Genomic DNA, 266,679 nt, shown 5'->3' with positions numbered 1-266,679 from the left:
ACTGTCTATTGTTATATTAATATTGGTGCATATTTCAATAAAATGATGATGATGATGTAATAATATTCTTTCTTTAGTGAATAACAGTTTGGAAAATATGCCTTTATTATATTTAACTACATTTTAATTCTAGTTTACTTGTTAGGCAAGCTGATTTTATTTACATTTTACACTAAACTTTCTGAATTTAATTGACAGAAATGGCTGTTTGCTTGAAATGATGGTTCCTCTGATTGAAAAAAAAATCACACTTTTAAACCAGTTATGTATTTAGCAAATACATAAATATTAAGAGGATGATAAATATCAAGGTATAAATTGTGTTGCTATATCACCCAGCCCTAGTAGTTCACCAGAAAAAGAAAAGTGTATGGTGGTTTGACTCAAAAGTTTCAATATGAATGAGTCAAAAAACCCTCAGCAGGCCTTGAGCAATATCTGTGTGTTTAATAATCTTTAATATCTTTTTAGGCTCTTTGTAAAGCTGTGGTCCCTGAGACATAAATCTGCCTGGATAAAGAAGGCAATTTTACTGAAACAACTGCTACGAGAGGCATCCACCATCAATCCTGATTTCAGGACTGACCGTCAAAACGTTAGAACATTACACACAACACATTTTTATAAATGTATTGTAGCACTTTTATACAAATTATACCAGTTTTATTATGTTTGTTCAGGATGCCCATGAGTTCTTGATTGGATGCTGCCTTTCAAAATTCACTGCCCTGAACACTTTAGGCCACGTGGCCTATTCATGCCCTGTTCAGGAGCACATGCAATTTGAGCTCACCTCGGCTATTAGATGTCAAAAGTAAGACACACACACACACACACACACACACATGTTGTGTTTCCATGTTTTATGGGGACTTTCCATAGACATAATGGTTTTTATACTGTACAAACTTTATATTCTATTCCCTAAACCTAACCCTACCCCTAAACCTAACCCTCACAGAAAACTTTCTGCATTTTTACATTTTCAAAAAACATAATTTAGTATGATTTATAAGCTGTTTTCATCATGGGGACCGACAAAATGTCCCCACAAGGTCAAAAATTTCGGGTTTTACTATCCTTATGGGGACATTTGGTCCCCACCAAGTGATAAATACACACTCGCACACACACACACACACACACACACACACACACACACATACATACATAAACAGTTAAGTTAAAATTTGTTAGGGCTATTAGGGCATGTGTAAAACTGTGTGTGTAGTTTTTCTAAGTAATTTCTTTTGTATAGTGCTTCTCACAATACACATTGTTTCAAAGCAGCTTTACATAATACCTTAATTTCTTAAATGTCTAAAGCCCGCTAGTGAACAGCCTTATAGAATATCATGTCTTAATGTCTTCAAGTCCATTTCAGCAAGTTTCTCTCTGTTTATTTACCAGCTGTAGTTACCAGGTGTGTATGGTGGAGACATACAATCACCTCACTCTTCAGATTGTTCCTGGAGGAACAGTCGCTGATGGACTCCAACTGTTTTTCAACGTCAGTATTTTCTAGTTCTTATCATCTTTTATACATATATATACACACACACACAGTCATTTGTAATGTCACATTACTCACTTATTTGCAAATACAGTATGGCTTATTTCAGCTGTGAAGAAATGCAATTGCAGTAAATTCTTAATGCAAGCTTCCTAAGTTGAAACATCCATGTGTGTTTCAGGAGGCAGAATTGGAAAGGAAGTGTGAGTGTGAATATGGGCTTGCCACAAGGAGGATGAAAATTCATACACCTCCCAGGTGCAATTCCCAATGCGTTTAAATTTTACAAGATTCAACATAGTTTCCCTTGACCAGTATTTCTACAAAAAGCACATCCCGAGCTTCCTGAAAATATAACTTTTGGGTTTTTTAATTAAATGTTTTTTTTTCTCTCATTACAAAAGACATTGTCAGGATTACAATTTGAGTGTAAAGTTGAAAAATGTATATGAATTTAAGAAATTCTTAGTATTTGTTATGTCCCCCTTATGCTTTAATAACAGCATGCACTTGAGCATGCAAAACGTTGTACAAACCATGTTGTCCTATCATGAATTAAGAATATTTCAGAGAGCATCTTGGAAGGAAGTCTGACTTTTTGTACAAAAAAGTAAACTTGGTCAATCTAGTCAATTTTGCTTGTTTCATTTGTGACCTAATAATAGTGCAAAATCCTAAAACTTTCTTTCCAGTTTTATATCAGACTTTGAATCCCAGATTTTAAGTGTGTACTCAAGACTTTTGAACAGCATTGTGTCAAGATATTTCAACAAAACTCTTTGTTCAAAAACTACAGGAAATGTCATCATCTTAACTCCTTGTCTTTTTGGTTGTTTTCCTTTTTCTTTTGGTTGCGTTTAGAGTGTTAATACTGAATTTGTGTCGATTCACTGACACCTTGGAGAAACGGCATGATCCAGTGATCATTCCTCCTCGACTGGAGCTCAGCAATGACCAATGGTGCGGTTGCATCTCAGCCAAATCAAATCTATACTAGGGATATTTCAAAACATGTCACTTGCTGTGCAGATTTTGTCCAAGCACACTTAAGACTTGTTTCTCTTTCTAATTTATCTTTGCTAAAATCATCTTGGTGATGTGATCTTCCAGGTGTGCTGCAGGCCCCAGTACAGAAACAGGCTCCTCACCAAAAGGATGCTTTGGCCAATTTTCTGAAGGTACAGAATTTTCACAGACAGCATGTATAAAACTCAACAGACAATCTTTAACTGAATTTTTACAGGAAAAGTGATTGCAGAAAAGTACATTTTATTAAAAAGAGAAGATAGTAAAGATGCTAGTAGACTGATGATGATTTGATTTCTCCAAATCCTTGGTTCTAATCCAGGGGAGAGCAGTGCACAGGAGACTAGGGCCAACTCTGATGATATGGTGAGAAACAGAGAGAGAAACAGAGAGGCAATGAGAGACAAATATAGCAATCAAAGCACAGAGTACATGGTTGTCACAGTTTAAAAGAGTGAGGGAAAAAGCATAGGAAAAATGGAAGAGTTAAATAAATGCCTGATGTTTCTAAACTGTATTTTCATGTGTGATAGAAGGCAGAAACTGCCAGCTACTCTCTGGTAGCGGTCCTAAATCATCTCGGCACCAGCTGGAAGAGTGGTATGTTTTCAGAGATCACAATTATCATTGACTTGATTATTTGAACATTTTGTAAATTTCCTATCCATGAATCTGTCAAAACTATTGTAAATCTTTTTTCAGAAAACATAAATATGGAACTCAAGCCTATGAATGACTAAAAGTGTAACATGTATTCATTGAGAATCCTTTTTTACTTACCTTATTGTGTTTTTCTCTCTTCAGGGCATTATGTTTCAGACGTCTGGAGCCTGAATGACTCAAGATGGCTGACGATCAGCGATTTACGTGTCAGAATTACAACACAAGATAGTGTTATAAAAGCTAGGCAGAATTCTGCCTATCTTCTTTTTTACAAGAGGATGTAAACCGTAATGCTCCCCTGAACCCAAGCATCCTCAGAATTATGCTTCCCTAGAAGATCCTCCAAAACATTTGCTGGATCTCTCTCTCTCTCTATCTATCTATCTCTATCTCTATCTCTATCTCTATCTCTATCTTATCTCTCTCTGAAAATATGCTGAGAAACAGAGAGACAGAGAGGCAATGAGATCTTTCTCTCTCTCTCTCTAAAGATATGCTGAGAAGCAGAGAGATAGACAGAGACAGAGTGGCAATGAGATCTCTCTCTCTCACTCTCTCTCTCTCTCTCTCTCTCTCTGAGAAGATATGCTGAGAAACAGAGAGAGAGAGACAGAGTGGCAATGAGATCTCTCTCTCTCTCTCTCTCTCTCTCTCTCTCTCTATGAAAATATGGTGAGAAACAGAGAGGCAATGAGATCTCTCTATTTCTCTCTCTCTCTCTCTCTCTCTCTCTCTCTCTCTCTCTCTCTCTCTCTCTCTCGCTTCTCTGCAATATGCTGCCACTTCTGTGAAGTCACTTTTGGAGAAGGTGGCTGAATCTGGCCCCTTAAATACTGAGGAGGTCACTACCATCATTGCTATCCCTCGTCCAGTGTCACCAGCTGCAAAGTTCAATGGCACAGCAGAGCGTTCAGGCTCTATCTCTCCTAGCCCGTGAGTTTTATGAGCATTATAATTTCCTAATATTGTAAAAGTCATGCATAGCCAAGGATGCATATAAATATGAACAACAAATTCGAATTTTAAACCTCTATTATGGCATTTAAAACGTTTCTGAACATTTGATCTGTTTCGTCTGAAAGAAAAAGTTATGTTTTAATAAACTGTAGTCATTAATATAGAGTCCTTCTGTTCATAATTTCTACTTGTTTTTTTTATATTTTTCAGCGTTATTAAAGGTTGAAGTCTACTTCTGAGAAAGTATCCAGCAGTGCTGTCCCCCAGTTCAATGACAAAGAGCTGCTGACCAGAGGGTACGAGAACATGACAAGTGCTAGAATTTTGGCACAGACATTTAGGGCTGCAACTACAATTATTTTGATAATAGATTAATCTAATTATTTTTAGAATGATTATTCGACTATTTAGAGATTGCAACAATTAATAATTTGCGCTGTATTAAACGTGATGATGTGCAGTATATATGAAATGTGTTTAATTGAGAGTTTGTATTGCAGATTGCCTATCCTGGGTCAGACCTGTTACGTGAACGCTGTCATGCAGTGTCTGTTCACACTAGAGCAGTTCTGCCAGCAGCTGTCAGATGATTTAAATGGTGGCCACACATCAGCAGCATCCATCAGGTAATGAGAGATAATGTGTTTCCTTGTACGTGTGAATAGTTCATAGTGCTGGACGATATATATTGAATGTAAAAAATATATTTTGCTGGTGATATAAAATTAAGCAACATTGTGAATATTGCTATGATGTTCATGTCTTTTTACTTGGACATGATGTTTCCCAAAGACTGTGTTATTAGACTAGTTTCATAATGTGTTAGAGTTGGTAAATGATTAATTTCTGTGAATCAGTTCAAACTGTTCTTTTGAATGAAAATATTCATAACTCTGATTCATTGATTCATCATATGTCAACACTTTTAAATGTTTTTGGACATCTCTTTAAACTCTCTAAGTGATTCATTTGTGGATCAGTTCAAACTGTCTGTTCCAGTGAATTGACTCTTTACTCTGATTCAATTATTTGTTTGTGTTATAATCACTCAAAGATTTTGCAGTTTACATACATGATTCAATTTAAAAATATATGTATATATTTAGGTCAATATTGTGGCAAATCAAGTTCTCGATGTGGAAAGGAGGAAGCGGGGACTGGGTGAACAATCCATGTCAAACAATTAATAAAACACTTTTAAGTGTTTAACAAAACAGAAACACACTGCTTTTCAGCCAGCTATGTATAAACATAAAGAAACACACAGAAACAGGCTTCGTGCATCTCTCTCTCTATCTCGAACCCCCCTGCTCTCCACAATATTTTTCTGTATAACTGTCTATATTGGTGTTTATTTAGATGAAGTTGTGATGATTAAATATTCTTCCTTATGCTAGTTTAGAGAATAACAGTGTTAAAACAGGTCTAGATTTTTATCTAGATGTTTACTGAAGTTTAATTTCTAGTCAAGTTGATTTTATTTACTTTTTACACTAAACATTCTGAATTAGTTATACAAAATATAAAAAAACTCTGCAAATGCAGGTTCTCATCTAGGGCACCATCACGATTATTAATGGCTACTTTGAAATGTCATCTCAGCTGTTAAACCAAAAAATAACTGGAAACTGCTGTGCGCACAAATGAGTAAAGACCTAAATGAGAGTTTCATGGCAACCCTTCCTTGACGACTGGTCATTATGTTATCTTTAGTCTGTTTTTCTTCAATCAGCTTTAATTTCATTGCAATGTACTTTATCTTCCATTACTCACAGGCATATGGCATTGTTTGGAAGGCTGTGGACAGAAAGACAGGAGAGACACTCACTGTGATGAAAATATTTGATGCCCTCATGAAACCAACTGATGCTCAGGTTAGAGAAAAATAACATAGATTGGTGAAGACCTGACTGATATGGCAGCAGAATTTATTATAATATTCTACACTATACCATTAGGTATGGTGTTTAAAGACCTCATGAAATAAAATCTTAGCTACATTGATGTAACACTAACTGGTAACTGGTATATATATACAGTATATTAAATCGATTAGGGCGAATCTACAGTATAAGACTTCATTTTTATTATTAATAATTATTTTGTCATCATTCACACACCTTTATTTCGATCCAAACCATTAAAACTATCTTCCATGTTTGGAATACATTTTTCTATTTATGTAAAAAGTTGAATCTATCTAACATCTAATTTGGACGCCATGGAATTATTAACTGTGAAAGTTGTAGTTTAAGATTTCTAAACGTGTTTATTCTATTAGTTTTTCATAACAAATTCTGTTTATTCTTTAGAAATTTGATCTACATTATCCTAAACACAGTAATGTGGAGACATCCATTGTCTGACCTGTGCTTACGGCCTTATTATTACAAGTGCCACTGTTAAAAAAAATGGAAGAACAATGGTAAACTTTTCTTGGTAAACTTTTATAAGTATAATTTAGAATACTAAAAGGGGTTCAAATCTGGACTTCCATGGACAAATGGACAAATTATTGTCAAAGTTTTCCTTCTGTTCTAACTGGCCATGTTTGCCTTAGGATTAGAGCAGCGATATGTAAAGAAAACATTTTAAATGCACCTTTACAGTATAACAGTAGGATAAAACGGTTATAATGTTCAACTTCAAATTCAAACTAACCATTCTTTTCCTCTCATACACAGATCTACATGCAGTAATAAAGAAAGGAAACCTTTTGAAAGACATTCATAAGCATTATATAATGTACCAGCTTCTTAAAGCGACAAAATACCTTCATTCAGGCAATGTCATACATCGAGACCAAAAGGTATGCCATTGTACAAACCCTAAACACTGTAACTTTTTGCTTTCAAAATCAGTGAAGAGACCTGTGCTGGTTTAATTATTTATGTCTTTGTATCTATTATAGCCATCCAACATGCTACTACACTCACAAAGCTGTGCAACTTTGACTTGGCAAGATCCCTCTACCAGATCCAAGAGGATGCTGCGAACCCCGCCATGATAGAGTATGTTGCAACTCAATGGTACAGAGCCCCTGAAATTCTCCTGGGATCCAATAGGTACTTGGCCCAAAATATCTATATTTGAAAGGACATAAAAGTCAAACATCATTACATTTAGTTTGCTTCTGTTTGTCACTGATCAGGTACACTAAAGGTGTTGACATGTGGATCATTGAGATTCCCTGGAACCTCAACCATTAATCAAATTGAGAAAATCTTGAGAGTCATTCCACATCCTTCTACAGAGGGTAAGTTTGTATCTCACCCAAGGCTTGCTTCTTCAGACTACAACAAAAGAGACACCTAAAGACAAAAATCTTTACTCTACTAGTAACACACTTAGGAACTTTGTATTGCGGCAATTCTCATGTCTCCTTTGAATGAATCGCTTGTGTTGTAGCATTCATCATTTGAAAGTTATTTTGAATAAAAGCATCCGCTAAATGATTATGCACTCACTGAGCACTTTATTGCAAACACTATGTTCTACACTAAGGTTCGACGTGTTGTGCATCCTGAGATGCTATTCTGCTACAATTGTACAGAGTGGTTATCGGATTTACCGTTGCTTTTCTGGCAGCTCGAACCAGTCTGGCCATTCTCTGTTGACCTCTCTCATCAACAAGGCATTTCTGTCAGCAGAACTGCCGCTCACTGGACGTTTTTTGTTTTTGGCACCATTCTGCGCAACCTTTAGAGACTTTTGTGCGTGAAAATCCCAGGAAATCAGCAGTTACAGAAATACTCGAACCAGCCCGTCTGGCACAATTTTTTTCCCATTCAGATTGTTGATGTGAACATTAACTGAAACTCCTGACCCATACCTGCATGGTTTTAAGCATTGCAATGCTGCCACATAATTGGCTGATTATATAATAGTTTATTAGATAATAAACAGGTTCCTAATAAAATGCTCAGTGAGTGTATGTAAATACAGTAATATACAGTTAATTCAGACCTAGTCAATTTAATTTCATCTTAAATGTATTTTTTGTAGATGTGTTAGCCATCAGATCAGAATATGGGGCTTTGGTGATTCAGAGAATGCTGCTCAGGTATGTGATATTTTCTTTATTTTTAACAAAACTTGGTTCACCCTATGCATGGTTGTTAAACTGATCTTGAATTTAGACTCAGATGTGGATGTTTGATGTTTATGTGTGTTCAGACCACAGCTGCCATTAGATGAAATTCTGCCGCCATCAGTGCCACCTGATGCCCTTGATTTAGTGCAGCGTCTGCTGGTATTTAATCCAGACAAGAGACTCAATGCAAAGGAAGCTCTGCAGCAAAGGAAGCTCTGCATTATGTGTCAAAGTGAGTTGAAGTTCATCTTTATTGTCTTAATTCATATTTAAACTAAGTCAAAATGAAATCAAAATGAACCCTGTTTCTTAATACATGTTCCTGGTTGTATTATGCATGATTCATCAATATACGTTATTTCAGTGAGAATTTTGTTTTTGTTTGTAATCTTTCATCAAAATGTAGCTAACTTGCTCCACCTCTGAAACGATATGTAATATGTCATGTGATATGCAATAAAGGTTATGGGAACAATATGAAGTAATGATAGATTTGATAAAGAAGTGTTGCCATTGGGATGTTGAGATGTTAGTGGGGTTTCAGAAGGGGAGCATTCCTCCATTACTGACCACAGACTTGCATTTAGTCTACATCAATTCCAGTATGAAACCTCCCTATGTTATACAATCAATTTGTGGTGGATAAAAACAAATCCCACCCTACATTTTTTTTTCTTGTTGAATATTATGTTTCACTTGGACAGACATTGCATTACGGAAGTAAAATTGCTTGTGAATGCCCTTTAATGTTAAGTACATTAACATATGACCCTTGAGTATTAATTATAAAACTCTTTGGGTCATATGATAATGTAAACATTATGATGAACTGAATGAATTAATGAATAGAAGAATGAATAGTAAAGAAGTGAAAATATCCATCCTCTTTCCCCGTTTCATATAAGATTTCACAATCCAGCCCGAGAACAGAGTCTGAACTATAAATGCCATTCTACCAGTGGACGATGACATCCAACTCTCTGTTACTCAGTACAAAAACTATCTCTATTAGGTAAGTGGATATTTTTCACTCATTACGCAATTTTCACAGATTTATTTTCACGTTTGTCCACAGAGCAGTCAAAATGTGTACACAGTCAAGTGATTTCAAAAATGCTGTGTCATAGTGAAAGATTTCCTTCATGAAAGTCATGGCTTTGTTATGTAGCTTTTTTGTCACATCGACTAAACACTCAACACTTTACTCAACCTTATGTGCAGTAACAACATAGCAAAAAATCTTTATATTCTTCATCTTTCCAATGTCAAAAGATGACCCTGGAGAAAAGGGCCAGTCGACAAATGCAAAAACAGCCTTACTTCAGAAGTTAATGGGGACAAAAACAATGAAACTGGTGCTTTTCAAGAGGAAAGCCAGCATGGAATGGAAGGAGATCATGAGAGGAAATCTCCCAAAGACAAGAAGGGCCATAATGGAACTGCACCAGTTATTGCAAAATCTCTACATAGGTGTGAGGACACCAGCCCAGCAGTGAGCCCCAGTGCGGTCTAAACCTCTTTTAACCCCATCACACACATGCCAAGTGAGTTCTGTTTAATGGCTGAACAATCACACTGCTTCACCAATTTTATAAACACTAACACTTAATGGAGTATTCCGGGTTCAATCATTTAGAACTTAAAGGTGCTGTAAGCTATTTTTTTTAAACTCTATTACCATAGAAAATAATTTCGATTTAAATAAGTAAATAAATGAATAAACAAAAATCGTTGTTACAGTAAGGCCAGGCAATAAACTCCACCTACAGGAATGACATCAGTAACAGATAACCAGTGTTGAGTGTAATGCAATTAAACTCTAATAAAAAATTTATGTAAATCATTACATTTTAAATTCTTGTAATCAGATTACAGTTACTGATTTTCAATAAATGTAATTACTTTTAAGTACATTATAGGGTTATGCTTATTTATCATATATTATTTATGTAGAATACATGAATTATGGCCCCATGAGTCATTGTAAAGAATTTGTTGAGTGGAAAAGTTTTTAATAAGTAAATTAAAAGTAAAGTAATTAATAAAGTGTTTACTATTCAATGAAGTAATTAGTAAAGTAATCTGATTATAATTTTAGAGGGAAAAATAAGAAATTTGTAGTGGATTACTATTTTTAAATAACTTTCCCAAAACTCTGTGTAATTACAATTTCAATCACCTAGAAAATAATTTCCACTGCTAAAAGGATGATATGGACAATTTTACAGCTCAAATTATAAACTAAGTTTTAACAGCTAGATTTAACAAAAATACCAGCTTCACATTTCTGTCTTTAAAGATCTGGCCCCCGTAGAGTTATTGTGTAAGTGCATTACTGTAAACTTTACTGTATTTTTTGTTTTAAAATATTTACATATTTTCTGTGGTAATTAACAATATGCCACAAATGCTGTCAATTGAGCTGAACCCAGAAAGTTTCTGTAATGTAGTACAGCTCAATATTTTTGGTCATTGAATGTTTTGGTTTCAATGTTTATGATAACTTATTTTATGAATGTCCAATATGTAATACATTCTATAATATCAATGATCTATTTATTTTCTAGATGGTTTTGGTAGTATTTACCTACAGATGGTGCTAATGGCTTTGTGGTACGTCCTAAATTCTCTCCCTACATTCATTTTAGATCTGGATTATACTTTAATGTGTATTTAAAGATGTTTTAAAAGGTATTATGTGCAAATATTTTTGTTATAAATCCCTATGAATTTACTTATAACACATTTATTTATATTCCAGTCACTGAGTATTGTTGTTTGCTGGCTCCACATTCCAGGCATTTGAATGCAATTGAATGTGGTGTTTTTTTGTTTCCATCAGTGTGTAGACCAGCGGGGTCCTTCTACCCCTGTGACACACACATGCTCTTTTCCTGTCATGCTAACACAGCCCCAAATTAATCCCCTGCTTTGCAAAGATTAACACACTGTTTCCCCTGGCTATGTGTAACCTCTGTTGCCTGGTGAGTGGGCCATCTGACAGTCTTTACAATTTTTACACTTAATGGTGATTTGTTTCAGGTTGAATACTAATGCTTCTTTTGTTGTGCAATCAGTGTTTAAAAAATCAGAGCAATCTTTTTACCACAAATGTTTCTAGTTTGCATAAAACCCATGTGACTCACTTTTGTTGACCGTGACCTGGGAGCAATTCATCCTGCCAATACAATACACAACCCATGTTATAAGAGAAAGCAGTGCCACATATAATGATACATTTGATACATCAGGAGGTCTTACAGCCATGTTACTTTGTTCCTTGTTTTTATGCTGTGTCTAAATGGTCTTATTTAAATATTTTTTCTTGAAAAGGCCACTTTGCCTACTTAGTAGCTATGTCTTCAAAATAGTTTTTCTGTTTAATGATGTCTTGTTTTCTGATTGTACAGAACCAGCGGACTAATTTGCAGTCATGTGATGCCAAGCCTCGGTTTAGCAAACAGGTGTTCCAGAGTACTTCAAATGTTTCTGAAGCTGGAGATTCTCGCGCCAAGCTATGCAGTTATTATCAGGCATACGGGACTATCAGCAAGACCGGACTGGACATTCTTTTAGAAATTGTCACCAGTTTTAAAATACGTGTTGTTTTGGAACCTCCCAGATCATTGAACAAATTTCACACTACAGATTAACTACACAATCATCACATGCTGTGAAGGTTATTACCATTGTGGAAATCTCAGATTAGTGCTGCCAATGGCATGTTTCTGATCAGTTTATATTCAGGTGTCAGTGTGTTTTTGTTTGATTGTTTTTGGCTGATGTGTTTTGCAATTTGTTCAAAACAAACTTTAAACTTGTGTTCAGAAAAATGATCTATACAAATTCATGTGCAACTGTGCATGTTCTTGGCATTAAAGGAATATTCTGGATTTAATTCTAGTTAAGGTCAATTGACAGCATTTGTGGCATAATGTTGATAACCACAAAAAATTATTACTATTCTTTTTTTTATTTACTTTTTTTAATTATAATTATTGACTCCCTTCAAAAAATTAAATGAGCATGACAGAAAATATAGAATCAAATCATATAAAATTAAACCCTACCCTCAGAACACAGAAAAAGAGGAAGGAGTCTAAATTATTCTTGTGGTAATCAATATTATGTCAGTTGAGCTTAACTAGTACTGAACCCAGAATATTCCTTAAAGAAACATTATAGTCAAAGCAGATATTTCTTAGAATGTAAAGGGCTTGATCAAAAAGCACTGAAAACATGTGATGAAAAAAAAAATAGATTTAAAAATTCTGGCAAATGTTATGTTTAAAATGATGTGATTATGTGTAATACCTCTTGTTCTTGTGGCATTGAATAAAAAAAGAAAAAGAAAGAATGCAGAGTGCTTGAAGTTATTTAAAAATATTTCAAACTAAATAATTTTTCAAACATAATTTTGTGTATATTGTTTTAACTGATACCATTGTAAACATTAAATGTGCGCACCTTTCTGTACACCACTGTTTATTGTTTAGTTTAGATAAATTTAGTTATGTAAAGCATTGAATAACCACTTCACACAAATGTCTCATATATTGATGATGACACTGAGAACCTGGAGACAAAGTACAGTGGTTTGCACATTTTCTATAATATTATAACACTAAAATGGCTATAATCCATCCATACACATATTTTTACAACATTCTAGCTACTGCGAAATGGTACAATCTGCTTTTGCTTCTCATCTTTACATATATTTGTTTTCGTATCACGTGACTTCTGAAAATCGTCATAAGCGGTGGGCGGGGCTTAGACATCCAAAGCAGACAGACAAGTATACTCGCAACTAGCGGGACCGCAACCGTCGTCAACACAAGCCATCAAACACGGACTTTTCCTTCGCTAGTGTTTAAAACACAAACGTTGTATTTTGCTGTGCGCCGTGTAACCTGAGGGGTAAGTCAATCTAATTGTCTGTCAGTGCGCTGCATTGGTTAATTTAAAAGCAAATTTAATAATGCAGGTGGATGAACATGGCGCTCTTGTTGTTCGGTGCGCCATATCAATAAGCTTTATGTTTTGTCGCGTCGCGAGTATGCATTTCAAGCAAGCTATGTAATCGCACATATCTCCTGACATTTCAGGTTTTGCCTTTTAATCTATTACGTTTGACATTAGACATGTTAAAACAAACGTGATGGAGTCACATCATGTTAACGACATACGCAGCGGGCCGCACCGTTATATCAGCAACAGATTAATTTACATGTTATGTTTGGGTAGTCTCCTAGTTATGTTTTAATTTAACAAATGGATTGATTCTTTATATTATCATTATTCGATTTTTGGCTTGATGACCTGAAGTTAAAGACATTAATTTGTTTCTGAACAGAAGACATTTTGTTTACATAATGGCTCACGTGTATTGTTTCTTTGGTCATGTTTAACGCATGTGTTGCAATTGATAATATTTATCAATAATTCTTATCCAGATCTACACCGCTCTAATTGTAGTCGTACAATGTGGATAGAGTTGTCAGGACAGACTGCTGAATAGCAGATCACACATGCATTTGTGTCATGGGTTGTTATTTCAAGCATGTAAGAACTGGTGCAGCAGGTATTGTTAGGCAGATAAAATAAAAAAGAAAGAAACTGAATTACATGTGGCAAATATGTTCTGTAATGCTTTGGTAACTTCTATGCTTTGATAACTACTGTCCCAAACGCAGCGTGACGTTGCGTTTTGTTGACATTTCCACGTGTCGTCATGTGCTTTGGCGCTTTTATGCTGGAGATTTATAAATAGGATATATTGGAAGTCCAATGAGCTTTATAGGGAATCATTGTATGATTGATTATAATAAATATAAATATACACAGAAAAGGCAGAGCTACTTTTTTTATTATTATTATTTTCTTTAAATAAATTCCTATTAAAAAAGTATGCATTATGGCAGAAAATGTATGTTCCAGTTCACACTAGCCTATTTGCCAAGTCACCTCCTAATCCCAATTGCTGGACAACATTCAGGCCTACTCATCATCCCTTTCTACCCATCTCAGCAAATTGTACAGCTCCATACTCCCGTCCTTTTCCCAAGCCTTGCTTAAACCATGATTATTTGTTTTCTGGCATTTATACATTGGGCATTGTTTACCCAAGTACACCGTTTTTTAATTAGGGTCTACAAATCTTATAAAAATACAGTTTTTCATACAATGGGTGTTTGTAATATGTCCTCCTGTAGCACAGGCTTTTACACAGATCACACATTTGTTGTCTTGTGCATGAGTTGGTGGCCAGATCTCATGAGAATTTGTCACAATAATATGGCGAATTAATTTGTATGAAATCACGAGTTATACACCCACCAATGAGAGACGCTTCCCTCGTGTCCTTGTAGTTCTCGATGTGGCTTTTGTTCCATGTGAATCCAAAACTGTGTTTTGGTAACTTTAACTGCTAACCCAAACCCCATCCCTAAACATAACCATAAAGTGTTACACCTTACCCTACCCAGAGCATAAACATGTCCATGATATTAATGTTAATAGGCTTGATGTGTAATAAAGAAGAAAGCAACACTTCTGGGTTCCAAACACCTGTTTGTGAAGCGTATTCTGATTGGTTGATGTACAAGTCGTACGTTTTTGTATGAATTAAGATGTACTAATAAAGCACAGCAATGCTTGCCCACTTTTTATCTTCTGGTTTCCAGAAGTATTTTTCCATTTATTTTTTTCCATGGACTTTTCATAAAATACTCCATAAAACAGTTGTTAGCCATGAACCAAACCAATCAGCTCTGAGGTGAATAACAACATCAGAAACTTTGTTATGAGGCAAAAAATAATGTGAAAATTGGATAAAAAGACAAAAGTACAAGTCTTTTGTATATACTTTCTTTTAAGAGGGCACTGACTACAAACCCATGAAGCATTGCAAAGTGATGTCATTGAATAAAAAATTATGGGACTTTATGAAACTATTGATTTTAGGTTGTTGATTATAAACATATAAACAATATATTTTACGTTAATTGCAAAATATTCTGATATGTACAAATATATAAGTAGTTTAAAGGTGAAGAGAGACCGACTTGATTACGCCATCTAGAGTTGGATTTGGCAGCTGCTCCGAGGCATGTTTTTGTGGGCTTGGTTGATTGCAGTTTTCTGAATGAAGAGTTCTCTGCTGGACCATGGGTAATGTAGTTGTTTACTATGAATTCTGTTACCAAACACGACTTTTAAACAATTAAGTTGAAATAACACAGACAGATGATTTTATGGAAGCATATACCATCGATGAGAACCTCGGAGCTCAAGGTAGGTCTGTCTTGAAAGGTTTACAAGTTATCGTTTAAAGTCAATGGAAACATTGAATGGGATTTTTACTTCCAGAAATGTACTTCCAGACTGTTGGTTCATTACCATATAGTACTGTGATTAATTCTTATGACACTATGTATTTCATTCAGTTGATGGACAATTTCAAATGTCCAGCCTGCAGTCCTCAAGCAAATCTGATTTTGCTTGCATCCTGTTTTGTTGGCCATTATATGCTCATGCATGCATGCCAGCACATTGTTGACCCTGTAGCCCATGCAAAGAGAGTAAATTATTCTGTTTTCTTTTAGACTCTTTAAGTATTATAAATGCTACTGCTACAAAGTGCATGAAAACAATGTTTACCTCGAAAGTTATTCTTTTCTTTTTATCTACCCTTTTTACTTAAAGAAATATTCAGTGTTCAAGGTAAGCACAATCGACAGCATTTGTTTCATAATGATGGTACCACAAAAATAATTTCAACTTGTCCCTCTATTATTTTTTAAAAAAGAAAAATCGAAGTTACAGGGAGGCACTTACAATGGAAGAGAATGGGGCAAATTTTTGTAGGGTTTAAAGGCAGAAATGTGACAACATTTAAACTGTCTGCCTAATATTGTGTAGGTCCCCCACATGCCGCCAAAACAGCGTCAACCCGCATCTCAGAATAGCATTCTGAGATGCTAATCTTCTCACTACAATTGTACAGAGCGGTTATCTGAGTTACCGAAGACTTTGTCAGGTCAAATCAGTCTGGCCATTCTCTGTTGACCTCTCTCATCAACAAGGCATTGCTGCTGCTCAACTGGATGTTTTTTGTCTTTTTGCACCATTCTGAGTAAATTCTAGAGACTGCTGTTTGTGAAAATCCCAGGAGATCAGCAGTTACAGAAATACTCAAACCAGCCCATCTGGCACCAACAATCATCCATGCGATTATCTAATCTACCAATCTGTGGCAGCAGCACAGTGCATAAAATCATGCCGATACAGGAGATTCAGTTGATGTTCACATCAACCATCAGAATGGAGAAATCAACATATTGCCACAACCGGAAATCAGAAATGAACAATGCCACAAATGCTGTCGATTGAGCTTAACTTGTATTTATTCCGGACTGTACCTTTATGAGGATAAGCACATTTCTCCACAATGGAACAATGTTATGAGGTTTAAATAATTGATTCTCTTCAATTGAATGGAAATACAATGCTCATGTGGAGATTAGTATTTGAAGATGGAATCGGTTTCTTCCATGAACATTTGGAAAATGCTTTTGAGAATTATAAGGTGATCTCTAAAAAAAAAAATCTGCCATGTGGCGAATTTGATATGGGTTCACAGATTACAGAATGGCTGATAGATCAATGGAAATAATTATTAGATTAGATTAGATTAGAATGACTCTCATACTTGACAATGAGAGAGACACATGTGCTGTGGAACTTTCTGAGGGCTTAAGAGAAATCAGAAATTCTTATTGAAATTGACCAGTTTCAGCTGGGACCAATTTATACTTGATCTAATGTTCAGGCACATTTTATTTGAAAATCATGGAATATATTTCGAGCCACATATTTTTAGAGATATTTACCACAATGACGGCAATTTGACATCTGCAATGACTAGTTTCAGGGGCAATATTACAAAAACTTTTCAGTTAATAGCTGAGATCTTTATTGAAATAACTATGGTGACTAAACAGATGGGATAGGATTTTAGAGTTTGGATGTTTCTGTAATATGACCCCTGGTGCTCTTAAAACAAAACTTGGGCACCCCTTTGAAATAACAGTCAGAAGCAATAACATTAGAATGCAGTGGAATAAACAAGAACTATGTTTGTGCTATTTCTTTCCCTTTTTTGGTGTCCGTATGTTCACCTCCTATCTCTCTTTCTCTCTCTCACTTTTTTTTTGGTGCCATTTAGAATTGAATTATATATGCCTTTAATATGTAAAATTTCAGTGCAATTGCTGAATTTTAATTGAACTTGAAATTAAATAGCTAATAGGATGCAGAATTGTATTAAAAATATCTGTAAGGTAGTAGGATTAAAGTGGAATGAAATTCAAATAAATTTAAAGTAATTGCTGTAGTTTAGGTTTTAATAAACTGAATTTTAGTATAAGTTGCCCAAAATCATCTTGACAAGTTATGGGGTATTTCCAGAAATGCCTGCACCTATATGAATTTGTCTTTAATTTCTATACAGTATATATTTAATTTATTCTAAATTAACTTGCATTTTATGGATAATGTTGTAAGATGCACTAAATTACTGTCTTCAAAATTGGGCCAAATAACATGAAGCTGATTTCAAATGTGGAAACTTTTAACATTAGGGAGAGTAAAGTTACATAAACATTAGCAGACAAGAAAGCAAACATGTTTTGATTAAATTGCTTTCCCTTAGAGTTGGTCCAGATAGGCTTATAGTTTTGTAACCATTCACTAATGCTCTGAGACACTTGCCTTGTGTAAATTGTGGGTGTTTATAGGCTCATTGAAGCAGTACTCCCTTCCCATAATTCCCCCTGTGAATCACATCAGCCGTAGCCAAGTAAAGTGTCTCTTGCTTTATCCACCGTCTCCTAAGAGGATTTCTGTCCTTGAGTATCCTGTCATAAACCAAACTATACTCGCCAGTTTGGACAGCAAGTGTTTCTATGAGCAAATCCTGTTTGCTATCTTACATTGAATTTTTCCTGTGACACAAAGTTGTATTACCACTATAAACCTAAACACTGGACACATTTTGACAATTCAGGAATAAAATAAAAGACCTACATACAATTATAATGAAATTACCTTTAGATACAATTATATTTGCATATGTGCATTTGTTATAGCTCTAGATCAATGCTTAGTTTTATTGTTGATGCTATATACAGTATTTGCAGGTTCTCTTCTGATTCTGAATGCTTGCATGTAGACATTTGAGATCCCAGTTACATTAATGATGACTTGGTTTGGTTTTAGCTTTTGTTTGTTATGCCTGACCCCTAAAAATTTAAGCTGTATAGCTCATACTAAGGTTTTATTAATGTCATTGGATGATTGTCTCTTTTTACTGCACATTCATGTGTGACTCAAGTTTACAGTCAGCTGACCAACATGATTGTCACAAGGTTTCTCATAGGCGGAAAATTCACCCTTAAATCAGTTGTTGAAATGCCTTGACTTTCTCAAAGCCTCATTCATTAACATGCAAAGCCTAAATGACCGGAGTATGTTTACTTTTTTATGTTTGGTTAAAGACTCTCAATAGCTAATCTAATGATTCATAGATTTAAATCTCAGCTTTGAGGTCATTTGATTCCTCCTCACTGAACAGTTAAACTTTGTTTTTCATTTCCAATAATTCCAATGTGATCTTATTAAAATTTGTATGTAAATGAACATTTGCTTCTATTTGCATATACACCGAAATGTGCAATATTGACATACTGACAGCATCTAAAATTTAATAATTTTATGTATTAACACCTTTAGAAATGTACAAAAGCTTACATATACTAATTTCATTCCATATTGAATTTGTGGAATTAATCAGTTAATTTGATCACATTTATAATCAATGAGATTAGTTAAATGTAATCAGATTTAGCCCATTTAATGAAGTTGATGCATTTACCTAGCCATAGGTTTCATTCTGTTCAGTGTGATTTCTGCTGCCCTTTTTGACTCATTACAAAATATAATTTTTATCAAGACTAAACTTACAATGTTAAAATGAATAGAAAGTCTGTAATGTTTAATCATTTAAGCGGCACTTTTTTTTTCATTTATTTTTATTTTGTTTGTCATGGGACACAAAATAAGTTTTCATAATATGCTGTAGCTTAAAAATAAATAAATTATACCATAAAACAAATCTATGTGAGGAATATACCCAAATTCAAGCTTTTTATTCAACTATCACCATATGCATCTGCCATAGTACCCATAACCACCAACTCACATACTGATGATTCAAAAAGCGTTAAGAGACAGGTTTTATATCAGTGGTGTCAAATGCACATAGGCTCTCAAGTGTCTTGTGACCGTTTGCGACTTGCCATATTAGCCAAGTATTTTTTTGAATGAGGTTTAACAGTGCCTTCACAGAGTGGATCAGGAGAAGATTTTCAGTGATTAGGCTAATAACTTAAGTTCCACTCTCTACCTCACACAAAGCTATTGTATGCTGTCAGGGAGCACATCGGATGCAGCACATAGTCCTTTGGACTACTTTGGTTCTCAATTTTGCCATTTTTCTGAATAAATTATTGTGATTAAGTTTATCTGCCGGTTACATTTTTAAATATGGTTAAGAAATTATTAGGTTTAGGGGTAGGGGTGAAATTAGAATATTGTAACAAAAAATGTCACTGTACAGTTATCTGCCTGTAATGTGTAGGGTTAGGAGATGTAAAATATCTATAAAAGAGTAAAAATGTTTAAATATATTTATGCAATATAAATATATAATAAATAATTTATACAAAAATATACAAAAATATTTTTTATTTTATATCATTTTGTGGATTCAAAAACTGTGTAGCTATAATGAATGTGTTTATAATGTACATTTCTAAAGCAGTTATTATGTACATATGGTTACATTTTAAATGCTTTTAAAACGTCCATATTGTACATTTCAGTGTCTATCAAAAATTACGTTTCAATGTTGCAAATAATAATGTACAAATAGCTAAGTATAATAATAATAATGAGATCAGGCTGCTAATTCATAAGTATGTCAACATTTGGGAAAATCCTCCTGCCATGCTAAAATAAAGTACTCTGGAATAAGGAGGACAATATTACATGTCTAAAAAAAAAAAAAAAAAAACAGCTTTAAAAACATAACTCATTCTGTCCTGCAAATCAGATGTGCTTTGATATAATAGCAACCAATAGCAGTACAGACCGTATCCACATGTTGTTCCCTTAATTGATTTTGGTTAATGTATCCAGAATGAGAGATAAACAGAATGGGTGACATTAATGGAATAGACAGAATCAAAGACATTACAAGGATATGAGATGGCCCACTCATATAAGAATGGGAGAAATTGTACTGCCTTAAAAAGCCATTAAAAAAGCAAATCATCTCTTTGATAAGAGGCATCAACACAATGGACCTGATTTACAGTAGCGCCATCTTTAATTTTTGAGGCATTGAGGCATAGACTTATGGTCTCTTCAATGGGTTGTGCTATTGTTTCTAGTGTTTTGGATCTTTCCACTGACGAAATATTGCAAAAAGAGTTTTTGATTGACAAAAATCTCCATAAAACAATTTGTGGAAAATAGGATGTGATCTTGGAGCTTTATATCGTGCATGTTTTATAAGACTATACGTTTATCCCTCACAGCCATGTTTTCATTCATGGCAAAAATCAAATTTGGTGCTACTGTGAATAAGGTCTTAAATATGGTGGCTGAATAGATTTCCTGTATGCATATTAGCTGGACCTGCCTGAAAAATATTTTTTTTAAAATTTGTGATTTGAGCTGAAGAAACATGTTTATGATACCATTATTGTCAGATTTTATTGCTGATTTGAAATATGCAATTTCAGTCCAATATTGAAAAACAGTTTCTGTCTTTTCTCATTCAAGTAGATAGGAACTGTACTTGTATGACTAAAAAATAGCTGGTGAAATAGTTGCGAAAATGGCTGAAGCTTTGACAAAATTAAGCACTAATAGATCTTAATTGAAGTTAGCTGATGTTTTCCCAAAAATATAATCACTCAATATAGTAAATAATAGTTTTGTGTTCAAAGATAGCATCCCAAATACAAAAATACATTTGTCAAAAATGAGGTGAAATTGCTTTAATCCTTGCTGCTCTGAAGGAGGACAGAGGAAAACAAGCTGTTGAATATAACCCGGTCATTACTGCTGGACAGACCGCTGAGCTGAGATCAGGTCACATGGGATTTGGCATCCAGAGTAAATGGGGACAGTGTTGCATAACTGCTGTTTATTCAGTGAAGAGAGTTTTCATAATGGCACCTTATTTGAAAATAGGGGCACATCAGAAATTGGTTTGAGTTCCAGGGCTGAGAATGTTACAAGTAAAATTGCTAACACTCTTCTACATTACATAGAAATCCTGAACCGTAATAATGAGTCACGCAAGTGAAATACAAGTGCACACACAAAGCGAGCCGCAGCGACAATGGCAAAAGCGGTAATGATTCTGAATGTGTCCGAAAAACCAGCAAGAGACTGTCTGAACATTTTGTTAAATAATAGAGAGAAATGCACATTAGGGTTTTGCCGACAGACAATGATCTCTGAGATCAACGATGGTCAGAGTGATCGCCAATAGCTGATGCCTTTGACGATGTCAAGATGATATTTGGCTCGTTTTCCCATGTATTAAATTATTATTATTGGGCTATTATTATTATAAAATTAATATTACAAATAATTTGCCCATAGACACACACAGATTTGCGCTTGAAGAAACACTTTATTATTATTATTAAGAACAGATGACAGAAAAGCGTATATGCGCATGTGGAGTTCCACGAGACTCGTGCAGTCTCGTGGAACTCACGCATGTAAAAGTTTCTCACTCTTTTTTTGTTTCTGTCTTCTGAATTTATTTTTATTTATAAATTTTTGTGCAAGAACAGTATCGTATATGAGTGCTGCATATGACCTCAGACATCTCAGATCAGGAGGTGCTTTGAGTTCAGTTTGCTTTATTTCCACAGTGCAGTTCATTGTGACCACAACTCTGCAGCCTATAGCCTACATCTTTAATTAAAACATAAAATAATACAAAAACACATTCACCTCAAATCATGACTTATATTTCAACGATTATTATTATCATTATAATTATTATTTTAACGTTTATAATTGTTTTTTGTCTTCATTTGTGTAAGTAATTTTCCGCCTGCATGTTAAGATGGATACTTGCCTGATGGTGAATGGAAAGGTATAAATATATATTATTCTTTTATCACTTAATTATTTTACTTTTTCGTTTTGTTTGGAGTGCAATTTGAATTTGATTTTAAGTTTTTCGTTTTTTAATGAATTAATTTAAATTGTCAAGAATAGCAAGAATATTCACGATCCCTCAGCCCAGGGGTTACTGATATAATTGGATATTGCGATATATATATATATATATATATATATATATATATATATATATATATATATCATTGTCTGTCGGCAAAACCCTAATATATATATACATACATGTATATAGTGAAGATGCCTTGACTTCGATACCAGTTCCTAAACAATACTTTTTTCGATACCAATTTTATGAAATCCATTTTAACAAGATTACAAACATTACCTCAAAAACATTTGGTTTTATTTTTTCAGTTTACTTTTTCAAAGACTCATTTCCTGAGCCTTCTGGTCTCCTCATGCCAGGGTCAGCAGGGGCAAAGGCTATAACATTAATGTGGAGAGGAAAAAAACAACAAGAAAGCTAAACTGTTAATTCAGCCAAACCTAAGGATAAGTATGGTTTAACAAGATAACTATTTTAATGTAAGTTAAACTTGATCAGTTACAGTCAACCTTAAAGCATTTTTAGCATCGATTTAGCTAGCTATCTATAGCCATACATCCAAACAATGTCTAACGTTACGTAGGTCCCAGTTTATAGGACTATATCACCGCTCACAGAAATGTTAATTTAACATGTACACAAGCATGTACCGCTACAAGTTAGCCGATTTAGTTTGTTTGCTAAACGTTAACCTTACCTGTCGGTGTCCCAGTCATAGCGCCGCTGCATTCATCAATAGTTTTGGAGGATGACTCGTGTGGTGGGCATGTTGAAGGAAGCTCTGTGGCAGGAGGATGCTGAGAGGATGGCTGCACCAGCTCGGTCTTCTTACAGTCGAAGACGGAGCAACTTTCTGCTCTTAAGTTTATTCCGTGCACTGAAGTGCTTCATCAGATTTGTCGTGTTGCCAGTCTTGGCAGCAATTATCTTGTCTCAAATTTTGCATCACGTGCTTTTGGCATCGAGCCTGGTGAAAAGTGGGACGGTACGCCCGCGTCTCTGGGTGTAACCGGTGTAAACTAGTGTTTTTCCTTGATGCCTAAACACAGCCAATCACCGGCACTTTTAGATTTGGGCACATCTAGCATACTACATGCTTATCACTTACGTTGACCAGATTAACCCCTTAGGTATCTAAATTTGGTACCGAACAACAATACATTTTTCAATACAAAGATTGTTTAGAGGCTATTCGGTCGGTGCCTAAAATGTATCGAACTCGATACCCAGCCCTAATCACAGCTGAGCTACTATCACCCTACTAAAAAATGCAGTTAAATTGGCATAGTTACTTTTAGTTATCCCCCATCACAGCTGAACATATTTGCTATACTTCTTACGTCTTTTTTATTATCTTAATATACATTTTAACTTTTCTGTTTTCTTGTCAATTTCAGGGAAAGAGACATGTCCCAGGACAAGCCAGTCTACCCTATGATGGGGGAGAACAACCCCCTTCACAACAGTGTCTATGGGCCACCCAAAACTGATGCGTTTGGGATGCCCCCACCTAACTACTCCCAGAACCCAGGGGCGCCTCCATATGCAGCGCCGGACTCCTACGGTCAGCCTGGTTATGGTCAGCCTGGTTATGGCCAGCCTGGTTATGGCCAACCTGCAGCACCAGGCTTCGGTCCTGGACCATACCCACAGATGCCATACCCACAGATGCCATACACACAGGGGCCATACCCCCAGGGCCCCTACCAGCAGGGCCCTGTCCAACCGGGCTTCGCTGTAGAACCAAATGGTAAGTACAGTAATGAAGCTTTATGAGATGTTATTGTTACTGAGAGTAGATCACAAGACTAAAAGGTAAAGTGGTTCTTTTTTATTATTATTATTTTTTTTAGAGCCATTTCATTCTTGCAGTTGAATGAAATGAAACTTGAAGCAATGTCATAAATTCTTAGGTATACGCATAAATTCTACATTTGGTTTGGTAGTTGAGTACGCTAATAGGTCATTCGTTTTTGAGTGTTTCTCCACATTATTCATTAGAAGGAATGCTTCCATCCAAGGGAGGACTCAATTTTCATTTTTGGATGTACTGTCCCTTTAGCGGGAATACATTGGAGTGCCGTAAGGGCTCTATAGTAGTTGTACAGTCCATTATATGTAACATTTTACCCATCATATAATAAATTTGTGACTATTTGTGTTCTTTGGCAGCTTCTATGGATAGCCCTGGATACCATGGTGGAGATGGCCCTCCCTCTTACTATGGCAATGATGAGTTTGCCAACTCTAACTGGGAAGATAAAAGTATCCGACAGGCCTTTATTAGAAAGGTAAGAGGGACAGGATCATTTTGAGCACTGATTTATTTTGATGGAAATTGTTTAGAAGAAAGAGTCTAGTAAAACATGAGAAATGAACAAGAATACAGAGTGTAGTGGTGCCTTTGATATCTTCATCTAATGTAAGTTTTGAATATTTTAAAGATATTTGTGGCCAAATATTCTATTCATTTTTGAAGGTCTATTCATTTGTTTAGATGAAACTGTATTTTATTTTTAATTCTAAAAATGACTTAATGCACCTTTAACAGATATTTATGTGGCTGTAACATACTGTATACAGTAAATAATACTAAAAACATTTTAGTGTAGCAGTGTAACACGGGTGCATAAGGCCTCTTCAAATATGTATATAAAGAAGTATGTGTAGCAGTATAGTGTGTTAATTAAAAAAAATTCTGTTTTCAGGTATTTTTGGTTCTGACTGTTCAGCTGACGGTCACCTTCTCTTTTGTTGCCATTTTCACCTTTGTGAGCGACGTCAAAGTGTTTGTACGGAGAAATCAGTGGACGTACTATGTGTCCTATGCGATCTTCTTTGTGGCTCTTATTGTTCTCAGCTGCTGTGGAGAGTTTCGCCGCAAGCACCCGTGGAATCTGGTGGCGCTGGTACAACCTACAATATTTATTGCAAAAAATATGCACAATAATTTGGAATGCCATTTTTAAACTATTTCAACTTCATAGATCAAAATGTAGCCAAGTGTTTTAGTATATAGTTGTTTGCATATAATGTAATGCTTATTGATTGACCCATCTCTTATTTTTCTCAGTCAATCCTGACCCTGAGTCTGTCCTACATGGTTGGCATGATTGCCAGCTTCTATGATACAGATGCGGTCATCATGGCAGTGGGCATCACTGCGGTCGTCTGCTTCACAGTTGTGCTCTTCTCACTGCAGGTTTGTTTGCTCACTACTTCTTCACTTGAAGCTGTTACTACCGAGCTTATAGCTCTTTAGAAATATTACTGTTGTTATATAGAAAATTCCTTTAATTATATTTCAGAGCTTTGGAAATGGGCAGGTGTGTTATTTATTGGTCTTTTGTGTGCAATTACCACCACTGATGGTTATTATTCTCTCCTCCTCCAAAAACAGAGTAAATATGACTTTACTTCCTGCCGGGTGTACTTTTTGTCTGTCTGATCGTCCTGCTCCTCGCCTCAATCCTTTGCATCTTCATTCGTAACAAAATTCTGCACATCGTCTACGCCTCGCTTGGGGCCCTGCTCTTCACCTGTGTAAGTAGTGGCTAACTGAACTCCTATATGGCCAAAAGTATGTCAACCCCCCTTCTAATTAACAGGATTGCCTGATTGGTCAGGCTACTGTTGATGTGTCAAGCTGTATGGGCCACTCCAACAAACAGGAATTTTTTGATAGCACCACAGTTTTACACTATATGTGAAAGTAACCTGCAAATGTATTTTCTCATGTTTTTGTTATGAGGTATATAAACTCAGCAAAAAAAGAAACGTCCTCACTTTCAACTGCTTTTATTTTCAGCAAACTTAACATGTGTAAATATTTGTATTAATATAAAAATATTCAACAACTAAGACATAATCTGAACAAGTTTCACATACATGTGACTAACAGAAATTGAATAATGTGTCCCTGAACAAAGGGGCGGGCAAATTTAAAAGTAACAGTCAGTATCTAGTGTGGCCACCAGCTGCATTAAGTACTGCAGTCCTTCTCCTCCTCATGGACTGCACCAGATTTGGCAGTTCTTGCTGTGAGATGTTACCCTACTCTTCCACTAAGGCACTTGCAAGTTACGGGACATTTCTTGGTGGAATGGCCCTAGCCCTCACCCTCCGATCCAAGATGGTCCAAGATGTGCCCAATGAGATTGAGATCCGGGCTCTTCACTGGCCATAGCAGAACACTCATGCACAGAACGAGCAGTATGGCTGGTGGCATTGTTAAGCTGGAGGGTCAGGAGGAGCCTGCAGGAAGGGTACCACATGAGGGAGGAGGATGTCTTCCCTGTAAGGCACAGCGTTGAGATTGCCTGCAATGACAACATGCTCAGTCCGATGATGCTGTAACAAACCGCCCAAGACCATGATGGACCCTCCACCTCCAAATCGATCCTGCTCCAGAGTATAGGCCTCGGTGTAACGCTCATTCTGTCGACGATAAATGTGAGTCCGACCATCACCCCTGGTGAGACAAAACTGCGACTCGTCAGTTAAGAGCACTTTTTGCCAGTCCTGTCTGGTCCAGCGAAGGTGGGTTTGTGCCCATATGCAACGCTGTTTCCGGTGATGTCTGGTAAGGACCTGCCTTACAACAGGCCTACAAGCCCTCCTGGTGTAACTCAGGCAGTTGTTGTTGCCATACTGTACCTGTCTAGCAGATGTGATATTCGGATGTACCGATTCTGTACAGTTGTTGTTACACATGGTCTGCCACTGCAAGGATGATCAGCTGTCCTTCCTGTCTCTCTGTAGCACTGTCTTAGGCATCTCACAGTACGAACATTGCAATTTATTGCCCTGGCCACATCTGCAGTCATCATGCCTCCATGCAGCATGCCTAAGGCACGTTCACGCAGATGAGTAGGGACCCTAGGCATGTTTCTTTTGGTGTTTTTCAGAGTCAGTAGAAAGGTCTCTTTAGTGTCCTAAGTTTTTATAACTGTGACCTTAATTGCCTACCGTCTGTAAGCTGTTAGTGCCTTAACGTTCATTGGTTCATTGAACAAGCATGGAAAACATTGTTTAAACACTTTACAATAAAGATCTGTAAAGTTATTTGGATTATTACAAAATTATCTTTATAATACAGTGTCCTGAAAAAGGGCCGTTTCTTTTTTTTGCTGAGTTTATATAGTGTTTTACCATCTGTCTTTCACAAACTAGGTCATCAAGCCTGTGTGTTTGAGTTTTTAATTTTCCAGTATGACAGACTATAAATAAGGCATAACAAGTCTTTTGGGGCAGTGAGGTCAGCTTGAAGGTTTGGTCCAATGTCAGCAATTGTTGGAACATCAGGTAATGAAAGCAAAATTCTTAGTGAAAGCCTTGGGGAAATTGTGATGTAATAGGGAAAGGATGTAAGTAGCACAGTTAGTAGGATACAAACCCAGCAAATTGATTTGGGCTTTATTTTGAGGTTGAAAGGATTTTTTACCATATGATAATGTATTTAAACTAGGTTTTTGCATTGTCTGAAGAAAATATGAGGTGTGTTTGCCCATGCAAAACTCGCCGCCACAATGCTAGAGTGGTTGTTTGGGCTTTGCTACCTGCTTGCTAAGGTATCCAGAGTGTTTAGTGTCTACTAAAGCAGTTGCTGGGGGGGTTCTAAGAGGTTATATGGTTGCGTACTGGTCCAAGAAAAAAGCATGATGATTTCTCTGAGATACAAAGGTAAAAAGAAACCGTAATATCAGATTCAACCCTCTGAATAAACAATTCCACTTGCCTTATTCCCCCAAAGCACAACATGATACTGAGTGCTTGTTTGTTCTTTTACAGTTCCTGGCTGTGGACACCCAGCTTCTACTGGGCAACAAGAAGTTGGCCATTAGCCCAGAGGAGTACGTTTTTGCAGCCCTCAACCTCTACACCGACATCATCAACATCTTCCTTTACATTCTGGCCATTGTGGGTCGCTCCAGGGATTAAGTGCACCCCCTCCCTGTGATCAGAGGGAAGTGCAGTCCACCTTTCTGCACAATGGTTTATCACCTCGCCTCTCATCACCTTCCTTGTGTTCTTTTGAGTCTTAAAGAGATAATCCCTAAAAAAATTAAAATTCTGTTATCACTTACTCAAACTCATCTCATCTCAAAACAGTGTGATTTTCTTTCTAAAGGACATGTTAGGCAGAATGTAAATGATGTCAGAATTTTCATTTTTGGGTGGACTAACCCTTTAATTTATTCCTTTCTACCATTTCTTATATTTAACATATGTAAACAGGCTGGTCAGAAAATAGGCTCTATGTCCTTTTTGTGGACAAAATCACAAAATCAATTGGCATGTTTTTAAAAGTTTATTTAACAATTCATATGACTGTAGTTTCCTAAAACGCACGTTTGCTTCCTGGTAAAAATGCTTCTGAGGTTCTGGACATGTATCATATTGTGCAAAATTATTCAACCTTAGCATCCAAACGGCATGGCAGAAATTTCCCCTGACCTCTCTGAGCCTTGCACGTGGCATAGTTATGTTCAAAGTGCATAAAGAAAAACATCAATGAGCAAAGCATCAAAATAGATTTACATTTCAGAGTGATGAACACTAATCAACATGAAGTTTCTCTGCATGGTAGTCTTAACACAGCAAAGAATGTCGGACAAGAACAGGTACTACTTCAAACATTTGCTTATACAGCTGTAAATAGTCAAATAAAGCTCATAGCCCTCCAGTTTTAGGCTTGAATGGCTGTTGAGCTCTCAAATATGTGTATTTTCTAATATACCTGCTTTGCAACTTAACATCACTAATATATACACTCCAAGATGAAAAATGGATGTCCAGTCAATTGTTATCTACAGTACAACACTGATAAAAAAAATAAAAATAAAGTCAAATAGCCTATTGATATAATACATTTTTTGAGGAAGGTGTGGTTGTGAGGTTGTCGACTATAAATTGTTCCAAAGGTCAGTATTTCAGGCTCCATCACTACATAAAATGACTCTGTTCTATCTTATAGCTCACTACTTGACACTGTTTTGTTTATTTGTTAAATAGATCACTTTGTTGTTGTGATTGTGGCTGTGTGAGGGAAAGATATTTTTCCTACATTTTAACTAATGTAAGTGGAATATTGGAATTTAGCACATTATCAATTTGGTAAACCATGCTTTTAAAATTAAAGCAAGTTGCATGTTACCTTGCAAAAACATTCAATGTGCTGGAAATAACAATATTTGACAATTCCTACAATTTATTTTTTTGTGGTTATTTATTATTTTTATTTATTAAACTGCAAGAAGAAGGTAGGCTGAGGCTGCTGGGTAATGATAAAGTAATGGTAACATAGTGAAGGAAATTAAAAAGTGGTGCATTCAAATCTTAAGGTTTATGGAATTATATAACAAACAAATTGTCTGTATACCTTAGTTGTATACTAAAGAATAGTCACTCCAGGTGCTTTCAGTAGAAAGGTTAGAATAAGAATGCAAAATTCCAATGTTATTATTTAACATATTTTTTCTTTTCATAAATTTCACTGAAATGTCATGTACCCAGCTGCAACATCCTGCATTGCTTGTGGAGCTTTTGCACACTGAACTTGCTGTGACAGATGGTTGAAGAAAATATTGTCTTGAATTACATAACCCTTTTCTGTTGTCTGAAATGTTTGTCTTTATAACTAACTTCAGCATAAGTAAAGCTTTGAGGTGTGTAGGGTGTGGTTGGGCTTTGTAGATCTGTTTGCAATGTACATTTGCATTAAACTGAAGTTGAATTATACTCCTCTACAGCCTGTTTGCTTTTCATTAAAATAATAAAATTAGAGGAAAATATGGTGTGAAATAGTCTTTTTTTTTTTTTTTCTTGAGTGACGAGTAATTTGTCAAGCAAATTGTACAGCATATATGAAATATTGACCATAATTATTACAGAATGTTTGAGAAAAGATTGTTTAAATCAGTTAAACTAAAAGTAAAAAAAAAAAAAGTCCCCAGCTTGTAGCCCCTATAACAACTGATATAAATATGGTTTACCTATAGATGCCCAATGATGTAAATAAAAGTTAGATTTTAATTGTTTTCTCAAAGAAATGGTGAATGTAATAATTATAAGTTGTTATTCAGTAATTGCTTATGTATTTTTAATCGCTTTCCACTCTTAATTAATCTACAAACACAGAAAAAAAACTAAAGTTTATTCTGTCAGTGTCTGCATATGGCGGTGCCATTTTGTGGTCCGTTCTGCATAACGAGGCGGCTCATTTTAGTATATACGTGTGTGTGTGTGTATATATATATATATATATACACACACAGTATCTCACAAAAGTGAGTACACCCCTCACATTGTTGTAAATATTTGATTATATCTTTTCATGTGATAGCACTGAAGAAATGACATTTTGCTACAATGTGGGCAGTGGTGGCTCAGCGGTTAAGGCTCTGGGTTACTGACCAGAAGGTCAGGGGTTGAAGCCCCAAAACCACCAAGACACCACTGTTGGGCCCTTGAACCTATCTGCTTCAGGGGCGCCGTATCATGGCTGACCCTGCACTCTGACCCCAGCTTAGATGGGATATGTGAAAAATAAATAAATTCACAATGTATATGCAGAAATTTATGTATAATGTGTGAAAATTGATCATTTTATTTATTAAAGTAGTGAGTGTACAGCTTGTATAGCAGTGTAAATTTGCTGTCCCCTCAAAATAACTCAACACACAGCCATTGATGTCTAAACCGCTGGCAACAAAAGTGAAAATGTCCAAATTGGGCCCAATTAGCCATTTTCCCTCCCCGGTGTCATGTGACTCGTTAGTGTTACAAGGTCTCAGGTGTGAATGGGGAGCAGGTGTGTTAAATTTGGTGTCATCTTTCTCACACTCCCTTATACTGGTCACTGGAAGTTCAACATGGCACCTCATGGCAAAGAACTCTCTTGGTCTGCATGGCTGTCATCCCAGAAGGGAGCCTCTTCTAAAGATGTACAAGAAAGCCTGCAAACAGTTTGCTGAAGACATGCAGACTAAGGACATGGATTACTGGAACCATGTCCTGTGGTCTGATAGACCTAGATGGTTCAGATGGTGTCAAGCGTGTGTGGCGGAAACCAGGTGAGGAGTACAAAGACGAGTGTGTCTTGCCTACAGTCAAGCATGGTGGTGGGAGTGTCATGGTCTGGGGCTGCATGAGTGCTGCCGGCACTGGGGAGCTACAGTTCATTGAGGGAACCATGAATGCCAACATGTACTGTGACATACTGAAGCAGGGCATGATCCCCCTCCCTTCGGAAACTGGGCCGCAGGGCAGTATTCCAGCATGATAACGACAACAAACACACCTCTCCAGATGTGTTCTGCCTTGCTAAAGAAGATGAGGGTGAAGGTGATGGATTGGCCAGCATGTCTCCAGACATAAAACATATTGAGCATCTGTGGGGCATCCTCAAATGGAAGGTGGAGGAGCACAAGGTCTCTAACATCCACCAGCTCTGTGATGTCGTCATGGAGGAGTGGAAGAGGACTCCAGTGGCAACCTCCATGCCAAAGAGGGTTAAAGCAGTGCTGGAAAATAATGGTGGACACACAAAATATTGACACGTTGGGCCCAATTTGGACATTTTCACTTAGGGTTGTACTCATTTTGTTGCCTGCGGTTTAGACATTAATGGCTGTGTGTTGAGTTATTTTGAGGGGACAGCAAATTTACACTGTTATACAAGCTGTACACTCACTACTTTACATTGTAGCAAAGTGTAATTTCTTCACTGTTGTCACATGAAAAGATATAATCAAATATTTAAAAAAAATTGAGGGGTGTACTCACTTTTGTGAGATACTGTGTATATATGTATACACCAAAGAAGTTCAGTGCACGTGCTCAGGGCATCAAGGGCATGTTGACCGATCTACCACCAGGCCAAAGAAAAAGTGAACCTGAATCCTCCAAGATCCCCACATGGTTAGCTGTCCCTCAACCATTCAAGACCCATTCCATTAGTCTGTCATTACACAAGAACCCCGCTTTGTGTATTATACCAGAGGATGTGCAGATGCTTTGGTGCCGTTTAGCTATGGTTTCTGGATGTAGAGTCATTCTGAGACATTGGAAGTCAGACACGCCTTCCTTGTATGATGAATAGATAGAACTCGTGTAGAATATTGCAAGTTATGAATGTGTGATATTCAGAGCTTGAAGACATCATGATCTGTATATGAAAGTGTGGAGTCCATTTTTCACCCTGACTGAGAATGTATAATAAAAAGAGAGATACTCCGTCAAATCTGACCTTAATCTTTGTGTTGTTCCCTAATATATTCTGTAATAGTATCATATTTTTTAAACTAAACTAATTACGGTAATGGGCAAAACTAAAACATGCCACTGTAAAACTTTTGTTGACTGATGATGTTCATGTTCAAAAAAGCTACATTTAAAATGTAAAAATAGGCAATGTAAACATTATACAAAAATACAGTTTAAGCAGGACATCAATGTGCATAAACCAGTTTCGGAAAAGCTCAAGGTCTTGAAAATATTTATAAAGCTAGAGCAATGAAGGAGAAAGCAACTAAAATCTTAGGTGGTCCTAAGCACCCCCTCTAGGAATAATTCCCTCTGGCAGAATGTATTTGATTCCAACATTCAAAACAAATAGAAAGAAGCAGCCTTTTATTCCAACAGTAATTTCACTACTATATAATGTAGGGTAGAATTTAACTAATGACAAATGCTTTATTTACTCTTTTTGACTGTGTAAATTCTTTATTAACCTATTCTATTTACTACTTGTCTTAAATGTACGCTGTGTTGTTGCATTGTTTGTCTAGTGCTGTACAAGTGTATTGTGAGTCGCAAAAGGGAACCAGATTTGATTCTATGCTATTCTAAGGAGGACTGGCAAAGATACATTTACATTTATGCATTTGGCAGACGCTTTTGTCCAAAGTGACTTACAGAGCCCTTATTAGAGGGACAATCCCCCCCGAGCAACCTGGAGTTAAGTGCCTTGCTCAAGGACACAATGGTGGTGGTTGTGGTGATCGAACCAGCGACCTTCTGAGTACCAGATTACCAGTTATGCGCTTTAGACCACTACACCACCACCACACCCTACCCTACTTGCCCACTCTAAATATCTATACCCCCCCCCCCCCACACACACACACACACGAGGGCCGATCAGAGGTAAACAATTACAGTAGAAAGGATTTATATGTTGATCTATTTCTCACCCAAAGCGATCATTTAGCTTTAGAAGACATTAATTTAACCACTGGAGTCCTATGAATTACTTTTACTATGCTTGTCTATGCTTTAAAGGGCTAATCACCATCCACTTGCATTGTATGAACCTACAGAGCTCAAATGCACTGTACTTCAAATCTTAGTTTGTGTTCTGCTGGAGAAAGAAAGTCATACACATCTGGGTTGGCATGAGGGTGAGTAAAATATAAGAGAGAGAATTACAAAAGTTTTTGTGAACTATCCCTTCAAGTCCTTTTTTACTATAAATCTCCACTTTTACTTTAACATTCTGAAAGTGGAGATTTATAGTATAAAATAATTTAAATATTGATCTGTTTCTCGCCCATAATGTTTGCGTCGCATCAGAAGACATATATTATACTACTGTCGTTGTATGGATTACTTTTATGCTGTTTTTTGGAGCGTGAAAGGTCTGGTCACCATTCACTTGCATTAAAATTATATTCTTCTAAAAATCTTTGCTTATGTTCTACAGAAGAAAGAATGTCATACACCTCTGTGATGGCATGAAAGAGAGTAAATGATGAGAGAATTAACATATAATGTACCACACTGTATTGACCTTATTCACAGTCGTGCCTAGAAGGGATCCCTCTTTCGTCAATCTCGCAAGATTCTTAAACAGAGTTAATTTGAAGTTGCACAGCAACGAGGGAGCGCTAGTAAAAGATTATTTTAAACTGTCGGTTTTGATGAATAGTAATTCTTGGTGACCAATTCAAGGTCTAAAATAAATATTTAACATAATACATTTGAAAACTCTATGTGTGCTTCTGTCAGTCATGAAATACTGTAAGTCAGTATAGAACTACATCAATCAGCACCAGTAGTAGAAGTCTGACTCGGTGGTGTAGCAGTAACAAATTTCCCCGTGTATATGAAGTCTAGGATTCTAAACTGCCCAGATGCCACTTTATATTTGAATAAACAAAGATTGCATCTGCACCCCAGTGGATGTATATCTTGAGTTGAGACACATTTGTTTGGATTTTCTTTGCGATTTGGCTGGAAAAAAGTACGAGCTGCAGAACTTGATTCCTCAAGTACATCACTGTGGCACATACAGTATATTGTTACCTTCTTAATACTGTATAATTAACGCTGAAGTTGTTTAAAATTAAAAGCAGTTCATGAGCATGCGGTTGTTATTTTGCTAGCCATCTTGAACTGATCTTGAACTTTATATGTCGTTCTTTTGATAAACATAGTTAACTGAAGTGCTTCTTCTGTTTGTGTAATGTTAAAGAGTGCTACAATAAACTCACATGGTCTGCCGAACTGACTCCCACTTCCTCCTTCCCCTCCCCTTCTTCCCATCCTCTTACAACTCCCTGTAAACAGGGAGTACCCACTCCCAAACCAGTTCCTCAGACTTGGAATTGGTCAGCCCATCAGTTCCATCTGTCCCTCTCTGCTCTTTCCCCCAGGTGGATGAATTTGCTGTGTGGGCATAAAGCCTGATCTGGTCTGTTGGAGCTGTGGGGAACCTGGGCATTTCCAGGACCGATGCTCTGTGATGGACGTGGGGGCATTGGTCCAGATCCCCAACATGCCGCAGGCAGCCCCTGAACGAACTGGAGCATGCTGGAGCATACCGGATACCTGTGAGCACTGTGGATTTAGGTTGTAATCAAACCTTCATTCACTAAAGCTTGGTTCAGTACTAGGCTTTGGAAACAAGCCAACAGGTGAAGGTAAGGTGTGTGCACAGGGATATTCACAATTACCCATTAGTGACGGTCATTATTCAATTTCAGGGACAAAAGCATAGTGTCAAGGCTGTGGTTTGTTCTCGCGTCTCCTATCCACTAATTTTGGTCACAAATTGGCCGGCATTTACTACTTTATTGAGGGAAATTTGTGTGGATGGGTCCTGTAACAAAGTGTCTCTGTGTGTGGTTTGTGATTCGCTGGCTGGAGAGATAGAGCCAGGGCCATCTGTGTCAGCTCCACGTCAGGATGACATGAGGGAGGGGAAATCCTCTTAGAGGATTCTCTGCAGGGGATTTTCCTCTGGAGTAGATACGAAACAAGACCCTTAGGCATGCCTCAGCCAGACATTACACTCACATATCTGTATTTTTTTAGTTATTAAGGATCAGTTGTATCAAGTAATGCATGACACTCAAACAAAGGAAGATACAACCCAATTCTTAATACCGTGGAGCTGTCGGGAAATGTTTTTCCTCATTATAATCTGATGGTGGGTCACTTAGGGCAGGAAAAGTCACTGAACTGTTTAATGGCCTGTTTCAATTGGCCGGACATTTGCGGTGATGTTCGCAGGTGGTGTGCGTCATGCCAAATATGTCACATGGTGAATCCACCGGCCACCCCAAGAGCACCATTGCACCCCATTCCCTTAATCGAGGTCCCCTTAAAACTTATTTGTATGGACCACATCTGGTCAACAGAGCGGATGGGTGTGGACATTGCTTTGAATTGGTTCTGGTGGACTACGCAATGCGATATCTGGAAGCAGTCCCTCTGTGCAACATTTCAGTGCAAAATGTTGCAGAGGCATTCTTCAGAATTATCTCCTGAATGAGGATTCTGAAAGAAATCCTCACTGATCAGGTCATGACATTTATGTCATGTACTGTACACTATGCAAACTGTATGAATTAATGTGGATTAAATCAATTTGGACTAGCGTTTACCACCCACAAACGGACAGCTTGGTCGAACGATTTAATCAGACCCTAAAGTATACGATTCATAAGTTCTTGCACAAAGACTCTCGAAATTGGGACAAGTGGCTCAAGCCCCTATTATTTGCAGTACGAGAGGTCCCACAAGCCTCCAAAGGATTCTCCCCATCTGAAATATTGTACGGGCATTGCTCGACATCCTATGAAAAAATTGGGAGGAGGGACCATCAAACAGCAAAAACGAAATTCAAAACGTTCTTGACCTGAGAGCAAAACGTCACACACTGGGACAATTAACACAGGAGAATTTGCTCCAGGCTCAAGAATGTCAAAGCTGGCTGTATAATAGGGATACTTGGCTACAGGAATTTGCACCAGGAGATAAAGTCCTTGTATTACTCCCCACATCGTGCTTTAAATTACTCGCCAAGGTGCAAGGACCCTTTAAGGTCACACAGCGAGTTGGGGAAATTGATTATGAGGTTAAACAAATGGATAGAGGTGGGGCATATCAGATTTACCACCTGTCTCCTAAAACCATGGAAAGGGGCGGTCCCCGTGACTTTGGCGATGGTGGTTCCTGAGAACCTCAGACTGGAGTTGAACTTAAAAGCCACTGATCGAATAACCCCGGTCACTTGCGGAGTCCACCTCTCACCATCACAAGTCACTGAGGCTGCCAGATTGCAAGGAGAATTCTTGGACATGTTCTCGCCTCTTCCCGTCATACAAATCTCATAGATCACTGTGAGGGTTTTCCACTGAGGAAGGGACGGAAACAGCAACAGGTTTCAGGTAAGGTTGCTTTTTAATTCTAAATCAATAGTTTATTCACAGATCCGAGCAGAGGGTGAAGGCCCGCCCCAGCAGGTAGTATCGGAGGGTGAGGACCGCCCACTTGATGGCCAGACACTCCTTCTCTACGGTGCTGTAATAAGTCTCCCTCAAGGAGAGCTTCCGGCTAATGTACAGCACCGGGCGCTCCTCTCCCTCCACCACCTGCGAGAGTACGGCCCCCAGCCCTCTGTCTGAAGCGTCCGTCTGCAAAACAAAAGGGAGAGAGAAGTCAGGTGCATGCAAAAGCGGCCCCCCACAAAGTGCAGCTTTAATCTGTGTAAACGCCTGTTGGCACTGCTCCGACCATTGGACCGGATCTGGAGCCCCCTTTTTAGTGAGGTCAGTCAGCGGGCTGGTGACATCCGAATAATTAGGCACAAATCTTCTGTAATAGCCAGCCAGCCCCAGGAACTGCCTCACCCCCTTTTTGGTCTTGGGTCTAAGGCAAGTCGCAACCGCCGCGGTCTTGTCAATTTGGGGACGCACCTGGCCATGACCCAAGTGGAACCCCAGATACCGTACCTCCACACGCCCAACCGCGCACTTTTTCGGGTTTGCCATGAGCCCCGCCCGCCGCAGCGACCTCAGGACGGCCCTCAGATGTTGCATGTGCCGCTGCCAATCATTGCTATAAATGATGATATCGTCTAGATAGGCAGCGGCGTAAGCAGTATGTGGTCTGAGGATCCTATCCATGAGACGCTGAAACGTGGCTGGTGTCCCGAACAAACCAAAAGGAAGCGTCACGAATTGGTGTAATCCGAACGGCTTGGTGAAGGCCGTTTTTTCACGGGATATTGGTGTCAAGGGGATCTGCCAATAACCCTTCGTTAGATCCAAGGTCGAATAAAACCGAGCAGTACCTAACTGATCGAGCAGTTCATCAACACGGGGCATTGGGTACGTGTCAAATTTAGACACCGCGTTGACTTTTCTATAATCCACACAGAAACGTACAGACCTGTCGCTCTTGGGAACAAGGCGACCGGGCTGGACCAATCGCTGTGGGATTCTTCTATTACTCCCATCTCAAGCATCGCGTCCAATTCTTCCCAAACTACTTTCTTTTTATGTTCGGGCAAGCGATAGGGGCGGCAACGTACCACCACGCCCGGCTCGGTCTCGATATGGTGATGTATGATGTTTGTGCGGCCCGGTAGAGGAGAAAACACATCTGCAAACTCCTTTTGTAGTTCGGAAACCTCTGCAAGTTGGCGCGGTGAGAGGTGGTCTCCACAAGGAACTGGGGTGTTAGGATTGCAGGCTTTGTTTACCTCCGGTCCGAGCTCCGCCCTCTCCGGAACTACCGTTGCCAACGTCACAGAGGCCGCCTCTTCTCTCCACAATTTCAGGAGGTTGAGGTGATATATTTGACGCGTGCCCCCTCTATCGGTACTTTTAACCTCATAATCGAGATCCCCTACTCGTCGTGTGACCTCAAAGGGTCCTTGCCACTTGGCGAGTAATTTCGAGCTCGATGTTGGGAGTAATACAAGCACCTTATCTCCTGGTGCAAATTCCCGTAGCTGAGCACCCCTGTCATACAGCCGGCGTTGGCGTTCTTGAGCCTGGAGCAAATTCTCCTGTGTTAATTTCCCCAGTGTGTGGAGCTTTGCTCGAAGATCAAGAACGTATTGAATTTCATTTTTACTATTAGAAGTTCCCTCCTCCCAAGCTTCTGGATGACGTCGAGGACCCCGCGTGGGCGTCGCCCGTACAGCAGCTCAGATGGGGAGAACCCCGTGGAGGCTTGCGGGACCTCTCGTACTGCGAATAACAGGGGATCCAGCCACTTATCCCAATTCCTAGCGTCTTCGTGTACGAATTTACGAATCATATTTTTGAGCGTCTTATTAAATCGTTCCACCAGTCCATCTGTCTGAGGATGCTACACGCTAGTGCGAATCGACTTAATGCCCAAGAGTTCGTAAAGTTCGCGAAGTGTTCATGACATAAAAGTAGTGCCTTGGTCGGTGAGGATTTCTTTCGGAACCCCCACCCGGGAGATTATCTTGAAGAGTGCCCCTGCAACACTACGTGCTGAAATGTTGCTCAAAGGCACTGCTTCCGGATATCACGTTGCGTAATCCACCAGGACTAACACAAAGTGATGTCCGCGTGCCGTCCGTTCTAATGGCCCGATGAGGTCCATTCCAATTCTTTCGAAGGGAACCTCGATCAATGGAAGGGGGCGCAAAGGCGCTTTTGGGGTGGCCGGTGGGTTTACGAGCTGACATTCGCGGCACGCCGCACACCACCTGCGGACGTCGCCGCCAATGCCCGGCCAATAGAAACAGGCTATTAGACGGAGAAGTGTCTTCCTTTCCCCTAGGTGACCGGCCATAGGATTATAGTGAGCCGCCTGGAAAACCATTTCCCGGCGGCTCCGTGGAATCAACAATTGTGTCACCTCCTCCTTTGTTTGAGCATCCTGCGTCACTCTGTACAACCGGTCTTTAATAAGCAAAAAATATGGATATGAAACGGCGACACCCGGCCGGAGTTGTTGACCATCGATTACTCTCACTTGTTCAAAAGCGTGCTTAAGGGTTTCATCCCATGACTGCTCCAAGGGGAAGTCCCCCTCCGGGAATTCCCTGAGAGGAATTTCATTCGGAGCAGCCGAGGACGGCCCCGGCTCCGCCTCCCCCGCCAAAGCATTGCACATCACACATTTCTTCACTTTCATGCAGGACCCATCCGCACAAACTCCCTCCAATACATTTCTAAAATTTGGCCAATCAGTACCCAAGATTAGCGGATGGGTGAGGCGGGAACTAACCGCTGCCTCCACACTATGTTTTTCTCCCCGGAATTTGATCGCCAAAGTCACCATGGGATACTTGTGAACATCCCCATGCACACACCTCACCCTCACCCGTTTAGCTGAGTCCAAAGCCCTGGGTTGAACCAAGCGTTGGTGGATGGTGGTCTGGTTACAGCCGGTATCCAACAATGCTTGGTATGTACCTCCCTGGATCCTTACCGGAATACGGTACGCTCCAGCCCGATCGGGGGCAGCCTGCGGGACATCGGAGACCCGCACCACCATCCCTACTTCCATCAGTCTTGTTGCCGGAAGTTGTTGTGCCGCGAGTTGTGCTTCCCCGGACAAGAGAGGGACTAGGCGGGCTGCCCACTGGTCGCGTGGCCAACCCCAAATTTCCGCCGTGCGCTCAAAGAGGTCCAGGAACGCCTCCAGATCATCTGCCGGCCCCATCTTCTGTAGCGTGGGTGGGGGCAGTGTGGCGCGGGTGTCCGGGGTCGCGGCTGCGGCTGGAGCGGCCTCCTGGCTGAGGAGGCTCCGGATTGCAAGCCGGTCCTCTGCTTGCGCCCGCATGATCTCAAAGAACCGACGATCCTGGTCCTGTCGGAGCTCAAGCAGAGATTGTTGGTGGCTCTGATGGCGCGTAGCGAGGGACTGGAGGACTTCCGCCAGCTGGGAGGACTCTATGGGGCGACTCTATTCCATAGCTTGGACAACTGTTCCTGAAAATTCCCAGGTTTCGGCACCACTGTGAGGGTTTTCCACTGAGGAAGGGACGGAAACAGCAACAGGTTTCAGGTAAGGTTGCTTTTTAATTCTAAATCAATAGTTTATTCACAGATTCAACACAGCAGCTTCTTGGCCTACGTGTCGGGCTCTCCCCTGGGCTCTGTTGCTGCTGCTTTTTATGCCGCTCTCCTCAAGCTACTGCAATTAGAGACAGGTGTTAGACATAATTTAGCTCAGGTGTGAGCGCCCTTACCGCTTTTCTCTCCCGGACGGGCGCTTGACCATGCCCCCGCTGCCACAATCACCATATCAAAATGACAGCAGGGGGTCATCCCTACCAATTACCCGGAAAAAATGTGGTTCAGGAAGAATTAAAGGCCATGCTAGATATGGGGGTAATAGAAGAATCCCACAGTGACTGGGCCAGCACGGTGGTGTTGGTTCCGAATAGTGATGGTTCGGTCCTGTTCTGTGTGGATTATAGAAGTCAATGCAGTGTCTAAATTTGATGCATACCCAGTGCCTCAGATTGATGAACTGCTCGATCGGTTAGATGTGGCTCGCTTTCATTCGACACTGCATTTTACAAAATGACATTGCGGGCCCTGGGTAGCTCAGCAAGTCAAGACGCTAACTACCACCACTGGAGTCATAAGTTCAAATCCAGGGTGTGCTGAGTGACTCCAGTCAGGTCTCCTAAACAACCAAATTTGCCCGGTTGCTAGGGAGGGTATAGTCACATGGTGTAACCGCCTCATGGTCACTATAATGTGGATCGCTCTCGGTGGGGTGCATGGTGAGTGGTGTGTGGATGCTGCAGAGAATAGCATGGAGCCTCCACACACGCTCTGTGGTCTCTGAGGTAACACGCTCAACAAGCCATGTGATAAGATGCATGGATTGACGGTCTCATATGCAGAGGCAACTGAGAATTGTCCTCCGCCACCTGGATTGAGGCAAGTCACTATGCCACCATGAGGACCTAGAGCGCATTGGGAATTGGGCATTCCAAATTGGGGAGACAAGGGGAGAAAATAAAAAAAACTAAAACAAAGGGATATTGGCAGATCCCTTTAACTCCCATGTCCCGTGAAAAGATGGCATTCTCCACACCATTCGGATTACACCAATTCATGATGCTCCCTTTCGGTTTGGACCAAATCCTCAGACCGCACACTGCATACACCACTGCCTATTTGGACGATATCTTTATTTACATTAATGATTGGCAGCGGCACCTGCAGCATCTGAGGGCTGTCCTGAGGTTGTTGAGTCGAACGGGACTCACGGCAAACCCAAAAAAGTGTGCATTTCTCCAGGGGGAAGTATGGTATCTGGACTTTCACTTGGGTCATGGGCAGGTGTTGCCCCAAATTGATAAAAACAAGACCTAAGACCAAAAGGAGGTGAGGGGCTGGATATTATCGTAGGTTTGTGCCTAATTATTAGATGGGTGAGTAAGAGACAGGCCAGATGGTACCCCGACCTGAGTCGGGCGATGGGTATATGTGGTGGTGGTGGCTTGGTCGAGCACTGGTTTGTGAATGGATAGCAAGTTCGGGAGATGGGAGTGTAAAGGATTTTCACCTGGAAGGATTTATTTCTAAGAGCTGTTTCCTATTGCAGTGAGAACACGAGAGACATTAGAGTGATCCAGATTCCAGAGGAAGAAATCCACATAGAGTGCCGAACCACGTGGAGAGCAGTTTGTGTATGGGAGCTTCACTGCCAGGCAGAAGAGCAGCAGTTTACCAGTTCGCTGAAAAGTGCTTCTTTTGAGTTTCTCCCATGACCAGGCCACTGATGCCTTTTGGCAAGAAGTTTAATGCTTTTGAGAACACTGCAGGATATATCATGAAGGTGGCACTCATGGTGATAAAAGTAGTATCATAAAGTAACACGACTTAAAAGGGACTCTTGAATTTGCTGCTCTTCTTTGACTAATGGACATGCACACAAGAACACAGAATGATTGAAAATCAGCTGCGTTAAGTCTACAATGACAGCAGTATAGGAACTTTGACTGTTCTATGTATTAGCGAATTCACCTTACTTAAATAACTACAAAGATTTACAGTTTTCTTGGAATTTGGAATGAGCCACAACCGCGTAAAAAGGTAGGACAGAATATATATAACCTTTATATGACTAAAAAATATTAATTAAATTATATTTATTAAAAAATATTGAATGGCAAAAACATAACTACAATCATAGCACAATGACATACTTTCATTATTTGGCTTCTTGAAATCCCAGGAAAGCATATTTGTTCCATTTCTGTGAGTGTGAGTGAGTGAGTGAGTGTGTGTGTGTGTGTGTGTGTGTGTGTGTGTGCGTGCGTGCGTGCGTGCGTGCGTGCGTGCGTGCGTGTGTGTGTTTGTCTGTTTATATGTGTGAATAAAAAAAGGGGTAAATGGTAAGGTTTTTGTAAACTATCTTTGCGTCTCTTAATTGTGTTGTTAAGGCAATGGTGTATTATGGTTAATGTTAATATATATATATATATATATATATATATATATATATATATATATATATATATATATATATATATATATATATATATATATATATATATATATACATTTGTGCAAGACATTTTATAAAAATATATTGTAATAATAATATTGGTCCTTTAAACTTTTATCAAAGTTGTGATGACCAAATAAAACATCTTTGTATAACAAAGAAAAACTCTGTGATAAAAATATACATACAAAGATATAAGAAATCCTTCAAGAACAAAGTTGTATATGTGCATACCCAGAAGAGATAGATTCATAAAGAGTCAATATCTGGAAACAACTTTTTTAAGTAGAGCTTAACAGGATAGAAAAGTTGAAATAATTTATACTTAACCTTATTTGTAATTAAGTATTTAGATGACGAAGACCACACTTTCTTCCACAGAATGTTGACAAAATGGCCATTCCAGTAGGACACAATATATGGGAGAGATCTCATTCTGAAATAATTGTCTAATTCTCCTGTTCCGACCAGAAGAGTTAGATAAGAAACAGATATTCCCAATCATATTATCAAAGGGATGAGCTACAGACAAAGGGATCTAGCTGAGTCATTAAGAAGTGTTATGGCTCCATATGGAATGGCATCCATTACAATAGCAAACTCTCGTGGATTGACAGGTATATTATACATGTTCAAAAACTCTGAATAAGAATACAAGTGACCATCAGCACTAATTAATTGAGAGACCAAATTAACATTATTATTGACCCAATCTGGGAAAAACAAAGACTTATTTTTATAAAGAATATCACAGTTATTCCAAATAAAGTAACGGTCAGGGCTAAAAGTATGTTTATAAATCAGGTGCCAGGCCAAAAACACTTGTTTATGAAAGATTGAGAGTTTAAGCGGCAATTTAGTGATGTTGTAGTTACACAACAATAAGAAAGGGAGACCTCCCACCTTAGAGAAAACAAGATTGGGCAGAATATTCCAAAAGGAGTCAGGGTTAGTTAAATAATGTTTTAACAAATTTACCTTGAAAGTATTATTTAAGGAAGCAAAATCTACCACACAAATCGACCACCACATTCATATTTATTTATAACCACAGATCTTTTGACATAGTGCCTCTTATACTTCCACAAAAAGCCAAATAGCATTCTGTCAATGTCTGCACATACAGATTTATCCATGTATAAAGAGAGAGCGGGGTAAGTCATTCTTGAGATACCTCAGCTTTAGCAAGGAGGGTTTGTTCTCTCAGAGATAAATCTCTCTGCAACCAAGAATTGAATTTGCTATAAGCTTTTTCAATAACTAGGTCAAAGTTCAATATGCATCTGACTTTATCTTCCTTACATAAGGATACACCTAGATAGGTCACCTGTGACTTAACTGGAATACCATAAAGAGAGAGAGGAGGACAGGTTTTAATAGCTAACAACTCACATTTATCAATATTTAGATTTAAGCTGGAAGCTTTAGAGAAAAATGTTATGTGCTCAATGACAATCGGAATCTGTGATTCATCTTTTAAAAACAGGGCTGGCTAATAAGGATACGTTTGTTGGCAATAGTATTACCCTGCAGACTACTACTCGAAAGAAAGGAGGAAAGAAGTTGTGCAGCCAAAAGAAATAAATAAGGGGATACAGGGCAACCCTGACAAACTCCTCTAGGACAATTGAAATCTTGGTGAGGTACCCGATTTAAGGTTGATGGAACAGTTGGCATTATTGTTCTTATAATTTTACACAATGGATCAACAAATCAAAGCTTTTTAAGAGATAGAAAAATAAACTCATGTTCGAGAGAATCAAAAGCTTTGTAGAAATCTACAAAAAGAATAAAACTGTTATCATCGACTAATTCGGTACAGTCTAATTAATCTAGAACAAGTTGATATTATTTGCTATATGTCTTTATGGCATAAATCCTGATTGAGTCTCATCAATAACAGAACTCAGGACACATTTAAGTCTTTTGGCCAAAGCCCAAGCTAATATTTTATAATCATTATTAAGAAGACAAATAGGCTGCCAATTATCTATCAAAGAAGAATCTTTTTTAGGTTTAGTTACTATAGTTAGTAGCCCTTGTGTAAAACTGGGAGGCAGAGATTCTAGTTGAATACTATCCAAATACATCTCTATCATGAACGGTGCCAATTCTCAAGCAAAGCTTTTGTAAATCTCAGCCATTATGCCATCCGTTCCAGGAGACTTGTTATTCTTAAGGCCTTCAGTTATTTCAGTTACCTCCAGGAACTGGATTTGGACAGGCTACTGAGGCAGCCTAATGTCACATTGTTGCTAGGATACTAGTAACTGATTATCGCCATCTGGTGTCCACTAAATGCGTCTGCTTCATTCATTCAACCGAACCACAATGGTCTAATAATCTAGAACAAAATCAAGGATTTTGGCGATATCCAAGTGTATATTTAATAACTAAAATACTATTTTCTCGATAGAAATGTAATTAGAAGTGGGAAAATTTTAATAAAAACATACATTTATACACAAATTATCCATCAACTGCCTCTTCAGCCACCATTTTTTTTTTTCAGCTCAACTGCCGTGGATTCGGAGCACAGAGTGATTGGATTTCATAGGCAGCGAAGGATACATCTACGCTGCCTTCAAAAATCGATCAGATGAAGGTATCTCAGTTAACAGGATGTGATGCAAACATTAGATTCTGTCATGCCTCGATCCCTTCCTACCTCCGTATACAGCCTCCAGAGGCAGCATTTCCTGGTTTCTCCCACTGAACACGTTTACATCAGGGAGTCAGGAATTATGGAGGACAAAACATGCAAAAATAATAAATAAATACATAAATAAATAAACGTAATAATAAGGAAATAAATAAAGGGATAAATGTCTTGAAAAACAAATATAATTCGTTTTTAATGAAACGTATTCCTGAATTTATTTTTGTATGAATTTTTTTCCTTTATTTATTATTTTCTCTTTTTATTTTTATTCTTTAAAACTTTTTTTTATTCTTTTATTTGTTTTTATTATTATTATTTATTTATGCATTCATTTATTTTTATAATTATTTATCCCCACATGGATTTATTTCTATATTTAAATATTGCCACATTTATTTATTTTTGTATTTATTCTTAAATTTCTGTCTCTTGTATGATAATTATGTGGGCGGGTCCTGCTTACCATTGGCTTATTGTAGATTGAAGCGTGTGCTCGATTACTCTTGACTTGTTTTGATGTGACGTTACATATTGTGTAAACTATAGCTATTTTTGGGGCTATAAACTTAAGAGCTTCAGTCAATCCAAGATTTATTGGTTATACTACAATCACAAAATAAATGGGGAGCTGTTTCTTCAATAAATCCACAAAATGAGCAAGTTTCATAAATGATATGATTTAACCTTATGCTTTTCTTTTTTTCTGTGTATATAACTTCATATTTTGATGTCCGCAATTCCATACTATTGATTTCTGTTGTTATGATACTTCATTGTAAAAGATACAACCATGCTTAATTTCCCTGATCGTTTATGTATGTATGTATGTATAAGTCCATAGTTGTAGTATTTCATCTTTACTGTTAATTGACATTAACCCCATTTCAAAATGCGGCAATTGCTGCTGTTTTGCACAATATCCATTTGCGCCACCTGGCGGTCATTTCGCGAATGACTTGAAATGCGACTGGTTTATTTTTTTCTGCGGCGATAATAGGCATTTTGGTTGACTACTGTAGGTGTTTGCCAATGACTGTCTTGAAAGGCATCCTCAAAACTGTAGTGAGCAGGAGTATAGGGACGGCAAAAGTAACCTATATTGCGATGGAATGCAATATAAACTATAAGAAGGGCCTTCTCTCCATTCAGCCTTTTGTCTGATAACCACCGTGACAACTTCAATGCGTGAACATGTTTACATTTAGGCTATTTCAATAGATTTTTTCAGTCAGTGAAGCCAAATAATTGGGTGACAAATAGCATGCATATAGACTATTAATTTTACAGGCTAACAAATACAGTGTTTGGAAAACTCTTAATTTGAAAAACAATGAATGCATATCCTGCCAATCAGGTTTAGCCCCACCCACAGGGGAAAATCGGAATATCAAGTCGTTTTTCTGATTTCCGTGCAAGAACGGGAAAACCAAAAATCAAGTCATAATTTAGGCTAGTTTTTTCGTTTTTCAAAAAAACCGAAAAAAACGAAAAAAGGAGTTGTTTTCTCGTTTTTTCGTTTTTATATAGGGCCTATGAAAGCAAAAACAAATGAACGAACGATACCCGGACCTTTCTTAAAACTCATGCCAATACTCTTATACCGCTTTTTCATCATTTAGTTAATCTGTGTATTAGGCAATCAGTATTTCCTGCCATGTGGAAAACAGCCCAGATCACCCCGATTTTTAAGTCTGATGATCCTACTAATGTCTCCAATTACCGCAATTGCAATTCTTCCAACTATTTCCAAGTTACTTGAAAAAACATTATAGCTAATCAATTAATTAATCACCTTGAATACAATAACCTGCTCAGTGATTGTCAGCATGGCTTTTGACCATTGCGGTCAACAATGTCGGCTTTGCTGCTTTTTACTGAGCAGATACGGGCGTCTTTATATAAGGGTCAGGTCACTGGAGTCATATACATAGATTTTCGAAAAGCTTTTGATACAGTTAATCATCAAATTTTGTTAAATAAACTTCGTTCTTTTCATTTGTCCTTCTCTGCAATAGATATGTTTGCATCATATTTAAGTGACAGATCTCAGACTGTGAAGATCGGCTCAGTAACATCACAGTCACTACTATGTTCCATGGAGTTCCACAGGGCAGGATTTTAGGTCCTTTACTTTTCATTATGTACATTAATGATCTTCATTATGTTTTTAATTTTTCTAGTACTCTGTTATATGCTGATGACACTGTTATTTTTCTGTCTGGCTCAAACATTGACACAATTAATTACAAACTTAACACAGATTTACAGCATTTGCATAACTGGCTGCAAGATAACCATTTAACACTTAATATTAAGAAAACAGAATGTATGTATTTTTATTCATCTAGGAGACAGCTTTCTATATCCAATCCCATCACCTTCTCTAATCAAAAACTTTTAATCGTATCCACATATCAGTATCTGGGAGTCTCTCTTGACTCACATCTCACTTATCGTTACCATGTCCAAATTGTAACCAGAAAGCTAAACCAAAAGTTATTTGTTTATAATAAAATTAGACCATATTTGCTGCTTTCTGTTTCTAAAACATATCTTCATGCTATCATTATGTCCACTTTGTCATATTGCTTACCTGTTTGGTCACTCACAACAAATGAGATCCTTGAACCTGTAGCAAGACTCTATAATAGAGCTTATAAGATCCACAACAGGCTTCCAGGCTGGACTCACCACTGTGTTGCACTATCTTTGTGTAATGCCTTGACATTTCAGAATTATAAAATAAGCCATGGGATAAACTTGTATTATCAAATCTTAAATGGACGCACTTCTGCAGCATTTACTGCGTTGGTTCCAAAACTCAGCTCAAGGCTCGAACGCACTACAAGATCTGTTTCAAATGGACTTCTGCCTATACCGGCTTTTAGGAACTGCTATGGACAGAGATCTTTTTTTCATGTGCTTACCAAAGCCTGGAATGAAACTCCACAGCACATCAGAACAATAACATCAATAAGACTATTTAAAATAACATTTGCTCGCCATTTAATGGATAGGTATATTTGTGACCACTGAGATGGCTTCATGGCTTCCCTCTGATGCTTTCTCTTGGTTTGTGTGTTTGTTACTGTTTTGTTTTTGAGTTCTTTGTGTATGAGGTATTTATGTTCTGCAGAACAGGAACCTGCTGAAAATCAGTTTTATACTGAGTCAGGCCCGATTTTCTTTAATCTTTTCCTGTTTAAATATATAAATAAAATAAAAAAATAAAAAAAATAAATACATGTATAAATAAATAAATATATATGGGAATATTTAAATATGGAAATAAATATATGTGGGAATAAATAAATATAACAAATAAATTAATACATAAATTAAAAAAAAACATGCAAAATAAATGAATAAATAATTAAAAGTTAAAAAGAATAAAAATAAAGTTAAAAATAAATATAGAAAATAATAAAGGAATAAAGTCATACAATAATAAATTCAGGAATACATTTAACTAAAAACTAAATATATTTGTTTTATCAAGACATTTATTCCTTTATTTTTTTTATTATTACATTTATTTATTTATTATTTATGCAGGTTTGGGCCTCCATAAGGAATTGGCTGGTTAGCAGGTCCCTGTTAGCACCTGTTGGTAGAAGCTGGATCTACATCACCCGATGTCAAAAAGCATGTTTCTCCATAGACAGCCATTCAAAAGTAGCCATATATTATGACTAAATATTTTTTCTCCCAAGAACCATTTCAATTTAAATTATTTCATTACAATATTGAACATCGTCATCTGGTGACGGATTGTTTTTAAATGGCTCTTTAAAGCGTGAAATTGATTATAGCTCCATGGTTTACATATGCGCCCTCTCGAGAACGTTAACGGGAGAATACTGCGAATTTGGTTGCTTAGAAGACCTGGCTGGAGTCACTCAGCACACCCTGAATTCAAACTTGTGACTCCAGGGGTGGTAGTCAGCATCAATACTCGCTGAGCTACCCAGGCTCACAATATCGCTGATATCGATACAAATACGATACCTCTATTAAATATTTATGATTTTTTTATTTTTATAAAATGAGTAACTTTATTATTTATTATGGATACTACAGTAATGCTGTAGTACAACCATGGTTTATTGTATTAAGACCATGGTTACTGCCAAGAAGTTGGTCGATCCTAATGTATCGATACTTATTTGTAAAAATATCGATCCTCACACAAAAATACAGATTCTAAAAAATGTTAAACTAGGGATGCTATTATTTGGTCACCATGAACATGAACAATAATCATAAACCTCAAAGTTAAATAAAAGGATTAGGCTGTATTAGTAAATACTTGTGCAGGATGGGAACTATTTCTTCTTCCACTCATCTTAACATGCATGTTGAAAGACACAAGGAGACAAGCGCTTGTTCCATCACAAGGCTTGTTCAAACAAGAGGGATCAATGCCTTGAAGAGGTAATGATAGAAAATCAGAGAAACAGCTTCTGGAGTAAATTCACACTAAAATGACATATCTAAAGGTGACATTTCTTATGAGTTTATGTGTAAGTGTTGTTAACTGAAGTAAAAAAATGTTTTTACTGAAACCAGTCAAAAGTTTTTGATGTAGTAGTAACCATGGTTAACTGTGTGGTATCTATGGTTTAACTAAATACCATGGTTAAATTAGTTACTGAAGTGAAAACGACTCGGTTACTAGCGTAACCTCGGTTCCCTGAGAGGAGGGAACGAGTATTGCGTAAGTAGCTTACGCTATGGGAAAACTCCGTTTCTCGAGAAATATTGACGTCTTTATGTAAAACGCATTGCAGCTGCACAGCAGACAGCGATGAGCGAGGCAGCTCGGTCATTGGCTGTGCCGCGGCAACTGCTCGAACCAATGACGGGGCGACTCTGAACGCGCGACCAATGGGCGCGCGCCTCGCGTTCGCGCGCTCAGAGCCCGCCGAAATTAGCATAGGCAGGCTATATAATGGGCACCCCGTCATGCGAGTTCCTTTAGATTCAATCGACTGAAGCGAACTGACAAAGCACGGCAGCTTACGCAATACTCGTTTCCTCCTCTCAGGGAACCGAGGTTACGCTAGTAACCGAGTCGGTCCCTATCGAGAGGTCTCTCCTATTGCGTAAGTAGCTTACGCTATGGGAACACCATGTAAAACGCCGTGCGTGCTGACTTCGCTCTATAAAACCAGAGGCAGGTGCCTGAGCTTTAAAGCAAAGTGATTATTCCCCGAGCCGGCCAACGGCGAGCTATATACTGGGATATTACAGAGCGTCCTTGCCCAAGGCGGGGCGCTCTTTGTACAAACACAAGCACACATCTTATGTACTGAGCTTTTTATGTACTGGTATGCATAATAAATCCTCTAAGTCGGTCAGAGACGGACCTTATAAGGGAGGAGGTGATGCCCAGCATAAACACACTCTATTCCATTCTATAGTCAGGCTGATAGAATGTTGGAATGCAATGAGGGGACCTGTAGGTTATAAAACCTGATAAATGTCGAAGGCGAGGCCCAGCCTGCCGCCGCACAAATATCTTCAATGGGTATCCCACTCGACCACGCCCACGAGGAGGCCATGCTCCTCATAGAGAGAGCTCTGATGCCTAAGGGGCATTGAAGGCCCTTGGCTTCATAAGCCAGCGCTATAGCATCCACTATCCAGCGCGATATTCTTTGCTTTGAGACAGCGAGACCCTTAGTTCGGCCGCCAAAGCATAAAAATAATTGTTCCGTCTGTCTGAACAGGGCAGAACGTTCCAAATATACTCTAAGCGCCCTGACCGGGCAGAGTAAATTTGCGTCGCCTTCGTCTGCTGGGGACGATAACGCTGCCAGAGATATCACCTGTGCTCTGAAGGGTGTAGAGAGCACTTTAGGAATATACCCGTGCTTTGGCCTAAGGACAACTCTGCAGTCGTTAGGTCCAAATTCCAGGCAAGCAGCGCTTGATGACAGCGCATGCAGGTCGCCCACTCTTTTAACTGAAGCGAGCGCCAGCAAGAGCGCGGTTTGAGCGAGAACGGGGCACCCTTGAGTGTGTCCAGGACCGTGGCCAGGTCCCAGATCGGCACCGAAGGTGGGCGAGGAGGGTTCATCCTCCTAGCGCCTCTTAGGAAACGAACGATCAGATCGTTTTTCCCTAATGAATGTCCTTTATCAGGATTGTGTGACGCCGCTATGGCAGCCACATAGACTTAGAGCGTGGAGGGTGTGCGGCCCGCCTCCAGCAGCTCCTGCAAAAAGGCGAGTACACTTGGTATCTCGCACGTTTTGGGGTTCAAACTCTTGGTATCACACCAGTCACTGAACACTTTCCACTTTCGTGCATACAAGCGCCTCGTAGAGGGCGCTCGCGCCTCAGTAATGGTTCTCAAAACTCCACTGGGGAGGTTCTCGGGAACCCGTTGACGGGCCATGCATGGAGGGCCCACAGATCGGGCCGGGGATGAAGAATCATCCCGCTGGCCTGTCCGAGGAGGTCTTGCCTCAGCGGAATCGGCCATGGGGCAGATTGCATCATCTGTATCAGTTCTGGAAACCACGTCTGGTTTTTCCAGAGTGGGGCTACCAGGAGCACTGCACATTTCACCTCCCTGATCCGACTGATGACCTGAGGTAGCATCGCGATCGGGGAAAAGCATACAAGGGGCTGCTCGGTTAAACTTGGGCGAAGCGTCCGTGCTTTTGAGAAGAAGAGAGGGCAGTGCTGCGTTTTCCTTGGAGGCGAAGAGGTCGACCTCTGCCTCGCCAAAGGTTTGCCATAACCACTGAACCGTCAGAAGGTGGAGAGACCATTCTCCTGGGAGAACCTTGTCTCTGGATAGCATGTCCGCTCCTTGGTTCAGGACACCTGGCACGTGCGCTGCCCTTAGCGAGCGCAGGTGGTGTTGTGACCATAGGATGAGCTCCCTGGCCATAGAGTGCAGGGAGCTCGACCTGAGTCCACCTTGGCGATTTATATACGAAACTACCGTCATGTTGTCCGTTCGGACCAGGACGTGTTCGTTTTTTAGGTACGGAAACAGGGCTCTGAGAGCCAAGGCGACCGCTTTCATTTCCAGACAGTTTATGTGTAGGCGCTTTTCCGGGTTTGACCAAAACCCGGAGACAGGCCTGCCCTCGTAAAGGGCCCCCCATCCTATTTTGGAGGCATCTGTCATGATCATTTTTCTCCGCGTACTCACGCCCAGACTCACGCCAGGGCGTCAGGGCTTTTATACAGCCGTGATTCGCTCTGATCAAAAAGTGGCCTGAGCGCCACGCATGAGTGGGGACACGGCTCTTGAGCCAGCGCTGGAGAGGACGCATGTGCAACAATCCTAGCTGAAGTACAGCTGATGCCGAGGCCATGAGACCGAGCATTCTTTGAAATCGTTTGACGGGGGCGTGCGCGCCCGTTCTGAACGATGTTGCAAGGCGTCGAATAGAGAGCGCACGCTGTCATCTGCACTGAGTTTAGCACTATTCCCAGAAAAGAGATATTCTGGCTGGGGGATAGCACGCTCTTTGCAAAATTGATTCTCAGACCCAGGCATTCTAGATGGCTGATAATCCAAGATCTGTGCGTCATTAACTGGTCCTCTGATTGTGCTATGATTAGCCAATCGTCGAGGTAATTCAGTATTCGCACTCCCCGCTGTCTCAGGGGGGAAAGTGCCGCGTCCATACATTTCATGAATGTACGGGGGGCCAATGATAGGCCGAATGGTAGTACTGTCCCTCGAAAGTGAATCTCAGAAAGGGCCTGTGATGAGGCGCTATCGGAATGTGAAAGTAAGCGTCTTTCAAATCCACTGATAGAAACCAATCCCCGGGGCGAACTTGCTGAAAAGCGGGGTGGTCTGCGAGCGAACTGAAGTGAGTATCCGTGTTTTATTATGTTCAAAACCCATTTCGGCATGTCGGGGATTTTTTCCCAGGCTTCTGCTCGCACAGATATGGGCTGAATGCTGGCTGGGGGCGTGTCGCAGTGACGTATGGGCCCCATTGGCAAGTCGCTTTGTGCTAACACAGAGTCTACGGCTCTCAGAGGCGCAGGTGCGCGCTGAGCAGCCGTATTGAGTGCCGAGTGCAGGGGTGCGTGTGAGAGTACAGGCACGTGCGCTATCTCCGAGATGCTCACAGCATGAGTCGGAGAGATGCTTGAAACTGTATGAACAGTGTTTTGGGGTGGGGGTGCATACATCATAATAGGCACGCGCGCCACATTCATAAAGCTTTCCGCATTTAGCGGGAGTTTCTTTGCTCGCAGCATTGCATCTGTGATGCTTAGCGCATGAAATAGAGCTGTTTGAAACTGTATGGGTAGCTGTGTGTAGGGGTGCGTGCAGTACAGCAGGCACGCGCGCTACACTTATAGTATTTCCGCTTTTACTGGGGAAGTGTTTATAACTGTGGGAACAGTGCTTGTGTGTAGTGGTGCATACATGACAATAGGCACACAATCTACATTTTTGGGACATCCAGCCTGAACTGGGGAGGTATTTGGCACTGTTTGGACAGTATTGATATGTGGGAATGCGACTTTAGTGTGGACATGTGAACCCTTAGTGACACAGGCAGAAAATGACTCTTTTGTGATTTCTGTGTGTCGCCGTAAAACGGCGTTTGATTGCAGGTGAGCGAGTTTTATGACTGGCCCATTGACTGCTGTATAGACATTTCCAGCCGCCTGTAAGGGGACTGGGTAATGTTTTAGATGTTTGAGAGAGAGCGGCCCGGCTTTTGCGAGACACGTACTCTCTCTTTTCTTCCTGTTGCTAGGAAGACTTACGAGGCTCCGTGTTCAGAGTGATTCTGGGCCGAGGACCTCGTTGCTCGTCGCGGCTTTCTTCGCCAGCGAACGCGAGCGGCGTCGAGCGTCCTTTTCAGGTCTGCTCTTCGGCTGGGAGGCGGGCGGCTCTGCCCTGGCTCGCTGCTGCTGCTGGGGCGGTTTCTGAGAGCGAGCTGGAGCGCTTGGGCAGGAAGTGATGCATAGCTTGCGAATCCTTCCGAGCCTCAGTGAAGCGCTCAGTGAATTCTCTCACCGCCGGTCCGAACAGGCCGCTTGGAGTGACAGGCGCGTCAAGAAATGGTGCCTTATCCGCGTCCTTCATCTCCGTTAGCGTTAGCCACAGATGGCGCTCAAGGACGGTCAAATTAGCCATGGCCCGGCCGACGGATTGGGCGGTGGCCTTTGTGGCTCGCAGGGCTACGTCCGTAGCGCTGCGCAGGTCCTTGAAAGCCTCGGGTTCAGGTCCAGACTCGTCCATGTTGCGGAGGAGTTTGGCCTGAAAAACTTGTAGGACCGCCATCGAATGCAGCGCTGACGCAGCTTGGCCGGCGGCGACGTATGCGCGACCGGCGAGAGCTGAGGTGGTTCTGCAGAGCTTCGAGGGGTGAGAAGCTCTGGCCTTCCATCCAGCGGTGGAGGGTGGGCATAGATGGTTGGCCACGGTCTCCTCGAGGGGCGGAGTTGCCTCGTAGCCTCTTTCTCTTGCGCCGTCCACTGAGGAGAGCGAGGAAGAAAAAGAAGGCTTTAGGCGAGCAGAGTGCGGGGCTTTCCACGACTTTGTGAGCTCGTCGTGGACCTCAGGGAAGAAAGGAGAGGGTCTCTGTCGGGGCCTGCCGGCGCCCTGCAGGAACCACTCGTCCAGCCGGCTGCGTGGCGGGTTCTTCCGGGAAGACCAGTCGAGCCCGAGGTCTTCCACGGCTTTTGACAGGATACTGGACGATTTCGAGTCCATGCTGGTGCCAGCGCTCGTGTCCGCTGATGTCGATGGCGCGGGGTCGAGCGAGCCCGGCCAGTCGTCGGATGCAGCGTCAAGAGAGAGGCTGTCATCCTTTCCATCGTCGTCCCGTGATGTGCCGAGCGAGACGAGACCCACCGCTTTGTTGGAGGGGTGCAGGTCCGCCTCGTGAAATGGACTGGCGGCGGGAGATTTCTGGTAGCGGTGATGCACGCGGGACTGGGCCGGCGTGGCGTCACCGAGTCGGCGTGCTCTGGCAGCCTCTGTGAGCGGCGCTTTTCTTGAGCGGCTCGAACGCAGGTGGCAGCACGGTGGAAGCCGGCTTGTTTGCGGTGAAAGCGGCAAAGCGAAGCGCCAGCTCGGCGAGGCCCAAGGAGTCGCGTTCGGGCATCCGCCCTGAATGAGTGCAGCTTCTGCGTGGTCCAGACCCAGGCAGCGAGTGCAGATGATGTGCCGATCTCCGTCGTGAAGAGGGCCTCTGCACGAGGCGCAGGCTGAAGGCATTTGAAACAACGCCTTGGAAAATTACTCTTTTACTTTTAAAAGTGTCGCGGGGCAGCGCTTGCAGTAAAGGATATGCGATCGCGCGCCGGATGGCGTAGCAGAAGGCTTCGGCGGCTGAAGGCGCCGGCGTCCTCTTAGCAGTCCCGCTGTAAGCTTGACAACGGCGCGAAAGACTCCAACAATCCGGAGGATCCAGCGAAGAGAAGGTCTTCGCTGAAGGAGATTAAATATAAAGGAACTTCGCATGACGGGTGCCCATTAAATAGCCTGCCTATGCTAATTTCGGCAGGCTCTGAGCGCTGAACGCAGGCAGCGTTCAGAGTCGCCCGTCATTGGTTCGAGCAGTTGCCGTGGCACAGCCAATGACCGAGCTGCCTCGCTCATCGCTGTCTGCTGTGCAGCTGCAATGCGTTTTACATAAAGACTTCAATATTTCTCGAGAAACGGAGTTTTCCCATAGCGTAAGCTACTTACGCAATAGGAGAGACCTCTCGATAGGGAACATGGCTATTTTGTTGTAAGGATAAACAAAACAGAAGTCTACCTGTAAAATTGTCTGTAAAAATCAGCCAGTATTTTCAAACCATTGAGATTCCCTACCTTTATTGGATAGTTTAGAAACGCCCATCCTGGTTTGGAAACGCCCACTGATTTGAAAACACCAATTACTGTTCCGCAGGGACCTATACTTGGTGCAAGTAGTCAGCTCACTATTATTTGTAACACAGCCTCTTGGTGTGTGTGCGTGGTGATACTGCGCATGCTCTGTGGTAAACTCAGGGAATGTGTGTAGCTAGTCTGAGCAGTTACAGCTTTAAAACAGCAACCTTCGGGTGCCTGGTGTGGGCAAGGAGCCTTTTTCTCCCCAAAATATTTATTTAGAATTTAAAATGTCCGTTTTCTCGGAGTCTGCTTTGGAGAAGAAATTATCAGAATTGAGTAACTCCCAGCAAAGCGTTCAGACTCTTTCACTGTGGCTCATTCACCACAGAAAACACTCCAAAACCATCGTCAAAGTCTGGTATAACGAGCTGAAAAAAGGTAAGGAGAGGTAGATTTTACTCCCAGACACCTAAATAGCTTTTAAACGCGTGTTCGTGTCATGCTTTGTAGTTTTAAAAATGATATGAAATTAAACAGCCAATGTAGCAAATAAGCTAATCATAGGGTGATCTCTTATAAGCTAACAGCTTGGCTCATCTGCAATATTTTTCGATTCCTTTGCATACTAAAGTCTACAGCTTAGCTTTACATTGTTACTGAGCCAAACCCACAATTCCTGACTTTTTCACGCAAATCTGCGTTAACCCAGTATGCATCAGAAATGAAATGGCTAAGAAACTCAACAACCGACATGTGTTTAGTCAGGACTGGACAGTTGTGGTCATACATTTTAAGTTTTACTACTGCAGATAAGGTTGTAGTAAGTACCAGAATAAATATTTTATTTGATACCTTCATTAGGGATGTTTTCTGTAGTTATTGATGCACCCACTGACCTGGCAGCCATTTTGAAGCATCCCCACAATTGGTTCCCTACTGCCTACAGTTTTTGGCAATTCTTTAGGTTTTAGAACACAGCATTTATTAATAGCAGGTTTTTATTGGTCAAGTGGAAGCTACTGGAAGAGTGGCAGTACACTGACTCTACCCAGATCCCTTCACTTTGCTGCATGTGGCCCAAATGTGGGCTGTTGAGATGGTTTAAAATCTGGCTGATCATCTTTTTGGAAAGAGCATGAGTTAGTGGAGGATACTGGTAGTGGATGCTCCACAGAAATTACTAACACCTTGTTTGGGCTGTATTTTATTTTCTGGATATTTTTTCCAAGGTAAAATTCCCACAGTCAGAAGTTATAGCTTAGTTTAGGAAGAGATAGACCCTAGGGATGGGTGGATCAAAACTATGTTTCGATACTGATGTGGTATCAAGAATATCGATCCTCCCATAAAATATTGATTCTGACGTGTTGTTTTTTTTTTTATCAAGTGATATTACTTAGATTACATGTATATTAATGAATATCATATTCTTTGAAGTGGAAAAAAATTATAATATGAGCGAATTGTTGCATGGCACCGGAACTACTTTTTCTTCTGCTCATCTTGATGCACCAGAAATGCTAAAATACGCTAGCAGTCAGACAGCGCTCACTAGGGATGGGCGATACCACTTATTTTCTTTTGGCACAGTGACTCAATCTGGGTGGCGGAGGACGAATCCCAGTTGCCTCCACTTCTGAGACCTTCAATCCACGCATCTTATCACTTGGCTTGTTGAGCGTATTACCCCGGAGATGTACTGCGTTTGGAGGCCCATGCTATTCTCTGCGGCATCCACGCACAACTCACCAAGCACCCCACGAGAGCAAGAACCACAAATTATAGTAACCACGAGGAGGTTACCCCATGTGACTCTACCCTCCCTAACAACCGGTTCAATTTGGTTGCTTAGGAGACCTGGCTGGAGTCACTCAGCATGCCCAGGATTCAAACTCATGACTCCAGGGGTGGTAGTCAGCGTCAATACTCGCTGAGCTACTCAGGCTCACAATATCGCAGATATTGATACCAATATGATACTTCTATTATATTTAATTTTTACAAATTGTTTGGATACAATTATTAACTTTTTTTATTATTACTTAAATTTTGTATATATTTATGGGCCTAAACAGAAAATTATTAGGCTGCTTTGTTTACCCTTTCAAAATTATTTAGTATAAGCCACATATAGAACCTCAAATTTAACCATAGATATTATTATATGGTTACTATTACTAAAATTAAGTTACCATATGAATACTACAGTAATGCTGTAGTACAACCATGGTTAATTGTATCAAAACCTTCATTACTGCCAAGAAGCAGAAAAAAAAAAACATGGTTACTGCAGTCATGGTTAATACAATATAATACTACAGTAAATCAATGGTAATTTTTATATAAGGGTATAATTTATTAATGAAGATTATAAATGTTTAAACAACTGACTGCATCTGGAGTTATTCAGAGAAATTAATGACAAACCTAGACGTGACGTATTATAATGGGGTTGGTTGACAATTTTTACAGGTTTATTTAAATTCAGAGTTGTTAAAACATTGATACTGATCTTTAATACGCGTAAATAAATTATGCCACTATAAAAAAGTGCCATGGATTTACTGTAGTAATATTGTATTAACCATGACTAGTAACCATGTAGTAAACATGTTTTTTTTCTTTTTGGTAGTAACCCAGGTTTTCATACAATTAACCATGGTTTTACTACAGCATTACTGTAGTATCCAGGAGAGGTTTAAATGTGGCTCATAATAAGTTTTAAAGGGTAAACAAAGCAGCCTAATAATTTTCTGTTTAGGCCCATAAATATATAAAAAATTTAAGTAATAATAAAGTTACTTATTTTATCCAAAATTAAATTTAATAGAGGTATTGATATCAGCAATATTGGCCTAAAAGTACTTTGGATCGGATTGAAAAGAAAATAAGTGGTATTGCCCATTTCTATTAGACCCCCTTTTGGATGGTAAGTTCTGAGTTATTTCCAAAGGTTGTACACCTCCTTTGCCTGGACAACCATACATATCTTTCGAGGTAGAATGACTACAGATTTTGTTTTACTGATTTACCAATTAAAAGCTCATTGTAATCACTGTGGTTTTATTTATTTTGTTAGATTTGTTTTCAGTTTCTGTTAAAAATTGCTATTTATTTTTGTTTCTTATCAGAAATTGCATAGGTACTAAGACGGACAACTAAAGGAACCAAACTAAAGGTTTGGCATTTATTTTACGAGACCATTTTTGAAATGCAGTTTCTGGTTGCAAGTGTAGCTAATCATAGGCGTGCACAGTTTTCTTTCCACTTTTATCTCATTCAAAGGCAAGATTAACATTTAGTTAGTCTAATCCTGCATAACCACCCTTTATGACACCATTATAATGATAATGCATAATGTATAGTTTTAAAAATTATATACTAATCTATGTTCTAGGATCAGCTCTGTTGTGTTCATCAGTAGGTGCAAACCTTTGAAATTGGTCAAACTTGCAGTCTTTAGGTCTCAGACTAGCTTTTTTCTCCAGAAAATTAGCTTAGTATACCCTAAGATTTGTGGTTTTGTTTTGCTTTGTCTCCCAGTGATGATTTAGCATCATATTCTCTATTGCTTCATTTTACTTCCATATATTCCAGTTGTTGCTGTTCTCCTTAACTTTCAGTCGTGACCTGCATTGGAATTGCGCTGGAATAGTGGGGGTTCCCTCTTACCTGAAACTCCAGAATTCCTGCAGTGTACTTGAGTGCATGTACATGGACGTTAGGGACAATAATCGATATTTTCAATTGCCGTGTATAAATGGGTGTACCCCTATGAGCAAAACAATATGACCACCTGCCTGATATACTGTTGGTCCTCTGCGTGCCTAAGACAGCACTGACCTGACGCGGCCTGGACTCTGCAGTACCACTGAAGGTGTCCTGTGGTATCTGGCACCAAGACATTAGCAGCAGATCCTTCCAAGTCCTGTACGTTGTGAGGTGGAGCTACTGTGGATCGGACTTGTTGGTCCAGCACATCCTACAGATGCACAATAATTTGTCCCTCCTTGCTGACTTTCGCAATGTGAAACCACATTCTCCTAATCCTTTAAGTGGGGGATATGTAAAAGTTTTCATGTAATATTCACCTTTTTTTTTTTTTTGCCACTGTGTGAATGGCTTGTAACGCAACTTAAATATTAAGCCCTATCAGGGCTTCCTAGATCGCATGAATATCAGTCTACAGGCAAAGGGAGCTGGTCGCTTTTGCCTGGAAAATCTAAAGGATTCCTCAAATTGATCTGGATAAAAATATGCCATTAAATCTAATAATGTAATTTAATTTGTTTGAGGGATGTTTCATGAAGCCATAATGTTCAGCTATTTAACAAAAATTGTTTGTGTCATATCTGTGATTTGTTTATTTGCTATGACATAAAAAAGCTGGGTGAACATCCTCTTAAGTGTGGTTATTCCATATTTTTTGCCAGGGGTTGTACATGACATTTCAGAATGCCTCTTTCTGCAAAAACCCTGGAATAAATGGTTTTCTTCAGTGCTTGTAAACGTGGTCCATGGTGCTACTCTATAAAGAGAGGACTGATGATCAGTGATTGCTAATTTGGGCTTTTCCTCATCCAATCAATACCATGTCTGTCACCTGGTCCTGGATCTTTTTTTTATTTGGCCTAGTCAACAGTTAGCACAACGATAAGAGTTTTAGATTACTGCTTGGAATAGCAGTGTTCAAATAAATTAATAGGATTCAGTGCCTTCGCCCAGTGACTTTTGGTTTTGTAGTTTAGGCTAGTTGCTCTCTAGGCTAATTGAATAAGATATCAGCTTCAGAATAACCCGACCAAGCGGAGAACACTGTAAGGCATATTTGATTGCTTATTTTGGTGCTGTGATTTAATTTCAATTGTTCTCATGATAACATTCTCTCCTTTTAAAGTGCTGAGCTGAAGTTATTATATGGTTATTAGCACACCTTTACAGTTAACAGGTTATGGTTTTGTGCCACTTACATGGCCTGTTGCACAGAAGGCTACTAAGCCTTGATGTTTGAATATTGTGCATTTGAGTACACAATAATATTTATAAGTAAATGGATAAAAGAGCTAACTTTAGACCCTCTATCTCTCCAGAGATCTAATTGTTTCTGTTGTGAAGGTGTGTTTCCATAACAGGTTTTTGTGTTCACACAATCAGTAACAAGCAAACAATGCGTCTGTCGCTCAAAACGTATACGCAGAGCCTAGACTGTCAGTTTTCACAGCCTAACATCAGGGTTTACAATGCTTATTACTTTTTGATGCCGTTTAGTTGCTTCAAAAGATTTGTTTCCTCATTGTCCAAAATTAATGTCTCAGTGAAGAAATATAGACAAATAATTTTATTGCAGAAGTTGAAAACAAATCTTGATTATGTTCAAGTGTTCGATGATGATAGATGCTTGTTGATTGGTTCACTTTTTTTTTTCTTTAAAAAACAAATATTTAAGAATTATTCCAGCCCAGACTTCCGATTATATCAAGACATGTTTTATTTTTTTCTCTCTCGGTTCAGCCCAGGTCTCTCGCAAGCTGACCTTCCTGTATCTTGCGAATGATGTCATACAGAACAGCAAGAGGAAAGGACCAGAGTTTACACATGACTTTGCCCCAGTCATTGTTGATGCTTTCAAGCATGTCTCCAGGTGAGTCAGACCAAAGTACATGCTATTTGCTCCCATTCAAAAATGGCCTGTTGCATTTTGTTCTTATTTAGCTTGTTTAACACATCGTATGATACATAGGGCCTCCTCCTTGCTGTGTAATAGTGAAATACTGTGGTTTTATTCCCCTCATAAACCTTCAATGGAATTTTAGTGAATTAAAGGGATAGTTCACTAAAAAATGAAAGTTCTGTCATGATTTACACGCTCTCGTGTCATTCCAAACCTGTATAACTTTCTTTATTCAGAATGACAGCCCCAGTCACCATTTATTTTCATTATTGGAAAGAAAAGATGTGTTGAAAGTGAATGAAGGTCTTGTTCCATGGAAGGAAAAAAAAAGTCTTGACGGGTTAGGAAAACTGAGGGTAAGTAAATGACGGAATACATATTTTTTTTTGGTGAACTATCTCTGTAATTACTTATTTTTTTGTTTTATTAGGCGAGTTAGATTTGGCCCAAAAACAATGTGCAACCATGTGGTGTTGTGATTCTTACTGTGGTAAAATAATATTTACCATGTTTCCATCTGTTCTTGTGCAGTGAAGGAGAGGATGGCTGTAAGGATCATTTAAGTAGAGTTCTGTCCATCTGGCAGGAAAGAGCTGTGTATGAGAATGATGTATTGATCAAACTCACTGAGGTCCTGCGTAAGTACACCGCCACAAGGTCATATTCTTTTTGTCACTGATGTAAAAGCTAAATCTTATCAAGGGCTATTAAAAATAGTACTTAGATTCCAGAACAATGACTGTATCCTGTGTAAACATTTATAAATACTTGCTGCTTTAGAAAGTCTGTTTCATGTAGAATATCTGCTCATGACCCACAGAGGTAGAAAAGAAGGCCAAGAAAAGACCATATGAAGAGATTAAGGTGAACAATGATGACTTTGCCTCCCAAAGCTCCCCTGGAGAGCCTCCACAGGTACTGAAAGTTCAGGCCTCTGTTTGAATGTCAATTGCCACTTTTCCTCCAGGGGTTACTGGAGGAACTGGGTTACTACCAAAAAGAAAAAAACATGTTTACTACATGGTTACTAGTCATGGTTAATACAATATTACTACAGTAAATCCAGTGCGAGACAGGGCTATCAACTGGTCAGCCAGAGCAAATAGCTTCGGACCTCGAGCTGATAAGTGATATCAAAATAGATCTGCATTCCAACCATCAGGCCAATAGCCCCACAGTGTTGCCCTAAAACTAGGGCTGGGCGATATGGCAAAAAAAAATAATTTAGAATTTTATCAAAGTTGGACTATTCACGTTTGGATTTTTAAATGTACTCCAACATGATTCAAATTGTATGTTATTTATTAGAATACAAGGCAACCTGGTTAGAGAAATCCAAGTTCTTTTCATTATAGGAAACAAAGGTGTGCAAGAGAAAAATGTACAAATGCACCACAGGGGGGATTTGTCAACAGAGTGTAAATGTAAAATAAATTCAAATCTAATAAACCCAGATGTTCAGAAATAATAGAATAAGAAAACTGCTAAATAATTCTTAGCCTGTGTAGGTTTTCATTTTATCTAAACTATCTAGAAATCAATATCCATAAATTATCAAGTTCATCTAGAAAGTACTCATTGTATATCAAACAATTTTTAAATTCATAAACCCTTGCCGATAGAGACGCACCCGCTAGTGGTCCACGCTGAGCAGTGCAGTAATATGAAATCATTTATCATTACAATTCAGCTAGCAAAGTTTTTGAAAATGGAAAATAATAGGACAAGCCCTATTAATTTTTTTTCTCTTCCTTATTCAGCCTTTGGTGGATTTACAACGTGTCTAACTATAGCGTTTGCAATATATTTTGCAGGTTTCAGAAATGAACACAGATTTACACTGCCCACAATTTCTTTTGTTTCTGAACCTGTACAGTTGTGCGCTGGATACACATCTTTGCAAGTTTGGCGACAATTTACTAAATCACATCTTTGTTAGGCAGACGCTGGGTCGATCTGACGTTGCACATTTTCATCAGCTCAAATATTCAAAAGAGCACTGATTTAGGGGGCCTGGGTAGCTCAGTGAGTAAAGATGCTGACTACCACCCCTGGAGTTCGCAAATTCGAATCCCAGGGCGTGCTGAGTGACTCCAGCCAGGTCTCCTAACCAAACAATTGGGCCGGTTGCTAGGGAGGGTAGTGTCACATGGGGTAACGTTTTCGTGGTAACTATAATGTGGTTAGCTCTCGGTGGCGCGTGGTGTTGAGCGTGGATGCCCCGGTGGATGTATGAAGCCTCCACACGCGCTATGTCTCTGCGGCCCAGAGAAAGCCCTGAGGAGGCACGTTGATGCCCAGGTGACAGTGGGAACGCAACTGGCCCTGACACGCATTAGTATGACCTCATTTGGCCCGTTAGTGGAAACACTGCTAATATGTATAAGCGCATCTTTAAGCCTGAAAGATACTTTAAACAAGTACGTGAATGCAGACGCAACTTGCTACGCAAGCTCCAATTTGTGCGTCGTTGCATTCTGTAATGTATCAGTTCCCAATTCATAAACCAACGCAAGTACTCGTTGCATTCTCAGTGTTGCCTTAAGTGGCCTTTATAGCGAGATTAGAGTGAGCTGTCCATTTCTACGGGGGAGTTTTCTCTTACAAGTCAACTACTCGAAAAGAATATTGCTGAGATAAAGTGAAATAGTCAATAGATGTATAGCAAATTACCAGAGGAGTAAGCTATCTAGTTTAATGGCACCAACTTTCGAAGGTAATTCTATCACCCCCTTGAGTACTGAGGTTTGTTATCATAATGATGTAATAAGTATGTTCAGCCAGACCGCGCTTCGGCAATGCAGTGGCCTAGCAATTGCATCTTTTTTCACTTACACGTGTAGAGTGTTTCAACCGTTATTCTTCCATGTCAATAATTGTTCTGTGTGTTTCAGACTGCAGAACTGATCAGAGCTCTGCAGGAGCTTGAGAACGCAGCCTCGAGTGATGCTGTTCTTCGTCAACGGATCTCTGCTCTACCCCCAGAAGTACAGGACACCTCTCTACTACATAAAGTTACAGGTGAGGCCATCATTAAAATAGTTGTGTTAACATACCTGATTAAACAATCGTGATTATGCCTTGCTTATAAGAGACTGCAGGTCAGCCTTTCACTGATGTTGATGGAATGATTTTCCAGTTTGATTCGTTATACCATCAAATTGCTTCTCCCGTGTTATGATTGTTCCATTTGTGTTTGTCAGATAAAGAGTCAGGGGAGCGTCTCTCTCGGCTGGTGGAAGAGGCCTGCATGCTTCTGGCTGACTATAGCGGACGGCTGGCGGCAGAGATCGATGACCGACGGCAGCTTACACGCACGCTTGCCATTTTTTTGCAGAGCCAGAAAGATGGACTGGCCCAGAACGAGCAGAAACTAGAAGTGGGTAAATTTACTAACTTCACATATTCTCTTTTGTTTTTGCACTATTATTCCTCTATAATCTCTACTTATCTAATCAGTTTCTCCTTCTCCACTTCAATTGTTTTTGGAACTATGTGCAGTCTAAACACTGATCATTTACAATTAGTTTCACCATTGTGCTATTGAATTGAAATTGCACCCTTGGTCAAATCAGCATGACATTCCTATATATTTGGGTTTGCTCTGGCCATAGAGGGCTGTGAAACTCCAAAGTCATTTAGTCCAAGCAAAGAATTTCAGACCTAAATGTCTATCTTTCAATCCCTGAGCATGAGAGAAGTACTGTGTAGGTAAGTATAAACCTTCTCGGACAAGTTTTATGCACATTAATGTGTAACTGCTTTATTGTCAAGCCTTTGCCAACAGGTACCGAGGTTCCTGTGTTCTACCTGATGTCATCTTTACCGATCAAATAAAAATAAAGACAATAATCTCTTGAGTGTGCAATGTGTTTTACTTGCTGGCTATTTGCATTCACAAATACATTCTATATTTATTTCAGTAGTTAAAGGGATAGTTCACCCAAAAATTCTCTCATCACTTACTCGCCCTCATGCCATCCCTGATGTGTATGACTTTCTTCTGCTGAACACAAACAAAGATTTTTAGAAGAATATCTCAGCTCTTTGTCCATACAATGCAAGTGAATGGTGATCAAGCCTTTTGAAGCACCAAAATGGAAATAAAGTCAGCAATAAATTAATCCATACGACTCCAGTGGTTTAATCTATGTTTTGAGAAGCGATCCAGTTGGTTTTGGGTGAGAACAGACCAAAATATAACAAATGTTTCACTGCACATCTTGCCATTGCAGTCTCTAGGCACAATCATGATTTCAATTTAGATTATACTTCCAAGTGCTTGATGCATAAGCAAAGTGCTAGATGGCACTGTAGGAAGTGTAATCGTGCTTGAATCGTGATTGCTAAGGAGACTGCTCTCAAGTTGTATAGAGAAAAGAACTTACATTTTGGTCTGTTCTCACCCAAAACCAACTGGATCACTTCAGAAGACATTAAATCAACCACTGGAATCTGATTGATTATGTTTGTGCTGACTTTATCAGATTTTTGGAGTTTGAAATTGCTGATCACATTCACTTCCATTGTATGGACCTACAGAGCTGAGATTGTCTTGAAAACATTTAAAACCACTTTTGATGGTGAGTAAAGTGATTTTTGGATGAAATATCCCTTTAAGCAAATTAAGAAACCAATTATTTGGTAATGCTTAACAAGGAAATATACATTCACTTTAGTAAGTAACAATGTAGTAACAAATCTAACAATAAACAATACCATGACAGAATTAGTTAATGTTGGTTAATGTAAATTCCGACATATACATTGTGATATTTAAAAGCTGTATGTTAACACTATTTAATACATCAAGAACTAACAATGAAAAATGACATGAAACAATATAATACACACTGTAAACAAACAGTCATCCATTGTTCGTTCATGTGTATTTACATGCAGTTGCACAAAACTGCTACGAAATATGTTCATGTGGTTAATATTACATTGTACTTGTGCATATACAAATGAATGCTGACACTGTAAAATAAAGTGACTAATGATGGGATCTAACATTATTGTAAAGTGTAACCAGTTATTCTATTGTACCATTGAAGTATATCAAGGACTAGAAGTGTGACAATAAACATCTTAAAATAGTTATTTTAAAAACCTACTTCATGCATTTTTACTAATATATTATTAGTTTTAATTTGAAACCCTTAAAGTTTAGCTGCAGACAATGGGTTATCCATTCAGTGATGCAACCTCTTATTGAAATGGCACATTTAAGTAATTGATGTCCCCATCATTTTACTCCCAAATGTTGACCTTACTTTGTTTCATGGGAAATATTGGTAGCTATATAGGAACTTTTCAGATTCATTATAAATAAAGATAAACCATGACAGACAAAATAGATTTACATTTATGCATTTGGCAGATGCTTTTATCCAAAGCAACTTACAGTGCACTCATTACAGGGACAATCCCCCCCAAAGCATCCTGGAGTTAAGTGCCTTGCTCAAGGGCCCAACAGTGGCATCTTGGTGGTGCTGGGGCTTGAACCCCTAACCTTCTGGTCAGTAACCCCAAGTCTCAACCACTAAGCCACCACTGCCCCATCTGATTTAGTTCTTAGTTATTGATTGTTTGAATTTAAGTTTTTCAATAGTCAGGAGTTTATCAGATGCATTATGCATTCCAGTGCTTTATTCATTACACTAATAAGTATTTAAAATATGTACAAAATAAATCAAGATCACATGTCCCAAATTAAGTTAAAAGTATCCCTATTTTTAGTTAATTTGCATTATGGAATAGTGGTTGTTTAACATTTGTCAAATGTTTTAGCTGATGCCAACTAAGCAGTAGGAAATTTAAAGGGTCACCAATGCTGGAATTCATCATGTTGTGTACACTGACTGTCTGTTGTGTGTTGGCACTTTAGTGCGTTGTCTGAGGTGTGTTTCACATGGCACATTCAGAGATGTACAGTATATAAATATAGCACTCAAAACTTACACATTTTTCTTTCTTACACCTGTATGAAAAAGATTGATTATGGAAAGGGTTAATGTGAGAACAGTCAAAATGCCTCCCAAACCTGTTATATGTGTAATGTATGTAATAACAGGCTTTTCACTTTTGAATCTTAGTTTACTTGATATAGTAAACTCCAGTCAGAGTTTGCTTTTCTTTTTGGCTCTTCTCATTAAAAAAAAAAAAATCTAACTTTCAAAGCAAAAAAATAAATAAAATAATAAGTTACACAAGAAACATTGTACTGCATCCCAAAACTTGGAAAATCGTACATTTTTATTTTGCTGATATACTTCTGGTAATATTTCCACATGCACAACCAGTAAGTTCTCAGACTCGTAACAGCATTGTGTGCATGTTTGTTTCAGGAATACAAGCATAAACTGGCACGTGTGTCCCTGGTACGGAAAGAGCTGCGGTCTCGTCTCAGCAGCCTCCCGGACCTCTCCAGGCTTCCGAGCGTCATGGGTGGTCATGTCCGCCTGCCCTCCTCTGGTGATCTTTACAGCCCCTCCGATTGAGTCGTTATCTCTCAGATCTTTCACCCAATCATCAAACCTCCTTGTCTCTACTGACTGTCCTCTCTTGCTTTACTTTCGAGTGTCCCATGATTTGGAATTTGACATCCTTTCTCCACTATACTATTAGTGGATTTGTCCAATATGCAGTCCATGGCTGCTTGTGTGTTTAAATGATCAGCGTCATCCTTGTGTTATTGTGTCCCTGTGGTGTTACAAAACAATTCTGACAAAACGAGTCCGTTTGTGGCAGCAATTTGACCTTTCTTTCTCAATTGTTTTGCTCTTGAAACGTACTTAAAATTATACAAGAATTAGTTTAAAATTTTTACACCTGCAGTTGTTTTATTCTAGTCTATCTTTACTCACAAATATAAGATACAGGCAGTTTGGTTAGATCTCTTTTTACCAGCTCAAACTCCTCTTCAACTGACCTCATATTACCTAAGATCCCCAAATTTGTGATGACATTAGTTTTGTATCTTTGCAGTGAATATTACTTTCAGTATCGTATAATCAGCTGCAGTATTTTAGTATGGCAATCATACCAAAAAGCCCCTTTTTTTCTGAACTGAAAGTTGTATAGCATTTGTTAGTGATGTAGCTAATAAATGTATTTAATCTTGAGTGCTTTGCAGTTAGCATTGGTACCTCAAAATATACATGTTATCTCTTTGGATGTATTTCATTGTAATTATGAGATCATAATATTTTCAACATTTGAAAAAATGAAAAAATGCCTGCAAGCCACGATTGATCTTAATTGATCAAACAAATAGATTGAACTGTCATCCTATCCCCCTTTTATCTGCAGACAGGTGCATTTGTTAAGATGATTCAATTGTTCCTCGTCCCTGTGGGTTTGTTTGGTTAAAGCAAGAGTGTTTGTGTGCATTTTACTGTATAATTGCTCCCTCATTGGTTAACTGTGACAGTAAAAATGGGACTTTCTCTGTGGGGTCTGAAGGAACATTGCCTGTGAATCCACAATGTTTAACTTATTGAATTGCCAGTGTACATTTTAACATCAGCCTTTGTAAATAGTGTGTTGTCTGAGCCAAATAAAGCTGAACGTAACAAATCAAAGCATATTCTTTCACTCGTAATAATTTTTTAAAGATTGTTATAAAAGTGAAAGGTATTGTGCAATGGGCTATTTTCTGGTCAGAAAGTGTATCAAGATTGAAAAAATAAATGGTTTTATTGACTATTGATGGAGTGACAATTTATATGAAAATAAATAATAATGGAAATTGTTTGGATTAAAATTAATTTTCTTATGAAATGGTGTTGAGGTAGCCTTTAACCCCACACCAGGGGTAAAAGGCCCACAGGGGGAATAGTGACATTGTGTAAATAAAGGGACAATTGTTTTAGGGCAACATTTTTATCTTAGGCACATACTTCTGAGACCGTAAGATGCTTTTTTTTATTTTTTTATAGTAACAAATTAAGAGAATACTACATACTATTTAGCTGAGACCGGCCACTGCTATTAAAATGAATAGGAGAATCGGAACAGTCAACGGGTGTAGAAAGGAAGTCCCGCCTTACACGTAAAATAACCAATCACCTTTTAGAAATAAATATCGCCTGTCAATCAACTTGAGAACGGGCATGCGCATTAGCTATACAAACCGGGAAAATTACGTTTTTTTTTTTTTTTGTTGGCTTAATTTATGATACCAGAGTTGTTGGATTTTTGGACAGTTATCATTATTTTTGTATAATAATTTTTGAATGACCAAAACTGAAAAACTTTTTTTCAGGGTTTCTCAGCAGCAACATTTTAAACATGGTCAGGCATAAATATTAGATTAAATTGCGTGCAATGTGTAAAGTTTGATTTTGAGGTAATGATCCTATGGATATTATTATTTTTTATATATATTTATTTTTATAGTGTATTGTGACAAACCGTGTTGTGGCAATTTTGGTTGCTGTTCAGTGTTTTGGTATAAAATCTAATCAAATGTGCCTTTAGCCCTGTTGTGTAGACTATAGGCTATTTGTATTTTACAGGTTTGAATACAAACTCTCCCTGGTTCTTTCAAATGTGTCCTAGTTTGTTGTGATTGTGCTGTTTTCTATAAGTGTCAAAGCATGATTAATTGAATCATTTGGAAAATACAACGCAATACGTGATTGTATTGTTTAAGAGCTTTACATCGAATCGGTTGTTTTGTTTAATGTTTTTTGAGCACATCAGTGTCGAGTTAATTAATTGCCGATACCTAAATGGGCCATTTTGAAGTGTTTCAGTCTTTGCGGTCTGTAGCTATATGGGTTTGCAAGCAGACTCGATATTTGCACACGGGGCGCAGTCACAAGACTTCAGATAAATCTTTTTTCTTTTTTTTTCACAGAGCACCAAAATTTAAGCCTATTATATATCCCATCTAAACAAGACATAATATAAACTGAGTATGTGATAACTGTCCTCTTTTGCTGCATATACGACAGTTGACTCTTACACAGTTTACAGTTCTTTTTGTCTTTTTTTTTTCATTTACCACAGCGCCAAAGAAATACATAAAGTAAATTAAATATATGCACACATCATAAATAGCCTACAGCATCACGCATTATTTTGCTCTGGCTCATTTTCTAGTATGTCCTCAGTTGAGGTGATTCAGAATGCAATTGTCGTGATCTTCCGTGATTTGAAGAATAAACACCTCTAGGCCTATATAGTTTCATCAGAAACGATTTGCGCACGGTTCACAGTCACAAGGCTTCAAATAACAGCGCTTTTGCACTGAGTCTCAAATATTCGCTCAGTACCTCATGGGGATGCTGCCAGCGCTGTGACTGGAGCTAATTTAACGCTCATTTAATTATTTGATTTTATTTAAATATATATTCTTAGTTTAGAAACGTTTTTTTTTACTTTTAAAAAGGAACTTTGGGAAATAGGTCATCTTCTCAGTAGTGAAGGTAAATTCAAATCATGGTCAAAAATGATCCGGAAAAAATTCATTTGGTCACGGACAGCGGAGCCAGAATGTACACCATCACATCGGAAAGGTGAGGGGACTATTTTCTTCTATCTTCTTATTAGCTATTCTTTTCTAAAGATTGATTTTTATTTAATTGAAGTTAGATTTTGAGTGTCGTTTAAACATAGCTGATTTCAGTGACAAAATCCCAAAGTTTCGTTTCCTTTTTTTTTTTTTCTTTTCTTTTTTCTCTCATTTCTTCTCATTAACTCAACAGTAAAAATTGGGTGTGTTACACAAGATTATTTCGCACTGGGCGCAAACTTTGCACAGAGCCCCAAATAAATTACAGCAGACCATCATGCAATTTGAGTGGGAGGAGAGTAGAGGAATAATTCTTTCAGCTGGGTTTTACTCAATGTACTGTACTGTAATGTATACTGACTCTACTCTCATTTGTTACTTTGAAGTATAGCCTAAAGCAATGAATGTGTAATGAATAAAGCACCTGAATGCATAATGATGCATCTGATAAAGAAATCGGACATTTTTTGGCAACCCTTTGTTTTGGCTATTTATAGCCTCTATAAAGCTGTTTATACCGTTTCACATTAATTGTTCAATATCTTTTAAAGGCCTTCTCTTAGCAAAAAACGCATCAAAACAAAACTAAGTACTTTTAGTGATTACCCACATAGCACACGTCCATCTCCAAGATGTTTTGTTTTTGATCTTTTCATCTCGAAAGCATCACAATCTACTTAACATCTGGTAAACATCTTAAAAACATCAGATTTACAACATCTCAAAGTCATCTGCTGGGTCTCTCCGCGGTAATGCGCTCAACAAGTCACGTGATAAAAAGCGCGGGTCAGATGCAGCTGAGATTCGTCCTCCGTCACCCGGATTGAGGCACTACACCACCACGAGGATTTAGAGCGCTTTCGGAACTGGGCATTCCAAATTGGGAAGAAAATGGGAGAAAAATAGAATATATATATTTGTCATATATATGACATATGCTGAATGTTTTATTGACATCCGAGACATAGCCTACTTATTGACATATACTCACTGAGCACTTTATCAGGAACACCTGACAGGCTGGTTTGAGTATTTCTGTAACTGCTGATCTGCTGGGAATGGTGCAAAAAAAAAAAATAATTAAAAAAAATCCAGTTCTGTGGACAGAAACAACTTGTTGATGAGAGAGGTCAACAGAGAATGGCCAGACTGTTTGGAGCTGACAGAAAGGCTACAGTAACTCACATAACCACTCTGTACAATTGTAGTGAGCAGAATAGAATCTCAGAATGCACAACATGTTGAACTTTGAGGCGGATGGGCTACAACAGACCACGTCAGGCATTTTATTAGGACTGTAGTGTTCCTAATAAAGAGCACAGTGAGTGTATGTCTTACACGTGTATATTGCAGAGGGAAAAACAACGTAAAAATTGTCTTTCTGATGTAAACACACATCAAATAGATGTCTGGGGATGTGCAATCAGGCTACTGTCAATCATTTGAGCATGAACTATGCATTGTAATCTCATATAGAATGCTTAAAGTGACCCACTGCAGGTCAACAAGAGCTTTGAGAAATCTTCAGGTGATTTCAATCTTTGTTTCCTTGTGTTAATGGCTGTATCTAACCCTCCCTGTTCTAGTTTGTCTTCAGGTGAGATGAAGGATGGTAAACATTGCCATGACAACAGCCATGCCCAGGAAGACAGAGAACATGAGAAAAAAATAGCCAAAAAACGCCTCTACATTGTTTCAGCAGTCTGTCTGGTCTTTATGGTGGGTGAGATCATAGGTATGTGCCCCTTACTGCTTATTTTCTTTTCCCGTCAATTGCAGTTCTAAGCAAGACAATAATCAAATCTGATTATGCAATAAAATAACATTTAATATGGAGTTAAAAATAGTGCAGTGATATATAAACATGTTTTATCATTCCAAACCAGTATAACTTTCTTCAAATTTTGAAGAATATACTGGCCGCTCTTTTCCAAGCAATTACAATGAATAGAGACTGGAGATTTCAAGTTCCAAAAAGGACACAAAACACCATAAAACTATCATGAAAGAGGTCCATAATGACTTCTGCACTATACACTGATGAGCCAAAATATTCTAACCACCTGCCTAATATGCTGTTGGTCCTCCACATGCCGCCAAAACAGCGCCATCTCTACAAGGCATGGACTCTACAAGACCTGTGAAGGAGTCCTCAAACGTTCCTCAAACCATTCCCGAACAATGTGTGCAGTGTGGCAGGGCGCATTATACTGCTGAAAGAGTCCACTACCTTAAGGGAATACCATTGCCATGAAGGGGTGTACCTGGTCTGCAACGATGTTTAGGTTGGTGGCATGTGTCAAATTGACATTCACATGAATGGACAGACCCAAGGTTTCCCAGAAGAACGTTGCTCAGAGCATCACACTCCCTCCTCCAGCTTGTCGTCTTTCCACAATGATACATTCCTCCTGTAACCATTGTTAAAATTTTCAGAGACTTGTGCCACAGTAGACCTTCTGACGGTTCGGACTAGACGGTACAACTTTTGTTGCCCTTGCACATTGATTAGCATTGGGTGCCCAACACCTTGTCATCAGTTTGTGGTGTGTCCCTCCTTAGATCACTGTTGGTAGGTACTCATCACTACTGACCGGGAGCACCCTGCAAGCCTTGCTGTTTCAGAGATGCTCTGACCCAGTTGTCTGGCCATAACAATTTGGCAAAGTCACTCAAGGCTTTACTCTTCATTTCTCCTGCATTCAACATGTTGAATATGAGAACTGATTTTTCACTTACCATCTAATCTACCCAGACCTTGACATGTGGCCATGTTAGGAGATAATCATCATTTTTCGCTTCACCTGTGAGTGGTCATAATGTTTTGCCTCATCTGAGTATTCCAGGTCTTCTGAAGCCATATGATAGCTTTGAGTGAGGAACAGATTGAAATATATGTCTATTACAATTATTTTTGAAGCATGAAAGCTTCAGTCCCTCTTTGTAATTGCATGGAAGAGAGCAACCAATGCATTCTTAAAGATTTCTCCTTTTGTGTTCCACCAAAGAAAGAAAGTCTGGCGGGTTTGGAACAACTTCATTTCAACAATTCATTTGAATGTTTATTCTAAAATGCATGGTGTTTTTTATTATTGAGACAAAGGACTGCCTGTGAATATGCACTGTTGTCTGATCAGGTGGTTATTTTGCTGGGAGTTTGGCAGTGATGACAGATGCCGCCCACCTGCTTGTGGACCTCACCAGCTTCATCATCAGTTTATGCTCGCTGTGGCTGTCATCCAGACCTGCCACACGTACTCTCAGTTATGGCTGGCATCGAGCAGGTAAATTATTTGAATTGTAGAATTGTACAGTAAATGATTGTCATATGCCCTACAACCTGAAGCAGATGTTTAGAGACAGATTCAAAGAGTCTTTAAGAAATAGTGCACCATCAAATTAGAAAGTCATTGAAATGTGCATACTGAGTAGTATGCCATTGCTGCATATGCAAATGAACTCTATTGGAAGTGCTTCTGTTTTTATGGTATAATTTCATCAGTAAACTGCTATATATTTTCAGAAATCCTTGGTGCACTTCTGTCTATCTTCACCATCTGGCTTGTTACTGGTGTGCTTGTGTATCTGGCAGTAGAAAGGCTCATTGATGACGACTTCACTATTGAGGGCACTGTCATGCTTATCACCTCTGGTTGTGCTGTTCTAGCCAACATTATGTAAGACAAAAAACCCATTCTGCAGTGTAGTACTGTTATGGAATGTATACACACACTATTAATGGGCCTAAACTTTTCATAACAGTACATAGCCAAACTTTTTAATTTTGGCATTAAGTCTATTCCTGTGCTTTCAAATGTAATGAGTACTGATTATGTTACAGTCAGTGATTTAACTATGTGTGGTCTAACTAACTGTAGGCTTTTACATTTGATCAAATTGTTGAAATTGAAGTTCTGTTTGTTTATCTCTGCATAGAATGGCCCTCACTCTACATCAATCAGGCCATGGGCATAGTCATGGTGGTCTGAGCTCCCACGGTCATAGTCATGACCACGAGAATGAAAAAGGCCACAGCCATGCTAACGCTAACCATCATGAAGTAGGTACTGGCAAAAGACAACAAGCTAATGCTAGCGTACGCGCAGCATTTGTCCATGTGATTGGAGACCTTCTACAGAGTGTCAGTGTGCTTGTCAGTGCCCTCATCATCTTTTTTAAGGTAAGAGGTGAGCGATTGGTAGCGGTTTACCATGACTTTTCTTTACATTAGCTTTATAATGCTAAATCAGCAACATTTAAACTTACAGGTGAAGTGCGTAATTTCTGTTCCACTATGTTGGCTGGTTGGGATGCTCAAACTGAGCAATGTTTTTATAGTGTCGCAAACCAGAGTGTTTACATTTTCAGGGGAATCAATCTATGTATGGCTTTCTTATAGTGACTCTGCACATTAAACTGGATAAGGAGAAAGTATTGTTATATTGAGAAAAAATAAAAATACACATTTCACCTTTAAAACAGACAGTTATATGGGCATATTGGTATTGTCTGAATGCATTTGTTTTAATACCTATACCAGATTTGATAATTATATATCCATTTTAATGGCATATTTCTAATGAACTAAATTATTTTCCCTTTACAGCCAGAATATAAAATTGCAGATCCCATCTGCACCTTCCTTTTTTCTCTGTTTGTCCTGGGCACCACGTTCACCATCTTGAGGGACATTCTTATAGTCTTAATGGAAGGTAAATTGTCTTGGAGTCATTGCTGTTTCATTGCCGGTTCAATGGCAAAACTATGAATTATAATTAATAGTTTACTTAATTTCAAGAAAGGAATATTCCGGGTTCAATACAAGTTAAGCTGAATAGACAGCATTTCTGGCATAATATTGATTACCACAAAATATAATTTAGATTTGTCTGTCCTTTTCTTTAAAAAAAAGCAATAATCAGGGTTACAGTGAGGCACTTACAATGGAAGTAAATTGGGCCAATTTCTGGAGGGTTTAAATGCAAAAAATGTGAAGCATATAATTTCATAAAAGCATTATAAAAATCGTCATTTTTACAGTTGTTTTAGGGTTTGTTGACATTAAACAAAGTGGTAAAATTGGCTATATCTTTACACAGAAAAGGTTAGTAAGTTATTTTATCACACTAAATTATGTCAACACATATTGTTTATGTCTTGTGGCTATACTTTTGAAACAGTGAGTATTTTACCGTTTATGGATTGGCCCCATTATTGTAAGTGCCCCACTGAAATCCAGATGTTTGCTTTTTTTAAAGAAAAGGAGGAACAAATAAAATACATTTTTGTGGTAATCAATATTGTCACAAATGCTGTTGATTGAGCTTAACTTGTATTAAACCCAACATTTTTCTTTAAAGCCAAGTCTCATCTTGCAGTATATGTATATACAGTACTGTATGTACAAGATACCAGTCAAACGATTGAACAGACTGATTCTTTATTATTCCCATTTTCCACATTGGAACAAATGGAAGTGTGGGAATTTAGTAGTATCACAAAATGTTAAATCACTGAAGTATGCACTATTTATATATCAAGCATTAATGCCTAAAGCATTAGATTAAAAACATTTTAAGATCATGTTTAAGATTATACATTTTCTGTCCAAACCTTTGACTAGCAGTATATATAAAAATATCTCTAAATAAACATTAGATATTTTAACAGCCACTGGGCATTTTGTAAAAGGGTATTCCATTTTTCATGTGCTCCTAATTATTTATTCTCATTTCAAATTCCTTGGAACATGAGCTGTTTTAATTAGTAGCTCCTAACCAAGTCTTTATTGTCCACAGGCACACCAGCTGGTGTGAACTATAATGAGGTGAGGGAGAGGCTGCTCAAAGTAAAGGGAGTAAAAGCTCTACACAACCTTCACATCTGGGCCCTGACTGTGAACCAGGCTGTTCTATCTGCTCATGTGGCTATAGGTGACGCTTTACCCTAAACTCTATACAGCCTCTTTATGGCATTTATTAGCATATAGCCTGAAGCAAAAATATATTTCTAAATTCAGCCCACGCATGAGTTTCTAACCATTTGCTAATTTATATCTTCTCAGATGACACTGTAGAGCCACAGGCGGTGTTAAGAGAAATCACCCAGGCCTGTTTCACAACCTACAGTTTCCATTCGGTAACCATTCAACTGGAACAACAGGCTGACCAGAGGCCTGATTGTAACCTTTGTCAAGACCCTTAAAAGCAAAACACCCAGAGACTTACTGCAGTCCAAATGGACAAAAGACCCATTAAAAAGATTGTTAAGAATCCTTGATGGAGGATTATTGTGGTGTTAAAGTTATATACACATATTGCACAGGTTTTATTTTGAAATGAACAGCCTTCTCAGTCTTGGACCTTTGACCCCTCGGTATCTGTATTCATCTGGGGGTTGGTGTGGGTCAGATAGAGTCACATGACAGTATTTTACTGAGGTTGTGGCAACAATATGTGCTAACTCTGACTGAAGATTAAGGATTTCTTTTCTGAACTATTTAGGGTCACTTTACATTTTTATTAGCATTGTAAATCACTAATCCTCATTCAGCTAAACATTTGTTGTGAATTGTTCTAGTAAGAAAAGATCGGAAAGTTAAAGGGATAGTTAACACACAAAATAATAATAATAATAAGAATAATGGTCTTATTTATTCACCCTCATACCATCCCAGATGTAAATGACTTTCTTCTGTTGAACACAAACAAATATTGTTAGAAGAATATCTCAGCTCTTTTTGTCCGTTCAATGCAAGTAAGTGGTGATCAGGCCTTTGAACCTACAAAAAGTCAGCATAAACAGCACATCAGATTCCAGTGGTTTAATTAATGTCTTCTAGAGCATTCCAGTTGGTTTTGGGTGAGAACAAACCAAAATATAACTCCTTTTTCACTGTACATCTTGCCATTCTCTAGGCACAATCATGATTTTAAGCTTGATTACACTTCCTAGTACTTGACGAATACGCAGAGCTTTAAAACCAACTGGATTGCTACAGAAGACATTAATTCAACCACTGGAGTTATGGATTACTTTTATGCTGACTTTATGTGCTTTTTGGAGCTTCAAATGCCTGATCACTATTCACTTGCATTGTATGGACCTACAGAGCAGAGATATTTTTCTAACAATTTTAATTTATGTTCAGCAGAAGAAAGTCATTCACATCTGGGATGGCATGAGGGTGAGTAAATGATAAAATAATATTCATTTTTGGGTGAACTATCCCTTTAAGTTGATATACTAGTTAATGTATCTCACTAAGCCAAAGGTAACAAGGTATTTTAGACAGATTTGGAATTGGTCTATACATGCAGTTTTTGTTGTTAAATATCTGTGTCATTTCTGACTCGCACGTTTATCTGATAAAGATAATGTAAAGTACTGTATTCTACCACTGATCATGCTCTCACTTTGTCCTCAAAGGGATAACTGTTGCCAGCAGCGCATATGTTAATCTTATTGCTGACCTTATTTGTTTGAAGGCGTCCTTCTTCTTTCTGTAACACTGAGATAACGTTGTGATCATCAGGTTTCTTTGATCAGCACAGGTACTGATCAGTAAAATAGTTTTGTTCAATTTCTTCACAGTTCTTCAAGTGCCACTGATATTAGAACTTCTTCATATCTCAAACTTTATGATATCCTCAAGCAAAGGCTATTGAATATTCCCTGAAGTGAATATTGAAATACATGCAAAACAGGGCCCCATTATGCTTCTATGTACTGGTTTGTTTGATTTTACCATTTACCAGTCTCTCCAAAAAGAAACAGGTGTCAAACTTTGTGTTTTTATCATCGCTCATAATTAAACTGGTAACTGAAGATTTACATGTCACATTTGTCTGTAGGAGGGCTTTTATATACTTCTCTGTTGATCTTTGATGTAGGTTATTACATGTTTATAAATCTTACAAACAAGTTACAATCTGTCTTATTCCTCAGTCCCAGGTATTTCTATCTATAATAGCCTAAACAAAGAAATAAATCATAAATATACATTTGAGCAATTTCTGTTTTCTTTCTTAACTCCCATGGATGTTTTTATTCAAAGGAAAGCCCATCAAATGGACAAACAGTTTAATTAGCATTATCGCTATTTCGCTCCCTATTGCTTTTTCCTTCATGTGAAATACTGTATCTTTTTGTGTACCCCGCTCCTCCAAGGTCTAATTATTTTATAGTCCACAGGATGAGGACATCAAATCAAGCAAAGCTAATAATCAAAATATACAGAGAAAATATCCCTTTGAAGTGGGAGTCCTTGTGTGGCTTTACAGACCTTGAATAAGAATAGTAAACAGTAGATTATTGTGTATAAGTGCATATTCTCCTCTGTTCTCTACTCAAAGGAACAACATCACTCAGGGTTATAATGAAAGACCTGACTGCATCTCTGACTCCAAATTACCTAAATTATGTTGAGGGTCATTTTCTTTTATTTTGGAAGGGAAATAAAGGATTATTGGGCTTAAATGTAAAGGTAGTCTAAGCAAGAGATCTGGTCTACAAAACCATAATTTAACCCCTTTTTCATTAAAATCAATGTCAATTTATCAAAGATAGTCTGAAGTTGGTGGTGGCGTAGTGGGCTAAGCACATACCTTGTAATCAGAAGGTTGCTGGTTCAAACCCCACAGCCACCACCATTGTGTCCTTGAGCAAGGCACTTAACTCCAGGTTGCTCAGGGGGGATTGTCCCTGTAATAAGTGCACTGTAAGTTGCTTTGGATAAAAGTGTCTGCCAAATGCATGAATGTAAATGATATATTTTCTTAGTTCTTGGTTAAAATCACACAAAATGATTCCATCTGAAAGTGTTTAATATCAGTTTAAATCATTATGCAACTTGTTCCTTTAAACTCTAGACTAATACTTGATGTAATTACACATATTCAACAGCATCTTCAGATATTTTTAGACCAAAGGAACAGTTAATTGACAGCAGACAAATTGAAGCCTTGCCATTAATCTTTGATGAAGGTTAAATCTGTGAATATAATGCAAAGTTAAATTAGTGCGATATTTAAGGTCAAAGTAAACAGCAAAATTTTACAGGATATTGCATTGTATTTCTTTCTAACATGAAGTGAGGACAGTTTATAGACACTTTAGCAGAGACGGAACACTGCTATTAAAATGAATGGGAGAAATTGGTACGCCCAACATATATAGCAAAGGAAGTCCCGCCTTACATGTAAAAGAGCCAATCACAGTTAAGATACAAATGGCTCTGAACCAACTCTAGGAAAAAAAACAAAAAAAAACAACAACTCTAGAACACGCATGCGCATTAGCTGATCCAGCTTGAAAATAGCTATTTTTTAACGTGACATGACTTAAAGAAGCACAAATTATGATACCATTGTTGTCTGATTTTACTGATTTTAAATATGTTCTTTGACCGTATTCTTGACCAACCGTTTTGGATATTGCGATCTTTACCCATTCAAGTAGATAGGAACTATACATTTTGGCCACTTGTTTACATATAAAATAGCTGCTCAGCCTGCCCGGGAGCGTTCCAATGATGGCCGCCGAGTGGAATGATTTGCCTTGAAAGAGACAGGTGTATTGAGATAGGTGTAGTGTGTAAAATAGAGTGTAAACACTAGATGGCGGGCTGCACCTACTATAAGTACTCGGATTCCCTCGAAATAATGAGGTTTTCCTAACAATATCTGCGATATTAGTAAGTAGGATGCTGTCAGTTAATTGAGTGTATGCAACTACTATTTACATCAACATATCTAAAATATAGAAATTAGAATAAGAAGATGAGCTTACTTTACATATGTTACGGTGGACGAGGACTGAACTCTCGCGATGACTGACTCAGACGAGATCACAGCACGGAAAAATGACGTCCTGTCAACAAAACTAACAAAGTGCAAAAGGTATTTATTTAACCGTCAATATATTGTCGCCGTTCAGACGAATGACATTTTTCAGTAATAACCCAACTTGTGTTTATTCCACATACGTGTAATGGCTTGTGTTTATGCAAGTGCGTTAGACATTAGGCAGCTAATTTGAAGCTAAATAACATGTATTTTTCCACTACGTTTATTATGGTGTGTTTTTCATTGCCTTTCTAGCATATTGTTTTGGATTATAGTTTGATTTGGATAATGGCAAAAGGTGTGATACGCGTTTGCTGGTGGACGTTCATTTAAAAACAATTTTTTTTGCTGCATATTATTTTTATTCTATTTGATTGTAAATTGTATATTATTATTTCCTTTATTTCTGCATACAAATAAAACAGTACAAAACAACGTACATGATGTAAGACTAAATATACAATGTATAATGGACATATAAAGTATCAAGGATATGGTAAAAAGGATAATGATAAATAATACAAATTAAGTTACACATAAAGGAAAAAAATATTACAAATAAAAAAATAAATAAAAGAGCAATAGTAAAATGTGATGGAAATATTTATCTCTCTCCCTTTCATTCTATGTCCCTTACATGAACATACTGTGAACAGGCATGCCCCAAAGTCCTACTGAGTAGCCATTCAGCCACCAGTGCCCACATACCGTTGTCCCCATGACAACCCCTCCTCTGGCCCCATTCCCTGGGCAACAGGCTCAGGCAGCACGGGATGTGAACACAGCCTCACTATGTCGAATTGGACAGGAGACTGTGCAGGACATCGTCTTACGAACCATGGAGATCTTGCAGCTGCTTAGAAACATGCAAGTATGTTCATACCATTAAATAAATTAATTCTGTATTTATCCATTGGCTTTGATCAACTCTCTTTCTCTCGGTCTTCTTTTTCAGCTGCCGAATGGAGTGACTTATCATCCTAATACTCATCAGGACCGTTTGGTTAAACTGCAAGAGCACTTGCGGACGCTCTCTGTACTTTTCCGCAAGCTCCGTCTTGTTTATGACAAATGCAATGAGAACTGTGCTGGTCTAGACCCCATACCACCTGAGGTGAGATTCCACATTCTCTCTACTCTCTCTCAACCACATTCTGGTCTTGGTTTCATGAGAAGGACTTGAGAATTAAAAGTAATAATGCATACTACTAACCCAGTTTAAAATGCATAGACAATTATAAGTTAGCCATTTAAAGGTTGGTTTAAAAAGTGAATACTGTGGTTCTGTGATGCTATCAAAACTTTGCTGTTTGTTTGGGCATCACAACTAGACCAACACACCAACATTTACTCAACCAATGGCATGAATTTTAGGCGGATCAGTTTTAATGATCTAATGATCATTTAATCATCTTGTTTTTTTATTTTTTTTATTAATTTTCTATTCTAAATATTTATATGTAAATATTTTTATGGAATTTTGTTTATATTTTGCTGTAAAATACAATATCAACAAAGATCCTGCATCACAAAAAAGTTAACCAATGCCTTTGTAAAACTACCATATTCACAGTCATATTTATCTACAATGGTTAATTTATTCTACATCCAAAATTGTCCAATAGTAGGGGGTGAGAAGAATTCATGCAACCTCAATATGGCAGCCCCCATGCGGGCACGACCTGCTCCATATTGAATAAAGCTACTTTTTCTAGGCCAATGATTTGCCTTGACTCTTTATTTCATGTATACACCGATTAACAACAATAATATTATTGTTAATATTAGGCAGGTGGTTTTAATGTTGTGTCTAATCGGTGAATGTAATGTATATTTCAAAAGTACTAATCATGTTGTCACTGAGGGATTGATAACTTTGAATTTGAGTAGTTATGAGTGGGTTTATTTGATCTTGTAATTCAGGGATTCTGTACATCCACAAAGTCCATTTGCTATTACCATTTAATTAGCTCACCTTGTGATATTATTATATAGCTGACTAGGCAGCATTTTTTAATGCATTTCAACTTGCACTGGAGGAAACATCCTTGAACCACATGTTTGTGTCTTATTTTGAAAGTGATGTAGTGATTCAGTCCAACTGAGATTCCCACTTACTCAATTTGGTCACTCTTAGAGCTTTCAGTTATGTCATGTCTGGATTTGTAAAGAATAAGCTCTTCAAGAACTCACATTTTTTTCAGATCTTCTGAAGTGCTGCTGTGCTAGCTATGTAGGGAAAATAGCCCAAAGAAACATCTGCAAAAATGTCACAAAAATGTCACTGTCACTTTATTGTGTAGTATTTCAGCACAAGACACTATGTCTTATTTACTAACCACCTGGAGTCCATTGGAGTCCAACTGGATGCTTTATGTTGTGGTTTAGTGCTGTGCCATGTGTAGTTAGTTCACCTAAAATGGAGAATTCTTTAACCATTTACCCTCATGCCTTCCCAGATGTGTATGACTTTCTCTCTTCTGCTGAACACAAATAAAGATTTTAGAAGACAATGCAAGTGAATGGTGGCGAGTAATTTGTAGGTCCAAAAAGCACATAAAGGCAGCATAAAAGTAATCCATATGACTCCAGTGATTAAATCCATCTCTTCAGAAGTGATCTTTAAGTCCACATTCTTCTTTTGTTTATGGCAGTTCACATTCGTCGCGTATATCGCCACCTGCTGGGCAGAGAGGAGAATTTACGGTTAAAAAAAAGGACTTCTGTTTCTCGTCCACACCTGTTATATGTCATAAGACATAAGAGTTAACCACTGGAGTTGTATTGATTACTTTTATGCTGCTTTAATATGCATTACATTTACATTTATGCATTTGGCAGACGCTTTTATCCAAAGCGACTTACAGTGCATTTATTACAGGGACAATCCCCCCGGAGCAACCTGGTGTTAAGTGCCTTGCTCAAGGACACAATGGTGGTGGCTGGGATCGAACCAGCGATCTTCTGATTACCAGTTTACCAGTTATGTGGTTTAGACCGCTACACCACCACCACTAATATGCTTTTTGAGCTTCAAAGTTCTCGCTACCATTCACTTGCATTGAATAAATCTACATAGGTGAGATATTCTTCTAAAAATCTTAGAAGAATTCAGCAGGAGAAAGAAAGTCATACACATATGGGATGGCATGAGGGTGAGTAAACAATGAGAGAATTTTTGGAGGAACTTTTGTACATTTATTATTTATTATCGCAGCAGTAGTTCTTAAAAAAATTATCAAATGATGGTGAAAAGTACAGTATTATAACGGTATAGTTGAACGCACTTGTTTTAAGGAGCCAGTTCATGTGCCAGGATCACAGTGGAGGAGTAATGTTATACACTCCCATTTAAGTATGCCATGCATATCGAAGTAGTTTGCTGCACCCTTCACAACCTAACAGTCAGAACCGACTCGCAAGAGGGGAAATTTAAATGTGCAAATTGCACTAAGCACAAATTTTTTGGCCGTGCTTATGCTGTTGCCTGATTTGCATAATTCCTTTATGCAGACAAACAAGTACGTGCAAATAAACTACACTATCAGCAGGCACAATTCATTGTTTGTGAATTCTCCCCTTAGAGTTTGATAACGTGCACAGTTGGTCTATTGAGTCATTGAAACCAATCATTTGTAGAAGCTATTTTCTTTTATTGAAAAAATAAAAATATGACAGATTAAAGTAATGAGATTTGTCATAACTTTAACTGGAGGGCATGAACAACAGCCTTGAGAGTATGAAATTCATGTTCTTCTTTCTAATTAGCAGAAAAGCACCTGTGCCCAGAGGATATTTATTTTGGCTCTGCCTCCCCTGTTTGGATTTCAGGTGCTCTTTTAGCTCCTGTAGCGCTTTCTCTCCAAACAGGAAGTGTGATAATGGAGTCAATGGCATTACCTCATCACCTCGCTAATTAGCTGCAGCGCTTGGTAATGAACAGCTGGCAAAGTCCCTCATGTCAGCATTTTCCAACCAAGGCAATCACCGGCTCCCAGCAGTGGAATTTCCTGCACAACGAAAAATACATTTACCACTTCACTTTTTCCGTCCACTACAGTCCCCTCAAAGTAATGAACCCGAGTGAGCCACTCTGAATCATTCTTTTCAGTCAGCTGGCAGACCACATCCATCTTTCAGTGTCCATGCTTTGAGTAATGTGTTGTTTGTGTTACATTAAACTAGCCGGCTCTTTCTTACTCCATTTGTTGCCAACAGGTGTGTACTTCCTTCGGCTCAAAGCTTGTATTGTATTCCTGTTGCCTTCTGGAGTTCATCCATCTGAGTGAAAAGTGAATTAAAGGAATAGTAATAGAATTCTGTCATTATTCACTCACCCTCATGTTGCTCCAATTCATATGACTTTCTTCTTCTATGGAACACAAGAGGCGTAGTATTGAATGATATTCTGAAAACTCTTTTTGGGACTATCATATTCAATAAAGGATCATAAAGATATCACAAAAGTGGTCCATAAAACGTGTGCGCTATATTCCAAGTCTTTTGAAGTCACATGATTGCATCTTTGTGAGAAACAGACCCCAAAAGTTGTTATTCATTGAAAATCTTGCCCTAGTTATCTATGATGTGTTCACTAGAAATGTAGTGATGTCTGATTCATGAACAAATAGCTCTTTTGATTGTAGTTATTTTAATTAGCTGATTTATTCAGTTCAAAATTAAAAATCAGGCTTATTCCATTTTCAAGCTCTCCTTGATCTGGTTGCAATGATTAACTGCTGGAAACTATTAACTTAAAAGGAAGCTTATCAGTGAATAATGACTTGACAGTCCTAGTCCTTATTCATACAGGGAAAAGAGTGGCTAGGATATTCTTCAAATTTCACCTTTGGTGTTCCACAGAAAAAAGAAAGTCATATGGGTTTGGTACGACACAAGAATGTGTAAATAATAACAGAATCTTCATTTTTGGGTGACTTGTTCCTTTAATTCAGTCTTACAGCTTTGGCTTATGTTTTTCCCTTTTTCTGCTGTGCCAGTCACTCGCCTGTGGTTTGCTGCATTCACTTCCTTGACAAACCTGCCAGGGGCTTTTCTGTTTCTCTCTCGCTCTATTCCTGCATATCATATGATCAGAATTTTCCTTTTTGCTTCCCTGTGGGGATGTGACAGCCTGAAGCCTTTAAGGTCTGTTCTTGAAACCGCAGACCCACAAAAAAAAAGTGATTATGCTGAATTCAGAATGTTTCACTGTTGCCTACTGAGATTATGCATCATTTTAAAGCCATTGATTGTTTCCTTTTGATTTCTATACATGTTTTCAATTTTCATGGAAAAATAACTCATGGAAAAAGAATTGAGAAAAGGCACGCTTAGATTTTTTAGAAGTATAAAATTGCATTGTTATTGACTTACCTGTCTTGTTATTGATTGTAATACATGCTGTCACTTAACTCATTTATAGTCAGTGACACAAATACCATTATATATTGATATAAAAGGTTTGCCAGTCGTTGAAGTAAATTGCTTACATAGAGTGCTTCTTAAGAAGGTAGTTTGAATGTTTTATCGCAGTACTTGGAAGTAATGATATTCAGTACAACAACATGATTGTGAGTGTAATATTGCTTTTATACAACAACTCAATAAACAAGAAGTATATTTTGAGTAACAAACAGTACGTTTCAGAAAAATATGGCCAGTTATTTTGTTTCTTTTATTGCTCCGCCAACGAAAATAGTTTCAAAATAATCAATTCTGGATCAATTTTTGTGTTTCCGAGCTACGTACAGACTGACAGTCTGCAAACATAGACAAGCGGAATGATACAAGCAGTGAAGCGTCCCAGTACTAGTTACAGTTTTACTAAATATCAGGGCTCCAATCAGCTTGTCTAATCAAATTTGAGGAACGGAACTAACTGTTATTTAATAATAGTTACATTTTAATAAAGGTGTTGTCTAAGGAGAGTATTAAAAATCAATTTTGAGGCCCATTAAAACAAAAATCATATAACGTAGAGTTGCTGTTTTCTCCTTCCAGTGCTGAAATGAGGGTGTCTGCAATACCTCTATGGACTGATTCCACATCCAGCAGGTGTCACTGTGATGTTAAAGCAAGGAGATCATCATCTGGTGCCAGCAGAGCCATGAGACTACTGTCTATTTGGCAAGGTCACAGAATGATGGAATCACACAAAAAGAATGAAACACTTCATTGATCTGAGATAGCCTCTGTGGGTAGAACTATTTAAACCATTGTCCTGCAGTAATTTGAGGGAAGCAAAGAGTCATACCAAAGGTGGATGAGATTCATTTGAAGGCAATTCTGGCAGTTTCATTTTACAGTGATACCTGTCAAAGGCTGTTGAGGGGCTCATGCAATTCTGTGAGGTTGAATGATTCAAACCACTTCATTTGCAAGCCAAAAGGGCAGTGCTTGCTATGTAATTTTTTAGGGAAAATAGAAAAAATTGCATTTTATTGGAGTCTTACAGTAATAGTTCACTCATGTTGTAAAAATTATGTCATCATTTACTCACCCTCATGTTGTTCCAAACCTGTATAAACACAAAAGGAGATCTTAGGCAGAATGTCAGCCCCAGTCACCATTCAATTTCATTGAATCCTTTTACCATACAATGAGAGTTAATGGTGACTGAGATCGTCATTTTGTATGACTTTTCATTTAGTGTTATATGGAAGAAAGGCATAGAGATTTGGAACAGCATGAGTGTGAGTGAATGACAGCATTTTCATGTTTGGATGAATTATCCCTTTAAACCTAAGATCTGTTTTTATTTTATTTTTATAAAGCTTCCTGAATTATGCTACATTCCATTACTGTGGATTCACCAGGTAGTTAAAACTGTACAATCTGATCTCTTAAGCTCTTTTGTAGTTTAGACAATTGCACAACGTGGCCACTGCAGCAAAAGTTTACACTAAATTATTTAAAAAAAAAACCTTTGCAGTTTTTTGTCCTTGATTACATGTATGATTATATTCAAGCTTTCAGATGTAACGTTGGATAATGGCACAGCTTAACCCTAGTTCAAGGTCCTCATCTTTTAAGCTGCCTAAAGAGATAACCCAGCTATCGGCATTAAGTTTCTGTGCACAAATACCACAGAATCCCTTTCGGTCATTTATAATCCAAAATATATTTGCAGGAAGACATTTGGTTGCTTGTGGCATGTAAATCATTAAATACATTTTATATCTGATGTGTGTAAACGTGTTATACTGATGGAGTTTTAAATGTGTATTATATAAATACAGCTGAACTCCATCAAAAATAAATAGAATAATTTCTAGAACCTTTGCAGCAATGACCTGTGAGTTGTGGTAGCAGTAATTTAACATCTGGGCATGTAATCTGAAGGTTGCCAGTTCAATCCCCCAGAGGGGAGTAATTCATAAGCTGGAGCATTAATGGGATCCCCTATCATCATCATTGTGTCACTTTACCCCAGGTTGTTCCAGAGGGACTGTCCCTTTATTAAATGGATTGAATGTCCCTTTGGATAAAAATGTGTCTGGTAAATGATGAACTTATACAGATTTCTTTCCCAAAAGAGAATTGCAGTTAAAAAGAGATGAGGTGTTTTCAGATGTTTTTTCAGGTAAAAGGTTTTCTGACAAGTCACTAGAGACACCAAATGGAATTGCAAAAATATTGACTGTTTTCAAGTACACTTCCACCTTCTGCTATTGGTTGGACAAGTAATTAGTTCCAACCCAAACTCATGCCATTGGTTGAGCCGATGTTGCTATTTCAGACTGGTCAAGATGCTCTAATGTATTCATACAGCACAGAGCCGTAGTGTTAAAACTTTTCAATGAAACCACGAATGGTTAACATGTAGTCTGTGTATATCAAATTGGGATAGGAGAAACCATCAAACCACATCAAAATTAATATTGAGTGCTTTCCTTTGTTTTTCTTTTTCAGCAACTTATCCCATATGTAGAGGATGACAGCTCTAAACTAGATGACCGTATGGCCAATCAAATGCGTGCAGCAAGCGAAGAGAGGAGAGAAGTACTGGAAATTAATAAGGTTAGAACAGAACAACTGAAAATGAAAAACATAAAATGGGCCATCGCACTGACAAGAAGGGATAATATTCAGAATCTGTGTTTACAGTGTTCTTTAATTGGGTTCTTTGGACATCATGAGATGTCACAGAACAGTAGCAAAATGTTTATCGTTTGTGTTTAATGTTTTTAATTAAAAACATTTATTAATATTACCATGAACTACATACAGTAGACCCAAAAAAATGCTAAATTATTATTTTAATAATAATGATCTTTGAAATGGTAAACATCAAGATGAATATCTGCAGGATTCACTCATATACAGGGTTGGGGAGTAACAGAATACATGTGACGGGAATACGTATTTAAGATACTAAATATAAGTAACTGTATTCCAAGACAGTTACAATTTAAATAATAGGTAATCAGAATACAGTTACATTGCATTTTATATTTAGTCGCTTCATTTATCCATATATATGATGCGATCCAAAGTGTATTTGAACAGCGGTGGAACACTTTCTTAAGATGTGTTACACTCATACGAGCAGATAAAGAAGTAAGTTTGAAGTAAGTTTGGAGCAGAAGAAACAGAAATAAGCCTTGTGTAAATTGTCAGCTTTACGCTAAGTTAAAATACTATTTCTAGCCATTTTACATGAACATGTTACCAGGTACAATTTGATTGATCTTGTTTTAGAAACAACACTGCATAAGATATTTAGGTTTTTCAGAAAATTTATTTTTAACATGTGTATTTTGTCTTACTGTACTGGCAGAGTTTTTGTAGTCAAAACAATTGATAAAATCTACCAGTGCTGAAGAAGTAATCCAAAGTATTTAGAATACGTTACTGACCTTGAGTAATCTAACAAAATATATTAGAAATTACATTTTACAGCAAGCATTCTGTAATCTGTAGTAGAATACATTTCAAAAGTAACCCTCCCAACCCTGCTCATATAATAAAGCCATGGTATTTGAAAACCGACCTAATGGCTCTCCAACCAAAGTCATCTTGGCTTGCTTGCAATTAAATGGTTGTAGTCTAATAGGTCGATATTCATTCTACTCTCCTCTTTGCCATTGAGTCAGCCTTATTAAAAACTGCTGCATGCTCATGAAAGGCAGTCGGCATGGAAATGCTACGATGACAAGGGCCCTGGAGCTTTTTGCTGGCCAAATAGCCAGCTGCAAATAACACGCTGGATGAGGAGAGGTTGTTAAGAGAATAAAGAATGTCAAACTCAGGGGAGGGTCCAGGTTGCATCAGTATGTGGAAAGCAGATGTGTTACAGCTCTCCAGCATCTGCCTGTGTGGCAGACGCAAGCTGTACTCAAAGCATAAGAGGAATGAGTATGGGCCTGGGTGTGGTAGATTGATGGCCTAATGGATGGATTGATGGAATGTTTATATGCATATGCACAGAATTGGAAAGTTATGGATCTATAGAGAGATGAGGTATGGAGAATGATAAATAGATGTGTGGATGAATGCAGATTGAGTGTTCGTCCGTTCAAGATCTGGAGAGAGAGATTTTTGGAAGGGATGGGTATGGATATGAATAGAAGGATTGTAGCGATGTCAGATTTGTAATCAAAACGTTCTTTTGGGTCAGATCTTTTCAATTAATTAGTTGATCTAGTTCAGGGGTATTTATTTATTTGCTTTTGTATTTTTATTACGTTTTCTTTTCAGTTATTATAGATTAGATTTTGTTTGAAGATATATATATATATATATATATATATATATATATATATATATATACACAGTATATATACATTCAATGTAGTTTTGTTTTTCAATAGTTTCCACTCCAGGATTGTTAGTTTTTGTTTAATTTTATTTAAATTTTTCAGTAAATTTAGTTTCATTTAACAGAGAACCTCTTTCAGACATGTCAGACTCTTAATGAGCTGAAAACCAAGGAGTGAGATGATACTAAGAGCATTCAGAGTGTACAAAGTATTTGACCGATGGGGTAAAAAAGTGAGTACATTTTATAGCGGAATAGCAAAAATGATAACACATCAAATGTACTGGAATTATTATGACTCAAAACTACTGTCATACTTTTATCAACACAGAAAAAAAGTTTATTTAATATATAGTATTTTATTAAAACATGCAAAACCTTTTTTTTCTGCCAAGAGATAGTAATTATGCAGAGAAACACTGAATGTAACACTAATCTAAATTTCCACGGGAGCAAAAAACTGAAGTGGAACACACGAGATAACACTTTTAGCACCTTAATTAATATACATTATAAAAAAAAAAAAAATGGAAATCATAGCAATATGTGCCTATATATGGCTTTGTTAGAACATGTTAGGGCATGCAATTTGCAATGCAGGGATGTCAGGGAATACATTTTTACATAACAACATAAGACATGTGACAAACTGTACTAAAGAACACGTTTATAGAAATGAATCAGATTTCCCATCAGTCATGGATGGATGAACAGACAGAAACAGCAGTTTGAGCGGATGGATGCATGCAGTGGTGAAAGTAATGAAGACATGGATGATTGAAAATTAGCACTCAGGTCAGTTTATTGTAACTTAATGGAGACTGGCTGTCTGACTCATCCCATTGTAAGCTAGGTTGCGCATTTTAATAGAGTCATGCCATTGTCCTCTTGATTGAATGCCATCGTTTCCAGTGCCGATGGTGCTCAGGCTTGATTTAGTGAATCCTTTATCACCGTTGGAGCTTCACAAGTTGGTGAAGTGTTGGAGAGATGTATGGCATAAGTATTGTAATGCCAGATGCTTTGCGGGATGTCCTGCCTCTGAATGATCACCCCACCCTCGTTATCTGTCGATTGGGGTAATTGCTGTTTGTCAGGGGCCCGGCTGAATAATGGCCCTGCAATCTACAACGCAAGAGATTGGACTTGATCACCGCCAATGCTCTATCTTCACACATCTTTTGTGTGTGTTCTGCAGTTTTATTGTCCATTTCATTAGCAGTGTAACAGAAGGTTTTGGCCTTGTTTTACCTTAGTTTTTTTCTAAAGACAAATTGTAAAGAGTAATTGAGTGCATATTTTTGTCTCGCAAAAATGAACCCTCTTAATTTCTTTGCAGTTTGGAGAGGAACAACAGTGCAAATTGTCTCGCAAAAGAAAAGCTGATAAAGGCCGCAGTCTTAAAAAACAAACAAACGCAGAGAGAATTATACATCATCTGACTCGAGAGAACAATTTACTGCATCTTATACCTCCCCTCTTCTTGACTCTCATACGACTCTCTATCCAATCTGGTGTGAGAATCCCCAGGGTCCCTCGGGGACCTACAGATGTGTGAGGCCATCCAGAGGTCCACTGGAATCGAGGCACTGGCATATCGTATGGGCAGGTGCTTTGATTGAATACTGCTCTAACTGTTAATAAATTCCTGTCACAGCCCATTTAGAAAGCCTTGGAGAGATGGCTGTTCTCATTTATTCTCTATGTTATTATTACTCTCCTCTTTTTGCCCCTCTAAGCTCTCTCTAGCTTACATTCTCTCTTGCTCACCCACCTCTTTAATGTTTTTTTATTTTTTAAATACCCTGTTAATTACCCCGTCTGTCCTCTTTATTCAAATACGAAAGTGAGAAATTTGAGAGGAGAATGTTTGTAATTTCAAATAGGCCTCTTAGAAGGCAGATACCGTGAGCATAATCAACAGCAGCAGAGACGACGGTGGTACGAGAGTTTGCCGTTATCTCCAGAGCAGGGTTGGGGCTGAGGGGCTGTGGTTGAGCTCTGCTCCGATAACCAAACACAGTGAAACCATGAGGCAGCTTCAGAGGAGACAGTCTTCTCCGCAAACGCAAACGCACACACACACACACACACACACACACACACACACACACACACACACACACAAGCATACACTGGCACAAACAGTCTGCTCACTGGAGGCACTCAATTCTCCACATGATTAGTCAGTTCAAATGTCATCCATTAGAACAGGTTTGCTGGCCAGAGGCATTTTAATTGGTTCATGCAGGGTCAGAGAGGAAGGCCCAGCATGCTCGAGGCATGGAAAAGGGACACAGTGAAAATAGAAAACGTTTTTGCAGCGGCTCATTGCTTTTCAGGTTGAGGAATTGCTGTTTGTTTTGCCTGTTATTACTTTGTACTTGTGAACGAATAATTAGATTTTTTTTTCTCGTGGTGTTTGTATTTATAATATAAACAAGACACCTGAACCATATATTTAATATGCTGAAAGTGTGCTTGACTAAATCTAAATGTACTGTATCTAAATATATAATTTGATCACAGGCCCCGATCCCGTGGGTGCTTGGGCGCTCGAGTAACCACGGGAATGGTCGAGCACCCTTTGAAAAACAAGAGATATTCCCCATTAATTTTCTCCATTGGCATTTAATAAAACATATTTAATATTTCTCAGCCTTGGGTCAAACCAGAAAGCTCTATTATTAATGAATTACATTAAAACATTTTATTTAATGCAAATCGTCTTTAAAAATCGATTGGTAATTGGGAACTTCTCTGATTGGTGGATCTCACTTAGGGATTGCAGTCCCGCCTGCAGATCTGGACCCAGAGGGATTTTACGAGACACAACTGCAGATAGAACTCTTTAATAATTAATTCATCAAGTGCACTGCCGCATGGAGAAAAACTTTGTAATTGATCAGGCTGATCATGCACAATCTTATATTCCTTTGTATTGATTAGTATAAAAATGTTTATAGTTCATGGGCATTTGTTGCATGTGTAGATGTGTTCGTGCACGCACCGTGCTTAGCCTTTTGTCAGGCACCCCATATTTTATCCCATACAGGATGCCTAATGTCCCATATTGAAGGCTTTGTGTCCTGCATTGAAGCAAAAATAGGGTCTGACAGTGAGACTATTGAAGAGGGCTCTCACCTTTATTGAAGTGCTCAAAATTCTCAAGAGTCCCATATTTCGCAGCCAGTGTGTTACCGAATCTTAGCGCTTTGGGTGAGTAAAGCCAATGTCTGTGTTAATTAAAATATGTTTTTACTGCTTTGACTGCCCTGAAACATAGTTGACATAATGGTTGTGTTCCATTTAGAAGTGATAATCCCTATGCCCCTCATAGACCCTCATAGGGGGTTGGTCGTTAGGGCACCTACGGGCAGAAACTGGTGCCTGTGCATTTGATCATTATTTTATGAATTTCGACTGCCATGAGCAATAGAAAATGTACACAAGTATCTCTTGTATAATTCAAATGGAATGAAATTCAGTTTACTGCCTGCTTTCCTCACATGGTAATAGTGCAATGTTATTTTACCACGTTTTGAGTTTTGTGAATGAAGCGCAATCTATAAAAACCTAATTTACATAGAAAGAAGGCGCGTTTGCACTAAAAAGAAGACTATGACTCAGCACTATGTCAGCACTTATTGCACCTGCTGAAACAAGATTGCGGGTGGTAAGTGATTAGAAATTTGCCATGTGCAAATGTGGTGCAACTTTTTAGTGAATTCGCCCCTCTTTGTGAATATGAACATGAATAGCCACTTTTCCACCATCGGCCCAGTACAAGCCAGGGCTTTCAACTGGTCTGGCGGGGACAATAGCCTCTTACCTCAAGCCTAAAATCGATCCGCATTCCCACCATCGGGCCATTAGCCCTTAAACCCGCCCTTAATACACCACCCTGTTACCCACTTCACACTAAGGTATCAGACTCTGGAGACATGGATTGGATGGATTTATACTGTACTCACAATTTTTTATTTAATTTGACCCAAACCTGTACTGTTTGTCTACTAACAAGTATTGACGATTCACCATTCTCCGTTGATCTGTTGAGGTAAGCTTGTAGTTTGATATGAAAAATTTGGAAATGAGTATCTTGATGCTGAAACCTCTGACACGACTAAAGAAACTCCTCAATCCACAGCTGGCCTTCTTTGGACCAATCATTATTGGCGGGCCAAAAGCGCTTGGCCGTTGACCCCAAGGAGGAACGGTGAAGTCCCGGAAGTGACAGTGGTAACACAACTGGCCCTGGCATGCACGATAGTGGAAACATGGCTAATGATATCTAAAATCATGTGAGTTGTTAAGGAAAGGTGTGCTATTATAAAAAAAGAAGATAAAATGTTTTAAAAAAATTCTATGGACTTCAATGAAGGAGGGACCAGAGTCATACAGTATATAGAGAACAAAATATCATAGAGACTTGGGGGTGGGCCCTTTTGGCTTAGTCCAGCAAGTAAGGACCTAGCAATATCCTAGAAATAACCCAGAACACCCTAACATTATGATGGTGAGTTTAACATGGGCAAGCATCACTCACATTTTCTTCAGAACATGTAAAAATGTAATGCTGAATGTTATAATCTATAATACACAGTCACAATCTGAATCTATAATACACAGTCACACAAATGCTCCCTTCATAAATCAGTTCTTTAATATGAACTGACACTGCTTCGATTCTTCTTGGATATGTTCTTTTCTTGGCTGGCTACGTCCGTGAGGGAATGTGATTCAGTTTCAAAACAAACCCTTTTTGTCTTCTCAGCCAAATCCAAAGTTCTCTCTTTCTCCCATAAGAGCAGAGGCTAACATTACATCTCTCTTAGTTTAGGCTTAAAATGGAATTACTGCTACACTATCCCTGAAAGATTTCTAGTGCTCATCTTTCCTTTATGCTGCCTGGGAAGCACTCATTGAAGCCAGATGCAGTAAGCCTCTGACAGTCTGAGAACAGATGAAAGAGCTGACTGTGAAAAGGATGCAGGGACATGCAGGATTGGGAATAACTAGATCCATTATCTAACGTAAACTTTCTTTTTTTACCATTGTTTTAAAGTCAACACTGAATAAAAATGATGTATGTTCTTAATGCACATTCTTGTGGTGCTGTTGGAGCACATAGTATAACTGTATTGCATTGCGTTGATCATACATAAATACTTTTGTATTCTGATGATGTTAAAAAGATAGGGTGTGTTCTATTTAAAGAAATAGTTAACCCAAAAATGAAAATTCTGTCTTTATTTACTCACCTACATTTTGTTCCACACCTGTATGATTTTCTTTCTTCCGTGAAACACAAATGGAGATGTTAAGCATTGAATATTGACTGTGGCTGTCAGCGCCTAACATTCTGCTAAACATCTATTTTTGTCTGAAATTCATTAAGGGCTTAATAACAAGAAAGTACTTCAGATGGCATTACCAAATGACATGCCATGGTTTCTCTAACACATTCCTTTGCATCCACTGTTCCCCAGGTGGGAACCATCTTTCCTTCATTTCACCGCCGCCTTCTCCTCTGTTACTCATTCCTCACCTTCATCCTTCACCTGTGATCTGTGGAGATCTCCTCCCTCCTTTGGCGTCTCGCTTTCATCACAGCAGGACGGGCTTTAGTTGCTCTCTGTTTCATTCCTGCATCAATCCTTCCACTCCCACTTCTCCCAGCTGCACATGGTGCACTGTTTAGCTCAAATTCGAAATGCCACTTTGAAGATCTGATGAACTTTTCAACCTAAACATTGTGTGTTTAATTGAGTTTAAGTTCTTGTTTATGAATTGCTCTGGTGGAACAAAAACTAATGAGATGTTTGAGAGAGGTAAGGAGATCATTTTCAAATCATTTGCAACTAGATTGGTTTATTAAATCATTGTTTATTTAAATCAGTAGACAACCTACGTACATATGACTGTGTTTATAGTTGCAGATGGAGTGGACAGGGAACGGTCATGGTTGGTTTATACAAGGACTGTAAACAAAGTAACAACAAACAGTATAATCAATACCGCAGGCTAACAGCAGTCCGGTGTTGAAAGATTGAAAAATGCTGGGGAGCAGAGCAGTGATCAATGGAAAGAAACACTCTTCAATACTTGAACATTTCACATGCAGACTAGAGTTTCATATTATTGTTGCTCATAATAAAAGGAATATTCCGGGTTCAATACAATTTAAGCTTAATCAATGGCATTTTGTTGATTACCACAAAAAAGAACTCGTCCCTCCATTTTCTTCAAAAATGGAGGTAAAAGAAAGTGAGGCACTTTCAATGGAAGTAAATTGGGCCAATTCTTTGTAGGGTTCAAAAGGCATAAATGTAAAGCCTTTAATTCTATAAAATCACTTACATTTATTCTTCTGTTAAAACTTGTGTATTATTTAAGTGTGACTGCTGTGTGCATTTTCCATTCCCCTTTTTGATTTGTAAGTAGTTGCCCCTAAGAAACATGCAAAATAAAAAATAATAGTTTTCCTGAAAATGTATGTGGTCAGATGATGTCAGATTTTTTTTTTCCCCAACACTAAGTTTCCATAGTGTGATTCCAGAAGTGTTGGTTATTTATGTTTTTGAGACATTACAGACACTATATCAGAAATGAGCAATAATGGCCAGCATTATCCAATAACTGCCAACCATGTTTAAATAAAATTATACATTGTATATTCTGAATCGAATTACTGATTACCATGTCACTGTCCCATGTCTGCCAAACATGATGAGTGGTTCAAACATCCTTTGCAGGCTAAAACTAAACTTATGACCAGATGCAAGTAGTGAATGCACTATGCATCCATTGATTCTCAATAAGATAATGCACAGTGAATTTACAGTTGGCTATTTTAAGGAAAATGAGCCAATAGTCCACGTATGTGATCATTGTTTTTAACAGCGTGCTGTTAAGGGATGAATCAATTAATCGGATTAAACTATAGAGTCTACTCTTTTAACTCAAACAGGTTTGAATGAAAAAACGTAATGAGGTTTCTTACCATTTGTAATTTTGTTACCGTTTCTCCCAAAGACAAACTCAGCTGCGATTGGCTCAACGTTGTTTTGTCACATGACTCGTGTGTTGAAAGTTGAACCCCTTAATGACAGCCTAGAGTCTTCTGAACCGAGATTAGTCTGTTTAAATGAAATAAAATTATGCATAGCCTGTAGCAAAGCCAAAATGTAATGTCCACGCATGTGGACGCAGGGTCTCAGGCGGTGGTTTTAGGGTTTACGTGTTACAGCATCATGGCACTGAAGTTGTACCATTGCATATAACTCAATCAAAATCAATTGTATTGTTTACATCTTGTGCCTATGAGTAATAGTGAGTATTTACCATTTACGGATTGGCCCCATTCACTTCCACTGAAAAGGAGGGACAAGTCAAAATAAATTTTTATGGTAATCAACATTATGCCACAAATTATGTCGATCAAGCTTAATTTGTAATGAACCCGGAATATGCCTTTATGGTAAGGGATTTGAACACATCCCTAATCTTAAATTAAAAATTTAGGGGCATAACTTAGCCCACACAGTTTGGGCTACAGGCATGAATGATACCTTAAATCATACCGCTTGCTGAGGAGAGGTGTGCTCTTAAATCTTCAAAAAAACAAATTTTCAGGAAAATTACCACTCGCATTTTTATCTGAAAATTTAAATATCTAGTTATATTTGTAGCTACTCTTTGGGCTATCTTACAAAGACTATTTTGCTCATATATGCCAAAATGTCAAAGGAATTTTGTTGATGGGCAGTTTTTCTAGATTTCTGTCACTCAACATCTACTGCATTCTTGCCTTCAGCAGTCCTCTCATGTAACACAAAGAGGGGCCATCTGGCCTCAGCTTTGATAAAAATAAACAGCTGATGAGGGTAGTTTAGTTTTTGGATGTTCAGCAGCGGCATTAATGCCAAAAGAACACAGTGTCTACACCATTTTCTCTATAAGATTGTCAACATGGGAGAGTCAGTGCCAATTCAAAGAGAAGACCTGTGCAGTTTACATTTATTATAGTCAACTCTTTTGTGACAGTTGCTGTGATCTCCCAGTTTTTTAGCATCTTGTGCCACTGGGCGATGTTTCTAAAAATAAGATAAAAAAAAAAAAATTAAAGTCACCTGCATTCTGTTTCATTCTGTTGCACTGTCTTGCTGTTTTTAAAAGCACACAATGCATCCTGTGTGAACGGCCTCTAAGAGTGTCTTCAAATAACCAGATCCCAGGACTCTGCCATGGTTGCATCAGAGTTGGTGTGATGTCACCTGGATTAGAATTAAGTGGTACATCTCTCCCCGCTCTTCAATCAGTGTAATCCCCTTGCTTCACTCCCAGACATTTACACTAGTAATTCCTGCTCAATCTGAGCAAGCAGAAATGCTGAAATGAGTCGAGAGAAACAAGGAGGATTAGCCAAGCAAAATATAAGGTTAAACAGTGTTTATAATGTTTTGTTCTGCAGATATTTTTACATTTTTAGCTTCTAGTTATTCTACCAAAATATGTTTCTTGAAAACTTTTGTACTTGACCAGTAAAAACTAGTGTATGAAATAGGGCTGGGCGAAATAGCCCAAAAATATATCTCAATATTTGCAGCCTATTGCTTCTCAATATTATGTATTTGCTCTGAAAATGTGATTTTATTTCAATTTTGGAATCACCAAACAGCTATTAAAATGACCTACAATTTCCAGTTTAGAGGTCATGTGTGAACACAGCTCTTTTAAAAATACTGGTAAATTTTGCTCTGGCAATTTTCCTTAATGCGAAGTTGTATCATTACCTATAAATTTAATTATTGATGGTGTGTGAACGGCACATTTGGTACATTTACCTGTTTGCATGTGTGAATGGGGCTAATGTTTCCAAGTAGATTCAAAATGTTCAAAAGTAGGGCTGGGATAAACGATTATTTTTTAAACGATTAATCTAGCGATTTATTTTTTCGATGCATCGATTAATCTAACGATTCATTTTTTTTTCAGTCCGATGCGATTTCGATTCGATTAATCAACTTGTGACAACACCGGTAATACCGGTTTCATCGGGGGTGGGGGTGTATAAAATGTAAAAAAAAAAACATTTGCCGGGAGTTTGATTGACTGGCGATCTGATCAATCAATCATAATACGCCATTTTTGTCCGACAAAGTAGCCGGAGAGAGAAGATTAACGTCGGTGGATTTGAATTTGAATAATGGATTGTAGGCTACTGTACTGACATCTTTCCGTGGTTAAAACAACAGTCCTTCTGATGTAGGCTACATTCATGTTTAGCCTATTTGATGCTATAAATTAACCAAGGAAAAGATGATCGGTTCACGAGCAGCTTTAACTGAGGCAATCTGTCACGACACATTAAAGAGCCACAAAATAGTAGGCCTATTTATGGTTTAATTTTCTTTGAATGACCAAATTTGAAAGTTGAGACTTTATTAAATGTTACCTGCTTGGTCCTGTCTGTCAGCGCGTTGTCAGTGTCCTCTATGTATTTTTCACGACATTTATAGCTATAAGCGCATTATTAATAGCTATAAGCAAAAACTTTAGGTGTCGACAACGTATTATAGCCTACGCCAACATCGAGTGCAAAGTGGGGAGTTGAAAAAAAACTTACGGTGCTCTGTCATCTGCAGCTGCTCCCCGGGTGGCGCCTCTTAAGATGCTGGTGCATTGCCGTGGTGCTAGACTGGAAGGCCATCTCCATTTTGCAAAGACGACATATCACGGAATTGTTTCCTTTTAAATTAAAGAATTCCCATACTTTAGAGGAACGAGTGCATGCCGCCTTGCACTTCTGATAGTCTGAGGAGCCACTCGTGTTGCTACTACTCGCCGACTCCGCCATGTTTGTTTTGGGTCGACGAATTGACGCGCATATTTTGTGTCGACGTATTTTTTGATGACGTCGACGCGTTGTCCCAGCCCTATTCAAAAGGAATGAATGGCCATCATGTTTCTGAATGTTTGTGGCATCCCCATCAGACATTTGCTAGTTCCAACTGGCCAAGGAATTCGTACTCCGCTTTTCATATAACAACTCACATTTAGAATGAAAATTAGTTCAGCACTCAATTCAGAAGTAACTGTTATGCAGCTGATATTAGACTATATTAATTTTACGTTTCTAATTAAAAGGGAATTAAAAATATCCTGTAAAAAGAAAATACAGTTGAAGTCAAACATTTACATACACCTTAGCCAAATACATTTAAACTCTGTTTTTCACAATTCCTGACATTTAATTGCAGAAAACATTCCCTGTCTTAGGTCATTTAGGATCACTACTTTATTTTGAGAATGTGAAATGTCAGAGTAATAGTAGAGAGAATGATATATATTAGCTTTTATTTCTTGTATCACATTCCCAGTGGGTCAGAATTTTACATACACTTAAAGGTAGCATTGCCTTTAAATTGTTTAACTTGGGTCAAACGTTTTGGGTAGCCTTCCACTAGCTTCTCACAATAAGTTGCAGGAATTTTGGCCCATTCCTCCAGACAGAACTGGTGTAACTGAGTCAGGTTTGTAGGCCTCCTTGCTCGTGTTTGCTTTTTCAGTTCTTCCACATATTTTCTGTCAGATTGTGGTCAGGGCTTTGTGATGGCCACTCCAATACCTTGACTTTGTTGTCCTTAAGCCAATTTGCAACAACTTTGGAGGTATGCTTGGGGTCATTGTCCATTTGGAAAACCCATTTGTGACCAAGCTTTAACTTCATGGCTGATGTGTTGAGATTATGCTTCAGTACAGTATATCCAAATAATTTTCCTTCCTCATGATACCATCTATTCTGTGAAGTGCACCAGTCCCTCCTGCAGCAAAACACCCCCACAACATGATGCTGCCACCCCCATGCTTCACGGTTGGGATGGTGTTCTTCGAATTGCAAGCCTCACCCTTTTTCCTCCAAACATAACAATGGTCATTATGGCCAAAAGGTTCTGTTTTTGTTTCTTCAGACTAAAGGAAAGATCTTTGTCCCCATGTGCACTTGCAAACTTTAGTCTGGCTTTTGTATGGTGGTTTCTGACAGTGCACCTCCTGTCAGAATTTAATTGGCTAAACGCTTGACATTATTTTCTGGAATTTTCTAAGCTGCTTAAAGGCACAATTAACTTGTATGTATTTAAACTTCTGACCCACTAGAATTGTGATATAGTCAATTAAAAGTGAAACAATATGTCTGTAAAAATGTTTTGGAAAAATGTCTTATGGCATGCACAAAGTAAATGTCCTAAACGACTTGCCAAAACTATAGTTTACTAATATTAAATCTGTGGAGTGGTTAAAAAATGAGTTTTAATGACTTCAACCTAAGTGTATGTGAACTTCTGACTTCAACTGTATTGGTAATGGATCCGATGCTTATGGAAGACTTTCACGTGGCATCATAAGGAGGGAACATACCTTTAAAGACAGCAAGGATTTCTTGAATTATGATATTTCTCACTCATCAACAAGGCATTTCCTTCCACAGAACTACCGCTCACTGGATGTTTTTTTTTCACAACATTCTGAGTAAACTCTAGAGACTGTTGTACTTGAAAATCCCTGGAGATCAACAGTTACAGAAATACTCAAACCAGTGGTCGAGATCGCATTTTCCCCATTCTGATGGTTAATGTGAAGATTAACTGAAGTTCCTGACCTGTGTCTGCATAACAGTATTCATTGAACTGCTACCACGTGATTCACTGATTAGATAATCACATTAATAAGTCGGTGTACAGGTGTTCCTAATAATGTGCTCGGTTAGTGTATGTAGATGAGGTTATGCATAGGAAAAACATGCATTGTAAGCTACATATGGTTATATAGGGGAAGGGACAGGGTGGGGAATAAATCATGTGCTTTTTCTTCCGCTAACTAGAATTCATAAAGCGAACTTTGCGCAGGTGCACGTATGGTTTTATAATCTTAAAACTTTTGTGCATGCGCAAAATCTGACTTTTGTGCATACACACACACACTTTTAGGATACAATCTACTTCAAGTTTTATACAAGAGGCCCCAGGAAGTAATCACGTTTAACAAGTTTCGAAAGTTTAATTTTAGCTCTAAAATTATTATTATTCGTTTTTATTCAAATGATGGTTAGGTTTAGGGTTGGGGTTTTGGTTAGGGGTATAGTTAAGAAATGATGCATTCCTGTTGACTGTACTACATCACATATAACTCCAAGACTGCAAAACTAGTCCAATGACTGTGTGAATATTGCAATGATTTTAATGCAATTGTTTTTTATTTAGACATTAATACATTTTGTAAACAATGTTGCCTAATTTTGTATAGCCAGCAAAATCATCTGAAAATAGAAAATATTCTACATATCGCCTAGCTATAAATTGACAAATAAATGTAGTAAATTATATTTGAGCCTCCATTCTCAATATATCTATTTCTATTCTCTCAGACCTCAGAGACTAAATTGTACTTTTCACAGCTTTGGGTGCAGTTTTGTTTTGTTGTTGTTGCTTGCAAACTGGTGTATTGGTGCTGGTATGTCATCCAGCTGTCACTCTAACACATTGAAAAATTTGAATGAACCTGAATTTAAATAAGTCCGCATTTGATCAAAAACTCTTCCCTCTGCACACATTATCAAGGGCGGTTGCTTTGGTCTTGTCGTGAGTCGATGAAGAAAGAGAATCAGATGAAGGGTGAGGCAAAATGAGACACCATGTTTAAGTCTACAACTGGCTTTTATAACAAAGAAACTCAAGTGCAGTATCAAAGTTTTCTCTCTTCTGACTGCATTCTGCAAAAGCCAGTTAAAAGTTCAAAACAGACCCCAATTATTACTCATCCATCATAATACATTATGAAGAAATAAAGTCATACAGTTTTGGAATGACATAAGTAGATTAAGCCTTATTGTTTTTTTAAGGTTGGTAGAATATTGCATTACATTAATTGTGTAACTTGTGGTCTAAAGTCAGAAAACCTAGTCTGCCTCTGTGTGAACAGTCCAGTGCTTGGCAAATTAAACACCACAATGACAAGAAGAAAACAACTTTGGCATGAGAACTTGGCCAACAATATGTCTCATTGGCAATCTTTGAAACCATTTTCTTAAATGTTGAAAGCCAGTTGGATCATAAGGCCTCTTTATCACAGTTAACATCTGTACTGAACAGTATGATAAAGTGAGATTGTACCCGTCTGCTCAGTGAGAAACGTGTGTCCTCTGAGCTTGCCTCAGGACTCTTGTTGAAATGTTTGACAGGTGCCACAGACTCTATTCCTGTACTGTTCCAGGAGCAGTCATGTTCTAAGTTGACCCTACAGTGGTCTTTCCTTGTGCCATTCTATGTCTGCTGGGACCTGTTCATTTCTACTGTGCCTTCATTTTGTCTTAATGGTGCTAGACAAAAGTTCAGCTAACCAGGGTCATCTATTTCCAGGGTCGTCTTCTGCCAAGCTTGTTATTGTAGCTGTGTTTTTTCTAGTAGGTACATTGCTATACAAAGTCTTGAAGCAGTAACTATGCCAACACTGAAACTGCAAGTTTTTTTTTTTTGTTACTGCAGTTCAGTTATGACAACTCTCGGAATAAATTTAAGGTGTTATAATCGATATGAGAAGTTGGTAGGTTGGATCTTGGCGGACAAGATCTGGTTACGCTGCTGTTGCGGAGCAAGTACGAAGACTTCTAGCTACTGCTAGAACGTACACAGAGATGCTGCGGTGAGCATGTAAGACATACTTCTGCACACTTAGACATGCATACAATTCATTTGAAGCAGATCTAGACAAGTGGTGCTGGGGAGGAGGAGGGTTTCGGAGAGAAAACTCAGTGTACTGCAGTGAAACCATCAAACAACTGAGGCAATTTAAATGTTACACAAAGAGAGAGTATGGAAGATGATTGGTTAAAAGATGACATGTCAAAGGACCTATCAGCTTGTGTCATGTATAGTTTAATGACTAAAATACACTCTGTTTTATCTGAATCTGAGCATATTTGAGCCAAACCTGCCTGTCACAGAACAGATCATAGTCTAAGAGACCCAATTTTGGTTAAAATAAAATGTTGACAAAATGTGCAGTTACTGTGTTTTGCCTTTGTGCAACAGTAGGAACAACAAAAATGGGTGATTTGTGGGTCAGTGATTTGATGAGGAGGGGTTTGGTTTGATTCAAAGATTATTTACCTCTTAAACTCTAGGAAGTAGCCACTTCGCATCAAGAACACTCAATACCAAATTGAATTGTTTATAAAAACTGAAATTCCATTGAATCACAGTACTGTAATGTCATAGCACACCATTTACAATCTATATTTGCATGGGCAGCATTGACAAATTAGTGGCTGAACCTTACAATCAATGCATGAACATTCAAGAAATTAGATTTTTTTCTTGTGAAGTCACAAGCTATTCCCACAAATGTTTTCGACACTGTTTTCTTCGGTTCTCACTACGAAATGAAATGTATAATTTTCGGGGGTAGATTTGGGGATTTGTTTTGTTTTTGGGAAAGCAGTTTTTATGAAGATTTTGCAGTATATTGGTACACTTTGCAAGGTTCTATGCATTTATTTTTAATTGCATTAGGTTTCATGACCTATCAATAAAATATGATTTTTTTTTACAGCATTTTTTAATCTTTTTTCATGTTAATTTATAAATATACAATTGTTCATTGTTTTTCATGTTCCTTTACAATGCGTGAATGTAAAATTTTAGAAATGTAGAAATGAACATTAACCAAGAATAATAAATCTATTTTTTATTGTAAGTTCATGTTAACAATTGTGTTAAGTAATGTTAATCAATACAATCTTTTAATGAAGTGTTATCAATATATTTTAAATATTAAAACTTATTACACTGCTCTCAACTCAAATCAATATTTCATGTCCATTTATTTATTTATTTGGTAAGAAGTCATGTAATAAGCGGGATAATGAGTAGGCAGTTCGTTATCGCAAAATAAACCCATTCAGGGTGAGACAGTACAAGACCTGTTAGGGTAATATGTAAGGAATTATTCCTTACATATTACACTTACTCTATCTTGGTTTCCATTGTTACAGTAGGTACACCTGTGTAATACAGATCAGGGCACTATTTTGCTGTCAGAACTGCCTGAATTCGTCTTGGCAAGGCTTCATCAAATCCATGCTGGAAGATTTTCTTATGGGTTTTGGGCCAATTTTACTTAATACAATCTTGCAACCTCTGCTGATTTACAGTCTACACATTTGCACTGCACAGTGCATACCTCCCCTTTCAGCTCACCCCAAAGGTGATCAATTGGATAGAGATCAGAGCCATTGGAGTAAACTGAAGTCGCAAGCTATTCCCACAATAGAACAAGGTGAAGATGATAAATGCTTTGTGACACGGTGCAGTTTCCCACTGGTAGTAGACTATTCAGTTGAAATGGTAGACTGTGGCTATATAGGGATACAGATGGTCAGTAATAAAGCTTGAACACTGTTGCATCTAAATGGAGCACGGTTTGTATTAAAGGGGCCTAAAGTGTGCCAAGTAAACAGTTTTCGAACTATTACAACACCGGCAGCTTGTACCATTGACATAAGGCAGGACGATTAAAGTGAATTACATTTTTGTAGCTCAACACCATTGAGATTCGGAGATGCCTCTCTGCACAGCACTTTTGTAAAGAGTGGGTTATAATGCCAACTTGAGTGACACCTTCCTAGAGCAATTCACTTTAACAAGCTGTTTTTAGTTACAGTACTTATCATGATTTCTGTTATGCTGTAAAAGCAATCGTATCATAGTCAAAGTATTTTACGTCACATTTCTTCCCTATTCAGTTTGCTTGAAACATGTCTTGACCTTGCATGCATGCTGATGGGTCTTTTTTACTGTTTATACAAATATAATGTGCACTACGACTCTAGTGTGCAGTGCACTTCGACTATATTATCCACAGCTACATACTGTACAGAGGCTCAAAAAAGTATTTGGATGCTTAAAATTCTCCAATCATTTACTCACCCTCATGCCCTCCAAGATGTGTATGACTTTCTTTCTTATGCGGAACACAAACAAAGATTTTTAGAATACTTCAGCTTTGTAGATGACAAAGAATGTTCAGGAAATAAAATTTTTAGGTGTAACGATAGACAACAAGCTAAGTTGGTATGCCCACATCAGACATATTACAACTAAAGTCTCCAAAAGCCTTGCCATAATAAGTAGAGTTAAGCATATTCTTGATTATAATGCACTCCATACCCTGTATTGTGCTTTAATACAGCCATATTTAACCTACTGTGTTGAGGTATGGGGCAATAATTACAAAAATGTAATACAGTCACTTTTTTGCTACAGAAAAGAGCTATACTGAATTATACACAAGGCCGCCTATTTCAAACACACAAATCCACTCTTTCTTAAATCAAAGCTATTAAAAATGCAGGATCTTGTAAAATTATATAATGCACAGTTCATGTTCAAAGCGTATCACTATTTATTACCTGTGAACATTCAAAATATTTTTTCTCATAAGGAGCATTCAGTACAGTTTGAGAGGATTAGGAAACTTTGTGGTCCCAATGGCGGGTTCCACCAGGAGGAGTTTTTCTATGTCTGTTTGTGGGGTTACTTTGTGGAATAATCTGGGGCTTGAATTAAAGCAGTGTCAAGGCATTCACAATTTCAAACGTCTTTACAAACGAAAGGTCTGGTTCCATTACAATGACATTGTGCTTTGATTGTAGTCATGTTGTGTGGATTGTTGGATTAGTTATTATTTAGTTACCCTTGTGGTATTCCGTCTACCATTGTTGGTAGTTGTTCGTCATTATGTAATCTTGTGGTATTCCATCTACCATTGTTGGTATTTGAAAATCATTGTTATGTACCCTTGTGGTATTTCGTCTACCATTGTTGGTATTTGATTATCATTGTTACCTGTGGAATTATCTGTATATTATTAATATGTATGGTATGAATGTGTGGTTTTGACTTGTGCAACCACTGTTTCTAAATGAGGTATTATTATTATTGCTATTATTATTATTATTCTTTTTTTTTTTTTTAATTATTATTATTTTCTCTTTGAGATTATTGATGAAGGAAGCAGCTATTTTTTGTTTGTATAAATTCTTTGATAGACTGGGGTGGGGTTTAATAAGTTTTACTTCTTCCCACTCCATTTTCAAGCATAAGTGTATAAGTTATTATTATTGTGTATCTTTTCTGTTGTCACACTATTTTTGCTTGAAAATAAATAAATAAATAAAATAAAATAAATAGATGCATTCAATGCAAGTGAATGGTGACCAGACCTTTGAAGCTCAAAAAATCCATGTTTTCAGAAGCGATATATTAGGTGTTGGTAGGAAACAGATCAATATTTAAGTCCTTTTTTATTATAAATCTCCACTTTCCTTTTCAGAATGTGAAATTAGAATGTGGAGATTAGTAAAAAGGATTGCAATATTCATCTGTTTCTCACCCAAAGTGATTGCATTGCTTCAGAAGACATGCAATTAACCTGGAGTTGTATGGATTACTTTAATGCTGCCTTTGTGTGATTTTTTGAGCTTCAAAGGTTTGGTCACCATTCACATGCATTGAAAGGACTTACAGAGCTGAAATATTCTTCTAAAAACCTTCATTTGGATTCAGCAGAAGAAAGAAACTTACACATCTGTGATGGTATGAAAGTGAGTAAATGATGAGAGAATTTTCATTTTTGGGTGAACTATTACTTTAAGCTAAGATGTATGAATGACCTTGTTTTAGATACAAAAACGTGGGGGATCTATAAAAAATTATGCTTTTCTTAAAACTAACTTAATCTTCCCGAGACACTTTGGCAATTACTTTTAACTAACTGGTTTCAAGGTGATTTTTAGTGGATGTATGAAGAAAGTTCCCCTCAAGTTCACACAGGTATCCTTGCAGAGTAACCACAGGTGTGGTTCATCACATTAACTATGGACATGTTCCACTATGTTTAACCACCATAAAGTTTCCAAATACTATTTGTGGCCACTGTCCACTAAATATTGTTTTCATTACTATGTAGATGACTGAATAGCGATATTTGTAGCTAGTGACTCCCCCACACTCTATATCTATGATGTAACCACTCTTAAAATATTTATTTCCATTTTTATCACAGAAACTTAAACAGAAGAATCAACAGCTGAAGATGATTATGGACCAGCTCAGAAATCTCATCTGGGAGATAAACTCCATGCTGGCGGTCAGGAGCTGAAACGCACACAATTATAGAAGTGATGCACACTGTCACACATATATAAGATACACACTGTCACACTGAGGATGCAGGAAAGAGTGGTGAGGTATAAAATTGAGAGAAGGTAGAAAGCAGAAAGACTGAACTTAATAAATTCTGCTATGCTCATAATGCACACTTGAAAAGCCATTCAGTTCTGCTGCCTTGGATTCAATTTTCAACCTGATGAACATTAGGAGGTCTGAGCAGTCTGCTCATTCACTCGGATACTTTTTAAAATAAACATTTTCCTCAAGTATATTCTTGATATTTGTATGTGCGATTCCTATTTACTTCAAAAGGGATAGTTCACCCAAAATGAAAATCCTGTCATCATTTACTCACCCTCATGTCTTTTGAAACCCATGTGATTTTCTTTCTTCCATGGAACGCATAAATGTTATTTACAGCAGAATGTCCAAGCTACTCTTTTCTATACAATGCAAGTGGTGACCATGGCTGATTTTCAGTGAATAAAAACTTACATTTCAGTCTGTTCCTCACCTAAAGCTATCATATGGCTTCAAAAGACATGAAAAATTGTGTATTATATATTTTGTATCCTTTTTGGAGCCTTACATTCCCTGTTCCCCATCTACTTTCATTGTATGGAAGAGAACATTCTTCAAAACTTCTTCAAAACTCGTACGTGTTTGAAACAACATGAAATAACAACATTTTCATTTTTGAGTGAACTATCTCTTTGTTATATATTTCTCATTCATTATAGAAAAATATATATACACTAAAGTTATTGCTATTACAGATTAGTGTGGTGTTAATATACAATATCTATAAAGTATAAAGCTTTTATCAGTGCTTGACCTGACTGCTTCCTTTTTTTATTAACACACATTTCCAAAGCGTTTTATAAATCTTGTTTTATATGAGCATCTGCATCTGGTTTAACATAAAAGTGCCACAAAAACAGAATAAATAAAAAAATAAAAATAAAAACCTTGATTATGGTCATTACATAGCTGAGCTTCCCATCTTTATCCCCTAGTTGGTCTTGACGAATTCAAAAATGTGCACAAAAGAATGACAAAAGCACAGCAGTGTATTGCCGCCTCTTGTTGCAATAAATGCACAATCAATATTGCTGAATAGCAGGATAGTATAGTTCAATACATCCCACATGATTCCTAATCACTCTTCTTTATGACTATTCTCATGGAACAAATGCAACATGAGTCACGTCTTTATAGCATCAAATATGACTTTATTCATTTTCTTATAAATCATTCATACAAAATTGGCATTTCACAATTTCTTTATTACCTCTATAAAAAGTCATCTGTTAATTACAGGGAGGGGTCAGGACAGGAGGGAGCAAAACAAATAGCTCTGAACAAAAACTAAAAATCTGTATTTTCTCATAAATAGTCTAAAGTGGTCATGCAAGTCTGGTTAACAGCCTAATCTGAGAAATAGAGTTGAGTGTTTAACGAATGGTATGCAACTTCAGTGTACGGCAAAGTTGGCATCTACCAGATGACATTTTTATTATCCTAAAGATTTTGCCCCTTCTGTCAGTCAGGGTCACAAACTCACAAATCAATTGACTCAAGGCACAATCAAGGAGAAATCAGTGAGTATCCCAACCAACAATGAAGTGTTTGAGCATTGTTCCATATTGCTTATTGCTAATCACAGAAGATAATGTAAGCAGCATGAAGTTAAAACAGACACAAATGTGTTGAGTCACAGATGGCCTGCTTGAATGGATGTATCATTTCACCTGTTAGCTTTGAGACTGGCTGATCTAGTTGCACTTTACTAAATGAGAAAGACGATCAGATACAGGATGACGATATAACCAGTATAAACCATAAAAGATTCAATTTATTACAGACATAATGGTACAATTGCATGACTTTCGATTTGGCAAGATTCTTTGGTGATCTTGCAAGTGTGTAGTGGTAGCAGCAGCATTCAACAGATGCCAATTGAAAATGAATGGCTTTGTCAAGTCACGCTGGGTAATAAAAAAATAAAATAACACTTGCATCATTTTACAACGCAAACAGCCATCAGTTTGTGTTGTCTGTACACATACTACACATTGACAAGGGCCGTGGGCAGATGCAGACAGTGTTGGATATATCACATGCCCTGATGGTAATGTTTTCAAGGGCATGGTGACTGGGTAATCAAAATGAGATATGCAGTTAAAAATGATCTTCAGGTTCGGACACACTATTCTGTAGATAATTGTGTGAATTTATTTGTATGGACATAAATTATGTACAGCAACAGGTCACGGTTTTGAAGTCGAGGATTTGGCCAATAAAATTGTGCAAGGCCAGAAGTAAATTCTGTGATATGAGATTATAACAACAATCGTAGATATAAATGCTTGATATAACATGTTAATTAAATTAACTTAACCAGAGGTGGGCCACTTGTGTTAAAACGAAAAAAGAAAACCATACAAACATTGTTTAAATTCAAGTGGTTTAGTCTATAACAAATGAACATTTTATTTAATTGTTATAGTAGTAGCTTTAAGAGACTTGAATTTGTGTTTTTAAATTTGATCTTATGTTTACTTGTCTAACAAGATTCACATATAAACATCTACTAAATTTTTATGTCAAGATTCAGATTCTTACATTTCAATTAGACCACTCAGATTCCCCATTAATTTAGCAATAATTGTCAGTTGTGACCTTGTGAAATGTTGTAAGCCTTACTCTAGAACATTTCTTACACATTTGAACCATGAGTTAATGATGTCAAATAGCTTATTAAAATACTTAAAGGTAGAGTTCACCCAAAAATGTAAATTATAGCATCATGTTATTCCAAACATGTATGACTGACTTTAGAGCCCATAGAGCACCAAAAGGAAAGGTTAGGCAAAATGTTAGCCTTAAAGTGATAGTTCACTTAAAATATATAATCTCTCATCATTTACCCTCATGCCATCCCAGATGTGACTTTTTTTATGTAGAACACAAAGAATTTAACAACAACACCTCAGCTCTAAAGGTCCATATAATGCAAATAAATGGTGACCAGAACTTTGAAGCTCCAAAAAGCACTTAAAGGCCACATAAAAGTAATCCATACGACTCTAGTGGTTAAATCGATGTCTTCTGAAGTGATATGATAAGTGTGGGTGAGAAACAGATCAATAGCCAAGTTCTTTTTTTACTGTAAATATCCACTTTCACATTCCCTTTTACATTCATTCACATTTGAAAGTGAAAGTGGAGATTTATGGTAAAAAAAAAAAAGGACTTAAATATTGATCTGTTCTCACCCACATCGATCATATCGCGTCTGAAGATATGGATTAAACCACCGGAGTGGTATGGATTACTTTTATGGGGCTTTTAGGAGCTTCAAAAGATCTGGTCACAATTCACTTGCATTTTAAGGACCAACAAAGCGGTCCTTAAAATTTCTAAAAATCTTTGTGTTCTGCAGAAGAAAGCAAGTCATATGCATTTGAGATCGTATGAGTGTGAGCATATGACAGAATTTTCATTTTTGGGTGAACTATTCCTTAAATCACCATTCACTTTAATTGTATGGAAAAAGTCGCAATGAAAGTGAATGGTGACTGAGGCAAACCTTCTGACTAACATCTCCTTTTGTGTTTTACAAAAGAAAGAAAGCCATGGGTTTGGAACAACATGAGGGTGACTAAATGATCATAGAATTTTCATTTTTGGGTGAACTCTCCCTTTAAGACATTTGTCAAATAATATACAACTAAATTGATGTCTGCAACTTGCCTAAACCACATAAAATGTCAGATATTTGTTTTGATTTGAGCGTGGATTGACCGTGACCACATAGAAAAAAAACAACAACATTGTAGTGTACAATGACATGTCAAAGCATCTTTCGAATTCTGATGCATTATGCAAAGGAAAAATGCAATAGAAAAAAAATAAAGGCTTTGGCTCACAGCTGGCACATTTTAAGTCCAGTCACCTTCACAAAAGGCCACTAAAGCACGGCACTCCTTCAAGTCATCAGACATTCAAGTACCTGTGAGCAGAGACTGACAAAATGCTCCACTCTTTAAAAACACATTTGCTCTGGATAATGCAGAGAACAACACTGGAGGGGCCCCAACGTCTCGAGCGCCATTCCCTTGATATAACAATCAGTGAGAATAGATGTGCATTTCAATGTAAGGGAAGCATACACTCATCACTTTCTAGATAAAACAGGGACATACATTTGCAGAGTGTATGTTTGTGGTGGAGTAAGTTTTATACATTTAAAATAAGAGGCCAACAAAAGGAGGGGAAAATGAGGCAGTGCCATTGAACTTTGATGGACAGCTCATTCTTCACAGGGACAGGGGAGATAAAGGAGGCGAGAGACGAATCACTTAAATTAGGAGCGCAAGTCCTTACGATGCAACCTGTCATGCTGTAATGTCAAAAGCTACTTTACAAATTGGAGACCTTACTGAAGTGGCTGTTTTCTCACCTAAACAGATGGCGTTCCTGTAAAGTAAGCTCTGCAGGCGCTGCCTTTGTTTTACTGCAAAATTTAGCTTGACTAAGACAAACATTTTCCCAGGCCTGGTTGTTTAATAACTCAATGATTTAGGGAATTCTAATTAATTGTCTTTTTCTGTAGGGTGGATTGGCATGAATTATGTTGGGATGGTTTCACATGCAACTAATGATTCTTGGCACCATTTAAAATAAGAAAAATAAAATACTGAAGGGTTTTTAACGTGGTTCTGCCACTAATAAAAGGGATTGCAGCAGTTTTGAATGCAGTGTTATGGCCCTTTTTGTCTGTTGGTAACAAATGATATTATGATGAAGCCAAACAAATTCTGTGACTTTGAAAATCAAAACAAGATTACCTAAAAACCCTAATACCTCAAAAACTTGGAAATAATTTAAAGGGACAGTCAGACATTCTGTCATCATTTATGTATCCTTATGTTGTTTCAAACCTGACTTCTGTTAAACACAAAAGGAGAAGTTTGGCAGAATGTGAACCCAATTGTTCTCCATACAATGAAAGCAAATAGTGACTGAGGCTACATTTCTTCCTGTTGTGTTCCATGAAAGAAAGTCATACTGGTTTGGAACAACATTCGGGTGAGTAAATGATGACATCATTTTCATTTTTGGGTGAACCACCCCTTTAACTTTATGAAATAACGGTTCAATCTCCTCAAGATCCCGGAAAGCATAGAACTGGAGAACATGACGGATCTGATGCGTCATGGTGAAGATGAAGTGCTAACACGATGATGCTTCCCTCCTGTTGTCCAACAACATGCTTGTGTGCTGGGAAAGATCTGTGGCATTCATTACCAAACCCAAAACAAACAAAAAAAATCTCCCAAAGAGTCTTGTAGTTAAAAGTGTGTAATGTATGTTTAAAGGTCCACAGAGGCCGTCACATTCTGGTGTCTTTGTCCTTTGCTGTGTGCTCAAGGGAAAATGGAGCCAGATCTCTGGCCACTGTGGTCCTCCTCTGCTCTAGAGAGTCTCTCGTGGCCCCTTGCTGAATGTCCGACAAGGGGCTCCATTCTGGTCAGAGGCGCTCTATCTCTCTGTATTTCTTGCGGAGGATGGAGACCTGGTCCTTGAACAGAACAGGGTCCAGTCTCATTTGGGAGTGGACCAGAGGCATGCCACCAAACCAGCTGGCGAACTTGTTCATGCAGGTCTGACGCTGGGCAAAGTGGTCCGGGTCTGCCCAGCGCGAGGCTCGAGATGACTAAGAGGAACAGATACAAAATGTTAGTATTTTTGAGCATCATGTAGGCAAATTATATTGAGTCAGCCATAAAGTTAAAATTGCAATGTGTATATCTCATGAAAGAGAAAATTGGTGTAGCATCTAAAGAGGCATTCCAGGGTTATCATCTAAAATGTTAAAGGGATAGTTCACCCAAAAATGAAAAATCTTGCAGCATTTACTCACCTTCATGCCATCCCTGATGATTCTTCTGCAGAACACAAACCAAGATTTTTAGAAAAATATCTCAGCTCTGTAGGTCCATACAATGCAAGTGAATGATGGCCAGAACATTGAAGCTCCAAAAAGCACATTAGGGCAGCATAAAATTAATCCATATCACTCCAGTGGTTAAATCCATTTCTTCAGAAGAGATATAAGTGTGGGTGAGAAACAGATCAATATTTAAGTCCTTTTTAGACATAGATTCTCCTCGCTGCTCAGTAGGTGGCGATATGCACGAAGAACGTAAAAGTGAAAATGGAGATTTAGCTTAGAAAATTACTTAAATATTTATCTGTTTCTCACCCACACTTATCATATTGCTTCATAAGACATGGATTTAACCACTGAGGAAATATAGATGACATTTATGCTGCCTTTATATGCTTTTTGGACGTTCAAAGTTTGATCCAACATTCCCTTTCATTGAAGCAATTTTTCCACATGACCTACAGAGCTGAAATGTTCTTCTAAAAATCTTCATTTGTGCTCAGCAGAAGAAAGTTATACACATCTGTGATGGCATGAGGGTGAATAAATGATGAAAGAATTTTTATATTTTTGAGTGAAATATCCCTTATTATTTCAACTTTAACTGAAATGAGAATAAAACCCAACATAACTGAAACGTGCATCTTCTTGACTTTTCCATGACCTTTCCAGTCATTTGTGATTACTGGATGAGGATTTTTAAAACTAATTTTGAATCAGATTGATGTGCAAATTAATTATTTTTACCAATTTGACAGATTCGTTGAAAAGAACCAAAAAAAAAAAAAAAAAAGAACTGCAGAGCCACAATCCATACACCATCTGATTTTGTTGGATACAGCAGTCAACCTTCAGCAATTCAATCCCTATCCACATACCTGGCCCATCATGGTCTCCTTGTACTGCTTTTTCTGAGTGACCTTGATGGGTGGCAGCTTGGTGACGGCAGACACCAGGAAGTTGATGAGAATGTCCTCACAGTTGGCCAGCTGGTCCACCATGCTCTTCAGGCTATTTGGCAGGAAGTGGGTGTACAGGAAGTTGTAATATCTGGAGAAGAAGAGGGAATGGAGGGCATGTTGGTTTTTGTTCAGCTTTAGAGACAACTAAATCATAACTTCAAAGCATCAATAGGTCAGCGGATGCGTAATTAATAGGGCTAAGTAAACAATATTGATTACTTGTTCACTTGAACAATCCAATGTCGATTTAATATTGATTTTTTCAATTGCCCTTTGCTAAACATTATTTATAGTATGGTCTCTTGTCCTTCTGATTCATCCTAGTTCAGGATGAATTTTCTTAATATGGATACTCAGTTTACCAAATCACAATCCTTTGAACGAATCAATGAACTAAAGCAGAAGCTAGCCATTTGAAGCCAGGACCACCAAGCCTGAAGGCAGTGAACTATTTTACTCAATCAATATTGAATCAAAACTGAGATAACTAGATCTAATAATTCCGCTTGAGATTCAGTAATAGCCTAAACAGAATACAGTTTTTATAGTGATTTATAAAGGTTATACAATTCTGGCAGTAGATTCAAAACAAATATAACTAAAGTGACCCATTATCTTGTACTTTATGAAGTATTTTCATTCTTTAATTGTCCATTTTCCCTTAATGTTTGCTCAGAAAAGCTAAGAGAAGACTTGAAGTGATTTATCATCTTTAATGCTTCTAAATACCTGTGGTAAATGGCAGCTCCGGTGAGAACCATGGAATAGTCATTGGTCCATTTGGAAGTGTAGCCCCAACGCTCCTTATTATTGTCCCAGAAATGACTGCGGGCTGGATATCCCACAATTCTCTCTGGGAAACTCTGCCACACTGTAAAGGCAAAGTCCACCTGCAACATGGAGCTCGAGTTAGAAGCCAGTTATTCAAAATCAGATATAAAGACTTAAAAGAAAGAACAAAGAATCGAGTTTTCACCCAACTACATCCAGACAAAATCTGTATATACACACACACAAACACACTTTCAAAACCACTGCTGTAAGATGCCCTCCTTTTTTTAAGATCAAAGCGTTTAAACAAATAATTACTGAAACGCATCAAAAGTGTCAGAGGCAGAATCTCAGCTGGATTTGAAGTCAGCAGTGAATTAAACCACACACAAAGGTACAATGAAACCTTGCCGTAACCCCACCGCAGTACATCTGCATCCCATGTAATGTCAAACCAAGACTCAGGCTACACAAATGGGGGAGTTTAAGAAAGAATAAATAATTGCAGTTTCCCTGTAGCGTGGTCAAGATAACAAATGATTAAAGATATCCATTTCGGGAAAAAAAGAGGAAAGTGCAGGAGAGAGGACCGGTTTAGGAGGTTGAGCTGGGCTGTGTGCTTGTACTCTGACTCTGCTCTCTCTGATAAGGGATGGCCATTTCTCACCAGCACACACTGCAGAGTGGGACTAATAGGAAAGAAGCTGAGAAAGAGAGAGAGAGAGGGAGGAATAGAGACCATGGCAAAAAAGGCTATGCTATGAGCTGAGCTGATTACGGGTGGCGGCAGCAGCATAGCGGTTACAATATCTGCAATGCCAGCTGAAAGGTTAGAGGTTTAATCCGAGCGACTGATCAGAATCCTGCCATACTTATACTGTGTCGTTGTGCGCGGCACTTTACTGTACGTTGCAACAAGGTTATGGATCCTACATCTGCACTATTGTTAGCTGCAATGGATGAAATGCTGCATTTTCCTTAATAGCGATTAATGCATTTGCTAACATTAGATTCTGACATTTAATTCAGCTCTGTATGGCATTTTCCCCTGCACGTTACGGTTCGAATTGACTGATCGCTTTACTTTTCTGAGCTTGCTTTTCCACTGCTGTTTAGTGCCACCTCAACATGGGTGGGATTATAGGCTGATTGTCATAGTTGTGCTGCCTCAACTGCCGTGACATCATCTTAAATGTGACAAACATTACTCACCATAAACAATAGCACAACCGCTAGCTGTTAGCTACTAGCTCATTGTGCTGCATAAAGCAGTTGTTGCATGGTGATTTTACACAAGTGTAACAGTTCAATTGGCCTGGTTGATTTAGAAGCAAGCAGTAGCTGGTCACTAAACGCTGTGGTTATTGTATTAATGAGTCCTGGGCACTCTCCCTTTCATTGCCATTGATAGCGTCCATTTGGTCAAACCACTTCCACTTTCTTCTGTTTGAACCACTCCGGCTGTTGTGGTCCTTGATGGTTCTATTGTCACTTTTTTTTTTACTTTTCCCTTTACTGTTGGTAGGCCCAGTGGTACCTGTGTGCGGACAACAGCTGAGACGCATCGTGAAATACTTTTTCGTTTTGCATCGTTTAGTGCTAATCCAATACCTGGATTGGTATCTGCTTTGGTATCTGAAGCTTTTAGATGGATCGGGTATCGGTCCGACGAGCCCGATCCAAATCCGATACTGTGTGTTAGTCATGTTCGTTACTGTCAAGCTCATAAAAATGACATAAAATAACCATAAAAACACCATTAAAGTGGTTCATATGACTCATATTCATTTTATTCAAATCCACTTGAAGACGTGCGATAGCTCTGTGAATCACAAAAGGCTGTGTTTAATAAGTAAATATATAAAATGCACACGCAGCTCCAGTGCGTCAGTGAATGGCGCTGCTCTGTTTACGCACACGTGCCTATTTTTAGCCTTAACGTATTACGCAACATTTGAGCGCTACTCACGAACAACATCTCAGATGTAGATGCTCAATAGTTCAGTTCACTTATAATATGCATTTAGAACGGCACTGGAGGTGCATTTTACCAGAATTTAAATAAGAAGCGAAATAAACTACTGTAAACTTGCCTACAAACAGACACATACAAGACTTCCTAGAGAGGTTAGAATGTCAAAATAAAAGCATAAGGGTTTATAAGTTAAAGGTGCAAGATTGAAATATATTACTATATATTAATATTATAATATATTATTATTTGTTTTCAAATTATAATAATATTTAAGTTGAGTGGGTTCCAAAAAATAATTTACAACTAAATGAAAGAAATCTGAATCCTGATACAACAACAACAACAACAAAAAAAAAAAAACAGCTCTTATACTGGAATTACTGTTAATTTTGCTGCTACATTATCCAGTATAGTTAATAATAAAGTGTTTCTTAATAAACTATACATTTATAATGAAATAATGTGTAGTTAGAGGTTTGTGTTTCTTTACATATTAAAAGAGTACACATTAGTTCCACACAATAATGTAAAGATATTCTAAACCAGGGTTGTCCACACTTTTTTGCATGATGATCTACTTTTAAATGACCAACTCAATAAGATCTACCAACTAAAAAAAAAAAAAAAGTTTCATTTTTTAAACAAATGCTTGTTGGGACTACTGCATGTATCCTTACAAGGAATTCACCTCCTAATTAATAAAAGAAAATTATAATCAATGTTGATATCATTCAGTTTTAACACTAAACTCAAAACACCTACAATAGATTACAATAGCCTGGACATTTATTCTGATGACTTGCTGTGAATGGAATCAGACAGTTTTGCATAATCGGGGTAGTAGCTGCTTGTAGCTAGTTTCAAACTGGCCTCCAAATTGTCATTAGTCATGGTGGACTGGTGTTTTGATTTAATAATCTTCATGTGAGAAAAGGCTGATTCACATAAATAAGTTGAGCCAAACAGTCCAGTCAATGAGGTGGCACATTTTCTGATATTTGGAAACTTTTCTTCCGCAAGAAGGTTCCAAAACTGTCCATAAGATGCCCTCGCCTTCACCTGAAATGTCAGTCTGCAGTGCTAAAATCTCCTCCTCCAATGCTGATGGGTTCATCTGAAACAGCACTCCCATGTCTGAGGCCGAGGAATCAACCTCATGCTTATCTCCAAATGGAAAGCACATGAATGTAGCGATTGGCTCAAGTAAAGCAATGTCTGTCAAAAGTCTGACCTGACCTTTTCAATTTGCTGAATGTAGTGCTCACTGTCAAGCTGGGCAGGCGCCTTTCCTTGCCTATTCAGTTCAGATGCAATGTTTTGGAAGTTCCCTAATTCGTGGCGCTGCAGCTTAGATTTGAGTAACTGCAGTTTTTGGCTTTTTGCTTGGTACCGCACTCATTTTCAGATGGTTGGAATTTATTTGAGATTTATGGTTTGTGGATGAAGGTCATTTGTGTAAGCTACCGAAAACTGCTAGCTTCGCAATTTCAAGCTCTGTTCTCCAAAGCCCTTGGAAGGCGCGAACCTAGTTGTCATGGCAACTGAATAAACTAATATCTCGCCTGGTCAATTTACTCGTCAAGTGCAAATCAACAGAAACTAAAAGGAAAGGAAATTTGTTTTTCAAAGGAATTTTTTTTACGAAAGCATATTTTTATTTTGTGCGATCTACTAGCATTGCCTTTGCGATCGACTGGTAGATTGTGATTGATGTATTGGTTCTAAATTGATTATGCAAAAAACAACACTGGTATCGGATCGGGATCGGCCGATACTGAGATTTCTGATAATGGAATCAGAAGAGAAAAAGTGGTATTGGTGCATCCCTACCAGGGACATTACACTGATGTACAACACACCTCAAACATACACAATAGTGATTCAATATCAATGATCACATGAAGGACAAAGGACCTCTTAATCTTCATTTTTTATCCCAAACTGGACAAACCCACTTTCACACGACCTACTGAAGTGAAGCATCATCATTTCCCCGGCATATTGTTCCAAACAATTTGGATAAAGTAAAAGCAAAAGAAGATGATCTTGAAGTGCTTCAAATCATGTAAATGCAGCTTCACGATTAACACTATTAATATTGTGGAAGATGAAGGTTTAAGAAATGTTATGCCCATTGCAATGAAAATGCAAACTAGATATTTAAATGAGTAAACTCTTATTTCCACTTTAGGAAATGTTTAATGTTACTTGAATTGGTGCTATTTTCGTGCATTCCATACTTTGTTTGGAAAATGTTAATAAGATATTGTTACGTATTCTTTTCTTTTCTAAGAAGGAACTAAATGCATTTTGACAGAACATTTTAGCATTTTAAATTTTTTTTAATATTTTAATCGACTGACAGCATAAATGTACTTTTCTCAGCAAATTAATTACATGACATGCTGATGAATTAATGGAATCAATCAGAACTAATTGTATATACATGTTTGCTGAGAAACCCCCAAAATATACACAAGATAATGTAATATATACATAACTAAAATATGTATAATAGATTAAAATAATAAATGTAATATATTTCATATAAATGACACAGATTTTATACACTTAATTTTTAAAATGGCTTTGCTGCCATTTCTCCCCATACAAAATGTTATTTATGTATGTCTTATTTTAGTTAGTCACTTATGTTAGTCAAGATAAGATTATAAATCATATCAGCTTCGCTCATGTTGCACTGTAGTTTCCTTCACACACAGTCTAAAACTCTTAAAATATAATGTATAATTTCACAAAAAGTAGGTGGGGGACATCCCCCCTCTTTAAGACTTCTATATGTAAATGACCCTTTAATTATTGGCTAACATGTAGAATATCAGTGAGCAAGTTAAAGCACAACACATGATTGGTGAAAAAGGAAAGAAACCCTTTCATCAGCAGCATAAATAAAGAGCACAAAAGAAAGAAGGACAGAGAGATTGAAGAATTACCTCAGTGGTTGACAACACTGTGTCTTCATCCAAACTTAACACTGCATCAGTGATGATACTGTCATATGGCTGAAACCTACTGCTCATGACCTAGAGAGAGAGAGATGTAAATATGTAAAGAGGGAAGAAAAAAAAATTGCTCTCTTCATGTTTTTGTTCTGTTTGGATTTCAGACTGTTGCACTATTTATTATTTTAAATATTTGCCTTGTGTGTTTGTGTGATGTCAGAAACACTAATAAGATCCAGAGATTTACAGTAACCACATCATACACATTAAACTCCTGTCACAAATACATACAACAGGCCACACACACATGCATTCCTTCACAGCACTTCATAAACACGGACACGCACATGCAAACACTTTAATTTACTTTTGTCAAAACACATATGGACAAATGAGGACTCAATGGCATAAAATGTCAAAACACAGTGTCGAGTGAAAAAATCCAGACACATAAATACACAAAAAAAGAGGATGGTGTCCAAACTAAACAGGAAATTATACACGTTTCCCATTGTAAATTCCTTCTCAGTCATACAAACACTCGTCCACCATGGAGATGCCCAGAGGGTCCATTCTCTATACAATCATCACTTCTAGAAACCCACTATACTTCTAAAATCTAATACACGAAATCTCCCTCAGATGGACAAATACTAAATGTACTGTTCCCAAGATGCCACGTCAAGACATCAACATGCAGCAAAATGCTGTTCAGTGACATTGAATAATAATTAAAGTCTGTTCATCCGCTTAAAGCTAAACTTTATACTTCATAAATGTTGTTCGCTTTCATGCACAATTTCTTAAAAAGGGTAACCATTTACAATAAGGTTGTATTTATGTTTACTTAATTAATCTTAATGATAAATGTAACATATACTACTACATTTTAAAATTACAACAACATGGACAAACCATTACATTTTTTATTTCTTTTCATCTTTTATTTATAAACATAACCTTTTTTTTTTTTTGTCTCTGAAAGGACATTTCTGCTCTGCTGACATTATCAGAATCACAGGGGTGGGGGCAAGCTAATATTACCAATAATATCACAGCGTATCTTTTCACGATCCAATAAAATCTTAGTTAATAAATTAAAGTCCCGCCCTACATAATTTTCTGCTTGAGTTTCATCAAGAAAAGATTCACAAGGAATAGTTCACCCAAAAATATTCCCACATGACTGACTTTCTTCTGTGGAACACAAAATGAGAAATTTCAAAGACTTTTCATGCAGTTCTTTGCCATATAATAAACCAGACAGTGGCCAAGGGCTGTCAAGCTCCAAAAAAGCACCATAAAACTTGTTGCATTAAAGTTTTAAGATGTGGAAATGCAAATGAGATTTGGGAGCTACAGCTGAGGGTTTTATGGCACGTTTATGTCCTTTTTGGACCTTGACAGCTACTGGTGACTACATACATTTACTGTATCAAAATGTATTAATATTTCCTCATGTGTGTTTCACAGAAGGTGGTCATACAGGTTTAGAACAACATGAGGGTGAGCAAATAATGACAATTTCTATTTGGGTGAACAATCCCTTTAAATCCTCTTGTCTCTTATCAGGCATGTTGAATGCTGTTTCATGTTGTCGTTAATGAAACTGCAGCACAGCAATGATGTGGGTAGTGAACGTCAGAACTGCTGGAACAGCACAATATTCTCAGCAGGACCGCATATATTGCCGGAATGGAAGTGTTTAATAAGGAAAATGCCCAAAGCAACACTTCTGTGTGGCATGGGGCCGTACTGTCAGTCATGGCCTAAAAGAGCTGTTTTCTCAAATGTCAGCTAGTCTGGATGGGAACACACACACACACCACCTCTGTAAACAAGACAGCCACAAGCACTACAAACCACAGGCCGACTGGCACTACTTCACTGCTCAACTTCCTCAACCAGAGGAAACCAATCCCTCTCCGTTGGAAACACTGAGAAACAACACACACTATTTCTCTGTCTGTATGCCAGGTTTAGCTCAGATCAAAAACTCCACACACCCTATGAACAAAAACTATAAATGGCAAGGGTTGCCGTGTTGCTAATTTATTACTGCTGTAAATATAAATCAAGTCCCAATTTCATAAATTGTTTCATTCCATTTTATTTAAAGAGAGGGTTCTCACCTTGTTCTCTCCTTCTATTACAATTATGGGCACTGAAGTGGCAGGCCATCGATGCTTGGCAGGTAAAGGCTTGTCACAATTCCACAATACAATAATCTGAGAATAGAGAGAAAGAGAAAGAGAGGTAAAAAAAAAATCACAATTACTCATTCTTCTTGATTTACACATTTCTTTTACTAAAGCCTCATGGGCAGGAATGCACATCAATTAAATCTGATCCAGCCACAAGCTTAAATGTTTAAGAACATTTTAAATCCTTTATAATTAATGCATCAATCCTTCTAATTTGATCATACTTAATTAACATGCCAAAAAAATACATTAAGAATCTGACAGTAAATGCAATCTGTGAGTGCCAACATCTTGACATCTCAGTGGGCTAAAGGTTCTTCTTGTTAAGATCTGTGAGGTTCAATTGCATGTGTGTATATCTGGTTAGAGCACTAGACTGTAAAGTCATGTCATAAATTGGATCGTGTTACTGGGATATTAGGCCATGCTATGTTGGTTTCAATTTACAACATGTCATAACTGTGGAAATCAAGCTTTTTTTTTTTTTACCACTTTCAAGTTCCTTTGAGTGATTACACCTCCGGCTGTAGTGACCGAGTCTGGCTTTACGTTAACACTCATAAATATTTATTGTGGAACATTTTATGACGGGCTCTTCCTCTGAGAGAGTGTCAGAGCCTCTGATCTAGAAGTCAGTTAGTTCGCAGAGGAGGGTTAAATACCTCATTAAGAGCATTCAAGTATTTGGACACAAGCAACAAAACATTGAACACTTTCTGTGGTTTTTCATCTTTGGGAACATTTTAATTAAAAGTGTACAATGTAAAAGCAAAACAACAATAATCAGGCCCACAAGGAATCTGTGCATGCAGACCTACGCAAAAACCACAGAACAATAATAGCCGCTTAGGGCCGAACGGTTACAGTAGCATTTCCACATGGTTCAGCAAGGCACGGTTATAAACCGCTCGGCATGGAATTCTTGGCATGGTTAGCTAACCGTACTCGTGCTGGTTGAATGGCATTAGTATGTGGTGACTCACAACTGTCAAATTTGCAAATGCCAAGGTAACTTAAAGTGCTTTTAGTTGTTTCTAGCTTGCCAAGTTGGCTAATATTTGTCTGAATATTGTATGTTTAGTGTATCTTCATGATTTTATGATGCTGGTTTAACTGGTATTGTAGCATACATTTATTACATCCCCTGAGTGTACTCCCTCCACTCACGGCGTCGCCACAGACGGATCAGTTACAGACATTCTCCTGATCTCACTGCACCACAGTGAAAAAAGAAACTGTAACCACGGCATCTGGCCCGGATCGACACGGAACGGTATAGTTGTAAGATGAGAACTGTTTGGCCCGATGGTGGAAAAGTGGCTAATGTCTGTCATACACAAAAGTTCAACACATCCCAAATCCTTTCGCATCTTTGGCTACATCCACACTAACACCTTTTCTTTTGTAAATGCATTCATTTTGTTATGTTTACGGCTCTTTTCCACACTAGATCTTCTTCAACCGAAAACAGGGCATTTAGAAAACAATCTCCATTACCACATACTTTGGAAAAGGATGACGTTGAGGAACTGAAAATTGAGTTTTCCAACGAAAACGTATTCATGTGGATGTAGCCTTTGTTTAAAAATATTTGCAGAATATCAATACAGAAAATTAGGGAAAGTCTGAAAATACTGTCTGGGCCTGCCGATACCTGTCAAACATTAGCTCATTATAAAACCCTGAAAATGCATGAATACATAATGTCTCAACTATAAGGATTTTCTACCGGCCCAGTAAGGACTAGAGCTGGGTATTGATACAGATTTCCCAATTTAATTCCGATTCAATTATGATCTCAATTCGATTTGATATAGATTAATGTGGGTACATTTCTTATACAGTTGTCCATTTTGCTTTCATATGAAAGCAATTCTCTCTCAGCTAATGCTCAAAATTATGAAGGAACCTTCTAGGCAACCCTTTAAGGTACAATTCGAAAATATACATTTTACAAATTATATTTTAATGATTAGGTTTTATCAAATTGGCCACTTTTTAGTTATTGAAAATGTTTTAATTCAGTCTATTCCATCAATTAATGTCTTTATAATGAAATTGCATATAATATGTTGCGTATTTATCTTGGTTACATTTTTATTGTTTACTTCCATAAATTGTACTATTATACGAGTAATTACACTGATATGTAGAACATGTGCTTAATCGGTACTGTCTCTTTAAGACAGGCAGCATCAGCCAATAAGCAAATATAACGAGAGAAAACATGCTTAGTTTCTTGAGCGCATACATGTGTGATGGCAAAATTTGTATAAGTGACAGAAAAATGTGTAAACAGTAAAACTAAATAGACACAATTTATTATTTACTTTGCAATAATAGCTAGAAATTTGAATCTATAAATTCCTAAACACTTTTACTGGGAAAATTATGGCATAAATAGATTATAATATTCAACATATTCAATAATGTTTCTCGCAATTGCAACAACTTCATCTATGTCAGCCAGCGAGATAATGTTACCTTGATGACATATACATCGACAACTGATTAAACTGAATTGGCAAAACATCAATGTTCAAACTATTTTTTTTCCAAGTTTGCAATGCATAAAAATGTATATGGTAGGGCTGCACTATTATGAGAAAAATCATAATTGTTGATTATTTCTTAATATTTGGGGTGGATCTACAGCATAATGTATTCTTTATATTGGCTACACATCCAAAACAAGCTGAGAACTTTGTTCCTGAATGACTTTGCTGTTATACATCAATAAATCAAGACTATATTGGCCATCTCAGAAGCATAAAATAAAGAAGCTGTTTTTCAAATTTGTAATAAATCAGACACAGAAGCGAGCAATGGACAGGTCTCTGGTTAAAACTATCAACCACTACAAAAACATACGTTAAACAGAAAATTAAACAAACCTTTTTGAAGCAACATGAGTAGACCTACATTGACTGCTGTAATTGACACTTTTTAGTTAATCGTGGCAGCTTTAATCGTTATCTCGAATATTTATTCGATTAATTGTGCAGCCCTATTACATATTCATTAAATATTTTATGCACTGTCCCGAAAATCTCTCACACTGGCTTGGGACATGCTCATCATTCAACCCTGATGACATTTTGAAATAATCAGGATTTAGTCTGGTCTTGACATCAAAACATAAATGATCCCATTTACAACCTTTCCCTTATAAAAGAACAAAAAGTGTTTACGTGACCTTATTGTATGTTGCAAGATTGTCCATGCAAACAAACTCATTAACTTTTGCATATTCTCACACTGAATAAAACCTGATAGTTTTTCCTTTTAATTTGATTTGTGGGCTTTTCATTGGTAGAGACAGTAGAGAGAGACCTATCATTTTTACTAAGGCACTCACAAAGATCCTAAATGATATTCGGCTAAATTCTGATTCAGGCAAAATGTCAGTGTTGGTATTATTAGATCTCAGTGCTGCTTTTGACACTGTTGACCACAACATTCTCCAAGACAGATTGGAAAACTGGGTAGGGCTCTCTGGGATGGTCCTCAGCTGGTTCAGGTCATATCTACAAGATAGGGGTTACTATGTGAACATAGGCAGCTATTAATCTGAGTGTACATCCATGATGTGCAAAGTCCCACAAGGCTCAGTTCTTGTGCCGCTCCTGTTCAACCTGTATATGCTCCCACTAGGCCAAATTATGAAAAATAACTAAATTGCATACCATAGCTATGCGGACGATACCCAGATCTATCTAGCACTATTGCCAAATGACTACAACCACATAGGCCCTCTGTGCCAGTGCATTGATGAAATGAACAGTTGGATGTGCCAAAACTTCCTTCATTTAAACAATAACAAGATAGAAGCATTGCATTTGCCAATGAAGACAAAAGACTCCTAGGTCATAAAGACAAAAAAAAATCAAGAAAGAAATCTTGGTGTCATTTGAGTCAGACCTTAGTTTCAGTAGTCACATCAAAGCAATAACTAAATCAGCCTACTATCATCTAAAAAATATAGCCAGAATGAGATATTATGTATCCAGTCAAGACTTAGAGAAACTTGTTCATGCATTTATCACCAGTACTGCAATGGACTCCTAACTGGCCTTCCCAAAAAGACCATTAGACACCTGCAGCTTATTCAGAATGCTTCTGCCAGGATTCTCACCCGACCAGAAAAATCTGAGGTTAATACTCCAGTCCTCAGGTCTTTACACTGGCTTCTGGATACATTTTTAGAACTGATTGTATAGAACTATTACTCGTTAATAAATCGCTCAATAGCCTAGGACCTAAATACATTTCAGATATGCTTGTTGAATATAAACCTAACAGATCTCTCAGATCATTAGGATCAAATCAGTTAGACATAGACTTCACTCAAAACAAGGTGAGACAGCGTTCAGCTATTATGCCGCCCGCAGCTGGAACAAGCTTTGAGAAGTGTTTAGATGTGCCCCAACATTAGACACATTTAAATCCAGACTGAAAACACATCTGTTTATCTGTACATTTTCTGATTGAGCATTGTGCTGCAATTATTGATTTCACTGAATCATTTTGCTTTTGGCTTTCTTTCATTTTAATTACTCTATTTTATTATTTTTTATATAATTTTCCCAATGTGTGTGTTTCTTAGTCATTTTAATCTTTTTTTAGTTTTTCAAATTTATTTTATTACTTTATTCTTATTTCATGTTCTTAATTGATTTTTTTATTTTTATGTATCTTGTATTTTCTTTCAAATGTATATGTAAAGCACTTTGAATTGCCACTGTGTATGAAATGTGCTATATAAATAACTGTGCCTTGCCTTTTATACCCACGAAAGCTGCTCAAAATGAAAATGCACTATATTAATGAACTGCTTTAAAAATCAGGTTTTAAAGTGCTGGTGCTATAAACAGACATTGAGCCTTTTACTTAACCACATCTTTCATTTCATTAACTCTAAGTCACTGAGTCACGCAGCTCTCAAACTGCAGAGCCGAACATAATAAATGAAAGATCCACTGTCTAATGATATTAGAGTTGAAGTCAAAAGTTTACATATGCTTAGGTTGAAGTCATTAAAACTAATTTTTTTAACCACTCCACAGATTTAATATTAGCAAAACGAGTCTTATATCGACATAACCTGAAAGGCTACTCTGCAAGGAAAAAGCCACGGCTCCAAACAAGCCATAAAAAAGCCAGACTACAGTTTGCAAGTGCACATGGGGACAATGATCTTTCCTCTGGTCTAATGAAACAGAAACTGAACTATTTGACCATAATGACCATTGATATGTTTGGAGGAAAAAGGGTGAGGCTTGTAGCTGAAGAACACCATCCCAACCGTGAAGCATGGGGGTGGCAGAATCACGTTGTGGGGGTGCATTGTTGCAGGAGGAACTTGTGCACTTCACAAAATAGATGGCATCATGAGGAAGAAAAATTATGTGGATATATTGAAGCAAAATTTCAAGACATTTCAAGAAAATGGCTTAAGGACAACAACCATGACTTTGTTGTCCTTAAGCCATATTGGAGTGGCGATAACAAAGCTCAATCTGATAGAAATTTGTGGGCAGAACTGAAAAAGCGCGCGTGCGCAAATAGTCCTACAAACCTGACTCTGTTACACCAGTTCTGTCTGGAGGAATGGGCCAAAATTCCAGCAAATTATTGTTTTGAAACTTGCGGAAGGCTACCCAAAAGGTTTGACCCAAGTTAAACAATATAAAGACAATGCTACCAAATACTAACAAAGCGTATGTAAACTTCTGACCCACTAGGAATGTGATGAAAGAAATAAAAGTTGAAATAAATAATTCTATAGTTTATGAAATAAACTATTATTCTGACATTTTGCATTCTTTTTAAAAAATTGTATCCCCTTTTCTCCCAATTTGGAATGCCGAATTCCCACTACTTAGTAGGTCCTCATGGTGGCGCGGTTACTCACCTCAATCCAGGTGGCGGAGGACAAGTCTCAGTTTCTGAGACCGTCAAGCCGCGCATCTCATCACGTGGCTATCATCGTGCATGACACCGTGGAGACTCTGCACGTGGAAGCTCATGCTACTCCTTGCAATGCACGCACAACTTACCATGTGCCACATTGAGAGCGAGAACCACTAATTGCAACCACTAGGAGGTTACCCCATGTGACTATACCCTTCCTAGCTACCAGGACAATTTGGTTGCTTAGGAGACCTGGCTGGAGTCACTCAGCATGCCCTGGATTTGAACTTGCGACTCCAGGGGTTGTAGTCAGCGTCAATACTCGCTGAACTACCCAGGCCCCCGACATTTCACATTCTTAAAATAAAGAAGTGATCCTAACTGACTTAAGACAGGGAATTCTTTCTACAATTTAATGTCAGGAACTGTGAAAAATGTTTAAATGTATTTGGCTAAGGTGTATGCAAACTTCTGACTTCAACTGTACATGCTGGAGGATCAGGAGGCCTCTTCAGTAGAGACATAAACTACTTAAACTCTTAGAAACAAAAAGCTTGAAGGTTGGATTTTATTTATAATGTAGCCATCATGGATATTATGGACGTAAGAAGCAAAGAAAGGACCTGTAATGAATTGGTATAGCATCATAGGCAATTACTTATTACAACAAAACTTCCTTTGTATTTTAAACTACATGTTGTCATATGAACAACCAGTAAGTAACATTCATGAGTTTTCTGAGCCTTAAATTCACATCACACAGTAACAGTTCTTGGTTTATTTGGAGTGAGTTAATTCAGTCAGCTCCAACTGATTCTTTGATTCACTAAATAGAGCCAACTCAGAGTCGTTTATTTAGGAATTGGTAATGCTGTAGTTGTTGACTCACTAAAAAGTATCGGCAAAAAAAAAAACACCCACATTCTTTGGGAATCAGACTACACTGTTTTGTATTATGTCTTGCGCTGTAGACTCAAAATAACCGATTCAAGAGTCATCTGGTTTAAAATTGAAGAGAAATTGAAAACTCTTGAAGAGCTTTATTTCTCATGCTGAAGATACACAGAAGCAGTGAGGGTTGCTGCAGCAATTAATGAGCAATCATAACCGGAGAATTTGAATGTGTGGTGGTGGGTTATTAAAACATACTTGCACATCCACTTGAAATGCGAAAATGGTCTTCCCTACACCCCGATGGCATGAACTCTCCTGAAAATTGCCAATATCTTGCTTCTAGATTTACAGCTAACTGACACGATCGATGAACAGTGGTACTAGCTAATGAGAGCTATGTAAACACCTGCAAAATTACTAGATGTAGGCCTACAGAGCCCCCTGAGGACAAAATTGGAAAATGTAACATTATGAATGGCCAGAATGGCGTGTGACAATGAACTCCACTGGCAAAATAGAAAATGTATCCGCATTTGGTGCTTGGCGGGTGGACATCTTGGTCCCTGGTCATAAGCCAGTGATTTCGCACCAAATCTGTCCCGACAGCTCAAAATTCAAATAATTTTTATAGGGTTACCGTAGTGAATCGTGGGAGGGTAAGGACATTGTTTTAAACACTGATTTTGTACTCAATCAATAATGGCAATTTTATCATTGTAAAAAAACGTTGTGCAGCTTTTAAATATTTATTTTGTTTATTAAATTATGCAATAAGTTTGAAAATGTTAAAAATGTTTATTGTGTGTATTTAGGATACAGTCAAACATTAAAAAAAAAAAAAAAAAAACATCAAGGATTTCCATTAAGCAATAAAAAACTTGAGATGTGTTGGAAATGACACTGTGGTGGGAATTTACATGACTTTCCAAAATAAAATGACAAAAATAACATAGATCCCCTGTGATAGATGTACATACACTTTTGGACACAGTTAATAGACAAAAAGTAAACTAGTGAAAGAGTGAAATTTGTTTTAACAGGATTATACTTTCTAGAAATGTACAGGGCTGAAAGTGCCCCAAGTTAAAGAAATACCCATGTACTCCCATCACTGTCACTATGGTTACAGGCATTATTCTCGGCTATCTTGAATACAGAAAAGGGTCTCAACTTCAGGTTTGGATTAACTTGAGAATGAGTAAATGACAGATTTTTTATTTTGGGGTGAACTATACCTTAAGCACTGAGGAAAGGAAAAGAAGTAGAGGAATAATGGATATAAATAAATGACAGAGGAGACAGGTGTCTTTTTGAGCTTGTTCAAGCAAGCAAGGTAACAGAGAGGGGCCTACCGCTGTGAGCGAGTGTGCACTGCTTGCGTGTGAGTATACATTTTATCTACACATACCTCCACCCCCAACCCCCCCCCCAAAAACACGGGGTGGTTAATAGAGATTACCATCGGTGTTCAAACTCTGATACATGCAGAGAAAGCCACAATTAATGGCATTAAAAAATACTCCTTTAAAATCCACCTCTCAGACTTTGGCTATGTACATAGTTTTTGGGATTGACATTTGTGTTTATTAACAGGTGCAACAGCTTAAGGAGTGGCACGATTACGAAGCATGTATGAAGCAAATACTGGGTCACCATTTACTTTCATTACATCTTTTTCCAGAGACAATTTTTTGGTGAACTATCCCTGACTCCAGATGATTTATTGGAGCTAAAAGGTCTAGCATTGCTATTCCCGTCCATCCACTTCAGCTGGAGTTGAGCATGATCAATTCAAGCTCCACCAGAGAAACAAAAGCCAAGCATTCGGCAGCAGCCATGTCTTTTCAAGCCCCTCTTGCAGAGAAGAGAGGAGACCGTCTGCGTAAACCGCCAGCTTGTGTGTGTAACATGCTTCACGCAGTCAGCGGGGACACACTGCTTTTAATTCGCCTCCTTTCCTCCTCCCCCAACCTGTCTCTCCCTCACTCTCTTGCACACTAGAGAAGAATAAATAAGTTTTGGTTCCCAGGATGGTAAACACTTGAGAAGGCAGTGGATGCCATGGAAACGCAGGGGCTGCTGGGATGTCTGGGCTCTGATTTAGTCCCTGAGGTTTAAGAGGGGTTTAAACTAAGGGGAGCGGCAAAGACGTGGTGTCAAGATGCATGGAATGGATGATGCTTCAAACCGATTTGAAAGCAGAGAGATATCCACCCGTCTTCAAGAGGAAAACAACATCTCTCTATGTCTGTATCAGGTTATAACCAGGGCTGTCAATTGATCTAATCAAATTTATTGTATTTATTGCAGTGATTGAATTTATCACAAATAATTGATTGCAGGCTTTAAATAATAGCTGAGAAAAGCCCTCAAATGAAGATAATTCAAAGGCATTATTGCACACAAGTAAAGCTTTGAAAATAAATGACAAAAAGTGGCTTTAGATGGCAAAATATTGTTTGTTTCAAAACCACTGCATTAAACTTAATCCGATTACTGGCCTACAGTGCACAATCAAATTTGCAATTGAGTTTGTCAATCTGTCCGAGGTAGACTCGAATTAGGCTGTTCACACAGAAAACATTCTTGCATTCCCACTGCACAATTTTTTAATTGTTGGTGTATGTACTAATGCTGTCAGTCGATTAAAATATTTAATGCATGATTTATCGCAGATTTTGAAAGTGCTGAAATGTAACAAATCCTTTTTTCTGTAAAAATGCATAATTCTTTTCTTAAAAGAACAGTATATAACAATGTTTTATTAACATTTTCTAAACAGAAATGCCTTACAATAGCACCAAAACAAGTAGAAACTTTAAAAAAGTTAAAGTCTCCCAAAAAAGTTTAAAAAAATGTAACTTCTTAATTGCAATGGGCACTAATATGTACATATGCATCACATCTCTGTGTTTTTTTCTTCCAGTGTTTATTAAAGGATGGTGTGTCAAGTTAAAAGTAGCTTTTAAATTGACTGCCCTAATTATAATATTATCAAATTCTATAAACAAATTGCAGTGTTATATTTGGATGTTGAACAGTCTAATGGGCAGCCAATAGTCAAAAAGTTAACAAAGGCCATTTCAAAGAGTAACGAGTCCATATCAAATGGCAGTCAGCTCTGATCTAGATACTAATGGATGGGGTTTATAGTCATTGAAGGTGGTCTTTCCTTCGTTTTATTTTTTGTTTATTCTTGCGATTTGTATAGAGACTGTAGACAATAAGGTAATTATTGGGGAGAGAAAGGAGTAATTGGACACATCAGAGGTTAAATTCAAACCTTTGTATCCTGAAAGAGCACAACAACTCAATGTGTCTAGAGCATAAGCATTAGGCCACAGAACCGGCAAAAGAGGTGGTTCTTACCTGAGCACAGTACTGGGACCTAGCCACTGAGACGAGGAGCTTGAGAATGGGTTGAGACTGAGATACCAGGGGGGTGACGGCATGGATGACAGCAGTGAACTTGGGATTTGGCTTGATTCCTAAAAAACAAGAATTAGTTTCAGGATCAAATAAGTAACACATTATCAGACAAAAACAATGTAACAGTGATGATTCTAACAATGCTACACCTACTCGTAACTTCAGACAGAACTGGCAGACTGTTTGTTTTTTCACATTTTCTGCATTGGTTATTAAATCTGTACCATAAACATAGTAAAATGTGTCTCAAACAGAGCTGAGTGTACCACACTTATTGGTTGCTAAAAACTATAGAATTAACCTAAATATTTAATAAATTTACATACAAGGGGCAAAAGATGAGAAGGACTTTGTGAATGACATGGATACAAATGGTTACTGGTTACTAAATGAAAATAATAGACTTCAAGTTTGATTATACAGATGATAATGGTATTAATATCATGCATATTGTTTTGAATCTCCCTATAGATCCAGAGCACTGTTGTTTTTTGCCTGCTTTGGTCATGAGATAATGAAAACTGACTGTTGTCACCATTCTGTGGAGTGCATTCCCCGTCTCAAAATAACTCACCATGTTTAATTAGTGCAGCAGCGACGACCGCACAGATACAAGATCATTCTTGTTGGTTACCGCAGTATATTTTACACCCGCACTTTCTCACTAACAAGAGGTGCTCAATCAACAGCTTCATATTGATTGGCCTGACAAGCTCTGCAGATTAAGATAGAAGTGAGCGTGGGCTACATTAGCAACAGTAGCAATGCATGACTTTAGATTGTGAATATGGATTTCACTATCCAATTACACAGGGCGAGTCGATCATCTATCAAATTGTACAATGGTTGTCACTTAGCTACGTGCTTAAATTTGTAGATATCAAGACATCTCTGCAATTAAGAGGTGGCGGGAGAGGGTGTTTAAAAATAAGTTGGATGATGATAAAGGAGAGGACCAGACAACATAACTAGAGTTTTGAAGTACACATGAGGCAAGTCACAAATTTGGCTCTGACAAAACGCACGTCAGTAACAGATGAAAGAGAATCTGGCAGTCCCATAATTCCTCTCTGTCATGTCTTAGAAAGCTCATTAATTCCAGAAACATTTGAACATAACCTCAAAATGTCATACAGGACTAGTTTATAAAGTTTGGGAAAAAAGGGTGCCATATTCTTAAAGCTGAAGTGTGTAATTTTTTGGATGGCAAAATATTTCTCCTTACTCAGCTTAATATCCACAGACAACTATAGGTAAGCCATCTGTAGGTTGATTTCCCTGAAAAGTGTAAACACTGGGGCTCTATGGTGCTATCAAAACTTTCATCTATATGAGGTTCCCAACCAGACAGACACAGCAACATTGGCTCAACCAATGGCAAGAGTTCAAGATGGGACTTTCGGTTTAATCAACCAATGGAAGACGGTGGAGTTTTTTGGGGAACCTATTTGAAATTCCCTTTGGTGACAATAGTAGTGGCAAAATTACACACTTCTGGTTTCATGAGAACACTCGTTTTCAATAAAAAATATCAAAACATCCTTAACAAGAAAAATTCACCTGAAAAGCAAAAATGCATAAGATATATAAACTTGTTTTCAGAGAAGCAAACTCTTGCACTAACATGCATTTCATACCTGGATAGTGTGATATAGTAATATAATATAATATAATTTTATATAAAAGTGATGTAAGTTAGAGGATATTCTTTAGCTGGCTTGCAATCTTATGTGTAAAAGTTACCTGTGTAAAATGGAAACTGCTACTTACATATTATATCAGAGGCTGTGGTATCTAAAAAAAATTCTCTGTCCATTAAAGAATTTTAAAAACATTGATGGATAATTCAAATGACATCCATCAGGTTGGCAGTTACCTTCTTTGAACGTTTTAAGCAGCCACCAAAGCTAAATGTTGCATCGCCGAAGCAAATTTAATATTTATCTTGTGTTCGGCACTTTGTAAGTGCTAAATATGCTTCTCGGCCGAAACGTGCGAGCGAAGCCTAGTTTCACGTGAGTAGAAAACAGGAGGGAGACGTGGGCGATTGGGGATTTGAGGAGAGAGACAAGATATTCCAAGTGTATTGCATTGGAATAATTCATGGGATTTTTTTTTCATTGTTTGGGTGATGAGATTGCAAGGCTGCAGTGTCTGTTGTGTTCTTCACATTGCAATGGTAGAATAAAGAGAATGAGGCAAGAACACACAACACAACGCTTTAACAACGGGTGACTGTAGTGCAACATCAGATTTACATTTACACATTCTTTGAATGTGGTGAGAATCTGTCCCTGACCACCTTCGAATATGGTTTCAGTTATCCGATCTTGGGTGCACTTACACCTGTCATTTAATGTGGTCAAGTTATAGCCGATAGTAATCAGATCACCAAAAACATGTTAATGTAAATGAGGCCAAAGTGTATTTGTCTCTTGTTTATGCTTATCACAATTGGAAAAGTGTCATATTACATTTTATTCAAGCAAAAAGTCAGTGAAAACTAGTACATTTTCATGTTTTAAGGATGTTTAAGATTTTACTGGTATGAAGTAAATGAAGAATATGACTTCTTGCAGTGTAGAATATTTAATCAGACAGCCTTTAACAGAGGTGCACTACAGAGAACAAAATGGACAATTACCAAGTTCGGCATAGTAGAAAGGGAAGTCACCCAGGTAGGATGAGTACTGGGGCAGTGTAAAAAGACCACCGGGGTGACTGTTCCACATCAGAGTACTCCTGGAGGTCTGCTGAAGCACTCGGTCCTGAATGATCTAAAAAGAAACAAGTAAACAAACACCTTGCATTAAGTTTATAAAAAAAATAAACATTTTGTTTTCATTTACTCATCCTCATGTTATACCAAACCTGTATGACTTCCTCGCTTCCAAAAAAGGAGATGTAAGGAAAATGTTAACCTTGGTCATCTTTCACGTTCATTGCATCTTTTTTCCCCATTTAATGAAAGTAAAGTAGTGACTGAGGCTCATATTCTACCTGATATCTCCTTTTATGTTACAAGAAAGACTGAAAGTGATGAGTAAATGATATAATAAAAACTTTGGCTAAACTATCTATTTAAGTGTAAACACTTCAAGATGTTCCTAGCTAAATTCGCGCAATGGTGACAGCTGTGAAGTTGAGATCTTTGTAAAAGGTTAAATTAATGTTTTGAAATGAAACTTCAGTAGAGGTGCAGCTCTGGGTCTATAAACTATAAGACAAATGATCAAATGCTCTACTGATTTCGCCGCCTTCATTGTGCCAATCAGCTGCTCGCTGCATTAAGAGGAGCAATTGTGTCTTTGGCCTCGAGTGAGGCTTTCAGCCACGAATGGATGCTGTAAAAAGAGACAAAGACTGATAGGGTTTTTTTTTGTTGCCATTGTTTATTGGTTATATGTGCCCCTTGGCGTGAAAGTGGATTGGCTTAGTGACAGCCTAATCGTTGGAACTGGAACAAGTTTTCATACAAACTGGATGTCTCTGAGATTGTATCTTCAATGCATATGCCTAATTCTAGCCTGGAGGCATTTTGTAGTAAAAATGAATCTTATAGAATTTACTGAGTAGCTGGATCATCTGAGTGGATTCATTAGTTGAAGGATGGTGAGATTCTCTAGCATTTAATCTCATTGGGTCCACACAAATGTATTTCAAACGCAAATACAGTTTCTATAGAAAGACTGCATAATGAGTTAATTTAAGGTGTACGGTGCTTTTCTTTACACTTCCATGTTTGGGCTTAATATAGTTGGGAAGAATGGTGAAGATAAATGGGTTGAAAAGTATTTGGGTATGTTGATTCAGAATTAATAAACCAAAGGAGGAGTCCACACACCTAATTCAAGGGTTAAATTAATAAATCCAAAGAACCTGTGGTCAGTGATTTACTGGAATAGCGGACAACTGATATGAGTTTTTTACTTGACAATGTCAATTCCGATATTTAGGGTGTAGGGTGACCTTTCTCCAATGGCATATGGCCACCCTATGCAGATGTATTTAATTTAGTTATAGCAAATGCAATGCACTCAAATTGATTCATTTAAAATTACATATATATATATATATATATATATATATATATATATATATATATATATATATATATATATATATATATTTTCTTTTTGGTAAAAATTCAGGAAATGTTTTTTATTTGACAACAGAAAATCAGCTGCATAAATTAGCAAGGCTGTCATTAGCTTTTGGAACTGACACTAGGGGAAATACCCACTTCTGGTCAACTGGGCAGTTATTGGCTGATGCTGATAATCCCAAAATGGTCAGGCCTATTTATCGGTCTATCAATTCTGAAGATTTACAGTACAAAAAATACATGTGGTAAACCAAAAACTGTACAAGTGAACAAAGTGAATGTGCATAGAAAACCTTAAGCAAACGTTTAAGTTCGTAGGACTTACATTTACATTTAAGCCTAAAAGTAAACCAATTGTGTAGCCATATTTTCATCCATAGAAATTGAGTATAAGTAAAAATACAAAAGTAAAAGTAATAAACTAAATAAGTAGAAAAAACTAAAATATTTGTAAAATTTCATCTGCGTGCAAGCTCATTTAACTGTTTTTCCTTTGATTTCTTTTGGTCGCCCTCAGCGCAGTCAATAATCATTTGACACAAGTGCTGAGATTAAGCTGTAGCCTTTCGCCCTTGAAGAAGCCCACCTGTCATCTTAAAAACCCAATCTGAGGGGCTGATGAAAGGCCGGTCCTCTCACTCAGCTATAAGTCCTCCCTTTTAGAGACTGAAGACATGTGATTGACGACTCAAGCTTGCATCAGGATGGCCGCAATCTTCCGAATGGAGGGCAGCGGATGCAAGTAACTCTTTCGGATGCTGACTCAAATTGCAATGACGTTTGAACCTTCACCATGGGAAGTTGGGGATTTGACAGCCCTGTCACTAGTTTATGGCTGATATTATGTGTAAACATGCCCCAATTGTGGTGCGCTGTATTGGGGCAAGCTGTCACAATGGAACCTGTAATTAAACAGCCTATATTAAGCTTTTTTTTTTTTTTACTTTTTCTAAAGTTACACATTAGAAATGTGGGATTCAACATCTAATTTAAACCTGAAAAAAAGTGTTTCAGAATTTTTACAATTTTTAAAAAGAAATGTTATGGCATAAAATGAAAAATTCCACACTATTTCTAGGTCACAAATTAAATGAGCAAATTTTCTGACATTGACCATCTTGACACTTTTGTACGAATGGTCAGATTACCATGCCTCCATTGAAGCACACAAGATGCATTTTGAAACAATCTCAAACCATGCTGAAAAACTTTTCACAAAAATTGCTATAGTGATTTTTAAATTTATAATAAATAATTCATTACATTAGACAATTATTAGATACACTTACAAAGGGTTTTCACAAGTAGACTAACATGTAAAAGTATACACACCTCCACCACTTCTAATATTCTAAAATGTCAAAAATATTTTAACCCACCAATGGGGAATAGCTTTTTGTGTCTAAAGCAGCTTTAGTGGGCATCACAGCTGTGTAATAAGTGTGTGTGTGTGTGTGTGTGAGAGAGAGAGACAGCAGGAGGTGGCATGACTGAAAAGTCATTACTTACTTCTAGAGTGGTGAGCACAATCTTCTCCACAGAGGAGAAGTAGGCCTCCCACAAGAACTGTGTCTGCTGTCGCAGAGCCAGAATCTTATCCTGATGAATGGAGCGCACCGTGGATGGGATCTGCAGAGAGAGAGAGAGAGAGAGAGAGAGAAGAGAGCAGGATAAATCAGCACACTGCTGCTAGAAAGGTTATGTATGAGTGCTCATTACTGTAACAAAACCAAGCAGAAGGAAACAAGCAGAAATGACGAAGAAGAGAAAGAGGGGTGGGGAGGTGAATATCAGAATGGTTGCATTTTCTCAGTGATAATAACCAAATAGTGTATCTTGTATCATCTGTATTTCCTTCCCCCCGTTGAGGTAAATCCGATCCAAAAAAGGATGTCTAACAATCCTAACCTGGTTAACCTCAGCCCCATTAGATGGTTGTCTAACTGATCAACTACCTTAACCAGCAAGATTTTCCATCAATGTCAGAATGCCAAAGTTACATTAGATGTCAAAGAGGGAGGGACCATGGGTATTTTAGCAAATGTCATAATTAAAGTGTCTGAGGTCACACAGAATAGGCATAACAGGAAAGAGGTCCTAGAAGGGATGGAATAAAAGAGTAATGGATTTCTTACCTGCAGTAGGAGCCTCTCGTCCCCGATCACAGCGGCTGTGTTCCAGTCAATGACCTCTGAGAAGGGGAGTTCCCAACCGTTACTCAGCATGACCGGCACACAGGCAGCCTACAAAAACACGAGCGCACACACACACATACAGCGATGGGGTCACAGTGTGAGTCATATGTGCAGTGTTTTGATTACGAGACAGCACAATGAGAAAGGGCACATGTTTAAACAAGTAACAAAGCAACACAATGAATGCATATTAAATGTCTTCAGCTGAATGCCAGAGGAGCCATTAGTCTTGTTATTGATGCCGACTAAAAGAGTCCAGCGAACATATCACAACAACAAATCCATTTACACAATATAAAGTTACTTACAATTTCAGCAAATAGAAAGAGAAAGAATATGAGGGAGAAACAGAGAGACAGAAGAAAGAAGTGGCCTGTTATTTATATATACAGTATATATATATATATATATATATATATATATATATATATATATATATAATATAGCAACTAGAATGTAGTTAATGTAATAGAATAGGCTAGGCAGAGAACAGGCTAGGTGCACTATTGTCTATTGGTATACGTGCACGTCGATGATGTCACATGCATAAAACTAACAGCAGTGAAGCAAGTGTGAAACGGAGAACCAGCAACTAGGGTTCAATATACAAAATGTTGGCTTTGGGAGGATACCAGCCTCTGGTAGACCTTGATATCAATGATAAGCCCAACAGAAAATCTGGTAAACTTTGTAGTAATTATTACATTGAAAACCTTAACAATGTCTTACATGTCAATTATATATAATCAGAATGATTCTAAATACCAAATTCTGTATTGCATGTATTCTTGAGCTTATATACAGTTATGAATACATTTAGACCATCGGGTTTGTATACAGCAATGGTAAATTGCACCTCATCTCTGCATTTGGAAGTGCATTTAATGTGCTGCAAATGAAGAATTTTGGGAGTAGTATGCTCGTTTGTGGGAAAAGAAGGCAATAATGAAAAATAGGAAAAATACAAATCGAATTTATTTCTCCATGTAGTTACAAAATGATGGAGAGAAAGAAAAAAGGACACTGAGAGAAAAGTGAGTTTCCTTTGAAGTGAGTTAGAGGTGTAGAAATGGAGGGGTGAGCAGCTGTTCTGTCTGACGGCTGTTTGACGTAATAAAGGCCTGCCACTCAAGAGGTCATAAAGCTGTCAGGGCATGCAGTGGTCACGCACAGACACACATGCACAAACAAGCACAGACAGACTCTCATGGGAAGTGGGTGTATGCTCCAGGGGTAAAAAGATGTGGTTTGGTAGAGTATATTTAAGGTGAGAGCTACCATGAAAGTGTGTGTGCATCCTTGTTTGGCAATAATTGTGAGGACCAAACGTCTGAAAACAGTCTCATAATAACATCTCTTGGAAATGACTCATGAGGATGGTGCTCATTACTAAAAGAAGGTTTTAGAAATCTGAACATTTTGACATTTTAAAATCTAAAATGGCCATAAGGTGTCTATAGTAAACAGGTTTAGGGATAGTGTGTAGCAATTACAATTAGCTTAATTTTAGAACAGTCAATGGAAGCATTGGGATGTTTTCACAAAAAAGGAAGAAGGTTGAAAGTTTGGAAGGTAGGAAGTACGCAAGGGAAGGAAGTTTGGAGAGATGTATGGAAGGATGGATGGCTTTATGGATGGCAAGACGTTTGGAGGGACATGTGGAATAAAGGAAGGATAGACGTATGGAAGGAATTTGGAGGGACATATGGAAGGAAGGACAGATGTATAGAAGATAGGATGACGGAGAGAAGGAAGTTTGAAGGGATGTATGACAGGAAAGAAGGGAGGAAGAAAGGAAGTTTAGAGGGATGTATGGAAGGATAGAGGATGGAAAAAGAGAAGGAAGGACGGATGTACAGAAGGAAGTAAGGAAAAAGGAAGTTTAAAGGAATGTATGGAACAATGATATAAAGAAGACGATGAAGAGAAGGTAAGAAGGAAGGAAGTAGTGAAGGAAGGAAAGAATTTGAGCGATGTATGGATGGAAAGAAGGAAAAATGGACGTTTAGAGGGACGTATGGAAGGAAGGACGATCTATAGAAGAAAGGAAGTTAGGACGGACTAACAGAAGGAAGGAAGGAAGTTTGGATGGAAGGATGAAAGGAAGGAGAGAAGGAAATAAAGAAGTTTGGAGGGATGTATGAAAGGAAGTAGGGGTGAAAGAAAGGAAGGATAAATAGTAGGAAGGAAAAAAGAAGGAAGCTTAGAGGGACGTATGGAAGGATGGACAGATATATAAAAGGAAGGAATGAAATAAAAAGTTTGGTAGGGACGTACAGAAGGAAGGAAAGTTGGACAGATAGAAAGAAGAAAGGAAGGAAGTTTCAAGGGACGTATGGAAGGCAGAAAAGAAAGTAGTACTCTACAGAAAAAAGGAAGGACAGATGTACTGTATGTATATATGTGTGTTCACCTGCAGAGCCTCCAGGAAGCGAAAGGAGCCTAGTCGTCGTCCTCGTGGCACCAGGCAGAATGTGGAATTGTGCAGCATTTCACGGTAGTCATATCTGCACAAAAGCACACAAGCACAAATAAAAGATATGTCTAACTCAAGAACACACATACACAAATGTGTGATACGTCAAACTCCTCTATTTTAATATAAATGTAATTTAACAACATGGCTGCACCTCTCTCTCCATCCCTTTTACACTAAGAGGTCTTTCGCCATCCCAACAGAAAGATCAGATGTTGCATATGTAATGAGATTATGACACATGCTTGCATCAGGCAGCCATATTTATGAGCCGCATATATGTGGAGAAACTATTCAGTCACACACAAATGGTATGAACAGTGTAACATACACACTTATCTACAAATTCACGCACACACGCTGTCAGAGTGCAGATGCTTGAAGAGATATATTGGAATGTTTTTTCCCCATATCAAAGAGACAGTCATTTCTCTGCCCCCTGTGCTCTGATCTAAGGTCAGCCACAGCAACACAGATGGCATCCTGTCCTCTCATGTGTGCACACAAAAGATACAACAGCATCAAAGAGGTTGCGAGGTTAAAGGAGCGGACAGTTATTTATCATCCAGAAAATCATTCATAATTTACAGGTGAGCATGTAAGGTGAAGGTTACATGACCGCTCGTGCATAAGTCAAAGACATTGACTTCCGCAAGCTGCCATTATCTGCATCTATGGTGATCTTGCTGACTCTAGCACAGCTGTGCTGTTTGCTGCCTTAGCTCATTGATGGATGCCGACTTTTAATACTGACTGAAATGGCAGTCTACAAACAAACATGCACGAACACAAACACACATATATGGCACAAAATTGTGAAACAGACTATATTCATTAGTAATAAGCTTATAAATGGGTAAAAAAAAAATACTAATTATAAATAGCATAATTTAAAAACAAATAGAAGTCAATGGGAGTTTTGGGTAGCCCTCACAAGTATATGTGTACAAGTTTGTGTTTTTACAATCTGGAAGGAAAGAAGGAAAAAAGAAAAAAAGAAAGAAAGAAAAGAAGAAAAAAAAGAGGCAAAGGGAAAAGAACAAGAAAAAATGTAAGAACCAAAAGAAAAACTAACAAATGAGAGCAAACAATGAATGCACAAAAAGCAAGAGTGAAAGAAAACAAAACAACGAACAGTAAAAGAAAGAAAAACTGCAAGAATGAAAAAAGAACAAAAAAACTAAAAAACACAATGACAAAAAAATTAAAGAACAAACAACCAACTAACAAAAAGAAAGAAAGAAAAACACAGAAAGGAAAAAGAACAAACAACAACAAAAAGAAAAAAGAATGAACAGACAGAAAAAAAAAGAAATGGACTAACAAGCAAACATAATAAAAAAAAAAGAAAGTAACGAAAGGAAAAAAACAAAGAATGAACAAATGAATGAAAAAGAAAAAGAAAGAAAGGATGGAAGCATTTGTAGATTTGGATATTAAATAGTGCCTGAAATGGCAGGCTACACACACACACACACACTACAACGAAACAGAGGCACAGAGACCATTCTGTCGCAAAATGAACAAACAAGGCACGTGTGTGAGCACACATGCACACGCCCCAGCTGTCTGGATATCAGACTGATCCAGCATTAATGTGATAGAATATGAATGAGGCTGGAGGGCAAGCCATGGTCTCTGTGGTGCCATTTCACGTAGATTAGCTACCTGAGGAGCAATATCAGACAGTCGGCAAACACTGATGCTCACTCCGTGCCTCCAAGTGTGAGCCGAGGACAGAAATTGCGCTGATATTTCCATACGATGTATGAACCACTGGTCACATGGTACTCCTTGCCCAAAAAAGCATTTTAAAATATGTAAAATAATAATCTTCAGCCAATTTGCACAGAAGCCACATGTTTAAATTATAAAGTACTATGGGAATATACCAGAAATTCCCCTAAAATCATTGTCTCAACTGACTGGAGTGAGTCTATAAGGTTGTTTAGAGTGTAAAACATCAGCAGATTTAGTACTGTGTAGGCACTGTGTCTTGTATTTTACACATGTACCATGATAATGCCATGTTTTTGGTCATGCACCATGGAAATCCCATGGTATTATTTGCAATACCTTGGAGCACCATGTAAAAAGCATTGTGAGAACATGGCAATTTCTTTTTGACATGAACCATACTAATGCTATGTTTTGGAAAGGAAACTTGGTTATACCATGATGTCCTCTGAAATACCTTGGAGTACCATTTGTATACCATGGTATATGAACATGGTAATCAATGTGTACAATGGTTTTTGGGACATGGAAATAGGGAAATACCATGATTTTCACAGTTCTGCCACAGTACTTTCAATGAAAGTGTGTGTGTGTGTGTGTGTGTGTGTGTGTGTGCTTGTTTTATTAGTAGCCTTTTATAATATTTTGTCAAACATCAAGCATCTTTTGACCTTGGGAATCTCAGACCATTAAAAACAAAGAGCACAGTGAAGATGAGAGCATAATAGTGTGCGTTTATACACAAGTGAGGACGCATCAGTCTGGCACACACAAGTGTTTGTGTGAAGTGAATGTGTGGGAATGAGCGTCTATGAAATGCATAGCAGAGAAAAGAACAGTGTTAGAGTATTTCGAGAAAACTGCCGGTGAATCAATAAAGTCTAAAAAGTGAGGATCACCCTCTGTGTTTGTGTTTATTTCACAAGTTGGGTACAATTATATTACTCTGCCCAAATAAAGCCCTAAGCACAGCTTTATGTTCCATCTCCATAGCAACTCCGGCTAAATGCCTCCATTTGGAGTGTGTTAATTACATGCATTCTGCGCATGGTTGATGGGGGAGACTAGCACAATGAGGTAACGTTTTTAAAATATCCAGTTTCATTTATCTCCCTTTTCAGTGTTTTCTAAAACATTCTCTGAAAAATACTACTCCCTGTTCCCAGATCAAAATGAAAGCTTGCCTGGGAAATGAGCCAAAATGGCAGTTGCTTCTGAGGCAGAAAAATCGGCCTGAGGTGCTGTGAGCCCACCTCCTAGACATCAACCTAGGATAAACGTGTTATTTGGGTAATCATAATTTGAAGCCACATTATCATAAAAGTAAACATACATTCATAAAATATTGTGTTGATTTTCAGCTGGTGATAGACTCATTCACAATTGTTGTCAATAACATGTAGTCAGAGTAGACACCATTTATGAATCGACACAGGCAAACAACAGGGCCATGAGGGACAAAAGTACACTCTTCTGTGAACATCTTTCAAAGATGATGCAAATTAATCAGTAAGCACATTTACATACAAAGTCTTACACCGTTTATCCTTAATAGGCCAGCAACGTGTGTGGTCATGTAAATGCCTTAAAAGGCTTTCCTTTATGGGGGTCAAAATTGTCGAAACAACAGATTCACAGAAATGAATCCAACTTCTGTCTCCATTTTGGCTACTAACCTTTAAATCAGAAATAATATTAGGTTAACTTTCTTAAAGGTGATGCGTCATTTTAAACAGCAACAACTATGGCCTTATTTATACCTTGCATTTATATGCATTTTCGGTGATCGGATAGGTATCGGATATAACTTGACCGCATTAAATGACAGGTGTAATTCCACCAGACACACACATTGCGATTGGATCATTATCGATTCACTGAAACCACATTTGTATATGGTTAGGGGCAGATTCTGACAAAATTGAAAGGTGTAAGTAATTAATTAATTATGTGATGAGGCTGTGCTTGCATGTGGGCATGTTGAAGGAAGCTCTGTGGCAGGAGGATGCTGAGAGGATGACTGCACCGGCTCTGTCTTCTTGCAGTCGAAGACGGATATAATTGGTCAGATATATTCAGTGTATGTCGCTTTGGATAAAAGCATCTGCCAAGTGCATATATGTAAATGTAAATGGTAGAAGTTACATTTGTATACACAGAGAGTCACTTGAAAACTTGCTTTAATTGCATTACAAATTCTGTGCACAACAATACATTTTTAAGTGATTCCTATTTGATTACAGTTTAATGAGGAATGATCTACAATTACAGTAACTGTAATTATATCCATTGTAACTCAAATCATGCATCTGAAAGTTAACTGTGAATTCACATACACGTGTGTACAGCAGCCAACATGTCACTGGCAGGGCACTCCAAAATGCTAATTTACATTTATGCATTTGGCAGATGCTTTTATCCAAAGCGACTTACAGTGCTCTTATTACAAGGACAATCCCCCCGGAGCAACGCGGAGTTAAGTGCCTTGCTCAACCACAATGGTGGTGGCTGTGGGGATCGAACCGACAACCTTCTGCTTACCAGTTCATTGCTTTAGCCCACTACACCACCACCTCTCTACCTCTCTAATGGTACTATTGGGGCTTTTCCACTGCACGGTACAACTCGACTCGACTAGACTCTGCTTGCTTTTTGGGGGTTTTCCACTGTGAATAGTACCTGGTACTTTTTTAGTACCACCTCGGTCGAGGTTCCAAGCGAGCCGACACTAAATGTGACGACAAAACCGTGCAGATCACTGATTGGTCAGAGAGAATCGTCACTACCAGCGTCACTGGATTTGCGACACGGGACACCAACTCGCTATTTTGAAAGTTAGCAATAGCTATAGCAACATCATTTGTTCATGGACTTTTGAATTGTAAAAAGAAATGGCTGTGTGCAAAACCACAGCATGGTCATAATAAACGAGGTGAAGACGTTTCTCTCGTTTGCGACAAACGAAACGAGCAAAATGAAAAAGTCTTTCAGGATGTGTCTCAGCTGTTGGCCAACGGACCTACCAACAGTGTAGGGAAAAGTAAAAAACTTTAAAAGTGACTACAGAACCATTAAGGAAAAGAGGAAGTGGTCCACGATGGAGGTTGGTACGCTAACTCTATACTCTGCTTGAAAGCTTCACTTTAATTAGTTGACCAGCTACTGGAAAGCTTGCTTCTAAAAACACCAGGCCAATTTAACTGTTACACTAATGTAAAATCACCATGCAACAACTGCTTTATGCAGCACAATGAGCTAGTAGCTAAGAGCTAGCGATCGTGTTATTATTTTGTGTTGCGTTTAAGATTATGTTACGGCAGTAGAGGCGGCACAACTATGACGATCAGCCTATAATCCCACCCATGTTGAGGCGGTACTAAACTGCGTTGGAAAAGCAAGCTCAGAAATGAAAAGCGAGTAGAGTCGAGACAAACCGAACCGCGCAGTGGAAAAGTGCCATATGTGTGCGTGTGAGCCCACATGAAGTGTCCATACTGTACTCTCTCCAGCACTCTCACTGTAACTAATTCATTAGAGCAATTAGTGTTCTTTAGAGGGCTTATGCTACATTCAATTAGCATATAAAACACAAGATAACCCACAGGCCTTCCAGCAAACACCCCCTTCATATAGTACTATAACAGTTATGTGCTCTGGCTACACCACAGCATTGAATCAGGCTTCAATAATGAATAAAAGTATGTGAACATGTTACTTTGTTACTATGTGGAATTTACCTTGTTTTGACCAAATTCTAGTGTAACATTGCACGTTCAAAATTGGTCACTCACTGTATGAAGTTCCATGATGGTTAGAATACAGCCTTACAAGCCAGCTGCCCATGTAGGCAGTGGGACAGCTCACTAGGTTTTGGAACAGAGCTGATCAGTATGTCCACATGTAAGCATGACTGTGTGCTGACCAGGACTCTCTCTAGAGAGGCTAAATATGAATCAGTTTTACTCACTTGTCAAAAAGATCAGCTTCAGTTGTTACAGACACTTGACAGGCTCGCCTTGTACAAGAACCCTAATTTATAATGATAAGTCTATCATGAAAATCTTCACAATTTGTCCTTTCATCTACCTTTCTCTCTACTAAACAAACCAGATTGAGGCTATCGTCTCAGTTTTGCTCGGTAGTGATTTGAGCTTTTTGATGATGCTCTTGACACAGAATGAAGATAGATCAAATAAAATATTTAAGGACGTGTTCATCCAAAATTTACTCACCCACTTGTCATCCAAAATCTGTATGCCATTATTCTTTCCATGGGAAACAAAAGCACAGCATTTTCCATACAGTGTCAGTTTATTAGGTCACTTTTTTAGCCGAAGTCATATATACAGACTACATGTTTATTTAATTAAATGGCAGACTTTTGTGGTTTAATAATCAATTTGAGTCATGTAGTGACTGGCTTTTCCAGAATGGGAAGCTGCCGTCATAACATCAGAGCTCCATGGTCAAAACAACACAACACTTCAAAATAAAAGCTCAATTTAGCCAAAAAAAGTACTACAGAAATAGTTCACTACTGTATAGTTATGAAGTAGTCACTGTAATACTACTAATAAATCAATAGTAATTGTATTATATTTAAGCAATATCCTCACATCTGTGCTGTTATGAAGCACTTTATTTGACAAAAATAATACCATATCATATGTTGATAATTAATTGTTATTCTTTCATTTGATTAAAGTTTTAATGAATTTATTAAAACACCATTTTGATGATAAAATAAAAAAAAACTTGATATGGAGTTCAGTATCCATACAGTATCGGCGAGTACCAAACATAATTCAAAAATGTCCTATCGCCATCATTGGTGGCAAAGCATTCTTGTGTGTCTAATAACCAAACGTGATGATTTATTTTTTAATTCTAGATTTGACCTTATGATAGACCCAAGTTTCGTTGGAGGTAAATATTATCAGTGAGAAAAAAAATTAGCGTACGGCTTTAGAAGACCTGTAATACCGCATTTGTCGAATGGACTTCATTTATGAAACTTGAATGGTGCTTTTATGAGGCATTTCGTTTTTTGTCCTTTCTGAAGCTTGACAGACATGGCCACCACAATCTGTCATCATATAACTAGTAACTGCATTCAAGTTGTGAATTACATGAGCATGAATAATTAATGACAGAATTTTGCATTTTTTTGGATGAAATGTTTCTTAGTCAGAAAGAATTGTGCTAAACTGTGGCTTCTGGTTGGTTACCCTGCCATCTCACAGGGACACACTTTGTCCTGCTTGATTGGCCTGTCAGCATGCAGGGACACCTAGGTCCGAACAAACCAGTTATTCTGTCAGGACACAGGGACAAAACGTGTCTTGATTGGCTGGCCTGTCAGCGAACGGGAATGGACTTAGTAAAATACTGGCTGTCCTGTCACCACAACGGGAATATTTCAGTCCTGACTGCCTATGGGCCTGAATGGTTGGAAGTGTGATTCAGACCCTGGCAAGCTGATTACCAGATGTGTCTCAAAGCACCAGTTTATATCCAGATGGTTGGCAGGACTGCGATGACGTGACTGCGCTCAAGTCTGATTCGGGAATCAGGACATGTCAGCACAAGCCCGTCTGTGGTCTCTCTCAAGATCTAGTTCTGCGTGAGAAGCATTTACACATGGAATAGTTGCTTCTTTCATAGATCACACACTTCAGCAGTTAAAATATTCTTGAGATGTCAAAGTGCTAAACAGCTAAATGGGCTGAAGTTGTACTGACAACCCTTTGTTCTGGTAAACCCCTGTTTTGGTCTGAATCTGTGTAGCCAAGCAATGAGAAGAAAACAGCTCCTAATCAGCATTTGTGAAGGGTTTTGAAAGACAAACGTAAATCAAAGCATCCTTTTAAGTTGAAGTCAAACTCTTGTCAAGGCTGAAAGCGACATTTCTGACTAAACATTTATTGACTGCGACAACCTACAAAAACACAACTTTGGTATCATTCAGTGACACAAAAATGCTAAACTACATAAGTTTCATTCCAAACAGCAATCAGACCAAAAGATTTCAAAGGAACAAGGTTGGCAGCTAACTGAAATAACTCCACCACTCACATGTGGTGGCAAGCAGAATGGTTCTGCTTGGTCTAATATATTAGCCAATTTAAACTCCAACTGGTATGAAAAAAGACGGTAGTCCCATTTACTGTATCCCTTCCCCTCAAAGATGAACAAAAAGTCATAGTTACCTAATTTATTTGCAAACACATTTAAATCACATTTAAAACACAACACTTCAGAAATACTATTACAGCCAAACAATTGCAACACTGATACCTGAAGCCTGAGTTTTTGGTAAAAAAAAAAACTGAAACAGAAGTTTCTTATTGTATTTAAACTACATGTAAAAGCCTCAAGTTGAGTAATATTGTGTTTGGAAAAAAATGCAAAAACACATGGATTGTTTGAAAGGTATTGCAAATGTATTTACAAATTAACCTAAATACGTAACTAACCTAAATGGCCAATGAAAAAGCAGTGGTCGTTCCGCACTCAATTAGGCAATATATACTAGGCTTCAAATTTGAATAGCCTACAAACGGTCATTTGATTTCAAATAACCAACAAAGACGACAACAGCTCGGCCACCTGAACTGAACCGAAGAAAAAACGACGTCAAAAACAGCCACTTTTTTTTAATTAATTACGGTCATTAGTGTGAGCCCTGAGCACTAATTATGCGCCTAATTATGTATTCCGCGTTATGTACAGAAAAAGCCGGTGAAAGCGCCTCTATTTTGCGCTGAAAATTCTCCGCCTCTTAAAAGCATGTGTAACTTAGGAAGCGGCTCTCCTGGCATATCCTCCTGGTGAAGTGGCAGCAGTAATCCGAGCAAGACGAAGACATAGGCTAAGCAGAAGAGCTGAAAAGATTTTTGCGCAGGCCGCCTGTTGAGTACCTCTGAGTAACGCCCCCATTTGTGCCTGAGCGCCCCCCTCTCTGCTGCCTCGTTCACACCGCCCCCCAACACTGTCCAAACGCCCCCTAGGGGGCGGTACCGCCCCCGTTGAGAAACGCTGCTCTAAAGAGTCTATACTTCAGTCGTCCCAAATCCAGCCACCCCAAAGTGTATGCCAGGCCCTGGCTAGTGCATGTCTGTAACATTATTGTTTAGTTATTTATAATATTTAGCTTTAGTTTCCTAAACTACAGTTAGCCAACTGTAACTTAACACCTTATCAATAATCCTAAAAGGGTGAATCTAATGAAACACATCCAGGTCACAATTCACACCAAATAAAATAATAATTAATGCATTCTATTTTGCATAATGATTGACAATAAAAATATATATAGATGAAAATAAAAAACAAATCTTTATTTTTTAGTTATTCTCTTAACTGTAAAACTGTATTTTCCAACCTTTCTTATGGTAAAAAATACTGTAATACTGATTTTTTATTATTATGATTTTTATTAACTTAAAATAAAGGCAGTACGACAAATATTACCATGGTGTATAAATTCTTATATAATTGTGTTTTTTCAAAATAAAGTAATGATTATTTATTGTCATTACCATTTTTTTTTTCACAGTAAGGTAATGCGCTTAATTATCATGAAAATCATGTCACAATAAAAAAAACATTTTACTTCTGATTTGACCAAGACATGTTCTTCCAGTAGCAGCCTTTTCAAAGAAATTCCTTTGCAGGTCAGTGTTATATGATACGGGCGGGTCTTTTAGAACTAGTTCATGTCACATAGCTAGAGGGGGAACAGATAAAAGCACAGGGGGTGGTCATTGGAGGTCATATTGTGGTTTTAGACACCGTGGACACGAAGTACCATCCATAATAAAGTCCTAACAAAGAAGCTGCTTCTTTCGGGAGGACACTGCAGCTGTTGTCAGGTTGCTCAGACAGACACTTGCAGTGAGGAACACTGGGGAGGAGGATGACGAGAAAGGGACACTGCAGAGACGGGACGGAATGAAGGAAAATTGAAGAATAAGGGGAAAGGGTGTAGGTGTAGAGGTGTAGCTGCTGCTGCTTAACCTCCACAGGGAAAGTAGGTAGAGTAAAGTAACATTCTGCACTTGTGCGTGTGGCAATGCTCTTACTTTCACTATTAAACATAGCCGTGATTTCTACTGTCAATTTTTTACAATTTGACTTCAAGCGTTTTAGTGATCTCCAATCACGATCATTCAAGATCATTTTCCGAACACAAGCTGACGGTTCACCACTATCCTTCCAGGTTGGACAGTTCTTAACCCAATTCCAATAATTTCAACATTCTCCTTAGTTGTTTCTTTGCTTGATGCAGGCCAATAATTTGCCCCTTCTGAAACACTGTAAGATCTTTTCAAAGTCCACGGGATGACATGGTTGTTTAAGAAATGAGAAGCAACACACTGCATCAGTTAGGATTAAAATAACTGTTGCCAGCTGAAACATATTAATCACTGCAATAATGATCCAATCATAGGCTCTTAAGTATCTGCTCATTTAAATCCAAAGTGGAACTTAAGTTTAGGTTGAGGAAAAGTCCAAAAGTCCAAGTCCAAAGACCAAAAAGCTATGCTAATCAAAGCATTGTGTTTCCAATTAGCATGCATTCAACATGCTAGCATTCACTGTGCTAGCAATTTCTACCTAGTACTAGCTGGGTAGGTTCACTCCACTTGAAATATTTAAGATGAGCTTACATGGTAATTTTAAATTAAGCTAAAGAGTTAAATGTACACTCAGTAATTTTGTCTTTGTGCTTACATGGTATGCTTGAATTGTAGAAATTCAGTTTTCACATGTTTACTTCAATCAATGAGTGAAAGTGTCAAATAACAAGGCGGTTACTGAGATCAAGCGAGTAGTATTCAGCTGGTCATGTGATTCTAACATGGCAGCCCCCATGTGTGGACCCTCTCCATGTAGAATAAAACCGCTTTTATAAGGTTGCTGTTAAGACTGGACTCTTCATTTTAATGCGAGTGGTCAAGATTTCCTACATATATTGCGAAATTACAATTCATGTCTTTAAGAGTTTAAGAGATTCCGTTTGTAAGACTTTAATACTTATTTAATGAGGAAAAAATTACTGAGTGCACCTTTAAATTTAAGTATGATTTAAATTTATGAGTTAGCTTACTCAATATTTCAAGTTAAGAGCAATTAACTTGAATATATAGAAAAAAATAAAAATCTGAAAGTTCTCTTAACTTAAACATGGGAGTTTATCAACCTTAAAAATGTTATGTAATTTATTGCCTCAAATTCTGCCAACTTATTAGGGTTTACAGTGCACAAACTCTCACACACTATACGGTGTATATATACACTCACCTAAAGGATTATTAGGAACACCATACTAATACTGTGTTTGACCCCCTTTCGCCTTCAGAACTGCCTTAATTCTACGTGGCATTGATTCAACAAGGTGCTGAAAGCATTCTTTAGAAATGTTGACCCATATTGATAGGATAGCATCTTGCAGTTGATGGAGATTTGTGGGATGCACATCCACGGCACGAAGCTCCCGTTCCACCACATCCCAAAGATGCTCTATTGGGTTGAGATCTGGTGACTTTGGGGGCCATTTTAGTACAGTGAACTCATTGTCATGTTCAAGAAACCAATTTGAAATGATTCGAGCTTTGTGACATGGTGCATTATCCTGCTGGAAGTAGCCATCAGAGGATGGGTACATGGTGGCCATAAAGGGATGGACATGGTCAGAAACAATGCTCAGGTAGGCCGTGGCATTTAAATGATGCCCAATTGGCACTAAGGGGCCTAAAGTGTGCCAAGAAAACATCCCCCACACCATTACACCACCACCACCACCAGCCTGCGCAGTGGTAACAAGGCATCATGGATCCATGTTCTCATTCTGTTTATGCCAAATTCTGACTCTACCATCTGAATGTCTCAACAGAAATCGAGACTCATCAGACCAGGCAACATTTTTCCAGTCTTCAACTGTCCAATTTTGGTGAGCTCTTGCAAATTGTAGCCTCTTTTTCCTATTTGTAGTGGAGATGAGTGGTACCCGGTGGGGTCTTCTGCTGTTGTAGCCCATCCGCCTCAAGGTTGTGCATGTTGTGGCTTCACAAATGCTTTGCTGCATACCTCGGTTGTAACGAGTGGTTATTTCAGGCAAAGTTGCTCTTCTATCAGCTTGAATCAGTCGGCCCATTCTCCTCTGACCTCTAGCATCAACAAGGCATTTTTGCCCACAGGACTGCCGCATACTGGATGTTTTTCCCTTTTCACACCATTCTTTGTAAACCCTAGAAATGGTTGTGCGTGAAAATCCCAGTAACTGAGCAGATTGTGAATTACTCAGACTGGCCCGTCTGGCACCAACAACCATGCCACGCTCAAAATTGCTTAAATCACCTTTCTTTCCCATTCTGACATTCAGTTTGGAGTTCAGGAGATTGTCTTGACCAGGACCACACCCCTAAATGCATTGAAGCAACTGCCATGTGATTGGTTGATTAGATAATTGCATTAATGAGAAATTGAACAGGTGTTCCTAATAATCCTTTAGGTGAGTGTGTATATATATATATATATATATATACATATATATATATATATATATATATATATATATATATATATATATATATATATATATATATATATATATGTACACACACACACACACACACACACACATATACTTCTATAATAGTTATATATATTATATGCATAATAGATGCACAATCAGACACCCTGTGGGTTAAACATACACTGCTACACATCATAGGATGCATGCCGACACATTTCAGGCTCACTTCAAGCTTAAAGTAAACTGCTATCAGCTGCCATCAAACATTCTGCTTTAGTGTAGAATGGTTAGCTGTTTTTGCTCACAATTAAGCAAAACTCAGCAAGCCCACTGAAGCTCATTAGATTCTGTTCAGTCTGAGCCTGAGATAAGTGCTTTTGAAAAATGAATGAGAAACTGACTAATAACTTTTCCCACTACTGAAAAGAAGACTAATTAAAAGAGAGAATATTATTTATAACGGAAGGTGGGAGACACATCAGTCATCTGGCAACCTGTTCTGATGTGTGTGAATAATATCTCAAGTCTTTCTGATATTGACTACAAAGCATACACACAATAAAAGTCAAACAGAACTAATTACATCAGTGTGTAGAGAGAAAAGCACTAGATCTGAAAAGTTTGGAGATACAGGATGAGATGGAGGGAAGGGAAGAGTGATTGCAGTCTGGACAGAATCAAATGTAAGAAGTACGAAACAGTGTACTAGAGATGGATGGGGAGGGTGGAGAGATTGTGAAAAATTATGAAAACACCTATAAATCAGACTGTGGTTTTAACTAAGTGAGGATGGGGGAATGAATAAAGAAGTGATAAAGAAATCGGAAGATGTGCACACAAACCTATTAGCCATTTTTGAGGGAAGTGCTTTACTGTGTTGACTGCTACTTCCAATAGGAAGAAAACAATATTTATATCATCCCAAACAGATGGATTCTGTAGCCAAAGAGCCTGACATCAGTCTAAAAGAATCTGCGCTCCTTCACCTCAAAAGCTGCACTACTCATAGGTAAGTGTTACAGCACAGAGGCAGGGAAAGAGGCTTTTAGAACTCTCCATGCCAATTACGCCACAAAACCACACACTATTGGGACAGCACAAAAGACTGCTACACTTCTATCAACACAAGCACACCTGTGTGTAACTGTGGAGAGAGATGCCTCAGTGCACAGAAACTGAGATTGCTGTTTTGAATTTAGGCAAATATAGTTCCTTGCGGTGACAATGTAAGCATCAGCCTCCAGCGAGGCATACCATTTTTCTGAGTGAAGTGGCTACCAATGCAGCATTCTAAATCATGGATAACATTGCAGCGTTCAACAAATTAGATGGCCTGATGGAACAGGGCCAATGTGAGAGTTCTGGGCCAGTTGACGGAACTTTCACTTGCCTTAAAGGGCCAGTGCGATGTCAAATGTTGTCATGAATGTGTGTTTTTAACTTAAACATTTGGTTTTATGTGATGTACTGAACAGCTATAGCAAATTCTGCAGTTTGAAATATACAGGCGAGTTAACATTACCTAGCGGGCTAACATAGATGATGTTTTGTGGAAATTGCAATTTGAAGCATCAGTTTGAATAAGTTAATTTATCAACAAATCAGTAGCTTAATGTTTTGCATTACCAGCGAAAGTTAAGTGTGTTATGAACTTATCAATGCATAAAATCAAGCTAAAATGTAGAAGTAGAAACATAAATTATTAGTTAAATTAATAAATTGTTGCATACATTCATTTTTTTATATATATATTATATTTGAAAATTATAAATATATTTTTCTGACTCCAATGTACAGCAAAAAATATAAAGAAATTTCTTTATGGTAGGAAGAGTGAAAATATTGACAGGGCAAGTAAAATATAAACAATATTTTAGTATTAAATAACCTGATCGCATTTGATGAAATAGGCACCATTCTAAGGTTATCAAAGTGCCAACATCAAAAATAAATTTCTTACTCAAACGGCAAAAAGATATGTATATGTAATTTAAAAAAAAATTCCTTGGGAAAACCATGTCAGAAATTGCCACCATTCAGAGAGAGTTTGATTCATACATTGAAAGATCGTTCATCATGTTAATGATATAATGCTCTGAAAACTGTAGCAGTTTTTATATAAAAACACTTTCCCCTCCAGAATGCTAATTTTTAGCAGCAAGTAAATTGATTTCTTATCAAATTTGATGACGTACCAATGCATACCAAAACATTCCAATGCAGAATGTTCATTTTTAGAGGCAAATCAAAAGATTCCTTGTCAAATAATAGGATCTTAGTTTTACTGCAATACATCTCATTTGTGATCACATTTTCTAAAGCTATGGTCAGTTATGCAGCCGACCAATAACTTTAGAGGGACAGCAGTAGGAATACCCACTAGTGACAAAGATTACAGAGACTAGCGACATCCAGTACGTTAACAAGGCTAAACCTGGCCGCGATACTGGCCTGAGAAAACAGTTGTAAGTAATATTTAAGTGGAAACTAGAAAAACTCCTGTGAAGACAGCACCTTACAAATGTGAGTTAAATGCTTTACTATCACCTTACACTGTGTGAATATGTACGTTATTACAGAGTTTGGTTAATGCGCCAAAGCTAGTGGTAACACATTACATGTGTTTGAAATGTCACTTCCGTCAGCTTAAAAAGTTAATGCTTCAGTGCAGTAAAAAATGTTTAGATTAATTTACAAAGCATTACAATATAAACACTACAAAAAGAAAATTTCCATAACACAAAATGAACAGTAGATCATTGGGGAACGCTTGTAATAAATATTCTTTATTCTGGTTGTCAGTTGTGAACTCACTGACAGCTAAGAAAGTGACTCCAATTCAAACTCTTAACCTGAGCTCCTGAGTTCAAACTCGTTTCATGAATATTTTCAGTTGATTAGAAAAAAAATAAAAACTATTCAAACGAGTAATTTGTCCATGAATCAAACATCATGGCTTGCGCTGTTTTAGTTATTGTAGGCAGAAAGGGTGTAAAGTGGTGGAAGACACACAACGAGTGCTCTAAAAATGTAATTCAATAACTCTCAATATGATATCTGATGAAACTGCATATGAACAGGGTTCCTGACAGTCATCAATTATTTTTTGTCACATTTGTGACCATTTTAAATCGCAGTCTGGAGCCCTAATAGTGTGTCTTTCAGAACACAGCTTTTTGTCACCTTTTTACAATGAGCACTTTTTAGCTACTAAATAAAGGTTTTTGTATAAATCATATAATTTTTATTTTATTCCAAAACCCTTTTGAAATAAAATGCATCTTTAAAGAGCACTTCACACTGAGTGTAACATTTTGTCCTTCATAGTTTTGTGGGAATATTTGCTTTGTAACATGTGTGAACAGCCCTTTCATTTAAACCTATGACAATCTGTCAGTCAACATGACTGTAAGAAACAGCCGACACCTTGAGGTCTCACTGTGATGTAAAACACACATCGCACATGAGCTTGAAGCAAAAACTTCACAAAACAGGGATGTAAGACCATATGTCAGGGAATGTGACAAATTATTTGAAAAGCCATCAAAACTCTCTTATTTAAAAAAAAAAAGCCAACATGCACAATGTCTCAGCTCAGACATCAAGGCTTATGTTTCACCCCCCATCTGTAGCAGTTCAAAGAAACTCAATAAAACATTTAAGACAAGACTATAAACCCATCTTCTATGGGCATGGTATGACCTTGGGTTAAAAGCATTTCATTAGAACACAGGATGTTCTCAACACTGCCTTCCCCCAGCAATGCAAAACCTCACATACATATATCCTTCATATGGATCACTGCCACCGCATGTTCCTCTTATATATTGCTTTGTCTCCAACGCTGATCATGAGAATGGGATTTAGGAAATGGAAGTCAAACAAACAGAAGACTTCAAAAAGCTCTGTTGCTTTACGCCACACCAAATGGCACATCTGGGCCGCAGCTTCAAAGAAAGCTCCACTCCCACATTTAAGTGCCAAGGCAGGTGATGAGATACTTCTGAAAGCTGTCTTAAACCCAGTGTTTGATAATAGGAGGCAAGTGCAAATCTAAAGCAAAGTGACTGCTCTATTTTCCTGCCTGGAACCCCTTTACACATAAAAGGCTTTCCCTGTCCCAAAGGACAAAAGCTGTATGGAACGGTTTTGGTATGCACTTTGCTGTTTTCATGGATTTTGATTATTTTTTTTTGCCCAAGGTCAGCAGGGAGGCAGCAGTTAATTTGGTGGCATAAGAAACAATGCAGTAAAGTGATCCAATTTAATTTTCCACCGCATCTGTGGGAAGCTGTAAAGGTCAGAGGTTTATACTTAATAAGACGGCTTATGAAACACAATGCTTCTAAATGGGGAAAATATACAGTCAGCAGGGAAAGACTGTTCTATGGTCACATGGCTTACTTATAGGACACTCGACCAAAATTTCTAAATGATTGTCCATATGGATGGATGAGCCAAATCTGTGTGAAGCAAAGATTTTGGTCACTTCAAATCGCCAACTCTTTAAAAGTATGAAAGAAAAGGTTTTGGAATGACACGAGGGTGAGTAAATAATGACAGATTTTAATTATGGGTGAAGGGCCACTAAGTTCACCTAAAACGCTTTGCTGGAATACATACTCATGGTGGTTGACATCCATAACAAATAGTGGCAACAGGCCAAGTAGAAGTTAGTGAATTATTCACCTATTTATTGGCCATTGTGCAGTCCATTTGTGTTGAGTTTTATGATGTTCAATGTCTCATGTGTCTAAACCCATATCTAAAATGATCGTTCTTGAGGAGGTGCTCATGGGATATCTCCTTCCACACAACAATAAAGCACTGCCTCCCTGGTGTGGTGACATGAAAGAGTGTGGTTCAGCTCACATTTGTCACCATGGTCTCCTCACTGACACCCCCAGTGTCACAGTGCGGTCATTTAGCAAATGGGGAGGACACCGGGGAATCTTCCTGGAGTGAAACCAGGACTATCCGACTGATCCAACCCTGACCACTTCAAAGGAATTCTCTAAGCCCTTGGCATATGTGATTTCAGTGGTCTCGCCTGGTGTAAAAAGCTATTTTAGAGCACTGATTACCTGTGAAAGCTAGATAGGAAATAAAGCTTAGCTTTGGAATCAAATATTTCCCACATTTTAGTTGACCCATTACAGTAATTACAATAAATTAAGGGAAATGTTCACCCAACAATGAAATTACTGTCGTAATGATTTTATATGATTGCAACAGTTCTCAAAATAACACTTCTCAAGATAACACTTCATTGAAAGGGAAGATAATCAGTGAAATAAAGACGTATATTTCATATGGTTCTTTACACAAATCATAATACAACAGCAGGAATACATCACACAAGCCACATGGAATTCTATTAGTGTGTGTATGTTATTTTCTTTTTTTTTATTAATTAATTTGTACATTTTTCTCCCATTTTCTCCCTAATTTGGAATGCCCAATTCCCGAAGTGCTCTAAGTCCTTGTGGCGGCATAGTGGCTCACCTCAACAAATTCAGTCAATCCGTGCATCTTATCACGTGGCTTGTTGAGCATGTTACCGCGGAGACATAGCGCATGTGGAGGCTTCACGCTATTCTCCACAGCATCCATGCACAACTCACCACGTGCCCTACAAGAGCGAGAACCGCATTATATTGACCACAAGGAGGTTACCCCATGTGACTCTACCCTCCATAGCAACAGGGCCAATTTGGTTGCTTAGGAGACCTGGCTTGAGTCACTCAGCACGCCCTGGATTCAAACTCGCAACTCAAAGTCAGCGTCTTTACTCACTGAGCTACCCAGGCCCCGGTTTTTTGTTATTTTTGAATCTTAACAGTTGTTTCCATTATGAACTACCATTGTATGGAAAATACCTGCATGATGAATCTATAAATATCAATTTTTTCTCCACTGAAGAAAGAAAGTCATTCAGGTTTGGTATGACGAGGTTAATTGACGACAAATCAGATCAGAAGACAATACAGACTACCACTTATCCCATCGATCTACAAACACAACTCAAAATCAAATGTTCTTTTTTTAAGTCAAGAACAATGGGAGAAAAAAGGTAACATCTCAGACATGGCTTTTCTGTATAATTTGCCATTTGGATTGTCAAGGTGGTTAGTTTTTGTAGCTTATTCAAAATTGTGTGGCTCACTAACAATGACTAAAGTCAGACTTTCCAGACACACTTTTCAACATCCACATGACCCATTACTCTCAATTTATGGGGTTTTTCCACTGCACGATACAACTCGACTCTGTTCGCTTTTGGGGGGTTTTTCACAGTTGATAGTACCTGGTACTTTTTTTAGTACCACCTCTGTCAAGGTTCCAAGCGAGCCAGGCCAATACTAAATGTGATGCCAAAACCCTGCAGATTACTGATTGGTCAGAGAGAATAGTCACTACCAGCGTCACTGGATTTTTGACACAGACACGCTAGTTTTAAATTTAGCTAGAGTGATAGCAGTATCATTTGTTCATGCGACTTTCGAATTGTAAAAAGAAATGGGTGTGCGCAAAATCATGCCATGGTCAACGAGGTGCAGACGTTCCTCTCGTTAACGACAAACGAAAAAGACTTTCAGGAAGTGTCACAGCTGTTGGACGCACAGCTGAGACACGGCTACCACTGGACCCTACCAACAGTGTAGGGAAAAATTTGAAAAAAATTAATTAATTAAAAGTGACTAGAAACCCATCAAGGAAAAGTGGAAGTAGTTCGACAAAATGGACGCTATCTAGAGCGGCGAGCAATGGGAGGAAGAGTGCCCTGGACCTGGCCATGGCTGGAGTCCACAATGGAGGATGGAACGTTAACTCTATAATCCGCTTGAAAGCTTCACTTTATTTAGTTGACCAGATACTGGAAAGCTTGCTTCTAAAACAACCATGCCAATTGAACTGTTACACTTGTATAAAATCACCACGCAACAACTGCTTTATGCAGCACAATGAGCTAGTAGCTAACAGTTAGCGGTTGTGTTATTGTTTTGTGTCAAGTTTAAGATGATGTCACGGCAGTAGAGGCGGCACTAAACAGCAGTGGAAAAGCAAGCTCAGAAAAGTAAAGTGAGTTGAGTCGAACCGTAACAGGCAGTGGAAAAGTGCCATTAGACAATAACTTTTCACTCAAAACAATGACTTATGTTCTTGGTAGACCTTGGATCCTAAGGCCTATAAAAGAATCCCAAAAAGGCTCTCAAAGAAAGGGATTTACTATAGACCACAACTGATCTGCTACATGTTTTAGAGAAGAGGGACGATTCTACATTTCTAAAACACAAGTGACATTGGTGATACAGGCTGAATTTCAATTCTTATATGGTTAGTCCTACAGGGCTGTGCCAACACAATCATACTGTATATCGCAATACTTTTTCCTCACTATATTATATCGATACTTTTGATTCCTGCATCAATATAAAAAAAAAAAATCTATTTATGTATTCATAGAAGTCCAACAGGTCAGTAATGAAATACCATGTAATCTAAATAAGTGCAAACTCTTAAGACGGGCATTTCTAAATGCGGTCAGAGTCGCGAGAGAGACTGAATCTGAACCTGCATAAGTCCTTAATTTTTTTTAACGAATACACTGGGTCTCCATGCAGTTGCCACAGTTTCAATCACGATCAATTATGATATAATTTCGTGATTTATTTAATAATTAGCCTACATGTGTATTGTGATACGTAGCCCTACAGTCCTGTGTAGTGTACTTCAAAGTGGACAAATCCTGGTGGATATTTCACAGTTAGTTTCCATACCTACATTTTGAGCTAATGTTACTCACAATATTGCATAAGAGAGTTAGTGTAATGCTGTATTACAATGCAATTTTATGTCCCAAAATTGCCGAATTGGCTTGCTTGATGCATCATACTGCAAAAGTGCATCCTTTTCCACATCCAACGCAGTACATACTTTTCATACTTTCAAACATCAGTTTGTGAATAGCATTAGAATTCATGTACAAAAAGTAACAATAATGGAAAAAGTTAATATGAAATTTAGTGAGCTAAACCATAAACAAACTTCCAGTCATGTGCTTTGTGCTTTCAAGATTATAAGTGAAATGCCTGCTAACTTCAAAGCAGCCAAGAATGAAACTAGGCAGAGACAATTATCAATGCTCTTTAGCACGACATTAGTCAGGAGCTCGGATATAAATCTAAAACATGCAGGTCATGATTGTCATTAACTTCTTAGAAATTCCACAGCATTTGTAGCAGAGTAAGATTCGCCCAACCTTAGCTGACAGACAGTGGAAATGGCCAGATTGTGACAGATAAACACAAACAGAATTTCTAAATGTCACGCTGCCAGAGGTACAGGGTGGACAGTGGCTTTATCCTGCTCAGTGGCCTGTAACGATGGAACCAATCATGTTGATTGGAGAAGAAACAAAATGTACTGCTGTGATTGGACTAAGACAGAGTTCCAACCACTGCAGATAGAATGGCAGCAGATCTGACAAGGCCGGAATAAGCCTCAGAGGAGCGGGGATACTTCAGAGGTCAGGGAATGCACAGTAATGATATTTAATCAACCTGACAGCTCTCGGTCTAGAAGTCACTTTTTATGAAAGAAAGCCTTGTTCAAAAGACAGGCCTTGCTTTAAATGTGTCTGGTTTGAGGGAAATCCTTCAACTAAAGACCTACTGCTTAGATTTGAGAAACTTAGAGGGGGTTGATGAACAATATGCAGATAACATGAAAGCCATCATCTTTTGGAAAACCATGGGCTGTGTCTGAAACCAAGGCAGCTGCCTTACTGCCCAGTAAATCAATGACAAAACAGACAGTGTTTTGTGTATCATGGTACCTCCTAAGGAAACCTCCTAAAGTTTTCAGCCTTCCAAGGCACCATAAAATCATGTCAAATTATCTAAAACAAATTCAAGGGAGTTTGAAAGATAACCAAGCTAATATTATGTTACTACAATGCTTATTTGCCTGTAGAAATTGAGTCATACATTGAAAAAAAAATACAAAAATTCTATGAAGTACTCCTTTCAACCAATCCATCAAAAAGACAGGGTTGGAAAAAGCACTTCTTATGTGTGGAATGTGTTCACACGACTTGGGTTGGATGGAAGTGATAATGGGTTGATTCAAACGGAGCAATGTGAGACAGCATGCCTTTGGCTGTGTATTGACGGGTTGATGATGACTTTGCCACTTGCTCTACTTGCCCAAACTGCTAAATATATATATTTTTTAAATCACTAGGGATGCCTGTATCAAGTTACTACACATATGCCGACAAACCGCAAAACATCAAACACTGGCTCTTCGTTTGCAGAGATATGGACGCATCAAAAACCTGGATTATCAAGATTTAAACCTGTCATATCAAGTTATATCCCCCAGGGTGAATCCCAAATGCTCAATTAACATTCAAGACAATCTCAGTGATTGATAACGTTGTCGTAAAGAGGCGCTTGCACTATATAAACAGTATAGAAGACATAAATGAATGCACTACTAAGAACTCCATCAGATGTTCTTTCAAAGGTTACATTCACACAGTAGCAGAATATGGTTTTCAGTCATGTTTTAGAGAGCTAATTATCGGTGATGCTCTTATTAGTTTTGTGGTCTGGGTGTGACCCAAATGTGCTCTACATTAAGCATTCAACGCTGGTCAGTTAATTAAGATTTGACAAATAAACTCAAGCAAATTGGACTTCTTAATGTTGTGTTAATTGTGACAAGACTTTCTGGTGTTATGGAACTCATTATCTTTGATATTTACTTTCATCGCTTTCATTGGGTCTGTTCCAAAACTTTGTGAGCTGCCTCACTGTCTCCTGCTTACATAGGCAGCTGTCTTCTATGGCAGCTCCCTCATAAGAGCAATTAGGAATGCTCTAGGCAGCAACTCCACACATCATTCAAATAGTGCTCCTCATGAGCAGCGCACAGGAGACTTGACTATCAACTGATTTTAATACAGAAACAACATTACATTACACACATGTTGGGAAAAATAGTCAGTTTTCTTTTTATAAATGTAATATACAGTACTGTGTAAAAGTCTTAGGCACATAAGATGTTTCACAAAAGCATTTGTCTTAAGATGGTAATTTATATCTTCAGCTTTAGTGTGTCAATAGGAAATATAAATGTTAGACTCCCAAAAATGACTTATGCAAACAGAAATGATTAGAATAGAAGAACAGGGAGCCCTGCAACACATGTCATGTCCCTTACAAACCCCCCACTGAACATTGTGTCTGTCTGAGATTACATAAAGAGACAGAAGCAATTGAGACAGACTAAATAGATAGAAGAATTGTGGCGAATTCTCCAAGAAGCTTGGAACATCCTATCTGCAAACAACCAAGAAAAACTGTGTTTAGGTGTACCTAGGAGAATTGGTGCTGTTTTAAAGGCTTAGTTGGTCACACCGAATACTGATTTAGCTTTATGTTTACTGGACTTTGTATGACATTAAGTGATAAATGAAAACTAGTTATGCCATTATTTTTGAAGACATCCTCCCTATGCAACATTATTCACAAGTGCCTAAAACTTTTACACAGTACTGTATTTTTTAGTATCTAATTGATTATAAGTATATTTCTAACTATATTTCTAATCATGCTTCGTCCGCCATCTTGGATATATTTTTTTCCCCCAAATTCATCACAATGCATTATGGGATCCTCCAAATGGGGAAGGATGTATAAAATGCTACCTTAGAATTTGGCTAAAACTAGATATGATAGGAGGCAGCATAATTAATAAACTTACCTTTTTAAACAACCTTTGCTTTAGGAGCACACCTATGATGCTTTATATTGCCGCGTCCGTTGGAAGTGCGCTACGTTTTATCATTTACATGAACAGGGCAATTTGAGAGTCAAACCTTTTAGTAAATACTGTGTTAAAATCTCTCCTCAAATCTCCAATCCTCAAATAAGAACATAAATCACTGCTCTTTTAATTCTCCAAGTAACCTTTCATGATCAGTAAACACGATTCACGAGGAGTTAGTTTACCTGCTACATGATCTTAGGACGCTAACAACATTGAGTCAGGGAGGCAGGCAGGGCGACGTCTTTGCTTGAATGATGATTTCTAAGAGCTCATGGTAATGGCCTGTCTCCAACATTCCAGCCACTATAAATCTTCCGGAGGAAAAATGAGGGAGCATTCAGGTGGGGAGAGGGGCTGAGAGTGTGTGTGACAGCAACATTTCTACACACCCACCACTTCATGATTAAAGGACTAAAGTAAAAAAAAAAAATTCTTACTGCATTTTAACAATACCTAACAATTTCTGATATCAGCTTGGGATTAAGTATGTGTAAAACTACATATTTAAAAAATCTACAAGTTGGTGGGTTGCTTAAAAGGACTTTTGTCAACTAGTTTAATTAGAAATTGAATAAATAGTTAACTAATTGTCCAGTGGTTTGATCAGAGTGCAACAGAATGTATTTGTATGCAAGGGTCGAAATCTACTTTCAAATGTGAATTTTTTTTCTCTACTTATCTTGATTATTTTTCTTTGTTTTAAAAATGCGACACCTCTGGCAAGACACTCAAAAACCATGTGAGATTTGACGTAATGGTCAAAGACTTCCATAACTGTCTAACAGCTAAAGCTGAGTGCACACTGTACAATTTCTACAGTCCTTTACAATTGTTGCTTTTCAGACTATATGATCCAAGTGAGATCTCAGGTAAAAGCCATGGCACATTGCGTGACATTACACTCAATTAAAAGGATTATTAGGAACACCTGTTCAATTTCTCATTAATGCAATTATCTAATCAACCAATCACATGGCAGTTGCTTCAATGCATTTAGGGGTGTGGTCCTGGTCAAGACAATCTCCTGAACTCCAAACTGAATGTCAGAATGGGAAAGAAAGGTGATTTAAGCAATTTTGAGCGTGGCATGGTTGTTGGTGCCAGACGGGCCGGTCTGAGTATTTCACAATCTGCTCAGTTACTGGGATTTTCACGCACAACCATTTCTAGGGTTTAAAAAGAATGATGTGAAAAGGGAAAAACATCCAGTATGCGGCAGTCCTGTGGGCGAAAATGCCTTGTTGATGCTAGAGGTCAGAGGAGAATGGGCCGACTGATTCAAGCTGATAGAAGAGCAACTTTGCCTGAAATAACCACTCGTTACAACCGAGGTATGCAGCAAAGCATTTGTGAAGCCACAACACGCACATCCTTGAGGCGGATGGGCTACAACAGCAGAAGACCCCACCGGGTACCACTCATCTCCACTACAAATAGGAAAAAGAGGCTACAATTTGCAAGAGCTCACCAAAATTGGACAGTTGAAGACTGGAAAAATTATGCCTGGTCTGATGAGTCTCGATTTCTGTTGAGACATTCAGATGGTAGAGTCAGAATTTGGCGTAAACAGAATGAGAACATGGATCCATCATGCCTTGTTACCACTGCGCAGGCTGGTGGTGGTGGTGTAATGGTGTGGGGGATGTTTTCTTGGTACACTTTAGGCCCCTTAGTGCCAATTGGGCATCGTTTAAATGCCACGGCCTACCTGAGCATTGTTTCTGACCATGTCCATCCCTTTATGGCACCATGTACCCATCCTCTGATGGCTACTTCCAGCAGGATAATGCACCATGTCACAAAGCTCGAATAATTTCAAATTGGTTTCTTGAACATGCCAATGAGTTCACTGTACTAAAATGGCCCCCACAGTCACCAGACCTCAACCCAATAGAGCATCTTTGGGATGTGGTGGAACAGGAGCTTCGTGCCCTGGATGTGCATCCCACAAATCTCCATCAACTGCAAGATGCTATCCTATCAATATGGGCCAACATTTCTAAAGAATGCTTTCAGCACCTTGTTGAATCAATGCCACGTAGAATTAAGGCAGTTCTGAAGGCGAAAGGGAGTCAAACACAGTATTAGTATGGTGTTCCTAATAATCCTTTAGGTGAGTGTATATCACACTGTACAATACACATCGTAGCCAAGACTTTGGTCACAATAGCCCCAATTAACAGCGCTGACTGCTTATTTTGGTCAATAATGTACTAATGTAATAACTACATTATTCTAAATACATTACAAATGTAATTCACACAAAACAATTACTTGAATACACCTCTTTTATGATGAGTTCAAAGTCATTTCATATTAATTCATGGGCTTGAAGTAAAAAATGTAATGTGGTTTAACTGTCTGGAGACAGTGAAAAAATAAATAAAACACAAACCTCATTAAAAACTGAAATCCTTGAGAGAAAAAAAAAAAGATTGTATGAGTAGAATATCCAATATTAAAATATATTTCTAAAAATGTTTGAGCACCAAATCAAAGTCATGTTGTGTAACCAACATGTTGATAGCCGATTTGTCGTCATATGACCAAAAAACAAAACCCAAAACAACCAAAAACATAAAAACAAAGACCCCATTAGATCCTCAAGTGTGTTTGTGAAGTAAAAAATAAATAAATAAATTATTCATCATTATCACTAGTCATTAAACATCAATGTTTTGATATAATCAAAATAAGCACATTTTGTTTAGGTCATTGATGCAACACTGAGTGAACTTGACATTCTTGACTCAAAAATTCATAATATTTGTAAAAAAAAAAAAAAAAAAAAGAAGAAATTTCAAACATATTTTTCAAGGGGAAAATGTTTTAAGATGCGTACATTTTCATAAAAGATCTCTCATTGTAATTACCTCAGACAACCTTGTTTGCCAAAGACCCAGGAGCAGACTGCACAACTGTGGTGTAAATGCCAGAACTTTGGAGGCTAAGATTCGGAGCAAATGCAACTAATCAGCTGTCGGTGTCAAACGAAGTGATCAAAAACGTGATCAAAATACCTTGACATACAACAATAAAATCCTCAAAATTTTTGGAACTTACTAATTACAGAACATCCGCTAAATACATTAAATCTAAAAATATATACAATGGAAAAAAAACGATATTATGTAGTTAGTCGCTCTAATCAACGAGCTGGTTGCATGACTCCCTAGTTGGGAAAGATTTGCACTTTTGGTCACAGTTACACAAGGTAAAGCCAGGCCCTGACCCGAGAAGCGCTCCGATTTGACCTGTCAAAACAAATCAAGGCCCAACACGTATACAGGGAAGCCTTTTAAAGCAGCTGTAGACCTTCCTCTCTCAGCTATGCACTAACTTATGACTAATGAACACTTAAGAACCTGCCTATGTAGGGGCCCGGAACCAGGCCCCAGGCAATAAGTTGATATGGAACAGGGATGCTCTTTCACCTTTTATAACCTTCTTTTTTCCTTTCATCTCTCTCGCACTCTCTCTCTTCAAAAGCAATAAATCCACACTGACTGCAGCGAAGAATAGACACAAATATATATAAATCAGCTGGGTGTACTCTAGCATCCCTCTTAGACTCTTCAGATAATTAGCTCAACTAATTACTTTAAATACGGCTCCTCCTTAGACCGATTTGCTTTGAGGACATATTTATGACAGAACATTAAGAGGTTTCATGATGTTTCAGACAAAAAGGATTTGGGTGAACAGGAATTGAGTACTCAATTACAGTAATAAAATTGGTCAAATGATGTCATCGGCAAACTGAACTTTGCACCTAATCACCACAAATTTAGAAACCTCAGCCTGCTGTGGATGTATCGCAAAAGATTCCAAAAATGTGAGGGCTAAATCTAAAGGCAATTTCTGCAGAAACAAGAAAAATTTGAAACACAGAGTATTGGGATAATTATACAGTGGGGTTAAAAAGTCTGAGACCACATTGCAAATCTAGCACTCAAAATATAATTTAAAATTGGGAAATGAACAGTTAAGTTTTAGGATTTTTAACAAAGAACCGATAAGACTTGGAATGAATTGGAAATATTGACGAGTTTGCACTATTTGGTCATTAATCAAAAATGCAAATTTGTGACATTTACCATATTACTTCCTCTGTACAAAAGGTCAGACTTCCTTGCTTCCATTGAAGCACACAAGATGCTCTTTGGAACGCTCTCAAATCATCAAGTCTTGAGACCATTTAGACTATTGAATCAATTAAAAAAAGACTTTTAAGGGACTTGAGCCACCACAACCGTATGTGTCTTTACTGTATTCATGTATCGTGTTTAGCCACCATTGTTCCTGACAGCCACAGAAGCCCCAAGGGTTTTGGACTTTACAGCCAGTGTGGAAGAGCGAGACAGATAGAGACACTTACTTCAGCCGGCCACTAAACAGTCTGTCATTACATACAGCTGCAGACATAACAGCAGAAAGGAATAAACATCCTTTTCTCTTACTTTCTCTGGCTCAGATGGGAGAGAATGAAAGAGAGAGAGAACAGAGACAGAGCTTGAGCCATGCAGAGGAAAAAATATGTAGACCAAACCTTGACATTTTTCAAACCATCCAGCTGAAGCTCAATTTTAATGGATAACTTCTGAGAGAATGATAATTAAACCACTTATTCTACAAAGTCAGCACTTCACAGTTCAGAATAGATGATGAAATTCACTACCCTCAGTCACACTTATGTATAACTTAAGTAATCATAAAAGGAACAGTACTGTATATGGGTGATTCTTCAATTAGGGGCACCTTTGACTTGCAGACACAACTTTAAGTAATGCATTCATAGGATCATTTTCTTGAATCTGCAAACACTGGCCATGTTTACATGCGCTTAATACAGTTTATTACAGGGTTTGTGCAGAGAGCGGAATTTTGAAACTTCTTGTAAATGTGAATGCTGTTTTCCTTATGCTGTTTAAGGGATTAAGAGAAAGCAGTTTAACACAACTTGGTTTTTCCCAGGGAACGTGGCCATGTAAACACAAAAACAATGCTCTTAAGAGGTTCTTGAGTGCGCATGAGTGTGGAACTGACTGGATAACCAATCACAGGGTTAGTCCTACATCATATCAACACAGGGGAAAGAATAACTTTTCTGGCAGTACAGTGGGAAAAGGAAAAAGCATACGCACACGCACTCATGCCTCACACAATAAACCCTACCAATTTGCATTTTTTTACATTTTAACGCATTAGCTTACCACTCATATAGTGAGCATTAGCTTACCAGTCAATAGTGGTATTTTATGTTGCAGCTCTAGTTAATGTTTATTATTAGATAACAGCTAGTTAGAGTCTAACATGAGCAACATTACACTAGCTACCATAACCAGATGTCAGTTGGCCTACATTTACCTCAAATTAATTGCAGTTATTGCCATTCGTTAACATGTAAAGTATATCTTCGGTGATTAGATTTTGTTAAAAGTTAGCAACACTTAATACAAGACCGTACCGTATTAGTACACCTAATTTCAAGGAATGGTAGCTAGCTCAAATAGATAACATGGCTAGCTTGTATCTAGCAAGGTTGTTCCTTGGCAATTTCAGTCATTACACACATCGTTTGTTAGACAGTGCATCAGTGACGGGTGATAAGTTCAGCAGGATAAATGTGGATGATCAGAGTAAAAAGAAAGCATAACTGCAGATAGCTAATTACTTTACATATTTTTCTGTTCAAGAGCTGACATGTGAAACCATGGGAGACTGACTTTGATGACCTAGCAAGCCAGTTATCTACAAATGATCCAAAAAGCGATAAGGAATGCAATTGTCAGATACAGCTCTCTGTATCCTCCAAAATAATCAGTTGAATCAACCTCTCTAAACAACAAAAACTGAATATTATAACCTTCATGAAAGTAGGATTTATTGCAGGACTGTTAGACTGTATTAGTTTTAGCTCGGTGTACCTAATTAACTAGCAGCTGTATATATGCTTATAGTCTTCATAGAATTACCAAAACTGTATATTGTAAGAGTAGTGGAGTACAAATAGAACATAGTCATCCATACAATAACATTTATAAACACTCCCCTCCCCCACCCTCAACACTGAACATTCAAGGGGAAAAATATATAAATCAAATAATAATAATAATAATAATATCATATAATATTAAGAGGTAAAGTATTTTTTTATTGGTGCTGTCGTTTTATTTATCAATTTCAATCATTCATTTCAGCCTAATCACTTTCCAGGAATTGCATAAAAGTGTCCCAAATTTGACTGAATTTATTTAATTTCCCTCTGACCACATAGGTTCATTTCTCCAAAGCAATGCAAATCGATCTTAGATGCTATGAATACTACAGTTTCCAGAGAAGGGGTGCGAATGAACCCCTCCCTGCCTAACATGAATTCTAGGGCGAGTTTTTCCCTATATCCTCATGCTAAAATTGACTGTAAATCCACATTTTAAAGCTTCTTAACGGGACCATGCCCCTTACCCCTGATGAGTTTGCACCCCTGATAATTAATTGTTTCTGTGTTGTTACTTTTACATTTTAAAATGCAGACTTTCAGATTCAGTATGAGGGTATTATTTGGTCATCCAATTCAAAGAATCTGCATCAAAGTACTAAATATGATCATTTTATTTAGGTTTATGGGAACTTCTGCAATAAAGTTTGGTCCTCTGAAATTGGCAGTCTGTCAAATGGCTATAATTTCTACATCGTTCACTTGATACATCTGAAAATACCCGGACATTTAAGCTGAGAGTGTGCACTTGAAGTCCATAGTCATTATTTAATTTCAGATTCAATGTACCGGGCAGAAATCATGCCAATGTCCAAATACATATGGACCTAACTGTAGGTGTGTCCTCTCTCTTTTGTAATCTCTACCTCAAAATCTTTGGCAAACATTGGCTTTCGATGTGTATTTAATCCAAGTCCTTCAATGTATTAACCTTAACACAGTTTCATCTTTCTTTACTACTACTAGTTCTCTCCAGCAGCAACAGGCTCGACTCGACTCAAGACCTGGTCTTCTCTGTGGCCTATGCCATGGTCTGCTATGCCAGTGGTGGAATGTAACTAATTACATTTACTCAAGTAATGTAATTAAGTATAAATTAGATGTACTTGTACTTGAGTATGTTAATTTAATGCAACTTTACACTTTTAATCCACTACATTTGTCTGATTGCTTTAATCTACAGTAGTTACTTTTCATACCCTTCCTGTCCAATGAAAACTATGTTTCTCCAAATGTGGTGATTTTGAATGTTTGTGATAAACTGAAAGTGTTCCTTTAAGGGTTGAGAAAATTATCCTACTTAAGCTAAATAAACAATTTAACCCCCCCCCCTCCTTGGATAGCTAGAAAATGCAGTCACAAAAGATGAAAACAGGGCTGTTTTTCTGAAATCATGAAAAATTTACTTTTTAGATACATGGTTCTCCCAAGACAGCAATGCTACAAACATATGAGGATAGACTATGATGCAATGCTGTAGATTAAACTACCCAACAGTATATAAAGTAGTTCAATTAGTTCAACCTTAAACATCTACAGCAGTAAAATGCAACATACACATTAATGCAGCAGTTGTATTAATCCAAAAACATCATACATAATAGTAAAACAGGGAAAGTTTTTCTGCAGAGTATGTACTTTTACTTTTGGTGCTTTAAGTAAATTTAGCTGATAATTCTTACATTTACTTAAGTAAGGTTTTGAATGCAGGGCCTTTACTTGTAGTGAAGTATTTTCACAGTGTGATTAGTACTTTAGTCTTTAAGTAAAAGATCTAAATACATCTTCCACCACTGTCTGCTTCTTGCAGTGAAATGCCCTCACCCAAAAATGTAAGTACTTGTGGTGTGGAGTTATAATGATTTTATGTGTTAATAAATACAAAAAATTGCTGCAAAACACGCTTGGTCCCCTCTTAAGCCCATTAAAACAGGTTGACAGTGCGGATATGTTTGGAACTATTGAGAGCAACATGAACCATGTGACCGCAAGTACAAATAGTGCTGGACACAACAACATTGACTCTAACAATGCCAAGAATTTGGGGTGGGACTATCTATTTGTTCGAACAGTAGATGGGGCACATTTGGAAAGCTATTTGAAAAAGGTTTATTTTTTTGCAATTCCATTTAAATGGCACAAGTGTCACGGAAATTACACACTTTTGCTTTAAATACAAAATAAATTGAAAATATGATTTGTTAAGCTCTTATGTAAAAGTGTAAAGTAGAATTTTCATTATTTTAAAAACTATGAATTTACTAAAGAGAGGAAGTTAAAAAGTCTGTGTTGGGGACAAGCCCAAATTAAAGAGATTTTGGCATACAGTATTTCACATTTATACACTTAAAAATAAGGAAAATATCATTACAGTGGCACAATAAATCTAATAGCAGCATTAAAAAATTGAAAGGAAAAATATTTATTGTATTTTTTTTTAAATCATCTTACGGAGCAGAAAAGGTCCCCTAATTGAAGAATCATCATATACATTTGCATGTGCTCTGGCTTTTACCTCTAAATTTCAAGATCTTGAATGTTTTCGCTTGATCTACACTAGCTTTCCAAAGAGATCAGTACAAACCTGCTGCAAAATGAACACAAACAATGAAAAGCTTTAATAATAACCTGAATTATTTATTACACAAGCTTTAAACATCCCATGAAACGGTTTATCGGTGAGTAGGGAGACCATTATGAAGTCACCCACACAGCGGCTACGTTTTACTCCAGACATGACTCACTCGCTTTCTCCATATCTTTTCATCTTCAGAAACATCATCCATGCGGAATAAGAGAAAGGAATAAAAGTGGACTTTTTGTGTGGGTTATGAGTGAATAGACAAGTCTTAAAAGGTGTGACGTGTTGTGGCAGAAGTGGTCTGGTGGGTTTGTTTACATGTTTGTAGCGGTCACATTGATAGTCGAGACATGTTCAGGATAGACCATTGGACTGTTCTCACGACCCCCTCTCTCGTTTAATTCACTCAACTGGCTCTAATGATGTGCATGTTTGTATAAAAGAAGACTAAGAATGAATTTTGCCAATGCTGAAAGCATAAATGTAGTCAAATGAACAAGCAGGTGGATAAATGATAAACTTGCTTACCTTTGTTGATGAACCGCAGCAAGAAGGGCATGTGCAAGGAGAGAGAGAGAGAGAGAGAGAGAGAGAGAAGGGAGATCATGAGCATAAAGCATAAATGTGAATTTTATATTTTTTTATTTAATCAAACATCAGCAATTTTTTTTAAGAAAGCTATAGACATAGAAATATGTTCATGGGAAGCAATTGAATCACCATGCATCAAATATGGCACGGTACCAGTTTTTCCACTGCTTCTCTGCAGCTGCCATGGTAAAGAAATTATATTTTAGTTCAGTTTTGAGCATACAGTCTAAATTGAATGTGATCAAAGAGACAAAGATTCAGACAAAGACTCAGACAAAGACTGGGTACCGATATAAATAGACAAAATCTTTGAATCATTCACCAAAAAAAAAAACATACTCACACACTGACCACGATTACATGAACTTAAGAAAATGGTTTGACCACTAAAAAATTGTGTTCTGAAACGTCATGTAAAGGAGAATGGCATTTTCCTTTTGTCATTTAAGGGATTAAGAGAAAGCGGTTTAACACACACAGGTTTCTCCTGGAGAACACGTCTTCGGTGGTCATGTAAACACACAAGCGGTGTTGTAACAGGTTTTTGAGGAGTGCGCATGTGCATGGAACAGACCGGATAACAAACGCAATAGGATGGAGCCCAACAAAAACATTATGACACAAATGCTTTTAAAAGAGATTAACTTGTATTGAACCTGGAACATTTCTTTAAGGCTTGTGAAACTTAAATCTAACTAATGATTGGTTGTTCATATGACAATGTGTACTTAAAGATTGACAAACAGATTTTGGTTGTAATAAATGGTACATCAATGAATAACATGTTTAGCATTCTTGTTTATAGCATAGTTAGGACCAGGGGTTTGGGCTAGTAAAAGATTTGTTAATGGAATCGTTGAAGAACCAAAATCATTAAGTGGAATCAGAACAAGAATTGCTAGAATCCTTGCGATTCCCATCACTAGTGAAATCTAGAGCCTACAGCAATAAATGCACTGAGAGAGAAAGACAGAACCAGAGTGTGGGTGTAAGCAATTTTTTTCTAAGATGGTGAGGAACAAAAGTAAGATGGAGCAGGCTGGTGTGGTTGATGGACAGTGAGAATGAAAAAACAAGAGACAAGCTGAAACTGGGCGTGAGGACTAGAGGGAGACGAGTCAGTGGATGTGAGAGGCACAATGATGAGTGAATGAGACAGTGCTGTGTGTTGCTCTGTTTTCCTGTCTTTCCTCATTGCGACAGAGAACATGGAGCATGTAACTCCCTCTGCATTAGCAGTCTACCAGCGCCTGGAGTGCTTATCTATCTCTGGTAGCAATATGTGTACGCTGTAGAGGTGGGAGAAAAAACCCCTCAATATTTCAAAGTATTGCAATATTTTAATTCACTGCAATATTTAAACAATTTTTTAATTAGTGGTCGATCAATATGTTTTTTTAATGGTCAATATCAACATATTTAGTGGGGCTGATATAATTCCGATATGTGAAATATAATTGAATGATAGCAAATACATTCCCGCACAATGTGGACTTACTTCAAACACAAACATAGGGGTTGTCCCGTGACCTGAAAATACAACGAAGATAATTTACTTGTGGCTAAATTGTACTTGTCAAACAAAACCAAAGGAACAACTTTCGTATATATAGCATTGAAGAGTTGAAAAGAGCCACCCGACTCTCGATTCTCAGCAGTTTTTTCATTCTCAGAGTTTTGAATATGACGTCGTCTCGGCTCCTGTATGATTATGGAATTGTGAATTGTCCAGTGAATGCACACTTCAGAATCATGGTGGATGTAGTAGGTATTTCTCATTTTCATCTACTGTTTATGAATACTGATGATTTTGACATACTACAATTTACGTACTGTAGAGTACAAAAGTATGCATATTCAGACCACAGGGTTTAGAATGTGTGTTCAAATTATTAGACATACGCTAGAGTCTGGAACTTATGCAAGCCTATCACATATTTATGCCTCTAGGCGGCATGCTGTAAACCCAAAGTAACAGCTCAAAGGTTTCAGGCAAAGGGATCAATTTAAGCCCTCCTGGGCAAAAGAAGTTGGCTGACTTAAGTCTAATAAGACCGACAGCACGTTACAAACTACTTGGCAAATGGCCTGAAGTAAACCTTCATTTTAAACCTGCAGTCTGCAAGACATTTCACCATTTGGTCCAGGCACAAATGTAGCCTTTGATTTAAGGGCTCTCAACATAATGAATTGGGTCTATAAAAGACTGACAGTTTAGCATTGGCTAGGTTCAGAATGAAAAAACAGCATACTGCTTACTCTGCAGTATAGGCTAACCTGTATATTGCCTACTATTTAAAATAAAAATTCCTTATATTTACATCATATACATATTTTTCAGCTAAACTAGGTTGCCGCATTATCAACATTGAATGTGGACCACTTCCGGTATAATTTGTGCAACATATTATTATCATTAAATTTCATAAACTCACTGGTTTTGAGCGCATTAAGTTTTAATATTTATCACATTTTATCATTGTTTTATCACACGCTGTTACACAGGCAGAATGAATGAGAGATCAGGTGCTGACAGCATAGTCCTCTGTGCTGTCTGACACGCCTCCTCAGACTTTACACAACCAGCAGAGAGAAGAAAGCTTCTGGGCAAATGCTGCTTTAACTTTCTTTGCACCAATGCTCGATCTTGTTTCATCTTGGCAAATTAATAAATGCATTTTACTCTCCGTTCTTGTCAGAGCATTCTCTCTTTCTTAGAGGTGTATAGTAAACAGACACGCAGATACGCATTCAGCAAGCTTATGAAATCACCTTAAATAAATAAAGGCATCATCGGAGGTTATGCAGGTACATATGAACGGAGATTTATATGGAGACAAGAAAGACTGCAACTTCACAATCTCATTAAAGAAAGAAGCAGATTTTAATAGTCTCTTCAATACAACAACACACAGCAACGTTGAATGATTTACTTAATCTTTTACTCAAAATGCTGACCTTAGAAAACAATCTGATATTGGCACATCATTCAGCTGTACATCCTGTCGTTGTGTCAGAGCGTTGTGTCTAGTTTACAAACCCATATCATAAATTCTGGTATTATAACCTTCTAGTTATTAACACTGTGGTAAATGACACATTCGTCAGAAATGCAGCCGCCTGCTTACTTTCGCTTTGCAAAATAAGGTGGATGGGGGAAGTCTCCTCAACGACCACAAGTGGGTAGTGATTTATGTATGTAAAAAAAAAAAAATACTGTGGGAAAAAGTACACAAAGCAACAAACATTTTAAAGTTGTTTGCTGCATTATTGTCACATGATCTCATTGTGTTAGACTAATTGTTTAATTTAATGAGGGCCCATTTAGCATTTTTAACTAATTTTGTGTAATAATGTCTTTTGGTATTCTGATCAAAAAATGAAGATGATCTAGACTTGAGGCTCTGCCCATTATGGCAAATGTAGTAGAAAATATTACAGAAATAGTACAAGTACGATTGTATGGTATTCCAAGCATAGGTTTAGGAAGGCTCCATAGCCGCATGTGCAACTAGATCAATATAGACTGAGGCAGGTAAACATGACAGCTGTGTGCTGGCCAGCCATTTTGGTTTTCATTATTTTTAAAGCTTTTCTTGCATCAGCTGGTTTTTAATTAAAACAGAAAGCGCACCAAAAAAAAAAAGAGGATGGGAAACAAAGAATATGTCTGAGGTTTTGAATGGGTTGTCAGCCAATACTGGGCTGCTGGCCATCAATGAACAGAGCGGGATCTGTATGCATGCTAAGAGCTCAGAAAAAGTATCCGCTGGACTGAATGTTTCCACAGTGAGGGAACGACTTGAGGTGGAGATCCGATCTGCTGCTGCCTCAATCATCTAGAGCTCACAACAGATCTGCTGTCAGAATAGCAGCCATATGTCACGTCTTTTAAACTAGAGCAAATTACAGATGACAAACGTAAACTGTCATTTTTTTAGATATATTCCATCAGATGAGGGTGGTGTTCTATAATCAGCAGTTTTTACATAAATGCATTTTATAGAATATAGAAACCACTGAAAATATGTGGAGGGATGCATTTTCAATATTTTGTTGGTTGAACGTTTAACAACAAGATTCACAATGGTAAGACAAATTTAATAGACTGTAATTTCTTCTAACTTTGCATCAAATGCAATATACAGGACCAAATGGACCAGGCATATTGACAGTCAAAATTCTGGTTATGCGAGACTATGGGAGAAATACAGAAACACCAAAATCTCATGCAAAAAACAAACAAACCCTTGCTTAAAGAACAGTTCACCCTAAAATGAATGCTCATCTCATCATTTACTCACCCTAATGTTGTTCTAAACCCATATAGCTTACCATCTTTCATGGACCACAAAAGGAAATAGAATGTTAGCATGTCATTCTGCCTAAATTCTCCTTATGCATTTCACTGAAAAAGTCTGGAACAAGTCTGGAATGACAAGATTAACGGCATAAGCAAGCAAGCGATGAGTGAACTAACCCTTTAAAATATCATTTTTATCTTCAGCAACGGTAATCAAAAACAACAGCGAGTTCAAACTTGGCCAGATAAAGATCTGCATAACTGAATTTTCCTGTAGTAGCGGAGGGTAGTCTGTGTAAAGTGGCGTTCTTCTGTGTAAACTCAGAAGCCACAGTATCCGCTGGGGAAAGCACTGTAGATGCGGATGAGGTGAACTTGCGCTTTGTATGCGTCCTTCCTCCTTCACACACAATTTTTTCACACGACTACAGATTGCTGGTAATTGATAGAAGCTGACAGCTGGCCAATGTCATGCTTTGTGGGGAGCTGTTAAAAGCTATTCTGCAACTCGGGTGGGGTGGTGGTGGGGAGAGCTGAGCAGCGGTGAAACAGTGTGCGATTTTGCTAAGAGACTGTGTGTGTGTGTGATTGCCTGTGATGGACGGGCCTGACTCTCTCAGGTGACACTGGGATGGTGACAGCTGTATGACTCTTTGTGGAAAGCCCTGCAGGGTAAAAACTCAAGCACCAAATACAGAATTAAAATTTTTCTCATCTAGCTTTAACATTTGTCAAAACCTTATAAACTACACATTAGTAGGGCTGCAAACAAATTATTTTTATAATAGATTCATCTTTGATTAATCGGATAAAAAAAAAGCTACATTTGTACTATATTTTATTAAAATGTATTTATCAAGTGTATGCTATACATTTGTTATACACCTGCAATTAATTTGAAAAGTTTAAAGCGTTAATTTTTCTTAATCACGATTAACGTATTTATCGTTAATAAAGCACAAACCAGCATATACAGCACTGGAAAAAATTAAGAGACCATGGCAAAATTACCAGTTTTTTTTATTCTATAAAGTACTGACAACAATTCTCTCAAAGTCCAAATAAAAATATTGTCATTAAGGGCATTACTTTGCAGAAAATGACAACTGGTCAAAATAACAAATTTGTTTTTTAGTTTTCAGACCTCGAATAATGCAAAGAAAACAAGTTCATATTAATTTTTAAACAACACAATACTAATGTTTTAACATTTAATGTTTAATATTAAAGAGTTCAGAAATCAATATTTGGTAGAATAACACTGATTTTCAAATCACAGCTTTCATGCATAATGTCATGCTCTCTACCAGTCTTTCACATTGCGGTTGGGTGACTTTATGCCACTCCTGGCACAAAAATTCAAGCAGATCGGCTTTGTTTGATGGCTTGTGGCCATCCATCTTTCTCTTGATCACATTCCAGAGGTTTTCATTGGGGTTCAGGTCTGGAGATTTGGTTGGCCATGACATGGTCTTGATCCGGTGGTCCTACATCCAGACCTTGATTGACCTGGCTGTGTGGCATAGAGCATTGTCCTGCTGGAGAAATCAAACCTCGAGAGTTGGGGAACATTGTCAAAGCAGAATGAAGCAAGTTTTCTTCCAGGATAACCTAGTACATGGCTCGATTCATGCATCCTTCATAAAGATGAATCTGCCCGATTCCAGCCTTGCTGAAGCACCCAAGATTACAAACGATCCTCCACCTGGCTGTCTAATGGTTAGACGGAGACCTGGAGAGGCCTTCAACCCACAGTGTCTCACACCCACTGTGAAATTTGGTGGAGGATCGGTGATGATCTGGGGGTGCTACAGTAAGAAAACTTGCTTCTTTCTGCTCTGACAATGATCCCCAAATCTGAGGATTGTTTTATTCTGGCAGGACAATGCTCTATGCCAAACAGCCAGGTCGATCAAGGTGTGGATGGAGGACCACCAGATCAAGACCCTGTCATGGCCAGCCCAATCTTCAGACCTGAACCCCAATGAAAACCTCTGGAATGTGATCAAGAGAAAGATGGATGGCCGCAAGCCATCAAACAAAGCTGAGGTGCTTGAATTGTTGCACCAGGTGTAGCAAAAAGTCACCCAACAGCAATGTAAAAGACTGGTAGAGAGCATGACAAGACACATGAAAGCTGCGATTGAAAATCAGGGTTATTCCACCAAATATTGATTTCTGAACTCTTCTTCAGTTAAAACATTAGTATTGTGGTGTTTAAAAATGAACATTAAGTAGTTTTCTTTGCATTATTCGAGGTCTGAAAGCTCTGCATCTTTTTTATATTTTGACAAGTTGTCATTTTCTGCAATTAAATGCTCTAAATGTCAATATTTTTATTTGGCAGATTAACCTTGTGGAAGATGAAAGATTAAGAGATTTAATGCCCATTGCAATGAATATGCAACCTATGGAGGGACTAGTCAACCTCATACTTAGACTTTGGGAAACGTTTAATATTACTTGAATTTATGATATTTTAGTACATGTCTATCTTTATATTGTGGAAGGCTTTGTTTGTTAATAAAAAAAAATAATTAAAAAAATAGCATTGATTTCTTTCCTAAGGAGGAAATAAGTGCATTTTGACAGGAAAATAAAAATACGCATAGAGTAAAATTTCAGCGCTTTCAAAATCTGTGATTAATCGCGATTAACTAGGAAAAACTGTGCTTCTAGAGAAAACCTTTTTTTTAGGTAATCTTTAGGAATATCTGATGTCAAACCAGGAGTCTGTTTCCTAATATCAAACAAAATTAAAACAGAACATGTATTAAACATGACGAAAGATTTAACCATAATTTGTTCATAATTCTTGAAGAGCCGGACTTTAAAGTCTTTTATGTTTACAATGCTTTTTCCATTTTGTCATTCCACTATTTGTAATGAGCACAGGCAATACCATGGATGGCTAGTACAGGATCTGAAATGAACTTTTTATACCAACAGCCAAGGTGGCTGGTAGATGAAAACATTTACCAGCCAGTTAGATTTCTTACCAGCCATTTTTATTATTTTTATTTATTTATTATTATTTCTTGCATTTTACAAGTGGATTTTACAGACATGAGACAAATAAACAATACTGTCAGCATGTTTACAAGTGAACTGCTTTTTTAAAATGTTTTATTGTTTTCTTATGAAATATTTAATTGCCAGATAGTTCATTTACAATTATTTTTAAGATTATTCACTTATTAAAACAAAACTAAATGTGTATTTTAAACTACATGTTGTCATATGAACGACCAGTAAGTAACTCATGAGTCTCCTGAGCCTTAAGTTCACATAACATAGTAACAGTTCTTGGTTTATTTGGAGTGAGTCAAATAATTCAGTCAGCTCCAACTGATTCATAAGTCTTTTTGATTCACTAAAAAGAGCCACCTTATAGATTTACAGCTAACTAGGGATGTCCTCATACCATTTTTTGGAAAACGACTACAAAATACTTCCTTTTCCGTGCTCACCATTCAGCGTTATGCAGCACAAATAAAGTGCTGCATAACAGAGCATTATAAGTGTGATATATTGTTTAAATATTATACAATTACTATTGATTTATTATAATTATTAGTTGTAGTAGAATTACAGTGAATATTACTTTGTCAGACAACGAGAGCAAAACAAAGAGACCCGAGAGTAGAGAAACGGTTCAAAGGATTTATTAACAATAAATAGCAACTTAAGCTGTGCTGGTGAAGAGTGGAGAACCCGGCACCGGCTGCAGTAGCCGGGGGAGAAGTTTGTGGATGTGTGCGTGCCGTAGCTGCGCAATGGGCAGATCCATGAGGACTCCGTGAATAGTGTGTTCGTAGGTGAGTGTGTGCGTTGTGGTAGTCAGGAGCAGACTGGTGAGAAATCCTCCATTGAAGCGTAGTGAGGTATAGAGAACAAGCGCACAGCAGACTGGAATGCAATCACTCTCCCGACATGGGCAGAGATAAGGAATCCTCCGTAGAATTTCGTGAGCGCAGAGAACAGCAAACTGCAAGGAAACAAAACTCCCGATACGCGGGCACAGACGGGCAACCAAACAGATACACGATACAGGACCAACTATGTAGAGAGAGTGAGAAGTTACTTCACACCAAACAGCTTTCTATAATGAAAACACAACAATCACTACAGACTACAATCAACAATCAAGCAAAGAACATGACACAAGAGGGCATTAAAATAGGCAGGAACAAACAAGGTACAGGTGCCACTCGCCAGCTGAAAGTTGGCATGATCAGCGTTCCCGTGCAAACAATCAGGGTTCCCATGGAAACACTGCTACATTGTTCCAGCGGCACCGGAAACACATGATGGAGAAAAGGTCAACACACTTGGAACAAAAAAGAACAAGCATGAGTGTCCAGATCCAAACACAGACCGAAACCGAACCAGACAGGAAGTCAGGATTCAGACCCCATGCTCTGGACACGAACAAGACCGACCTAAGGGCACATGGAGGTACCTCACACCCAAAACCGTACGCTCAACACAAAGACAGGACACAAAACACAAGACAGAACATGGGGCAATGATGTCACAGTCTCGTGACAACTTAACTATACAGTAGTGATATATTTCTGTGGTACTTTATTTCTATTTAAAATGAGCTTTTTCCATTTTTGTGCATTTTAACATGTTTTCATCTCTGGAAAAAGCCCTACGTGACTGAAGTGATTATTAAAGTGCAAAAGTTGTCATCTGTTAAAAAGAGCGTGCGAGTGTCAGCAAGGAGCACGTAAGAGCAGCCAGCGGTATCCCTACTGCTAACTGAGACTTTAGATGAGCAGTAGGACTAGCTAATGAGAGCCGTTTCATGGAAAGACCTGCACCTTACTGACTGAAGACTTATGGAAGCCCCTTAAATGACTAAACTGGAACATGTTACATTATTTTACAAGCTGACACAAAGTGACAAAGTGCCTGCCAAATTAACATATGGTACCATGAAATTCACCAGCCACAGAGAATTTACCCACGTGAATGTCACCAGCCACCTGGGATCCTCATTACTATGGTTTGGTCAATGCAGCTAGAATTATTATTATTAGTAGTAGAAGTAGTTATGAATAATAATAGCCTAAACACATTTAGAAACTTTACCACAAATGTAATATGACTGTGTATATATATATATATATATATATATATATATATATATATATATATATATATATATATATATATATATATATATATATATATATATATATATATATATATATATATATATATACATACATACATACATACACTCACCTAAAGGATTATTAGGAACATCATACTAATACTGTGTTTGACCCCCTTTCAGCCTTCAGAACTGCCTTAATTCTACGTGGCATTGATTCAACAAGGTGCTGAAAGCATTCTTTAGAAATGTTGGCCCATATTGATAGGATAGCATCTTGCAGTTGATGGAGATTTGTGGGATGCACATCCAGGGCACGAAGCTCCTGTTCCACCACATCCCAAAGATGCTCTATTGGGTTGAGATCTGTTGACTGTGGGGGCCATTTTAGTACAGTGAACTCATTGTCATGTTCAAGAAACCAATTTGAAATGATTCGAGCTTTGTGACATGGTGCATTATCCTGCTGGAAGTAGCCATCAGAGGATGGGTACATAGTGGCCATAAAGGGATGGACATGGTCAGAAACAATGCTCAGGTAGGCCGTGGCATTTAAACGATGCCCAATTGGCACAAAGGGGCCTAAAGTGTCCCAAGAAAACATTCCCCACACCATTACACCACCACCACCAGCCTGCACAGTGGTAACAAGGCATGATGGATCCATGTTCTCACTCTGTTTACGCCAAATTCTGACTTTACCATCTGAATGTCTCAACAGAAATCGAGACTCATCAGACCAGGCAACATTTTTCCAGTCTTCAACTGTCCAATTTTGGTGAGCTCTTGCAAATTGTAGCCTCTTTTTCCTATTTATAGTGGAGATGAGTGGTACCCGGTGGGGTCTTCTGCTGTTGTAGCCCATCCGCCTCAAGGTTGTGCGTGTTGTAGCTTCACAAATGCTTTGCTGCATACCTCGGTTGTAACGAGTGGTTATTTCAGGCAAAGTTGCTCTTCTATCAGCTTGAATCAGTCGGCCCATTCTCCTCTGACCTCTAGCATCAACAAGGCATTTTCGCCCACAGGACTGCCGCATACTGGATGTTTTTCCTTTTCACACCATTCTTTGTAAACCCTAGAAATGGTTGTGCGTGAAAATCCCAGTAACTGAGCAGATTGTGAAATACTCAGACCGGCCCGTCTGGCACCAACAACCATGCCACGCTCAAAATTGCTTAAATCACCTTTCTTTCCCATTCTGACATTCAGTTTGGAGTTCAGGAGATTGTCTTGACCAGGACCACACCCCTAAATGCATTGAAGCAACTGCCATGTGATTGGTTGAGTAGATAATTGCATTAATGAGAAATTGAACAGATGTTCCTAATAATCCTTTAGGTGAGTGTATATATATATATATAAAAAAGTATGACATTTTTTTTTAGTATTCAATAACATTTCAAACAAAATGTTTCCAAAAACAGGAATTCAGAGACACTTCCTGTCAGTTTGTGTCTCAATTTAATTTATGGAATTTAGTGTCAGCATTTAGTGTCGAAAAATAATTAAAAAAATGAAATACTTTTTTATAATCAATCAATAATTTTTTTAAATTCCATTTTAATTAAATGTAAATGTGATATTATTGTAAATACATCTGCTTATTAAAAAGCATATTCAGGACAAAACATTAGAGGTACAATTAAGTGTCATGTAGTGAGCAACAAAGCAAGAACGGCATGGTGGGCGCACCTGCAATGGCATATATACCTCAAAATAGATGCACTGCACAAAAAATATATATACCGGTATACAGAAAACTTCAGATAACCAGCCATGGACAAAAAGACTGCATAAGCTTGATTTAACAAAATCTCAAAATTAAAAACTCTTCAGAAAAATCACAGGAATTTTCACTGCAAATGTCACATATAATTTACACAGAACGAAAGCCACAGAGCCACCTCTGATCTTAATATACTTACCTATTACTATTGGCAGGTTAGAGACAACAAAATTGGGTCTTAACACAGAATTTACACCTTAACTCACTTAAGCTTTGTGCCAACATACTATATATGCAAAGTGTTGTTGAAAAATTGATTCATCGAGAACAGGGTAAAAAAAAAAAAAAAAAAAAAAAGACCAGTGCAAGGATACATTCTTAATTGTGTTTAGGGGTGTTTCTGAAGTTCACTATGGAGTGTGTGAATGGCAGAATCTGTATGCCCTGGGTAGGGAAGCTCAAAGCAGCCAAGATGGGTTTAAAACTAGATGACGTTAAGTGAGTATTTGGAGGGATTTGGTACATGGAGGGAGTCAAGGCCAGTCAACAAGAAAAAAAGGAACACCCTACACACTTAAAAGTGTGTTGTGACCAAACTTACGAAGCAAATGAAACAAAGCCATCTACACTGAAAACACTAGTCTGCAACACTGTATGCAGAGTAGGCTAAAGTTTCTGCTTGGTGACTGAGTTTTCCAATTCAATAATCTACTTGACAGTTAATGTTCCTGGCCTTACTATGACGATTAAGGTGCATGTTAATCCAAAGAAAAAAGTCTGCTTTAGGAATTGTTCAGGAAAATCTTGCCCACCCTTTAAAATTACTTTACTTTTTAGCTCACATCACCAAGCTAATATTTTTCAAGCCTTGCCCCTACAACCATTTGTCATATTGAGAAAACATTAAATTTCAATAAATTCCCAACAGATAAAATAAAGCTTGACACAGTTACGGATGTAAAATTAATAGTTTCCATGCGTACATACATGCTGTCCATGTAATTGTGCATCTGTGCATGTGCATGTGTTAATTAGTATTTATGTAGTGTGTAAAATGACTATGTGCATGTATCCATGAACACTGCATTTCAGAAATGTTTGTATATGAACGTGAGCTTTCCTTAACTCTGTCCATAATGTGTGAGCACATGTCCATATATTCGCTACAGCACATTATGGAGATATTTACATGCGCCAGACTGTTTGAGTGTGTGTACATCCCTCATTACCGTAGGCTTCTTTAGATGGTAATGAAGCTTATCAGTGCAGTGCTGTAGAAATGTACCACTCCCCTCTCATAAACATCTACCGTGATTAATTACTGACTGTGTTCCCCCCGCATGGCTGCTGATGGAAAAAAAGAAGCCCAGAATTCTCAGAGACCCAGACATCCATGTGTATGTGTGTACAAGAATGAGTTTGCATGAGAGGTGGGCAATATGTTATGCAAAAACACTATTTATATAGTCAACAGATACAAACAAAAACTCTCACCGGGTCATTTTGTGGTGAAATGCATTGAAATAGAAATGTGAATAGGGGGAATGGTTTAGATACAGGCACGTCTGATAACAGCTGACACATGCACACAATAATTTTTCTGACTTTGAAAAATATTTGTGCATGTGTGTCAGTGTGTGTAAGGTGTTCGTAATTGTATTTGAGCAAACACAATTTCCTCAGCAACTATTGGCTTCGCCTGGCAAGACTAGCTTCATCTATCTTCATTTTTACCCAGAGCAAATTTGAGAAATGGGGGAGAATGAGAGAAAGAGAGAGAGTGAGAAAAAAATTTATAAGAGAAAAAAATAAATAGAAAAAGCGGAAACAGAAAGAAAGAAACTGGGAGAAGTCAGAAAACTCATTGTAGCCTATATGCCTTGCAGTTTTTACTTTGTTAACCCTAGACACAGGGCCAATACCGTACACATCAACACAGTGTCCCTCAAATGCAAAATCGGTTTACAGTAATGATAGACAAACAATAGTTTGATTGATATCTTACCAATAGTCACACTTTTCTACTTCTTACCTACCGATAAGTGCTGCCATCTGAAAGTTGCCATCAACAACAGTGTTTACAGGAAAAGTAACTTGAATGTATTGTTTGCATAACTAACTCAACTCTTGTTGGTTTGACGAGTCATTTTGCTTGTACAGCTGGAGCGATGACTGCCCTACATGGTGGAAAGATTACTTGTGTTCATTTTGTAAATTATTAATTTCACTAATTTAACACATTAAATTGACACCCCTAATAAATACAATTATTTTAATAATAATAATAGTTTTTATTCTTGTCATTATTACTACATCTATAACATTCATTGCATACTGTGTTTTATTGTAGTCAAATGATTGTCAAAGTGGAAATAAGTAATACAAATCAATTCTGTATATATGTTATTAGATACCTAAATATAAAATAAACATTACTGTCAATGCAAAAAAAAATACAAAAATCAATCGTTATCAGCTGATCTCTATTTTACCTAATTTTGGGTCCCCTATCACACCACACACTGGGTGCCCTAGCATGCAAGAAATGTTAGCCTTTTAACATCAGGGAAATGTCTCACTCAGTCACTCACACACACACACACACACACACACACACACACACACACACACACACACACACACACACACACACACACACACACACACACACCAGAGTTGTAGATATCCATTCCAAATGACCCTTCAGCCCAAATCTCTCCTCAGCCACACGCTATCCTCTTAACTACACAGCCCATCGCAATCCTACCCTGGGATCGGCTGTCTGTAGATAACAAAGTTGCCCTCACCCTTAACTCTGAAGGATCTGGCAGATCTCTACACCTGGCATGTACAGTCAGATCTGACTAACTGTTTGTCTAAGTTTGAAGGATGACTCCAGCACGACTGCCAAAAATATGCTTTACAAATCTTGACAAAGTGCACACACCCCACTGAGAATTTGCCTATGGTCAAGTCTCCGAGGTTACTCGTATGACAATGACATCCATCTGAAATCCCAGCTAATTTATGTTTCTTGAGGGTTACTGGTGTTGCACTTTTGCCGTTTTTTTCAGTATGACATAATATTAGTTGTACTTTTGGTGCTCAGACATAGGAGACATTATGCTGTCAAGTAAGGGATAAAATGTAGTCAGTCCATTATTATTGCAAAATAAACAGACAGGGTGATCAGGTTTTGAATTTGCATTTCCTGCATTCGGTACTATGTAGGAAATTGGTTGCTAGGGACAACTATCAATTAGCCTATTCAGTTTAGCTTTCATTATTCAAATACATTTGTCTGTATTTTAAACAATACATTATTTTGACACGTCCCTCCTTTTCTTTAAAAAAAAAAAAAGCACAAATGAAAGCAAGCAAAACTCAAGCTAACAGTGAGCTAATTACAATGAAAGTGAAGGGGGCAATTTTGGGAGGGTATGAAAAAAAAAGGCAGAAATGTGAAGCTTATAATCTTATAAAAGCACTAACATTAATTCCTCTGTTAAAATGTGTTCATTATTCAAGTTGTAAAGTTTTCACATCATCGTGGCAATGAAGTTTACACAGAAAACAAGTTTACAACTTTACACAGATAAGGTTAGTAAGAGATTTTAACACATCAAAACCATGTTAACATGCATTCTATTTACGTGTTGCGGCTATACATTTGAAACAGTGAGTGTTTTATATATTAGCTTTATTCACTTTCTTTAAGTAATTTTAACTAAGATTTTAGCTTTTTTTTTTTTTTTTTAAAGAAAAGGAAGGACAAGTTGAAACCACAAATGCTGTCGATTGAACTTAACTGGTATTGAAACCAGAATATTCCTTAGAATCATCCTCTCGAGCTCTGTCAGATTTGATGGGGACCATGGTGGACAGCCATTTTCAGGTCTCTCCAGAGATGTTCTATTGGGTTCAAGTCCAGGCTCTGGCTGGGCCACTCAAGGACATTCACAGAGTTGCCCCGTAGCCACACTTGTGTTGTCTTGGCTGTGTGCTTGATGTCATTGTCCTGTTGGAAGGTGAACCTTCAACCCAGTCTGAGGTCCTGAGCGATCTGGATCGGGTTCTTGGTCACCTCTTACCAAGGCCCTTCTCCCCCGATTGCTCAGTTGGGCAGTTCCAAACTCCTTCCATTTAAGAATTATGGAGGCCACTGTGCTCTTGGGAAACTTTTCTATTTGTAGCCTTCCCTAGATCTGTGCCTCAACACAATCCTGTCACTGAGCTCTGCAGGCAGTTCCCTTCACCTCATGGCTTAGTTTTACCTCTGATACACATTTTCAGTTGTGAGACCTTACAGGCGTGTACCTTTCCAAATCATGTCCAATCAATTGAATTTGCCCCAAACAAAGTGTCTAAACATCTAAAAGATGATCCAGAGAAATGGGATGCACCTGAGCTAAATTTAAATTGTCATAGCAAAGGGTCTGAATACTTATGTCAATGTGATATTTCAGTTTTTTCTTTTGAATAAATTTGCAAAGTTATCAAAAATCTGTTTTTTGTCATTATGGGGTATGGAGTGTTGATTGATGTAAAAAAAATAATAATAATTTAAAGCATAAGGCTGCAACAACAAAAATGTGGAAAAAAATGAAGGGGTCTGAATACTTTCTGAATGCACTGTATGCTCGCACAAACCCACAAGCATGATCTTGTAAGCTCAAGCATACTGAATGGGCCAGATGGTCATTCCTGTACATTAGCATGAACACATAAAGTCAGTCTTATTAACTGCATTTTTAGAATAATAATACATTTAAAAAAAACATTACATCTGTATCGGAATCATTTTTTCCAAATGAGGACATACCCAAAGGGAGGTTTTGTAATAACATTTCAGAGACAAATTTACATACACGCACACACCATTTCACTTAAAAGAGAAGCCGGTTCCAGCTGTCATCACCCTAAAGTGCTCATCTGCTACTGGATCTATAAGAGGCATCCACGTGATGTGTGTTGCCTCATTTACAGCCCTACGTCACATGTGGAGCATTCCATACTGGAATATACTGCGGCTTTTAAAAATAACTCTGCTTTAAAGCTTTACAACACAATGTCTAAATGAGTGGCCTTCCTAAACAAGAGTAAAATGCACAATGCTACACATGTAATCCCTGCGAAGGCTTCCACATATGTAAAGGACAGAGAGAAAAAGAGAAAGAACAAATCTGTTAAATACTAGAAAATGGAGTGTGAAAGAATCAGATGCCACTTTAAATCACAGTGAAAGCCACGACAAAAAAAAACAAAAAAAAAAAACACAAATGTACAAACTTGAGGCTAACCAAAACAGTAGTGCAACATTACCCAAGACAATAACTCAATCCTTAAGGCTCTGTGAAACTCTATACCACACTTCATACAGTGCACACACACTTTGTCCAAAACTACTCCAACAAGGGAATACACTGGGATAAAAATCCTTTGGGTTTCATTTTGAAGCATTTTTTCTCAAAATACACTTATAAAACTGTAAATTTAATATGAACATTTTGCACTTTGCCCTTGATGCTTAGAAATGACTGTTTGGAATGAACTACAGTCCCATGAGGTATTGCAAATGATGTAATCAAATGTAAAAAATGATGGAAAATATTATTGCAAAATATTCAGATCATTGCACATATATAAAAAGTTTGAGAATGTAGGGAGGGCGACTGGACTGAGTCATGGAAGTGGGCGATCGCTGCTGGGCTATTTTGGTGTGCTTTGTTCGCAGTGATTCTCTGATTGGTGGGTTGTTTCCCTTCAGGATCATGGGTAGTGTAGTTCTTCACCAGGAATTCTGCTATTAAAACAAGATTTTTATATAAATGAAGATGAAATAACGTGGACTGATGGCTCCAACACAAGCATACAGCATACCATCGATTAACAACCTCGGAGCTCACATTAGGTCTGTCTTTAAAGGTTTATAAGTTATCCTTAAAAATAAAAACTTTTATTGAGAAAATTTTGACTTTCAAAACCAGACTGTTGTGATCGATGACATAATTTCTGAATGATCCATTTTTATAGTTTAGTTTCAGTATATGCTCTGGGTGGTCTGGAGAGGGAGCATTATGCTGTTAACATTACAGTATTTCTACATAGTAGGCTTCATTGAATTCTTTTTGGGGTTTTTTTCTCAAAGAGCAAGGAAAATCCTGTTTTCCCCAAAATGTCCCCTTAAAACAACTCATCATCAAGGAGTGATCCCAAAAGGGCTTCAGAGAGGCCCGTCCACTTGTTACGTGCATCTGCATCTCGAAAGCCATCCCAATGAACATCACATCTTATTCACACACAAACAGTACATGCTCACCCACAATCCATTCAGTTTAGTGACAAATCTGAGGACGTCCACCAGCCATTCAACATGGACTCTGAAAAATGAAGGGCCATTCAAATGCCATTCAGTGCAAGGCAACTCGGCCATTTACATATCTACAGCGCTTTACAAAAAGATGCCAATCCAGGCCCAGCGAGATTTCGTTTTCTCCTCGGGATCCATCCATTGTCATCGAAAACATACTGGGTTTCCTGTTATGGCACTGCTACTACAAAATGAGATAAAGAGAACAGCACAAGGTTGAGGCAGAAAAACATCAAACTTGTTTTATTTAGAAAGGGTATGGATGTGTGGGAGGTGCAAAGGACGATAGAGGAGAGTTGAAGAGGGAGAGTTCAGGAGGTGAGGGAATGGGGAGTACAATCTTTCTTTTGAGATACATACAAAACGATAGAGTGCAGAAATGGTAAACATTCCCAACAAAAAGTGATAAAATACTTGCCTTAGAATAACATGATTGAAAAGCAATTCTACTTTAAGAAATGTTAGACTACAAACTACTCTGAAGACGAGTCTGGCCTCAGCTGTGTTTGTGCATTACAGCAATGGAGATGTCCAACGACACTAGGGACATTTCTAAAGGCAAAGGGTCATTGACACACATGCATAAACACACCCAGTCATAGGGGGCAGGACCCTTAATGACATGCATACACATATGGTTCATGAGCAGGAAAAAGACAACCACAAACCAAAAATACTTCTGAAACACCTGAGCAGATTTGCACTGCCTGTGTTTGGTCTAAGGCCAAACTGTTCCAAGCTTTAATGTCAGAGGCAAAAATAAAAAAAATATTTTTGAAATTTTACTGCTTGCTTTAATTGAAGGATGGGATGGGAATTTAATCATACAGAATTTAACCATTTCGGTCCCGATTCGTCTGACGATTCTGGTTCCTTAACGGTTCCATTATACAATTATTTTTTTAATTTTGTGGAAAAGTTATCAAGAAACATTTGTTCGGGAATTAGACTACTCTTTCACCCCATGTCTAGTAGCTTTGAAGTAATTTACAGTTAAAATTAAATATAAGATTTAAAAACACTTGTCACAATTATTGGCACCCCTAGAAATTCTTAAGTAAAATATATCTGAAGAGTATTCAAATTCACATTTTACCTTTATTTTAGTACACCTGTGTGACTAGGAAAATTATCCTATGGGTATAAATATGAGGTAACACACAGGCCAACTTCCCTTAGTCATTTAACACAATGGGTAAGACCAAAGAATATAGTTATGATATGGCAAAATGTTGTTCACAAAATGGGAAGTGGCTATAAGAAAATAGCTAGAGCATTGAAAATGTCCATTTCCACCATCAGCACATTAAGAAGTTCCAATCAACTGGAGATGTTAAGAATAAGCCTAGAAGAAGATGTGTGTCTATAACGTCTCCACGCATGGTGAGGAGGATGGTTTGCTTGGCCAAACATTCTCCAAGGATCACAGCTGGAGAATTGCAGAAATGAGTTGGGTTTTTGGGTCAGAAGGTCTCCAAAAATACAATCAGACATCACCAACTTACAAGAAAAAAGCCTCTGCTCTCATCCAATAACAAACTCAAGCATCTTCAGTTTGCCAGATCCTACCAGAACTTCATATGGGACTGGGATAAAAAAAATAAAAAAATAAAAAAAAGAGCTTTTTGGCAGCAAACACCAGAGATGGGTTTGGCGCACACAGAGAGGTAGCCATATAAAAAGTACCCTATGCCCATAGTTAAATATGGTGGTGGATTTTTAACGTTGTGTGTTGGGGTGCACCAATCGATGGGCCACTGATCTAAATTGGACTATCTTAATCTTAAGTCTGTAATCGGCCGATCGTGCCTAGAATCAGGGCCGATATTTTTGTAGCACACAAGGAATATACACATACACTGCTACTCTAATGAATTAGCGCTTACTCAGACCTTGCTGCATAACAGTGTGGCCTCTGGAGGGTGAACTGTTGGCAATTCTAAGCATTCACAAATTTCAGACATGCTGTTATTCAGAAGAATATGCATGTTTGTTTTAAAATGTATAAGAATTACACGTGTATGGATATTAAGTTTCTAGAGTCATTTGGATAGTAATTTGACTCACTGCACTGAGCACGGAAAGTATAAAGAGACTGGAAATGGGTATAAAAAACAAATTAAAATAAAATAATCGTTAAGCGTATAAATAAGCCTATACAAATCTGAGTAAACGTGATGTAACGTGTGTCGTGACAATCAGACATTGTGTTGAGCGATCATGAGCACTCTTAGCTTCACTCCCTTCGATATGCTCACTCACGGTGTCAATCAAACATGCACGCTCTCAATATCTCAGTCACTCATCTCAGCACTATTCCGTGAGGATCCCAATTTAAATGAACGTTGGTCACATTAACACTAATCACAGCAATTACATTTTAACCGTACCGACTTTAATAATTAATGATTTGTGTTACAGCAAAATGCCAAAGACAGTAAACAATTAATAGATATTAATGATTTCTCACGGGGCAGTTTTAGAGCTTGTAATGGATATACATTTCTTATTTTTGAACACATCTCTGCTGTGTGATTCTCTCATGGTTTTTACTGTTTACCAGTATGTCACATGACCTTTTGATATTGACAGAAGAACCATTCATAATTGTTGAAAAACAAATGTTTGCAATTCAAAATTAATTAAATTTTTAATGTAGTTATGTTACCTTTATTTAAAGGTCCCATTAGTCAACATTAGTTAATGCATTAGGTATCACGAACAAACAATGAACAATATATTTTTACAGCCTTTAATAATTTAAATGTTAGTTAATAAAATTACAATTGTTCATTGTTAGTTCATAGTGCATTAATGTTAACTAATACAACTTTTGATTAAAAACAATTTAAAAGTATATGTTGTAACTAACATTAAGTTCATTTGTTCATGTTAACTACAATAATGTTGTTAAATAATGTCAACAAATGGAAATGGATTTTGTAAAGGGTTAGCGTAATTTTACAGTGTGGGGCATGAACATATAACTGCACAATATAACTTGCAAAAGTGTGGCAAAGGACACTTTAAAAAAAAAAAATCTGTCTCTGTATAGATATTGGGCTAAAATGAAGGATATCTTATATGTTAAAATCAGTATCGGCCTCAAATTCCTGATCGGTGCACCACTAGTTGTGGTGCTGGACAACTTGTTTGGATACACATGGCAACATGGACTGTATCAAATACCAACAGATCAAAAAAATTAAATAAATCCTGACTGCCTCTGCCAGAAAGCTTAAAACAGGACGTGGTTTGATCTTCCAGCAGGGCAATGATCCAAAACAATCATCGAAATCAACAAAAAAATGGTTCACTGACCACAAAATCAAGGTTCTACCATACTAGTCCCCTGACCCGAAACCTGTGGGGTGAACTGAAGAGGAGAGCCCACAAGCGAAGACCTTGGAATTTGAATGATATGGAGAGATTCTGTATGGAGGAATGGTCTTGTATCCCTTGCCATGTGTTCTCCAACCTCATTAGGCATTATAGGAGAAGACTCTAAGCTGTTATCTTGGCAAAGGGAGGTTGCACAAAGTATTGAATAAAAGGGTGCCAACAGTTTTGCCACACATATATTTGACAAAAATATTTGTTTTTCGATAAAACTTGTATTTGCAATTTTTTTTATACCCTTTAGAGGATAGATTTTTGTGAATATGTCAGATCAAAAGGAAAAACAATAAAAGACAAGTTGGTGCCAATATTTTTGGCCATAACTGTATATGCTAGTGTACTTCTAAAAGCTAGAAATTTACATTCAGCATTATACAGTGGGTACGGAAAGTATTCAGACCCCCTTAAATTTTTACTCTTTGTTATATTGCAGCCATTTGCTAAAATCATTTAAGTTCATTTTTTTCCTCATTATTGTACACACAGCACCCCATATTGACAGAAAAACACAGAATTGTTGAGATTTTTGCACATTTATTAAAAAAGAAAAACTGAAAAATCACATGGTCCTAAGTATTCAGACCCTTTGCTGTGACACTCATATATTTAACTCAGGTGCTGTCCATTTCTTCTGATCATCCTTGAGATGGTTCTACACCTTCAATTGAGTCCAGCTGTGTTTGATTATACTGATTGGACTTGATTAGGAAAGCCACACACCTGTCTATATAATACCTTACAGCTCACAGTGCATGTCAGAGCAAATGAGAATCATGAGGTCAAAGGAACTGCCTGAAGAGCTCAGAGACAGAATTGTGGCAAGGCACAGATCTGGCCAAGGTTACAAAAAAATTTCTGCTGCCCTTAAGGTTCATAAGAGCACAGTGGCCTCCATAATCCTTAAATGGAAGACGTTTGTGATGACCAGAACCCTTCCTAGAGCTGGCCGTCTGGCCAAACTGAGCTATCGGGGGAGAAGAGCCTTGGTGAGAGAGGTAAAGAAGAACCCAAAGATCACTGTGGCTGAGCTCCAGAGATGCAGTCTGGAGATGGGAGAAAGTTGTAGTAAGTCAACCATCACTGCAGCCATCCACCAGTCGGGGCTTTATGGCAGAGTGGCATGACGGAAGCCTCTCCTCAGTACAAGACACATGAAAGCCTACATGGAGTTTGCTAAAAAACACCTGAAGGACTCCAAGATGGTGATAAATAAGATTCTCTGGTCTGATGAGACCAAGATAGAATTAAGGCCAAAAAGTTCTAAGCAGTATGTGTGGAAAAAACCAGGCACTGCTCATCACCTGTCCAATACAGTCTCAAAAGTGAAGCATGGTGGTGGCAGCATCATGCTGTGGGGGTGTTTTTCAGCTGCAGGGACAGGACGACTGGTTGCAATCGAGGGAAAGATGAATGCGGCCAAGTACAGGGATATCCTGGACGAAAACCTTCTCCAGAGTGCACTGGACCTCAGACTGGGCCGAAGGTTCACCTTCCAACAAGACAATGACCCTAAGCACACCGCTAAAATAACGAAGGAGTGGCTTCACAACAACTCCGTGACTGTTCTTGAATGGCCCAGCCAGAACCCTGACTTAAACCCAATTGAGCATCTCTGGAGAGACCTGAAAATGGCTGTCCACCAACGTTTACCATCCAACCTGACAGAACTGGAGAGGATCTGCAAGGAGGAATGGCAGAGGATACCCAAATCCAGATGTGAAAAACTTGTTGCATCTTTCCCAAAAAGACTCATGGCTGTATTAGATCAAAGGGTGCTTCTACTAAATACTGAACAAAGGGTCTGAATACTTAGGACCATGTGATATTTCAGTTTTTCTTTTTTAATAAATGTGCAAAAATGTCAACAATTCTGTGTTTTTCTGTCAATATGGGGTGCTGTGTGTACAATAATGAGGGAAAAAAATGAACTTAAATGATTTTAGCAAATGGCTGCAATATAACAAAGAGTGAAAAATTTAAGGGGGTCTGAATACTTTCCGTACCCACTGTATATTATGTACAATTTACATTATATTTACATATAAAATACAGTCTCTCTTCCAGAAAAACACACCATAAATATTGATGACTCATCTAGTAGGCTAATTTTGGTAAAAATAAAATGCTCTCTGGAATAAGAATATCCCTTCCCTAATAGCACCTAATGACAGACCAGCAAGTAGCAAATCGTGTTGTAATGTTATTTAAGCTAGACTTTGAAAATAGAAGCGAACCCTTCAATTTACCCTGGCCAGAATTCTTATTACAATAGTAAACATACATAAACACTGGAAAGAAAATGGCATTGTCCAGTGATTTCAAAGCATCTTTAAGCTTTGCATTCTCTTGCCATTAAGGTTGCTTTGCTCAACAAACACAAAAAATGAGCCATTCAAGACAAAATGTGGAAAAAAAATATGAATTCGAAAAAACAAAATGTCTCTTTAAATTTTATCTGTGGTCAATGTGGTGGTCCTTTTGCGTTCATGGATGCATCTCCAGCCAGTGAAGAAGCATTAACAGATGGTAAATGATTCCTTTGCTGCCCATCTTCACTGTGGGTTTGGTCTGGTCTGCACCAGATCAGCTGGGAATTTCCCACAGAGCTCACAAGCAATCCGATGACAGTCTCCGAGAGAAATAAAACAATCTGTTTGGATTTCCTCCATCTTCATAGGCAGGAAGTGAGTGAGAGAGAGAGGAGAGGCAAAATAATTGTGTATGCAGGCTGATGAAAAGGAAAGAGGTGGAGCAGGGCTGATTTCCAATATTCCTAACTCAATTGAGGCCTGAAAACTTGCATTTTGCTGCAAACGGAAAGCAACGGCATCTGCTTGTACGCATAAAAAAAAAAAACAGAGACATGCACACATATTGATGCTAATCTTTGCCTGATCTCCTGGCACTTGCAGGAATACCTGGAGAGTGACAAACACACTTCACACAACGTGACCCCCCTCTTTTCCCTAAACGTCTCTCAGCAATGGCTTCTAATGAGGCGCCATGGGACTGGAATTCTCATCACACAGACTACAGTCCCCTGATTCTGCTAAGAAAACAACCTGCCTGTTCACCAGATGGGCTACATAGTGCTCCATGTACCACGTTGAGTCAATGTACTTGTGAGAAGAACCCTAGGAGACCATGTACTGAGTGAACTGGGTTAACAGTGCCATTTGAGTACATGTGTGATGCCATTTGAGTACTGTGTGATGTGAAAAATTGTATTTAAATGAACAAGGTAAACCTTTTACAGGCGGGTTTACCAGGCTTAACTTAAGCACAGTCCAACATTAAATTTCAGCATTGATAACGATTCTCACATAAAAATCAATTTTAGTCCAGTACCACGCTTTAGCCATGTCTGGTAAACCAGTTGTGAAGTGTCATTAATAAAGGAAAGAGCATTAGATTTTAAATTAGGGTGCAGACAAAAATATAACATGCATATTTCCTCCTACCCTTTTCTCCAAATCCAATTAACTCTTTGCTTTCTTTCTTAAACTTGCATAAAAACACAAAATGCTCACCATCATGTAGATCTGCTGTTTCGAGTTTGTGTGCCATGTTGACTTACAGACCATGTACCAAATATGAAACCTTTCAGACTGGGGTAGTTGGACGCCTTCTATATGAATACAGTGACCTTTTATTGACTGTACAGCATTGATAAGATTGTTTTCTCCCTAGAGGGTTGAAGGTAATTAAAAATCTGAACCACTACTTCCTCTCTTTGGTGCTTCCCACTCGCCACTTGAATTTGAAAAAGCATTTAATATTATCGAAAATGTTTAATATTAATATAAATATTTCATATTAATAATAATTTAATATATCATTATAATAAAAGCACTATAATGTCAATTAACATTAGATTGTTTATGTGTATATACTAACGTTTGTCAATAAACAACACATGAGATTATAAAGCACAGACTTCATTCACACCGCCAGACTACAATGTATACATTAGTCATAAACACTGCCTTAGTTGCTTTCGCTTTCATGTGTTCTTCATGAGTTAAAATAGCTCTTACATTCATACGGACGTGATCATAACAGACGTTTTGTAATTAATCAGACCACAAAACAACACAAAAACATCTCATATATCTATCTATCTATCTTTACTGCTATATATGTATAATATACTGTATATATTCATTAATTTACGTACAATTATTTTTCAGATGTTTCCATCACTTTGCGATTGTCCAAGCATGAGATGGATTACATCGACTCTCGTTTGCTCTTCGTTGCATTCCCGGATGTCATACTCTAATTTTGCCACCTGAAGTTCTCAAATCGTATTCAACAACCTGAATTTTGTGACCTGACTTTCACGAGCTGAAATCCACCACTTGAATAATAAAAACTTGAATTTCGCAACCATATTTTTTTTTTGGATGAATTCACACAAAATATTTTCAAATATTTAAAAATAACAGAAACATTTTTTGATAAAATTAAATGACATCCAGTCTTTTTTCAAGATCATGAATTTGGAGGCTTTTTCAAATTCAAGTTCTGGTGATATAAAAATTATGCCATACCCAGCTTACACTTGCTAAAACTTACTGAGGTTTAATCATATTTTCAAAGTCAATAACAAGTGTCAAATTTCAATGTATTGACCTTCTAAATGGCAAATGAAAAATCAGGCATCTCAAAAAGCCCTTTTACTTATTTGCGTCAATGTACTTAATGACTATTTATCAGGATACCAATTAGCTCAGTTTCAGCACTGTCAAATTTGTCTCAAAGGCCACGTACACATTGCAAAGTTTTCAAAGTGACAACCACATTAATTTGTGATAATGAATCCACTAAATAATTTTTGTGTATGGCACAGATTTAAACCAATAGTGAAGATTGAGGGGAATCAAAGTTTGAAGTTTTAGAGTTGGTCAAATTCAGCTGCCACTGCCTGTATGTTTAGGGAGTGAATTACTAAAAAAAAAAAAAAACAACTTTCTGTAAAGAACAGGATTAAGTAACAATTGTATTTAGTTGCAGTGTGTACATGAGAGAAGTGTTCCAAAACCAATCACACAATGGTCTAAAAGCACAGCACTGAGTACCTGTGCACTTTAGTGATCTCTACATAGGCCATTTTCCTCTCCAATGCTTGCTGTGCTGCCTAGATTGAGGTTGAGACATGGTTTCCATTTTAAGTCAGAACAGACAGATTTTCCAGCACAGCAACAGTCAGCTCAGCTTTGGGGGATCACAGAAGGTGGTATTGGCAGTGAACTGGAAAAGGTTGGATTAATGGGAAGAAAGTGTGTGGGGGGGGCACCTCTTCTACTTTCCTCCTTGCACCACCTCCAAGAATCTACAGCCTGCCAAGTGCTCTTCACAACACAATGCAGCAAATAAAGTACACAGGCTAAGAAAGGGCCTTTTTCCCCTGCAAGCACACAAATCTGTTCCTAGGCATCGATGGCCGTCGTTGTGCTGGAAAGCGCCCCCACCCATTAATTTCCTTTCATTAAAGCCCAAGGTTGAAAATGTTAATAAAGGCAGTGTCTAATTACAGAAGCACATCTACACAGCTCTATAGAAAATCATCAGAATAGTGCCAGTTTTGCCATTCTCTTTTTGCTTTGAGCCAGTTTTTTTTTGTTTTGAGAGCTGGATTTGTTTTGTTCTTTGCTCTGTATGACGGTGAATGCAGAAACTCTGGAGGAATTCTCGCAGAGCTTACACGTCATCGCAGACATATTCTGAATCACTTGTATTTGGGGAACTGCGAACTAATTTGTACACCAATGACCTACAGATGCATTTTGTGGAGGCCCACCAAATGCAAATGTGTCCACCTAGATGCCGTTTGCTTTTCTTTTCCCTAAATCCCTTTTCTTAACCGTGACCATGGTAAACTGAGGGTACACTGCTCTACTTGTCAGACAAAGCCTTGATGTCTGTTTATTTTAAGTAAAGGTCCCTTTGTAATGAATCCTGCTGACTTGCTCTTTTCCACGGACAAGATTCACAGGATAATGGGTCCCTAGCTGAGGTGCCGCTTACAGCAGCTGCTCCACAGACTTCAACTAGCAGCATGCAGTCTGAACTGCACATCTTCACCGGTATCTGTTAGGGTCATGAGCAATAGCCGCCCCAGATCCAACCGACGGGACACCTACAATAACCATAATGCAATTCACTCATGTGCTAAATTAAAGTCACAAATGGCCTCCTTCCACCTCTGAGCCTGACAATTTCTTCTCACCATTCAGCTTTTCTCCAGTAGTAACGGGCTTTGCCATGGCACATAACTGCATTCTGTGAGCCAGCCCAGCTCAAAAGGGGACGTTTAAAGGAAGAGAAGGAAAAAGGTGAAAGGAAAACCCATAGCAGAACAAGTTTAACTCTGACAATGTCATTAGAGCAGAGGATGTTAAACTTCAACTATCCTCTTGTGTCTGCCATAATGAAGTTCTCCAGGTTGCCATGTACACTCCCGGGCGTACAGCGTTCCATAATTAAGGTTCACTCTTCCTATCCCAGAGACAGCAGAGGTTTTGAGCACTTTCCCCAGGTGCATTGACTCAATGAAATGTGATGGGTTAGGAGTGGGAAACGCCAGTGTTTTTGCTGAGTAATGCCCTCGAGGACAAATCCAGTCTTGGCTTTTTGGTTCACAGAGGACACTCACATGGTTGTAAAATTGCAGCCCAACATCCTTCACTGAGAGGGCAAGAGCAACCTCAAAAGCACTTCAGTATGCAGAGTAAGTTGACCTGAGAGTTATCTGATCCCCTCTCACAGTCGCATGTGATTTACTGCTATGCCTAGGGCACTAGAGGCAGTGAATAAGCCGTAAAGACTGCCATCTGCAATCAGAGAGCGACTTGTCAGGTAAGTAATGGCAGAAATTACCATAGTATAATGACAAAAAAAATGGCACCTTGATTTAGGTGGGATGTTTGCTGTTATCCTGCTGTTCCCTGTTTCCAAACGGATCTCTACCTAAAAGTGTTAAATTGCACCATTTTTTCTCGAACAAACGATTTAATTAACAGCGGCCTACCTAATGCGACAAAAATTATTTTAGAAACATTTAGAGTGCACACATTCACTCTAATATTGTGTCCTAACCTGGTGCAAAACAATAAAGCAACAAGCAACAAAAGATCAGCCTAATATCTCTTCCATTTAAATCAGAGTTTTTGTTCTAACCTGCAACAGCAAACACAAGCGACAGAAAATTGTTGAATACTCATTCACTCTCATAGTGTCCTAACCAATAGAGACAAGCAATAAAAGCTACCTTCCATGTAAATAAATTTGTCCTAACAAGCTTCAACAAAGACAAGCGATGAGCAACAGCAGCATATTGTGTGCTGGGAAGCCCCAACCACTGTAAATTATCATTGGTCCACAGCAGTACATAAAAATCTTTTGATTGGACGTGGCAGCAATTTTGTGTTCAGTGTGACAGATTAATTGGTTGCTGCTGGAAACTTGTCGCACCGTGGTTGGTTAGGATGTGGTGTCAGGTGTTTCTTTTATTTCTGTGGCCCGCAGTTCCAACTGACTCTACAGGAGCATCAAGCTACTGACACCTTCAACAAGCCGGATGATTGACATTGCACAAATCACTAGCACAGTTATGATAAGGACAAGTAAGTCCTGTCAGTCACTGGCAGACAGGAGACCACAGCAGTAACAGGAGTTTGTTGGCTGAATGCAACATATTCACAAATTATTTTCCACCATAAAGTGCCATAACATTTATAGAATTTTTTCAGATTTTCTGTCAAAAGGACAATTTTAGCCTCAGTTCTTTTTGGTGACTAGCGAAGTAAGCCCAGTCATTTCACTCTAGAGAAAACATAACACCTAATCACAACTGTTGATAAATGACCAAATAAAGTACACAGTTTACAAAGATTTACAGTAGTGGTGACTTGAAAACAATTTTCCAGGTTTGCATTAAAAATGTTCACTCTGGGGGGCCTTAGTAACTCAGCGAATACTGACGCTGATTACCACCCCTGGAGTCAACGAGTTCTTGCACATTTCTGCACTATAAATGTTAGAAACCTGTCTAACCCTATAAGAGATAAAAACATTTAAAGGCAATTTGAAACAAGCAATTTCACTTCTGTTATATGATGCATGTGTGAAACAGAAGAACAATAAGTGACAAAATATGTAGGAAGGGACTTGATTTTATCCATCTGGAATTATTACATTTTGAAAACTGGGCTTTACATACCTTAACTGGCTAGGTGGTTGGAGGATGTTGAAAAATAAAGAGGGCTTTACCATTGATAAGATTATGATGACAATTTTTTTTCTAGTGTATATATAACATGTATGAAAGTAGGGTAAATTTGGATTTCCTGTTGACATTTAGCCTAGAGATTAGATGACATGAAACGTGCACTTGGGTTACAACTAGACATTCATCAGTGCCCACATTTCCCAAATAACCAATCCATTTTTCAAAATGGTATATGCAGCTTTCTCTGATGCTCTGATGTGCAAAAAGTGATCAGAAACTAATTACGAGTCTCAGACTCTTCCTGATCTCTTCATCAAATAAAATAAGAAAGGTCAATGTGGTGATGAAAGAAATTAAAAAAATATATTTCTGTCCTAGAAACACAACTGCTACATGACCTTATCATGAGCTTTTCTTGAAAGAATTGGAGTCATATCTAAAGACTGAATCCAATGTTTTTTTTTCTAGATCTATGTAACAAAAAGGTTAATTGAAGACTCAATTATCTTTATTGAGCTTGGCCATCTATTAGTATGCACAGAATCAATTAATCAATTGCCTGTTTTCAGCTCCATCAACAAGCTTCTAATAGGGTCAACTGTATGACACTCTTACTTTAAAACGGCTTCAGTATCTAGACTGGCCTTGGCTAATGACATTTAATTAAATGGCTAGAAAGCCCTTCTGCAGCAGACAGTTAAAGTTTAAGTAGTATAGCTATATAATAAAGGATATCAACTAGTCTTTGTTAAGGATGTCCTAAATATTTAGGCTGGTTTCGATTAGGGATGCATTGACCCAATAGTTGGATCATTATCAGAGTTTTTAAACAGATTGGGTATTGGTCAGATGACCCCTATCCATATCTGATACTGTATGTTATTCATTGTCGTTATTGTCAAGTAGGGCTGCTCAATTATGGCAAACATTGGTCAATGTTGAGATCACGAATATTTAACACAATTACTCACTGACTTTGGAAACATCATGCATTTATTGAACTTAAAAAAAAAAAAAAAAAACTTTACTTTTAACAGTGGACATACTTGAACTTGAAATGTAAACTTCACTGGGTAGGAGGAGACTATTGTCATTTGATAATTATTTTATGTTACGTATGGTAGTCAAATAAAGGAAAGCCTCTATTTCCAAGCCTCCGCCATCATTTACAGCAGGGGTTCTCATACTTCTCAGAATAAGAATCTAGAATCTTCAATAGCACAACAAATAACAACACTAATTTGTTAATTATGGAAGAATAGTTAAGTTCTTAATTATTCAAGACTAGTAAACAGTCAGCGGTAAAATAACAATAAAAAACAGCAATGAATAGAAATTGATTACAAATAATAGAACAAAAAATACAAGTTAAGAAAACGCAGTGCTTTAACAGCTTTAAAAGTTTTTAACAGCAGCTATCAAGCATTCATGTAAACATTCGGAATGAAATGCCACATAAAACTACTACTGGTCTTCACTGTATGATTATAATACATTAAAACTTTTTAAAGCTACTAAAGTTACCCAGTCAAGAGCAGTGAGTGTTTTCTTGTTATGGTTGCTTGATTTTATAATGACACACTACACTAGAAGGCTTGCTATATTAGCTTGCTTTCAAGTCTCTGCTATTTACGTTCACTTTAGACATCACTCTCTGTGTTTAGATAAATACCTCACCAAGACAGCCATTTTGGCAGAATTTGGAAATGTATTTGACCGTTCAGGTGCGCAGTAGCGCAAGCATTTTCAGCGCACACACACATAAGCCACCTGTCAATCAAACAGGGCGCAGCTGCTACTAGATCACTGGCAAATTATACAATTAAGTGCTCTGGATTAGTTTTAACAGCAGAATAATAATATGAACTTTCTAATAAGTGACAGACGACTAGGCTATCATAAATATAGCCAGTTATTTTTCGTTATTGACATTTTAATCAGTCAGCCTGTCTGGTAGGGGAAGAAAAATTGTCTTTCGCTTGCCTCTTCAAAATTCCACGTCCCGGACAAGTGTTAATGTCGAGCCCAGATTAAACATTGAATTCAACATTCTCCAATAACCATTTTTTCTTCTGCAGTATAGCTCCAAAAGTAAATTCCAAAAGTAAATGTGAAGTTTTTAGTAGGGATGCACCGAAATTTCGGCCACCGTAAATTTTCGGCCGAAAATGATTTTTTTTGTTTTGGCCGAAAGAGAAAAAAAGGCCGAAAATATATGCCTTCCCGCCCCTCATTGCCATTATCACGGCACTACCAAGCAAAGGCCAATGTCAGCAGTGTGGAAATACTTCAAAGCAGTACCGCCGCTCCCTATACACATACAACGCAGTCTGCGTAGGTCACCAATGCACCAACTCCCTAGGGGGGCACCAGAAAGTCCACCGGCTGCCCTTACTCACACGTTACATGTGATCCAAGGACCCGAAAGCAGTTGCGGAACACAGAACGCGACAATCCTCTTGACTACTGGTACATGAAAAAAGATTGCGGACTGCACGCAGGTATTTATCTGCCCCAAGCACCCGCACAGAGAGAGAGAGAGAGAGAGAGAGAGAGAGAGAGCTATTCAGTGCAGCATCTCATGTTCTTGATGAGAAGAGGAACCATCTCTCCTGCCAGAAATCAGAGCAACTTTTGTTCTTGAAGAGAAACCTGCCACTTTTACTTAAATAGAAAGCAGTCCAATTTGCTATGTGTATAGCAATTACATTAAAATAGGTTTAGCCCTACAAAACTTTGTTCTTCACTTGAGGCTACATCTGTCATTTACAGTTTGAGGTTGGTTTTAGTTCCATTACTGCTGTTTTGCACAATTTTATATTAAAGTGGAAATACGTTTACATAAACACTCTGTTGTTTTCATATGTAGTATATTTAAACTTGTTGTATTTGAAGATGCTAGCCTAGAGCTGCTAAGTTCATTACTTGACTGCTGTTTTGCATATCATTATAGTTTTTTAGAACGTTACATTATTTGCATTAGTATAAAAAAAAAAAAATCTGTGAAATTTTAATGATAAAGAACTGAATAAAGAATAATATTTTTAATAATGTTTTAATATATTTTTGTCCAATTTTGGAGTGCTACTTTCAATAAAAGTGTGATCATTTTATAGGTTTGTAGTTTTTCAGTTCAGATTAATTAAATTTATGAAATTAATTAAAAATGTATAAATGTTATTACAATTATAAAAAAATTGGCCAAGTGCATCCTGAATTTTCGGTTTCGGCCCAGAATTTTCATTTTGGTGCATCACTAGTTTTTAGATATTATTTTGGAAAACAAGACAAAAAAGACTAATCAAAAACTTATTTTGATCCAGTGTATAATGGGCTAAGACTATACTCTTACCTTTATGTTCACTTCAATCCATCTTTAACTCACAAAAAACTAACTTTCTCTTCATAATAGAGCCAAGTATTGCGTATTTTCTTCATGATAAGATACACACAGTGAACGTGACACATATATTATGATTCACTATATCGTGAGCTATCATGTGCATCAGCCGGGAGAAGATTCAATCTCTTCCCTGGTCACTTCATGCAACTTATAGATGCAGCGCTGACTGCACAGAGAAATGCCCGTTTCAGAGTTTATTTTCATAACCCGCTCTCTTTTTATTTAATCTTTAATAAAGGATGTTTTAAAGATATAATGCTGGGGTGTTTCATTGTGAAACGGAATGTGGCACAATAATAATTTTATCTCAATTATCTTATTTTCATTATTATTGGAAGCAAAAATCATAATTGAAAATAAAATTTGATTAATTGCCCAGCCCTACTGTCAAGCTCCAAAAATGATATACAAGAACAATAAAAAAGTACTAAAGTAGTCCACATGATGCATGCATTCAATTCAAAGTCTGTTGAAAACAAAACTTAAGCTTTGTGAATCACAAAAAGCTGCTTTTAATAAGTAAATATATAGTCTGCATGTGCAGTGCACTTCAGTGAATTCACGCTGCTCTGTTGACACACACTTCTAGCATGCGCAGGACAATCAAGATGCACTGCTATTTTCAGCTCTTGGTGTGGTGTGCAATTTGCAAGCTCTACGAGTGAACAACACCTCAGATGTAGATGTTCAATAGTTTGATTCGTTTACAATTTGCATTGAGTATGGCATCCAGATATACAGGTAAATATACTTCCTGCAGTGTTCCGCTAAAATAAAAGCCAGAAGGTTTTAAAGTTAAGAAGGCTCGACTGAATATATATTACTTTTGTACAATAACATTCTAAAAGTTCATTATTATTTTTATTTTTTTACAAATTACAATATTCAGGTTGACCAAGTACCAAAACATAACTGTGTAAATGAATTTTTTTTAATCCTGTAACAACAAAAGAGCTCTGAATCCTTTAACAAGTCCAGAAACAAGTTGAAAAAAGCACAAAAAGAACTGGCAAAAAGACTTTCGCTGGAATTACTGTTAATTTAGCTGCTGCATTATCCAGTCTAGTTAACAATAATAAAGTTTTTTTTAAATAGGCTACACATTTATTTTCAAATAATGTGTAATTAAAGGTTTGTGTTTCTTTTCATAAAAAAAAGCACCTCCAATTAGTTCCACACAGTTAGGTACAGATATTAAATAATTGTAGGAAATAAAAGCAACTTTGGTTCCAGATCGGTATTGGCAGATACAGAATTGTTCAGGTTTCTAAATTGGATCAGGAGAAAAAGAGTGCTATCTGTGAATCCGTAGTTTCAGTTTCCTCTCAACATGGACGAAGCATGTTTTTTTTTCTAAGGGGGCCTTCACTTATGACCCAATCTTGTGTTCAAAAACAGCTTAACAGAGTGCAAATGATTGGAACATGTGAATGGGTTTATAAAAATTGGACCACGTCTTAAAAATGACACACTCATGGCGAGACCCTCAAAAAACTAAACGAGACCTGATGCATCAGGCAAAGAAGACTAATCTAAATATATATATATATATATGAAATCTGAATATGTAGATGGATGTAGCAGTGATACTTTAAAAGGGGATGAATTAAAAAAACTGTCTTACAGTGCAAAATATATAGCCTATATTATTTAGATAGACTAGGTGATCTCTTTAATCTCCCAGTTGATTTTTGGATGCATCCCTAATAAGAAGTGAATAGTGAATGATTTGCCCCCCCCCAAAAAAATTATTAAAAACAACACATTATCCCTTCATAAACATTAACAAGACACCTGGTCAACAATCAGTTACTAGACTGAATTCAAATATAGTTTCCGAATGTAGGGTAGAGCAGTGTTTAGTGACACTGAAAGCAGTGTTATAAAAGGAAGGCCACATGTACAGATGAAAGACAGAGTGGACATGCTCGACAAAATTGCAAGAAAGAAAATATGAATAAAACACAGGTGCTGAATAATTCATCATGTACTGCTGCCTAGGTTCCACTTGAATGCACACAGCAACTTGTGCTCTCGTCCAAAAGCATCAGGGAACCAAACCGCTGGAGTACATCAGAAAACCGGAGGGGAACATGAAGAGAAGGGAGACGGAGCACCAAAATAATTGTGTTGGGTAACCATATAAACCACTTTAAGTGACAAACACCCTCCAAGTCAGTCCACACACAAGCTAAAATGCCCTGAAAGTACTGACCTCAGATACCTCAAGATTTGTTTCAGATGAGGACAGGAAGGGATACAAGGACGTATAAAAGCTAAACAATTACAGGTTTCGGGTGTCATAACAATCTGGGACTGTTTTCACACATTTTTATCTTACCACATGGAGTTCTCCAAAGAGTTCCTAGCTAAGAATTTCTGCTTATAAACAACCTATTCACAAAACTGCTAAGAGCAAGTTTTACTAAGGAATTCTTAAGGTTTTAAAGAATGTGAGAAACGGTGGTACTCTTTTCAGTCTCAGTAAAGAGCAGAGAACTCACACTTTAAGCGACAAACATCTGCCACATTTAATTGGTTCATTCATTCTGTGTATTTGCAATCATACACAGCAATTTAATATTTTTTCATTATCGTTCAATGAAGCCTATTTATACAAAATGAACAAACATTTATCCCACATTGGCTATATGAATTTCATGATACTTCACCCCAAATAGTAGGCAGCCTGTGCTTTGTATTGTTTGTGATTCACTCTTACAGATTTAGGAGTCCTCATGATGACTTCTAAGTTGTCATGGGTTTAGGAGCTACTTTAAGCATAAAAATTATTTTTGGGGGGCCTGGGTAGCTCAGCGAGTAAAGATGCTGACTACTACCCCTAGAGTCGCGAGTTTGAATCCAGGGCATGTTGAGTGATTCCAGCCAGGTCTCCCAAGCAACCAAATTGGCCCGGTTGATAGGGAGGGTAAAGTCACATGGGGTAACCTCCTCGTGATCACTATAATGGGGTTCTCACTCTCGGTGGGGTGCATGGCGAGTTGTGCGTGGACGCTGCGGAGAGTAGCGTGAAGTCTCCACACGCACCGTCTCCACGGTAACGTGCTCAACAAGCCACATGATAAAATGCATGGACTGACTGTCTCAGATGCGGAGGAAACTGAGATTAGTCCTCCACCACCTGGATTGAGGCGAGTCACTACACCACCACGAGAACCTAGAGCGCATTGGGAATTTGGCATTCCAAATTCGGGAGAAAAAAAAATCTCTTTGAATTACTTATAAATTACAAATGTACAAGTCGTAATATTAGGAGTGGCAACCCCCTAACTATTCTAAGTTGCTTTTAAATTTCTGAATTAGGAGCTATTGTTAGCCTTAAGATATTTTCTGTATGTGTTCTGAACGTGTTTTTTTAAATCGCTAAAATCAAGGAATCGCTATTTGTAAACAAATGAATTATACAGTGGAATGTTCAGCCTTAATATAATATAATATGATGTGTGGTGTTGCCCTTATACAAACATGAATCCCGTCAACCAACTACACCAGGTTGCCATCGATGGCCATGAATACTTGCTTATTTTTCTGAAGTCAAGAGGGAATTTAAAGTTTGATGCATGTTGCAGATGACGGATGACTGAGAATTTTTTATATAATATATTTGTAATGTTATATTATAATACACTGACTCAATTGCGACATGGATAGACAACAGCAGTCATGCTTAAGATTATTTGCAATTAGCTTAGAGTACTCCGGATGACTTCAAAGTTGTTAAGGGTTAGAAGCTACATCTGGCATTAAAATTCTCTATGAATTTACACTTAGATAAAAAAAAAAAAAATGTACAAGGCCTAAAATTAGGGGAGACACGCCTCTAACAATTTCAGAATTAGGAGCTACTTTTAGGCTTAATTTTTATTTCTGAATTTGGGCCCAGACCTTTATGGTGGTAAAGAAGAATTCAGAGGACATGCTAAAAGCCTAAAAAAAAAATGTGTCAAAATCTTAGGCCCAGCCAAGCATATGGAAATGTCTACAAGATTAATCGCAAAAGTGGGGGAACTGAAAAAGATCAATCATATCCAAAACCATTTAAGCATACTGAAGCTCTGTCTCATCCCATCTAACAATTGATAGAGGTGTATATGTGGGAATTAAATTAAACATCTCATGAAATTGCAAGAAGACCACAGACTTCTTTCCTGTGTTGATATGCAGTATTTGTCATATTTTATATATATACATATACACACACACGCATGCACACACACATGCATACATGAATGTAGATTGTATATGTACAATATACAGTAATAGGAATATACTACCAGAAATTGACTAAAAGCCAAATAACTGCAATGGGGTCTTCTAAATGTACAGAAATAGATGTAGTGATACATACATGTATAAATCTAGAAGCAAAATGGTTAGTCCCAGGTCATGTACCCCGTGAAAAGGCATACTGCAGTTGTACAACTAAATGGATTATCATGTTTCATAGAGTCAAGGAGCATTAAACATAACCAGTCATGGCCTCCAGAGTCAAGGTTCCACCAGCAAACACCTTTTCTCAAAGCAAAAGACGCAAGGCAGATGCAGCCATCGCCACAACAGCAGTGACTTCATAAATGGCTTTATTCTCACTATTCTGTTGGGAAATAAACATTTCGAAGGAGGCAGCCATCAGAGCAGCAAGTGCGGGGAGTGAACAGAGTTGACATGTGGCAGATTTTCAGAAAAGGCATCCATCAGTGATCATGATTTTCTTTGATGTGGTGAATGACGCTCACCCAAACAGGAAGCAAAGATGATGCAGGTTAAAAATAAGTAATTGCATAAAACGTTATGCTACCCGTCCACTGCACCGCAGATGAAACGGCACCAAAAAGCCGTATCACATGGCTCACCCGGAGCTTATGTTAAACAGCTCTCTTTCATTGAGGCAGCCACTGGCACGATCAAATTCTGCCTGATGGGAACACGAAAGGAGTGCCAGACTAAATAAGGTTACACATCAGGAGTTCAGGAACCTGCAAGGGACAAACAAGCAGCTACTTCGCTATACCCAAGCACATGACTAAGCATGGCTTGACATTAACGCTGGGACTACCACAGAAAATGTGGTCAAGTTAAACTTACAAGAGGGTTGTCTGATCAGACAATTAAATCAATTAGGGTGTTTCTCAATTCAAAGAACACCGAGAACGGACTTGTGTTCTTATGAAGACCAGTCTTGCCAAGCTACTTTGGAAGAACAAATTCAGAAGGACAGGAGGACATAGAACGCATCTATTGCATGCTTTGAGATGTGCTGCGATCTTGCTGTTGCACATTTGAATCCAGTGAGAGAACTACTGGCATTTTCACACCAGTGTAGGGTTGCATGGTTTACCGGTACTAACGAAGTATTGTGACACCAAAAATATTAAAACGGTACGATATCACCTTGTTGCTAATTTCAGTACCATATTAAAGTATGCGGTCATTAGCAATGAGATGTGACAAATTTGAGTTGAAATCAATGACAATTTGAAAATAATTTACCTCTGGATATGGCCAAGTGAGATCATAAAACAGCAGAAGGATATTATTTCATTTAATAATATACAGTCACATGTGCAGAATGCTACAGAATGAAAAAGAAGAGCCGCTCTGTTCTGCAATATGATTACCACAAAAACACGGGGACGCGCGAGCACGCGCACACACACACACACACACACACACACACACACACACACACACACACACCAAAACTCTGCTGCTGCTTAAATTTCATGCAGTGTGTTTAGAGTATTAATGGCTGTTAACTTAAATTAACTCCTCAGGTGCAGCTCGGAGATTTCAGCTCAAGAGTCATGATGGATTAATCCAGCATTAATAGGAAGCTTGATATAACTAACCTGTAAAAAAAGGAAGAACTCAAATGTTTATCAAAATAAAAGTCCCAGTAACATGAATGCTATATTCAAATGGATGCATGAAATCGGAGCTACTGTAAAACATTATATTCAAAAAGTATATTATGTAGTATTAAATGGTTGTATTATTATTATTATTATTATTATTATTATTATTATCATCATCTGTAAGCAATATCACAAACACAAGCAGCCTTGTGTCACAGGTAAACAGATTTTTTTCATTAATGTTTTCATTAATACTGTGAAGCTCTGTTGTGCAGCATTTTATTTTACCAAAAATAAAATTGCAATTTGTTGTAAAAAAACAAAACAAATTTTTATATTTTTATTTGATTAAAACTGGATGTATCAATTTGATAAAACACAAACTGATCATAACATTTAATTAAACATTTAACATGGAATCCAGAAATGTTTTTACGGAAAACCCATATTTGTATTAATAAAATCTTACTAAGTTCTTTTAATCAAGTAATTTTCTGTGTAATTTCACAAAAAGCTGAGGCTTTTTATTTGTTGATTATAGTATCAATTTAATATACCGAGGTACCAGTGCTGGCATCGTACTGAAGCCAAACTTTTGGTATCGGAGCAACCCTACACCAGTGACAGCATTAATATTGTAACACCAGTGTAACACCAATGAGGCTTTACACGTGACACATTAAAAGAATAAAGCCTGTAAACACTTGTTTTCTCCATGTTTATTACTGTATTAAAATTATGCCCAAAAAAAAACAAAACACATGTTGACAGAGTATAATGACTCTCAAAAGCGGTCAGACTTTTGCGAGCTTACAGCGGGAAACTCTTGTGGAAAACACCAAGTAAAATGATAAATGTCCTTAGTCAGCCATCGAATTCTTGCCCACAAGTGACAATCCGATGCATCCTTGAATTCAAGGACACATCTAGGTAATGTGTTCTCAGTACTTGAGGATTGGAATCGAACTTCGGCAGTGGATGATGACATGGAGCGAGTCCACGAGAACGTAAGAACATAAAAGAACGCACACTGAGAAAAAGCCATTATTTACATTGCAAATACAGCAAAGCAAAGTATCACAATCATGAAACAGAATCTGATTACCGATTCGATACCATCTTTATCTACCAAAAATGTCACTATTAGGGCTGTGTATTGACACAGATTTCCTGATTCAATTCCCATTCACAAGTCTCGATTCGATTCGGATTTTCATTCTATATCACATTTGAATGTCATAATATAATACCCATCCCTGGCTAGCACCACTAAAAACAAGTAAACTCAAGATTAACAAGTAATACAAGATTAACAGGTTTAGCATGTGTTTTATCTGTAGAAATGTTTTTGAAACAAATAGCCTAATGCTTTCCTTCGTAAGCACTAAAAGTCAATCCAGAAAAGTGGAGATCTTTTACATTAAGCTAAATTCTCAGTTTGGCCAAATGCCATCAGTACCCCCTTCTTTTTTTTCTCAACCGCAACAGCTCAGCTCATGAAGTGTCATGGAATCCCACAAACAAAAGTCACCAGTGTCTTTGTGTGGCCTTTATTTGATGCATTCCAGAATTCAAAAGCTATGGCAGAATTCAGGCTTGTTTCACTGTGGATTGGAGTTCTGAGGGAAAAACATGGAAAGTCTGGAGGGGGAGGGGAAAGTTGTTTCTTAGCATTTGGCAGAGGAAGGGGGCTCGGGGGGTTCCTGTGGGGGGATGAGAAGGGGCCTCGGTGTCAACAAGGCATAGGCTGCGAAAGAATCGCTGAACAAACTTTCACACAAAGGAGCCCCTCAGCGACTGGGGGCAAGAGAGCCAATGCACTGGAGAGGTAGTCAAATCAAACCATAAAACGGCTTGGGCCATTAGATAAGCTAGCACTTAAACAAAATACTCTTTCTATAGCAGCCCCCCTACTGTCCTATGCAGTCTACCAGTAGTCTCACATACATGACACAAATTCTTCGAAGACGTACAGCTTTATTTAAGCACCCCCTTCAAATTCCTGAGAACTGAGCCTGACCATCAATGAAAGATGTTTGTTTTAACTTCTCACAGTAATGGAACGAGCAAATAGTGAGCGCTTTGTTTCAACGAGCCAACAGGGCCAAGCTAAGTGTGATCGAGTGATTGGGAGAGTCCATACTACAACTCTAATAAAAGAAAACAAGGCTTTGTGAATTGCCCTGAAGCTGTAAAAAAAACACCACCTCCTTGGAGTGGGTGGGCTCTATAATGGCCCTGGGCAAATGTGGGCCGTACTGTCTGTGGCCACTCTGATGAGCCCAATTCATCAGGTATAAGGTGTGATCACAGAAGCAACAGAGTCATTCTGAGAAGACAGTCAAAGCAGTGCAAAAACACTCACTTGAGGTCTCACTCTCATTTACACAATCATACACCTCATTGGGATAATGGGACTGAATCACAGGCTTCTCATGCTTTCATCTACATCTGCGTCAATAAGGCAAATCATACTTTCACAAAAGAGACTTGTAGTTGCTCCAGAGAATAAACAAACCTTATTTACCACAAATCATAATGCATTAATATCAGCTCTCATGTAATTTCTTTGAGAGTCCATACAGTGCTCAAATCGGCTAGAAAACTTTATTCAGCATGAATGTATTTACAGCCAAAAGAATACACTTTTGTGGTCTGATTTTTTTTTATTTGGAATGCCATTTTTTATTCTTTTCTTGTAGGCTATATACTTGTATACAATCTAAAAGGGGTGTGGAAACTTACAAAAACAAAAGGGTTATGCAAACTTCTGCACTTAACTGTATAGGCTTTTTTGTTTGTAAAAATTAATATTTTATATTTAGTTAACCACATTTTCAGCTTTTTTTAAATGTACAAATTCCATGTAGCTTATCCATATGATGTCATACTGCATGTGTAATTATGAAATGACTTCACAAAAATTCACAACATTGTAACCAAAATTTCTAAATAAATCCCCCACATCTAAACATAGTACAAGCACTATGTAAAAAGTGCAGTGTAGCTGTCTTAAATGTGACCTTGTCTGATTTACCTCAGTGCTCGTGGGAAATTAACATTACAGAAAATACTCGCTTACATATTCACGTGCTGCATGAAGAAATAGATCAGCTTTTTTCAGCTCGTTGTTGAAAACCAAATTTTTATTTTTATTGGTGCATTTCTACTTGTGCTGAATGACAGGATGACAAAGAGTGTGCGCCAAGTAAATGACGTCATTGCCATGGTATCCAGATACATTTCAGCAGATTTGCAGAAAGACTAAAATGAAAGTTTCGTCAAATCAACGTGCAATGCTTCGAATCAGTGAGCCTACCAGCTGAAACCAGGACATAATTACAACGTTTAGAGAATTGTTGGGACACACCTCTTCAAAACAGGACATCTGGTCACCCTACTTAAACACAATGAGAAAATCCCTCATACAACATTTAATGCCATGACCTTTTGAATTAAAGACTTGTTTCTCTGATTTAAGGCCTTTTTAAGGCCTTATTTTGCAGAAGGTGAATTAAGACATTTTAAGACCTTTTTAAGACCCGCTGAAACCCTGCTATATGAGAGTGAAGTGTTGAGATCTTTTGAAGATTTGGTTCAACATAGGATTCCTAGATCTCTGTTTTTTTTAGGTATTTACAGCTGCATCACCTGCCATGTACTATTTTTGGGAGTAACATGCATTCCCCTAAAGTGGCGAGAGTGGTGATTACTGCTTTCTGAAAAGGTCATGAAGCATCAGTATTTTACTCCCTGCTAATTCAGAGTCTGGGGGAAGGGACCTTCAAGTTCTCTCAAGACATTATGGGAGAAAGATTTAAACTTGGTATTGGAGAATAGAGTTTGGGCTAGGATTTAAAAAAAAAAGCCAAGTCTGCATCTAGAGATGCAAGGGTGCACCTTATGCAATTCAAGATTATACATTGATTCTATTGGACCCCCTCTAGATTGTATAGGCTTGGTCTTAAAGACACCCACATGCTGGTGATGCCAATCAGAGGATGGAGACACGGTCCATTTTTTTTTAGTGGTATGTTGAGATCCAGGGGTTTTGGATGAAGGTTCAGAGTTTTGTGTGTGACCACAGGATTGTTTGTTGGGGGTCGGGTTGGGATTAAATGTTAAATGTTGATTCCATGTATACGTTTTGTTTTTCGTGTTTTCTGTGTAAATCAATAAAAAATTTAAATCACAAAAAAAATTGAAAACACAACATAGCTGCATACAAACCAGAGAGCAGAACTTACAAACTGAAAAGTTTGACCGCCCAACTGTCTGAAGAGTCTAACAGAGAAATGGGGCTGAAGGTAGCTAAAGTCACACTGTGTCTTACTTACACGCCAAATTACATGCACTAAAAGTTATCTTTCTATGTTAATCAGAGTTTTTAGTCCTAAGCATCTGCGACAAGCAACGGGACAAAATATTTTTACTACATCATACATTCGATTTCGGATTGTTTCACACCAAACCTAATCATATACTTTCATAACAATGAGTCTCAAGGAATAATTTATGAGACTTCTGAGTTATACTTTTGAAACTGGAGGCAGTGGTCCCAATTTTCTTTCACAATTTCTCAATTTGTGTTAAGAAAAAGAAAGTCATATAGGATTATAACTATCCCTTTAACATTTTCTATTTGAGACGGTTTTACCACGCTGACTATTATCCACTTTAAAGTACAGCAAGCAATCATTGTGCAAAAACACTTGAAGTTAAAGTGATGCTATATCTAGTATGTTTGGAATTAACATTGGGTGTACTGCTTCTTTTAGCGCTTAATTAGTATGCAAACTGCTGTGTTAGGCTGCGAGTAGGGCTGCAACTAATGATTATTTTGATAATCGACTAATCTAACAATTATTAGAAGGATTATTCAACTATTCAGGCGATTATTGCAATGATTAATCATTAGCTCTTAACCGACTATTCAGCTTGTGCCCCGACTTAAAAGGATGTATTAAACATTCTTACTAACAATAAAGAGGACAAAAATATATTTTTAAAATACCTCTAAATGACATTCACTGAATTAAAGGGAAAAATACATTTACTTGAGAAGCAACATAAGAATATAAGACTTATATTCAAGATCTATTCTCTAAAAGCAAGTCTAAATTATATCTAAATAGTATTTTATATATAATTATAATTAGTATTTTTAATGTTATATTCAAAATAGTCAGATAAAAAAATATATATATATATATATATATATATATATATATATATATATATATATATATATATATATATTGTGCAGTATAGCTGCTTAAGTAAATGTACATTGTTTTAAAGGAGTTTTAGATTTTTATACTGGAAAAGAAGCCAAAACAAAAACAAGTAAAAACATATTTTCGTGTATAATGGGGCGAAGACTACCTCTACCACCTTTTTGCTCACTTCAATCCATCTTTAACTCACAAAAAAAACCTCTCTCTTATTAATAAAGCTGCATATTGACAATTTTCTTCACGATAAGAAATGCACAGTGACACATATACTATATAATGATACAATATGTCAAGCGCCATCGCATTACAATTTAGCTGTAGCAAATGTGCGCTCAAAGGACGAGCATCCCCGTGACAGAGTGTGTATCAGCCGGGTGCAGTTTCATTCTCTCCCCCTAGGGACACTTCCCTCAAATCATAGAAGAGGCACTGACCGCACAGAGAAATGCCAGTTTTGGAGTTTGTAGTTATTTACATGACCTGCTTCCTTATTATCTGAACTTTAGTAAAGCTATAACGCATTAAATATAACTGCATTAAAGATGTAACACCAGGGTGTTTCCTTTAAAGATGCTCGACATGCAAGTTTTGCTTCAGCTGAATGGCAGCTCCAGCTCCACTTATTCCACAACGAGAGTGGTTCTGTATTTACTTATTTTATATTTTTGCATTATAATTCCCTCATACTTTGCGATCTACATCACCTGAAGCTATTTGGCAAGTTTAGTGCATATCTGGACTGTGAGCTGTATAATTCATCCTCTCCTCAGTCAGGCGCAAGCTGCAGTGCTGCTCTCATGCGTCATCATTAGAGATTCACAAGATCTCATGTTACGTTAAATTACATCAAACTACTATTCGACAATGAACATTTTTGGTGATAACGTCGACTAAGCACTTCAGCCCTAGCTGTGAGGCTGATCTGCAAAAGGTAAAACCCACAGCAGTAGCAGAAGACTTTCTCCTCTGAGAGCTGGATTAAAAGGCCATGGCTAATACTTATGGCTAATGGTCACGGGGGAGACCAGAATCCTCAGCGCCCACCATCTAGCACTTCAGCATATCCCAGCTAAATTCACTATATCAGTTGCCACACTACCAGACAAATGTCTCAAGACAAAAATTCGTAAAAGCATCCATGTATGTGAAATGGTCAGTCTTGTTAACACGCTCTTCTTTTTTTACCCCAGAAAATTAAACTTATGTCATAATTTACTGTCCTCCTGTCATTCCAAACCAATATGCAGTTGTTTTTACGGCTCTATCATCAAATATGACACAGCTTTGACGGCATAACATTTGGTTACGAGACACTTGACAACCAATGCCGCTTGATGTAATTGCAAGCATCATTATCACCATTTTTTATTTGAGCTACATGGAAGGTAAATATTATCAGTGAATAATCATAATTTGGTTTGTTAAAAATCACAAAAATCGAAGACTTGGAATATAGCACACAATTATGTGAGTATGTCTCTTTTTAAGTTTTACTGCCCCTTGTCCCTATGAACTTGAGTTGTATGGGAAAGATTTATACTATTGAGAAATATTACTGTAATCTCTCTCTCTCTCTCTCCCTATGAAATACAGAGTCAGTCAGGAGGCCCACCATTCTTTCAAAGCACTTCAGATCCATTTAGAAAGTGAGACATATGTACCTGAAAAAGACATAACTTCCCAGAAGTTCCACTCGACCATGAACCAATAATTTCGCTGCTATGCAAATTCCTTTCAGAGCACGTGATTGGCCACTTGCCACTCTTGGTGGGGAAACCATGAAGGAATGAAAGATGCTTTTCCTACTCTACATCCGGCTAATTAATTCAAAGACTTTAAGAAAATATTGACAGTATCTGGATAAAAAATAATCACTTTTTGCCTCTTGTTTTCTCCATTTTTTGGTTTGGACCTGCTTTTAACAAGCAGAAGTTAATCTCATAGTATCCAATGTTTTAGCATGAAAGGTTAGATTCAGATTCAGATTTGTCAATCTGTTATAGTTTTAGTACAAAGTATTGACTGAAGACCACCAGTTCAGGCTGAGTGAGTCCATGGTATAGCAATGCTGTTGTCTCCGACAACATGTTTGCTCCCGTCGGCCATGTTGCTTGCGAGAGTTCTAGCAGGATAATGCCAACTCACAAGAGCCATCTCCCATAAGACATTTTTACCAGCCCTTGTGGCGCGACCGGAAGCATGTCACTTTGGTAGCTTGGGAGACCTAGGTGTTAGTGTTGAAACCAGGAAATAACCTTGTTTGCATAATCCGTGATGAATGCCATTCAGAGGTTTCATTTTTACTCCACTGATGGTTAGGTTTAGTGTTGGGGACAGCTGAAAACAACTCGCTTCACAACTTGCATATGCCACCCTCTGTTGACATTTCACCCCCAAAATGGAGCTCACATCATACGTGCATATACACCAAACCACACTTACAGCTTTGGCCACATGGGGCAGTGTATTTCAGGAAGCACAGAATGAATTTTAGCCAAATAAAAGTAAATCTACTGTTTCCGAGTTCACTGTGAGATTAGTCTGGTTTCAGAAGCAGTCTGGTGGTCTTTATTATTTTTCTTTTTTGGGGGGGCTGGAGGGAATGTTGAAAGTGGGTCAATAAGTAGGGGGACTGTACTCTCAGACAGGGATGGATAAGAAGGGGGTGGAGGCCACCCACACAGAATGCATAAGAAACCAGGGACAATATCTAGGGCTCGACTTTCAAACACAGATTACATTTTTTGATTAACAAATGTCATTAAATTATAGACAAAATGTTCAAAGGGTTAAGTAAACACAAAGATAAACATACAGAAATTACCTCCTCCCTTTAACATGCAATTAAAATTATTCATGCTATGATCCGGTAAAGGCTGCCTTAGCTCAAGTACATTATGCACAGAAATATATAATCAAATAACAGTAATTAAGTAGAACTCAATTCTGGCTAATTATCTCACATTAGCATTTTTTTCCTCACAAGCACAGGCCACCACTTCATCTGAGTGAGGTGAGATCATGAAAATCCATGATTTATTAATGTGACAACAGAAACAAAAAACAGGTGGGGTAGAGCAATCGTACAGATGATAAGAGTGTTGAATATAAAACAAATTAAACTGCTGCATTCGCTCCAGTTACTTCCAAGGCAAATATTACTGTAAATTGCCCCCTACTTATGCATAGCCTAAATAAAAGCATAGCAAGAGAAATCTACCAATAAGAAATAATAATAAAACAACCATAAATGTTCAAAAGACAACCCTGACACTATACATGCCTCCCACTCCTTTTGATCAAAATATTTCCTTGACTTGAGGCATTCATGAAAACTGGATAAAGGAGACCTTTAAAAAATAATTTTAAAGTGATTGCACTCATAGAGTAATTTCTAACCATTTAATACCTATGAAACTAAACAATGTAGATTTACATTAACGTTACGCTCCAAGTCAGGGTAAGCAACATTTTGCAAATAAATAATCAAGTGCATTTCTGATTGTAATTGGCACTAGCCATTGAAGTAAATCATTCTCAACACTATTCACGGTAACTAATGGCAGAATATAGTAAACAACACCTTTCCTAATTAGGCCTTAACTGCATAAATCTTATCTTTTGTGATGAATAGTATCATTAGGTAAAAGTTCATTCATAGATTTCATATAAAAAAAAATTATGCCACTAATTTGATTTTGTGTGTCAGGAAGAGGTAAAGCTGTGTGCAAAAAAAAATTTCCATAAAAAGGTTGCCACTCTATGCTGAGTGAACGATGCCCTAAAATCATCTTTTTTTTTGCACTATTCATGTTGGGCTGAATATATGTTGGACTCATGAGCATTTGAATTACTGATAGATGACTTCATTCTTGGCACTTTATTTGTTTATGTTGAGAACATATTATTTGTAAAGTATTTTTTGAGAAAATGTTTGAATAATATGTTGAAAGATTAATGGCAGAAGTTACAGTTATTATTTATTAGCAAGTTAAACAAAGGATTAATTGATTTATCAAAAACATAATCGTTAGATTAACTGAAAAAATTATCTATACCTTCATCGATTGAAAAAATAAGTGTTAGTTATAGGCAGCCTTAGAAAACACAATTAATGTATTTAATTCATTTTAAACTTTGTGTTGTTGGAAAAAGGGGCTGTGAAAATGGGAACGAGATTAATTATTAAATTCTGGTCCTTGCAGTGTTATTTAATGCCCTGCTGAGTAGCCTACATCACCCTTAGGGACACAGTTAATAAGATCTGGAATATCTAGTTTGGTATTAAAGTGGAAAGAAATACATATACACTGATTACAGTAACCTCTGAATTTTTTTTTTAACATTGCAAATATTAACTTTCCGTATCTGTGCAGTGATTAATTTTCCAGGAATGACGATTTTGTTAAAGAGTTTTAAGACAAATATCCTTTACGGTAGAGGGATTTGAAATAATTTCCTTCATCTGTATCAGATCAATGTGACAACTTCCACAAATCACATTGTTGCAGATTGGATTTCCTCTACTCATTCAGCTGGGGTAGTGACCAGCGCTGTGCTTTGTGACACAGTACTGAATGAATCTATTCTTTAATAATGCTTGGCACTGGCGAGTTATTGCAGCTTGGTAAATTCTAAACTGTGGCATGGAGGACTTTCATTCGCAGGGCCAAGTCTCAGCTACAAATCTGGCAAGCTCACTGTCGGACCACCAGTGCCTGAAGCCATTTAGATTCAAGTCATTTTAAAAACTGGAAAATCATCCAGTCTAAAAAGGTAAGTCCATGAAAGCTCAAATCCATTTGTATAAGAAGCATCATGCTTCTCTTTTTCATTAAATGAAAGTTGATGGGGATCAGGGGCTATCAAGCTGCCAAAAGGACAAAAAAACACCATAAAAGCAAAATAAATGTAATTCATTTAAAGTTACCAGTATCCATATAATAGTTTTGTTTGAGGATCAGAATTAAACTGAAGTCACTATGCACTAAAAACCTTGGTTGACAGCCGTGGTCACCAATCACTTTCATTATTTAAAAGAGCATCATGGACTTTCTTCTAACTCCTTTTCCATTCCATGGAAGAACGTGCTACAGGTTTGGAATTACATGAGTGTGAGTACATATTGGGGTGAAATATTCCTTTAACCAACCAACATAATTTTTTTTCTAACCAAACAAATTGCACACCCTTGCCAGTTGAGGCTTTTTTGCATGGCTCAGCTCGCTCTTGTTCCAAACATGCTGTTCTGCCTAACACACACACACACACACACACTCTTTTACTCCCCAATTAACAGCACAATATCCTGCTGAGAAGCACCTCAGCAGCATCATGGGAGGGAGAAATATGGTGCCAAAAATATCTACACACCAACCGACATTCATGCCATGACTAACAGGGAGTGGGTTACAGCGAGAGGAAGAGCGCCGACTTCCTCTAGATGCTGAGTCTGAAATCCCATTAATGAGCACTCGGGCAGTTTTCAAGTAATTTCCACCAGAGAATTACTCTCCCAATGTACAGTGAATTCACCTGTGAATTCTATCGGATTGTGATTCAAGTTGTTTGACTTTGCCATCGGTTTTCATTTAGGAGACCTAACACATCAGGGAAGTAAGATCTGGCAGTTAGATATTCATTAACTTGCCTCTGGTTAATCAGAAATCTCATTTGTAGAATGGAAGACTAAATACTAGCGTGTGACTGATCTACTTATGAATGTGTTAACATTTCATGACAAAAAAAGATTGCAATTATGGTTTATTTGGACAGGGTCAGCTTTCTAATTATCCACAAAGACAAGGTTATGTGCTCCCTTTCTCTGTTGAGATAGGTGCTATACTTCAAGCACATGAAACGTGTCCAAACATATCGAGATGGAGTTGCTATATCATCTGAGACCAGGGTGAAATTCCCTTTGCTGGGGATTTAACCGATTTGAATAAGTGATTGAAATGGGATGTAAAAAAAAAAAAAAAAAAAAAAAAAAGAGAGAGATAGAGAGAGTCCAGCTCACTAATGTACCTGACGTTGCGTCTACCATGGCAATGACTCTCTAAAGCAATAAAAAGTGTACCTAGGTAAACGAAGTTTCCAAAAAACACCATCGTTTTCTACTGTAAAACCATTATATATGAACATGTGTATCTTCTCATACAGTGTAAGCAGCTTTCAAAATATTCTTGTCATTTGAAGTTTATTTTTATGACAAGTTTCCTCAGTTGCATTGCAATAATTTATTTTGCGTATGGAAAAATATGGTTACAATTTCTGGGCATTTCGCCCAACAAAAGCAGAACTCACTTGTCATACTCTGCGTTGTCCGTGTCACAGCGCGCGTCCTTGTGTTTCTGCCAGTCCTTTCCATGTTTGCAGGTTGTGAGGAGAACTACATCCTCCGCGTTATGAACATGATATAAGGCATTCCTCGTGTCCGAACCGATGCCGGTCAGATAGCGCTTCCCCTTAAACACTAGCATATATTTTCTGAAAGGTGGAATGATGTTATATTTCAAGTACCCCCTCTCCCCGCCGGTCCTTGGATGCTCCTTGGAGAACAGGGGGATGGACACGTCAAAGTTGGGTCTGAAGTTCTCCGTGCCGATGCTCGCTTTGGCCAGCATGGCCTGACCGATGTCCAAGCCCAAGTCTTCCGTGTAATCGGGCCATGTGCCTGAATACAAATTAAATATGAGGTGATTCCTACCATTGTTCCACAGAGGCAAGCTCTGCACCTTGGTTTTGAGATTGTGCACATATTGTGGAGATAACTGGTCTCGGTCCAGTGTGTCCAAGCTCAGGACGAACAGACACGCTTGGCCAGGGTCTGATGTGTAAAACCTAGAGCCCTCGATGGTGGATAAAATGTTCTGATAACTTTCTGAGATTTTCTCTCCCTTCTGCTGGGGGTACACGTACACTTTGAATCCGTTTCTTTGACACAGGGAGAAATCAAAACACGATTGCATGCGACACTTCTTGCCCTTGTAAACGCCCCAGTTCACGTCTCTTTTTTGCCTGGGCGATATGTGAACGTTATATTCCTCCGTGTCGGAATGATCCCACGGGCTAAAGTGTTGTAAGGGATCCGAGAAATGTGGCCACGGCTGGTCGGGACGATTATATCCATTGCGGCTCCGGTCATGCCGGCTCCTGGACCCCGTGGCCGCCGGACCTCCAAAGTAAAAGAGCACAACTAGAAACGCGCCAGTGACGAGCGAGATCAGATATCGTTTTTTGGCCTGCATGTGTCCTGAAGGCCAGATCGCGGTGTTTGCAAATAAATCTCGAGCGCTTGGAAGTTTGTCCCTCACCACCACCACCTCCTCCTGCTATAGTACTGCTCCGCCATCTTTCAGCCTGCGAGGATTTACAACTCACGTCTTCCTTATTCTTCTTCAGATTCCGATCACCTAACAGCAAGATATAGATCCAGCGCATGTGGGCGATTTTACATCGGTTTTCTCGCTCTCCCTCGTCTGTCTAGTTTCAACATGTCACAGTGTAGCTGTTACAGTAACAGTACACGTGAAGTCAGACGCCTGTCAGGTAAACACAGTCAGGTATGCTTACATATCGATTTAGTTCGCTCCCGGTGAAATAATAAAACTGCAACGTTTGTTTACAGGACACGCGCTAGAAAAACGCGTCGTCGTCCGGTCCGACTCGCCGAGAGTTGCGGCACTGACTCATATAGAGTTTGCCTTCGGAGAACAGATGTAGGTCCCACTGAAAGCTTTAAAGTGGTTAATAACACAACGACTGAGGTTTCTCTCCGAATTTTGTGAGGTTTACAAACCAAACGTCCAGACTAAGCAAAATCCCACTGCTCGCAGTATAACTCCATTTAGCTCCAAAACAATAATATAAAGTGTATGGAAACGGGGCAGTTCACCGGAACGACGGTAACCTCACAAATCCCTGCATTTCTCTTATTCCTGTGCTCTCCGTGGACCTTCACACACACAATAAGTAGATTTCCTTTTCATCGGAACACCGGGTCTGGAGAGGGAGGTTTCTCTTTAAGTAAATACCGTGAAAACGGTAGGAGAGTTTCACAGGATTTTTGCTTAACAAATAAAATTAACTGAGTTGCTTGATCCGCGACCCGAATCACCTATTGCTCAGTTGTTCCGATTGTTACTCTGTTACATTCCAATCCCGACACGACGCCAGTATGCGTGACGTCCCATCATGATGCATCGTGCGTTTTCATTGGACAAGGAAACCGGATAGGGCGGGGCTTCTACGGCACCCATTCATTCCCAGGGTAAAGTATCGCGGATGGATTTCTAAACTCTTGCACATAATATATATATTACTTTCACTGAATTATTTTGCCATATGTCAGGATTTGTTCTTCCAAAGTCACTGTTTCTGTTTCTATCCACTTTCAAATATTTATATTATTAGACAACCTGGTGAAGCATTTATTTGACAAGATTTCGTTGACACATTTGAAAAGGTGCTGCACTTCTTAAGGAAAACATGGTTTTTGTTCTGGTCAAAAAGTCTATCAAGATTGAAAATGTATATGTATTTTTATTGAATATTGATGGAGCAACATCATTTGTGTGAAAAGAAATAACAACAAAAGGTTGTTTTGATTAAAATTCTTAAAAATAAAACAATTAAAACAACATCAACAACAAAAAACCAGTGGAGATATTATTGGATCAGTCAATGTGAACGCACTTTGAATATTTTTCATAACTAGTCTTTTTGCACCTCTTAAAAAAAAACTATGTGTTTTATAAGGGCCGTTAGCCCCTGCAACAGGGGAGCTTTTTCTTCTAAATACTATTCTTTCACTTATTGGACAGTTATTAAAAAACGTATCGCCTTGAACCAAACTGAAAATTATAAAAAGTATTTTGTCAGAAAATAAATGTGATAATTTCAAGTATTCTCATTAGCTACATAAATTTGCAACATTAAACAAATCTTAAATATGATATCAAATTACCTTAAAAACAAACTTTAGACATTGCACGCAGTAATCTCATGAATCAAGAATATTTAACATTGTGGAGTGACAAACAGGTGTTTAGGAAAGTACTGTGGTAGTTTTGTTGCTGTTTTTGTGTTTTGGGAGAAAATTAAATCAAAAGTGCCTTTTACCCCAGGGTGCCTTTAGCCCCGTTGTCATTATTTGATTACGTTTTAACTCTTAATGAAAATAGCCATGGAAGCATGGAAGCCCCACCCCCTGGTGTTAATGATATGGTACACAAAGGTAAAGGTATACTCCTATCTTTTCAGCTGATATTTGTACAGAGCTTTTGTTGTCAAATGGCAGTCTGGTCCCCTGATTCCCAAATACTCTTTTACACTTTTCCTTCTTGACTTATTCTTCTTTGATTTATTGACTGTGATAAAGCCCTTTTGTAATGACTTAGTCATGATAAATAATTATTAGTGATAAATTGATACTGAGCCACTTTTTTGTGGCTATTGCTATTTCTTGTGAGGATTTATTTATATGCTTATTTATTTAGCCAATAATTGAAAAAGGAGAGCTGGATTACCCAAGGGATTTGCTTTTGTATCTAGCCATAGATAAGAAGCCCAGCTCTATAGCACATCCTCTTCCCAAAGCCTCTTCCAGCTTGTGATAAAAAGCCCCAAATTTGGGCCTCTGTAAACAAATACCCACGTCTGGATGGGGTAAGCCGTGAGTTCAGAGTGTTCTGAGCCCTGGGAAAGACAAAATACCCTTTCAGAGTCCTCTACCTTCCACTGTTCCAGGATCTGATAAAGCTGCTTGGGGTGATGTAACACGTTGCATTCCCTCAGTATTCTGGGCAGGGTTGAGCGCTGTGATATGGAGACACTACACAGGTGAATGTTGTAAGACTACAATAGGAACACGTAATAAATAGGGATATAAACAACGTGGAAGGGAAATCCAAATACATTTAAATTAAGTCAATATTAACTGTACTAACTGATTAATAACCAATGGCTATAAATTACTCAGTTTGTGTTGGGAAATGTTTCTTTGTCTACTGTTTCAGAGCAAAGATGAGAATGTTTTTCCAGAAGCTTTTTTTTTTTTTTTTACTTCCAAACAACCACAACCATTTTTTTTTTTTAAAATATTTACAATTTTTAAGCTTTTTTACAGAAATATTTTTAGTACTCATACAACTTAAATATGATAACTAAAATATTATATTACTGTTCCTGTATCTTTCTCAGAGCTTGGTGTTAACAGTGCAGTTTGATTCCTAAGGGAATGCACACACTGATATAATGAATACCACAAAAGTACGTAAAAGTGATAAAAATGTCTGCCAAATGAATAAATGTTAATTATATAATATTAACTTCATCCTGTGTTTTTTTTTTTGGAGTTTTAAGAGGTCATTTTGCTAGCTCAAAAACATCCTTAACGTTGAACTATCAGGTGGATACGTCATGGCTTTTACTAGAACTGATTATGAGAAAAAGTTTAATTTTATAATATGCTTAAATCATCCTCCATAAAAAATTAAACATTTCAATAAAATCTAGTATTACTTATGGTTGGTGTCTTAGAGACCCCAGGTATAAAAGATCCTAAAAGCCCTTTAGTTTAATTTGTTTTGTTGTATTTCTCTACAGTGTGTTTTGCATGTGTCAGAAGCAACGTTACTATTATGGATGCGAAGCACCTTTCTAAAAGAGTACATACTTTGTTGGAAAAGTTTGTTGTTTACTGGATTATTGAAATTAGGTCTCTGGGGTCTCTGGTACGCCAAACCTAAATGTCTCATAAAAGGTACAACAAATAGCTTGGAAAAAGCAGCAGGAGTCTACATGCTTTGGTTTCCTGTCCCATGGCTGTGTACTGTTGATGTCCTTCATATTGTTTATGCTTGTACACTCTATTGTATTTTTATGTATTTATTTTTTATCTCACCAAAACCAAACATGCACAGCTGTTTAGCTGAAATGCCTTGGCTATGCTTCCAGAGAATGCTAATATGTTAACATCCTGTTTTCTCCCCACAGCAAAAGAGCAAGAGTGCTGGGGAGCTGACAACACTGAAAGAATCAAGCAGCACTCCATGACTAACACAGACATGGCCATTGAGTAGGTGTGTGGAGTTTGAAGTCCCGCTCGTCTTGTTTAACTCTTCCTGGAGCCCTTCAGGCAAATTAATCCTTAAAAGAAGAAAAAAAAATACAAAACTGGCACACAGCATCTTAAAGCATGTGTGCAAGTGTGGGATGGCTAGATACCTCCTAGTTTCTTTATTTATTTAAAATGACCTTTCTGTACTGGAACGGAGTTTGCTCTTGGCAAGGTGAAGGGTTTAAAAGTTGGAAGATGTAGGAGGGGAGAGCAGCAGTAACCAAGCCCAAGAGGGAAAAGAGAGAGAAAATCATAAGATATAAAATAATTCAAGTGGTTGTAGGGAGAGCAAGGCAGTAAATGAAGCAGAACAGGTAAGATGTGTTGATAGTTTTTGTCCTCATTAAAAAAAAGCCAAGTTCTTGACTTCTGAACCACTTAATTTGTATTCCATGGCAATTTGCTCTGTACAGATTTGGACTGGAGAATTGGCATAGATTGCAGTGGTGCAGTGAGAGTTTTTTTTTGCTAAATTCCTCCAGAAGATTTTTTACAGTTGGCATGATTTTCAACCAAGCCAGATGATTAAAAGAAAGAGAAAGAAATCGAAACTTCTATTTTCAAATGGGCCTTAAAATGAATGAATGCTATTATTTAACCACCATAGTTTAAGAATATAAGAAGTATTAATATGTTTTCACTCATCATATACAGTACAAAAAATGAGTAGGTGGCATGACATTTCAATCAATTCACAGCAGTTTCCTGCAGTAAGACATGCTTTACTTTTTTTACCCGTATACATTTTTGTTCTGGTCAAAACTGACAGAATAGCTTTTTTTTCTGACAATTTTAGATTATTTCATCCAGTTGGAATACAGTTCTATGAGGTTGTTCACACAGGGCATCTGAACAAAGACATATATTTTTAGATAATTTTCATAAACTTCTACTGGCTTTATTTCACACGGTTTCACCTGTGGTGTTCCCGGTCTAAAATTAAGAAGTTAATGGATAAGAATATGGATAACACACACACACACAAAATGTGTGTTGAGTGTTTTTTGTGCATCGTCTTTCCATGTACACTCTTTAAGGAGTATTTCAAGATCTACTTATCATATTATGTTGTGTTTGGGCTTGTTTGAATCGGGATAGTCTGCTGTAAGTTATGATATGTCCAGGGCTGAACATTTTCCGGTGGCCCGATGCACTTTGGGGCCGATCAGGGGCAGACTAGTCATTGGGAGAACCGAGCTGGCCGGTGGGTCGCCCGCAAAACGTTCTGAATATGCTGCGATAAGCTAAAATGAACCGCCGCGTTATGCAGAATGGACCACAAAATGGCGCTGAGACATGCAGAAAAGTATAGCGAGGATTTTTATTATATTTATGTATGTCAGTGGGAATTTCATACACTAATACTCACTGCAGTTTGGTCTCTGAGTGAAACATATTTGCTCATTGCTTTTAACCAGTGGCGATTTCTCAGGTCCAGCAAAGCCTTCTCTAACATCATCCTTTCATTCTCAATCACCTTTTTGTCTATGTATTTTTAACCGCTTTCCACTCTTAATTAATCTACAAACAAATAGAGAAAAACTAAAAGTTTATCCAGTCAGAGTTTATGCATTGATGCTTACAAGCAAAGCGTGACAACTATTTCACAAATCGCATGCCCGAAGCCGAGCTCGTTATCCGAAGCAGCACGTGAGTTTGAGCTCCGTACTATCAGGCCATCAGAATTTCTACAGAATCCCTCAACAGTGCAAATTAATGAGCAAATAAAGTCAGATTGTCAGATTCATCAGCCAATCAGATTGATTAATTTGTTCTTGGTTCTATGTGATCTTTAGGATATGTGCCAGTCGAGGCCTTAGCTGGCCTTGAGTGACGCAATCACGTTTTAAGTGATGTACGTAATTGTAAAGGGGTTACAGGGAAAGGAGGCGAGAACTGGCTTGACAATTTTTATAAGAAACTTAACCCAAAAGACAAACAGATATACACACACAGGTGTCAGACAGCTGCAGCTTCCAGTTGGCCTTTATTCCTCTCTGAGACTCGATTAGCCTGATTAGGGGCTGGGTGTGCGTAATCACGACCCGTGATTTCTTCCAACAACTTCCTTTTTGGAAAAGTGCAATGGAATGCATCTTGAAATCAGAATTACAGCTTGTAGGCTCGTGCAGAAATTCTCAACTCCGGGAGATATACAAAGTGATAAACATTCACTTTATTAAGTAATATTGATACATTAGTTTGTTTCCACTTTACATGATATTAAAGCTTGTTTAACAAACGCCTGCAGAAACAGGTGTATAAAACTTTATAATCTCTTTTGATAATCGTACACCTGAAGCACAAATGGTAGCGCTGCAGCATTGTTTATCAGTTCGGTTGCTAGGAGACATCGCTAATGAGAGTCAAACCCCTGCTAAGCTAACGGGAGCGTTGCCTTTTTTATTTCCCTAAACATCATCTTACGAATGTCGGGGACAATTCAAATGTCAATTGGTATAACTAGTTGACTGCCACGTAATGTATGATGCATACAGGTTCTTATTCATTGTGAAACTGTGTTTTCTTAATGGCATAAATCACACTGAAGACCTAGACTTTAAATGCATGACCTGCGGCTGCGTTTAACTATTTGATATCTTTCCAACGATATACAGTGCATCCGGAAAGTATTCACAGTGCTTCACTTTTTCCACATTTTGTTATGTTACAGCTTTGTAATGTGATTTTATCGTTTGTTATTTTTAATAAATTTGCAAAGATTTCAAACAAACTTCTTTCACGTTGTCATTATGGGGTATTGTTTGTAGAATTTTGTGGAAAATAATTAATTTTATCCATTTTGGAATAAGGCCGTAACATAACAAAATGTGGAAAAAGTGAAGCACTGTAAATACTTTCCGGATGCACTGTAAGTACAAAACCATCATAATTACTAAAAAATAAGTTGACAAAAAGATATAATGCAATATCTTGGGATAATAAATGCAATATGAGAGATTTATTAACATTAACACATTTATTATAACTTAATGGGACGGTCATTTTTGACCAGGAACACAAAAGATCTTAGCACAAACGAACACAACACAAAGGTTAAAAAGTAATTTCTGCACCATATCAGCATATTAATCTGGAAAAAGAGAAAGAATCTTTATTCTGAAGCACACTTCATTAGAACAAAATCCTAATTCTTACATTATTATAAATGCAGTTATTTTGACTTTATATTAATTGAGACTACACAGAACACTTCATAAAACATAAAAATGTATTTGTTACACTGCAGGACCATTTAAGGATACTGCAAAAAACAACAACATAAAACATACATGAATGGTGACTAAAAATATAAAAAACATAAAAGAAAAAGTGGCCAGTTACAGCACCTAAAATATACACTTATCTACATTCAAATCAATTTTTAAACTAAAATCATAAAGCTGAAAAAAATATGGTAATGTCCATGTTGTCATCTACTCAAAATCACAGGGGCAGCTAGGAATACATAATTTGAATGATTTTTGCACACTGTGCTTTTACACACATACACACTTCTATTCTCTTTGATGACCTGCAGTGAGAATGTTAATGCATTACCTCCTCAGGCTGAGATCAGAGCAGGCTTTCCTCACCACTTTGATCTTCCTTTTGTTTACGTTCCCAATCATCAGGGTTCCCAGCTTAAAACAGGAAAAGTTATCTGGATGGATACCTTTGTTAGCGAGGGATCCTCAGATCTTTCTGTGTCCCTAACAACAGATACAAAAATTCACTTTACGCACATGCACACATGTACACACAAACAAAGATGTTTATCCTTCCTCATCCTGCCAGCATAAATATGTGAGAACAGTTTATATTAGGTATTATTTAGATTACTTAGAGTTTAGTTCATGCAGTTCAAAATAGAGATGAAGAAAGACACATTGGGAATGTAATTAAATTTTCCATCATGGAGTGCGTCAGAGGTTTGGGATGGATACAGAACACAATAAAGCCACAAATTGAGTTTTGGTACAGCTTAAATTTGTTTGCCACAAATGTTATGACTGAAGGGCAATCGTTTTAATTTGCTAAATGTGTTTAACTTAAATGTGAATATTTTTTTATAAGCCATTTGTGGGTTGATTTAAAAAAAAAAATTGTAAACGCTTTGGCTCTAAACATTACTCTGTTTGTTTGAGCATCCTGACCAGCCTAACATGAGCAATAATGGCTCAGCCAAAAGCTTGAGTTTGGGATGTGACTAACCATTTGTCAGCCAATAGAAGACAATGGGAATGTACAGGAAACTTGTTTGAAAAGAGTCATTCATTTTTGCATTTCTGTTTGGTGCTGCTATAGGCAAAAAATTAGACACTTAAACTTTTATTGTTAATTAAACAGTTATAAATGTCCTCCATTGTGTGCTGAGTGAAATAACCAATATTACAATAGTCCAGCTATTCTGTTATAAACTATTAAAGGAGACAGGGGCTAGTTGTCACACTTTTACTCCAGTGAATATTTCTCAGGGTAGGTTTATTTTCAAAAGTCAGTTTCTGCAGAGCCACACACCACAAAGTCTTGATTAAAAAAAAATAGCTTTGTCCTAAAACTTTCAGTAAAATGTTATCTTGTTTATATAGCTGACACTTGCCTTTAAGGAATAGATCACCCAAAAATGAAAATGGAAAATTCTCTCATCATTTACTCTTCCTCATGCTATCCCAGATTTGTAGAAGAATATCTCAGCTCTGTAGGTCCATACAATGCAAGTGAATGGGTGCCAAAATGTTTAAACTCAAAAAATTACATAAAGGCAACATAAATGTAATCCATAAGACTCCAGTGGTTAAATCCATGTCTTCAGAAAATATATAGTAAAAATTAACTAAAATATTGACATGTTTCTCACCCACACCTATCAGATCACATCTGAAGACATAGATTTAACCACTGGAGTCATATGGATTACTTTTATGTGGATCTACACTACCGGTCAAAAGTTTTGAAACACTTACTCATTCTTTATTTATTTTTTATTTATTTTTTCACATTTTAGAATAATAGTAAATTCATCAAAACTATGTAATAACATAAATGGAACTGTGAGAATTATGTTGTGACTAAACAAAATCCAAAATAAATCAAAACTGCATTATATTTTAGCATCTTCAAAGTAGTCACCCTTTGCCTAGAATTTGCAGAAATGTACTCTTGACATTTTCTCAACCAAGTTCTTGAGGAATCACCCTGGGATGCTTTTTAAACAGTATTGAAGGAGTTCCAGACTATGTTGGGCACTTATTGGCTGCTTATCTTTATTATTCGGTCCAAGTCATCAATTTCAAAAACCTTTTTTTTTAGTTTAGTAATGAAATAAATTAATATGGTGGCACAATAATATATTTTTGTCTACAAAATTAATTTCAAACATTTAAGCATATGCCTTCAGATCAAAAGATTTTTATGATCATGAGAAACATTTCAGTCATGTGTTTCAAAACTTTTGACCGGTAGTGTATGTGATTTTTGGAGCTTCATAGTTCTGGTCACCATTCACTTGCATTGTATGAACCTACAGAGCTGAGGTATTCTTCTACAGTTTTTTTTTATAACCAACATACATAAACGCTACTAGAAAAAAAAAAAAACATTTGCACAATTGGACTTTTCACTCCAAATCTTATCGTTACTCATTGTTACTGATGCCTTTGTGACATCTTCCCCATGTGATAACATGGCCTGGTGTCCACTATGTCCACTAAATAAACTATAATGTTTATTTTTCCAGGGCTTGGCAAAGTCATATAATTTTACTAGATCTAAACAAAACTAAACACTGGCTCTTTCAGTCGACAAAACACAAATATGCCATGGATGACGTGCCCTGTGATTGAGAAAGAATATGAAGCACACATAGAAATAGGCCAAGATGACTAATGTGGACTTCTAAGACAACTCATGAGACATGACAGTGTGGGTTAATTATGTATGCTTGATCATGTCGCCTGTGAACACAAACAGCAGGAACTGTGGAGGGCAAACCCAGACACAGCACTCTGTGTTATCCTAACACCACCCCTCCAAACACAGAACACCACTCCAGCCTTACCCTTACCTTTGCATTAAACTTGCTTATCAGGTGCATAGTTTTTCCAGTGTTTAAATAATTTCTCCTATTCCAGCTTAATATGCAACAACAAATATAAACAAACAATTTTTAGGTTGATTTCCCAAAAAAGTGTAAACACAAATTTGGCTAACTCGTATGATATCGTACGACTGCACTTGTATGAATTCGTACGACTTTCACTACAGCCAGTGACGTCGCTGGACATCGTTTCCATCTAATAAGTGACAATTACTTGCTTCTGTCACACACAACAGCGTCTTATCATGTTTACACACTCTGCTGATCGGTTGGGTTTAGATAAGGGGTTTGTGTAAGAGCATAATATTAATAAGCATGTCCTTAAGGCCTCGTGCACGCAACTCGTGCTTACATCCACATTAGACATCTGGGCATTTGCACGTGATGAAATCGTACAAATTTATACGAACAAACCCATACGGAATCATACGAAATAGCCAACTTGTAAAATATGTACACATTTTCATGAGACTGGGTTGAACATTGGTTTGTTTGATTGAGCATTCCAACCAGCCTCACACAGCAACATTATCTCAACCAAATGTATAAGTTTGGGGCGGGACAATCTGTTGGTCCATCCAATGGCAGATGGAGGAGTGTTCGGAAAAATCTGTTTGTAAACAGTCAATTCCTTTTGGTGACAGAAGTAGTGTAGAAATTATACCCTTCAGCTTTAACTTGAGCACCAACAGTCAAAACAATCAATTTTTTTAAGTCAGCCAGGCGAAACATCATCAGTTTGAGTATCGGTCGGATGAAAAAATCAATTCAAGTTTGCTTATGTTTTCCTTCATTTTCCCCTTCACATATTGGCTAAATTATTCACATCACATCTTACCTATCGCTGTTATTTCATTTGGGCAGAGAGAGATTATGACTGCGATTTACTCTCAGATGCCACCTGGTTTAAACAACTGCTGTGTTTGGAGAGAAAGAGAGAGTTTGATTGGTGTGACTGGAGGCTCTTCTTTCGAATAACCTGCTGTGCTGTAAATAGTCCATTGCAATAATATCAGACAAGCAAGCATCACACAGAGTGTCACTGATGTAACAGCATTTATATACTCAATATGATAGCATCACAACATAACTAAAACATAATTTGAAGTTAATTGTTTACAGCAGCTGGACTACAGACAGTGGCTTAATAAACATATTAAAGAATGTATGAAAATGTACAAATTAAAAATGTTAGGTTTAGGGGTAAGAGTAGGGTTGGGGGAAAGAAAAGACACTAAAGGAGCATTTGGGTTCAATATAAGTCAAGCTCAATCTGCCATTTTATTTGTTGCATATTGTTGATTACCGTCCCTCCTTTTCTTAAAAAAAAAAAAAAAAAGCAATAATCTGTGTTACAGTAAGTCACTTACAATGGAAGTGAATAGGGCCAATATTTGGAGGGTTTAAAAGCAGAAATGTGAAGCTTGTCATTTTATAAAAGCACACATTGATTCTTCTATTAAAACTCATGTATTATTTGAGCTGTAAAGTTGTTTAAATCATTATTGTTTTGTTCATTTTGGTGTTTTATGGTTTGCAGCGTTAAGTCGTCATGGCAACAAAGTTGTAAAATTGTATACAACTCTTCACAGAAAAGGTTAGTAAGCTATTTTATCACTCTATCTATCAAGTTAGCATGCATATTGTTTACAACTTCTGAAAGTGTGTATTTTAGTGTTTATGAACTGACCTCATTTATGTCCATTATAAGTGCCTCACTGTAACAGCGATTTTTGCTTTTTTTTTACATAAACAAGGGACAAGTTGAAAATATTTTTTGAGGTAATCAATATTATACCACAAATGCTGTCGATTGAGCTTAACTTGTACTGAACCCGGAATATTCCTTTAAAAAAATAGATATCAATGGAAAGTCCCCACCATGATTGGAAAAACAATCGTGTAAGTGTGTGCGTTCACCCAAAAATGCAAATTCTGTCTTAATCTTATGTTGTTCCTAACCCATATGACTTTCTATCTTCCGTTGAACACAATAAGTGATGTTAGTCAGGTATGTCAGTCTCAGTCACCATTCACTTTCATTGCATCTTTTTTTTTTTTTCATACAATGAAAGTGAATAGTGAATAGTCATTCTGCTTAAAGCTGCATTATGTAAGATATTTTTGGTTACAATTACCAAAATGAGTGAGTACATAAAAAATCCATGTTCAAACCATGTCCTTGTTGTTCCCTGAATCACTGCAGTAAACCTTCAATAACTATTTTTATATGAGCCGTCGGGTCGGATTTGGTGCAAATTCGCAGGTATATGTCATTCGTCCTTGCGTATTTACATCCTATCTGTAAGCTAAGAAAGAAGATCCGGCTGTGTTGCGAAAAGCAAATACGATAGCTGTTCAGTCAGTGTAGTCATGGTATAAATGTCAGGACAGCAGCGGAGTGACACTCAGTTTTTTTTACTGTTTGGCGAAGTTGGATATGTTTTTCGGTAAGGTTATTGAAGTTTATATTGTTTGTAATGCTTTAATGAATCAAACATTCTCATGTGTACCGATCGCAATGTGTTTTATACGTTTTTCAGTGAAGTTATTGTTACATGCTTACTAATATTCATGACTTCTGAGTATTAAAAAAATTGCTGCAGGTTTGGGATTCCTAAATTGTATGTCTTAAAATGTTTGTGCCGCTGTTTTCTTAGGCTATATTTTTCCTTTCTTTTCTTTTTTTTTACCTCAGCCACAGAAATGCACAAGATGTTGTCACTTTACACTGTCCTTGCAGTAGAAAAATGAAAAATTATTTTATTTATTTATTTTTTGCCTGACGCAGACCTAATGGTCTAAACGCTGTAAGCAAGTGTAAGCCAATAAAGTATTTAGGTCCACTTGCCATTTTATTCTTTGAGCAGATGTTTAAACAGATCTAAAAGCCACTATAGGTACAAGGTAGTTCCCCATGAATTTATAATCATCTAAAGTTGTCTATTATGTACAGATTTCATTGCACAGTAATGTTTATTAATTTGTTTAGCTTGTAACATCTCTCTGTTACTTCCAAATAAATGTTTACAAATATATTATTGTAATTGTTATATTGCCTATTTCTGCATATTATTTTCATTTTCAATAAAGTATTTCATCATTATTAAATCCATGTTTTGCGTATTAATATTACAGTCCTTTATTGGTTGCAGTGCATTCACGTGTGGAGCCAGGAGTTTTTCCAAAAGGGTGGCCAGGCAGGGGCAAGCGATCAGTCTGTGGTGGCACAGAAATGTTCGGGCAGCATTTTTATATCGTCGAACTGTGTGTGTGGGGGGGTACAATGATACCCGGGACAGAGAGGTTTGGTTACCTTGGTGTGCACACATGTTAAGTTTGTACATTTGTACAGAGATGATTTCACCTCTAAAGTACTAAATGGTGCCAAAATAATTACTAAAACATTTATTGCCAGTGGGGTGCCCCTTAGCTCCGACCACTGAGTGCATAGACCTACTATTGTTCTAATACAGTTCACTCGTATTGTCCACTGACGATGTAGATTGTAATAATACAAATAGAGGGTCTCATATATATAAATATATTGGACTCATATCAGCCATTTCATGAATTGCACTTTTGAATATGATATGTGTAATACAATTCAAAAATTATGTGTATATGTGTAGTGAATAAAATGCTTTAATAATCATATTTAAATATAATTAAGAGTGTTGTCTATCTTCTTAAGTAAGTAATATATCGGTTATAAATGTTTAAGTGAATAACATAATATCAACATGAAAATAGCTTGAGTCCTCAAACCATGAGATTCATCCGCCAGAAGAGCAGTGCCTCACAACTAACGTAAAGGGTTCCTCGGAAAGAAGATAGACAACACTCTTAATTATATTTTAATATGATTCAACCGGCAGAGGGCCAAAGGTTACATAGTGTAGCTTTAACAGCTCCTTTTGTCTTCCACAGACGAAAGAAAATCATATGGGTTTGGAACCACTTAGGGGTGAGCAAATGATAACAACATTTTTATTTTTGGTGAACTATCCCTTTAAGAACCTAACTTTCAAAGGTTTTTTTCAAGGGTTAAAAGCTCACTTTTGATGAACTGCCTGTGCAGTCCCTGTGCAGAAGCGACTTTCTCTTGTCGCTTTAATATTTCAGCTCAGTACTGTGAGGCAGCGACATCATGCCTGAGGCAAGCATGCCAATTACACTAACACTGACTATTCTCTATGATATGCCACGGAGCCTTTCATCACTGATGCATTACCGAGGCAAATTATAGATTTTACAACAAAGTTAACTCAAGAGCTGTCAACCAGATCAACCTCCCTTGCCACATTTAGTCAGTTTTTCCATTGAGCGTCCATCAAATATACATGCTTAATCTGTCTCTGGCAGAGCAAAGGAAGGTTGGCTCCTTGAGAACAGATCGGGCTATGCATGGGCAAGCTGACAAGACTATCTGCTCTTTACATTAATACTCTGCAATAAACACCAAAGGCCCTCTGTTAAAACCATTAATCTTATATAAGTCCTCAATGCTGGCTAAAAGCACTTAGCTGAAACAAACCAAAAGGAGTATGGGAGTGTTTGGATGTCCTATATTTCCACAACATTTTTTTACAAGTCATCCCTCATATTCTTTTAAAAAAGCAAAAACCGTGGTTCAGTGAGGCACTTACAACGGAAGCAAATGAGGCTGATTTTTTTGGAAGGCAGAAATCTGAAGCTTACAATTGTATAAAAACACTTAACTTCTGATAAAACTTGTGTGTTATTTGAGCTGTAAAGTGAGTTTTTAAAGTTTTTAAATCATTTAAGGGTTTTAGGGTTTCTGGTGTTATATCGCAAACCCATTGAAGTTGTAACAAGCTCAGCTAGTAAAGATGCTGACTACCACACCAGGAGTCACGAGTTCGAATCCAGGGCATGCTGAGTGACTCCAATCAAGTCTCCTAAGCAACCAAATTGGTCCAGTTGCTAAGGAGGTTTGAGTCACATGGGGTAACCTCCTCGTGGTCACTATAAATGCTCTCGGTGGGGCGCGTGGTGAGTTGTGCGTGGATGCCACAGAGAATAGGGTGAAGCCTCTACACGCGCTATGTCTCCACGGTAACTTGCTCAACTAGCCACGTGATAAGATGCGTGGGTTGACGTCTCAGATGGAGGCAACTAAGAATCGTCCTCTGCCACCTGGTTTGAGGCGAGTCACTACTCCACTACGAGGTCTTAGAGCACATTGGGAATTGGGCATTCCAAATTGTGGAGAAAAGGAATTTTTTCCAAATAAATTTTATCACACTAAAATCATGTTGGAACACGTTTTTTCATCTTGTGACTATACTTTTGAAACAGTGACTATTCAAACGTTTACAGTTTGGCCCCATTCACTTCCATTGTAAGTGCCTGTTACCCAGATTTATTCTTTTTTTAAAGACAAGGTGAGAGGAGTCAAAATATATAAATGTATTTTATCAACATTATAACACAAATGCTGTCAATTAAGATTAACTTGAAGTATTGAACCCAGAATATTCCGTAAGAACCATAAAATTGACTTTTTTCCCTGTCAGCTGCCTTTAGGTTTAGGACTGTGCATCCCTTTTCAGTCACGTCAGTCCACTTACTGGGCAATCTTGGGAATGCTCCTGTGAAGCTAATTTCTATGCATACAAGCGCTATACAAGTACAGCTTTTTTTACTTGAACGATGAAAGACTTCAAGATTACAATCAAATAACATATTTCAAGTCAGGAGTAAAATCTGACACCAACGGCCAAGTCAAGTCAAGTAATTTTAATTTGTGTAGTGTTTTTCTCAATACACATTTTTTTAAAGCAGCTTTACAGAAAATGTTGCTGTAATGGATTAAAAGTCCCCATTGAGCAGTTTAATGGTATCATAAATTAGGATTCTGTAGCTCAGATCATAAAAAACACCCACTATTTTGTCAGGCTAGTCCCGCCTTACAGGTAAAAGAGACAATCACCTTTTTGTAGGGTCTCCCTTGTACCTCTAAAGAAGTTTACCCTGTTATTTTTTAGTGCTTCAAACTCATAAATGTAAAAAGGGTCTATAGGAAAATGTATCAACACAGGAATTAAAGCTGTGCTCATAAAGAGATTTCATTGCATCTTTAAACATTCACACTTTCTCACACTGAAACACACTAACATACATGATAAAAACACACTGGGCATGATTTATCTCCATCAGGCCTTGTTGGCACTGGAGGAGCAGACAGGATGTAAACACAAACTGCCACTGTTGGAGAATGACTGAGAAAAACAACAGCTTTTTTTACTTCTAAGAAATATAGATGCTGTCTGTGGACAGGTTTGCTCAGGAACACCAAAGAAATTCTTCAAAAAAGATGACAGCGCTAGACTGCGAGGACTTAGGTCAGCAAACGGTCCCTTCCGTGATATATGGAGCTCAACTTTTTGAATGAGCTGGAAAGAAAAGCATAGCTTGAGGTCTGGATAGTTTTTTCAAAGTTTGAGGACTGTCAAATCTGACATTCAACTCCCTTTGTTATGAACCCAAAGCCAGAGGGCTGATGGGAAATAAATGTGAAACATCATTTGTTCCAGCCTTAGACGGGGAGAGAATATATGAGAGCTTGAGAGCCATCAATTAGAAATTAGGGTTATTCCCCAGTGTAACTGAGTTTGCAGGAATTTGCTAGTTCCTCCAAATCTCACAAAAGTGTCATGGATGAAAACATAGAGAGAGTCTACAGAGTGCTTGTGATTTCTGTTGGCCCAAAATTTTGTCAAATGAATATAGATTTACCAAATATTTCACAAAAGATTAATAACACTTGGAATCCCTACTGAAAAAATAAGCTTTAGGCCAGCATGTATTTCCATGCTTGTTTATGCTGGTATAGAGTTGGTCTAACTGGTGGACTAGCATAGCCATGCTGTTCACATTTGACATTAGTTGGTGAAGCCAGTTTACCTATGTAGTCTTGATGGTCAAGCTATTTAAAGGGATAGTGTACCCCCAAAGAATAACATGAGGGTGAGTAAATGATGACAGAATTAGCATTTTTAGTTAAACTAAGCCTTTAAAAAACAGCTATCCATGCTGGGGACCGTCATCCAAACACAAAATGCTTTTGACTAGCAATGCTGGCAACTAACAATATTTGGTTCCCAGAACATTCTAGGGATGTTAGCTAATGGTTCTAAAAAATAAAAACATAAATCGAACATAAGGAATCGGTTCATAAAAGAATAACCAAATGGGAACCTTATAGTAACATTATTGGAACGCTTTTGATACCTGGATACCCTTTGCTGATTCTTTTCAAAAGGAAATAGTGTTTCCGTCCATGCATTAAATAAGATGCGCCATTCTCATGATGTCTGTCCCACCAGCCCAGAAGGGAACTAGAGCAATCAGTTTTGTGCACAATTAATCATTGTGAGCCTGACAAACTGCTACAATCTCAGGCATTTAGAAGCAGAGGCAGCAATAATTATGACAAGGCAGGGCAATATAATAGCCGACAAAACATGCCTTCATTCCCATTAGGAAGGGAGGTGGGAGGGTTGTACAGATCCCTTATTAACACATCAGTAGCCAGCGGAGATATTTGGGGAGTGTATATGGCTGGGAAAAAGAGAGTGAAAGAATGAAGACTAATAGAAAAAGTAAGAAAGTGACACATGAAAGGGAGAGAATAAGACAAAGGGAGAGAGAGCAAGAGAGTCATAGAAGCACTATATTTGACCTATAAAGAATGCTAGAGGAAAATATGAGTGGAGATGTTTTTCCCAGAACACCTCACACCCGTTCTGCTTAATTTTAGGATTTAAAACAGATTAGAATCGAGACAGAATGAGCTGTCAGAACACATCCAGCTAAAGCTGCAATGTTTTACTCTCTAGATTCTCTAAAATAAAACACTGCATACTAAATGCAAAAAATAGGTGTGATCAGGGACAGTTGTAACACATTAAAGTTCTTCAGTCACAAATAAGCTAGAGTGATGACACTTACTCAGCACATGCTCAGTAAAGTTCTCTCTCTACTTGAGAAAAATCAACGTGGTTCTCTCTTATTTACTTCATCATGACTTTCTTTATTTTGCTAACAAACAAAGATTTTTTGTAGAATACCTCAGCTCTGTAGGTCCACACAATGCAAGTTAATGGTGGCCATAAATTTGAAGGTCCAAAAAGCACATTAAGGCAGCATAAAAGAAGAGAAAAAGTCATACTCATCTGGAATGGCATGAGGGCAGGGGTTAAATTGGGCCGGAACTGCATTCCGGCACCTCAGATAAATTAATAAATAAATAGATTCATTAATATCAATGATAGCGCGATGGTAGGCTATTGTTAAAAAAGTTGCGTGCACCGTCAAATTGCAGCCAGCCTGGGGCTCCTTCTGAAGGAGTCATTCCGCATCAAATCAAAATGTAATATCACCCCTGGCCCGCCTTCATAAACACACATCAAACACGCAGCAAACTCACGCTCTGAGTTAGACTATTTGCAGGATGGTATGGCTCTATCAGCTAGCTGTTCATCTGCAAAAATGTCCATGAATACTTGTTTCCTAATTGGAAAACACATTGGTAATGTTAATTTCTTCATAACTTGATTCTTAAAGATGGAGGAGGATGAAAATAAGAGAGGATGCAAACGAAGGATCACTGATTATTTCCAAGGGTAAAGATTGGTCTGGAAATGCTGCCTAAACAGAGCAGGAAGAAAATTGAAGGACTACCTGATGGCCTAAGTCATTGCTTTTAGATTTTCTTTTTAAATCAGGGAATGGATAGCTTATGAAGTCTACCAAGCATTGTTGTTATGTGATGTTTTGATAATGAATTGGACTATAATAATGAAAATCTTTTGTGTTTTAATATAAATATAACTATGTCTTTAGTGTTATTTAGTGGCCATGTGAATGGACAGTTCCAGCCAGTTCAGGCAATGGAACTGGGTAATTTGCGCTGTGATGTACTTTAAAAATGACTTATTTGGCCTGATGCAGAACAGATTGCATTCTCCATTTTTACTGTTGCAGTCATCATGATTTAAGCTGAAGTGACTCTTAGTATCACTTTCCAAATTCCATATTTTCACCATGATTAGGGGAATGAAAGCATCCCTGGTCATAGCCAGAGCAGCATCACCATGGTGAGTAATTTTTCCCTGTTGCACCTACACAACATTTTAGGGTCCCCCACCTGCCAAATCCCACTTTAACCACTGCATGAGGGTGAGTAAATGACGAGATAATTTTCATTTTTAAGTGAACAATTCCTTTAACTAATCAATGGGACATAATGAGGGTGCAAAAAAATAAAGATCAAACAGCATGGTCTTTCTTATGAAGCTGGTTCACCAAGGGAGGTTTGCTGTTTAAGCTAATTTAGAAATCTGGTAGGGACACCAGCAAACCAGCATCCCATGGTGGGGCAGACTGATCGCACTGTGAATTTGGTGACAGTTTGTCGAAATTTCTGTTGCTGAAATCAGTCTGTGCTTACTAAAATTTAAATCACTGCTCCCAGTGGCAATATCTGGAAGTGTTGTTAAACACATGAGCATGTGTGAGCTACATTTTCCTAGTTTGGTCCACAAAGTGGCACCAAAAGCAGGTTATATGTTTAGTTGTGAATGATGTAATACATTCAACATAACGAATGTTTTATTAACTCTACTCTCTAAACCACCCCAATCCTAAACCTAACTGTCAGTAAACTAAAACTGTAATTTTAGAGCAAATAAGCAACCTCGCGTTCACCACTGTTTACTTCCTGGTTTCCATGTGACCAGAACCGTAAGCAATCCGTCTATGAGGTGCCACGCACAACACACTATCAGTATTGCCAGAAGGAAAGGTGATCATGTTTGAATCGATGCAAAAATGACTTATGGGGGATGGTGCTTGTCAGTAATTTGACAGATTGGGGTGGATTTCAGGGTATATGAACATTCGGAAGCAACATGTCAATTTCCCATGTGATCATGTTGGTTAGGTGGACCAGCATCCAAAACCCAATATATGCAGGCATTTTTAACACCAAGATCGGTGAAACTGGATTGGTAAATGACACCAGCCAGACTCAAATATATGTCGCCCATGAGCACCACTGCGCTACATGTTGGAACATATGCACTTACTGCTAGGAACATCTCCAACCGGTGTCATTATTTTCAGTTGAGCACATGAATTAACTGGGAATAACACCATATCCAGTGCTCTTGCAATGAGCAATCTAACAAACAACCCAATCAATGTTGTTTTACAACTGCCCTGCAGTGCACACACAAACCTTTGGCTAACATGATTTTGCAGTAGAAGACAGCTGCCTATTCTGTCATTCCAATGTCCCAGCTGCTGCAGAACAGCACATAGCCAAGCCTGATGCCCACGGGGCAAAGCTGAGCCTGGGGCTGACACTGCTTCCAGCTGGCCCTCCGGACTCTCCAAGATCATCCTCTAGCTCCCTCTCCAATCACACCCACACACATTGATAAAATGGGCATGGCATCTGGCACATACATGTTCTAGCAATCACAAAACTACAGGAACATAAAAAATGTGACAAATCCAAACACACCATCATCAATCTCAAGGGTTCCACTATGGATGCAAATTAGAATGACATTCATTCCAGAAAGGTCTTCTTGGACCAAAATGCATCCTTAAGGAGTCAAGTATAAACAAGTTGGGATGGGAAATTATTTTTGATGATTTTATTTGCGAAATAGGCATCTACGAGAATAAAACAATGGACATTTTGTGATGAAAATCCCAGTAAATGCACATTCTATATTAATGTGCCAATATGCTACATTGCTTGATGACCTAAAACAGCCTACATTTAGGCTAATGAAGTACTTGGTGGAAGGATTTTTTATTCAGACTTTTCATATTGTTTAATGCAACTGTTTATTGTACATTGGTGTCTTTATCATTTTGCTGTTGCCTTCAGTTAATACAAAAACTAAGCCATTTGAGTCTTTGCATTGCAGTGATTTTACCATGGGTAAGAGGTGTTCTCATGCACTATACAAAGAAGCTTATTTCTGTAAAATTATGACTAACAAACTTTGAGTGAAAGGTTACAATGTGAATACTTCTTGGCTTTACCACTATTTGTACCCAACTAATGAAAGTCATCTTGAGATGACACGCCTTACTCTCATGTAAAGGTATGTGTTTCAAAGACCATGTGCTAAAACATTGAATCCAATCACAATATGTGTAAACTGACAATGAATACTGACATGTGCACTTTAACATTAAATTTAACATTATTTAATAAATCCTCTTTAATAATAAAGAATTTATTGCTTTCATCCAAGTGAAATTTGGATCATCCCCCAAATCACACACCCACACCAAAAACCTCTCATAATATAAGATGTTATGATCTTATCTAAGTTTATCATTCACTGATGAGCCAAAACATTAACACCACACACATGTAAAGAGAATAATGTTGATCATCTCCTAACAAGGCCACATTTTAAGGTCTGGGCAGATTAGATGGTAAGCGAACAATCAGTTCTCAAGGTCAAGGTGTTGAATGCAGAAGAAATTGGCAGGAGAAACGACCTGAGCGACTTGGCCAAATTGTTATGGCCAGATGACTGGTTCAGATCATCTCTGAAACAGCAAGGCTTGTGGGGTGCTCCACACAGTGGTGAGTACATATCAACAGTGGTCCGAGGACGGACAATCCACAAACTGGCAACAGTGCATTGGATGCCAAAGGCTCATTGATGTGCCAGGGCAACGAAGGCTTTCCCGCCTGGTCCGAATTGACAGAAGGTCTACTGTGGCACAATTTTAATGATGGTTAAGGGCGGTGTGTCACAACACACAGTGCATTGTACCCTGCTGCGAATGTGGCTGCGAAGCTGCAGACCAGTCATAGTGCCCATGATGATGCCTGTCCACTGTCGAAAGTGCCTACAGTGGGCACGGGAGCATTGGAACTGGACCTTGGAGCAGTGACAGAGAGTCTCCTGATCAGATGAGTCCCATTTTATTTTACATCACGTGGACGGCCATGTACGTGTGCGCAGTTTACTTGGGGAAGTGATGGCACCTGGATGCTCTGTGGGAAAATGACAAGCTGGTGGAAAGAGTGCGATGCTCTAGGCAATGTTCTGCTGGGACACCTTGGGTCAGGCCATTCAAGTGGCATCCATCTAAACCTCTTTGTAGACCAGGTACACCTCTTCATGGCAATGGTATTCCATGATGGCAGTGGCCTCTTTCAGAAGGATAATGTGCCCTGCCATACTGCACACATTGTTCGGGATTGGTTTAAGGAACATAATGAAGAGTTCATGATGAAGTGTTGCTCTGGCCTCCAAATTCCCAAGATCTCCATCCGACGGGGCATCTGTGGTATGTTCTGAACCAACAAGTCTGATCTATGGCGAATCCACCTCCCAACTTATAGGACTTGAAGGGTCTGCTGCTAATGTCTTTATGCCAGATACCACAGGAAACCCTCAGGGGTCTTGTAGAGTCCATTCCTCGGAGGGTCTGCGCTGTTTCGGAGGACCAACAGCATATTAGGCAGGTGGTCATAATGATTTGACTCATCAGTGTATATTTTAGGGTTCCTGTTTTTAGATATTTTATCATAGGTACTTGTTTTGCGGAACTGGTGATGGGATATAACTGGTAGAGCATAATGCTAGCAACATCAATTCCTAAGAAATACATGCATACATAAAATGTATACCCAAATACATTGTGCTTTGCATAAATGTAAGTCCATATTTTAACACGCTCATCTTGAAGGAATAGTACACCTAAAAAAGGATATTCTGTTTTTATTTCTCAAGGGAGAACAAGCTCCTCTCCTCTCAATGAACGTGGTTAAGATTTTTGCTGAAAAATAACTTAAATTATGGGTTGTTTCTCACCAAAATCTATCATATGTCTTCAGAAGACTTGGAATTTACTGGTTTTGTACAATATTTGGATGAGATTACAGAATTTGTATTTTGGGTGAACTTTTACTTTAAATTGAAACGGGTGAAGGAAAATGTCAGTGTTTCAACACAGTATTGCTTAAAGATTTGAGAAAAAACTGATTTATTGCTGTTATGATTGGCACCAGGCCAGAGAGGCGACAACTGCAGAGACTTGTCTAAAGAGAGGAGGAAAGAGAATGAAAAAGAAAGAGGTAGGGTGTGCCAGTGATGACACACCAGATCTTTGCTCCAGAACACCTGTTCCTAACTTTCACACACAAGAACACACGCATACAGGTTTCCCAGCCTTTCGGAGAAGAGACATATGAGTCACACATTTCCTTAAAGAGAAATCTCTATAGAAAGTCACTCGAGATTGCACAAGATGATCATTAACAGGAAAAGTTAAGAAACATGTAAATGATGAGGTGTTAATTACAAAAGTTAGTTAGAACTCCTGTTATTCATGACCAAGTGTCTATTACATCATAAAGTTTTCTTAACACATTTTTTGGCCTTCTATTGAAGAGATGACAGAAAACGATGGAGAGAAGAAGGTGAATGATACCAGGAATTATTGTGAGCTAGATTAGAACTCACATTGTCTGCAGTAGAACCATGGCTCAACAAATCAGAGCATGTGCATTTACTGCTATGCCAGATAGTTAAGATAATTTTTTTAAGCACAATACTTTAAGCACAATACAAGTTAAGCTCACAACATTTGTGGCGTAATGAAGATTACCACAGTAATTAATGCCCATTTTTACTAAAAGTAAATCGGGTTACGAGTCACTTATAATAGAAGTGAATGGGCCAATCCATAAACGTTAAAATAATAACTGTTTCAAAAGTATAGCCACAATACATAAACTATATGCGTGTAATATGATTTTAGTGTGATAAAATTACTCACTAACCTTTTCTGTGTGAAGTTATTTTCCAATGTTACAACATTGTTGCTTTGATGACATAATGTCATAAACCCTAAAACAACAGTAAAACAGTAAAAAGGACTATTTAAACAACTTTACAGCTCAAATAATATATGATTTTTAACAGAAGAATGAATAAATATGAATAAAATTAAAAGCCTCACATTTCTAATTTTAAATCTTCCACAAATTGTCCCCATTCTCCTCTATTGAAAGTGCCTCACCTCGCTTTTTTTTTGTTTGTTTTTCTTTTATAAAAAAAGGGTCGAGCCGATATAATTTTTTGTGGTAATCAACAGTATGCTTAAAATTCTGACAATTGAGTTTAACTTGTATTAAACCCGGAATATTCCTTTAACCAAGATTAACCCTCAGAGACCCAACAGTTCATATTGCTCATGTATTTTCTAAGTTTTAAGGAAATTATTTATCATCGGTATGCATTTTTAAGCATATTTTGTTTTGGGTGACTTTCCCCCACCAAAACTGTTTAGTTTTTTACCATAAAAAAGAAGTACTATTTAAATGCTTTAAACAAATCTACCCAAGAGTAAAATATTTGGATCACAGCCATGTACATTCCCACGATTTCACCAGAAATAAGGAACCAAAAGCAGAACTGAATACATAACTGCAAAATAAGCACAGCAAAGAACAAAATGACAAGTTCCTCAGACCAATGTAGTTCCCTGCAAAACTAATGTTCTTTCATTCAAACTATAGTCATTATACAGCTGCTTTCATGCCAAGTGTCTTCAGCCTGTATGGTATCCTTTTTTAATGTAACCATGCAAGTCTTAGTGTTGGTTTTTGTGTATGTATGAATGAGAAAGACACACTGTGTCACCATAAATTAATTGTTGCAGTAGTTACGTGTTGATCGAGGGAGAGAGAAAGGGATAGATTGTGAATGAAAGAACAAGAGAGGCAGAAGAGAAAAAGAGAGAGTGAGAGAGAGTCTTGGTCTGCATAGAAAGAGTGAATGGTGCAGGAGAGACTAGGAAGGGCTTTAAGATATCATTAGGGACCAGTACAGGTCTTTAATGAGCAGGCTCACAGTGGTCTTCCATCCGCACTGGTGCCTGCAGGCTAGAAAAAGTGGTTTGGCTGCCCACTGTGCTGCTCTGACCAGGACTAAAGTATTGCCACATGTCCACTTGTTGCAAGACTACCTGTGGAGCTTATAGGCACACATATATACATATATTTTCAGCCCAGGTACAAACAGACTATGAAACGTGCAGTTACACAATGATCACATTATGACTATTTTGCCTTGAGGCAAAATTTACAAAGAGACAACATTGCCTACAGGCTCAGACCAGCAGTGTTCCATTCTGAAACTCTGTAGGTCACACCCAGGACACACTTCCTTTACCATATACGGGTGCTGTCAAGAAACCTTTTAGCATTTGTTACTCTGGTTGGTTTTATCCCCATTGCTGGGTCTGCTGCATGGGATTCATAAGCCAAAGGCAAGACCCAATCGATCCACTCTCCTATATTCTGTTTGCTGTATAATGAACTGTCAAGGAAAGGTTGTGATCCCATTCCTCCATTGGACATCAAGGAGACCCTGGTGCTGTTACTCCCCCAAAAAGAGCTTAACGGAGGGAAGGGTTTAGCCTAGAGTACCTTTCTGATACTCATGAGATCTAAGTCATTCCCATCTTAAACCACCTCCATTTTACACAGCATCCTTTCATTTCCTTGACACTTCAAACAAGTCTGTCTACGATTTACAGACTGAGCTTTGATTAACGCAAGCAAGTTACGCAGGTCTACCAACATAGTCTCATGACAACTAGTAATAATATGCCATATTTAAACCAAATTAATACCATCATGAAAACACTGATATGAAAAACTGATGGTTTATTTATAATTAATTAGTAACACACTTTGTAAAAACTCTGTGAATTCAAATGCACAATCTAGAAATAATAATAGCTACAATATTTAGCAGGGTTGACACTCTGTAAAGAAGTCAATGGAAAGGAGGAGGCGAGAACTGGCTTGACGATGTAAATAATATTTTAATGAGAAACTTAAAAGACAAAACACACATGACTGACATGTCTGTAAACTATCTCTCTCTCCCGCACAATCCTCCGCAGTCGGCCTTTATCCCTCTCGGAGGCTTGATTAGCCTGATAAGGGACCGGGTGTGTATGATCACGACCCGGCCCCGCCCTCCGCCCTGCCACACACTCTTTTTTAGTTTTTCTAGTTCTCTTATTAATGCATGAAAACCACCATAAATGTATGTTACAGTTTTGAAAGTGGCAATTACCTTTAGGCTACATGATGAGGGAAACTATCCAAATGCTTGGAAACCAGCAGACTTTGGCTCCTGAGATATTGTATGATATCCATTAATGATGCATGATTTATTGAATAAAGACTTAAATCAAATATTGTCTTGAAAATTTACTAAACATTAAAAGGCTGCATTTTAAAATATAGTCTGCATTCAGTGCTTCAGTCAGCACTGTGTGAGCAAGTGGCACCCTAGCGGTCTGGACTGCATTTTCCATTATCCATTATTTCACTACGATACAGAATTTAAAAGCATTCCCCGTCTGTCACTCACTTCGACATCGGAGAGTGCGGCATCTGACGCTGAGGACTTCCCTGAGCTGCCACCTTCGGGCCAGCACGCCCAGGCTGAGGCCGATGCGCAGATGACCGACATGCTTTCCTGGGTCGCCACTAGCGTGGGGTTGGATTGGAACCCTCCATCCTCCCCACAGCCATCGCGGTTGCATGACTGGTTCCATGGGTCATGGCGCCGCTCACAGCCTCGCGGTCCTGTTTATCCCGGAGGTGCATGATGACCTGACGTCATCGTGGAGAGCACCTCTCTCCACTCGTCACAGCGCCACTTGTTCATCCCCTCGCTACCCTTGACGGCGGAGCGGCCCGCGGGTACACGCCGATTCCCCAGGTGGATAGGGCGGTTGCGCTCCACTTATGCCCCGGAAACCCTACCACCTGGCGGGGTCGCCCTGTTCTCCCCTCCAAGCCCACACAGGTACCCACATTCTCAAAAACAGAGCTATTTCCTTTGTCTCTGGGTCATCTGGCCCGCAAATGCCGTTCTCACGGCACTTTGCTTCCAGATATCAACAGTCCCGGTTCCCTGAACGCGGTACCTCCGCCCTCAGCCCCACGACTGTTCCCCGGCCGGTTCAGACGAGTCCCGAGGATGCCGACATCGGACCTCCTCCTCAGTCACGGACCCGCCCCCTGCCAGTGTGCAGAGCAAGGTAAGTGCTTTCTCAGCACCAAAGCCTCGGGACGCACCCTTGCTTCCCAACGCTGCATTAACTGCTCCGCCCTGCTGCGAAGCCCTGCTGGGTACATCAAAAATACTCGTCCCCTTTGTGCCCCTAGCACGGAGTTTGGAGGCGTGGCTTTCACTGCCCAACAAGTCACGCTGGCTGGCCCGGACCATTCGACTCGGTTACGCAATTCAGTTTGCCAGGCCCCCAACCCTTTCGCGGGCATCCGCTTTACCGCAGTACACGGTGAACATGCCAATTCCCTGCGCACGGAAATTGCTACTCTTTTACTCAAAGACGCAATAGAGCCTGTCCCTTCACTGGCCAGGGGCATCTCCCTGGGAGACATGTGTAGAGCAGCGTGTTGGGCAACACCTAATACCTTCACGAGATCTTCATCTCCGGGTTGAGTCCCGTGTTCTCTCAGGTCCGAGCCTGTAGAACTTGGTAACACGCTGACGAACTGGCCGGGTGAATCGCTTGCGCCTAGCGCCCTTTCCCCCAGCTGAGGTAAAACTGTGCGCCTTTTTCTCCCAGGAGATCCCAGCTCTCGGATCCCTGGATGATTCCTCCCTAGCCCTCGTGTGTCCGCAGTTCAGAGGAGGAACTCGCCGACCCAATCCACTGCGGGTACTTAATCTACCCTGTACTGGAATAGGTGCTCCACAGGTCAAGGACTCCTACGCACACTCCCCCTGTGTGTATTATCCGTGGTACGGCCCCCTTACAAAAGTGGACCCGCGTCTCCCTTAGGCAGTTCCAGCTGCTCTCCGGTCGCCGTGTTGTAGCAACTCCCCCCTCCTTGAGGTGGGATCTACCTCTGCGCCACTTTCCACATGTCGTCTATAAACCCATGTGATGTATTCACCACCTTTACCTCCCCTGCCGGGCAGGTGTGGTCTCTGCAGGGTCTTCCTCTATAAGACCCCCTTCCTTCGATGCGTGTAAGGGCCACGGCTGTTCTGCTCTATGCAGAGAAACATAGAGAGAAAAGAGGCCCAGCCAGGCTTGGCCCATTCCCAGGTTGCAAACGTCACCTTGTTGTAACCTCTGTTCCTCGATGGAGGGAACGAGATGTTGTGTCCTCCCTGCCACGTAGCTGAGCTGAGCCACTGTTGTGGCCGGACCATTTCCGGCTCCTCAGAAAAATCCTGAATGAACTCATCGTATTTGCCCGCTCATCGTATTTGCCCGTATGTCCGGGGGAGGGGTATGCAAATACTGTCTGCCAACTTCTAATTGGCCTTTTTTCATAGTTCAGAGGCATATTCGGCACTCAAGAGAGACCCCTAGTGTCGCTTCTTCAACACAACGTTGAAGTGAGCGACAGATGGGGAACGGAGGTTACATACGTAACCTAGATGTTTTTGTTCCTTTGGTTAAAACTTTTATTTTTCCATGATGTGGTTGACATTTCCATGGAATGGCCCGACCTATGGATGGTATGATTTTTTTATGTTCTATGTAGGGAAAGGACACATTTTTATAACATGTGAAATGTGAGTTATGCTGTTTTGAACAGCAAAAACAGAAATGCAAAAAAAAAAATGTCATATCAATTATCATGTTAGCATATTTAGTTACTTTTGTATCTTGTTTATATTTTATCTTCTGTTTATTTTTTATTGTGGCTCTGTTAAAAATTCTGGCCTGTCATGTGTTCAACAGATCCAAATTTCAATGTAAATCATTTTTTGTTAGAACAGTAAAAAAACTTTTGTACCGCTGTACATTTCTAAAGCAAAATATCAGAATTGTTATTGGCCTTTAATTTGATTTTTTAAAACTCAGAATGTACTAGTAGTGCATCGTAAAATATCTTGTAAGATAGCATATGTCTTTTATTCCTAGAGACCCGCCAGAATCAGCATCCGCAATTTGGTTTGATACAATAAAGGCATAACATTTTTGCAAGCCTCCTCTTCAATCCTTTTTTAAAAACATAAGTGAATAAATTTGGTTTACTATTTTCATATTTAGTTATGGAATGGAATTCAAGTAGTTTTTTTTATCATTTGCTTCAAGACATGTAGTCAGTGTCATACAGAATACACTAGTGTCAAGCTATGAATGCTTAAAACAGAGTAATGCCTCCTCCATCGCTCCAGGAGTTCAGCACCATGATGGACGTGAGCAGAGGCAAAATTTCCAGTTTTCTGCCTGTTCATTCCACAGTGACAGCTTGCTACTTTCAGCTCTTGTAGAAGAAAGTCCCTTGACATTGTGCTGACGCTTACGTCATAGCTAAAGCAAACGATGCAGTTACCGTAAATTGACCTTACGGCCAAACAAACAATCTGATCTGATCATGACTTGCAAAAGAACAATGCATTCAGTCAGGCCTACAGGTTGGATTTTGTAAATCACACTGGATATGTGTGCAGTCTAAACCAAGCTTTTAGTCTCTCTAGTAATAGGCTATCATGAATGGCAGGTGTTGATTATTATTCCACTTGTCAATGTGGTTGTATGTGTGTGTTGTTGCCTATTGCGGTGCTCACATGTAGCTGCCCAAAAGGCTTATATAAATATTGTTGTGGAGAGTGAAGACAACATATTATATTTGAATATATATTTATAGATACACAGAAAGATGCAATACTTCTGAATTTGAATAATGGTTAGATTGACATTGCGATTGAGGAAAGGTAAAAGCAGGTACGGGGGAGCAGAGCGGGAGCTTATACTGTATATATAGATATGAAACAGCTCAGAGATAGATATGAGGACAGAGCAAGTGCAAATGCAGTCAAGAATATGAGGAAAAAATGCAAAGGATGAGAGAGAGATAGATAGAGAGAGAGAGAGAGAGAGAGAAGGGGTAAAAGAAAGAGCTGCAAAGTGCTGAGAATGTATGTGGTGGAGTCACTGGAGACTACAGAGGGATTGAGGTGGAGTGATGTGCTGTCATATCCCACCGTCTGTTCATCTCTCATTCTCTCCCACCAGGTACCCTGAATCCGACCCGTCAGCAAGAGAAGTGTCTATGTGTGTGTGTGGGTGTGTGTGTGTGATGACGTTTCGCTGCAGCCTTGTGTATATGTGTGTGTAAGACATACCCCAGTCAATATCAATCTAGATTAACCTGGTGGTGAAACCAGGCAGCGTTTCAAACAGTGGAGCGATGACATCCATTAGATTGGTTGTCCTGCTCTTCCAATAAAATAAGTACATTCTGGTTGCCGTCCATTCTCCCTTGCTACCCTTTTACACTGCAAAAAATACATTTTCTTACTCAGTATTTTACTCAGTATACTCAGTATAGTATATGGCTTGTTTCCCAACAATAATTTCTAAATATTCATGTCCAAAAATCCTTAAAGCAAGATACATTTATTGAGAAGCTAAATTACATAAAATATTAAAGCTGATGTGTGTAAGTTCTGTGCCACTAGAGCCGCCAAACTGAGCAATTTTTATAGCACCACAGAGACAATGTTTACAGTTTTCAAGAAAATGTATCTATGAGTGGCTTACATATATGTCTCTGCATATTTTGTAAGCTGGGATAGAAGAATGTCTTTAAAGGAAAATTTCAATACAAGTTAAGCTCAATCGACAGCATTTGTGGCATAACATTGGTTACCCAAAAAATGGATTTGACTTGCCCCTCCTTTTCTTAAAAGGAGTAAAAGAGCATAAATCTGGATTCCAGTGAGGCACTTTTACAACGGAAGTGAATGAGTCCAATCCGTAAACGTTAAAATATTCACTGTTTCAAAATTATAGCCACAAGACATAAACAATGCTTGTTAACATGGTTTATTGAGATAAAATCGCTTTCTAGCCTTTTCTGTGCAAAGTTATAGCCAATTTTACCACTTCATTGCCATGACGTTTATAATGTCAACAAACCCTAAAACGATTGTAAAATTACAGTTTAAATCAACTTAACAGCTCAAATTATACATGAGTTTTAACAGAAGAAGTGCTTTTATAAAATTGTAAGCTTCACATTTCTGCCTTTAAACCCTCCAAAAATTGGCCCCATTCACTTCCATTGTGAGCGTCTGTCACGTTTATGTATTTTGTTCTTGTTTTCATGTCTTTTATTTTAAAGTTTAGTTCCTGTTCCTGTTCAGGCCATATAGAGTCATGTCATGTGATTTCCTGTTCCCTCATGTGATCTTGTCATGTGTTTCCCCTGTTCATGTGTCTTGTTTTCATTGGTTCATTGTTTTATTACCTTTTTTTTTCAGTCTTGTCTTTTCATTGGTTATAGTCCATTTAGTCTTGTTATCTTGTTTATAGTTTAGTCTTGTGATTGGTTGTCTTGTTTACCTGTTGCCCATGTCCTTGTGTTTAAGCCCTCATGTTTGCCATTGTGGATCATCAGGTATTGTTTGTGAATGTATCGTGGTTGGTTCTATGATCTAGCCCAGCCCAGCCCATGTTTAGTTCACATTTAGAGTTTCTGTATATCACGATTTATAATAAACTGCACTTGGGTTCATCACATCAACATCATCTTTGTCATTGCCAGCAACAGCATTGTTACAGCATCTCACTGTAACCATGATTCTTGCCTTTTTTTGTTTGAAGAAAAGGAGCGAGACAAAATAATTTTTGTGGTAATCAACATTGCATGTTGCATGCAACAAAAGCTGTCCATTGAGCATAATGTGTGTTGATCCCGGAATATTCCTTTAAATATAGAAAAAGTTACACATTTAGCTTTAAGCCTTGTTTTCAGAGAAATCTATTGTAAAACAAGAAAAATGGGGACAAGAAAAATTAAATGGAAGATTTGTTTTACCCTGTTGGCAAAAAAAAAACATTTAAACCTTAAGAAATGTTTTATTTAGTTAAAAACAAGACTTAATATCTTGTAAATATCAAGTAAATATACATTGTTTTAGTGATGTGTAGATGTTTTTATTGGAAAACAAGAAAAAAATACTGTAAATTAAAAGTAACCATTTATGAGATTCTTAAAGGAATATTCCAGGTTCAGTACAAGTTAAGCTCAATCGACAGCATTTGTGGCAAAATGTTGATTACCAAAAAAAATTTTTTTTACTCGTTCCACATTTTCTTAAAACAAATGCAAAAATGGAGGTTCCAATGAGGCTCTTACAATGCTTAAACAATGGGCCAATTTTTTTTTACGTTAAAATTGTCACTTTTTCAAAAGTATGGCCACAAGACAAGGATGTGCGTGTAAAGGTCAACAAACCCTAAAGTGACAATTTAAACAACTTTACAGCTCAAATAATACACAAATTTTGACAGAAGAATTAATGCAAGTGCTTTTATAAAAGTACACATTTCTGTGTTTAACCTTTCAAAAATTGGCCCCATTCGCTTACATTGTAAGGGCCTCACTGTAACCTCAATTTTTCCTTTTTTTTTTTTTAAATAAAAGGAGGAATAAGTCAAAATATGTTTTTTTTTTTTTTTGGTAATCGATATTATGCCACAAATGCTGTCGATTGAGATTAACTTGTATTAAACCTGGAACATTCCTTTAACTTTGGGGTCGGAACTGTATTTAGTTTATGGTACATTTTATTTTATTTATTTACATTTTTTAAATTTTTGAGAATATTTTTTTTATAGCTGTAAGCTAAGCCTATTTATAAAACAAGCAGCTCATTGTGTGCTTAAATGATACATGAAATGCAGGCTACAACTTGACATAGGAGTATATATAAACTCAACACAATGAAAATTCAAAAGGTGAATATGCAGTGACATTATCCACCCTAAAAATGCTGGTACTGTTTGCACACACGTATTTGTGTGAGGTAGAACTCAATGCTCTTGTTTGCCTCAAGACCAAATACTGATCCAAGTTAGATATAGCAGGGAGATTTGCCCTTTCAACTACAATGCTGAACTTTGATGAGCTGCAGTACCAAACACATGCGCTCTCATAAGACAGGGTGAGTGCAAATGAAGGGGTGCCCATATGATTTGTTTTAGTTCTTGTAACAGAATCTTAAACAATACAACTGACTAATGAGTAGAACAAAGGAAAAAGGTTCTTTGGAGTTCTATACAGAACCCTAGGGAGGCTTTACTCGGCTCCAAAGAGCCCTTTATGCAAAAAAGTTTCTATTTTCTAAGATTTACAAAAAATAAGCTTTTCTGCAGCCTATTTGCATATTAACTTTTTAATCAACATATCTATTAAACTTTATTCTGGTGATAAAATAAAAACTACATTTAAATATTGGTAGATGGTGGCTCAGGGGTTAGCACTGTTGCCTCACAGGAAGAAGGTCCTGGGTTTGAGTCCTGGCTCAACTTTGCCTTTCTGTGTGGAGTTTGCATGTTCTTCCCGTGTTTGTATTGGTTTCCTCCAGGTGCACTGGTTTCCCTCACAAGTCCAAAAACATGCAGGTTAAGTGAATTGTAGATTCTAATAAAAATGGCCCCATAGGTGTGAGTGAGAGTCCCCCAGCCACTGGGGGTTGTGTCAGGAAGGGCATCCAGTGTAAAACCTGTGCCAAGTCAAATATGCAGATCACAGATGTTCAGCTGTGGTGACCCCAGGAGCAGATGAAATATGAAGACATCCAAATATGAACCCTTTTGGGTTCTATATAGAACCTTTTCTCCTAAGAGTGGAATAATAAAATATATTTTTTTATTATTGAGATCATAATTGACAAGTTATGCAATTATGCCTTTGAGATCCAAAAATATATGCTCAATTCTGTATAGGGTAGGTGGGTGTGGGATGGGAGGTCAGGGCTGCCTAAAAAAAAAATATCAAATTGTTGCAGTCCAAAAAAGGTTGAGAAACTTTAGTTGAATTCCAAAAAGGTTGAGAAACTCTTCTATATATGGAATGTGTTATATATCACATTAGACATTAGACACCTGATATGAAGGCCACAGTTGTGGCTCTCCTCCATTAGTTAAGCATCTGAATAGTATGGCTTTTGGTTTCTATAAGACACAGAAAATGTACTTGTTAAATTAATATGTTTGTTATTATTACTAAAAGAAAGGATTCTGACAGTTTGGTCTGCATGCCTGCCTAATACAAAACATCAGAAAATAAATATCAACATTAATAATAATAATAATAATAATAATAATAATAATAAAAAAACATGCTCGCATTGTCAGAAATATCATACATTTTCAGTTGCGCTGTAATGGTGTTAAGTAACATCAATGGACATAGTTCAGATTTAGCTTAATACATTTTATTTAAATGTTTGTATGAATGCACCAGTATAGCACATGTGTAAACGGGGAAATAAATATCCTCAGTATGTCTGTGTGCATCTGTGCATGAATAATGTACATACATTACATGTTTTGACATGAGTACTTTGTGCAGCTCTCGAGTGAGGCTATAACTTTCAAATTATTTGTGTGCAGTGGTGGTGTCCAGAGCTCCTAGATTCTCTGTTCTTTTACAGACAAAACTGACATGAAGAACATCAATAATGGTGTAGACATAAATAATACATTTCTCTAAACTCAGTACCTCTACAGTCAAAATGTACATCTTTCCAGCATAAGAATGCCAATCTATCACAAGATTCTATATTATATCGACATTGGCAGACAACTACATTGCCAGACTAATACTTATCTATGATCAGTATTCCAATTCTCCTCCTCAAATAAGTTTTGGAACCTAATTGAATTTCAAGGCAAATCTCACAGACAAGGAGGCGAATGAACCCTCAGTAGAGTACCTCTCATGGCCAGTCCTTAATTATTTTTTATACAATTGTGCATTAATTGATATTTATTTGCCTGTTTATATTCCAAGGTCAAGCCTCTTCAAGATCAAAGAGCATCCTTTGTGACAGTGTGGACATTATGTGTACAAATATAATTTGAGAATATCTGAAGGACCAAACTCTTTATGTTTGCCTCTTTATACAGTGTTTCGTGGGCATATTTTGCATTAAATATAGAATCTAATTCTGCAGACTCATGAGAATCATATGTTTTTTCCTCCACTCTGACACTTTGTTTTAAAGAACATTATATATATAGTACATATAACAACTATACTGTATATATTTTTGGTAACACTTTACAATAAGGTTGTACATTAGTTAATGCAGTAGTTAACATGTACAAACAATGAAGAATACTATTATGGCATTTAATAATCTTGGTTAACGTTAATTTATACATACATTTTGCACATTAAAAGTTGTATTTGTTAACATTAGTAAATGCAATATGAACTAACATAAACAAAGAACAATCGCATTTTAATGAATTACCATTAACCAAGATTAATAAATGCTGTAAAAATAAGTTTTCTTTGTAAGTTCATGATACCTAATGCATTAACTAATGTTAATGTATAGAACCTTAATGTAAACTGTTACCATCTTTTTTATGTAATTATTATATTTTAATTTATTTTTTACTGCTTTAGTGTATTGAACAGTTCTACTATTTTGTAGTATATGCTATAAAATCCCATATAAGTTGGCATTATAAGCATTATAAGTAAAAAAAAATCCCATAACATATATGCACTTTTCTTAGAAAATAACAAAAATGCCCTTAGGCAAACTAAGAGTCTAAATCGACAATGTGTTGCTATTCAGTTTTTGCTGAGCAATTCGGATTGACTTGAAGTCTGTAGTTACAGTTTTTTACGATTGCTATGACAGATTTTTCAATACTTTTAACAATTTTCCAAAACTCTTAACACAGTTAGCACTACATCCGTCTGTGTAAGCTATACTATTAACACATTTCTTGTTGCTTTAACACAAAATGCATACAATTAACACAAATTTAAAATGCTTGAACTTCTTTTACACACAAGCTCAACCAAGACCAAAACAATGTAATTTTACAGTCAAATTTACAAATGCTTTCACACTGTATGTCAGAACAGATAACATCATGTTCTAAACATAACTTATGTAGGCTAAAGTCAAAGTGAACAGCTGTTCATATTGTGAATTGAAACACAACTATATTCCCTGTATCTTATTCCATTGCTAATGAGAAACAGCTTATTGAAGTTATGCAAATATATAAATCACAGCTGATTCCCATCTAGGAAGCACACTCAGGTGTTGAGGTTCTTTCAATCGCATGATCATATGTTTTAAAAGAGGACTCTTTGGGCTGATCTTGTGTGGAAAAGGAACAATATAGAGCAACACAAAAAAAGACAGAAAGAAAGAAAGAAAGAAAGAAAGAAAGAAAGAAAGAAAGAAAGAAAGAAAGAAAGAAAGAAAGAAAAAAATGCCTGCACGAGGGAGAGGAAGATGAGTACCAGGACAAGGGAGAGGAGTGCGGCAAGGGCAAGGACAAGGGAAAGGAGTGGGGCAAGGGCAAGGGAGAGGAGTGGGGCAAGGGAGAGGAGTGGGGCAAGGTAGAGGGAGAGGAGTGGGGCAAGGGCAAGGACAAGGGAGAGGAGTGGGGCAAGGGCAAGAGCAAGGGAGAGGAGTGGGGCAAGGTAGAGGAGTTAGAATGCATGGTGGCACTCAAAGAAGGACCAGAGCTAGGGTAACTGATCAAATAAGAGCTACTATCATTGACCATGTCATAAACCACGGGCTATCATACAGAGTAGCTGGTGAACGAGTACAGCCAAATCTCAGCCGGGACACAGTGGCATCCATTGTCCGTATTTTCAGAGAAACCAACAGGTAGGATATTGCTTCTCCTACAGCAAAGTGTAAATAATTTTACCATTTATTAGAGTGACTGTATGCCTCCGGTCTCTAAAATGTAACTGTATTTTGTCCCTCTAAGGATTCAACGTCTACCTCCCTCAGGGGGCAGAGGAAAGCTCCTGAATGAAGAACAGGAACTTGCTATTGTCAACATGGTGATTGCTGACAATGAAATAAAACTGAAGGACATTCAGTCCAGAGTTGTAGAGGACAACCTTGTCTTTGGGAACATTGCAGCAATCAGCATAACATCCATTTCTCGGACTCTAAGTAAACACAGAGTTCGAATGAAACAACTATACAAAGTTCCTTTTGAAAGGAACAGTGAGCGCATCACAGAACTCTGTCACCAATACGTCCAGGTAAGGTTATGCAATACAGTCATTACTGTACTATACACAGTGTGTTTTGCGGTAAACTACTCTATAAACCTGGAGTACATTAGGACATACAGTAGATATACAGCAAAGCATTTACATACACTGTGTCTAATTACTTTCAGAGAGTCATGGAGTTGGAGGCCAATCAAGTCCCACATGAAATTATTTATGTTGACGAGGCTGGCTTCAACTTAGCAAAAAGCGTCGCCGTGGGAGAAACATAATTGGCAAAAGGGCCACAGTTACCGTGCCGGGCCAGAGAGGAGCCAACATTACCATGTGCGCCGCAATCTCCAACAACGGTGCACTCCTGCATAAATGTGAGATTGGCCCCTACAACACAGACCGCCTTCTCCTGTTTTTAGAAGACCTGCACGAAAGACTGGTGCCAGAGGTAGAAAGGGGACAGGTGGGAGACCACTTGCCAATATATGTGATCATATGGGACAATGCGGCATTCCACCATTCCTGTGCAGTCACAGCCTGGTTTGACGCCCATCCAAGGATGATGTCCCATTTCCTTGCCCCTTACTCCCCTTTCCTCAACCCCATTGAGGAGTTTTTCTCAGCCTGGAGATGGAAGGTTTTTGACCATCGTCCACATGACCAAATGTCCCTCCTGGATGCAATGGATGCTGCATGCCAAGACATCACAGCTGAACACTGCCAGGGGTGGATAAGGCATGCCAAAAGATTCTTCCCACGATGCCTTGCCAGAGAAGATATTAGGTGTGATGTGGATGAGAACATGTGGCCAAATGCAGAAGACCGGGAAGATTAGAAGATTACTTTGTTTTTTAAATTATTATTCCAGTGCTTTTTCTGTTTGTATATCTTGCAGCAATGTCCTTTTGCAAATAAAGTCTTTACTGCAGCAATTCTGTCTCTGTCTTTTTTTTTCCAGAAACTGTACATTCTATAAAGCTACTCTGAGATGGTCATTCATTTTTTGTATTGAAGTTCTGCAGCAAAAGAAACAAAATGCATGCATTTACTAAACCCAACAAAACAAAAATGTAGAGAGGCATCAAAAGAAACTACAGTGCAAAACACAATTTATGATCAATACAATATACTGTCTATTGTATAAGGGCAGACCTGACACATAAAATAATGCAGTTTCTGTAATTTCAGCTGATGATAGTGTTTTTTTGTCATTGTGTTATGATTGACTAAATGTTCCTGTTGGAAGAGAACATGTGTTAGTGTTTTGAATAATTATTTGATTTTGAAACATGTTTGCAGTGTTTTGTTAGACATAGTGTATTGTGTTAGTGTATTATTGTATTTTGAAAATTAGTTTTGGAGTTTAGTTTACAATGTGTGATTTTGAGCATGAAATTAACCGTTTTGCCAATTGTGTGTTTTAGGTGTGTTGGTGCGTTAAGAGTTTAGGAAACTTGTTAAATGTATTGAAAAAACTGTCCTAGCGATTGGAAAAAACTGTAATGTACTGTGTAATGGTCTCATAAAGTTCAAATAAAAAACAAACCCCTCTAGGGTGAATATCTCGGCATCAAACTCTAATAATTTAATCTCCAAGAAGAGAACTAAAACTAACTCTTATTCAATGTCATTTAGAGTAGATTTAAAGTAGTGTATTTCATTTATTTCACTCCCAATTATGGCTCATCTAAATTATCAACACAAGACAAAACCCCTTTTAGGCAAACATCAAATCATGGTAACACTTTATTTTAATATGTCCGTGTTACACATATTACATGCATTTACTATAGTAATAACAGTCAATTATGCACAATTACAAGCAACTAACCCTAAACCAAACCAAACCCTTACCCTAACCCTAAACCTATAGTAAGTACATGTTGTTAATTAGTAATAATCAGTAATTACTTGTGTAATTATACTGCAACAAGGACACATTAAAATAAAGTGTAACCCAAATCATGATTAAGATTTCCTTTTAAAGTCTCTTTCTAAAGTATAAATAAACCTGAATTCCCAATACAGTTAGATCTATACTAGTTTATCAGCAATAAATCCAATGACCATTTCCATGTCTCAGCCCTTCACAAGTTCCTTCAGTCATCTAGAGCTACTGGTGTTCTGCCCTGTAGGTGATAAAAAAAAACACGAAGGCCCCACAAATGCATAAAATGGTAGCTAGTTTTTTTTCATTGGAACATGCTTTTCCCCAGATTCTCCATACTGACTCCATCATGTGTGCCAGACAACAGCCAATACGAGATCTAATCGACAAGGTCTAATCGATACCACTTAGTTTTCAGATCTGATTCCAATCTAAAGCATCTTGTAAGGCAAACATTCTATCATACGCCAAGGCCGGATGCCATGAACAGCAGCATGTAACCTGTTACTGTAGCCCTCAAAACAAATGGAGTTGCCCCAGTTAATCAATGGCCGGTCTGCGCTGTCATGGACCTTTGTTGGCGACTACTGTGTGTTGGCCCCTTTGTGGTAGATGTGTGATATTGAGATGTCATGCTACAATTGTGGTAACTCTCCATGCTGACACTTGACACTCTTGTAACTAATGGAGGTTTTATACAAAGGTGACAATGATCAAAGGGTACATAGACACACTTCATTTGATTCAGTACTTCAATGTGCTTCAGAGTTAAAGAGGTAACAGTGAATGGCCATGGCATATTAACAGTGAT

At 38.0% G+C, this 266,679-nt stretch overlaps 4 protein-coding genes across 6 annotated transcripts; 3 read left to right on the top strand and 1 right to left on the bottom strand.

The window, feature by feature from the left end:
• Positions 1 to 13,036: 13,036 nt before the first annotated feature.
• On the top strand, positions 13,037 to 30,330 carry grinaa (glutamate receptor, ionotropic, N-methyl D-aspartate-associated protein 1a (glutamate binding)). The gene is given in 8 exon segments (XM_052093561.1): positions 13,037 to 13,172; positions 23,988 to 24,340; positions 24,763 to 24,881; positions 25,299 to 25,499; positions 25,664 to 25,792; positions 25,991 to 26,012; positions 26,015 to 26,133; positions 28,381 to 30,330. Coding segments are annotated over 7 exon segments (1,083 nt in total). The 5' UTR covers positions 13,037 to 13,172; positions 23,988 to 23,997; the 3' UTR covers positions 28,531 to 30,330.
• A 26,661-nt stretch (positions 30,331 to 56,991) lies between these two features.
• On the top strand, positions 56,992 to 78,684 carry LOC127619928 (zinc transporter 8-like). 2 transcript variants are annotated; one of them, XM_052092960.1, is made up of 14 exons: positions 56,992 to 57,257; positions 62,331 to 62,460; positions 63,022 to 63,128; positions 63,311 to 63,405; positions 65,385 to 65,511; positions 65,694 to 65,869; positions 68,841 to 68,991; positions 73,599 to 73,748; positions 75,151 to 75,297; positions 75,537 to 75,690; positions 75,950 to 76,193; positions 76,620 to 76,725; positions 77,812 to 77,946; positions 78,078 to 78,684. In XM_052092960.1, exons 1-14 carry the CDS (start codon positions 57,107 to 57,109, stop codon positions 78,215 to 78,217), a joined length of 2,013 nt encoding a protein of 670 aa, XP_051948920.1. In that variant the 5' UTR covers positions 56,992 to 57,106; the 3' UTR covers positions 78,218 to 78,684. The 2 variants fall into 2 exon arrangements, with proteins under 2 accessions (XP_051948920.1, XP_051948919.1); XM_052092959.1 differs by lacking the exons at positions 56,992 to 57,257; positions 62,331 to 62,460; positions 63,022 to 63,128; ... (2 more) ...; positions 65,694 to 65,869; positions 68,841 to 68,991 and adding an exon at positions 71,786 to 72,017 and having other exon boundaries at positions 73,600 to 73,748.
• Positions 78,685 to 81,842: 3,158 nt separating this feature from the next.
• LOC127619513 (mediator of RNA polymerase II transcription subunit 30) lies at positions 81,843 to 110,801 on the top strand. Of its 2 annotated transcripts, none has more exons than XM_052092352.1 (5): positions 81,843 to 81,912; positions 82,515 to 82,729; positions 82,814 to 82,972; positions 89,773 to 89,880; positions 109,748 to 110,801. In XM_052092352.1, the coding sequence occupies exons 2-5, from the start codon at positions 82,577 to 82,579 to the stop codon at positions 109,841 to 109,843; spliced, it is 516 nt and encodes a 171-aa protein (XP_051948312.1). In that variant the 5' UTR covers positions 81,843 to 81,912; positions 82,515 to 82,576; the 3' UTR covers positions 109,844 to 110,801. The 2 variants fall into 2 exon arrangements, with proteins under 2 accessions (XP_051948312.1, XP_051948314.1); XM_052092354.1 differs by having other exon boundaries at positions 81,844 to 81,914; positions 82,489 to 82,729.
• Positions 110,802 to 111,079: 278 nt separating this feature from the next.
• LOC127619828 (exostosin-1b) lies at positions 111,080 to 227,794 on the bottom strand. The gene is made up of 11 exons (XM_052092839.1): positions 225,962 to 227,794; positions 143,635 to 143,728; positions 141,162 to 141,269; positions 140,536 to 140,655; positions 137,566 to 137,698; positions 134,862 to 134,980; positions 124,614 to 124,709; positions 122,473 to 122,562; positions 117,502 to 117,662; positions 116,689 to 116,860; positions 111,080 to 115,576 (listed from the first exon to the last, which is right to left on the bottom strand). Exons 1-11 carry the CDS (start codon positions 226,903 to 226,905, stop codon positions 115,391 to 115,393), a joined length of 2,223 nt encoding a protein of 740 aa, XP_051948799.1. The 5' UTR covers positions 226,906 to 227,794; the 3' UTR covers positions 111,080 to 115,390.
• Positions 227,795 to 266,679: the final 38,885 nt, after the last annotated feature.

Source organism: Xyrauchen texanus, chromosome 26 (assembly GCF_025860055.1).
Source record: "Xyrauchen texanus isolate HMW12.3.18 chromosome 26, RBS_HiC_50CHRs, whole genome shotgun sequence".
In the NCBI taxonomy this organism is placed as follows: Eukaryota; Metazoa; Chordata; class Actinopteri; order Cypriniformes; family Catostomidae; genus Xyrauchen; species Xyrauchen texanus.
This window is presented reverse-complemented; position numbering and strand designations above follow the sequence as displayed.

Bases quoted from the DNA above. Each gene is read 5' to 3' on its own strand.
- LOC127619928 (XM_052092960.1), top strand. From the start codon at position 57,107: ATGTCCGTTTTCTCGGAGTCTGCTTTGGAGAAGAAATTATCAGAATTG. The intron at 73,749-75,150 runs GTATGTGCCCCT...TTGTCTGATCAG, and splicing joins TATGGTGGGTGAGATCATAG to GTGGTTATTTTGCTGGGAGT. The intron at 77,947-78,077 runs GTGACGCTTTAC...ATATCTTCTCAG, and splicing joins ATCTGCTCATGTGGCTATAG to ATGACACTGTAGAGCCACAG.
- LOC127619513 (XM_052092352.1), top strand. From the start codon at position 82,577: ATGACAACCCCTCCTCTGGCCCCATTCCCTGGGCAACAGGCTCAGGCA. The intron at 82,973-89,772 runs GTGAGATTCCAC...TTTCTTTTTCAG, and splicing joins TAGACCCCATACCACCTGAG to CAACTTATCCCATATGTAGA. The intron at 89,881-109,747 runs GTTAGAACAGAA...TTTTTATCACAG, and splicing joins AAGTACTGGAAATTAATAAG to AAACTTAAACAGAAGAATCA.
- LOC127619828 (XM_052092839.1), bottom strand. From the start codon at position 226,905: ATGCAGGCCAAAAAACGATATCTGATCTCGCTCGTCACTGGCGCGTTT. The intron at 140,656-141,161 runs GTAAGAAATCCA...CTCTCTCTGCAG, and splicing joins ACGAGAGGCTCCTACTGCAG to ATCCCATCCACGGTGCGCTC. The intron at 137,699-140,535 runs GTAAGTAATGAC...GTTTCTTTTTAG, and splicing joins TTGTGCTCACCACTCTAGAA to ATCATTCAGGACCGAGTGCT.